The sequence below is a fragment of the Leuciscus leuciscus genome (genome assembly GCF_965113295.1).
Source record: "Leuciscus leuciscus genome assembly, chromosome: 1".
Taxonomy (NCBI): Eukaryota; Metazoa; Chordata; class Actinopteri; order Cypriniformes; family Leuciscidae; genus Leuciscus; species Leuciscus leuciscus.
In genome coordinates, this window is record NC_138725.1 from 40823251 (window position 1) to 41049750 (window position 226500).

Consider the following 226500-nt stretch of genomic DNA (forward strand, 5'->3'; position numbering starts at 1 on the left):
AACAAGCTCACTTAGTTAGGTTAGACAAATCTTCCCAGACAAGTAACTACACGACATTTTGACCATGACCTACATAGCTAAATACCGTGCACTATACTCACTTCAACTAAAAATAAAACACTTAACATCTCAAACATGATTCATGTGAAGAAAAAAATCCCAGCCGAAATGGATTTAGAGTATCTTAGTCTTATGCTCTAATTCCATTTCAAATAAATGCTCCGTCTCCTCTGTTATCACTGTTTCCCAAAATACTAAGCAGCAAAACCTGAGAACCATTAATAAGATTAATAAGAACCATTATTAAATGAGCCCCAGTAATAAAATAAGCATATAGAATTACTTTTGACCATAGTGTAGTGTAAACATGTTTTTTTTCATCCAAATGCACTTACAAATCAAAGGCAAATCGATCAGGAATAACAGTGTTTGGATTTGTTTGAAATTGGATTGTTGATACAAGAAGGTCAAATAAATCCCTGCAGGTAACTCGCGTTCACTGCAGAGAAACTAGTTTATGACGGCTAAAGCATTGATAAAAAAAAGCACAAAGAGGAAGGTGTGCTGATGGAGAGAGGCAGACAAAGGGCCACCACGTGAAGGGAGAGTGTGTGCCGTCTTCAGGCCATGTGCTGCTAGCAAGCGTGTGTGAGAGAGAGCGACCAGTGTAAGCAAATGACTCATCCTGAAGGAGCCCCTCCACACACGCGCTCATGGTAAATGAAAGCACGGAAAACACATTAAGCCATCATCCAAATGAGAGAATAGCAAGGATAGAAGTGGAAAGAAAACAACAGTGTTTTTCATCCTCTTTTTTTTTTCAAAGAGGGATAAAAATAGCATAAACACAGCAGCTGAGCTCCAAAGCTATATGATCTGGGCACTGGGCAAACGTTCAGCACGACCCTTGGATGCAACAGCAATGCTGGTGGCTCCTGAATAATAGTTGTGTTCATCATTATAGCTAATATTCACATAAGTCGTCTGCTTCGTGACGCATATCTGAGTGAAACAGCTTCTCAAACAAGAGAAAATGCAGGGCAGGGCTTGGTTTTGTCCATGAGGAATTGATCGACTGGTTAAAAGCATCTTTTGACTAAATTTCGTTATTTATATGTTTGGCAAATCACATTGATTTTCATACTTCACTGATTTTGCACATGCATCTTGTAGGGGAATATTTGCCGGTTTCCCCAAACAGAACTTCTCAAGCTCAGCAGGAGAGCATGGAGATCGTTGCCCGGCCCTTGCTTAATCATTCCACAGATCCAGAGGATTTTAAGTCTGACAAGACATTTCAAGGAGATTTATCATCCTGTCTTTTAGCCACTGTATAGTTGATTTGGCGGTGTCATCATGTTGAAAAAAGAGCCATCTTGAGCAGATTTTAGATTTTCCTGTAATCTGTATCATCCATCTTCCCCTCTATGCTGACAAGTGCATCAGACCCAGCTGATAAGAAATACTCCCACAACAGGGTGCGAAACCCTATGGTATTATATATTTGGTTTTCATCAGAGCTGTTAATATTAGCCAAAATGCTGATCTGATTACAGCAACTTTTGCAACATTGCCAAATACAATTGATCCCAGAGGTCAGTAACTTTGGAGAGGACCACAAAGTGTAAACACTGGCACACAAGAAATAAATTGGTTTCACTTTATTTTGATGCACCTACATGTCTACTAACTCTCATTAGAGTGTTAGTAGAGTATTAGTAGACTGGTAGGGTTAGGGTTAGAATAAGTTGACATGTAGTTGCAAAGTTACTTAAAGTCAGTAGAATGTCTGTTGGAGGAACATCACAATAAAGAGTTGGTAGATATTAAGCAGACACTCTACTAATACTCTAATGAAAATTAGTTGACATGTAGTTGCAAAGCTGCTTATAGTCAACAGAATGTTCATAAGGGACCATCAAAATAAAGTGTTACCAATAAATATTATATGTGGATATATGTTAGATGTAACGATACCCTCATGTGACGATTCGATACATATCACGATACTGAACTTGCGATACGATATTATTGCGATACTACAAGACATATGGTAAAAGGTTAACAAAAAAGTAATGTTGATTAAAATGGTAAATTTTATATTACATTGTGGGCGTAAATAAATAGGCTTGGACTTGGTGCTGATAACCCAATGCACAGGACAATGGAGACACCAGAATAAAAATAATTATGAGTCTGAAGCTGAAAATACAGAATTATTTTAGATGAAAATGCTTGCACTCTGTCACTGCTAGATATATTTAAAATAATGTAGGCCACTTTTAACTGGTAACAAAAGACATTTGGCATTATCAGGACCCACAAATATTCCCTCATAGCATTATTATACATTATATTCAACATTATATATAGCAGTTTAATGTGGTACTCCTCAAACAGAAATTTTATTTTGGTTGAACTATATGCGCTACATATTGTCACCACCCACAATACATATTGTTGCATTTTTTTTTTTTGCAATATATTGTGACACGATATATACTGTTACACCCCTAGTTGATACCTTTTTTTTAATACAAAACAATATATTTCTAGTATATTGAAGTGACGCAACATAAAATCAGAATACTTGCCATTTAAGCTAATTCTGATTTTATGTGCGTCACTTCAATATACTATAAATATATTGTTTTGTATTAAAAAGTAACTCAAATATATATGATATATTAGGGCTCTGAATAGATTTAAAATTCGAATCAAAATTAACCGCACACTTATTGTGAAATTAAGCATACACCATTTATCTTGTTGAACACGTTCATTTTGTCATCATTGGCTGTATGCAGCAAAGTAAACCATCAGATTGAAGGGTGATTTATGTGTCTTTCCAATATTTTCTTTACATTAGTGCTGTTTTGGACTAATTGTTGGAATGAATTTGCTTACAGGATCACAGGACTGAAAACCTTCCCCGAGTTTAGCGGCTTACCTGACCTTTCCTAACCTGATCGCAAACAGAGAAGCAAAATCGGGTAAAAAGGGTTAGAATACAAACAGAAATTTCTGCCTACCAGGGTTACAGGTGCATTATATATATATTTATATATAGATCAACTGCTTTACTCATGACTGTAATGGGACACATTTAGAAAATATTTATATCACCGAGGGTGTATGGATTAGATTTGCATATGTTTGAAACAATACGATTTTTTTGTTTGAGCCTTTTGATTGTGAGCTGTGGTACTGTCAGAGTAAGTGCACGTGAAGACTGTGTGTGTGTGTGTGTGTGACAAGGTTGTTCTTGCATGGGGACTTATTGTTCATGAGACTCACCCTGTGATTCAGCCCATTCTCTTGAGAATGTTCTGCTTTGACTCTCTATATCCTCTTGCATCTGTTTTGAGTCCACGTGTGAGTTCCTGTTACATGATGTGCGACAAAAGTATGAAATGACAAATGTAGGTGTGTTTATACGTAACAGCATGAGTAAATGTATGTGTGTGTTTGCACGTACACTCCCTTAAACACATTCATGCATCCAGGTGTTTGTGTCTGCGCATGCTTCATTATGGAAGGCAATTGCTTTCTCAAAATAGAAAGTGTGTCAGGTAAGAAAAACAAAACATGGATTACAGGAAGAGTCGTGTGAGAAATTTGATATTAATATTTAACGTTGTGTAAAAGCTGGAGGTCAGATAGTCAATATTATTTTTTTTATCACCATCATAAAACACATTTACCTTGTAATATTTGTGTGTTTTATGGTTGCTTTCTTACGGCTCTTTCTGGACAGCTCCAGTAATGAGTTGGTGAAATCAAACGTGGATAATAAAGTCAATCCCTTTCATTCTGAATGCATGCAAATTATATATATGACAAATATACAGTAGGACAAATAAATGGGAGTTCAAATTGATTTTGAATGGTCACAACAAACGTTGTTTTTAGCTCTTAAATTACATTTGGTCCACCCAAGATCTTAAATGCATGGTCAGAAGTTTAGGATCAGATTTGTTTTGGAAAGAAATGTACATTTTTATTCAGCAAGGACGCATCATATTGATCAGAAGTGACAGTAAAGACATTTATAATGTTACAAAAAAACTATATTTCAAATAAATGCTGTTCCATACTATTGAACTTTCGATTCAACAAAGAATCATGAAAAAAAGGTTTCCACAAAAAAAGCAGCACAACTGTTTTCCACATTGATAATAATAAGAAATGTTTCTTGAGCATCAAATCATCATATTAAAATTATTTCTGAAGGATCATGTGACACTGAAGGCTGGAGTAATGATGCTGAACATTCTGCTTTGATCACAGGAATAAATTACATTTTACAATGGATTCAAATATAAAAAGACTTTAAATTGTAATAACGTTCCACAATATTACAGTTTGATTGTATTTTTGATCAAATAAATGCCTTGGTGAGCAGAAGAGACTTCTTTCAAAAACATTAAAAATCTTACCGACCCAAACCTTTTGAACAGTAGTGTATGTGCACACGCTGTTATTTTGCCTTCTTTTTATTAAACCGAAAATTTAGATTAGATTACACATCAGTAGTGCCAATCAAAATAATCTGGTTAGATTGTAACTTTACTGAAGCGGTCAAGTTTAACGGCCTATCTACACTGAGAGCGTACAATGTGGCGCATTAAAGCTAGAACATTGTGATCAAAGAAACACTTTAATGCTCGATTTCATCATTCTAGTTGTGTCATGTCGTTCAGTTTCGGTGTAGACACAGTAAAACTGTCAGGCGGCTGGGTTTGATTAATCATGGGGTGCTCCGTATCCCTGTCCGCTCCCACGCTGCGACCCACTGAGCTGCACTGACTCAGGACCTGCTCTTGTCTGGCCTGAAAACCCCACAGACCTGCCAGAGAGTGAGTCAGGCATTTCCACCCAGACACACACTGAACATGATCAAATGATTCTGTTCTCTATATCTTTGTATTAGACTCTTTGACATTATTTGGTTTGAATACGTTCTCCTCACCTCTGCCATAAAGTTAATAAACTTCACTGACACCAGGTGTTTGGGATGAGACATCATCTCAGTACAAAGTGAGCAGAAAATATGCACATGTCTAAAATAGAGCAACCTAGATGACAAAATAGTTTGATTATGTTGACATGTTCTCATAAGGCGGTGCTTTTTCTACCATCTAGTGGCCAAAATGCCAAATTTCACTTACTTTTCACTTCAGTCTGCCTTAGATATAACAAGAGTAAAGTAAAAATGTTTGTTTGTGATCTTTATATATCGTAATTATTCCGTTGTTTGTCACCGTATAACAGGTACACACTTTGCACTGGATCCACCATAAATTAATATTGCCAGGGTTCTTACTCTAAATAAATAACTGATCAGAGTTACATCACTGACAGCATTGACTAAAGACAGTCATCTGTCGCCACCTACTGGCGTGATGATGTAACTGCAGAAAGAGTTGCTGCAAATGTGAGATGACATAAAATAGCCTACTTTAGTACGAAGCATAGCACGTTATTTTGAGAACAGAAATTCTCCATGACTTTGTCACACCTTTGACGTGTATTGATATTTCTGGGGTTTTTGCATAACTATGGGAACCCTAGAGTAAAGGGTTTAGTGTTCAGGGTTAAAAAGGGTGAAAACATCCAATATTTGCATCCACCTCACTCACCTCCTCCATGTCGCCTGTCAATCCTGCCTTATTTCCATCCACCTCCACTGTCTTTATTTGACCTGACAGTGTTAAAACAAATAAATATCATTTGACCGTTCCTTAAAAAAATAAAGTTTATAAAGCACTTAGGCCTATGTGTTTTTAATAGCCTACTTACACGAGGCGTTGACACTTTAACCACGTAAAGCCTAATGTCCGTCCTGTGTCCATCATTCCTACTTTAACCTAAAATACTCGCTCCTAACTAATTAAACCACGGTTTACAACCACGATATGCTCGCGGTTATACCAATTGGCTTTCAATAAACAACTAGCAGGCCTAAATGACAGCTATAGGCTTTTGCTACAAATTATTTTAATATCCGTTGATTCTCTCACCGAGTCGCTTTGAAAATTGCTTCAAAACACATTCAAACAGACCAGTGAACATCACGAGAGCTTTTAAATCAGTCAGTCAGGCCCCTGTTAATCTCTAGAGATCACGTGGTAATCAATTACGTCTCCCAACGTTTAATTACTCATTGCCTGCCATGCGTCTTTTAGTTAATTCCTTTTGGTACAGTACATTGTTTTAAAAGTAATTTTTAGTCTCTTCTCTAAAACCTATGTTGGAAGAAAAAAAAATTAAATACCGCAGTTCTTGGCACATAGTATGGAAGCCCTTTCCCACCACGAAAAAAATCATGCTTTGATTAATAGGCTAATTATAAAAGTCATAATTATGACAAAAAAACTCAAAATGAACTATGTAATAATTATGAGATAAAGTCAAAATTGACATAAAACTCGATATTATGAGATAAAAATATATATGACAAAAAGTAAATTATGATATACAAATTCGATTTTTCATGCACAGTGCCTTTACATCTCAATTTCAACATAGTATTTCATAATTCCAACTTTATATCTCATAATTATGACTTAGCGTGTGATTGGACTGAAGGAATGAGGAATCACAAGAGGTTTTTAAAACAAGTTTTATGGCAAGTCCATTTCAAGTCCACAGGCCATAATTCAGTACATCAGGGTCAGAAATACTAAAAGTGTTGGACAGCCTAACAAACTCAACACTTTCAGGTTTCTGCTTAAGCCAAAGTTGTGCCACAGACTCAGATGACAGACTCCTTCTACAATCACAGTAATTTTTTTCAGGTTTGAGTTTAGATTTTCTTTATTTATATCTCCATGTGATCTGCTGAGGTCACTGAAATCTCAATGCCATCCTAATCAAGTCTTCAAGATATAAAACTGAACAGGTGCTTTAAGATTTGTTAATCATAGCTTCATATTTACATTTATTCATTTAGCTGACGCTTTTATCCAAAGCAACTTACAATTTATATATATGTCAGAGGTCGCACGCCTCTGGAGCAACTAGGGGTTAAGTGTCTTGCTCAGGGACACATTGGTGTCTCACAGTGGTTTCGAACCCGGGTCTCTCACACCAAAGGCATGTGTCTTATCCATTGCGCCACTACCACTACCATCATATAAGGCTGCTTAGGTGCCTATCACCCAGTCCTATACCAACATTTGCAAGTGTGACTTTAGATGCTTCTTGCTTGTGTCAGAGACCTTTGAGTGTATTCAGACATCGTAAGCATTTTATAACAGCTCATTTTCACAATGCCTCTCCTTCCATAGCAGCAAATCCACATCGATCTGTGCATAACATTCTTTCATCTCAGATCAGAATGTAGATTGCGCTCACGGTTTCACTTCTGGGTATTTACATGGTCTTTTACACTGTTTTTCAGACACAATTGCTTCAAGTCCTTCAGTGAAATGTTGCAGGGATCAGAAAACATTGAGTTAAAAAAAGAAAGAACGAAAGAAAGAAAGAAAATACAAATAAAATAATAAATGAAACATTGAAATAAACTATAATATACATTGCATTAAACCTAAAATTTACAACATAAACTAACATAAATATTGCAGTACTAAAATATCTACATTTCAAACATCTTAAGAGTGACAATATAATTTATCTTGTTAATTTGACACTGCAATAGCTTGTACAGTATAAGTCCGTGAAAGTAGACTGATTGTGGAGAGTCAAGTTACTGAATTTTGTGCAGATAAAGGAGGATACAAGACATAGTGGTGTAACAATATCAGTAGAATGTACAGTAGTGCAGCCACACAGCCTCATTAATAATAAATCAGAAATAATAATTTTGTAAAAATTGGATTCATCAAATGACACGTGACTGAAATCACATGTAACATCGGACAACAGCATGAAAGCGTGTCTCAGGAATGCCACTGCTCCTGTTTTGGAGCGGCTCGTCTTCCGGCATCATGATGGTTTAATGAGAAGGAACACTGTGAACTGATGATGTATTAACCATAGGCATTCTGTGTAGACATTGAAAAAGTCTCATTCCAGGCTTCTAGGTGTCCGACTGTGTTTCAATTCGAAGTAAGTGCATTATCATACAGTGGATCTGGTTAGATGGTCTCATGACAGAGCGGAAGGTCATTGAAAAGCATTGCTCTATCCCATTATCACTGCCCTGAATGTGAGGAATTCAAGAAGGTGCCGTGTTTGTTATCTGTCTCTTGTCACTTAAAACAATTTACAGGGTTATCAGTTCATGAAACTGAACATGTGATATTTGCCTTTCCATTGCAAAGCCTTTCAGTCAACATAATTGGCACGATTTATATATATATATATATAAATATACACTCTTAAAAAATAAAAGGTTCAGTCTGGTTCCACATAGAACCCTTAGGTTCTTGACTTAATTGTAAAGAACATTTTATGCCAAAACGGCTCTATATAAGGAGAAATGTCTTCATTTCCAGTGAAAAAGTATGTTTACAAGCTGTTTAAGTCATAAAAAATGAATTTACTGTAAATCCATAAAACTATCCCATGATGGGAACCCTTAAAATGTTCTATAAATGAAGTGTCTGACAGAACAGAACCCTTTAAGGTTCGATATAGAATCTTTTCATCTAAGAATGTTCTTGATTTTATCATGCATGATTCATTACTGCATGTTATTCAAAGAAATGAATTATAGATCAAAATGTTATAACGTCACCAAAACCTCAAATTTAACCTTTCACAATCCAATTAAATGAATTGATGAAACTTGTCCTGTTTCAACCAGAAAAACATCACATTATGGAAGTAAAATAGCTTGCAAACGGCGTCTCATGAAGTTTTCATCACCTCCCAAGGTGAAATGTGGACCAGAAATAGTCTTTTATTGTCTTCAATTGACTTGTTTTCGATCTCACACATCTCCATTTGTGTCTGAATGACGTGTCTTCAACAACTGTTTGCACAGGAAATATGAATCCTCCGGAAATCGAGGCTGAATCCACGGTTATTTAGTTGCTCGTCCTGATGACAGTGAAACTGAGCGTACGAGTTGCTTCCGTTGGCCTTTTGGGCATCGCCGTAGAACAAAGTCATAGTTGGCTGATGTAGACATGGCGTAAAATACGTTGGCCTTTTCTGGAATATGCAACTCTACAACAAAAAACATGCATGGAAATGGTGAGTACTAATGTCTATTATTTTGAATAAAACCAAAAAACCTTCCATTTATAGTTTTCATACAGTATACACATATAGTGGGATTCAAAAGTTTCTCTATTTTAATAATGACAAGTTTAATTTATTTAAACTAGTTTTCCGTACCTCTGCCTTGGGCCAGGAGTTGTACAAGGGTGAAATCCTGCTCACTAACATCCTCCAGGTTGTGTTTTTGCAGAGCTCTCTGGATCACCTGGGCCGTCTTATCCTGACTGGTCAACTGCGCAAGAGATCGTAAAAAAAAAAAATATATATATATATATATATACAAGCCAGAGAAAGAACAGAATTCACTCCAGTTTTTGCTAAATATTTACAGAGCTCTTTAAGAAATAAAAGAACTGCAATCTTCCACAATCTTTAGCAGAAGAGGATATAAATGTTGACACAAAGAACAGGTTTTGAATGATGTGGATTTCTGCACAAATGACTCTAAGATCTTTATTGAATTCATAACAGTAATTATATTTATATTTAACAAACAACAACAACATTTTATTGTTTGTAATATTTAACAAACAATCAACAAACATTCAACACACCAGCCTGGTAATTATACATCTGATGATGACGATGATTATGATTAAGTAGCAAATATAAAAGATGCTAATTTGCACCTATAATTAACATTCAATGTATTCTTCTTCCAGCCATTCTTAGGCTTTCAGTAATTAATACTAATTAAGAGGAGTACCTAGAACATTTCATCATTGTTTTTTTTTTTTTTTGTAGTGCATTAGCTGCAGAGTAAAAAGTAATCTCAATGACAGCTTACTTCAATTTTGATAGTCTGAACAGCAAATTGCTGTTTAAGTGGTGCTTTTTTTTGCCAAAATAATTCATGAAAGACAAATTTTTTCATGAAAGAAAAATAAAGCTATATAATTATATATAATCATTGGCAAATTCTTGCATTAATGTCCCTCCAAATTGGCATAGAGAAGTGAGGATAAGCTGTAGCATAATTTATATAATCCCTCCGGTTTTTCGAGCGAGATTCGAACCAGCGTTTCCGGCATGGGAGGCAGGCACGCTAACAAGGACACTAACGTCAGTCAGAAATATTCAGAAAAAATGAATATTTTTCTTACACAAACGCATCACTTTGCTTCAGAAGGCCTTTATTAACCCCATATTCAGAGCATGAATAGATGCACTTTTATGGACTCATAAACAGAAACAGTCATTCACTGCCATTATAAAGCTAGGAAGAGCCAGGACATTTTTTAATATAACTCCCGATTGTATTCGTCCGAAAGAAGAATCTCATATACACCAAGGATGACTTCATGGTGAGTAAATCATGGGCTAATTTTCATTTTTGGGTGAATTGTCCCTTTAAAGCATCATGGCAGAGAATTAAAGTTGACTACTTGACTAGTCTGTGCAACCCCTACCAGCTAGTAAGAGCTGTGTGAGTAAACCTCACTCCCCTGATCTCAAGAAGCTGCGGTCTTAAGTGTCCTTGTTAGCACGCCTCCCATGCTGGGAATTAACTGTACAAAACCTATAGTTGCTGATATCAAAAAGGCTGTCTTAAAAAAACACTGTCCCATGGCAAAGAACTTACCAATATGCTCTTGTACATGTTGCCATTGTTGCAGAACTCCACGCTGACCCTGATGATGCAGGAGTCGTCCACCTGTCTGTTGTAGAAGGGCAGGGTGGTCATCGAGATTGAGCGCTTATGGCAGGAGACCAGGTGAGGGTCAGCTGACGCTGAAGAAGATGAGGAGGCGGAAGATGGATTAAGATTGAGGTCATGCTGAGAGCTGGAGGATGAACTAGACATGGTAGAGGAAACAGGAGAGGAAGACGAGGGAAAAACCTCGGGCATGTTCTGAAAGCAAATGGAAAGAGACTAGAGTTGAAAGGAGAGTCACATTTTAGAGCCAGTTTCAAAAAGACAACGTCATATGACACCATAAACAGCACCGTAACAATCTCTTTCAAGTGTGAAACAGTTCAGAACTGCTACAAACGGATTTGGACTATTAGTTACAGACGAAAATACCAGGTGAGCTAAACAGTCATTATAATGACTGAATGATAATACCATATCAATATGGCTAAACAAATTAATGGACATGAAATGCTGATCTGAGTTTAAATTATTTAATTATGTGAGAAGGATGAAAGCATATGAGGGACATGAAATAAGATCAGCCTTGTAGAATATAATCGATCATGGGTTTGATTCCTGATAAAGTGTAGCCTGAATGCAAGAACACAAATGCATAACGAAACTGAATTTTTGGTCTCAGCAACTTCAAATGATGTCATGGAAGCGATTAGGACCAAAATTTCCAAGAATTTGAAGAATTTGAGTTCTGACGACAGTATGTCCCTGAATACGGTGCAAAGTTACAGAGGGCATGACTGCTGACACAGAGATGACTTCTCTAACTCTGTGTTTGAGTCATGTTGGCGATGAAAACACATGTCAGAGTGGTGGGAAATTAAAAACAAGGACAAAAGTTTTAGAGACTGCAGGATATGATGTGAAAGACGGTCAAGACCTTAGAAGCGAACACTGACGATGATAATGTTTTGATGACCTTGAAACACAAAAATGGCCAGAGATGCACAGTACATATCGGTGTGTGAGGGAGAGAGAGTGAGTGTGTGTGTGTGTGTGTGTGTGTGTGTGTGTGTGTGTGTGTGTGTGTGTGTGTGTGTGTGTATATAGTATATATAATTAAATGTTTCTACTAAGATCTAAATACACAAGGGCAAAATAAAAGCTTCTAAATTATTGATTAAATAAATATAAAATTGTATGTGTAGTACCGGTGATTCCTCAATTTCAGAGCTGCTGGATCCTGACGAGGACACGCTGATCTGATCTGCGTTCTTTCTGGAGCCCTCATTTCCTGACAAGAGCCTGCGAACATAAATTATTGCTATGTTAAGTCACATTATCTCTGTTGCACACTCTGTTATGCTAATGAACACTTGCAGCTAATAGGATAATTGCAGCAAACTCAAGAAATCCTATCTGGGCCTAGCCTGGGAAAACCCAGACAACTTCCGGCAAATTTAGATTTGCTCTGCAAGTAGTCTGGCAAAGAGCTCATTCAAGGCCATTTCCATGCCGTGGAAATCGCGGCACCAATCAGAAACGTTGAGGCGGGCTTTACACGATGACGATCGCTCTGATTGGTTTTAGGTCTAGCCTATCCAATTGTGCCCAGAGATATTTGAGCGACGTCCACTCCGTTGGTGAAGCGCACCAACTTTTAAATGCAGCATTATTATATTCAAATTGCAAACACATGAGGACAGTCTCCATGAAAGACCCACTGGCAGATGAACATGCTACTACATTTCTCTCCGAAATGGTAGGAAATTAAATTAGATTTAATAGAGGATTTTATCTGTGACAAGATGATTGACAGGGCAGTTTACATGACGGGATGCACATAAAGATGATGAAGTAGTATGTCCAAAAGTTGCCTACTTTTTTGCTACACATTCAAAAGTAAATACATTTTCTTCACAAAAAGAGTGCATACTTTTATGGCGTAGTGTAACATAGGCGAATTGGGACGCAGCATATGGCTTTACACATGACGATCGCTCTGATTGGTTTTTGGAGTTTTAGGTCTATCCAATTGCATTTGAGCGACGTCCGTTGGTGACGCCCCTTTGGAAATGATTTGTCTATGGAGCTTTGCCAGACCATAACTCAGCTACTACTGAGAATGGTCTGGTTTTAACCAGGCTAATCTGGGCCCTGACATTAGTTGAAAATTGAGTTAAAAACAAGTAAAAAATGGAGTTCAAACTGATACTCACGATGAGAGCTTTTTGGTGAGAGTTTGGTGACTCCAGCGGCTGTTGGATGGAGAAGCGTTGGATGGAGAAGTGTTGGATGGAGTCTCCAGCTGTCTGGAAAGTTCATCACTGAGGACAGTGACACAACAAGTATGATTAAGATAAAGGAAGTGATCTCATACCAGAATTCTGGGGAATATTTTTAAGGTTACAATACTCCTTTGTCAAACTTTAGACTGTAAAACACATTTTATTTTATTTCATATATTTTTTTTTTTATCAATTTTTATTTATTTATTGGTAACACTTCACAGTAAGGTTTTATTAGTTGACATAACTACTTAACTAATAATGAACAATACTTCTATCTATGTTAATTACAACATTTACTAATACATTGTATTTGTTAACATTATTTAATGGACTGAACTAAAATGAACAAACAATGAACGGCGGGATTTTTATTAACTAACATTAAAAAAGATGAATAAATACTGTAACAAATATGTTGCTCATTGTTAGTTCATGTTAGTTCATACATTAACTAAAGTTAACAAATGAGACCGTATGAAATATTACCATTATTTTATTTTAATTTATTTTATTAATCCTGTTTTGCTATTAGGATTATACTTAATCCTGTTGTTTATCATTTTCTGTCTTAGTTTTCATTTAATATATTTAAACTACTGTATTTATATTTATATTCAGTTTTATTATTTTTGTTTTTATATTTATTATTTACATCTTATTATAGGCCTATGTGTTTATTTTACAACACAATTATCCCCAGTCTGTTGTTTTCAGTTGTACTTTACAAATAAATTGACATTGAGATTAATATTAATTTGATATCCTCAAAAAAGGACCTAAAGTATAGTGTTTATATTGATCCACACATTTACCCACTCTGTTTGTTAATGATTCAGGTGTTGGAGTCTCACCTCTCCTGATCCGACAGCCGTTTCTGACTCTGTAGCCAGGCAGCGATCTGAGCATGACGGGGTAAAACATACTGAGAACACGAGGCCTGCAGCTGACGGATCTGCCTTAAAATCTCAAACTCCTGTAAAACAGCGGGAGTGATTCCCAAGAAATGAGAGGCATAGCAACAATATACAGAGCAAGAGATTAAAGTGAAATAGAGGAAACAAAGCCAAAGACTGTTAGCATGACTGTTATGTAACACACTCCGCACAAATAATCAGTCATGAGATTAATATATCAGTCTGCCTTCAGAGGAAGAGAGTGCTTTTTAAACATAAGTCTATCTCTACGGCGCCGACGTCAAACCAAAGCTTTAAAGAGGACTTCATGTCTATTCAGAATGGGCTCTTACCAAATCTATAACAACAAGATCTGGACAAAGACTGCTTTGGGTACATTTAATTAGACAGTTAAGAAGATAAACAAACAGAAGGACTCACCCGTCTCCTCTTTTCAAAATTAATGAGGCCACCCTGTTGATAATAAAGTATGTACAGATATTAATCAAAATGATACGTTATGACATAACTTTGCATGTGAAACCAAATTAAAAACTCATAAGAGAAAAAGGACATTTTTACATTTTCAAAAGAAAATGTGAGTTATGCAAACAGGTGTCTGATAAGATGTTTTAAATGGTTGTCACGTAGTTGCTATGTGGTTGCTAGGGTGTTCAGGCTGGTCACTAATGCATTGTTAGGGTGTTGTGCATAATTTCTGTGCACACTGTAATGCAGCTATTATGATGTTCTTTTATGTAAATAGAAATGATGTAATTTTCTGCTTGGGTATTCTGTGTGTTGCTTGGGCGTTACTAAATTGTTGCTATGGTGTTGCTAGGGTGTTCTGAATGGTCATTAGGAGATTTCTAAGTCCTGTAGCTGCAAGGTAGTTGCTGGGATGTTCTGTGTGATTTGGTTATGCGGCTGCAAGGGTGCTCTGAGTGGTTTTTATCACATTCTTTGCTAAGGTATTCTGAGTGTTGCTAGGGTGTTGCTAGGTTGTTGATATGGTGTTGCTAGGGTGTTCTGAATGGTCACTAGGACATTTCTAAGTGGCTGCAAGTTAGTTGCTAGGTTGTTCGGTGTGTTTTTAGCAAACAGTTATGCGGCTGCTGGGGTGCTCTGAGCAGTTTTCATCACATTCTCTGCTAGGGTATTATGGGTGTTGCTAGGGTGTTGATATGTGATTTCTAGGGTGTTCTGGATAATCACTAGGACAGTGGCTGCAATGTAGTTGCTAGGGTGTTCTGAGTGTTTAGAGTGCCTGCTCTCTGGTGAGTATTCTGGGTGTTATCACATTCTCGGCTGGTATATTCTGGGTGTAGCTAGATTGTTGCTAGGGTGTTGCTAGGGTGTTCAGAATGGTCACTAGGACATTTCTAAGTTGCTAGGTTGTTCTGTGTGTTTTAGCTCTGAGTGGTTTTTATCACATTCTTTGCTAAGGTATTCTGAGTGTTGCTAGGGTGTTGCTAGGTTGTTGCTGATGGTCACTAGGATATTTCTGAGTGGTTGCAAGGTAGTAGCTAGGGTGTTCTGTGTGATTTTAGCACACAATTATGTCTCTGCTAGGGTATGGTTGCTGAGGTGTTGCTAGGTGAACAAAGTGTAATAGTATGAGCACCACTAATAAAGTCAAGCACTAAACAAGCACTTAATTCCTAAACAAACATGATTCCAACCTTACCTCCACAGTGTCTGGCAGGGCAGTGTCCAGCATGTTCAATACTGTAAGGTACGTGCCCAGGTATGGAACTGTTCCTCCAGCTGAACTCTGGAAAAAAAAAATCACTCAGCTATTAATCACTGTACAGCATCACTGAAAAACATTGATATTAAATATAAAAAGTGTGCCATCTGTCATCCTTACCATCTGTTTTGTTAGAGGGCATCTCTTGGATGTTTTTGGGGTATTGTTATCCATGTCATCTTGACTCCCATCCTATAATGTGAGAAACAACATGTAGTGTCAAGGTAACATGTGACACTCTAATAATCTTAAAAGTACATAGCACATACAAATACTGGGTAAAATAATAAATTGATAATTAGATTGTACTACTGTTCTATATTTTGGGGCCAGTAAAATTGTTTTTGAAAGAAACTAAAACTTTTATTCAGCAAGGATGCTTTAATTTGATCAAAAGTGTTTGTAAAGACATTTATAATGTTACAAAAGATTTATATTTCAAATAAATGCTGTTCTTTTGAACTTTCTATTAATCAAAGCATCCTTTAAAAATGCGTCACAATTTCCACAAAAATATTAAGCAGCAGTTTTCAACATTGATAATAGTAAGAAATGTTTATAATAGTGCTTTCATGTGAACACTGAGATCAGATCATTGCTATAATAATCCCATCAGCACACTCTGGTCGAACAGAGAAGTCAGTTTTAGACAAACAGCACCTGTGTCTCAGTTTATAATAACATAAGTGGATTAAGAGAGAAAATAACTCCAAATATGAGATCAAATGTGTTCCACTAGAAATTATAAAAGAGCACTAAATTAAATTCACATGTCGCAAGAAGTGACTTCAAATCTGGACCAAAAACAGCAACTCAAGGTTGATTGAAAGCATTTTGATTATTGTGTTTATATAAAAAAAAAAACATCAACACTAACAATCTTTATGTGTGTGTGTGTGTGTGTGTGTGTGTGTGTGTGTGTGTGTGTGTGTGTGTGTGTGTGTGTGTTTGTATAATGACAAAACCACATGAAAAAATTACTAAAATTAAAAATGAAAACTATATAAAATATTGAAAAAAAATTTTTTTTTTAATTAAAGCTAATTTAAAATATTAATAAAAAATCAAATCAAATTAATTCAAATCTATCATAAATATGATAGTACATAAATAATACTAAAATAACAGACACTATATATTCATGGCTTACATCCACAAAGATTTCTCGGCTGGTCAAAACACAGTTCTCATCAGGGAACATTTTGCTCAGGTTCTCAAAGACAGACACGGCTTCTCTGGAAATACAGAATCAGAGATTTACAATGAAATGTGGCCTAACCATAATGCTTCCCACCAATGGCTCAGGGTTTTCTACAAAGTACTTGCTGGTTAGAAATATAGAAAACAAAGCCAGCTGTATGAGACTATAGTGACCATAAAAGCCAATTACATTTGAAGGATGTGTATCTGTACCTGCTCACAGCAGACCAGGTCTTCCTAAGTCTGTAGATGGGGCTGGACTGAAGGGCAGATAAAATCGCCTTAAGAGAGGAGAAGTTCTTCAGCTCTCTGCACCCCTGCGTGAAAAGAAATAAGTCTGAAGTCTTTCTTTAATACCTAATGATATTTTAAAGGTTCCTACTTTTGTTTTGGAGGTCTCCCACAATAGGTTTACATGCACCCAAGGTCAAAAACACTTTCATTTTCTCAATCACCTCTTTTCTGTAAAAAGGGCTTACCTGTGCGACCCCAACCCATTTTTCAATGACTCTGGCTCTTTCTGTGGTTGTGGAGGAAGAGGCAGAAGACGAGGGATGAAGCAGAGAAGTGATGACCCAGTTGGTGACTGCATTGAACTGGGTGATGGTGGCCGAAACAGTGGGTGAGAGGTTCTCATTCTTGTCTCGTTGGGACCACACACAGCCCAGACACTGCAAAGGGACTACCTTCATGAACAAGTCCTACAACATCAGGAACACCAACATTACAAGATGACTGTCACCATGATCATAAGCATGCAAGCAATGAAACACAGGCACTCACGGTATCCATACGGGTGAGCTGTTCTGCAACATCTGTGACGGAGAAATCCATGAAATCTGCAAGGTTATCTGACTCATCGTCTTTCGCCTCCTTATTCAAGGCTGGTTCTTCTATATAATCAACTGGACAATCTGCCACAATATCTGGATGTGCAAAAGACAGAAGAGCTTAAATTGTAGTTGGCTTCACTTATTCAAGAGGATAAATGTCACTCATACACATTTTTCAGCCTATAACAAAAAATTAAATCTTAAAATGATGTGCACAACAAACAAACAAATAATCGCGCAATGACCTTCAGTCTGGAATTTCTTCAGGAGCGCGTCATAGTGTTTAGCCAGGGGGAAGAGAGCGGGACGTCCACTCAGCTGTAAGCACATGAGACGCAGGGAAGAGTGCATGGGAGGATCCCTGAAATCATCACTGTACTCGTCCAACCACATCTGAAGCAAAGTCCACAAAGAGCTACAGTACGAGGGAATCAGGAAAGAGGGGAAAAACAAATCAAATATTGAAGCTGTATTTTCAAAATTGTACATCAGAAACCCTACTAAATGAGCAGAATTGTTTAAAGTTGAATTAAATCGAGACTGAACTGACTTCAGCTGAATAATGACACTGCTTTACATCATTGATCATTATTTTCCTGTTTATCACGGTGAAGATGCTTTGAAACAATCTGTATTGTATGAAGCGCTATATAAATAAAGGTGAGTTGACTTGACTTAAAGATCCAGCATGTAATTTCTCCACCACTATAGTGGCACAAAACATAATTTCAAAAATAATATATGCTATCGGTTGGATAAACAGACAGGCCCTAACCAGACTCATTTAATCAAGGTCTACTGGACATAAAAAAAGTGTTAAAAACATCTTATTGTCAGCGTATATTTTTACCTGTCAGGGTAACTGGTGCTGTCAAGCGAAGAGGCAAAGTTGTCCCTATCAGAAAATATGAAAAGGTATACTTCTTTATAAATAGTATTTATGTAAAACATTAACAGTACTGTAGTGCTTAATTACTTTGAGACGTCTTGTCATGAAACCTTATTGACAAAACAGTGTTATAACAGAGAGTAGCTATCAAGACACACCTTTTCATTTTACACATTCAAGAATGACTGACAGACTGATGCAAAAACTGCATAGCCTTTCCTTATTAGTATTTGTCTGGTTTTACAGTAAAAAAAACACACACAAAAAAAAAGAAATATCCTTAAACCAAGATGAATTTACTAGAGAAGCAAAATTGCATAAGATTAAGACTTGTTTTCAGAGATCTAGAGCTTGAATTTAGTTTTTGTTTTCCTCAGCTCAATGGTGATTAGAGATAATTAATCTAGATTAAAGAGTTTGTCAAGACACACATTATGTTGAGAAAGTAACTTGGCTGGCAACTTTTTTTTAAACGCTGGCGGGGAAAGAGTTAAAAGTAATGCTTTTAGATGCAAGATTCAACCAAGACGAAATAGGCCTGTCTGAACAGACTTTCACAACCCATGTGTTAAATCAAAAGTGTGAAAAATAGAAAAATATCATCAAAATGGGCCTAATTAATGCAGTGTTTCTCATAAAAAAAGTAATAAATGAACCCATTAACCCACCGAGACCAGAAGTAATTCATGAGTTCAAGGAAGTGATCAATGATGACGTACTATATGACTTAATGGCATAGAGAAATCCAATACACACAAACAGATAGCCAAATACAGCCTGTTATTGCAAACACATATTTCCATATGCACCTCTGAACACACACCTCTGGAAGAGCATCTCGATGAGTTTGTTGGAGCTGGTGAAGGTGTGATACGTGGACAGCAGTATTCTGCCGTAGTCTTGCTCCTGACAGCAGGGGTCCAGAAGATGAGAGACCAGCCTGTCCAGCGTGGCCGCTTTTAACCTGCGCACTTTACATGTGCGGTACTGAACGAAAGCCTCGGTGGGCTCGGCTGAGTGCAGGACCGGCTCTCTGCGCAGGGTGATCCCAAACACCGCCCCGTCTTCATGCTCCTCGCCCCACTCCTGAACAGGCTCCTTTGAAAAAAACAAAAAAAAAATAAAAAAAATAATGATAATAATATGTAGAAATGCCTTTTCACATAGCAACCACCCAGGAACGCCATAGCAACTGCATAGCAACACCCTGGCAACCCACAACACGATAGCGTCAGGCTGGTGCATTTTCATTCTCTTCATATAGCGACAACCCAGAAACACCCTAGCAACTGCATAGCAATGCCGCTTCACATAGCAACCAGCCAGGAATGCCCTAGCAACTGCATAGCAACACCCTGGCAACAGATTTTTTTTTAATGATTTTCTATATTGACTTATACACGTTGTTCCAAGTCCATACTTAGTCATATGTTCCGCAGAAATCTAACAACAACAAAACAAATTGACAAAATTTGTTTTAAGAATTGAATAAGGGTGAGTAAATAAGCAAGGACACTATACATCCGTTCATAATATCTAAAATATACACTACCATTCAAATGTTTGGGGTGGGTAAGAATTATTCAAAGAATATCTTTGAAAGAAGTCTCTTCTGTTCACCAAGGCTGAATTTATTTGACCAAAAATACAGTGAAAATAGTAATATTGTGAAATATTTGTACAATTTAAAATAGCTGTTTTCTATTTTGAATATATTTTTTTAAGTAATTTATTCCTGTGATCAAAGCTGAATTTTCAGCATCATTACTCCAGTCTTCAGTGTCACATGATCCTTCAGAAATCATTCTAATATGATGATTTGAGGAACATTTCTGATTATTATCAATGTTGAAAACGGTTGTGCTGCACAATATTATTGTGGAAACCATGATACTTTTTTCAGGATACTTTGATGCACAGAAAGTTCAAAAGAACAGCATTTATTTTAAATATAAATCTTTTGTAACATTATAAATGTATCTGTGATCAGTTTATTGCATCTTTACTGAATAAAAGTATGACCCCAAATGTAAGAATAGTGTACACGCTTCCCTTACTGATTCATATACATTTTAAAATGTTTATATTATAAACATTCAAGTCAAGCAAAGAAACCATAACATAGCTACTAAACGGACGAGACATGTTCTAAATCAAATACTAAGCACACTTTTCAACAAAAACCCTTCCCATTATGCACTGTTTGTAAAACAACACTGGTGACTGAGCTGTCAGCTAAAAGCAGCATGGATTTGCAAACCACAGACACGAGGACAAAGAGTCATTATTACAAGCTTCATCTGGCTGACTAGCAGCTGATGTCACTATAACATTAGGGCAAGTCCACACCAGCACACCTGAGGGATTTTGAAGTCAGGATTACCTCTTTTGCTGAGTATAGGTTGTGTGTTGACTGTAAACAACTATTAGAAGCGGGTATGACACTGAAGACTATCAATTACAGCCCATTATTGACGGGTTAAACGGATAAACAAGAGGAGAGCTGAAGATGTGAAAACACAAGCAAGCAAAACAAGAGACTACTGTTCAAATCCAAAGCTTCAGGTGGATGAACATGTGCTTGAAGAGAAATAAAGTCAAGAAAAATAGTCAAGAAAAGCATGTTGCTATGCAGTTGCTAGGGCGTTTCTGGGTGGTTGCTATGTGAAGAGTGTATGAAAATGCACAAGCATGATGCTATTGTGTTGTGGGTTGCCAGGGTATTGCTATGCAATTACTGGGGCGTTCCTGGATGGTTGCTATGTGAAGATGCATTGCTATGCAGTTGCTAGGGCGTTTTAGGGTGGTTGCTATGTGAAGATGCATTTATATGCAATTGCTAGGGTGTTTCAGGGTGGTTGCTATGTGAAGATACATTGCTATGCAGTTGATAGGGTGTTTCAGGGTGGTTGCTATGTGAAGATGCATTGATATGCAGTTGCTAGGGCGTTTCTGGGTGGTTGCTATGTGAAGAGTCAGAGTGTTGGAAAATGCACAAGCATGGTGCTATTGTGTTGAGGGTTGCCAGGGTGTTGCTTTGCAGTTGCTAGGGCGTTTCTGGGTGGTTGCTATGTGAAGAGTCAGACTGTTTGAAAATGCACAAGCATGATGCCTTTGTGTTGAGGGTTGCCAGGGTGTTGCTTTGCAGTTGCTAGGGCGTTTCAGGGTGGTTGCTATGTGAAGTGGCATTGCTATGCAGTTGCTAGGATGTTTCTGGGAGGTTTCTATGTGAAGAGTGTACGAAAAATGGACCAGCATGATGCTATTGATTTGCCAGTTGCCAGGGTGTTGCTATGGTGTTCTAGGTGGTTGCTAAGATGGTCGCTAGGGTGTTCTGGATGGCCAGGAAAGTTTTAAACTCTTGTTTTAGAGCAGTGGCTTTTTGAAAAAGCTCAGCAATCCCTAATAACTACAGCTATCGTAACTTATAATCTTCATCTTTGAATATAACATGAGTCTGTCCTTATGAATAAGCAAAATGGGGTGTTCTTTGATTTATTCCAGGGAACAAACACTACAGCTAATGAGAACCTGTCTGCAGCTCAAGAGGCAGAGCGCTTCAGTTCAAAGGACATGCACCTGGGACTCTGTATTTTCAACCTGGGACACAAAACATAGCATTATATATACAAAACATATCATTAAAGCTGCATAATATGACACGCACAACATTCCTGTTTCTCAAAATCAATACCTGCTTGTATTTTTTAACCTTTATAAGCCATTTTTAAAATCTTGTCCTATTTCAAACCCACGCTGGTTGCTCTTTCAGCTCTATATCTCATCTAAACTGCACATTAATAGTTGGGTCATTCCTGGAATTCGGTAATATTTCAACTTGGATTTTTCTAAACTACATATAATTAATTTTCTAAATACCCTACATTATTAGGCACATATCAAATCATATTTTCCCACCTCAGGCGTTAAAGACCTTTTATTATTTTCAGGGGGTTTTTCTTCAGATTTAAACACCTTTTATTTTCAACCCCGTAATGGACAAAATGTAATTGGTTTAAAAAGGATTTTATTCCAAACTTGTTATGAAACAAACATCTACAGTACCTACTGCTCATGTGTCCCTCATACCTCATCCCCCTCATGATGAGTGTGACGGGGTTGAGGGTTTTTTTTCCGCAAAATGCCCATTGCTCCGTGTGTAGTGTAGGACAGTAGACCATGTATGGCAGCAATGAAATAAGTACATTGTGTATACTTATAGATTTAAATCAAATTGAGAAAAATTATAATTTTCCATGTTCATTTTATGTGATGGGGTTGAGTTGTTAAGTTTGACAGTATCCTCCCTGACTATAATACACCTCAAAACAAGAATTAAAAACTAGGATAGTACTTACTATCTTCTTCAACACTGTTAAAGAGACCTGAATTATGTAATTTCTGGTAAGTTACAGGAAAATTATTTTCCTGTAAATTCTCGCTTATCGGGCTTATGCTACTCTGAATAATGCCTGAACTTCGTATTTTGAGCACTTCTTGCGTTGTTTTTTGCCTCTTCACGATGACTTGCTTAATTTAGTCCCAATTTGTAAGTCGCTTTGGACAAAAGCGTCTGCTAAATGACTAAATGTAAATGTAAATGTGGTAAGTGATGTCACATATGGTGGAGTCTAAATTATTATAGGTGGAGAATAGTTGGCGACGGGTTTGAGTTCAGACAGGGATGTAACTTTATAGTCTGTTTTTTTTTTTTTTACAAAATACTTCCTTCTTTTTTTTTAAGAAAAATATTTTTCACAAGAAAGTAACAAATAAATTCTTACAATATTGCCAAAATTATAGACATTGTGGACATTTTGTTAAATATTTTCTAAGTACAAATTCAGTAAAGTTCCTCAGGGACATGACAGAATGCTTATAGTGTACGATAGAAATAATAAGGCATTATTTTATGATTGTAATTATATAAATGCATAACGGACATACTGAAGTATTGTGAAAAGCTTTTAACGTTTTATTTTGGTGAACCGGGGGACTGAATATATTTCTGGGGACTGAAATATTACTGAATCTCAGGAATGACCCAGTTACTGTAATGTCACATTCATAACATTTTTTACTCGATCACACCAGGTCAAACATGGGCATTTGCCATCTGATAGCAGGAAGCACGAGAGAAGTTGCTATTATTCAAGGAAAAGTAAAAGAATAACATTTTTGAACAAAAATCACTATGTATTTTATGTGACGCCCAACAAACACAGATTCCGGAGCTATTCAACAAAAGCTGTACTGGAAATGCTGCTGACTAGGTCATTTACTTCGGCTTAATGTCTGTTGCCAACATTCACCAGCCCAAATCCCACAGCAGACAAAACAGAGGCACATGACACACACAAACTGGGCACAAACTGGTGGCTGTTGAAGATCAGTCAGTTCAGAACATACGGTACATCATAAGCTAATTATACAGCACAATAAGACAAATATAGAAATAATATGCATTACTGTAATGCATTTTGAGTAATTTTATACTCTAAAAAAAAAAAAAAACTAATTTCAGCAGCTGCCTTAAATTTGAAAGTATAATCAGTTTTGCTGCACAATTCACTTTAAATTATATTAAACTGACCTAAAAATAAATAAAAACGCATCCCGTTGTAATAACATTGTAATAAATCAATTGCAAAATACTTACTTGGTTTTACAGCATTACAAAAATAGTTACAAAAAATATCCAGTTTTGAATTCGATATTTCAAACCCAATGCGAGAAAAATCTCACGTGTGAAAATGTATAGCCACTGTGACAACTTGCCCCCGGTCTCTCCTATTGTATTTCTGTGATTCATTACCATTTATTTTAACCCAGTAACACCCAGCCCCTCTCTCTCTGACCCACATTGAATGGCCTCGTCTGTCAGCAATGATGTATATCTGTCAGGTGCTGGGACAGCACATTTTCTAAACACGATCTGTTACTCTATTTAAAGTGCATTCAGGGCACAGCTACACACATTCAACACACACACACACACACACAAATCGATTCATAATCATAACACAGTTACATTATGTGTGCGACTGTACAGTATCTACTTTACATTTAACACAGACATCAGAAATAAATCATTCATCGTCTTACCATTGTCAACTCCCATTTTCCCATTTCTACGAGGATGCGTTTACGATATAATCCTTTCCATCCTCACGAATAACCATAAAAGTAAAAATGAAATAAAAATAAATTAATTGCACTATAGAGAACAGAATTATTCGCTAGAAAATAAACATCTTGAGAGTTGCATAAAACGTTATTTATAGTAGCCTACAGCTGCAAACAGATGTTTAGAATAATAACAGATTATCAAAGATATATATATGGGAAAAAAAACGATTATTAGAAAAATTCTCTATAACTTCAGAAGCGCCAGTCTAAAATCCCCATCATGTTAAAATATCCTTCCTTAGAGGCAGACTGACCGCACTGCTGTGTCGTTTCACCTGCGCTCATAAGGGCATCATGAAGTGGGAGGTGTTAAAGAAGGAAGTATACACTGTACGACACAACACTAGAACGTTGCCTGAACGCAACTGACAATCTTTAAATCGATTTTTTGAAGGAATTCGAATTCGATTCGAAGGAATTTTTTACTGAAAGTTTCGAGGCGCATCTGTTGATCTTCCTCTCGCGCGACCCACGTGATGGCGCTGTCAGCTCACAGTAAACTATCTTAAATGTGTTAAAAGAAAACACGAAGGTTATATTTGTAGTATGTGCCACTATAAAAGTATGTTGAAGTTATTTAACCCTTGCTTTTATACGTTTTGCCAGCGAACTGTTGGATTAGCGAACTGTTACTATTGTTACCGCGTCAGGAGAACGCGATATTAATCAATAAATAGGCTATTTATTATTTTTAGAGTTGTGAATATTACTTCATTACTTAATTATTTTTCAATAAAAATTAACATATAGATGTACTTGCATATCTAAAATTACAAATTTCAATACAAAATCAATTTTAATATTGACAAATGACAAACTAAATGTTAAAACAGCCCAAATAATAGGCTAAGACACCTTAATATTGTGAACATCTTAATATCAGAAAAATGTCAGATAATATATATAAATATATAGTAGGCCTAGGCTACTTTGTGTGCCAAATACATTATAAAGGCTCTATTCTATTTGAATTATTACTTATATCCTCTTCATAAAGTACAGGGCTCGAGATCAGAATGAACCGCCCGAGGGAAGGGCTTTTCTGGATGGCGCACAACGGAGGCCAAGAGCTCGTGCGTGCGTCCCGTGGGATCTGTGTGACGTGTTACTGTCGTCACTCGTCACTGCCGAGCATCTCATCTAACTGCGGCTTAGTTTCCAAATAATATTTTACACTCTGGTAGAGACGTGTGTATGTAGAGACGTATAGTTTGTGCTTCATTAATATGAAAGCAGGTGTCACTCACTAAAAACTCAAATGATGTTGATGTTGAGAAGCTAAATTAGGTGAGAATATAATTAGGACATGGTTAACATATTGTAAAAAAAGAAAAAAAAAGAAAAAAGAAGATAGCTAGAGGCAAAGGCCACAAAACCGATCCTAATATGATGGAATAATATGATGGAACAATAACTTGAAACCTGAGCTGTGGACTGAACTCTAAAAGTGTATGAGCTCTATAAAACTGAAACCAGTCCCTGGAGATGTGGCTATCATGGCAAAGCATTCACACGTTACTATGGGAGCTGAGCTTCTGTAGCCTCTATTGTTGAGGGAATTCAGTCACTTTGAAAACAGTGTAACCTAGGAGGATTTTTTTTTTTTTAATAACACGGTTATTTGTAGCGCAACAGAACTTCCTTATGGGACTGTGATTTTGTGGTTTATAACTTTTCCCAATATTCGACTGTTCTTAGAATTGTAGAATAGCCTATTAGAAACCATTTTTATTTTCTGGTTAGATATTGTGATGTAGCCTATGGTGTTCAGGTTGTGTTAAAGGCATATGGCGTAAATACGAAAGTGTATGAGTTGGGGCGTTTCAGTGAGAAACGTGGCATAATAACAATATTTAGCAGTGACAGGCTTTTTAAATTATTTTATGTATTTATGCCTACAACTAAATAATCTATAATTGCCTGCACAAAATATAATAGCATTGTCATATAACAATATAATATGTAACGATAAAGTTTACAGCGGCTTCAAATGAATTAAAAACATAAAACAGCAACAACAAAAAACACACAAAAAAAAACACAAACAAAAAAAAAGATGCACATTCTTTGTTCTTCATTTTCTAAAAGTAGAGTTTAAAAATCTTGCTGTATTTAAGTGTAGGCCAGTTAAGAGAAGGTAGGCTACACTAACAACGAAGAAAGTGACTTGAACACAACTGAAGTCATGAACTGGACTTTAAGCACCCGTAGGCCTTCATCTGAGTGAACTGTCTTCCTGGACAAGAGTAACTGTAGGGCAGGGCTTCATTTTGTTCATGGGGAATTGATTGGATGGTTGTGGTTTGCTATTGGTTGATCTGATGTGAGTGACAGGTTGATCCCACCCTCGCACCAGTAAACACATCATCAGAGAAAAGAAGAGTGAGGGGAAGTTATTTGGATTAAAGATTACATGGCACATGAACTAAAAAAATATATAAATAATTGTGCACGGATAAACCATTCATAATAAATAGCCTACTGCAATATTCCGTAAAAAAATAAGAATTGTTCATTTTGATTAAATGGTGACTTTAAAATTGAACTTGGGTAAATTTCCCTCAATTCACCCTACTGTATATGAAGAGTTCAGATGCAAAAGCCTCTAAATGCCATCTGAAATTTCTTATAGAATGATCATTTTTATCAAGCTTGTATATTTAAATTCAATAATTTCACTTAAATCGCAATGAAGATTACCTATTAATTGTCATTTAAGTGAAATTACTGAACTTAAATATACAAGCTTGATAAAAATGATCATTCTATAAGAAAATTTCAGATGGCATTTAGAGGCTTTTGCATCTGAACTCTTCATATACTGTTCTACTGTATTTTTGATCAAATAAATGTAAACAAAAAAACAATTAACAATAAAAAAATAAAAACGTAATGATTCCAAAATGTTTGACTGGTAATGAATTACGAATTAAGTATTTTCTCATTATGTTAGACCTGTTTTTTTGTTTTTTGTTTAACACATAAATACATTTGATAATTCAAATTTTCTCCAATTCACAGCTTCTGTAATAAACAGCGCCATCTAGTGGGTAACTGAAAAATGAGAAAGTTCTACAGCCAATAAAAACGTGGGTGCTAAAATGAGCATTTGATATAGAAGTTAATTCACATTTTTTATGTTCAAGATGATAATAAAAAAACATATCAATAAGGTCTCATAAACAAGTTTTACACACGTTTTTTTTTGTAGAAAAGTCTTTATTTACCATGCATTGAGGCATGCCAACATGTAACAAAAATCTTAAAACACTAAATAAATGAACACCTTTCAAGTCGAAGTCTTTAACTGTTTGAACTACATACAGGCACTTCTTATTGTAAATGTACACAAGGCCACAGATTTAGCTCTTAGGAACATAAATGGATGATCTAATATTGAAGTAAACATGAATCTGAAACATTTAATCATAAACATTGTTTTATGATCGATTATGCATATATATATATATATATATAGGCAAAGAAAAAAAATATTTAACAATCCTATCCAACAGCACGCTGAACGACACCGAATTGTGTTTTTGTATAAAAACCATAAATATAAACAAGAAAAAGTTAACTAAATATCAAAATGCAAACCTAGGGCGAAACACTTCCTAACATTTCTGGTATTCTTTAAAGTGGCCATTAAAATGCTTGTCAGTTATTTCAATAAATCTTCTTAAAAAAGCCTCTGAAAAAAGCAGAGGTGTAATTTCACCTAATTGTAAAAATAAGTTTTTGGTAGTGTTCCTGCATTATAAATCTCAATGTATGGCTGAGACACAGAAGGCAATCACGGTTGATGCGTTTCATAATTAATATGATTGTCTCTGGCTCTCTAAGGCACGGTGAGTATGGCAATGAAAGCGATTTCAGGCACCTTCAGTTTTTCAAGGCCTCACAGAAAACATGCACGTACTGTACGTATAACCCTGACCGTCGGTGTGGACTAGTTGGCCTGGTTCTTCTTCTTCAGAACATTGAGAAGGTTATCAGACATCAGATAGGGTCGTTCTGAGCTGCCGTCGTTCCTCTCCAGGTCCTCCACTGCGATAAATGGAGAATGTGAGAAAAGAGTTGAGGAATAAACAAGCCATGGTCTACCTTTAGCCATAGGAGGAAAGGAAAGTGACAAACTCCTCACACAAAAATGTAAACAGACCTAAATAACACGTCCCTTCTTGCATAGTATTTATTAAAGATAAAAAAAGACATTAAGAATGAAAGCATCCAAAAGACAGTGGAAAAGGCAGCAAAGTTAAAGGCATCTCAAGAAGGCAACAAGGTGTTTTGGTTTTCCAAAACCGGATGCAAAGTGCAACCAAAAACAATAACCAACCTTAAAGTGCATTAAATAGATATGGCTTACAATCTACAGGAAATACAGAAATATTATCAGCTGTTTAATAGTAACATTGGATGTTCAGTCTATCGTAGAATAAAACAGCAAGTACATAAAAAAATTAAAATAAATAAATGCATCATTCATCTGACAGTACGGACAACTAAAAACACTGAATCACTAATTTTGATGCACAGTGTAAAAAATTATATTACTTACAACGAAGTTGTAAATAAAAAAAAAATATTATTGGAATATGTATTAGAAGAAAATACTATTTAGGTTTTTCTACTTCAAAATCTCGTGCTTACTTCCATGTGTTACTTGCTGTTGTAATTATTTGTGAAATTTACTGATAATTTCTGACCTAAAAATAAATCCTACACTGAAAAAAAATGAAGTAGAAAGACTTTCTTATAAAACATACTCCAATAATCTTTGTTTTATTTACAACTATTCATATTATAACTATGAATTGATTTTTTTATTTGAATTAACAGACGCAAAGCAAAAGGCCACTTTAAAGTCAACATGAAATCAACATTGACCGAACATTTCTGCACGATTCATTGGTTGTCTTCACATATGTTTATTAAAACGTAATATTAAGCCCTTTTCTTTTTCATATAGAGACACTTTTCATCATCCAAGTGCCACTATTGTTTTTATGGTTAACACTTTGCAATTAGGTCCCATTAGTTATGCCAGTTAATGCATCAGCTGACACTAACTAACAAGAAGCAACATATTTGTTGCAGTATTTATTAATCTTTGTTAAAGTTAAAGGTATAGCGGAGGATCTTTCCAAATTTTAGATAAGACCCGCCCTCTCCACTTTTTGAAAAGTTTGATTGATTCACCAGAATGATTGACAATTAGGAGGACCAATAGTATAGGTGATCCACCAGGAAGTAAAACATCCTCCGCTACACCTTTAATTAATAAAAAACACAAGTTTGTGATAGTTGTGATAGTTCAGGTCCATTAAATAAAATTAACAAATACAACTTTTGATTTTAATACTGTATTAGTAAATCCTGAAATTAACACCAAATAAGATTAAGAAATGCTGAAGAAATATTGCTCATAGTTAGTTCATGTTAAATAATGCAGTCAACTAATGTTAACAATTGAAACTTAATTGTAAAGTGTTACTAATTTGATCATTTAAAGGAGTCCTATGACACTTTTTTATGCTTTCTTTTTCCTTTAGTGTGTAATGGATCTGTATGTGCATGTATACGATCTGTGAAGTTATAAAGCTCATGCTTTCCCACAGAGATTTATAAGAGAGAACACTGATCCAGACCAGCCTAAATGGCCTCGATTGAAGAACAGATATAACTACCTTGATCATCTACGTCACAATGTGAACTATTAGCATAATGCCACCCAAAGTCATACTCAAAGAAAGAAGGCGAAGCTTCAGAGAATTGTAGTGGTCATGTCGCTGAGACGCTGTGACGCTGTGTGTTTGGATGCGAAAGCAAAACCACTGGGTTTGGCCTTCCGAAAACTGATGATATCAGGATTCAGTGGTTACGTTCTTGAGCAATACAATCCAAAAGTTTGCTTGTGCACAGCACATTTTACAGAGGACAGCTTCCTGAATCTGGGAGAGTACAACTCCGGCTATATGCAAAGACTACTTACTGTGGAAGTAATATTTTTCCATTTATTACTGTGAACGTTTTTGCCCAAATCGCACTTGCAAAGTTGCTTCCGATCGATCGGCTTGATCATCCGCATTTTCAGAATCCGACTCAGGCTCGAACCGATCCGGGAAAACGACGACATTAACTGTGCATTTACAATTGCTTAAAGCCTCGGAATCTGAAGCTCTTGATAATGGTAAAGGGACGTTACATTTCCGACACACGTTTGGTGTTTAGCCAATCACAATGCAGCGGGTCTGCTGGCCAATCAGAGCACACCGCGCTTTTTAGAGGGACGGGCTTGAAGAAATCAGCGCGTTTCGAACAGACTGGGAATAGAGGAGCTGCAATAATATACAATGAGAAAAATAATGTTTTTTGAACATTAAAGCATGTTACTCCATTACACCTACTCAATTAAAATAGCATCATATGACCTCTTTAACATCCTGTTTCATTTGGAGAAACATCACATTATATAATTAAAATGTGATACGAATGTAGTTTCATGTTGACTTCATTTTCAAGATCATTTTCCCTGTCTATCCTTGTATTACCTTAACATACATTATTCATTATCAGTCGATTGACCACATGATTAGTTAACTGCAGTTATGATTTAATCTTATGACCATTCAGTCTCTGAATGTAATAAATTAGATTATATTTCCATATTACGAAAGACAACTGGGAAACTTTCAACAGTTTTCAATTGTTTTTGTCTGGCTCCGTCAGCTGGATGGTCTCGTCATGTGAAGCAGGGGTCCGAGCCGCGTCCGTGTCCTTCATCAGAATGTCGTGCAGCGATGCGGTCATGTAATACGGACGCGCTGTGGAGCCGTCATTACGCTCAAGGTCTTCACCTTTATGTGGTGTTAGTGGGTTTGGTAATGAGTGTGTGATTAATGATTAATGTGTGAAATTTTGATTGTGAGGAAAAGATATTGAATATGAAGTATAGAAAAACCAAAAGAGGAATGATGAGAAAAGTGTAGGGAACAACCATAAAAAGAGAAAGAGAAAGAATCAGGTTATTATGAGATGAAGGGAGGAAAAGCACCATAGACAGATTAGAAACACCTCATACCAGAATACATAACTGAAACACAGAGTAAATTCTCAGTCTAGCGAGCCATATTTATTAAGAGCAAACCGAGCTACATGCACTGCCATGCGCAATGAAGAGTCATTAGTGACATAAGGCTTCTTCCAAACAGATATAATACCTGAATGCAAAGCTATAGCATTTTAAAAAGGATAAAAAAATTGATATTTATACTTGAACTACCGGATTCTGAGGTGAAAACTCTTATTAATGGCAAGTACTCACAGAAGCAGAGGAAGAGTGTGTCCACACACATGGCGTAAACGCTGAAAAACCCATGGGCGATGAGGTAGGAGCCCACCAACACGGTCTGGAGGAAGAACGCAAACATGTTTTTTTAAAGAAATGTATACTTTCATTCAGCAGGGATGCATTCAATTGATTAAAAATGACAGTAAAGACATTTACAATGTTACAAAAGATTTCTAACAGAATCCTCAACAACAACAAAAATCAGTTTTCACAAATGGTTTTCAACATTGATGATAATCAGAAATGTTTCTTGATCATCAAATCATCATATTAGAATGATTTCTGAAGGATCATGTGACACTGAAGACTGGAGTAATGATGCTGAAAATTCAGCTTTGATCACAGGAATAAGTTACATTTTACAATATATTCAGATAGAAAACAGTTATTTTTTATCAAATAAATGTTGCCTATAGCCCTATTCAGATAATAATTGTTTCTCATGTTCTTATTCTCAAACCTCTTACCAAAATAGGAACCCAGTAATAATGGAGACTGGGTGCAGCACCCTTAAACGCATCCGTTTGTCCTGAGAAGAAGAAGAAAGCGAAGATCCCTGGGAGGAAAAAAGATGGAGTGAGATCAGAAAAGCCTCAGTTCAGTCTTATTTAAACATGGTTTCATTCTCTCCAGTCTAAAGCAGAAAACTTACCCACAAGCCCAACAATAAGGAGTTTTCCAAGAAATAAGATGAAATCAGTGACCTTATCCAGGACTACAACCCTGTGACGAGAGAGTGAAAACATCTGTAAAACATGCTTGAAATTCATCCAGCCCATATAAACGTCCCAAAACTAGTGATCTGTTAATGATCTTGCCTTGCATTTGTTTATTAATTGTTGGTCTGCATACGCATAGTACGTTCTTGCTGTTATCAGCATCACATATCATTGTTTGTTAGTGTTTCACAGCATAACAGTGGTGCTTTTAAGATACTGTGTCACTTTAAAAATGTTAAACCCCTGTATTCAGTTCCAGTCTCCTCTAAAGTCCAGTCAAGTCAAGTTTATTTGTATAGCGCTTTTCACAATACAGATTGTATCAAAGCAGCTTCACAGTATTAAATTAAAATAATACAACAAAGTTTGTTTCAAGAGGAATTTATTGATTGATAAAATTAAATTAAATATCCCCAAAATATCCCCAACTGAGCAAGCCAAAGGCAACAGTGGCAAGGAACCGAAAAACTCCATCAAGTGACCTAATGGTGTCCTAAAACTCCATCAGGTGACCTAATGGAGAAAAAAAAACCTTGGGAGAACCCAGGCTCAGTCGGGGGCCAGTTCTCCTCTGGCATTTATGAGCTAGAGGACGGATTGTAGTTTGAACTGTAGGATTATATGAATGCCTGGCTGAAGAGATGCGACTTTAATCTAGTTTTAAACTGGGAGAGCGAGTCTGAGCAACGAACAGTATCAGGAAGACTATTCCAGAGTTTTGGAGCCAAATGTGAAAATGCTCTCCCTCCTTTGGTGGTTCTGGATATCCTAGGTATGACCAAAAGCCTTGAATTTAGTGATCTTAAAGAGCGCGATGGATTATAGGGTGATAGAAGATCCGTTAAATAGACTGGAGCTAAGCCGTTTAGGGCTTTATAAGTCAGTAGCAATATCTTATCATTAATACGGAACTTTATAGGTAACCAATGCAGTGATGATAAAATCGGTGTTATATGATCATATTTTCTTGATCTCGTAAGAACTCTAGCGGCGGCATTTAGTGCAGTGTCAGGGGTTCACTCACCTGATTACATTTCTCATCAGGAGCATGAAAGCATCACTTGCTGACCGGCAGAAGTTTTTACCGTATATGGCCACCTGTGACAGAAGAGACGCTTATTCAACAAAGACTGCATATGTTATTAAGATTCCCATTCATTCTATATTATACGTAGGCTTCAGCAAAAAAATGAAGACTGCCTCCTCTTTGACACATTAGTTCATAATTTCTCCGGCTGAGAGTGATGAAACTACATTAAACACTTCAAAAGAAGGAATCAGCACAGTCAGTTTAGTTCAGGGGTGTCCAATCCTGCTCCTGGAGGGCCACTGTCCTGCAAAGCTTAGTCTCAACAGTCCTGCCTGGAAGTTTCTAGCAAAGACACTTGATGAAAAGCAACCGCAACCTTAGCCAAAAAAAGAAAAAGAAAAGCGTAACTCCTGCTGACCAGAGGCAGTTTTTTTTAAATGGATGTCAATGGAGGAGAGACTTCACTACGTTGAATAAACCACTTTTGTGAGAAAAATAGCTTATCATTTAATTAATCGACATCCATCGGCTAATCTTCAACATGTTTGCTCTTAAACTTTCATTTTTGATTGAACAATTTTTTAGTTAACACCAGAAAAAAATGCTTTTTTATAAGAGAAGTCACTGACAATTGCGCAACAGGTATGATTCAGTTTACGCCACTTCTCATTTATTTCTATGGTCTTCGCAAACAGTGATTGACTGTCACACAACTCAATTCAATGACGTCAATGCTGTAACGTGATTGTTTATCAAAGCACATGTGATCAAGTTAGCCGTTACACTTTCTCCAATGGTAGAGCCATGGACCCTCATATCTCCTAATAATAAGACTGAATAATAAGACATGACTGAATTCAAAATCCCCCTCTATAGCCTCACTTCCATAATCACTATTCCCTATGTTAGTCTGATGTTACAGCTCACTTGAAGAGGTCAATGAAAACAAATGAGTGAATTTGGACAGCCGTTGAGTGTACATCGGCCGTACACTTGTTATTGCAGTGCATTATGGGATTGAATGAGTGCACTCGGTTGGTTTATGGTGAATGAGTGCACTCGGACGCCACTAAAAATGGCTGTCCTCTCAAATAGTTCCCTATTTGAGGGTATAGGGGGCGATTTTGGATTTTAGTGAGTCTGAAGACCTTGATTATCTGGTTCAGGTGTGTTTGATTAGGGTTGGAGTTGATCTCTACAGGACAGTGGCCCACCAGGTGCAGGATTGGACACCCCTGGTTTAATTCAATCAGTCCAAGAGTTTCTGCTTTAAATAATACGATGTAGTGTACGACCACGCACCATAATGTAAGCATTCCTGTTTATGAACTTGATGAACTTCTCCAGGCACCAGAAGCAGCATTTCAAACAGCACAGCAAGAACTTGGCGAATTTATTCTCTGCTCCTGTGGGCAGAAGAGTTCACAAACAGATTACAGTGGGCAGTGTGAGATATGGCAAGGGATAATGTTCACCGTCATCTCAAAAGAATAACCTGCAGGGTCTCTAATCGCCCTAAGGCCCCGTCCACACTACTGCGTTTTCGTTTAAAAACTGAGACCTTTTGCTACGTTTGCACCTCCCGTCCACACTAAAACGGCAAAAACGGAGACCCAAAACGGAGAAGTTTAGAAACGCTGCCGACCCGTTTTTCGTTTTGAATCTCCGGAGGGCGTTTTAGTCTGGACGGGTCAAAACGGAGGACTTTAGAAACGATGACGCGGAGGCTCACGCTCGGCTCTATGATTGGGTGTCATCAGTCATGGAGTATACACATTACACAGGTAATATTCAGTACCAGTAAACATCACTCGCTAGAACAGTTTCTTACAGTAAGAAACTGCCGCGTCTCAGGCGCGGCTCGCGCGGTAAACGCGTGCATGCTAGAAATAGAACTGACGCCTATTTTTCATGCGACACGCAAGTGTGTTGGAAGCGTTTCCAGGCAAAATAGAATAGAAAAAGATGTTTATATGTCATTTTGACACAAATACATATTAATAAATGACATTTTGATGTTTGAAAGCATTTTTTTACAGTCTATGTTTTAAAGTCTCTAGGTTTACACCGGCACGCACATGCCCAGTGTTGGTGAATGGTCACGTGATCCGCGTTTTCAGTCGTTTTAATGTGGACGGAGATCAATTCTAATACGCAGCTAAAACGCTGGTGTGGATGGAGATCGTATTCGTTTTAATTCTCCGTTTTTAAACTAAAACGCAGTAGTGTGGACGGGGCCTAAAAGGGCTTATTTTGCGATAATAACCAGTTGAAGTAATTATGTGAACAAGGCTGGAGAGTGATTCGAGAGACATGAAACTAGAATATGTGACAATGGTCAATTATTATTTTATTATTAATAGTTAATTATTATTCAACAGTCATTATACACTGTAAAAAAAAAACCTTTTTCAAAGTTGTAAATGAAACAAATATTAATAGAAAAAGCTATTTATAAGAAAATTCTATTTTCACTTTCTTCGCAATTAACTGTAAAATTTACAGAGTGAATTTTTTTTCTACTTTCAGTGTATGCACACATATTGCCGTGATTAACCTATCGTAATCAACCGAGTTATGACTGACTATAAACGCTCTGTTGAAATGTTTTCTCTTACTGTACCTTTGAGTTTGTGGTCAATATACTCCAGCAGAACCCTGATAATCTGGACGATGGCGAGGATGAGAGAACCAAACGCCAGAGAGCCTGTGTGATACCTGCGTGTGGACAAAATGCATCAAACGTATCAAAATCGTCCCTAGGACCCGAATGACACACTTTGCTAACGTGCATATATTTTTTTCTAAAGCCGTACCTCAGGGATCTGCCCAGAGAGGCACACAACGGGAAAGCGGGGATGTGGTCGGGTTTTTTTAAAGCCCAGTAGTAGGACGCAAACGCTCCTGCCAGAGTCATCTGACCCAGAGCAGTGACAAAGTTGGCACACCAGAAGAACAGGAAAACGTTGTAGAACTGAAGGACGATCAGGTATTTGTGATACGGCGTTTCCCCACCGTAGAACGCAAACAGGCACTCAGACTGCGGACAATCTTTCTTCATAGCAGAAAGACTGTAGTTCTACAAGGATCAGGGAAATGAGAAACACGGATTATTCACTTACTTTAAAACAGACTAGATTTTTCCATCAAGCCTGCTTCAGTACATCCACAGAATTTTATTCCACGTCAGACATTTATATAAACTCCAATAAACAAGTATCATTCTTTATATATATCAATAAATAAATTCTTTGTAGTGTAAAAATCAGAAAACCTTTGCCTTCAGGTGTTTGGGTAACTGTTATAGTGCACAATAGTGCAGCATATTAGCTGATTTTATCAATTTATATTTATAAAGTACTACATATTTGCATAAAAAAAATTGAATTGTGCACCTAATATTTTAATACTATGACTATACTCAATAAATAAATAAATAAATATACATTTATGCATACACACCTCAGGGATGCAGGTTTGTCTGGCATATGAACATTCTGTTTCGTTGAAAACCTTATAAACAGGTTCACTAGATGTAGAGAGAAAACTGACCAGGGCGATTAAGGACTAGTACTGGTGCAATCATGACATATATACATATACATATACAAAACACTTTTTACAATATATAAATAATTGCTTGCTGCTGGGAATGTTTAACTATAGCATTGCTATCATAAAAATATCCCCAACTTTTTTTATCTTATTATAAAATAATCCATTACAAACCATTATCCTCTTCAGGCAGATGCTGTAAACTACACCATTATGAGGGCAAAAAGCATCTGTCTGTACTGACGGTCATACAAAAGTCTGAGTATCTGTGTATTCTGATTAAATTATTTATTTAAATTTAATTGAAATGTAATGCACATTGAATTGAATTCGATGTTTTGGCTCATAAATGGATAGTTCACCCAAAAATGAAGCAAACAGTTGATGTACCCCATTGACTTCCATAGTATCCAAAAGTCAATGGGGTCCATCAACTGTTTTGGTTACCCATATTCTTCAAAATATCTTATTTTGTGTTCAGCAGAAAAAAGAAATGCCTACGGGTTTGGAACAACTTGAGGATGAGTAAATTATAACATCATTTTCATTTTTTGGTGAACTATCCCTTTAAAGGCATGTAATGGATTAACCTTTTGCCCCTCTGAACTAAGAACTATTTTAATTTAGATTTAAGTGAGTGACTATAAGATGCAAGTTCCTGTCCAAAAGCGCTAACACGCATTAAAATTTCTGCTTGAGTCTTGAGTGAAGGATACACTGCAGTGACACCCCAGTAAGCGATGACTATGGTCAGGAGGAAGAAGGTAAAGATCGGGTAGAAAAGTGATGACATCACATAACCGATGGCCCTGAAAGAGGTCAAAGAAAACCACAATGAGGGTAAACAAGGCCAATGCTAAAGCACTAATACAAACCAAAGATTAAAAGGTAAAATAACCAATATGCCAATAAAATTTTATAATAGCCAAAATCCTGCGAAAAATAGAAACCTGCTGGCCTCCTTTATGAGCTCAACAGCGATCCGGATTCGGTTCCTGAGGAAGATGAGGAGGAGGATGATGATGAGCTCCAAAATAGCCAGAATGATTACTGAAGAAAGAAACATGTGTTAGTTCAGTGCCTTTACAATAATATTTCAATGAAACTTAAAGGTATAGCGGAGGATCTTTCCAAATTTTAGATAAGACCCGCCCTCTCCACTTTTTGAAAAGTTTGATTGATTCACCAGAATGATTGACAATTAGGAGGACCAATAGTTTAGACTACCCACCAGGAAGTAAAACATCCTCCGCTATACCTTTAAGTATTTTAATTGCATTTATATTTAAATGTAAATTACGTTTTAATGCGAATCTGCAGCCAAAATGGAAAAAAATGTATTTGCAAAGTTGTGAGATCCAATCTAAACTGAATGTGATTAGAGAGAAAAAATGGCTAGCTATCGCCAAATAGTAATAAGCAAACAAATATATTCGTATACAGAAAATGTGAGTGGTGTTTACTAATGTTTAATTCACCACCTAGGTTGTTGTGGGTGGTTTTTAGGGCGTTTTCATGCGTTTAGGGTGTTCTGGGTGGTTTCTTCTTCTTTCACTCACGATCATGTCGTTCCAAACACATAAGACACAAATGAAGAATCTGAGAATCATTAAAAATATCCTCATTAAAAATATCTTTGTTTGTGTTCTGAAGATGAACGATAGTCTAATGGATTTGGAACGGCATGTGTATGAAAATATTTTTGGGTTAAATCAACCCAACCACTGTACTCTTTTTTTTTTTCATTTTATTTAAAAAAAAAAAATCTTATTGGTCATCCTTTATGTCTTTATGTTGGTTTCACAAATATTTAACCAATAAAAAGCATTTAAAAGAAGTTGTGACTAAACCACTGGAGATCTCTGCTTGTTTGCAGTGCAAGGGAAAATAAATAACTGATGTTTGCGCAAGTACAGCATTTTATTTACTCAAGAAACACGGTCCATAAAGGCTAATGTTTTTTAGCATTTGAAGAGTGGAGAATAGTCTTAGTCTTTGCCATCTAGTCTAGAAGCAAATAGTGTTTTAAATATCTATAATTATCTAATTTTGATCATGAGATTCCAACAAGAAAACTGAGACCCCATATAGCTAAAATAAACATTATTGTACGCTGATGAAAATGTAATGCGATGCCCGTACAGCCTCAGAAGCGGCTGTCCCAGTTCATTCGCTGGTCAAAAACCTTGTAACTCAATGTGAGCTTGATTTTCATAAAATGTTAATATTATAATGACACGTGCAAGTGTCTGACCATAGCTAAATAAAGCCACAAAACCAACTTCGACGACAGTGTTTAATTAAATACGAGGTTTCCTCCCGACAGCGATGATATGTAGATTTGTTGTTGTATCATCACCAACAACATCATACTTATTGTGTTTCTACTTGACTTAAGCTCAAGTTTCATATTAAATGGGATAACTACTTTCAACATAACCTAATATCTAGATTTAAATGCCATTTGAAACAATGCATGTGTGCAATTTTGATATATTTTTATATAGTGGTGTGCCGCGGGATTTTTTACTAATCAAAATAGTGCCGCAGTAAAAAAAAAAAAAAAAAGTTGGGAAACACTGGGTTAACTAACCCTTTAAAAGAGCCTAACCACAAGTCTCTGTGATATTCCGACCAATATGGCATTCCTTAAATCTTCGTCAAAGATTAGTGCAATATCAGTTACGTGCCAAATTGTTTTTTGACCCCATATCTCTAACCTAAAATATAAGCAAATAAGCAGTGAAGCAACTCACTGAAGGCCAGCCAGGTCTGTCTGATGTGCAGGTAGACGGAGAAGTCGGGCTGGAAGCCCAGCTGCTGTAGAGTGATATTAGAGCCAGCCGCGTCCTTCATATTGACATACTTTATGCTGCAGTGAGCAATACCTGTGTAAAGAACAGACAAACGATTGACCGTTTTTATCCATTTATGCAGCATCATCAGATGTACTGCAGCAGATTAATGTATCTTAGTGTATGAAGACTGTACCATAGGCAATGACAGCGATGACCATGATGATCATGACCCAGACCATGATTCCAGCCAGATACCGCAGGAGAACGATGAAGATCAGACTCAACACCACAGCAATCAACAAACAACTGCAGAAACAAACAGATTAACACTCGTTCACAGCAGGAAGAAAGTAGCTAAACCACTGCAATCATCATCAACTTAAAACTATTTACTGTAAAAAACATTTGCGTTAATAGAAATACAAATCTGTTATACTTTATTTCAGCTAGTTTCAAAGCCAACGTTTCTAATTTTCCTTCAATTTAAGAACTAAAATTACTAAAACTAAGACTGAAAATTATTCATTTAAAACTGAAATAAAACAATAAAAAATTAAATAGACATATTACTAAAAGCATAATAATAAAACCAACAAAATGAGACAAAATTACTACAACAAACTAATAAAAATCAAATCTCATTACAAATATTAATAAATACTATTATACTCCAGTATATTGATGACATTAAAAGAACACTGATTCAAATGTTAGCACTAAAATTAATGAGTAATTTCTATTGAAACTAGAGAAAATATAAATCACTTAAATAAAAAATATGACTTACACTAGGATCCAGTACCAAGACTTTGTGTAATCCTCAAAGATCTTCATTGCAACTTGTCGACCCTCCATGACTATTGTGGCGTTCCTGCGATTGTCAAAGCAAATATGGATTTATAATAAACAGCCCCCTAGAATTGCACTGCAATCGCATCTGCAGTAGTGGCATGCAAATGAGTTATTTTCTTGCAAATGTTTGAGTATTATAAATATGTTTACTTCATCCCAGCCACCAGGTCTTTGGCATTTCTAGTCGTCTTTCCATCATTAAATGTCTCTTGATCGCCCACGGTGATGACTTCACCCTTTTTGCCCAGAGATGGAAAACACCGTTGCAAAACTGAAAAAATAACAATAAAAAAAATAGCATTATGTAACAGAGACATTAAAACTAAATTTGCAAATATTACCAATAAATACTAAAAGTGTAATAATAAGAATAAGAGTCTCACATGGCTTGCTGGAAATCAGATATGCAGGGCACAGTTTTTCTTGCAAAATTTGTGTCACAGGCTTTAGAGGGAGACAGTATTGGTTCATTAGACATTCATTAGACATTCACAAAAACTAGATACTTGCACACACACACACAAAAAAAAAAAATGTTTTTTATTTATATATGTTACAAAACTAACTTACCTTCTGCCCAGGGTCTTCTCTGCAAAATTGTTTGTATTCTTGCCAATCGAATGAATTTATGACGGCCTTTACCAGAGTCATAGTGCGATTAGGACATTTCTCTACACACACCTAAACACAGAAAGAAAACAATTTGATATAAGAAGTTTTAACAGGGTTGACTGCCCAAAACAAAACAAAAAAATCCTGACTTATAACCTTTTTTATAAAGATGAGACGTCAGTGCTAAAAAAAAAGACAGACTTCATAATGGAATGCTATACTGCACATCACAGTGAAGTGCCTATTGTTTATGATCTTCTCAGTTCTCGCGCATGTGTCGTCGTGGCGCTCTTAGAGGCCCACATGCAAGAAAATGAATAGTTCAATAAAGTTGTTATTTTTGTTTGTTTTTTGCACACAAAAAGTATTATCATCACTTCATAAACTTAAGGTTGAGCCACTGTAGTCACTTGGACTATTTTAACGATGTCTTTACTAACTTTTCTGGGCCGGCAGATGAGATTACCCAGCAGCCTATGGAGAAGATTAGCCAGCTCTCAGATTTCAGCAAAAATATCTTAATTTGGGTTCCGAAGATGAACGAAAGTCTTACGGGGTTGGAACAACATGAGGGTGAGTCATTACTGACAGAATTTTCATTTTTGGGTGAACTAACCCTTTAATGTCATCATGAAATCAAAATGGACACTATTTACTTTGTTCGCGCACATTACTAGTCTTGTGGTGAACGATTAATCTATGCAAGTTAATACACCGAAAACATTTTGTTTGTCGTGGTAGTCTGAAAATGTGCTTCTCGGAAATGGTGTTCCTTCTCTGATGACGTCAGTTTGACGGCTTTAACACCTCCCCTCCAACTTTCAGTCTGCTATGAGAGAGAGATGGAGAGGAGGTGCCCTGCCCTCTATTTAATATTCACTTGGAAATACATCACATCACAACTGTTCATCCACACAACTGTGTGTCTGTGTGTGTGTGTGTGTGTGTGTGTGTGTGTGTGTGTGTGTGTGTGTGTGTGTGTGTGTGTGTGTGTTCAAAAAACATTATTAACAGTATAAGTGAGCCTCAAGGAACCTATTCAAATAAAATAAAAACTTAATGAAAGATAAGTTTAGCGCATTGCATTGTGGGATACAGTATTCCCAACAGTGCTCTCTGGTAGTACACTGCACATGCAACCATGTCACCTTTATTTATACAGCGCTTTATACAACGCAGAATGTTTCAAAGCAGCTTCATAATAATAAACAAGAAAACTAAATCATGATGCAAACTTCATAAAATATGACACAAATTCTGCTGTAAAAAGACATTAGTGTCATTATTCCGCTCAAGTCAATTCAGTGTGGATTCAGTTCAGTTCAATAACTGTCAAGTTCATCAGTTTTGAAATGAGTTCAGTTCAGCTGTAAGCTGCTCTACAGAGGGCAATAAGGGTCGATATTTAGCTTGAGTCAGTTCAGTGTTAAATTCAGTTTAATAAGTGTCAATGTAGCAAAATTCGTCAGTTATGAAACACATTTGATTCAGCTATAAAGCAGCTCTGCAGAAGACAATAGTGTCATCATCCAGTTGAATTGAGTTCAAGTTTTGTTCTCATTTACATTGTATCAGTGCAGTCACTCAATTCATAATATATTACTGAATATTTAGTCTCTTTTAAACCCCAAGTTAAGCAAGCCAAAGGCGACCCAAACTCAGGTGACAGTAATGGCCGAATTAACAAACATGGTATGATTTTTTAATCCAGGCGCCTTACAAATTAGATTTGTGGATTGATATTATGCTAACATTTTGTATCCAGCTCCTTCTGCTTGTAAATCGGGATACGAGCCGACAGCATTAGGAGGAAATGCCCATCGTCGTTACAAAAAATTCTCATACTTTGAATTGAATTCTGCAATAATAGTATGAGTAGTAAAGTAGTATGCCAATCCATATACGGTAGGCACAGGGTGGAACAGATGGGGTGGAGAGGACACAAACCTGAGGGGTCGGACACTGGAACTCTAGGAGGACCATGGGACTGGCGCACTTCATCATGTTAAAGTAGAACAACAAGGGCTTCTTCCTGTTACACACGTCACAAATACAAATGTTCAATTAAGTGAGGCTTTTATTAATTCATTTCACTGATACAGTGCTCAAAATTGTACCTTGGAAATTTTTTTTTACTGGAAAATGCATTTTTACTATATGCGAGAACTGCATGATTCAGGATAAATTGAGAGTGAGAGTGCGTTTAAAATAGAGATCACGATTTTGAACAGACAACTACACAAAATAACGTAATTCACTAGAGGTTCTGACAAAATTTTGATTTTTGCAGTATATTTAAAAATATTTGATTTTTTTTTTAATCGTTTTGAATGAATGATTCAATGATTCACTCAAAGACTTACTGGACGAATCAGTGTTTTTGAACAAATCTCTTCAACTTGAATGATTTCAAATGCATTTTTTAACAGTCACAAATCCTTAAAAACCAAAGGTAAGGTTATATGATGTGATGTCACTAATGATGTCAAACCTGGATCAACAAAAGTCATAATTATCTTAAATTTGTGACTTACTCCAGATTTCCCTGTCCACAGTACTGTCCCATGCTGTCTGTGGGGTAGATCACCTTCCTCGGGTCACCGTGAGTCCAGGCTGAGGGTGCAAGACAGAAATGATGAGTATGTCACACACACACACACACACACACCTTTTAACAGGCTTTTTGAGTAGCCATTACCTTTCCAAAACCATGTTGGATGTGCGAGTATGAGAGAGTTAAAACAAATTTTAGAGCAAATGGATTAGGAAATATTTTAAATATCTCCAAAAGGCTTTTAGCCACCTGAATCACCCAGTCCTACCATGCACACAGACAAACGCTCATCACACACAAACCAATAATAAACACTACATATAACATTAAAGGGTTCATTGTTACACAGTACCCAGTTCATAACACTATTGCAGACTGACTTACCCAGTATTCCCACTGCGATGTAGCCCACTATGGCCACGATGAAGAAGATACAGCAAATAATGTCTGTACATCCTCTGTGGTGCAGAAAGAAACGGTCTGTTACAACATGCTTTAAAACTACAGGACCAATGTATCAATGTCTTATATGACGAACCAACATCAAGCATTGCTGTTTGCAAAGGTTAGATGTCAGTGCTGATAAACTCTATTGGTTATTGTATATCTCTTGAAGAATTGCAGCACAGGAAATTTGAACCAAAAGTGGGAATGAGTTACAGAGCAACAGATTTTTTTTTTTTAAAGGATTTTTGGCAATTACAACTTTGACTTTAGTCTGTTGTATTGCTGTGGGATTGGAATTTGGCACATAAGCATTATGGACTACTTTTATGACACTTGGGGCTTTTTGGCACTTTTTGGAACTTGAGAGTCCATGGTCACTTATTGTATAAAAAAATAAGAGCAGTGTGAATATTCATCAAATAATATATTGTGTTTCACATAAGAAAGTTAGATTTGGAACGACATGAGAGCGAGTAAATTATGACATTTTGTGTGAGTGTGAACTATCATTTTAATGTTTAAGCAAAATCTAGTTATTAAAAACAGATCAAATCAGTTTGATTCTTACCTGTTTTGGATGGGCCCTTTGAAGTCGGGGTCATATTTTTTGGGCTCTCCTGTGAGAACAACAAGGAGAAACTAAATTAAATACGACTCAACTAAAACAATCAATATTCCAGACATTGTTAGACCACAAGGAAACCATGTTAGATTTCATTACAGACAACCACTCACTTACAGAGCAGAAATTTGCTCAGTCAGGCTTTTGTTAGCCCAATTAAGCCCAATGTAACACACTTTGTGAATGACTGCTGATCTACAACAGGGGATTTTCTTCAGCGCACGCCTGGAAAATTACATTCCAGCCCAGTGAGTGAGCAAGAGCTTCTGCTACACAGTAAATGACCACCTAGGACACCCTATCAACCACCCAAAACACCCCAACACACAGGAACATGTTAAACCCCACTCAAACCACCCTAGCATTGATATAGTGACTTCTGCAAGGGCAAACACCACTCACATTTCCTTCAGAAAATTAAGTCTAGTTGTGCCAGAAACAACAACGTCCCACACACAGTTGTTTTGGAAATATTTCCCAATTTACAGCCCTGGAATGGAGCCTCCTATTACAAAATGGCACAGAAAGGGTAAGCCAAGCATGCTTTTAAACGCAACATGACTTCTAATTAATGTACATTTGTTGCTGCTTGTCAGTTAACATCTAGAGCCGGGGGGTTGTTCCTAAAGTAAATAAGACATGTAGTATGAAATGTTGTGCTAAACAGCTAGTAACCAAGCTACCCTGTAAAGTTAATTTAGCTCAAACTATGAGTCAGCTGGAAGTATTTGGATCCTCATGCCACGCTTAAAAATATCTAAATAGCATTGTATAAGAAAAGAATGTCAATCCAGCTGCATTTGTTTAAAAAAAAATAGATTGCACAAGCACAATGTTAAACCAACAGATTTCAAAACAAAGACAAAATAATATGTGGACACTGAAAAGGGAAGTAATTCATTTCAGAGAAGAGCGGTAGAAACTGAGCACAGTTCCCACTTGCGTTGATAATTTTGGATCTACTATAAACGTTAAATCAGTCCAAATACTGTACTTTTTGAGGCCACTGAACTCCCATCTTGTGAACTGCAATAAACTAAGAACAGATGTGCAAATGCTCTTATTCGCCAACCACAGAGCTCTGGTGCGGAAAAAACTGGTACAATCTTTCCATTTACTTTGTAAAAGAAATGTCTTGTGTGTACTGGAACAAAAAAAAAAAATCTGCTCTGTTTATGTCTCAGACATCCACGAAAAACATGCATAATACCTTGCCCAAACACATTTGATTACACAACACTTTTTGCAAAAAGTGATCAACATAATAACTTAATGCACTACATTTACATTTATTAATTTAGCAGATGCTTTTATGCAAAATGAGAAACACCACCAGCAATTGGTCATAAGAGCCAACAATATAATTCATAGTACACAATGTTAAGTTTAGTATACACTAGATTAGAAAAGCAAATGTGAAGTGCATTAAATAGTAGTAGTAAGTGCCTTGGTTTATGGCTGTGGGTTAGTTAAATGCTTTTAGCCTTAGTTGCTACTATAATATCATTCAGCTTTATGTTAAATAAGTAAGCTTCATTACAATGTTTTCTTCTATCTTAGAATGAGGATTGCTAAACTATAGGCCAACCCTCACCACTTAAAGGGAAGACACTGCCATGGGAATTTCTGCTGTGGCATCTGACTGTAAACATCCACACCCTAGTAGACACGCAAAGACTGAGTGCTTCAGTTCCCAGGCAGACCAGGGTATTGTGAAGATGGACAAAGGCCTAGTATGACACTAATGCAGTGTTAACACACTTCTTCCAATGCACTAAATGAACGCAAATGGCTAATGGCATACAAGCCAACAGTAGAGCAGCCTCTAAAAACTCCCAAAGCACTCTCTGAAAACTGGGACACAGTAGCACACGGTACCCTTTCAAAAGGTGTACAATTTAGGAACTACATCAGGAAACAATATGTACCTTTAAGGTATGAATGTGCATCCTATAGGAGTAAATATTGCAAAAAGGTGTACCTTTTGAAAGGGTACCTACCAAGTGACAGTGAGAGTCACTGAAATATCCCACGTTATGGGAAACCATTTGAACCAACATCTGCATAAAAACCAGGCTGACCGCACAGACAAGATTTGGATTCAGCTAAACACTCCCATTTTTACCATTACTCATATAAGACACAACTTTACTTGTGGTCAGGTACTCAAAGAGAGCTTCAAAGGGATTGTCCACATGTCAAAACCAAGAAAATATTTGCATACTAGGAGATACCATCAAGTGACGTTACCGTTTTTTTTGTAAGCACCTTCCTCTTCAGGCATCTTGATGTTCAGTGGCTCTGATGATCTGATATTCCTTCCTCACTGTTTAGGGAAAAGTCCTTCAGCCGTCTATCTGACTTTAACTTCCTGATTTCAAGCGGGAAACAACCTTCCGCTGTTGAAAACTGGTTGAACAGGTTTAAGCTGAACTAAACACCACCTTTTCAAGCAAGAAAATATTGGATTTCTCTCATTTGATCTTTCTAAACTTGGCCTGGTGTCCTTTCTGAACTGTTTTTAAGTTTTCTTTTGTCTCTGAAGGACTAAACGGAGCAGTTTTGGGTCTCTAACATCAGGAGGGATCAGAGCTGGGAGTGACGACAATGGTTTAGATTCATTTTGTCTTGCAGATGCTGGTGCAAAGCAAGTTTATCGTGCAAATATCTCTCGAACCATTACCAACATGAGTGGAATCTTTTGCACAAACATGAGATCTTCTGGTTTAGGTCACAAACAGCCGGCTTTCGGTTGAGGTTTATCGGTGTGTGAAATCAATGCATATGCAAACAGGTGGTACATCAAAAGGTGAAAAAAGAAAAGCTTCCCATTGGTTTCACACTATCTATTGGGATCTGCTCATGTGCATCTCCACCCATGCCGATATAATGTAATTAATTAAAGCTAGTAATGTAATTTCATTCATTCTTTAAAGCAACAAACGTTTTGGCTCAATTTTGCTTAGATTCAGACAAAATTAAAATTAAAATTAAAGAAAATTAGAACTGATATCAATCAAAATCTGACTGTTGTCCGTAACTGCATGTTGCCAAATCTGAGGAAAATGTACAAAGTTTTTGTTATCACTGAGATACTATTAAAGTTTGTATTAGTTTGATATTGAATATGTTTGGGATGTTTAATATTTTATTTTATTTCAAGTTACAAAAATGTTTTTTTTTTTTTGTTAACTATAATAACCCTTTCAAAGGATTTTTACTATCAGAAAAAATATATACATTTTACAAGTCCTCTGCCATCCTTTTTCTTAAGCTGTAATAATTTTTTTTGTAATTATTGTAATCACTTCTCTATGGAGCCCCTAAAGGGACAGAACATGAGATGACAGGAAAAATAAAGTCGTCAAAGATTTTGCATTTACTCGCAAAATGTATGGTTAAAACTAAGTTAATTGTGTGTTATTAAGCAAGATTTTGATGTGAAGCTGCAAATAATCTTTATTCATTAAATATGGCTTCATTTTAAAGAATTCAAGTCAGAGAAAAGTGGACAGAAATGTCCAAAATAGTAATTGCTCATGAAAATACGCACTGTTCTTAAATGAGTAAAGTAAGAAATCAAATCAATAGCACTTCCATTAGTCCAAATGACTAATGGAAGGAAAGCTGCTATCAGCAGTTCAGGATGTGATCACAAGAAGTCTAACTATTACTGTAAATGAAGCTAAGACATTTCAAAAGTCACCTTACAATTAAGATTATATCAAGTGGAAAGGATCCGAAATGCCATGTTGGTTTATATGAGTCTTTTCCTGTCGTCTGGCAAACGAGGAAACAAAACACTTTGCTCTCTGATAAATTCAGGATTGAAAATTCTCATTGCAATTGTTCATATAATTTTTTACTGTACAGCACTTTGGAGTTACTTTGTAGCCTGAAAGGTGCTTTATAAATAAATAAATAAAATACAATACAAATTAGGCAATATAAAAATATATTTCAGTGCTCGCAAACTATTTGAGAAGTTCCACTGAATGTGAAAGTCATCCCTTCCCTAATTTGAAACAGCTGCAGTCGCACTCAGTCCCTCAGCAGCAGAAATAGCACATAAGTACAGCTTAAAGTTTAAAATTAAGAGGTAAAGGCCTTATTTTATATCTTTAGAAAGCGCCATCCTATATTCCACCCTTTAATTACCGGTACATGCACTCCCAACTCATGAGAGCAGACTTTGTGCTCTATGACTTTGGTTACCAGATACTTTACAGGGACATACGAGTAAAACCAGGGCTGCATAATAAAGCAAAAAATAAAAAATAAAAAATATGTTCAACACATTTGTTCCAAATACTGACTTTTAACCTAATAGACAAGCAACAATGTTCTTGTAAAAGCAACGTTGTATTAAGGAGTTTCCATCAGAAATCCAGGACAGAAACCATATGCAAACTATTAAAACAACCACAATTGACCCTTTCAATGGTTTCCATGTTGTGTCCAATGAGATGTTCATACTCACAACAGCTGTGTGGTTTCATATGTCTGAATGTAGTTTAACCCTGTGGCACAACTTTAGTTGTATTTGCTTTGACATGATATGGAAACACTGTTATCTTATCTAACAATAAACACGCCCACCTTCTATTTCCAGTCACACAGCTTTATTTGTTATAATAATTATAACAACTAAAAAAAAAACTACTGTTTTCATATTTCCAACTAATATGAACACATAAACAAATATGTATAATATTATAGTACAACTGAACACATGAACATTTCAGCCATGCCGTCACATGTGATGAAAGCACAGCATTTTTTTGCTCAACCACCAAATCTACAGTAGCCTAACTACAAATAAATCAGCAAATAAAATGAGTGACAAAAGCCACAATGTCTACAGATATAAATAACTGTTAGGAGTAAGAACATATCTACACAAAACATGAGGTAAAGCAAATCCCAAACTCTGACATAATAAATAACGGGGGGGTTAGGCGTTGCCTTACTAACACAACAGCTTTAGTTTAACACTGATAACACAACTGTTTTTTCACCTTAACACGGCATATAGAGTCAAAACAGGTAACAGTTCTTACTATTAGCGGCGGCGAAGTTATTAAAATGAATTTCAGTTTCTGTTTGGTAGCGTTAACATTTGAGGAGGACTCTTAAAAACACAAAATCATAAACTTTCAATACAAACACCAGCAAATATAAAAACGACATAAACTTGCCGTATTTTGGCTTCTCTTCCATATCCATTTCAGGTTAATATGCATGTACAAACTCTGGTGAACTATTCTTAGTGGTCATGCGTTTCAGTCCACAACAAACTGCAGAGCAGACTAGCGAATTCATACGAGTCATGAGAGAGAGAGCTTTGATTGGCAGTTATTTTGACCAATCACTGGGCTTTCTGCTTCTCTGACAAGTGGAGTTGAATGGCCAGTAGAAATGTCCAATCTTTTCTCTTTTTTTTTTTTTTCAAGGCTTATAAGGGGAGAAGTTTTTTTCTCTCTCTCTCTCTCTCTTTATTGGACAATTATTCATGTACAAACGATAAGGCAATATTATTAAATCTTTACATATGGGACTAGATGTATACACTAGATGTCGCCTTAAAGACATTCGTTCCAATGAACTGCCGTAGACAAGGCGACTATGGGCACGTTCAAGTTCAAAACGGTGCGCAACGTTTTGCTACGGTTTCCGGTTTGAACGTCATGTTTCCTGGAAACGGCGTGCACCGGTGTGCAACGGGGTTTGAGATACGTTTTCTCTTGTTTGGTGGGTGTGTCAGAACTGCAGTCCAATCAGCAGCAACATGTATATAAAGCACGCGGTATTAAAGGAGAACTTGGTAACTTTTTTAACTTAATAAAACTGTCTAGAAATCATTTGGATGGTTAAACAACCTGTTCTGGTGATATTGGTGACTTTCCCCGCTCCCCCCAGCGTTCCCAGGCGGAAAACCAACCTTGCAACTTGCGCACTGCCGTCCCGGCAAAGTGAAATTGGAAGTCTCGTGAGAAGCGAGAACGAGAACGAGAACGAGCGCGAAACACAAATTGCTTTACGGCAATTCGACATAAACACACACGCATGTATGATGTATTACCAGATGACCCACCTCGGTAGACATAGCTCCACGCGATACAGTTGGCTTGCTCCGATCAAAACAAACGCACATGAGCAGCGGTAGAGAGGGGGAGGAGGCCGCCGCAAGTGTGTTTTTTACGACTGTGTTGTGAAATATACGCCCCCCCACAGCTGTAGGGGGAGCTCGTGGGGAAAACATGCGACAACAAAAGGGAAAATCAGCGAAGAAGTGACTAGAGTTCGCTAGAGTTACAGAGTTCTCCTTTAAAGTGAATGGGTTCAAGGAAAGTAATTTACAAATGTGTTCGATGCAGCTCAACTGAGGATATTAGAAGACATGTTTGTCGTAAGTTTTATTGTAAAAATATAGGATATCAACAATGATGTAGTTGTTTATATGTTTAGTTTCATTGCAAGTGTATGACATTTGGTATAGAAATAAACAATGGTAATTAAGTGCTTTTCATAAAAATAAGAAAGAAAATACAGGGTATTAAAACAGTATGAACTACAAATAAAGTCAGTAGGTTATGTGAGGCTAAATAGATGTGTTTTAGTCTGAATTAGGTAAGATGTGTGCTTCCATTTGATTTCAGTTTCAGCAATCCCTTCACTCGACGGCAAGTGCAGTAACTGTAACCTAGGGCATATTTTGTAGTATTAAACACATATTTATATCGACTTCATCAGGCTCCGAAAATTCTTCACAAAGAACACAAAGAATGGCCTTCTCAGCTGCCATAGTTGCAACTCTTGCGTCATCAGAACAGTGTGTTCAACGCATCACCGTTTCTGTTTAAAAAACGTTGTGCAACGTTTTGTCGGGGCTGAACGCAGCCCTAGTGTATATATATATGCACCAGTCTGCGTACACGTCAGATCAGATCACTTCGACATGGCTGTGTATAAGTGGTAAAAACGATATAAATACTGTTCGTTTTCTCACACAAACCGTTCGTTTCGTGTCTTAGGCCATCAATGTGTACGATGGGGAATTGTTTAATTTGGACTCTGTGCTTGTGTTTTGAGATAATGACCATAGACCTGCATTATATGACTGACAGACAAGAACGGTTTGACCTAAAAATATCAAAATTGAAACTACTGCGGAAAAAAAGACACCTACATCTTGGATGCCCTTGAGGTAAGCTAAAACATACCAAAAATTAATTTCAAAGTGAACTATCCCTTTAATGGCAATTTTATGGGCTCTATGGTGGATTGAGGAAGTAAAACCTAGAGAAGTCATTATTTGCTCTGATTCTGCAGCTGCTCTAGAAAATTTGAAAGTAGGAAAATCTAAAGCTCGTCCTGACATTGTATTTGACATCTTGAATGTGTTTTTTAGAATTAGGTTTGATTGTAATATCAGTTTTTGCTGGGTTCCCGGGCATGCTGGGGTGAGGGGGAATGTGCGGGTGGATAAAATAGCAAAGGAGAGCTTAGGAAGAGAAGTAGATGTCCATGTATTATTAGGGAGGGTGGAACTGAGGGAACAAATTAAAGAGGGTTTAATAAATGAATGGCAGAGAGGGTGGGAAAAGGAAATTAGGGGTAGACACTACTTTTCCATACAACCTAAAGTTAGGAAAAGACGTTCATTTAACATTTTGTCACGTAGGGACTCAGTTAAAATGTGTAGATTGAGGTTGGGGCACTGTGGGTTAAATTATTATTTGTGCATTGTAGAAAGCATGTTTCTGGCTTGTGTGAATGTGGGAGTCTTGAGACAGTAGGGCATGTTTTCCTAGAATGCAGAAAGTATAGGGCAGAAAGAAATATATTCTTTATTAAACTGACAGGACTTGGAGTTAAGGCTTTCTCTCTTTTATCACAGTGATGACGAGCATAAACTGATCTCAAAGGCAGTTCTTCAGTTCTTGCATGATACAGGACTGTATGTAAGAATTTAAGTCAAACTTTGACCTGTGAAGGGCGCTCAGCAGCGTCTACACTGCCGGAATCCTATAAGAAGAAGAAGAAGACTGGAGCGGAAAAACGTCACCTCCACTTGGAAAATTCGCGGGATTTTTACATTCAACATATACTTCGCTGTGGGGAAACATCAGCGATTTTCTCCCCTTTTATCCAGCACGCGGCAACTCTCTCCGATCGGTTACATCCAGCCGCAGCCGATGTGGAACACACCTATTCAAACCAAGGGAAGTAAAAGCTCACTGTGATTTTGTTCTGTTCGCTTTTAACGAATCATCAGGAAAAGATTCAGTTCAAAAGAACAACTCGCTCGCAATTCTAAGCATCAAACTGTAGGTGTTGTTTCAGTTTCAGGTGAGGAGAAAAGTTTAATAAGATTGCTTAAAATGTCTTTTTAGTATTTAACGGCGTGTAGTTGTTTTATATTTGCTGATGGACACAAGCCGTCCTCCTAGTGTTTGTGTAGGCTTATTCCTTGTATTAAAATGTTCAGTATTTGTATTTATTTTGATGCCAGCAAAAAGGGAAGTTGCTCACTTCAGAGCCAATGGGTGGAGCTCCACGTCCAGCTTACTCTCTCTGGAAATCTCTGGGGCTTGCCTTGTACCATAGTTGAACAAACTCAGGGTTACAGAATTAGTTTTGAGTTGACAAAACCAAACCAGTCCAACCAGGCTTTGTTGGCACCATGATGCTGATCATCAACTTTCTCTGTCAACTCAGGCTTTGATCCTGAGCTTAGGTGTGACATCATCAGCGAACAGCCAATCACATGCTGAGAAAGAGTGAAACTGAGATTCATTTCTCTCTTCTGCAGAATATTACGTGATTGTAAAATATTAAGAATTTAAACAAATTTACACAGCAAGAAGAAAATAGCTGTCTTCGAAAAAGGACAACTAAAAGAAAAAGTATTGCTATCAGTGCAAGTAAAAGTTGTGAAGTTATACAGTTGATAAAGGTATAGAGATAATTGAACATTTAAGCTCACATGTAGTCATTTTATAGCTTTATCTATATTGATTCTAAAGCGTATTTATATTACCTTTATAAATGTATTAATTTAGACCGTGCGTAATGATAATTGATAAACTAAAATTGTACATGTGATCAATTACGTGTATAGTAATTACATAATATCTAAATCATACAAAATTATTGTTCTAAATAAGCATTACTAAAAGCCAGACGATTTTGTCTTTAAAAATAATTTGCTGTGTAGTGACCTTTAATTTAGAGTAAAAACAGGTGGAGTGACTTTATCGCATCAGACGTGTGTGTCACTTTGCTCACAGCTGATTGGTCCAATTTCAGTTGGGGATCTCTTACCTGGAGCATAACCTGTCCTGGACCAGGTTAGCCGTGGAGCCTAAGTTACTATAAGCGATGAACACTGCTATAAACCAAACCACTTTCATGGTGCCTAAAACCCAGGGTTGGCGCAAACTAAACTGAAACATACCTGGCTAGCCACCTAAACCGGCTTCATGGTATAGGCCCCGAAGGTGTAGCTAGATATGATTTAGGTTGAGCCACACCCCTTAGATCCACAGAGGTGGAGCTTGACTATGGTTCTGCTGTGAGCACCACCCACTTGATTAATTACGCGTGAGCAAAAACACCTGAAGGAAAGAAACTCACTTGTCTGGATTTTTACTGATTTTAGGCAGAACGTTTCATTTTAGTAGTTGTTACGCATGTAGGCCTATATCTCAGTGTAGATTTTGTTTAGAAAGTTGAGGGGAAAAAAACAAAGACCAATTGTAACTGCTTAACATATTATTATACTTATAATTATGTTTGTTAATAATAATAATAGTTATTATTATTATTTATTATGAATACTTAATATAATAATTTATAATTTAGGCTAGTTTTGCCTGTCATTAATTGTCATGTGTTTAGTGAGTTGCATAACGAGTTCATGTGTTCATGCATGAGGTTTGAATATTGACATTCACATGGGATTGTATTTACATTAATTGTGTATAGACTTGCTGTATATTCTTCTTATCAACATGTTTCTTCTGTCTTCGTTGCTTTTAAATTTTTTATTAGGTTTTCAAGATTTGCAGTCTTTCAGCCACTGAATGAAAACAATGGATCAGCTGCGTAAGTTTAAAGTGACACTCCAACTCATGTCCACCACAGACTAGCAATTAAAAATTTAGTTCATACGCAACATTCTGCATTAGCTCACAATGATGCATAAACTGATCTTCAACTAATGTCATTTTTTATGTCATTTCAACACATACTGTACAATGCAAAACTATGGAAGCTTATTTATGCCACAGAATACAAAAGTAAAAAAAGGAAATGGTGACGTTTTATCTCAGAATTCTGAGGGGGAATGAGTCAGATATAAACTCACAATTCAGATTTTTTTTTTTTTTACAATTACGATTAGTTTTTATCTCACGATTGTAACTTTATATCTCGCTATTATGAGTTTATATTTCACAATTCTGATTGTGAGATATAAACTCGCAAGTTACCTCCTTTTTTATTTTTTAGGCAGAACTGAGCTTCCAATCAAAACTCCACTGGCGTATATGCGCAGTCAACACGACTCTTAAACTCAGTCTGGAAAAACTCCTTGAATGGATGTTTCCTCTCTGCAGTATTACTCAGTGCATAATGGGAAATATTCTGGTTTAACTGTCATTTGTTTTTCAGATGCTCAATTTGTGAACCGTCACAGTGCAGATCTCATCCAGAGGGTTACTCCTGTGATGCCCATTGCTGATGGACTGATCGCTGTTAAAATAATTCACCCTGAAACATACTCAAAGATTCAGGCAGCTGCTACAAATATGGAAAAAATGAGAGAGCTCCTTATGGCTCTAAACTCTGACAAAGCAAAATCTGCTTTTTACAAATTGCTTGAAACAAATTACCCTTTCCTGGTTGAAGATCTTGAACAAGAAGGTGAGAGAGATCAGGAAATACTAAACATTTAACAACAAGGCAAAAACCACCTGGCCATGGCACAGATTCTAACGTTGAATGGATATTTATTCTCATGTTGCATATGCTTATGCTACTTCTTGGATTAAATTGTGAGTTTGCATAATAATAATACCATAGTCAACAAGTGCTACATTAAGCTCTGTTGTGCAATTGAGATATACAACTTTAAAAGTAAATAAATGTTTTGTAAATAAACCTTGGAAAAACATTTGGAACATGAATCACCCACTTGGTCTTCTATATCATGTATTTTCTTATATAATTTATATTTATGTAGGAGTTCAACAAGGGATTCCAAGGTCTTCGGCACTGACCTCATCAGAAGTACTGGAAATTGAATCTCCCCCTCGACATGCAGAAATAGTACAAGTACAAACTATCGAACAAAAGACTGAGGAAAAACAAATCCCCAGGTGGAACAGATCCTCAGAAAGACATGGTACAAAACTAGAGGAGCTGTATAAAGAGACTGACTTTAAAAAAAAAGTAGGGAATCTCTACTTTTATAAAGATGAGAAGTACATGATTAGCCCTGAAGGAAGCGGCGCACAAGTATATATTGGCTTGAGTGAAGATGGCATTGAGGTGGCCATTAAACTAATAACAAAGAACCCAAAGAACAACAAACACATTGAAAATGAACTGAAACATTTGCAAGATCTGAATCTTGAGAGCCAGTATATCGTCAGGTATGTGACCTTTGCAGAGGATAAAGATTTTTACTATCTTGCAAGCCGGCTTTGTGAATACGATCTAGAGGACTACATGGACGAGCTTCGTCTGCAGGAGCAAAAGGACAAAGACGACGCTTTGAGGAAAATAGTGGAGGAGATGCTTCTTGGCCTTCAAGTTCTTCATCGCGCTAGAGTGATACATCGTGACATAAAGCCTAGAAATGTTTTGATAGGTACAAATATTTTTTTTTTAAATCTGGGAATAATATAAATGATTCTATACGGTTGACTTTTACTTTAAAAAGCGATAACTCGCCCAAATATTTTGTCTTCATTTAATCTCTTTCACTGTAAATAATGCAATAAAGGTTTGGAACGACATGAGGGAGAGTAAATAATGTTAGAATTTAACTTTAATTCAACGTATTCAAAACTAACATATTTCTATTATTAGACGAAGACAAAAGGGCAAGGCTGGCTGACTTTGGTATCAGTCGTAAACTGGAGAAGGGAAAAACCACAGTGTATACTGTTAGAGCTGGTACACGAGGCTGGGAGGCAACAGAGACCCTGAATCCGAACGGAAAGGGCCGTTACAAAAGGAGCTCAGACATCCAGGTTTGTGAAATACATGCTAACATGAGACCATCTAGCTAAGAGAGGATTTGATTATCAGTTCAGTTAATAGAAATCTTGATTTCTTGCACTTTTCCAACTCTAATCATGTCCAGTGGTTAGTACTGTGCAGTTTTCCCTGTTAACTGACAAATGATCCCCATTTATTGTAGGTTGCGGGAATGTTGACCTATTACATCCTCTCTGATGGGAAACATCCTTTTGGAGATGACATCTGCTGTGAGGGGAACATTTTTAAAGGGGAATATACTCTTGACGACGTCCGAGACAAAAAAGCAACGGATCTCGTAGAATGGATGATCAACAAAGACCCAGAAAAGAGACCAACTGTCGACAAGGTGTTAGATCACCCTTATTTCTGGGATGGTAAAAGGTAAATTGTAATTAATGTTTGATGCTCAGGAAAAAATATGTTAAGAAAAACTTCTGCTGCTTATTCTTGCTTTTCACTACTGAAAGTGGCAGTTAAATGACACTGTAAGGTGTTATTTAACTATTATACTTATGGTAATGATTTATCTTCTGCCTTTCACTGCATCCTTTTACTCTTTTACTTCTTTCTCCCCTTATGCGTTTATTTCCAGTATTTCAGTTGCTGTTTCTGCCTGATACTCTGACAAAAGTTGCTCTCCTCTCATACTGAGACACTGGCAGGATCTTGTTTCTAGACTTTGGCTCTTCATTATCTTGGCATCTATCTATCTGCAGCAGTTCTTGAGACGTCTCTACAGTGTGCTGCTTTGCTGCCTGTTAGTAAGAATAAATTGCTATATCATCATATTAATAAGAGTAAAACTGTGTCAGGTAAATCCTCCATTGATAAATTCCCTGACTAGCCCTGATATATGCACCAGCTTTTTTTCTCTTTAAGTAGGATTAGATCAATGTGTAGAATTGATGTGGACTCACACTTACTGTTTGCCTTCACAACAATGTTTTTCCTTCAGGATAAAGGAGGTCCTTCACAATCTGGGTAATAAAGAGGATGTCCAGGATTACAAGAACTATGAAAGCAATAAAGAGCTTTATGACACTGTACAGAAATACACAGAAGGAAAATCCTTTTCTGATTGGAAGTCAAAGGTGAGTAAAGACTTCTTCAGCAAACGTAAGAGATGTGTTTTCCTCTCCTTGCCAAAGGGTGTGTTTGGACTAGCAGGTAGCGACTTCAAATTGGGTTGTAGCTCTGTTCTGATTGGACAGAGCTGAAAAAAAAGCTAAATAAATAGTACAATGCAACTAACCATTAAATCAAGTATATTTAGGATAATAATAATAAAAAATAAAAAAACAGGCTTATCAACTTTTAAAGGGAGAGGAAACACTTCCCAATTCTTTTGTTGTTTGTCAAAAGATCTCTTACAAATTCATTAATTATGCTCTCATAAATCATGCAACAAACTGAGCAAGGCAAAGGAAAATACAAACCAGACCGCATTCATAGATCGGCATGAAAGTGAACTTGCGATAGTCTTTTCTTTATGTATATAGCGTAGGTCTATATACAAGTATAAAACGGATTCTTAAACAAGGAAAAATGTAGGGCGGGACTTGATTTTGTCCATGGGGACATAAACACAAACATAAATATTGAATATTGTTATAATTTCCCACGTCTATAGATTAACATATCTCAACTATGTCTCTGACATTTGTATTAACAATTTGAGAAGACTGCAAAAGGATTGGATGGTTGGTTAGATGGTTGTGGTTTGCTATTTGGTGGATCTCATGTGAGTGACAGATTGATCCGTTCTCATGAGAAACGCATCATTAGAGAAGAGAAGAGATGGGGGAAGGGGAAGTTATTGATTAAAGATTGGGAGGCACATGAATGTAAAAAATCATTTTTAATACTGCAATATTCACTACAACATATTAAATGATTTTTAATACTGCAATATTCACTACAACATATTAAATGATTATAAAAACAGTGTTGTATCATCTGGATGTTTGCTGTCATTGTCTCCTACACTGAGATTTCTTGATCTAAGACTCCAGCTTTGTATTTGCAGGCTCCTAAGACATGGACAATAATTGGCAAAGGTCTTCCCAATGACTTACTTGGCCTATTACGGTATTTGCGCAATGCACTGGGACATCAGTAAGTACAAAAATACAAAAATAGGGAGGGGGGATTTTACAGGTTTAACAAAGACAACCTAAGTATTTATTATTGGATATACTATATTGTAAGATTTAACTGTTCTAGTTTGTTTCCAATAGGGAAAAACTCTTCTATGCAGAGAAGATGATTGATGAGTTCCCAGATTTCCTCATCAGTTTACACCGGTTGGCTACTGACATGGGCTGGGAATATTGAAGAGACTGAGAAATTTGATGCAGACACCTATAGCCACTTCCACTGCTTTCCACTTAATGTTGAATAATGATGTTTTTATGGATCCCCATAGCCCAAATCGAAACTCCACAATATTGGTTTCAGCTCAAGGCTGTTGATGGTGGTTTCAAGGCCTGCGTGTCTTTGCTATCATGTTTTTGACTAAAGTCAATATTGACATTTTTGACTTGCTGTTTATATGCATCAAATCAGTAATGTAATGATTTTAATACATGCTTTGCTTCCTTTTCCATATGAATGTCATTCATGTATTGTGAAATGGTTTGTAAAAGCAGCAGTCTATAGTCGCATACCATTTCAGAGGCTGTATCATTCGAAGGCCGATTGCATCACAGGGGCCGATGAAGGTTGTCCCAATTCGAAAGCTCATTTAAAATGATTTATTTGTTCCCCATGAAATGAAGGATACAACAGATGGATCCTTCGCAGCCTTGCCTACCCCAGAATTCAGTACACGCCAGTTTTTGTTGAGAGAAATTGCCTGCCGAATTTCACTTAGGTAAGTATTGAGTTTCAGCTTACTCGAAAAAAACCAACAAAAACTTTTTTTTTTTTTAAGTTGTTCAAATGTTGACATGTCTTACTAAGATGTGATTATATATAGTTTTACTCTTTATTATATACAGAAATGGACCATGATGAAAATATTTAGACAGGTTGTGAACCCCGTTTTGTTTAATATAACGTAAAAAAAAAGTCTTGTACAAATGTTAATGTCACTCATCAACGGCAGCTGTCACAGTTGATAGGCGACAAGAACAATCCTCCATAGGCTAGAGTAGACCGTCCCATTTAACAACTCTCGGTCTGACCTTCGAAGGATGCAGCCTCTGAATTGGGACACAGCTAATGACCTTCTGAAGATCATTACAAACACCTGTAACTCATTTCAAGTTTTTAAATTGTGTTTTTGTAAATTTCTTGTAGCCTTATAACATGTTCTTATGGCACTTATAGTGTGGTTGTGTTTCTTTGTGTTTTTAGTTTAGCCCTCAAACTGTATTCACTTTATAGCCCTTAATTCTGTAATTGTGGACAAATGTGGGCACAGAGGACTCAGATGTGACCCTATTTTTTTTATTTATTATAAATGTTATATCACTGTCTTCGATAAAATTGTCTATCCATTTATGGTGTGTTTTTTTTATTTTGGGGGTATTTTTGAATTTATTTACTTCAAAAAGTACCATATTTTCTATGTAAATTATGCTTATTTTTTTGAGTGTGAGTTTTTGGCATGATGAGAATGTTGTACAGGATCAGCCCTTCATTTGTGTGTATGTTAGATATGCATTGTATTGGATCTATTGATTTATTTTTACAAAAAAACAAGAAGAATGCTCTAAATTACAGTTTTTGCTCTAAATTACATTACTTTCACCGTCACTGTCACTTTTTCCCATTCATTTCTATGGGTGCCCATTTTTGACCCAAATACAAGATTAAGGATTTTTTTTTTTTTTACCCACTTAACATTGTAGAATTGAGTCAAAAAAAATTGTGTGTGTTCAGGAGGCAAACTTAGGAAAAGTGGCCAAGTCTTGTACCGCTCAGATCAAGGGAAGTATTTTTAAAAAATAAATCAACATTATTTTGCCCACATTTGTCCAGAATACGGTTTTAGGGTTAAAATGTTAACTTCCTCCTGTTCTTTGTTGGGATGACCTCATCAGTGTTTTGATGAGGAAAGTTAGAGTCAGGAAGTAACCATAGCAACAGTAGGTTGCTTGTGCTTGAGAAAATAAATATTGTCATAATTTTACACTTAATATCTCAACTATTCAATTAAATTCAACTTTATTTCCAGACTCAAGGTCCATCAGAGAGAAAACAAACATAAACCTACACAAAATTACATACAATACAAAACATTTAAAATAGACAATTATGCCAATACTTTCTCATAGATGACTGGTATCGCACCACACTTAGCTTAGGGTTTGACAACAGCATAATAATAGCATTCTGTGAATTATCCAGCCAACAAATAAATGTATAAATCAAATTTCTCACTAAAGCCATAAAGGTTTTTACTCTTGACATACAAAATAGATTACATGCACTGCTCTACCTCGTTTATATATATATATATATATAATAAATAATCCTCATCAAATCATTGTAGGCAACCTTAAGCTTACATATGCTTACTTTTTTTTTTTTTTTTTACACATATAACATTTTCTCACCAACAAGCTTGGGCATATAACATTCGGCGCTGCCATATCGTCATCATCATACATTTCATCATTAACGACATGTCCCAAATATTTCGTTTTAGTGCATAGCCTACATGAAGTATTTGCCCTGACAAATAAAAATCAGGAAAATTAAGGTCGTTATCCCCTTTTGTTCTACATATCATGGCAACACTACTCTTCTTTGCATTAGGCCTATTGCACATCATGTTTAATACCATAATCAGAGCATACATTTAGCAGCTGTTGAAAGCCAGCACTACTTGGAGAAAAAAATGTCCAGATCGTCAGCATACTTAAGATGATTGATTAAAATAGTTATCATCTGATCTATGCATCAATATGCTTGTCTTACAAGCACTTAATTGTTCGGACAATTCATTCATATAAAGGGTTGGTGAAAGTAGAGCTCCCTGCCGCACACCATTACGAACTCCAAAAGGCTCATCCAACCCTACTTAGACACAACTATGTCTCTGACATTTGCATTAACGACGATTTGAGAAGACCGCAAAAGATGAGTTTGTTTTAAATATGTAGGGGTGTGGAATTCTCCTAGGAAAGCAACTGGTCTCGTGTTGTTGTATTCTAGTACTGATTGGCTGCATTCATCGTTTCCCTCTTCCGCATCCTTTCTAACCTCCCGATTTCTGCACGACAAAAAGTATATCCGTGCTGTCTTATAAACTAATACAGGTATGTGAAACTCACATCTGTACATGCATACAATATGAATGTGTATTAGCTGCTAGATTAGGCTATTACGTTCTGACTGGTCAGTGACTTCCTTTAGATTTTAAACGTCACACTGAAAATGTTTTAATATTTCTCAGTGTAGTTTCTCTAGAGACAATTAAATTTTGACGACAAAAAACATACAGTTGAATGAATAAACAATGACTAAATGGATACGTTTCACAATGTCACAGCAAAACAATTATGACAAAAAAAAACAACTCAACTTGTGATAGTTCAACTTGCCCCAACCTGATATCAAGTAAAGTCTGACTTTGTTCAAAACCAATGATAGCGAAAACAGGCATTTGATTTATTTAAATTATTAAGAATAAAGAATAATCAATATAAAAAGCAGCATGTTAATGTTGTTGTTATACATGTTTTGTCTTTTTAGCTAGTTTAAAGGGACTGAAGAAAAGCAATGGAACATCAGCGTAAGTTTTACATGAAAAAACTCTCCGACTTAATTGCACCACATTTGAAATAACATTGGCATATTAAATTCACTTGACCTAATTTTTTCTGGGTTTGCTGGCTGATTTATTGGTCTGTTACTGTGTACTGAAGATGAAAAAGAGTGAAAACTGTCTTTTTTTTTTAACTGATGTTTGATACTCAGATGCTGAGTTTGTGGACACGCACTATGAAGCTCTCATTCAAAGAGTTACATCTGCGATGCCCATCGCTGATAAGATGTACGAAAACAAAAAGCTTACCTGGGGACAGTATTCAAAGATCACAAACGCAACTAAAAGGACCCAAATGACAGAGCTCTTAAAAGCTGTGAAATCTGGAGGACCTGCAGTAAAATCTGCTTTTTACAAAATACTGCAAGAAATCAAGCCTGATGTCATTCAAGAACTTGAAGGTATGAAGAAAATAACATATTTAAACCATAGCTGGTTGAAGAGCTTGAACAAGAAGGTGAGAGAGATTAGGAAATACTAAACATTTAACAAGGCAAAAACCAACTGGCCATGGCACAGATTCTAACTCTGAATGGATATTTATTCTCATGTTGCATATGCTTATGGTACTTCTTGGATTAAATTGTGAGTTTGCATAATAATAATACCATAGTCAACAAGTGCTACATTATGCTCTGTTGTGCAACTGAGATATACAACTTTAAAAGTAAATAAATGTTTTGTAAATAAACCTTGGAAAAACATTTGGAACATGAATCACCCTCTTGGTCTTCTATATCAAATATTTTCTTATATCATTTATATTTTTGTAGGAGTTCAACAAGGGATTCCAAGGTCTTCGGCACTGACCTCATCAGAAGTACTGGATCCCCAAATCCCCAGGTGGAACAAATCCTCAAAAAGACATGGTACAAAACTAGAGGAGCTGTATAAAGAGACTGACATTGAAAAAGTAGGGAATCTCTACTTTTATAAAGATGAGAAGTACATGATTAGCCCTGGAGGAAGCGGCGCACAAGTATATATTGGCTTGAGTGAAGATGGCATTGAGGTGGCCATTAAACTAATAACAAAGAACCCAAAGAACAACAAAGACATTGAAAATGAACTGAAACATTTGCAAGATCTGAAGCTTGAGAGCCCATATATTGTCAGGTATGTGACCTTTACAATGGATAAAGATTTTTACTATCTTGCAAGCCGGCTTTGTGAATACGATCTAGAGGACTACATGGACGAGCTTCGTCTGCAGGAGCAAAAGGACAAAGACGACGCTTTGAGGAAAATAGTGGAGGAGATGCTTCTTGGCCTTCAAGTTCTTCATCGCGCTAGAGTGATACATCGTGACATAAAGCCTAGAAATGTTTTGATAGGTACAAATATTTTAAATAAATCTCGGAATAATATAAATGATTCTATACGGTTGACTTTTACTTTAAAAAGCGATAACTCGCCCAAATATTTTGTCTTCATCTCATCTCTCTCCAATCTCTTTCACTGTAAATAATGCAATAAAGGTTTGGAACGACATGAGGGAAAGTAAATAATGTTAGAATTTAACTTTAATTCAACGTATTCAAAACTAACATATTTCTATTATTAGACGAAGACAAAAGGGCAAGGCTGGCTGACTTTGGTATCAGTCGTAAACTGGATAAGGGAAAAACCACAGTGTATACTGTTAGAGCTGGTACACGAGGCTGGGAGGCAACAGAGACCCTGAATCCGAACGAAAAGGGCCGTTACAAAAGGAGCTCAGACATCCAGGTTTGTGAAATACATGCTAACATGAGACCATCTAGCTAAGAGAGGATTTGATTATCAGTTCAGTTAATAGAAATCTTGATTTCTTGCACTTTTCCAACTCTAATCATGTCCAGTGGTTAGTACTGTGCAGTTTTCCCTGTTAACTGACAAATGATCCCCATTTATTGTAGGTTGCGGGAATGTTGACCTATTACATCCTCTCTGATGGGAAACATCCTTTTGGAGATGACATCTGCTGTGAGGGGAACATTTTTAAAGGGGAATATACTCTTGACGACGTCCGAGACAAAAAAGCAACGGATCTCGTAGAATGGATGATCAACAAAGACCCAGAAAAGAGACCAACTGTCGACAAGGTGTTAGATCACCCTTATTTCTGGGATGGTAAAAGGTAAATTGTAATTAATGTTTGATGCTCAGGAAAAAATATGTTAAGAAAAACTTCTGCTGCTTATTCTTGCTTTTCACTACTGAAAGTGGCAGTTAAATGACACTGTAAGGTGTTATTTAACTATTATACTTATGGTAATGATTTATCTTCTGCCTTTCACTGCATCCTTTTACTCTTTTACTTCTTTCTCCCCTTATGCGTTTATTTCCAGTATTTCAGTTGCTGTTTCTGCCTGATACTCTGACAAAAGTTGCTCTCCTCTCATACTGAGACACTGGCAGGATCTTGTTTCTAGACTTTGGCTCTTCATTATCTTGGCATCTATCTATCTGCAGCAGTTCTTGAGACGTCTCTACAGTGTGCTGATTTGCTGCCTGTTAGTAAGAATAAATTGCTATATCATCATATTAATAAGAGTAAAACTGTGTCAGGTAAATCCTCCATTGATAAATTCCCTGACTAGCCCTGATATATGCACCAGCTTTTTTTCTCTGTAAGTAGGATTAGATCAATGTGTAGAATTGATGTGGACTCACACTTACTGTTTGCCTTCACAATCACAGCAATGAAATAAAATACAAATTGTAATACTCTTTTTATCTTTCTAAGTAATATTTCTAAGTAATATAAAACATAAATTCACTGTTGGTGATTGTGATGTCTGCCACCTACTTCTCTGAGATCAATCTTCTGTGTGGTCTTCATGTCTGGATTGCTCAGATTGTTTCTTTATTATATTTCCAGTTCTTCAGATGTTGTTCTCTCATGATACTCTGACAAAAACAGCCCTTGAATGTCCTCTCTTATACTGAGTCACTGAAAAAAAATCTAAAAATAATAATAATAAAAAAACATGTTAGTTGGGTTTGATGTGCATTTATGTAAAAGATATGCTTGTTCTGCTGCTAAACCTAATTGCTCTTTGCCTTCTCTTTTTATCATTCAGAAATGAGGAAGTTATTAAGAAGCTGGGTGATCGACCTGAAGTCCAGCACTACATTGGTATTTCACAAGCTTGCAAGATGAAGAAAACCGAAAAAGGTCTAACAGGAAGAGAAGCCGTTGAAAGGGCATGCAGTAATAAAGTGTAGGAAAACATTTTTATTGGTGGTCTTGGCTCCTGCTGTTTGGCCAATGATGCCTTTATTATTTTACCTTTATTTGAATTTAGTTATATTTCTCTCTCGTTGTTCAGACACTGTTAATGGCATCATTGTTTATTTGTTGCCAATGCTGTACAAATACATTGTGTGTTTGGCTTAATGTGCTCTTTGCCTGCTCTTTTCTTTAGGAAAGCTAAAGTCATTGAGATGCTTGGCGAAACAGAGGAAGTCCAGGACAAAACCTTTGCAAATCTTTCTAAGATGTGCGATTATGCAGAGAACTACACAAAAGGAAAAACATTTAATAAATGGAAATCAGAGGTTGGTAGAAATATCCAACAACATGACTCACAAAAACAGTATATTAGCTTTCCTTTGCTAAACTGTTGTTTATAAAATATCTTTAGTTAAGTAGTATGCCAAGACAAAGTTAACATCTGAGATTGATGATGCTCCTGATGATCACAGCAACTTTGTAATTGTTTACTACCTGAACATTTCTTGGTTTAACACCCTCGCTTTGTATTTGCAGCTTAAAGATAAATGGCCAGCCATTAACATTGACAAAAATACTCCAGAGGACGTAATTGGCCTGCTCCGTTGTTTTCGCAACAACACGACACACGAGTAAGACAAAAAACAACAATTTAGTTTTAAATCTGTCCTTGTCTTTTGAAAATGACATTTTTCCTCATTTCAAGTTGGTCTATTTTAACCAAGCAATAAAGTTTATTTGAAGCGACAAATAATTTAAATCAATCTGGAGCAAAATCTTTTTATTGAGTATTTATTTATGTTTCATATTATGTATGAGAGATTTAAAGCACAGCACATCACAATGCAAAATACCTAAAATTTGACTTAATTTGTTAAAGCTTTTTATTACATGGCTTGGTTGAATTCTAATGTAGAATGCGGTCTGTTATTTCTTGATAACAGACCGCTGCTAAATATAACACACCGTTGCCATGAAAAACAGAGCGTTGCTATGGACGCAGGATTCTAACCATAGAGACGGAACGGACTATATTTTCTTTAGCGGAAGCAATACAATCGTTTTTAAATCAATAAACTCCTTTTTAAATCAATATTTTGTGTCAAATTATTGATTAATTTGGTATGTAGCCATGTAATAAGTGGGATGATGTAGAGCTAGGCGGTTGTTATAGCGAATACAACCCCTTCTGGCTGATTCAAGACCCCTCCTGATCAGCCTGTCGGGGTTGTATTCGCTATAACAACCGCCTATAGCTCTACATTATACCTTACTTCTTACAGGTTGAAAAAAGTTGAGCTTTTACATTTAAATGTGGTATAAGAGATTCTTTTATATAATGTAAAACACTCCCATCTCAAGCTCCATATTGTTCTAGTGGTCAGAGACTATTTCTAACTTATTCTAGTCATTAAGTTAAACAATAAGGTTTACAGTTAATGTTTAGTTCCAAAATTGTCCCAGTGTTACATTTTATTCTTAACTGTTCTCACATTAATATTTCAATGTATTTTGTTTCCAGTTTGAAATTTGATAAAGAGAGGCTCGACCACTTTCCAGATTTCTTCATCAGCTTATACAGATTGGCTATAGACATGAGCTGGGACTGTACCTGGTCTTAAGATGAGCAAGGAGAACATCTGCACCGTGTTGTGAGTGCAAGTGTATATCTTCAATGTTTATCTAATGAGTGATTATAATCACGGTATTAATCAATATTTTTCCTTCTGAATATCAAATGAGTTGAATGACTTCTCTAAGCTTATGAGATTGTACTTAGTTATAGAAGTTACCAGTGTGATTACTGAAATGTCCATTTCTGAGTGAACAACATCATTCCCACAATCCTCTCTGAATTCGAGTGTACATTCGAAGTACACTTGCTTTAGCACTATTTCCCAAAATCCAATGCGGAGAGGACTGAGTGCGCGTGAAAGTGTGGGAGCTAGCAAGTTTAAACCACTTTACAGCTTTCTTATTTCTGCTTTAACATTTATCTCATGCTAGTGTCAGGACTGGTTTGATCACTGCTCTTCCTGCTTTGTCTCTTGGGCTACGTCTACTTGGTTATGTTTCCCTGTATATTTCCAAAGCGCCACAGCTTCAGCATTTGTAATCAGCGCTACTGCACACCTATCTCTCAGATGTTTCTCCGTTTGTTCATTTTCCCACACTTTGTTTCTGCGGCAACCACAGCTGAGCCGCACTGTAAGTCAAGTCAAGTCATCTCCCTTTATATAGCGCTTTTAACAATGTAGATTGTTCCAAAGCAGCTTTACATTGATAATAGGAAAAGTAGTGTTTTGGCTTTATAGCAGCTCCAGAATAAAGCTATTGTCCAGCTTAAGTTAGTTTGATTGATTCACTTCTGTCGCAATGATCATAAAAGACACCGTTTTAACAGAAAACGTTTAAGTTCTTTCTACGCAAACTTCAAAAATGCAAACCAGTGAGAACGCTGATGCGTGCACATGTGTATTACGAGTTCAGTCTATAGGTATGTGCGTTTGAATATATGTGCGCAAGCGTGTAGTCCTTCCCTACAAACCAACCCTCAACATACTACTTGTCTGGCCTTAAAATTAATAATACAGAATTTTTATCGCTTCCACGTAGCCACGCGAACCGGAATTATCCCGACAACGCTTTATCTGTAGATAGGTAAAGGGAGTGTAGTTAGTGCTCTTGCTCACCTCTCTCACCTGATTCCCCTCTCGTTTGATTTCTCACTCTATTTAGATTCCTTCTCTGCCAGAGTGTTTCGACTGTTTTTCTGTCACTCTTCAGCCTCTTAAGTATTGTAATATTTTTGCCTTGTCAAGTTTTTGATCCTGTTTTGTTTCTCCTAGTCCTGCAGCTCAGTTTTCCCCATCCCTTTTTGGATTTGCCTCTGTTATTGGACCTTTGCCTGTACCTGGATTAATCTCTTGGATAAGAATTGGACTGTCGTTTGCTGGTTCTGACCCCGCCTGCCTCTTGACCACTCTTCTGTCTTGCCCTCTTGCATTGTTGCCTTGTTGGACTGTCTACACGTTGCTGATCCTTGTCTGTCTTTGGATACGTCATCATCTCTTCCCCCTTGCTCGGTGGCTCGGCTGCCTGATTAAATATTGTAATGTGTGTTGTGTTTTGGGATATTGTCTTGGCAACTAATTAATGAGACTGATTGAGAAATGAGAAACACCTGGGTGGGAGCTCTGTGTTGAGAGACTGAGGGTGGAAAAAGGTTTAAATGGAGCGCAAAAGATGATGGAGGAGGGCTCGGTTCCGGTTACATTGTGGACAAAAAGACGGCGGTACTCACCTTTTTTTTTGGGAGGGGGGTGTCGTTCGCGGCCGGTTAGGGCCGCCGGCGATGAAGATAGATAGCGGGTGCGGGGAGAGAGTATATAGGGATGGGAAGTTAGGAGTGTCGTCGCTATGCTGAATGCTGATGCTATTGAATTGCAAGAGCCCAGCTGGACTTTGCCCTTTTGAAATCGACCTACCATCCTTTTGTGACTGAGACTGTCAGACGTCAGCGTGAGTGCTGAAGGGACGACACCGCTCACATAGCCCTTCACGGAACAGTGTGGAATAAAACCACAAAACCCCTCTGTTAATAAAACTGCCTATTTTGATTGAAGTTGTGGTGGTGTGTTGTCTTCTGGTGCCGGACCATACTGGCTAAAATAATTAAAGGTGGTGGCAGCAGCCTATTTAGAAAACAGATATTACAATATTGTTTACTTTTACTTTGATTTTTTTTGTCCAATAAATACAGTTTGAACTGATCTGCTCTTGGGTTCTCTGTTTTTTTCTTCCAGGCGTTTCAGCTAGTTTTATTTTCTACCTTTTTTTTTTTTTTTTTATCAATCATTACTTGCTTTACTATAAAACATAAGAATATAGAGACTATTATATAGATGACTTTTAAAAAATAAATAAAATTCTTTTTTCTTTTTAGACCTGGCCAAGGTAGCAGCCATACAGTTAGACAACATGTTAAAATACAACAAATACAAAATAAAAAGAAATATTAGAACACTGAAGATGCAGGAGATAAGCATATTGGGAACTAATTTGACAAAATATTTGGATTTTGGGGTAATTTACTTTTTTCTTTTCTCCTAAAATTAGTAAGAATTTTGGATAGTGTAGGCAGGAAGTTAGAGGGTGTTATGTTTGTTATTTTGGCATAAAACCCTTCCTGAAGTCAAATCCTTTTTGAAGCTTTTTATCTTTTTTAAATCACATATCTTTAAAATAAAATAAAAAATAAAAATACTTGATTAAGAATAAGTTATGATGATGTTGATGAATGAGAGGGGGCGATGAGGGTCAGAAGCAGGTCATTTCCCGTGTTATGAGGTAATGCCACCAGATTCAAGGGGACGATAAGAAAGATGTTTGAATTTATTTCTTTTGCATGACAAATTTCATTTATTGCCTACGTCCATTTTGATTAGTATTGGAATAACTGGAACAGTGAACTGGAATAAGTTGAATTACTGATGTATTTTATATAACCATGACAACCGGGCAAGGCTAAGACACTCCATGCACATGCTTAAACACAATTTGTTGATGTGTTCTTGCTTTTGTTGACTCCCTTGAAGGTTTAGTTAAGGAGGAAGAGTCTTTTACACCATCCTAGAAAAATTGTGGGCGGTGATGTTTGGCTCTGACCTCTTCTGGAGTGCAGTTTCATAAGGCAGCCATTTGATAATGGAGAGGAGGACCTCTTTTAATCCTTAGAAAGAAGACTTGTGAGATTGCACTCTGGGCAAGGGCAATGGAGGTGGGAATCGATAGATTCCCAAAGGGAGGAATGTTGAAATATTTGATCTATTCTATAGAAAACAATTGTAGAATTAGTCTGCATACTATAAAAGACAGATGTGTTTTTAAGGCCTTATGGCCTACAATGCGACTGTTACTACAAAGGTCAAGATGAGAAGTGTGTGCAGCCACTGAGCAGTTTTTGCCTAGTCAGGGATTTTCTGGTAAACACCAGACGATGTGAAAGAATAAGACCATTGTTAAGACGTGTCACGTGGAGGTGTCTTGCCTCTGGGAAGAGTTGATTGGCCTTGAAGAATGTTACATTTTGCCTATGAGAGAGAGTTGACCATCAATTGGCAGAATTACAGAGAAAGGCAAAAGATGTAGAACTTAATGGTGGGAAAACAGGAGGGGTGAATCTTACCAGACGAAATAACTTAAGAAAAACGTATAATAAATGTGTATTGGCAAAGGAAAATTCAGATGTTCTGCAGGCATCTCGGGTTTGTTGCTTTGTTCAATAAAGTCTTATTTTGATTTCTGGAACTCCAGAACTCTTGAGCTTCATTTGCAAGAAAGAGAAGTGAATTTTCCACAACACTACTTGCTTTAGTCTCAGCTAAGCGAGTGGGTGAATTACATGCCTTGTCAGTTCATCAAGCATGTCTGAATTTTAGTTCGGATGACAGCAAGGTTACACTGCTACCTAACCCGGCTTTTGTTCCCAAAGTCAGTGATTCAGTGTGTGGAAAGACACACTCACACGTGGCGTGGGCTTCTTTGTACTTGACTTTATCTTTTGAATAGAAAAAGAAGTATAAATCACATTGGCTGAATACTGTAGACATTCACAAAAGACCACAGCAGCAACACTTAAATCTGCTCAATACATCCAAACTCATATTACTCATATTACAACATGAAAAACCGTAACAAAATACCTATAATTAATAATACAATGTACTAGTAAAGGATAATCAATTGCTAAAAATTATCAGTTAACATTTCTAACAAAATAAACATGAAAACCACATACCTTTTTGAATAGAAAAAGAAGTAGGCCTATAAATCACGTTGGCTGAATACTGCAGACATTCACAAAAGACTAGAAAAGTAGAAATTACACATTCACTCAACTCAATACAAATAGTTGTCATTTTAAGACACAATATAACTACTACACGCAATTAACTTAATCCCATTCGTATGACGCACGAGGAAATTCAATACATTTACAACAATCTCAACAACCGTGTTAAATGCATTTCATACATGTTCAAATCAGGTTCAAATACATAAAATGTAATCATTTGCGTCTAAAAGATTCACTTAAAACATATTATTTTCACAATTAATTCGTTAATGAGCGTGGAAAAACGTACTTAGCCACAGAGGCGACACTCGAATCTGCTGCATACGGCAAGAGAAGCGGAATAAAATAGTGTATCTGCAGTACCATAAATAGCCACAGGAGGGAAGCATTTGAACACTGAATACAATCAAATGCCTTATTTTATGGAATTCACACATCAAACTTCTTTAAATGAAATGTTCTTTTGAACCCTGTTACATATATTATTTGTTGTATATAATATAGGCTATTGTAAGATATGACTGTTCTAGTTTGTTTCCAAGATGGAAAAACTCTTCTATGCAGAGAAGATGATTGATCGGTTCATCAGTTTACACCGGTTGGCTTCTGACATGGAAATACTGAAGAGACTGAGAAATTGGATGCAGACACCTATAACCACTTCCACTGCTTTCCACTTAATGTTGAATAATGATGTTTTTATGAATAGCCATTGGCCAAATCTAAACTCCACAATGGTTTCAGCTCAAGACTGTTGATGGTTGTTTCAAGGCCTGAAATGATTTAATATATGCTTTGCATCTTTTTTCCATGTGAATGTCATTGACATATTGTGTAATGGTTTGTAAAAGCAGCAGTCTAGAGTCATGTCCCATTTCAAAGACCGTATCATTCGAAGGCCGATTGCGTCACAGGGGCCGATGAAGGTTATCCCAATCCGAAGGCTCATTTAAAATGATTTCTTTGTTTCCCATGAAATGAAGGATACAACAGATGGATCCTTCGCAGCCTTGCCTACCCCAGAATTCACGCCAGTTTTTGTTGAGAGGAATTGCCGAATTACACTTGCGCAAGTATTGAGTTTCAGCTTACTCAAGTATAAAAATAAAAATAAATACTTTTTTTTAATTTTTTTTTATAGCGGTTCAAATGTTGACATGTCTTACTAAGATGCGATTATATATAGTTTTACTCTTTATTATATACAGAAATGGACCATGATGAAAATATTTAGACAGGTTGTGAACCCCGTTTTGTTTTCAGACAGTTTTATATAACTTTAAAAAAAGTCTTGTACAAATGTTACTGTCACTCATCAACGGCAGCCGTCACAGTTGATAGGCGACAAGAACAATCCTCCGTAGGCTAGAGTAGACCGTCCCATTTAACAACTCTCGGTCTGACCTTCGAAGGATGCTGCCTCTGAATTGGGACACAGCCAATGACCTTCTGAAGATCATTACAAACACCTGTAACTCATTCAAGTTTTTAAATTGTGATTTTGTAAATTTCATGTAGCCTTATAACATGTTCTTATGGCACTTATAGTGTGGTGTGTTTCTTTGTATTTTTTAAATGTACAGTGTTTTTTTTTTGTTCTACTATGAGTTCTTTGGTTTTCTTAGTGTTGAGCAACAATTGGGAAACACTTTATTTTACAGTGTCCTTGTTACATATGTTACATGTACTTAACATAGTAATAACAGTAAATGATGCATAATTACATGCAACTAACCCTTAATCAAATCCTAATCCTACCCTAACCCTATAGTAAGTACATGTAGTTGCTTAATATTACTCAGTACTTAAATATATAATTACACTGTAACAATGACACCTTAAAATAAAGTGTAACCACAAGTTGTTATCAGTGCACCATGAAGCTATGCGGTCCACCTCCTCCCTGTAAACTTGACAATGATATCAGAACCATGTACAGGATAGCAGTCGTAAAACTGGATGACCAGTTGGGAATAGTTGGGAAGACCTCATCAGTGTCTTGATGAGGAAAGTTCGCGTCAGGAAGTAACCATAGCAACAGTAGGCTGCTTGTGCTTGCGCGTAAAAAATAAATATTGTTATAATTTCACACTTAACAAAGGGAAAACTGGAGGCGGCCAATACAAACCAGCACAGATTCGGCTACATAATAAGGAGCTTAAATTGTTATTATTGTTATTAAATGTCATCTTGTTGTGTTGTTGGGTGCAAGAATCGACGGAGTACAGGCTCCAATTTGAAATTTTATCGCATAATGTTTTCTAAATGATTAGTGATTATTTGTGAATCATCTATGATTGCTACATTGTTTTGATTGATTGTGACTAGACTTTTTGAAGAACCTGGTAAGAAAGTGTAATCAAATACATAGTTAAAAAATGAATATGCTGTATCTAGAATTTTTATTTCTAGAAAATATTCACATCATCAAAATTGCACCGTAATCACTCTTGTCGTCTTCTGTCTGGCCTTGGCTCTGGCTAGGCAGAACTGCGGATCGTAGGCTACCACACAAGTCTTGTACGTGACCATTTAGTACAGGCATATAAATATGTATATGCCCTCAGTTTCTCTTTACCGTCGGTTTCTCTATCAGGTAGGTGTAGAAGTCAGGCCACTCAACCGGAGGTAGCGTTAACGTTAATCCCGTCAGAACGTCCATCCATTGACTGAGCGTGTATGCCGGGTCAGCCAATCTGGTTCCGTCCATTAAAATTTACTTTTGCAAATAACAATCGCAGTCCTGGATAGTGAGTGACCTTGCACATTAAGATAAAATCGGATTTTCTCCAATCATTGTTAAAAAAACAAGCTAAAAAAACTTGCAAACTAACGTTAGTGAAGCGGCCAGAGGGATCGTTCTGCCACCACCTAAGCTCCGCCCACAAGTTAACGTCACCATGTTTACTAACTGAAAAGGGGTCTATAGATTTACATATCTCAGCTATGTATCTGACATTTGTATCAACGACGATTTGAGAAGACCCCAAAAGATGAGTTTGTTTTAAATATGTAGGGGTGTGGAATTCTCCGAAAGGAAAGCAACTGGTCTCGTGTTGTTGTATGCTAGTACTGATTGGCTGCATGCATCGTTTCCCTCTTCCGCATCCTTTCTAACCTCCCGATTTCTGCACGACAAAAAGTATATCCGTGCTGTCTTATAAACTAATACAGGTATGTGAAACTCACATCTGTACATGCATAAAATATGAGTGTTTATTAGCTGCTGCCTGCTAGATTATTTCGTTCTGACTGTGTTGTTGGTCAGTGACTTCCCTTCGATTTTAAATGTCACACTGACATTTTTTGTAAATATTTTTCAGTGTAGTTTCTTTTTGAAAGTCAATTTCTCTAGAGACAAATCTTAACTACTAAAAGATACAGTTGAATGAATAAACAATGACTAAATGGATACGTTTCACAATGTCACAGCAAAACAATTATGACAAAAAACAAAAAAAACAACCTGATACCAACCTGATATCAAGTAAAGTCTGACTTTGCCTGGTTCAAAACCAATGATAGCGAAAACAGGCATTTGATTTATTTAAATTATTAAGAATAAAGAATAATCAATATAAAAAGCAGCATGTTAATATTGTTGTTTTACATGTTTTGTCTTTTTAGCTAGTTTAAAGGGACTGAAGAAAAGCAATGGAACATCAGCGTAAGTTTTACATGAAAAAACTCTCCAACTTAATTGCACCATATTTGAAATAATATTGGCATATTAAATTCACTTTAATACCCTATGACCTAATTTTTTCTGGTTTTTTTTTTCTGGACTAATTTTTCACTGTCTTTTTTTTTTTTTACTGATGTTTTATACTCAGATGCTGAGTTTGTGGACACGCACTATGAAGCTCTCATTCAAAGAGTTACATCTGCGATGCCCATCGCTGATAAGATGTATGAAAACAAAAAGCTTACCTGGGGACAGTATTCAAAGATCACAAACGCAACAAAAAGGACCCAAATGACAGAGCTCTTAAAAGCTGTGAAATCTGGAGGACCTGCAGTAAAATCTGCTTTTTATGAAATACTGCAAGAAATCAAGCCTGATGTCATTCAAGAACTTGAAGGTATGAAGAAAATAACATATTTAAATCATATATAGCTTTATATTGGAACTCAACTTTAATTTTAAATGGATTTTCCAGGTTTATCCCCACAGACGGCCCATGACAAACGGATAACTGAGTCTCAGATTCAAAATGTAGCTTCAGAAAAGGGGCAAGATAAGACAGACACACCTGATGATGATATCATTAGGTGCAACCCATCCTCAATAAAATACAGAAGTAAAATAGAGGAGCTCCAGAAAGATTCCTCCAAGAAAAAAGTCAGTAACATCTACTTTTCTAGAAGTAATAATTACATTATTGGCTCTGGAGGAAGTGGCACAGTATATCTCGGCCTGAAGGAAGATGGCACTGAGGTGGCCATTAAACGAATAACCAAGGATCCACTGAATAGCAAAGACTTTGAACATGAACTGAAGCATCTACGAGATTTAAAGCTTGAGAGCAAGAACATCGTCAGGTATGTGGACTTAGCAGAGGATGAAGATTTTTATTATCTTGCGCTACAGCTTTGTGAATATGATATGGAGGACTACATGGAAAATCTTCATCTGCAGGAGCAAACGTTCAAAGAAAACGCTTTGAGGAAAATCATGAAGGAGATGCTTCTTGGCCTTCAAGTTCTTCACCGCGCTGGAGTGATACATCGTGACATAAAGCCTAGAAATGTTTTGATAGGTATCAAAAATAGGTTTTATGTACTATATCATAATTTAGTCTGTAACATTAACTTTATGTATATATAGAGAGAGAGACTGAGCGAGAGAGATAAAATCACAGATGACTGATAAACTCATATTTCAACAGATTCAGAAAACAATGCAAGGCTGGCCGACTTCGGCTTGAGTCGCAAACTGGAGGATGGCAGAAGCACAGTTCATACTGTAAGAGCTGGTACTCAAGGCTGGGAGGCGACCGAGATACTGAATCAGTCGGAAAAGAGTGGTTACAAAAAGAGCTCAGACATCCAGGTTTGTGAAATACCATGAATCAACTGCAGTCATGAGACTACTGAGAGTTCACCAAGCTAAGGGTGGATTGTGGTTTAATTTTTGCTGATGTTTAATGGGCAGAGTTAGTGTAAGCCTCTGCCAACAAGGTGGGCTATTTGCACTTAGTGTAAATAGACACTCTGTCAGATTATATTAATATTATCAAACTTAAAAGAAATTAACAGTAACTGAACTTGTGTCATTCTAAACCCATGTGACATTCTTTGTTCCATGGAACACAAAATATGAGTTTTTCTAAGTCCCCATTCACTTTCATTGTACAAAAAGGACGCAAAAGGAGTCGATATGACCAATGCTAGAGGATTAAACAATGAATCATGGTTAGTTAAATATATTTCAGTTCTCGCAGTTTATGCTAATAAAAATAGTTTGAAAACAAGCAGCTTTGTTGTAAATATAGCACAAGTAGGCCCTATTAGAAATATGGAAAATACATGGGGGTCAAAAAGGTTAACTTGCTGTTCTCTGACAATCTTACCTTCCTTTACTAGTTTGTCAGCCAATAACAACTTATTGTTCTGTTCCTTACTTAAAGATATTGTTAAAAAAAAAGTTCTCTATCAGCTCTTCCGGTTTATTTCTCACTGTCCCTTTAGTATGTGCTTCACAGTTTTCCCAATTTATTGCAGGTTGCTGGGATGTTGGTGTACTACATCCTCTCTGATGGGAAACATCCTTTTGGAGACATGGATCGTGAGGTGAACATCAAGAATGGGGAGTACTCTCTTGAACATGTACAAGAGATAGTGGCCAAGGATCTCGTTGAATGGATGATCAACAAAGAACCAGCAGAGAGACTGACCGTTGATGAGGTCCTACGACACCCTTTTTTCTGGGATGATTACAGGTAAATTATACGTGATGTTTGTAAAATGTTCTGGCGATTTTGACTTCTGCCATTCAGCTTTTATGTATCTTATTCCTCTTTTCATCTTTGTGGAAAGAACAATATTCCTCATAATATAAAACATAAATTCACTGTTGGTGATTGTGATGTCTGCCACCTACTTCTCTGGGATCAATCTTCTGCGTAGTCTTCATGTCTGGATTGCTCAGATTATTTCTTTAGTATATTTCCAGTTCTTCAGATGTTGTTCTCTCATGATACTCTGACAAAAACAGCCTTGAATGTCCTCTCTTATACTGAGTCACTGCCAGGACCTTGTTTTTGATTGTAGACTATTGTATCTAGCTGTGAGTCTGAGAATCTTCAAGGAATCGATCACCCAAATATGACAATTTTGCCATTATTTTCTCAACCTCATCTCATTCCAAACTATCAAGTGTGATACATTTTGTTCTGCTGCTGAACTTCCCTGCTCAATGCCTGCCTTTTATTTCCTTCAGAAAAGATGCAGTCCTCAGGAAGCTGGGTGATAGGCCTGAAATCCAGAACTACGAGTATTTAGCAAAACTGCGCAACCTCTACATAGAAAAGGAGCAGACAGAGGAAACAGAGGAAACAGCAACACTGACCATCTATGAGGCCTTCAGTGAACTTAAAATCGTGAATGAAAAGAAGTAAGGGTTATATATAAGTCCCCCTGTGGTGAAAATCAAGCTTTTAATGTTGTTTATATGTCTATGTGGTATTTTTATATGCTTTAAGACAAACCAAGTGTAAATTCATAAGTCAACACCATTGTATTTTCTGCTTAAAACTGCAAAGACAATCTCAAAATCGCGGTTTGAAATCGCTGGTGTTTCTGACGTCACAAACTACCTTGTAACCAATCAGGTCAACGTGTGATCGTCAACGAGTGGATCTCTGAGCTGGTGTAAGGCGGGGCTAATTTAGGGTTTTTTGGGGGTTTACAGCTGACACTCGGACCCTGAAGTTAGGCAAGTTGTGACCTTCCAGGTCGCAGATTTGGGTTCCTGGGTGCCAGCATGTCTCGAACAACAACTCAGTCAATCTCCAACAATGCTAGTGGTTCTGTAACCTGTAACCAAGAAGACTAACACACACACACCGACACACAGCTTTTCCAAGGTTAGATTTGGCCAGGCTCTAACTATAAACAGAGTATTCTCAAAACATCAAGATAATGCGTTCTTTCTCAAGGAGAGCTACATTTTAGTCTAAGTAAGGCTTTAACAAAGAAATGGTCCCTTAAACTATTGGCTTCAATGACCCCTATTTGTTTTAACACGTTTAAGACAATCACAAAACCAGTCCCTATTTCATTTCTGGAAGCCGGGATAAATAAGCAAGCACTGTTACTGCATTCAGATATCAAATACTGACATTAAAAAGAATACATGAAAAGAACATTTCAGTAATCACACTGGTAACTTCAATAACAAAGTAAAATATCCAGAGAAGTCATTCAACTCATGTGATATTTAGAAGGAAAATTATTGATTAATACCTTGATTATAATCACTCATTACATATACATTGAAGCAGCAGTGGATTCCAGTCCTCCCCCTACAAACCTCAGATGAACAACAATACATGGCATATTACACTGTCATGGTTTATTTAACAAAAAGCCATGTGTGATAAGTAAATTATTTAATTGCTTGTACCACCTTTAGCGGCAATAACTTGAAGAAATTAGTTTCTATATGACTTTATCAGTGTTTCACATAGTTATGGAGGAATTTTGTCCCACTCCTCTTTACAATGTTGCTTCTGTTCATTGAGGTTTGTGGGCATCCGTTTATGCACAGCTTTCTTTATTATGCCCTGATACGTAAAACATAGAATTTAAAAGGATGTACTTCCTTTATCACATGACATAAACATAGATACAAAACATAAATAAACATGCAACTCTTTGCTTGCTCATTTTTTTCCTTCAGGAGAAAGGACATCCTTGCTATAGTGGGAGAGGATTTAAAAAACCTTTGGAAGCTCTTCAAAACTGCAAAGGAGGCCACAGAGGGAAAAAACTTTTCTAATTGGAAATTGCAGGTGAGTAAAACTGTGAAACAACAAGACTCACCTAAACACAAGACGAGAGAACAACAGCTTTCCTCTCCTTGCTCTGCACATTATCTTGGTTCATTCAAGGCTGTGTTGGGACTACTAGTAATGTAGCACACTAGACCACTAATGCTGGTGTGTGTCTCATTTGCAGCTTTCAGAAATATGGACAGACATTAACAAGAAGCTTCCGGAGGACATATTTGGCCTGCTGCGTGTTTTGCGCAACAAACTGGTGCATGGGTACGTGAGACAAAAATGTTCATTCAGATCTCAGTTACATCTCTCTTCCTGTTTATCTTTGTGTCTGAAATGCTTCTGTTTTGATTTTAATTCACTCTATATTTTGTTTCTAACAGAAATGTCAGAAATGAATTTGAAGAGAACAACATTTTTGGTCTTTTCCCGGACTTCTTCATCAGTTTGCACAGAGTGGCTAAAGACTTAAACTGGGATTATTGAAGAAGCTGAGAGGACATTACGCCACAGCATGACAGAATGCTGTAACAGAAACCAGTTAATTTAAATTGTAGCCTAATAATATTTCACAGTTATACTGTTTTTACTGTATTTTTTATCAAATGCTGCCTTGGTGAGATTAAGAGACGACTTTCAAAAACATTAAAAAACCTTGATGTTTCTAAACGTTTGTAAATACACACACCATGGATTGTAAATTACACACACACACACGACGGAGTAGCGATGAAAGATGGAAAAAGTAACAGAATATTATAAAGTTAGGAAGAGCCAGGACATTTTTAAATATAGGCTTGACTCCGATTGTATTCGTCTGAAAAAAGTAGAATGTCATGCACACCTAGGATGACTTCAGGGTTAGTAAATCATGGGCTAATTTTATTTTTTGGGTGAACTATCCCTTTAATGTCATAATTTTTAGATACGCTTTATTACACAGATAATATAATTAAATTGATAAAAAAAAAAAAAAACTTAGATTTAAAGAATTATTAGTCCTCCAAACTTTGCTGTTTATGTTAATCAATGTTCATGCCAACCGCCGTAATATTAAGTAAGAATATAGTAAGAAGAAGAAGAACAAGAACAAGAAGATGAAGAAATGCCACACTCAAAATGGCGCCCTGGACTCTCCATCTTTCACACATTCACGTTCCTCTTCCGCCCTCCGTGCGCTGCCTGTCAAATGTGAAAAAAATCCCACCTGTCTAACGCAATTATCGCTGGATGACAAGTGGACTAGCACCGTCTGCTCATAAATCGTCGTGTACAGGTACGTAAAGCTTTTATCTGTTTATATGATATTATACCGGAGTCCTTTATTAGCTCCTGTACTTTTGGGTCAACTGCTATTCGTGTGCATGACTTGTGGCCAAGAACTGTGACGTTAATGCTTGTTTACAGAACAAGTGTCTGAGGATTTGTTTACCTACGTTAGACATTGACTGAAACTCTCCTAGCTTTAGTAGTATTGTGCAATCTGTCATTTAAAACACAATATCCTGTATGTTTTGTCTTGTCTTAAGTGTTTTAATTAGTTATTTCAGCATGGTATGACATAATAATTCTATAATTTGTATTATGATTATATTGTATGCTGCCATTTTGGGCAGTTCTCTCTTAAAATAGATATTAATTTGAAGGGGCCAACCTGGTAAAATAAAGAGTTAATATTAAAAATGCATAGAAATGATTAAGGCATTGTTGAATGTTTTGATACATGCATATATTGTAATGTATGATCTATGACATTTATGACATGCATTATTACTTTTACAGAGGCTCACTCATCATGGCATTAAGGAGTGCGAGTCGTCTGCTTGTGAACAGCCAGAGATGTCTCCTCTATACAGCTTCCAGATCACAGAAAACTGCTGCGGCTTCTCCATGGGGTCAGAACGGCAGTTTGCTGGATATATGTCTTTATAAGCACCTCTATGTTGTTCCAGACCTGTTTGGTTTTTATTATTATTATTGGAACACAAAAAGAATGTTGAAAAATTATACTCTCCATGTCTGTCAAGCTCAAAAAAAATCTAGCATAACAGTAATCCAAACCATTTTTGAGATATATGTCAATACTTCTGAAGCTATACAGTGTATTCATGTGATGAACAGACTGAGTCATTAATCAAATCAAATCATTCATGCAAATCATGATGCAATATAACGATTCTTTCAATAAAATGAACAGCATACAGGTTTGGAACAACATTAATAATTTTAATTTTGGGGTGAACTATCCCGTTAAATGTGGTCATTAGATATTTATTCCACAGCTCAAATACAGAATATAAGTCATGTTCTTCAAGCATGTCAATTTCCTTATCTGAATATTTATAATATTTGGTATGATTTAGTGATCAAGAAACATTTCTCATAATCAGAGTTGAAAATATTTCTTTGATGATAGAAAGTTCAAAAGAACAGATTTTTTCGATTCTTTTATAACATTATAAATATCTTTACTGTCACTTTTGATCAATTCAATGCATCATTTCTGAATAAAGTATTAAAAGATCTTAATGACCCCAAACTTTTGAATGGGAGTGAATTTCTAATGCATATTTCTATTCGCACATGCATAACATTGCAAAGATACACAAATGTAAAATTCTATTCTTCTTCTATCAGATGCAGAGAAGTCTGGTGAAAAGAAGCAAGTGAAAACACGTATGTTTACTTCTTCTGCAATATTTCCTGCTGTGAGCTTCTGAATATCTGCTGATCTCTGACCTGCGTGTTTGTTATATCCCGTCATATAAACCTCAGCTAAAGCGCAGTTCAACTGGCGTGATGCGCTGGAGCTGGAGGGTCTCCTGACGGAGGAGGAGGTCATGATTCGAGACTCGTTTCGCACTTACTGCCAGGAGAAACTCATGCCGCGTATCCTGATGGCCAACAGAAATGAAGGTGAGTGTATATTTATATCACAATGACAGCTTGTGGTTTACAACTGGACTTCTAAAAGGGGCTACGGGTTGTGGAGGGTGTTAGTTTCCTTTGATTGAAAGCTTTTTTAAACTAACAGCTCTTTGTTCTCCACCAGTTTTTCATCGTGAGATTGTGTCTGAGATGGGGGAACTGGGTGTTTTGGGCCCAACCATTAAAGGTATGCATAATATATCAGTCCCATATTGGTCAGCAGTCGATGTTAGAGTAAAGCTTGAAAATGATTATCAAATTGCAAAAGCTGTAATTTAAATGAATATATTCCCTGAACGTTTCGGAGGGAAGCGCTGCACTGTGTTTATTTATACACTATTTTCAGTGTCTCAGAGCGGCTCGGTTCGGCTCCACACAGAACTCCATCTCTGCATCTGCTCTGAGTTTGTGTCGTTATAATGTGCATTTGGGAACCCAAAGTGCGCAAACCATCTTCCCAAACTTTTAATAAAAAGCACCTATAACACTTTAAGGGCTCCCTGCGATTTTCGGTCAAAATTAAAGATTGATGGTTTAACTTTTGAAAATGAAATCAAATATTAGTATTTTAAAATGTAAATACTAAATTCTTAAATACAATTTTTATTTTATTTAGAATATTATTGTAATATTTCAATAGTAATATTTCTTATTGTTTCATATTTTCATTTACTAATAATAATCATGATAAAATTATTAATCGTTTAGTTATACTCGTATAGTTATACTGATGCACTATATACCGGTAATCACGAAATTGCCAAATTGTGCAGCCCTACAGACAAGCATAGCAAACCTGGAGGTTTTATTAATTTTTTTATTGCATTTTAAATTGCCATTGGAATTTTTATCAGAAAAATTGCAATTCGATTTGTATCCCCAAATTGTGCAGCCCTATATTAGAGATTTAAAATAAAAAATGCTTTCCGTCATCTAATGCCTAGTCAGGAAATAAAGAATGAATTGCTTGTTGAAAGTGTAATCGGTAATAGGTTTCATTTGTTAATACTAGCATTAGCTAACATTAACTAACAATGAGCAATATATTCTTACAGCATTTATTAATCTTTGTTAATGTTAGTTGTTCCATGTTCATTTTAGTTCAGAGTGCATTAACTAATGTTAACATACGACTTTCAATAAAAAAAAAATTATTTGCAAATGTTGACATTAACTAAGATAAATAAATGCTGTATAAGTAGTTTCTAATGTAGTTAACTAATGTTAACAAATGAAACCTTATTGCAAAGTGTTATGCAACCATATATACTTTTCTGTAACTCTCTCACACTCATGCACTCTTCCCTATCAAGGTTACGGCTGTGCTGGCACAAGTTACGTGGCGTACGGTCTCATCGCTCGCGAGGTGGAGCGAGTGGACAGCGGCTATCGCTCCGTCATGAGTGTGCAGTCCTCGCTGGTCATGCATCCCATCAACGCTTACGGCACAGAGGAACAGAAGCAGAAATACCTGCCCAGACTGGGTAAGGCTGCAAAACCAGAGAATGTGTCACAATGCAAAAAATCTTAATGGTTCACATTCTTTATCTTTTGATTATGAGCTGAAATATTGCTCATAAGAAGTTCATAACCATGCAGACATCATTGTCTGTGTCGCGCAGCACAAGGAGAGATTCTGGGTTGTTTTGGACTGACGGAGCCAAACCACGGCAGTGACCCGGGCGGCATGGAGACCAAAGCCAAGTACAACCCGTCCAGTCGCACCTTCACCCTCACCGGCTCCAAGACCTGGTGCGTCCAGCGCCGCTCTTATATAACGCAGGTTTAGAACAACAGTAAAGGTGAAGAAATCACAATCCGTCTGTACAAGTAACAGTCTGTGTCCACATGGTGGTGCCATAAGCCTTTTTTAAGGACTGCGTTCAGTTAATGGGACAGTTGCTGCCAGTGCCAGCCCAGAATGCAGCAGTTATGATGTGTTTTTATAGGCCATCCCTGAAGTTTGCATCACCCTGGTTCCCTTGGCAAAAAGCCAATAGGATTTTTTTCCACTGGCTTTTGGATTATTGTAGAAGATAAGCTCTGTGACCAACAAAAGATTATGATTCTTACACCTTTTGTTCATCATGATAATCTTTACACATTAACACAACTTTTATGAATTCTGAAGCCTATAAACAATCACCTGAAGTGAAAATCTAAAATTAGACTATGAACAAACTACACCACGGTCATTTGACTTCAACGTCGTCATCACTACGATTCCGACACATCTTTCAGTCTTTATTTAAAATCTACAAGTTGGAAAGTTTGAGTTAGAATAGTTTGTATAAACTCAACAAAGCTGTGAAAGTGGTGGACCAGTGAGAAGATGAGTTTTCCTGTTCGGTGTGATTACAATTTATGTCCCGACAACCATTATGTTTTAGCAAAAAAAAAAACGTTAAAATATCTTGAGCTTGTGTTAACCACACATCTTAACTTCAGGCATTTAACCAAAAAACTATTGACTTCCAGACGATGGAACAAGAAGTGCAAAAATGCTCAATTCCGGTTTTTAGGTCTCATTCCTGCAGCACTTATTTTGGAAAATTATCTAAATTATGGACAGGAAAAGTGATAAAGAGTCTCCATTCTCTCGCACAGGATTACGAACTCACCCGTGGCTGATATCTGTGTGGTTTGGGCCAAATGCGAGGACGGGAAGGTGCGTGGTTTCATCCTGGAGCGTGGCATGAAGGGTCTGTCCACCCCCAAGATCGAGGGCAAGTTTTCTCTGCGGGCTTCAGCCACCGGCATGATCATCATGGACGAGGTGGAAGTGCCAGAGGAAAACCTGCTGCCCAACGTATCAGGACTGGCGGTGAGTGAGACAGAAACTGCATGAGACATCATCAAGAAACACTGGCTCAGGGTTTATTGGCTTTTCTTTATTATTAGTAGGCATTGTAATAAATTCAATGCAAGATATAAAGTCTCTCACAATAATGAAGCACTGGCTTGAAGTTGGCATGAAACGGAAGTTGCGATAGTCTTTTCTTCCTATTGTGACGTATATCTGGGTGATAAGGCTTCTCAAACAAGCACCTAGTCAATGTATATGACATTTTGTATTATATATTTTTGTAGTGAATGTCAATGCTAATATAGCTGTGATTTCCTTCCTTGTTCACCAGGGTCCATTCGGGTGTCTGAATAACGCTCGCTATGGCATCGCTTGGGGAGCTCTGGGAGCCGCTGAGTTTTGTTTCCACGCCGCACGTCAGTACACACTGGACAGGTCAGAACACGTCTGCAATCTGCTCTCATTAATGAGTGACTGGATAATGAGAAACGTGTGAAAGTATTGTAAACTGTAAATGTTAGTCTAAGTAAATTTGCTTGCTTGCTTAGATTGGCTCTCCTTATAGTTCATGTCTATATGGTTCTTGCAGATGTTGTTTTCAGATTGTAACACAATGTTCCTGTAATGTTCTCTTTAGGATCCAGTTTGGAGTTCCTCTAGCCAGAAACCAGCTGATCCAGAAGAAGATGGCAGACATGTTGACTGAGATCACCATCGGCCTGCAGTCGTGTCTGCAGCTGGGCCGACTGATAGATGACAAAAAGTGAGGTTCATCTCTACGCTGCTCTAGTTTTTAGGATTTATAGACATGGACATCATTTTTGTGAGGATGCAGGATCCAAGTGTGGAACAGAGAAAGACAAATGTTTGGTGCAATTTGACACATTTCACAGGCTCATGGAAAACTTGGAAATATCAGAGTCATGGATATACAGTATATAGTGACCTAGTTTTAGTTTTACTCAAAATATTTAACTGACTTGGTAATTATGACTATTTTCCCTATAATCTGATTAACAAAAAATCTTCTCCAATAGTCAACAAAAGTCATGAAAATTCATTAGTCAAAAAGTTTTGTGAATTCTGGTTTAGAAGAGAAATATGGAAACATTTGGGTTAGATACTTCCCATTCCTTCACTGTAATTACATTTATTTTACTGTATCTTTGTTACATATGTTACATGTATTTACCATAGTAATAACAGTAAATTATGCATAATTATATGCAACTAACCCTCAACCAAATCCTAATCCTGCCTTAACCTTATAGTAAGTACATGTTATTAATATTACACAGTACTTAAATATATAATTACACTGTAACAATGACACCTTAAAATAAAGTGTAACCTTAATTTTTTTTAACAAAGTAAATGTGATTAGTAAATTATTTTTTAAAGGTCCAGTACTTTAACTTGAGACATTCTTTCATTTTTGAGTCACTTCAATATTTATCATTACAAAAATATCCCAGTGAAGTTTCCTGTCAAAATAGAGCTGCTTTGCAGCAAGTAAAGGCCATTTGAACTTTACTTCTAACTTTACAAAAACATACAATTTAATTTAAAATGTAAACCCCGTCTTGAAAGAATGATGTTAATATGTGAGAAAAATACCCCTCATAGATGTGTAACTGATCACATCCAAGCTAACGGTCTTTACTCTCTGATCTACGTTGACAGAGCGGCTCCAGAGATGATATCTATGCTGAAGAGGAACTCCTGTGGGAAAGCCCTGGATATCGCTAGACAGGCCCGAGATATGCTGGGAGGAAATGGCATCTCAGACGAGTATCACGTCATTCGTCACGTCCTGAACCTGGAAGCCGTCAACACTTACGAAGGTCAGAGAGAGTGAAGGAGATGTGAATAAAGTGAAAAGATCAGGCATTACGGAGAAACCCATGTGTAATCCCTGATTTAAACTTCCTGTTGTTGGTCACCGCACAGACGAGAGTTCCGTAATGCTTTGAGCTTTTAGGAAAGTGATCGGGATTACAAAGAAAGTTAGATATTTTTGGAGGACATCAGAAAGTGTGCATTAAAGCACTTTTTATATTATTTCCAGTTGGTTGCCTTGAGCCGCAACACACTTATTCAAAACAACATCCTTTCCCTTGTTCTTTTTTTTTAAAAGGAATAATACATAATTTCATAAACACTGCCACTGTAACCCCAAAAAAATTAGTCGCCATAAAGGTGGCTGTTTGTTAGTGCATAGTTTTACACTAAGTAAAGTACATAAATCATTTGCAATCATAAAGCGATCAAGTTTATTGGGATATTAAAGTGTTGCGATATTTTGTTTTCAATTTAAAGCATTTGGATTTATTCTGGGCTTTTTCTTGTTCACTGTTTTTTCCTAGCAAGATCTGGCAACACGAACGAGTCATCCATGCACACCAGTCATGTTTTTTCTAAGGCATGTTTATAAAAGCTACTTAAATGTGCCAATTGAACTAAGGCCTAATCCTTGCTTAATCTAAGCCCTGTCTGTGAAACCAGGCCTATTTTGGGCAATTTTGGATTTGATTTTCTAGCATTTTTTTTGTCCAAATAATATTGTAAAATATTTGGCCCTCCAGGAACTGAGTTTGACACTCCTGCTTTACAGTAAACTTAAACTTCTATTACTTTATAGCCCCTTTCACACAGAGATTCCAGAAAATACACTAATAATGTGTCTCGGGATCGTTTGACTTTGGTTCATTCACACTGCCAGAGATTTTCTGGAATCTGTGCGTGTTCACACACATCCTGTAAAGTCATATGGCATGTAATGTCTCCGCAGCGTCTTAAGTTGGCTTATGATCTGCGATTACTCTCTCGAGAAACCACGCTTGTGCATTTTTTTCTGATTTGATCATAAATCGCATTGCGTACTATTCCACTAATCTGGCGAACGATCTCAGCTTCAGCGTCATCGCTACGACACACCCCTTACGGCATTGGTCCTGCCTTTTGTTCACACAATGTGTTGCATTCCCGGACTGATCCAATAAATGTTACCAGGTCCTCGTCCCAGGATCGATCCCGGAACGTGTTTGTGTTTACACAGAAGGCACTCGATTACACTTTTACTTTTCAATCTGTATTCCAAAGCATTCATGAATTTCAAGCATTTAAGTTCAGAGCTATGCTCAAAAAGCGGGTGACAGTTAACAGGTTAAACTTGGTTCTTTTATGAAGTAAAGCTTGCACAACCAGATTGCACATTTAGATTTATGGCCATTAATGTGGATTAGCTCTTGATGTGAACACATTAACTTGATCAGCTTCGCTTATTAAGTGTCAGCGCAATATTTTTATCTTAAAACTGGAGGAAAAAAAGGTTATCCTAAAACTGTGGTTGGAACCAACTACCCCAGCTATGTCTATTTGCTGGACATTGCCCTTTTGGAGTGTACCACAGCTAAAGTGCACCACAGCTAAAGTGCATGGCGCCACCAGAAAGACAATACAATTTTGGTTGGACCTTATTGAGACTTTATCAAAAAGACTTTGAGATCCTTCTATATATTATTTTTGTCAATTTTATTTTAATTTCTTGTTATATTTTAATTTTATTTTATTTTATTTTATTTAGTCTTATGGATCTTGGGCATTGTTGTAAATATTTCTACACATAAAATGTTTCTTAAATAAAGAAGGTTATCTTTATTTTTCCAGAAAGATTCCAGAAAAACTTGGTATATAACCGGATATAATAATGAGCTAGTTCTGATGTACATACCATTGATTGAATTTTTTTCAAACACATTAATTATTGTTGTCTTTTGTAGGTACCCATGACATCCATGCCCTGATCCTGGGCAGAGCCATCACTGGACTGCAGTCCTTCACCGTGGACAAATGAGCTGCCGTCTCCCTACTGTACACATCATGTACACTGACTTCTGCTGCCTTTGACCTATTACCCATTCAGTTCCAGAACGCTTGTAGAGTTTGCTTCATTTACCATTACAACTTACTTAATCTTTAATAAATACAATATTCTCTGAATCTGGTTAAAACAAACACGTGATAGCAGTATTTCAGGTAACGAATGTGATAATTGAATGTCTGTAATTTATGTATGTAGTCTTTGTCAGAGATCTATTTTTCTATGTTCCTACTAGACCACAAGACTTTGAATGAAGGTTTGACCGCAGGTTTTAAGTAGATTTGTAAAGAAATGCACCAATGATCGCAAAAATGAAAAAGTGCATGTTTTTGTTTGTACATTGATGTATTATAAAAAAAAATCTCAAAGTGTTAGACCGTTTTGAACAAATTATATTTAATGCAGGTGAATAAAATGTAAAATATTATAGTGTTTCCCCTTTTGCTTTCATTACGCAGATGGTACCGGAGGCTCTAGGGTCTGTTATCAAATCCTCATTTTGTAATGGTTGCATCTTGCCATCTATATTTATTCAGAGCAGTTCATTTGTACTGAGAAAGCCATAAAGAGAATTGACAATGAATTAAATGGGTTTTCAGTAGCTAATGCTGGGGGAGAAAAGCCTTAATCCTACAAATCTCAAACCTTAGTTATTAAAACACCAATAATGTAGTTACCAAAACCACTTTTGGGTTAAAAAGGAATGATAGTACAAGTCTTTTAGATAAACCATGTAATGAAACAGACATTTAAATACACGTAAAACAAATCAGATTAGCATATTCATTCACATTTGAACTTTCTTTAACATACTATTAACAAGAAAAAACTCACTCAAGCAGCTACACTCACTTAAATATTCACATTTGAACAGTTACTCCATCAGTTTTAAGTTAAATTACTGTAAGTAAACAAGACTCTGCCTTTGTTATAATGTGTGTACCACAAATAACACAAAAATCTAAAAAGTGTACTCTGCCATATTGTAAGTGTACTCTGTACATATTATGTTATTGTTAGGTTGTGTCTCTACTGCTCAGTGTTGTGCTGCAGGCCTTTATTGATGGCGGCCAGGGTTTGACTGGCTCCCTGAAGCTCCATACTCAGCTGACTGCTTCTCTCCAGCACCTCCGACAGCTCAGCGATGCTGGCCTCCATGCCCTGACTGTGCTGCTCATAATACTCAAACATCTGCTCCTTCACCCGCTGACACATCTCACTCACCTGCACGGACACACACCGCACATTATTCACATCGCAATTCACTAAAAGGTGTGTCTGCATTTATCATGTATTTTATCTGACATTACACCTGCCCAGGGACTACAGTTGGCTAAACTGGCACATTGACATAAATGTTTATTTAATGTGCACTGTCACTGTAAACACTAAACTGTATAAAAAATAAAATAAAAAGACTAAATGCATTACTGATTTTGCATAATTTTTGGCCAGTTGTTGCTGAGCCGTTACACAATCATTTATAGGGTCATTCCATGTCAACTCAACCAGAGATTAATCCCGGCTAATATTTTAGATAATGATAAACAATTCCTGGTGAAAGACATTTATAAATGTAGAAGAAAGCCCAAATTTTTAATGTCATGAATGTATATTGACTGAGTAATCCACTATTTTGTAGAAGGGGGTCAAAATGTCAATTTTCACCTGAGATTTGGAGCCAAATTACAGGGGGTGAAAATTACTTTAAAAAGATAAAAGCATCATTATTTTCTTTTTACACAGAAATTGGTAGGTCTGTTAATAAAATCTGATGACTTTAGCAATCTTTGCTGCATTATGTGCCAACAGTGACAGTTCAAAAATGGAGAAAAGCACTTGTGTTTTTTGCCCCAAGTTTGGATCCCTGTAACTCTAGAAGTATTGAAGATCTTAATATCCTTTTAGATTATGCTTCTTAACAAACATTTCTTTTATCTTCATTTTAAAGGCCCTCGATGGTTTGTTTGTTAAGAACCAGAATCTAAAAGGATATTAAGATATCTTCAATACTTCTGGAGTTAAAGGCATGCAAACTTCGGGCAAAAAACACAAGAAGTGCTTTTCCCCATTTTTAAACGGTCACTTTTGACATATAATGCAACAAAGATCGCTAAAGTCAACAGATTTTACTAATAGAGCTACCAATCTCTGTGTAAAAATAAAATAAAGCCATTTGTCATTTGCTCAAAACATTTGTAACCCTGACCACTCATCAGAGGTTTGAGACCTCTGAAATGTATATACAGCTTGTCGTTATCAAAACCGCATTGCATAGATACAACAGACCAACACTAGCGGATATGTTAAGATAATCCGCATGGGCCGATAACTGCACCTGCTTGGCTTAACTAAAAGTTAAGTGTAAAATGTATTGTGCATTTAAATATATATATAATAATGTGCATAAAATGAAAATGTTGCAGAGAACATTTAATTTCTGATCACCTTTATAATCATCCATGTTTTATGATATACCCGTATATTTATATACCAAATATTGTATTTTCAGATATTTTGTTGGTTTCGAATATCTGGGACTGGGTATTGTGTTAAAAGGTGCTCCACGCATTTTACTGATCATTATTTACAGGCCTCCAAAATACTCTTTAGCCTTTGCTGAGGACTTTACAGAACTGTTATCAACAATTACCTCAGAGTTTTAATGTTTTGCCATTGCTGGAGATTTTAACATTCACATCGATAGTGCAGAAACCAATATGGCAAAAGAAATCAAAACTGTTTTAAAAACTTTTGATCTGACTCAACATGTACACGGACCATGTACACACACAATCGTGGACACACTCTAGATTTACTTGTCAGTAAGGATCTAAACATCTCATCGATTGTTATTAAGGATGTAGCACTGTCTGATCATGTCTGTATATTATTTGATATATTGATCTCTCCTGCCACTGAAGCTAGATCTGAGTCTGTCAAGAAGAGATGCTTAAATGAGAACACTAGTGCTATTAATGAAGGCCATATCTTTAACACCAAGCATATCTGCTGACTCTGTTGATTTTCTCCTTGATTCTTTTAACTCAAAAGTTAAGTGTAATTGAAGATATTGCTCCTGTTAAAGTCAGGAAGAAGAGTGGCAGACAAAAAGCACCTTGGAGAAACTCAACAGCAGTGCAAAATATGAGAAGACAATGCAGAAAAGCAGAGCGCATGTGGCGGAAGACAAAACTTGTAGTCCATTATAACATCTACAAAGACCGCATTCATGCTTTCAATATGGAACTAGGCAAAGCTAGACAGAATTTCTTTTCGAATATTATAAACAGCAACTTAAACAACATACGCACTCTTTTTGCTACTGTAGAGAGACTGTCAAACCCACCCCCCAAGCCAGATTCCCAGTGAAATGCTCTCAGACAGCAAATGCAGTGAGATTGCTTCCTTACTTTTCTCACTCAATGGCTGGCTGTCTAAGTGGTGTCTGCAAAATAATATAGGGTTCATAGACAATTGGAAAAGTTTGTGGGGCAGACCTGACCTGTTGAAAAGAGATGGTATTCATCCCTCCTGGGATGGTGCTGCTCTTCTCTCTAGTAATACATAGTCTTAGAGCTCAAACATGAATTGGGACTCAGGTCAGGAAGCAGACAGACTGGTTAAACCGACCGTCTGCCAGCTGTCTCCCGTCACTGAGGTCAGATAAATCCCATCACATAGAGACTCTTTCACCTAGATATCATCATATAGAGACTGTGTCTGTTCCCTGAATTAGGACATACAAAAAACTCCCAATCCCATTTAAGGGGTAAAAATTTGATTGATGTTCAACCAATAAAAAACAAATATAATGCAGATGAACAATTGATAAAGCTCGGGTAGCTGAATATTCAATGCCTTTCTTCAAAAGCACTTATTGTTAATGATATGATAACAGATTATAACCTAGATGTGCTGTGTTTGACAGAAACTTGGGTAAAACCAGACAATTACATTACTTTAAATGAGTCCACCCCGCAAGATTACTGCTATAAACACGAGGCTCGTTTAAAAGGAAAAGGAGGAGGTATTGCTGTAATTTATAGCAATATCTTCAGTATTACTCAGAAGTCTAGTTTCAAATATAATTATTTTGAAGTTATGTGCTTTCTGTAACGTTATCTAGCATTTTACATTTGTGCTGGCTACTGTATAGACCAATTTCGAGCCGGCGTCACAGTTACGTCACGACGTTAGCTGGTGGCAAACAAAGGGAAAACTGGAGGCGGCCAATACAAATCAGCACAGATTCGGCTACATAATAAGGAGCTTAAATTATTATTATTATTATTATTATTATTAAATGTCATCTTGTTGGGTGCAAGAATCTATTAAAAATGAATATGCTGTATCTGGAACTGCGGATTGTACCACCCAAGTCGTGTACGTGACCATTCAGCACATAGTTATAGGCATTTAAAGATTTATATGCCCTCTGTTTCTCTTTACCCTCGGTTTCTCTATCAGGTAAGTGTAGAAGTCAACTCAACTCACTCAATCAACCGGAGGTAGCGTTAACGTTAATCCTGTCAGAACATCCATCCATTGACTGAGCGTGTACCGGTCAGCCAATCTGGTTCCGTCCATTAAAATTTACTTTTGCAAATAACAATCGCAGTCCTGGATAGTGAGTGACCTTGCACATTAAGATAAAAGCGGATTTTCTCCAGTCATTGTTAAAAAAATAAGTTAACAAAACTTGCAAACTAACGTTAGTCAAGCGGGATCGTTCTGCCACCACCTAAGCTCCGCCCACAAAAAACTTCACCATGTTTACTAACTGAAAAGGGGTCTATACAGGCCACCAGGGCACCATACAGACTTTATCAAATAATTTGCTGACTTTCTATCAGAGTTAGTACTGGCTGCAGATAAAGTCCTAATTGTTGGTGATTTTAATATCCATGTAGATAATGAAAAAGATGCACTGGGATTGGCATTTAAAGAAATTCTTAACTCTATTAGAGTTAGATAACACGTGTCAGGACCTACTCATTGTCGTAATCATACTTTAGATCTAATATGGTCACATGGAATCAATGTTGATGCCGTTGAAATTCTGCAGCAGAGCGATGACATCTCAGATCATTATTTAATCTCATGTATACTTAAAGGTCCCATATTGTACACCTTTCTGAAGTTTTATTTTAGGTTTTGATGTCCTTAAGAATATATATTTGTGGTACAAGTACCAAAAACCATCTCAATATATTTTTACAGCTCCTTTCTCAGGAGCTCTGCCAAGAACAGGTCGATTTTGGCCTGTCTACTTAATATTCATGAACCTTTCTTCTGATTGGTCTGTTGTTTTCTGAGTGACCCTGATGGTGGGGGTGGCGACTGAAGGCGGTGACTGAGTAATTCTGACATCACATTTATACGGAAGTCACAACGGCTCATTAAAAGGCACAGCTACTTTATGCAGGCTGTGTGCATTTGTCTGTGGATCGACTGTTTTGAAACTTATATGGTAGTTTCATAGCCCCTAGACCTCTGTTATCATGAAAAAAGCCAGGAAATTTCAGTTTTGACAACATGGGACCTTTAATTTAGCCAAGGTTGCAAAGCCGACTCTGTTTTATAAATATGTTAGACCTATCACTTCTGCCACTAAAGATTGCTTTATAAATAATCTTCCTGATCAGTTTCATCTCGTCAGCATCCCGGGTAGCTTAGAAGAACTCAATGTTGCAACAGAAATTATTGACTCTCTCTTTTCCAGCACTTTAGACACAGTTGCTCCATTGCGCTTAAAGAAGATTAAAGGAAATAGTCCAACACCGTGGTACGACGAGCACACTCGGGCCCTAAAGAGAGCAGCCAGAAAAATGGAGCGTAGCTGGAAGAAAACAAAATTAGAAGTTTTTCGCATTTCATGGAAAGAGAGCATGAGTGCATACAGAGAGGCCTTAAAAACTGCTAGATCTGCTTATTTTTCAACACGTTTAGAAGAAAACAAACACAACCCTAGGTATTTATTTGAAACAGAGGCTAAATTAACGAAAAATAAAACTTCAACACCGGACGTTTCCAAACAGAACAACAGTAATGACTTTATGAACTTCTTTACTTACAAGATTGACAATATTGGAGAGAAAATTATAACTATGCAACCGTCTACTACAGTATCGCATCAGGCAGTGCATTGTAGTGTCCCTAAGGAAAAATGTCATTAATTCATTGCTATAGTTGCTATATTGCAACTGCTATATTGAAAGAGATGCTTCCAGAGGTCATAGATGCTCTTCTTAATATCATTAATTCATCTTTGGCACTGGGATATGTACCGAAAACTTTTAAGCTGGCTATTATTAAACCTCTTATTAAAAAAATGCAACTTGATCCTAGAGAATTAGTCAATTACAGGCCGATCTCGAATCTACCTTTTCTGTCAAAATGAATAGAAAAGGCAGTATCCTCAAAACTATGTTCCTTTTTAGAAGGAAATGGTAATTTCCTACTACTTAATTCTGAAAAAACAGAATTTATAATTATTGGTCAAAAAGACCTCTGCACTATTAACCCAGAATACTGTCTAACAATTGATGGCTGCTCTGTCAAGTCTTCGTCGTTGGTTAGGATCCTGGGTGTGCTCTTTGATACCAATCTTTCATTTGAAAAGCCACGTTTCTAGCTTCTGTGATGCGTGATGACTCCCTCTTCCAACCTGATGGAACTGGATAAATATTCTGAATGTTCTGATCCAATCTGACTTCTGACCTGTAATGCTGCCTGAATCATAATCATACACTGTTCATTCGCTGGCCAGAGGAGAACTGACCCCCGACTGAGCCTGGGTTCTCCCAAGGTTTTTTCTCCATTAGGTCACCTGATGGAGTTTTGGTTCCTTGCCACTGTTGCCTTGGCTTTTGGCTTGCTTAGTTGAGGACATTTAATATTCAACAATATTATTGATCTGCCTTACTTAAGGTGGACAATGACGCAATTTTCTTATAGAAACAAACTTTGTTGTATTATTTTCATGTTATCACTGTGAAGCTGCTTTGATACAATCTGTTGTAAAAAGCTCTATATAAATAAAGGTGACTTGACTTGCCTTGACTTCTTCTCTGAAAAAATCAATAATATCAGAAAGGTGATCAGCACATCCTTGAGTTGCGCTGGGGTCAGACAGATCAGACCACAACCTCAGAAAGTAGTTACTATGTCTGATTTCGAAGAAATTGATAGCAAATTTTTGGAAGAAACCATACAGCATCTTAAAACATCAACCTGCACTCTTGACACACTTCCCACATCTTTTTTCAAAAGTGTGTTAAACTGTTTAGAAGCAGATCTCCTAGAAGTGGTAAATGCCTCACTTCTCTCTGGGAGTTTTCCAAACTCTCTGAAAACTGCAATTTTCAAGCCCCTCCTGAAAAAGAGCAATCTGGATAAGACCAAATTAAGCAACTATAGACCGATCTCAAATCTTCCTTTCAAGATCATTGAAAATGTTCTCTTTAATCAACTGAACAAATTCTTAAGCTCGAATGTATACTTTGACAATTTTCAATCTGGTTTCCAAACGCATCACAGCACAGAGACAGCGCTCATAAAGATAATAAATGATATTTGCTTAAATACTGATACAAGTGATACTGATACTGGCAAATTATCAGTGCTGGTACTACTCGACCTCAGTGCTGCATCTGACACTGTCGATCACAACATACTTCTTGACAGGCTGGAAAACTGGGTCAGGCTTTCTGGGATAGTCCTAAAATGGTTCAGGTCATACTTAGATGGGAGAGGTTATTATGTGAGTATAGGAGACCATAAGTCTGAGTGGACATCCATGACATGCGGAGTCCCTCAAGGCTCAATTATTGCGCCACTCCTGTTCAACCTGTATATGCTCCCAATGAGCCAAATAATGAGAAAGAACCAAATTGCTTACCACAGCTATGCAGACGACACACAGCTGTACTTAGCCCTATCGCCTAACGATTACAGCCCCATTGACTCTCTGTGCCAATGCATTGATGAAGTCAACAGTTGGATGAGCAAAAACCTTCTTTAGTTAAACAAAGACAAAACTGAAGTCATTGCGTTTGGAAACAAAGATTAAGTTCTCAAGGTGAACGCATACCTGTATGCTAGGGGTCAAACAACAAAAAATCAAGTCAGGAATCTCAGTGTGATTCTGGAGTCAGACTTTAGCTTAAGTAGTTATGTCAAAGCAATAACTAAATCAGCATACTACCATCTAAAAAATATTGCAAGAATTAGATGCTTTGTTTCCAGTCAAGACTTAGAGAAACTTGTGCATGCTTTCATCACCAGCAGGGTGGATTATTGTAATGGACTCCTCACTGGCCTTCCCAAAAAGACCATAAGACAGTTGCAGCTCATACAGAACGCTGCCGCCAGGATTCTGAGCAGAACCAGAAAATATGAACACATCACACCAGTCCTCAGGTCTTTACACTGGCCCTCAGTTAGATTTAGGATTGATTTTAAAGTATTATTACTGGTATATAAATCACTCAATGGCCTAGGACCTCAATACATTGCAGATATGCTCACTGAATATAAACCCAACAGATCACTCAGATCATTAGGATCACATCAGCTAGAAATACCAATGGTTCACTCTAAGCATGGCGAGTCTGCTTTCCGAACCAGCTTCCAGAAGAGATCAGATGTTCTCCTACAGTAGTCATATTCAAATCCAGACTCAAAACACTTCTGTTTAGCTCAATTAGCTGTGCATTTAATGAATGAGCATAGTGCCACTGTACGTCCGACTATTTGCACTGTATTTTATTCTAAACTATTGTTATTTCTTTTGATTATTTTAATTACTCCTATGTAAAGCACTTTGAATTACCATTGTGTATGAAATGTGCTAAATAAATAAACTTGCCTTGCCTTGATGCACCCTTGTTGCAGTAAATTTGCACAATGTTCTTGAATGAATGAATGACTTATTGGTTGAATGCCGGCCTGTTATTCTAGCGATATCGACTACATTTTCACGCCCGTAAACATGACGCTGAACAAAACAAGCTGTGATTGGTTGCTTTAAATGTCAGTCAGACGGCCTCTTGGGCTGTCCTTGGCCAATGACAACTGCGGTGGAGTCAGTCTAAAGGTCTGGTTATGTGAGACAGTCACTGCGTCCAAAAATCGCATTCTCTCTTGAGAAGGAACTTATTTTGAATTTGAGTAATTACTTCAGGGCTGCTACAAAAGTATATTCTATATAGTATCATATGCACACCAGAATCTCGCTGGAAGTAGAAGGTCATCCAGGTACTTTTTTGTCCACTCTTTTACCAGTACTGTGAATTTGGACATATTGCATTTGTCACATACTGTTTTTTGTCTACTATATAGTAGGGAAGTATGCGATTTCGGACGCAGCTTATGTCTGTTGTAATGATGAGTACCTTTTTAATGAGCTTTTCCTCAAAGCTGTTCATCACATGTTGGTCCATGGCCCTTCTCTCATTGATTCTCTCAATAAGGTCCTGTGCTTTCTTTCCAATCTCATCTATCCCTGAATTTGTGGGAGATAAAACGCCAACATCTTCCATTGTACTGTTGATGGGTGAACTTCTAATTGAGGTCTTTGAAACACCGATACCGGAGTCCTCACTGTCACAGGGTGAGAAATAGGTCAAGTTACTGTAAATATAATCAACAATACCATGAGTATTATAAAAGAATATGTTTTCTATTACTGGCTTACCTTTGCTGCTCAGAGCTGTCATTTAGAGTAACAAATGATAAAGTTTCACCTGTTGAATTAAAACCATCATCTGGCACCTGCACAGAAAAGATTCACTTCACTAATTATATTAGAATATTATCAGACATTTGACCACATATGTCAGATGTAGCCTACCTTTGCTGAGACATGATGACTTAATTTGGGTGTTGACTGCAATGTCATGGAGCCCGAATTTCCAAAAAAATGCTGAGCCATGACCTGAAAAACAAAATATATAACACATATGTACACATTAACATAATACAGTATATAATGAATACACGTTTACAATTAACCTGCGTCCTCATACAAACACGTAAGTTACTGTTGTACCATATTGCGGTGATTTATATACTTGGTATTATACTCCAAAAGCGTCAAAGAATAACATGATTCTTCTATTGTAAATGTAATTCATATGGTACGCAAATAATCCATAATTTCACCACTAAAAAATGAGGTCAAACGAACTTTTTTAAACTTCGCGTTCGAATTAGCATGTTAAATTATCATATTGTAACTAGCTCGTTTCTTAACACGTCTGAATAACTTAAACTTACACACTTTAATGTCTCACCGTCGAATTATGTGTCTCTAGGGGGTTTTTAACCGTCAAAAAGTAACAAAGTAACAAATGAGAGGTAGTTTTGCTCGTTTTATCGAAATTGTTTACAAACCCACAACGCGCAACCATGCACGTGACCTGCACGCGCGCCGTGGGATTCTATACGACAACCTTACTTACGTTTTTTAACAAGTAAAAAAAAAACACGCACACATTGATTTTATTAATATTTTGAATTAGCTTTTATTTGTATATTTTTCATGTTCATTTTAGTTTGATTTTTAGTCATTGCGTTATGTGCTTTTGTCATTTTATTAGTTATTAATAAAAATAAAATATTGTTGCTTTTTAGGTTTCATTTATTTTTGTTTGGGTTTTTACTAATTTATAATGTTAATAGTTTTAGTGATTCAATTTAACATTTCATGTAATTGCCAAAGCAGAATTTCTAATATTCGTTTAGTTTAAGTTTAGTTCGTTTTAGTTAACAATAATAACCCTGCTGAATGATACAGTAGTCTACATATCCAAAAAATACACACAGACTGGTATATGTGCACAATAAACCATATCATTTTTGTGTTATGTGATCAAGCAAGTTCCCTTAACCTTCATATTGTCTTTGGTGACCCCATTTGATGTTTCGCCCATTAAAAAACATTGTTCCCTTTATCGCAGTGTCATGATATTTTTGTGACTTTTGTTACATTATCTGTCTAAACACACATACAAAAAATGTGATTCGGTTGTTCTGAAGGTATGTAAAAAATTAAATTAAATTCAAATAAAATAAAAGTCACACTTATTGTCTTCGTTGCCAATTGCTGATATTGAAAATGAATGGAAAAGTCGAAAAAAAGTTACAATGTAAATTTTTTTTTTAAATTCAACAAAATAAAGAAATCCCACATAAATCAAAAAAAAAAATTACACAGAAATTAAGGCCTGGTACTACACCACTAATGCAATGTGGAACAACACACACACACACACACACACACACAGTTAGACATCAGACTAAGTCTTGACTTTTAGTCGCAACTTGTGTGGCATTTTTACATATATTTATATTTTATAAAGCCTATATAGAGAGATACTTTTTATTTTTTTAATACCACTAAAGTTAGGCACAGAGCATTTGGCCTCTTCCAGAAGATGGAACTGATGTCTAAGGGCTTCTGCTGGACATACATTACATTTGTTTTTCTATAGCAGCAATTCCTAAAAAAAAAATTCTCTACCAGCAGACAGTAGGATTCTGTCCCACCTAGATCAATATCCAGAAACAAACAACTTATATTTAGTTTAGATCATCATTGAAGTATTTATTTTCATAAAAATTTAATATGTCATATGCAGGTAATGGTGTAGTTGAGTAATTAAAACACACATCCCCCAAAACACAGCATAAACGTATAGTTGAGAAGTAAACAAAAATATATATATATCACTTGTATTTTAAAAATTTATATATTTTTTTATACAGACAATGTACAGACCCCAAAGACAATGTAAATGAGGAAAATATGAGGGTTAAGTCTTACTTCAGTTTTCAATCCAACAACATAGTGAGTTTTATATATAGGGAGACCTAACCTCATGATTTGCACTACTGTCTCAGGTCAGCATCTGAGGAGCAAGCATTAATCCGTAAATGGAGATACATTCACTGGCTCAGAACATAATGGACTATAATAATGAGATGAATGAGTGTCAGAGGACACAGATAATCCCTGTTGCTGAGCCAGCTGGGACAACCGGGAGCAAAGGATCTACATTTGCACAATGATTTTTTTTTTTTTTTTTTTTTTTTTTTTTTTTTTGAAAAAAGCCTATTGTTCAAATAATGATGAACAAAAATAATGCATTAATTGTTGCATAATGCATTAACAGCATTTATTAACATTTGTTAATGTTAGTTAATTAAAATACTGTTGTTCTGAAGATTCTAGTTAAAGGCTAAAAGTTTTTTCCATGTGTACAACTTAATATGTCACACTCTAAAATAAAATGCATGTTTGGGTCAAATATGGACAAACCCAATCGTTATTTTACAATCTTAAATTGCATTTTTTTCAACCCAATGGTTGGGTTTGTCCATATTTGACCCAAACATGGGTTGAAACAACCCAGTATTTTTAGAGTAGCCTATACCTATTACCCCTGTTGTATTTTGGTTGTTTTTGAGATATTAAATGACCCTTGGATTTGTATAAAATTGCACAATCACATAATGCAGAACTTTCCAGGACATTGACTTCTAACAGACACACACACACACACACACACACACACACACACACACACACACACACACACACACACACACACACACACACACACACACACACATAAAAAAAAAAAAAGTCAAAGTCAAACCAGGTGCCACATTTCATTTAAAAGCTCATCTGAAAATAGAAAACAGTGAGGGATACAGAAAAGAGAACAGGATGTCGTGAAAGCATGATGTCAATCCGTTTAGAGAGACAATATATCTGATATAAACCCATGTGCTGACACATTATTGCAGAAAGATCATATTCATCAGTGTTTTGCACTAAATATCATGACTGCTCAGCTTCTGTTCACAGTTTCCCATACAGTTTGAGTTCAGTTTCTAATGTTTTTAAAAGAAGTCTTGCCTTCATTTATTTGATCCAAAATACAGTAAAAACAGTAATATTATGAAATATTTTTACAATTTAAAATAACTGTTTTCTATATTAATCTATTGAAAATGTAATTTATTCCTGTGATCAAAGCTGAATTTTCAGCATCATTAGTCCAGTCTTCAATGTCACATGACCCTTCAGAAATCATTATAATATGATGATTTGATGATCAAGAAACATTTCTTCTTCTTTTTTCTCAGCATTTATCTGAAATAGAAAGCTTTTGTAACATTATACACTACCGTTCAAAAGTTTGGGGTTAGTACGATTTATTTTTTTATTTTTTCTGGAAAGAAATTAGTTTTTTTTTATGTTTTCTTTTTTCAGTTAATACTTTTATGTGGCAAGGATGCATTAAATTGATCAAAAGTGACAAAAGTAAAACATGTATGTTACAAAAGCTTTCTGTTCTTTTGAACTTTATATTCATCAAATGATCCTGAAAAACAATTGTACTGTTTTCATCATTGATATAATAAGAAATGTTTCTTGAAATCATCATACTAGAATGATTTCTGAAGGATCATGTGACACTGAAGACTGGAGTAATGATGCTGAAAATTCAGCTTTGCATCACAGGAATAAATTACATTTTACAATGTATTACAATAGAAAATAGCTATTTTAAATTATAATAATGTTTCACAATATTACTGTTTTTGCTGTATTTTTGATCACATATGTGCAGGCTTGGTAAGCAGAAGAGATTTATTTTAAAAACATTTAAACAAATCTTACAGATCTAAAGCGTTTGAAAATTGTGTATATGAAAGCCCATACATGTAGATGTAAATAAACCTAAATTCAAAAATAAACCTATAAACAGAATAAAATCTCTGATGACTAGCTCCGGTCTCAAAAAGAACCACACACACATCAATCATCATATACAAAAAGTCCAATGTATGTATGCAATAACATATTTTGTTGACATGAGGGCTGTATCATATTATTGGCTCTGAGATTTTCTAAATAATTTCCTGATATCGCATTAGTTCCATGCAACATCGGACCCCTTCTTTACTGTTTGTATATTTACCAGAATGTTTTTTTTTTTTTAAATGATAGCATTGGCTTTCTCTTTTTTCTCCTCTTATAAGCACTCTTACACAATTATTCTCATGATTCTTATTGCAAGGGTCAAGCATAGAGGCCTAAATAGGAGTCCATCAGGAAAATGCTCTGAGCAGATAAAGGCAACAGAACAACTAACACGGGCGGCTCAGAGTCCTCTGTCAAGCCATGCTGATTTTGAAGAGGAACATTATGAAATCAACAAATCCCAATGGTTATGTAAGAGGAATACTGCTGAGCTGTAGCTTAAAATTAATTTGACAATAAATATCCTGACAGAACATTCAACATACTTTCTTTTTTATTAGTCACGCTTAATTAAGACCCTTTAAAGCGCTGCTTTAATGTTAAATATCAAGCAAAATCTTCAGTAACATGAAGCCCTCTGATATGAGGTAATAAAACAAAAAAATTTAGGGGGAATAGTAAAATTAAGGATGACTTTCAAAAGAATTTTCCATGTCCAGTTTTGAAGAATATAGGTAAACAGTTGATGGACCCCATAGACTTCCATAGTATGGGGGGGGGGGGGGGTACTATGGGGTCCATCAACTCTTTGGTTACTGACAATCTTCAAAATATCTTCTTTTGTGTTCAACAGAAGAAAGAAACTCGTAAAGGTTTGGAACACGGGTGAACTTTCCCTTTAAGTGAATGAAAAAAAGTATATATTTGATTGCTTTAAATTCTTCCTGTAAACATGCATTACAAGTTTTCAGCTTACATTTTTTTAATGTCTTTTTGCAATTTTCTTTGATCCACACAAGAGCAGTTATAGGCTACCAAGTGGTGTCTATACGCAATTTATATTGATATAACATAATATTATTGTTGCTAGGGTGTTTAATCTTTCAATGTAAGTCTATGGTATTAAAAAAAATTATTTTATTTTTTTTCGTTTATTATCTGGCCATGTTCAGTCACTAACAAAGTAGCCTAACAAAGCCGTGATTAGTCTGATAAACTGGACTTAACGGGAGTTATTGGGAAAACAGGTCTTTTCAGAGGGATCACCATGTTCGCGGAATCCCCAACTTTATTAAGCGAATTAAAGGACTTGACGTGAGCAGTGGCGGCATTATCAACCTCTTGGAAGCGGTATGAAAGAGTTTATCTACCTCTATCCAATGATCCAAAGCGGGTGAAAGTGGGCGGTTTTGGAAATGTTCTCCGGGATGATTGATAACGTTGGCGTCAACCGAGAGTCGCGCGCGGAACCTTTAGCACCGCGGACAGCGCTTACACGCGCATGCGCAGCACGCCTAACGTTATCTGAATCTTAGGACTTGGGACTTCTTTGGCGGCCAGTGCAATAAAAATATAAGGAAAAATGGCGGTCAATAAAATAATAATAATACGTTTGTAATGATCCTATTATGCATAAAGAATGGTTTACTCTACTGTATATATCGAATACCATTCAAAGACATACAGGGTGCGATCTTTCCATTTTTTAATTCCAGTTTATGTTTATAAAAGGTTGTCTGTGTTTTACGGTAGGCTACTCTACTGTGTCTTTACTACCAGTAACGATGAGAATGTTCTCCAAAAACAAAACTTTAGTCAGTCAGAGTGCGTATAATACAACTGCGCCAAACGCACGTGAACAAAAGTCGCGTGAAGTGGTAACCGTAGCAACAGAGACCTTACAGTTGGGATCAGTATCTGACGAATAATAAACAAAGCAACGCACAAGCATTATTTATCACTTTTTAATATAGATTTTCATACCCAATAACAAATACTAAACTGTTTTGCTTTTAAAATGTCGCCAAAAAACTATTTGGATTATTTAGATGATTTGGTTGCTGTTTTGAAACATTAGGCTTTGTCAAAAGCGTTATCTTAATCATTTTAAATTGAATTATAAATGGCTCTCTGACTAACGTTAACGTTAACTTACTAGCCATGTTGGACTTGGATATTGTCACGCACTATGATTTATTTTCGCCCAAACAAAGCCAAGATTAGTCTGATAAACTGGACTTAACGCGAGTAAGTTAATTGGGAAAACAGGTCTTTTCAGAGGGATCACCATGTTCGCGGAATCCCCAACTTAATTAAGCGAATTAAAGGACTTGGGACGTGAGCAGTGGCGGCATTATCAACCTCTTGGAGGCGGGATGAAAGAGTTTATCTACCTCTATCCAATGATCCAAAGCGGGTAGAAAGTGGGTGGTTTTGGAAATGTTCTCCGGGATGATTGATAACGTTGGCGTCAACCGAGAGTCGCGCGCGGAGCCTTTAGCACCGCGGACAGCGCTCAGACGCGCATGCGCAGCACGCCTATCTGAATCTTAGGACTTGGACTTGTCTATTTAGACTGTGAAACCCTCAGAAACGAAGATGCAAACGCAATGGGGAATGAAGGAAACATCAAACTAATTTAACCCTGAAATAAAAGAAATTCAACTTCAACAATGAGGGTGAGGACATTTAATAAGCTATTAAATTATTAAACTGTTTTGGATACTGAAGTTTAAATAAACAGATGAGTTATAGTAGGCTAGCCTATGCATTTTCTTTCCAAAATCTTAACTCAAAATTATTTCACTTTTCCAGATTATTGTATAGCGAAAAGCTTTTTTTTTTAAAAACATTTTTTATCAGAAATCAAAGCACCATTCATCGGCGGCCAGTTCGTGAAAGGAACATCAAATATAGGCTACATAATCTCTATTTTTGGAGGGATTATTTGCCGAAAGAAAGGCTGGTAATGAATTCTTTCAACGTGTCAAGTTTGAACGTAACGGATAAGACTGGGCATTCTTTTCAATACTCCTTTTCGAGCGAGGACCCGATGTTCAAAGACTACAAGCCAGTGCACCGGGACCTTATTCCTTTACCAAAGGGGGTTTTGTACCTGTTAATGGCCGCGCTGGTGATTGTTGCAGTCGCCTATGCCATAGTGGGACATCTAATCAAAGACCTCGCTAATGATGTAGTAGGTAAGGTATGATTTATGACCTTGTGGTTAAACCTTAGCTGCTTAAACCTTAACCCTTAATCCATGCCCTTTAGTAAAGTCTTATGCTTAATGATTCAGACTGTCAACACTAAAGTTAGCATTGCCATTGTCAAAGACTTAATCTCAAGTTACACTGTCTTTTCTGTATTATTCGCATGAGAAGAAAAACCTCTGTAATAAGATAACAAAAAGTACCATGGTATCATAGTTACTTACATAAAGCATGTAATAATGTAGCCTATTTTGTACAATAGCAATGCTTTGCGATTCTTTGGAGTATTTTAAATTACCGCGGTATCTGTTAAAGTGCCATGGCTTTACCCTCTATCACCTCTATACTGTACATGGTACAGGGATCAATACCGTATTTTTGTAGCGAGGATTTTATGCCCTCACATAAATCCCAATGTTCTGGAACTAGAAAAACATTTACGCAAAGAATCAATGCAATGTATAAAACAAATCACAACATTGTTTCATGTCACCCGATACAATCAATGTAGCCTACCACAGTACTGTCACAGTAGTTCTGGTAAGGGTGCTTAAAGTGTAAAATGTAAAGAATATATTATAAGATTGTCTTACAGAGTTAAATAAAATCACCCATTCATTGAACATAACTTGTATTTAAGTCAATTAAATTAGGCTAATTAATTCAGTATATTGGTTTCAGTATCCTCTTGATCAGGACAGAGAAAAATATGAATAAATAGGTTGCTTTGTAGAAATTGTGCATCCAAATTACTTGAGAAAATCTCTATTTCACTTGACAGTTGTTTCTGTATTTTAATCTCTAAAGCACAGAAAAAATTTACTTTCACTCAAGTATGATTTTGGTGTGAAGATATGTTTGCCTTTTAATAGAGTAACACAATACCCATATTTCAACTAAAGTGGAATATTTACCCTCCTACTGAAAGTTTTATACCATAAAATATTTGGCAACATTTTGTTAACAGTGTTTGTTAATAAAAATGCAGTTGGTCATCGTTTATTCATGTTAGTTTGCAGTGCAATAACTAACGTTAACAGATGCAACTTTGATTGAAAAATGTATTAGTAAATGAACTAACAATGAACAATGCGTCTACAGTATTTAAAAGTTCATTTTAAATAACGTGCAAACTAATGTTAATAAAATAATGGATCCTTATTGTAAAGTTTTACCAAATAATTGTTCTCATCACTTTCATTTCCTTGTCTCTCATGGTAGACTGTGTGCTTGGCCCAAACGAAGATGATGCCGAAAAAGACGACATATCGAGTATCAGACCCACCCGTCTGCCCCAGGCCCTGTCTCTCTCCCATGCCAACGCCTTCCACGTCTGGGACCAGGATGATGTGGTGATCCCCTTACCATCGGACGACAGTCCTCAGATGAGCCCTCTGCTGCTGTCCGCTATCCCATACATCCCCTCGTTCTTCCCCACATCCAGCTCCAACAACAGCATGTCAATGCCCAACAGTCCTACTATCCCACGGGACGTCTGAGAAAGACGGAAGGTAAGAAGGTGAAACATGGCTGCTTCATATGATTTATTTGACAGTATGATGGGTCAAGACCAAAGAAAACAGAAACATTGAAGCACAAGTGTTGTACAGCAAAAAAGACTTTGTGCATGTTCTCTGGTTTACGACTTTTCAAAACCGACATGATATTATGAATCCGATAACATTTACAATCATGCATTTCGTCAACGCTTTTATCCAAAGCGACTTCCAGTGCATTTAAGCGACACGCTTTACCAGTCTGTGCTTTCCCTGGGAATCAAACCCATAACCTTGGCATCGCTAGAAACATGCTTGAGCTTCAGGATCAACTTCATTGGAAGCCTCGCTCATTTTATTTTTTCCAGAGTTTTTGGACCCCGAAAAGTCATTTGGAAATACAAAGGGATGGATTGCTTGAGTTATATGACTTTTCCCTGTTGTGTAAGACGATTTACGGAAGCTCTGTTATGAGCACTGTTGAACATCATTTCAACTCATCCCCAAAAGGAGGATTATTTAAACCAAAAAAACAAAAAAGCACCGGGACTTGAGCTCAGAATTACTCAGCATTATATTCTCAGTTGGTATTAATGACATAACGACTCAAGTCTAGACTTTTTATGCCAGCACAAATAAACCCAAAAATCCCCTTCAGTGTCGGATGGTCTCAAAGGAGCGTCTCTTTACGGGATACAGTCTCTTGGAAATCAGAGATGAGCAGGGCGAAGGATAAAAAGGGAACATTATTTGGACAGAGGCCTAAACCAACAGCAAATACCCTTGAAAGGGTCAAGAAGCTCGTTGGATGATCGAGAATCTTTGATTCATCTGAATGTGAACAGTGGATCTAGATGTCAAGCTGACATTGAATCATTGGATTCACCATTTTATAGACGCACTAGAATCTATGAATTTTTGTTTTTGTTAGTTTGCATTTTGAAGACCACATGGGGTTGTTCACACGGGACACATTCTTTTCACATTCATTGTTTCTGCGCTTTCTTAAAATATTGGTCATCATGATTGTTTGTTTTTCAGAATCTCGGGTCATGAACATCCTGTTTTTTAAACTACGCGGTCAAGTTAGAAACTAATAAAAATGTAAACAATTTGACAATTTAACATGTTCCCCGTCTAATTGTGTCACTAATCAGGGCATGTTATTTCACAGCAAATAATAATGTTTGACTTTTTTTAATCAAAATATAAAAACCTTCTCTCTTTTAGAATTTCATTAATTCTCTTGGAATCAAACCCATGACCACGCTGTTGCTAGCACAATACTCTACTGTTTGAGCTACAGGAATCCATCACTAACGTGTAATATAGCCAGTTAGTTATGTATTAGCAAACTTGCATTATTGTATTGATATTCTCACCAAATATCCCATTTCACTTGCACAATGTGTCACATTACGAATGTAAAACGGGTTGTGAATGCCATCTCATGTTCAGTTCGGCCCATTCTGTAGCGCTCCGACTAGTTTTTCCAACATTATATGTGCTGTGTGAACACCACCATACTCTATGCTTACAATGGCATTTTTGTTTAAGTTTATTGACTTTTTTTTTGCACGCCTTTCACAGTCAAGGTTGGTTGACAAGAATTGAACTAATACTGTTATGAAGTTACAAATGCTGTAAATAAAGAACTGTTGTAACCCTTAAGGTGTACAATGTATAAATATTTCATTGTACAGTGTCTACATAAATAATAGTGAAAGAAACAAACACTACAAGAGTGAAAATACTACAGTCTGATGTTGAACCGATCCACACAGGTAGTAAATGGAGCAGCGGCTAACGTAGGGCTGTTCTCAGACAGGTTATTTCCAAACGATATGGGATTATCTTGACCCGGGCACTTAAGATGTCACGACATTTAAGCAAGTAAACAAGATGTAATCCTTCAGTGTCACAGAGGATTCCCTCAACCTCTCCTCCCCCAAAGGGCAATCGGCGGGCCAACAGATTTACCATCCGCTGCTGACTGCCCTCTCGAATCTGAATTGTGTTCAAATCATCTAAATAGTTTTTTCAGTGGTAAAAGAGTTCTGCACAAACTGCTTTCCTCTGAGATTCAAAGCTTCATCCCGTCTTAACAACCAGCTCATCCTCAGCCAACATCCTCTCCACATGTGCTTTTACATAATATTATGTGTGCCAACTACAAGAGATGCTGGGAAATGAAGAGATTACGGAAGCCATGTTTCCATGGTGTAAGCGGTCTGTCGGACGCTAATTCAAAGCCTGCAAATCAAATATTTTTATTTGAAATAAGTTTAAACGTTTAAAAGGACGCATTAAACTGAGCAAAAGTGACAGAATTTTTTTTTTATAGCTTTACAAAATACTTGTTTCAAATAAATCCTGAGCTTTTGAACAGTCGTGTGTGTTTATGTAATTTTTGTGTAGCACACAAGTGGTAGATGCAGAGACATGAAAAGATCACGGAAGCAGCTTGATTTCCAACCATGAGTTTTGTTGAAATAAAATGGAATTAGTGCCACTAATCTTATTTAGTTTGTTCATGGAACTTGACTACAAGGAACAAGTGTACCCTAGAGATAAAACATACAGCTTAACATTTACGTCATTATCAACTAAAACCGAATCAATGCTGCCAGGAAATATCACTTAGAAAAGGCACAGAACATCCAAAGAAGAGAAAAAGAGACCTTTAGCAGAAAAATCAATTTAAATTTGACTCTAGTGGTTCTCAACCTGGGGGCCTCTGGAAACTTACAAAGTTATATATTTAAATGAGTGAAATTAAATGTAATTAATTCAAATAAATATATCTAAATAAAATATTTAAATGAATTATATTAAACATAACATAGTACATACTGTTCTCGAAAGTTCTGGAATCACAAAATGAATAGTGGTAAATTAATTTAAAGTGCCACTATTATGTTTTTTTCAGATATTACAAAGTGTAACAAATTTGCATCATGGTCTTCATTGGCTCCCCGTGAATGCCTACTTTGACCCTCGAACACTAGTTGTAGCTGAGACAGGAAGAATTTTGTTTGTGTTGTTGACATGCGAATCCACTTTGATGCACTTCAAAACCAGTTCTCAAACCACTTGTTGCACTGCATTGGTTAGCCCCGCCCACACAACACAGTGAAATCTCATTGGTCCCCCTTCTCATAGCTACACATTAAACATCACGTGCATTTTTTCAATTCTGTTTAAAACTCTGTTACACCCTGTGGTCAAACATAGAAACACTGGGATCAAACGGATTCTTCCGTTTAACCAACAGGGAGATTAATCTGCACGGAGAAAGCTTAAACCTCTTCACTGGATTTACACAAATGACCCAAGACCCTTATCCAGACCTCTTGAGCCCGGCATTTACAAACGTACACGTACCATAAAGATGAACAGTGGTGTACTGGGATCTGATGCTGTTTCATTTCATACATTGAAATGAATTGTGCTTTCAGAATAAACAACCATTAATGAAGTCATATTGGAGATTTGAAACATTTTTAATTTAACATCGCAATAGTTTCCATTGCATTCTGGGTTGTGAGAACAAACTGGGTGGATGTTTTTTTTACAGAGCTGTCATTAAAAAACGGGTCGTGGAAAAAGACAATAAATCAACTGAGATTTTATATATATATGATTCAAGTGGGGGACAGTAGGGATTTCTATATCAGGCGGTGACACTGTAACAAGGTCCATGTGACGCTCCTCATGCAAAGACATGAATCTTTTCCTCCGTTTTGACGTCAGCCTGTTCAACACGGTCCTCATAACTAATACCCGAGCAGCAAAATATAGTTCAGGGTGTGTGTTATGGCTTAAATGGACGATAACTATGCAGATGAGTCATGAGAGAACAAATGAATCCAAATGCTGAGTGCACGTCATTTAAGAGTCCAGTCGGCATATAGGGCTGTCGTACACCATCTGTAGGTTCACTTTGTGGCCCACAAGCTCTCGGATGTTGTTGATTCCGTACTTGATCATGGTGGGCCTGAAGGTGGGTGAAAAAAAATTGTTTTTTTTTTTACTTTGAGGTTTTATATGCAAACGATGCAATTTTATATGTGCGAGTTGACGCACCTCTCCAAGGACAGACCCCAGGCAATGACTGACACCCCCTCGGGCAAACCCATGGGCAGCAGCATCTCAGGCCGGAAGACCCCAGAATTACCCACCTCCACCCACTTTTTCAGACCTAAGAGAGATTCAGAGAGACAAAGGGTTTATGATGCTGAACTGGGTCAGACAGTTAGCTTTCCGCCTATAGAGGGCAACAGAGTCCGCCCACTTTTCATTGCCTTAGTTCCAGAAGTGTTTTTCCTATTGAAGCTGCAAGCTGAATCATAAGACCACACACACACACATATATACATATATAAAAATACACAGTATTTAAATTGATAATTTATATAAAAAACTAAATATTTTAAGTTTATTGCAAAATAAGCATGTATATACAAATATTTAACTATTTTGCACTCTCTTTGCTTATCGCAGTTCTCTGATTGGTGGAGTTTTCTTTGCCGAATCATGAGTAATGTCGTTTTTTCAACAAGGAATGATTATTTAAAAAATGAGTTATGATGTCCGGGATCCGACAGCTGCACTCTTTGCCATGCCGCTGTTGAAATCTTGATTCTGATTGGCTGACAAATGTTCCAGAGCGGTGACTGATCGCCTATAACTGCTGTATGAAGACATTTTTGTTGACCGAGTTTCACATGACTTCAGCTAATTATTAGTGTTATTCAAAGAGCCTTACAGCCTACCAAAGCAAAATTTCTGTTTCATGCCAACTACAATATCAATGCTATTTTATTACTCAATCATATAGTTTAGCTTCCAAAATACTAAACTGAAAATAGTGAATTATTGCATTACGATTTCATTTGAAATAATTCAATGTTCTATCATTTCATCTTTTCATACTTCATCTATTATTCTACATCCTATACCTGATTTCAGTTATTCTATACTTACTAAACAGCAGGCTATGAAAGACTTAATAATTGTACCTTTAGCAATATAAACGTAGCATATAGCACACATAAACAGTCACATACCACTTCACATGAAGAGTTTTACCTTCATGATAGCTGAAGACCTCCATACTTGGCTCAGTGTAGGGGTTGTACGCTGGCTTGAAACGCAATTTCGTGATTCCTGGAGTAAAATATTTCAAAATCATGATCGCAAATCTTTGGAATATTCAGGAATCCTCCTTCATTGTAAATGGCTAATCATACTAATTATACACATAAAAAAGAAGAATATTTTCTTTTCAGATCTTATTTGTAAAAAGCAAGGAGTGCAGTACCTAGTTTGGTAAAGAACTGGTGCAGGATGCCCATGAGGTTCCCCAGGGTAAGGCCGTAGTCAGCCACCACGCCTTCGATCTGGTGAAACTCCGCCAGGTGAGTGGCGTCCAGAGTTTCGTTACGGAAAACTCTGTCGATGGAGAAGTACTTCACTGGTGTGAACTTCTCCTGGAAGGAACGACAGAGACGAGTGAGATCTGAAGTAAGAGGGCAGTGAGTGAGGCCATGAGTGTGTGTGTGTGTGTGTGTGTGTGTGTGTGTGCGTGCGTGTTCACCTGCTGCGCGAGTTTATACAGCATCCGAGCGCTGACTGCCGTGGTGTGTGTTCGCAGGAGGTTCTTCTGAGCTTCTTCAATCTTCCAGTCATACTTGTATCTTACAATTGATTTGAGAAGTTAAAATTACAAATCTACAAATGCACAAACGTTTAGGGTCGGTAAGATTTTCAATGTTTTTTGAAATAAGTCTTTTCTGTTCACCAAGGCTCATTTATTTGATCATTTTGAACATTCACTGAAAACAGTAATATTGTGAAAAATTATTACAATTCAAAATAACCTTTTCTATTGAAATATATTTTAAAATGTAATTTATTCCTGTGATCAAAGCTGTATTTTCAGCATCATTACTCCAGTGTCACATGATCCTTCATAAATCATTCTAATATGATGATTTGGATGCTCAAGAAACATTCCTGATTATTATCAATGTTGAAAACAGTTGTGCTGCTAAATATTTTTTTGAAAACCATGATACATTTTCAAGGTATTCTTTGCTTATTAGAAAGTTCAAAAGAACAGCATGTATTTGAAATATAAATCTTTTGTAACATTATAAATGTCTTTACTGTCGCTTTTGATCAGTTTCATGTTTTCACAATGAATAAAAGTTTTAAAACATTTTTTTTTTTTATCGTACTGATCCCAAACTTTTAAATGGTTGTGTAAATAAACGACATTGGAAATAAATGAATGGCACTCGTCTTACCCCTGTGATCCATAACCTCCTTCAGAATGAACCTTCTTCACTCTCTCCAGATATTCCTGAGGAAACTCGTGAGCCAGCGCTGGGTCTGAGAAATACAAACAATTCATTTGAGACCAGAAAAACATGCTTTGACAGCAAGCGGTCTAAACTCGTGCAGGTCAAGGACAGCACAGAGGAGGACTTCTCTCACCAGAGATGAAGAAGGTGTCGTGTTGGTCTCTTGCTGGGTGCTGCTGGGGCTGGAACAGAGAATCGAAGTTCCAGAAGGAGCTCTCGATGAAGTTATTGGTGGGCATTTCTGTGAATCTGTAGGGGAATATGCTTGTAGATTAATGATCTAAGATCAAAAACTGGTATGGAGTAAAAAGTTTTGTATGAAGGCACAATTGGTTGTTACATTTAACTATTAAGTTTCAGTTCAACAGTAATACCATTGTACTTGTATTGATAAACACCACCAGACATTTGACGGCCCCCATTGACTTCCATAGTAGGAAAAAAATACTATGGAAGCTAATGGTCCATCAACTTTTGGTAACCAGGCATTCTTCAAAATATCTCCGTTTGTGTTCAGCAGAAGAAAGAAACTCATACAGGTTTGGAACAACTTGAGGGTGAGTAAAGGATGTCAAAATTTTCATTTTTGGGTGAACTATCCCTTTAAATTGTGTAAGGGTGAATTAAGACTTTTTAAAGATATTTTTAAGACCCACAGAAACTCTAACAAATGGTATTTATATGATACTGCAACACACTTGAAAAAAAAACAAAAAAAAAACATGGAACTACCATTGCTCCACTAAAACACTGACAAAGCACTTACACACACACACAAAAAAAATCCTCTAGCTTGTTTCCTAATCTAGTTGTCCAAACACCTGCCGTTTTATATTACGAATATTCTTAATATATATAAACTGCTTTTGTAAGCCTCTGTGGATCAAAGCGTCTGCTAAATGCACAACTTAAAATAAATGAGTGAAATCCTTTTGTCCATAACATGGTGACCAAACAAATAAATCTGCTAGGTTTCTCATCTGAGGTAAAGAGTGTTTTGTAAGCATGAAGGACTGACCCCATCTCCAGGAAGATCTGCCTGAACTGTGTCCGGACCTTCATGAGCGGGTGCAGGTGACCGCAGTCTGGAGCAACACCCATCGCCTCAAAATTATACGGCTTAAACTTCTTCTCCTTCCAGCTGCCACTGAAAGAAACAAGTCAACCAAAGACAACATCTTCATTTTTATGAAGTGTCCTTGAAACCCAATTGAGTGTTCTGCTTTTTGATATTAAAAACCCAGCATAAGTCACAAGAAGTGAACTGCATCTGACGGTGTTTTTCAGCCTATTTTCCTTGAAGAATGGGATTGGTCTCACCTGGCGATCATCTCTGGAGTCAGTTCTGTCTCTTGTTTGGTGATGGTGGTACTGAAGCTGCTGCCTTTAGTGATCCAGTAAGACTTAACCGTCCTAAAATCATTCAGAATTTATAATGGAATTCATTTAGACAAATAAGGAATATATTACATACAAAAATTTGACCTGAGATGAGATCATTATTGAGCTGTAGTGCCTCCTACTGCTCATGTAGCACATAATAAATAATAACCTGCATCATTCGCAGACTAATCAAACACACTAAATGAATCTTAGGCCCTGTTTACTCCTGGTATTAAGATATGTTTTGGTTGATCGGATCACAAGTGGACGACGCTAAATACAAGTGTGAACGGGGTCTAAAACGTTTTGAGCTTGTCCACTTTCGACCACTTCCAGAGGTAGTCGAAAACACATTCGACCGGATTGCTTTCGTGCAAACGCTCATGTGGTCGAACAGACACTAAAGACCGCCTGCTAACCGCATACTGACCTAACGCATAAACATTATGGGAAGAGCTCTTGCCAGACGGGATTTAAACTTTGCCGACTGAAGACCCAAGTTTGGTTTGAAGATGAAAAACATACCAAGCACAATGTTCTCTCACCATTCATGATTTCTAACACCAGAGCCGCCTTAACCTAATGTTAGGCACCGGGGCTGAGAGGTTTTGTAGGCCCCCCATCCCCTCGATTTATAGAGTCTCATTTAAAAAAAGTGTAAAAGCCTATCTAGGTAATCTACATCACAAAATGCATTAGTTTCTTTCGAGACCTACAACAGTTAGTTTTTTAATATTGTTTTTAATTTTAATATTGTTATTAACATATCACTGAGCACATAAACACAAGACACTTCATTTAACAACCACACACAGCAACTAATTTTCAACTTTATGCAAATGAGAAGCGATTTTCGCGAGCGACAACCAATAGGAAAGAAGCCTTTCAGTGGAGCTCAGCTCCCGTCACCGTCTCGAGTGCAGGCAAGACAGAAGAGTTCAAGGGCGATTTCACTGTTTTATATGATTTGACTGTAACTAACCACAAACATGGATATAATAATGCATGGAAAAGAAACTGTCGACAGTCTCAGTGAGTTTAATTCATACATTTATAGTTCGAGTGTTGTAGTTTTATGATGTCTCAGTGAGTCTCAGTCTCAGTGAGTTTAATTCATACATTTATAGTTCGAGTGTTGTAGTTTTATGATGCAAGTTTAGCACTGCTGCAGTTCATTTTACAGTTTCCCCTGCATTATGTTGACTATTAGGGACAAGACAATTTATTATTTGTCAAATTCGGATGACGTTTTAGTAATTTATGTCAGTATGAGTGAGTTTAATTTGTAGATTGATCGATCGTTAATCTAGTAAATGATTTAATCCCTGAACACTGTGTGTGGTAATATAAAAACACTCTCCCAACAGCAAACTGTTTCTTTTGAGCCTAATTCGTAGTCAAATTAAAATTATATAGTTGTATAATATCACTTGTGATGGTGTTTTGTATAGATGTGGCCGCCTCATTCGCGCCGCGGGACATCTAGACGCGCGTAAACGCGTCTTTGCACTGACATGAAATCACTCGCGCCAGACGCTCTATTCGCGTTTGGTGTGAACGCACCATAACAATAACATTAGAGCGACAGCACTACCAACGCCCACAAGCGATTAGCGACATACAGCAACAAAATCTGACAAGTTAAAAAAATGTTGACCTTTTCAGCTCATCATGAACCTGAACATGGGAGGCCCCTGAACTTGGGAGGCCCCTGGGCTTCAGCCCAGGTAAGCCCGTGCATTAATGCGGCCTTGTCTAACACACACTTGCAGTGTTCGGCTGTTATAGCAGAAACGGAAGCTGCTGTTCTCCATATGTTTTTCCATCATCTCCGCGCATTCATACGTAAATTGCGCAAGCTTATATTGTCAATTAGATTAAAAAATCTGGGAAAAAACAACAACAACAAAAAAACATAAATTTCCCGGCCCATAGACCCTCCCCTGGAAGAAAACAGGACAGAAGTGGTTGAAAGTGGACAAAAGAGACGGATTAAAACACCAGATGTAAACGAGGATGTGTCTCTCTCATCTACTTGTGATCCGATCGACCAAAACGCATCTTAATACCAGGAGTAAACAAGGCCTTTGATGAACAACTTGAGCAACTCAACGCTCTCTTACACTTCCGCTAGCAGTTTCCTTTTCTTCAGTTCGTTCTTTTCTTTCTCCTCTAGTTTTGCCGACTGTCCCTTCTGCACCAGCTGTAGTTTGTCCCTTACTGTATCCTCAATGGTTTCCACCTGCAAGACACACACACTACATTAATAACACACTGAGATATAGGTCTCTGGGCTTAATTCATGATCTGTGCCGCACTGCATGTAACTCACGGTTTTGAAGACTCTCGGTCCTCCCTCGTGAGCTTTATCCAGACGGATCCATTTGTTGGACATGGCTTTGCTGAAACCAACCTTCCCGCTCTGCATTTTCTAAAAGGAAAAAGCCCATTATAAAATCTCCACAGGTCTAGATATACATGCATACCAATGTATGTGCATCAGTCTTGAATTCACAGGATTAATAGGTAACCCTAGTCATCGTATATATGTTATTAAAGCAAAAAATCTAAAGAAAGAAACAAGACTATATTTTGCTTTTTTTTTTCAACTGTTATGCAAAATAATAATAATATTAATAACAATAGAAAATAAATGTTAAAATCTCATATACATCACTGTAAAAGAGAGATGAAAATCACCTTGTCTGGTCAAAAGGATTTTTTTTAAAGAATTCGGTATAAAAAATAATTCCATGATGTATACGTCTAATTGTACTTAACAGAAATACTCTAACAGTGTTTTAATAAAAATAGAAAATAATATAATCTAATAATCGTATAAAAGAAAAAATATATAATTTTGATTTTGAGGTGAAATATGACCTTGACCTGAGATTCATCTCAATGATACTCATACTCATACAGGTCAAATCCAGCACATGATGGTGTGATACACCTATAGATAATGTTGTTCTCTCACCATGAGCTGATTCTGCGGCAGACCCTCGGCAGGGATGGCGTTGAACACTCGGGCTTCATGACTGCCCTGCTCCGCGATCTCACACCCCTCTCCTGTCAGCTCCCAGTGTTTGGAGGACTTCTGCTCTGCCGAGATCACCTGAACACATCATTCAGCCAAGTTAACACATAAACAATCACATATTTATAGAAGATCAATACATATATATATAAATATATGAACGTGACATGCTCAACATGCTCTTGGTCTACAATAACATTCTGATAATAATAACATTATGATTAACCAATCAGATTTGAGGGATAAGTTAACAGTTTATGTCAAATGTAGGCTTACAACCAGGGTTAAGTGCTTCTACATCAGTGTGATTCACATATCATTTCCCTCTGATTTTAGGGATGTGTTTTTGTTTTGTTTTGTTTTTTAACAGGAATGTTGTTCCAGGCACGAATATGTCTTACTTGGCAAATTCACGGTGACCACGGTATCTTATATATATGATACAAAATACATATAGAAACATTTATAGAGAGATATAGATAGATACAGTTTTGCTACTATACTATATATACTATATAGTTAACGTTTTGCTACTCACTTTTTTTCTTTCTACATGTTATTTCTTCTTTTAATCTTGTTCTGTACAGGCCAGCACTTTGGTCAGCCTAGTGGCCATTGTAAACGTGCTATCTAAATAAAACTGAACTTGAACTACGGTCATAGAGACACATATAGAACGACAGACAGACAAAACAACAGATAGATAGATAGATATACATACAGACAGACAGATTTAAAGATAGACAGATATATTTAGATAGATAGATAGATAGATATACATACAGACAGAGAGACAGACAGACAGACAGATTTAAAGATAGACAGAGATAGATAGATAGATAGATATACATACAGACAGAGAGACAGACAGATTTAAAGATAGACAGAGATAGATAGATAGATATACATACAGACAGAGAGACAGACAGATTTAAAGATAGACAGAGATAGATAGATAGATAGATAGATAGATAGATATACATACATACAGACAGACAGACAGACAGACAGATTTAAAGATAGATAGATAGATAGATAGATAGATATACATACATACAGACAGACAGACAGACAGACAGATTTAAAGATAGACAGAGATAGATAGATAGATATACATACAGACAGAGAGACAGACAGACAGATTTAAAGATAGACAGAGATAGATAGATAGATAGATAGATAGATAGATAGATATACATACATACATACAGACAGACAGATTTAAAGATAGATAGATAGATATACATACATACAGACAGAGAGACAGACAGACAGATTTAAAGATAGACAGATATATTTAGATAGATAGATATACATACAGAGAGACAGACAGACAGATTTAAAGATAGATAGAAATATTTTCGGTTCTAACTATAATCGCATGATTTCAGGTTAGTAACGTTATAGATCCTGCGGGTTGAATGGGTCTCATCATTTGCGCTGCTGTTGCATCAGACAGTGCGTGTTTCTGCTGCGGGATCTCCTCACCTCTCCTAGCGCCTGCAGACTCTTCACCGCGCCGACGATCGCCTGATGATCCACGCCGAGAGACACGGCCACATCCTGGCTGTCAATGCCGCCGTCGACCTTCTCCACTAGCCGTAACAGCGATTCCAAGAGCCCGGTGTCCGCCATGCTGGAGTCGCCTTGCGCTCGGATGGGGAAACGGACATGACGTCACACAGCCGTAACCACAGTAACAAAACCGCACACAATTGTTTTTACCGTAAACAATGTAGAGCTGCTCTGCTGACAATATTTCAATATTTACCAGCTTCCAGTCATGGCCCACAAACCTTTATTTTATTAAAAACAGTTCTGAATTTATTATAACACTTTTGAAGATTAACATTATTACTAATTCTACTGTTACTATCACCGGAATTTTCAATTGTGGCGTCCAAAAACCTTTGTCAAGAAAATAAATCTGTTTATTTAGAGCAGCTTGGTTTTCTTATTAAACCTTTGATTTATATGATAATTATCAGAGTTTTCAATCGTGTCAACATTTATTAAAAATATTCTGTATATTTAGTGGCTCTGTATATTGCATTATTATCATTATTATTTTGAAAATATTTTCATTATTATCATTACCAGAGTTTTCAATCATGGGCTCAAACTTTAAAAATATTCTGTTATATCCTAAAACTTTATTTTTACATTTAAATGTACTTATTAAATCTTGAAGGGTAGATTTCAATGTGACTTTTAGACCCAACTCTGTAAATACATGTATAACCCAAATACCTGGAGAAGTGCATTCAAAAACACCACAGAAATCAGAAATCCTCCAAAATAAAATCCTTTATTACAAACACCACACATTCTTTAAACAAACAATGTTCGGAAAAATAAAGGTCCCCCAACCCAAAAACAGCCAAACGCTACAACGACCCGACACGTCACAACTTTCACAATCACGTAACCATTTAAAACAATGTCACATGTGCATTCATAATTTAAAAGAAAAGCCTATGATTACAGGCAAAACCATGAAATGTAGCTGGCCAAACAGAGGAAGAAAAAAAACAAATCATGAACCTAACGATTTACAGCTTGAGACGATGCATCTTTATACATGTCTGAATGGTTAAAATCACTCAAGGACTGCGTGTCCCGTCACTGCATGTTAACAAATATCAGGTCCTCGCATGCGTCGCTTTGGGTTCGTATGTCCCTCTCGAGGGCAGTAGTTTAGGGGGTTTGTTCACAGATTTAAAGTAACTAAACTAAAATAAAAATACACATACTTCAAAAGAAACATGGAAATACACTATTTTGCACAATGTTTAGAGACCACTATTTTGCTTTAGTTCAGATGTTGGTGATAGAAACCAAAAGAAAATCAAGAACGATAGAATCAGAAAGGATGATGCTCCTTGTTTGGAAGTGATGGTGCAGGACCGCACACAGGAAGGAAGGCAGGTTTATCGATACTGGTAGTTCATACTGGGATCTCCCCGGCCGTACCCTACTGGTCCGCTGTTGAAGGAAGCGGGGTTACCGCCGAAATTCTGGTTGGCTCCGCCCTGCGAGCTGTAGTTTGACTGGTTGTTGTAACCTATGAGGCAGAACAATTAGAATTTAGAAAACAGTAAAACACCACAATTTTGTTTACCCTGACTCACTAATATTGCCTTCACGTGCTATCGGAAACTTCCTGAAGTTGTAATTTAGCTTCTTGTGTTCAAGTGCTTTGTTGTCAGAAAGAATAGGGATTATGGAGGACACCAGGTTTATTCTTGCCTTAATCTTATTAAAGCTAAAAGTCCCCCTGTGGTGAAAATCAACCTGTTAAATGTTGTTTATATGTCTATGTGGTGTTTTTAATATGCTTTAAGACAAACCATGTACAAATTCCTGTGAACACCATTGCCGAGTATTTTCTCCTTAAAACTGCAGTGAACCAAAGAGCTGGTGTGAGTGGAGGCGGGGCTAATTTGCATATTCATAGGACCGCGTATACTAAATGAGGCAAGGGTGCAGAGTTACATTCAAGCTATTTTAAGTCATGACGATTTTTTTTTTCTTAAAGGAAAACCATTTAAATTTGTACTTTTGATGATCAAAGATGAGTTTTAAGAGATAAAAAATATTGACTACAGGGGGACTTTAAAATATTAAATTTTTAATAAAAATGTAGCGTCTCATTCGTTGACAACCATATAATCATTCACCTCGCTATCTAGATAGTCATCTTGGAATTTCGGTCAAATACATGCCATTATAACGGTGTATAAAACCTACAATAGGCTTCAAATATTATTCATATATGTAAATATGCACTACTTTATTGACAAGTCATTTACTGCCCTCATAACTTGGGCATCAAAATTATCTCTCAGTTTCCCAGTAGTAAATACAACTTGATAGGTCGTACAGGTCTAAATAAATTCTGACTAGGAAACTCATATTTAAGTTAATTCTGATAGCATGAGAAAGCAGCATAAATCACAAATTTTTCATCACCTTCATAGCTGTAGTCCTGTCCTCCGGTCACCTGTGAGGGATAAGCAGTGCTGTAGTTGAAGTTTCCTCCTCCTCCACCACCCTGAGCCGGGCCGAAGTTTTTCTTCTGTCCGAAGCCCTGGCCGTACGGACCAAAGGAAGCCCCTTGTCCTGCTCCAGGTCCTTGAGGCTTGTTGTTTTGGTGCATGGGCGGCTTCTTAATGGGTGGTTTGGGGGTTCCCGTAGGGGAGGTGAAGCCACCGTCACTCTGGTAATACGAGCCAAAACCGCCCGCTCCTCCTGCTGCTCCGACAGAAGACGTGTTTGTGCCTGGACCCGACGCTCCAGGACCCGAGGACACCGATCCGCCATTAGACCCTCCGTTATTATAGAAATCTGAAGCGGAATAACAGAGTACAAGTTAAACACACTGCTCAGAGGGACATTAATTGTAATTCAGTTCACATCATAAATCTGAAGGCTTTTACAGAATCATCATTTTATTGGGCTTTAAAGTTTAGGTTAAAAACATATTGCTGTACAATGCAACATTGTACAAAATTAACATCCATACAGAGTCATCATGTTAATGTAACGTTAACAAAAATTAAACTGTGGGATAGGACATTAACGTTTTGCGTCATTGACTGGATGAACAATGGAGGTTCAATAAAACCACAGACTAATCTGCATTTTCTGGCTTTATGGCAATGGAACGGTCACCGCTGTACTTTTCTTTCCATTCAAATGCATGCAAATGCGAAATGCAGGAAAAATGTAAGCTTATGCAAAGCCGTTTCACATTTCACTGCTACAAAGTTTGCTGAATTCTGACCTGCGAATTCGTATCACATAAGACGGATATCCAGTAGAAGACTGGCTTGACCTCTGAATTGAACATGAACCTTAACACTACAGGATTAAAGCACTGCAGGAAAGTGGAGTAGAATGCATTTAACTGTATTTATTGACATATTTCCATGTTGAATTTGTTTTGTTTGAGTGTGAGGTCATTTCACGACATTGCAGTGTTGAAGAAATTCTGTGCGCTCAAAGCCTACGCGGATTTGCACTAATTTTATTTTCTAAAACTTGTAGCGAGTGGTCTGAAAGTAATTGCGCCAATATATTATGTATTTGCATATGATGTTTGTTTTTTGATTGAAATTTTCATTCTGCCAAAACATTTGGCAAAGAGCCTCAATTCAATCATAACACCAGCTAAAACTTCCCACAAAAAAAACATCTTTCCTAAACCTGATGCAAATCTATTTTTCAAGAAATATTCAAAAAAACTTTACATAGATATCACAGGTTTGTAAAGTAACTCAAATTTATTGCAAAAAATAAAGTAATCCACAAACATCAATTTAGAAAAAACAAAAATGCAGCAAATATACCTGCGTTTGTTCAATGGTTCACAGAATTAAATTCAAAATCTGTGCCAACTCATTCACAAACAATGGATTTCACCACAATTAAAAAAAGAAAAATAAATAAACTTGAAAAAAACAATTAAAAACATGGCAATGTATAGAAGTTACTTAATATTTTAGAAAAAAATCCATCGGGAACATTATTCCAGGAAAAACAACTAAACTGTCGGCAAAAAATGGCTTATACAGTGATTCAAAGCTGCAGTGAAGATACAGTCATGATGAAATGTCAGTCCGCTACTTATGTGACCATCCGTCAGCCAATCAGACTACTCGACTTCATTGATTGTGGCACAGATAATGAGTCAGATTTCCCATAGCAACTGTAGGCAGAAACTCCCATTCACATCCACAGTGTTAGTTGATCGGTGGGTGCAGGTTTTTTGAGGTGAGATTGTGGGTGATACTTCACGAGGAAACGAGTTCAAAATGCGGGAAACCAGTGTTTTCCCCCCTCGGTCTCTATTGTTCATTTCACGTTTGTGTGCTTATTGAAAACAGGACGGTTTATGTCGCAAACTCGTGGTAGCCATAGGAGTCTGAGACAAAGTCACCTAAAGGGTGAGACAGAGCAGAGAAGCACAGAATTAGACGTCTTCTGTGTTCGGCATGCCATGACAAATGTCACCGGGCATATGATGTAAATCAGTTATCATTAAGGTCAACGATAGTTTTCTGTGCTTTTTTTTTTTTTTTTTTTTTTAGATTTCTCTGCTCCGGTCACCCTCAAGGCGGCTTTCCTCAGAAAGAGTGGCGTTGGCATGTTGGGAACATTTCGCGTTTTTCGCCGAGGAAAGTTTGCGTCCCATGGCACAACAAAGCAGAGAAATGTAAAATCAAAAAGGAAAATACAATAACGGATACCTACATAAACTCAAAGACATCATCCAAAATGTCCTAAAAACAACTAGTGTAGCAGTTTTAACACATCCAGGGCTATGTGCACAGATTTCTTTACTTGAGAGAAATTCAAAAATAACTGAGGAAATTAAAATGGCAATAACTTGTGCCATTAATACAAGTCTTATGGCTAGAAACTAATTAATTAGGATATAAATAAAGACAATGGGTATTAAATTAAAATGTAAAGAAGTAAAAATCAATGGCGCCAGAGACAAATAGGAAGATACTCACTGTAGCCAGAGTTGTTATTGCCGCCATATCCATACGTCCCATATCCACCTGAAAGAGGACAAGAATATGCATGTTCAAATGCAAGTCAACAGTACTTTTGTTTTATTGTCAAAGCAGTTTAGACATAATTTGAGGTGAACTTATGTTCATAGCACAAACAGTGCAGGATGGGCGTGTTAAATAGACACAGAGACCCAAAATTTCAGGCCATGTAAACCTTTCCACATCATAGAACATAGAAATAATAATTTAAAAAATTGACGTCAAATACTTTGTAAATAGATAAATGTGTTCCAAAAGTGTTAATTGTGGCAGATGATATTAAAATTGGGTAACATTTTATTTTACAGTGTCCTTGTTACATATGTTACATGTACTTGCCATAGTAATAACTATGGATGCATAATTACATGCAACTAACCCTCAACCAAATCCTAATCCTACCCTAACCCTATAGTAAGTACATGTAGTTGCTTAATATTACATAGTAATAATAATAATAATAATAATTCATTACATTTATATAGCGCTTTTCTCGGCACTCAAAGCGCTTTACATAGAAGGGGGGAATCTCCTCAACCACCGCCAATGTGCAGCATCCACTTGGATGATGCGACGGCAGCCATATTGCGCCAGAACGCCCACCACACACCAGCTTACTGGTGGAGAGGAGACAGTGATGCAGCCAATCAGTATGGGGATGATTAGGAGGCCATGATGGACAGAGGCCACTGGGCAAATTTGGCCAGGATGCCGGGGTTACACCCCTACTCTTTCGAAAGACATCCTGGGATTTTTAATGACCACAGAGAGTCAGGACCTCGGTTTTACGTCTCATCCGAAGGACGGTGCTCTTTGACAGTATAGTGTCCCATCACTATACTGGGGCGTTAGGACCCACACAGACCACAGGGTGAGCACCCCCTGCTGGCCTCACTAACACCTCTGCCAGCAGCAACCTGGTTTTCTCAGGAGGTCTCCCATCCAGGTACTAACCAGGCCCAGCCCTGCTTAGCTTCAGTGGGCAACCGGTCTTGGGCTACAGGGTGACATGGCTGATTTAATTGTACTTAAATATATAATTACACTGTAACAATGACACCTTAAAATAAAGTGTAACCTAAAACTGTTGATACATTTCAGAGTGACAGCTACTGGTGTGTAGATTTTAGCCATTTTTTGTGAAAATTAGGTATTTGTTTTATACAAACGTTGCAATTCTGCTACACTGGGTCTCTTACGGTTAAGGTTTGTCCAAATCCTTAAAACTAAGTGATGCTTGCAGACAGCACTGGTGTACCTTGATTGAATCCTCCGCCATTGTTAAATCCCCGGCCTCGGCCCCTGCCACGTCCTCTCCCTCTGCCCCTGGGATTGGCCATCATGTCAGCAGGAGGCCCACTCACCATCCCAAATCCAGTGGGGTGCTGCAGCCACCAAATCAGACCATTAAAGAGAGAATATATAAGAGGAGATTTCAATGTCACTGAACACAGAATAACAACGATGTACCATTGGAGCCATTTTCTTTTTTTTGTTTGCCTCTGAGTTGGAGCCCTCTGGGAAGAGCTTCTCCAGGGCTGCCAGTGCGGCGTAGGCCTTCGCCACCTTTTTATTGGACCCGGTACCCTGAAACTTCTGTCCGTCGATCTCCACCTGGAGGCAGGAATGAAAAACAGAAGGCATGGATATTTTATCGGCCTAGAATGAATCTGTGATGTGAAATCGACCTTAGAAAGGAAGCGATAGGTAAACTAGAAATGCATCTCTGACGACGTGACCTCACCTCCATGACAAAGCGTTTGTCGTGGCTTCCACCGGTCTCAGAGATGAGCTCGTACTTCAGTCCTCTGCGTTTTTCATTGAGCTCCATGACAGGGTTCTTTCCATGTTTTGTAAGGATGGGTCCCTGCTGCCGAGCGCTCTGAGAGAGCAAAGAAGAAACAAGCTCTTATAATACCCAATAACACACAACACTGGAGGTTTGATGTGACTAACCAGTCCAAATTAAATCATAATGAAGTTTCATTTGCACTTTCCTTCATGAATAACATGACAATTAAAGTAAATTATTCAATTTAAAAGCTTAAGCTCTTAAATACAGTAAAAACAGTAATGACAAAACATTCTTTGAACAGAAAGTTCAAAAGAGCAGCATTTATTATAAATATTAAAAAAATTCACTTTTGCAGCACATTAATATAGAATGGTAATTAAACTGACTACCTGTGCATTAAACAGTTTTATTGCACACCTTCCAGCCAATCAGAATACAGTATTCAGACAGACCATGGTATAAAATTGCTTGGTCATTATTAGGCTAATCATTTTCCAAAAATAAAATGTAGTGTAATCTGTAGTAATTACAAACATGTCCATATAAGCCACTATCTGGGTTCATATTATAAAGATGATCTTAAATACCTCATCAGTGGGGCTTTCTGAAGTGGGCACCGTTTCTGGCTCCATTTGGGTCACTGGGGGCAAAGTCTCCTGTGTGGTCACTGGCTCCTCCTGTTTCACCTGTTCAGCTACTTTTTGCTCCACTCCCGTTGGCAGACCCATATCTTGCAAGACCTGGAGAAGGAATTAAAAAACAAAATTCAGTTTCTGCTAGGTCTGTAAAAAAATTAAAAGAAAAAAAAAGAGAAAAGAAAAATCACAGATTTGATTTTCAATATGATTAATACTTCTGTTAAACAGGAAAGTCATTATTACACTTGAAAGATTCTGAATCAAGAAATTTATTGATTTAAAAAAAATTATGTAGCTTTTATGGCAAAAAAAAGAAAAGAAAAAAAAGTGTGTTTCAGACCAAGTCAAATAATTCATCAGTCTCTTACTTTGACAGCTACGTGAAGTTTAGCAGTGCGTTTAGAGGGACCAGAAGCTTCAAAGTTCTTCCCGTCCACCTCTACAGCCATGGTGAACACGGGCACATGGACAGGCCCGGTCTGAGAGATGAGTTTGTACTGTAGACCCGGCTTCAGCTGGTTCAGACGCATCAGGGCATTCATGGCCTGTGGCGGCTCTGCCTTCTCCTCTGGAGCTGAACAGCAGAATACAAGTTAAGTGTTTTGTGCAATGTGTGCAAAACTCCACCACAAGCCAATTATGAACATATGAAGAACGTTTACATTTCTTTTGCAATTTCTTCTTCTTCTTGTTTGGATTCTTCTCATCAGTGGACTCCTCCTCCTCCATGGGGCGTTTCATTGGAGGAACATAGGTTGTGCTGGGTGGGATTTGAACTATGCAGATAAGACACACACAAAACAAAAAAAAATCAAGTTTCACACAAAAACATCCATCAAGTAATGAAAAATATCCACAGCTCCACACTCCATCTTACCCGTGTAGTCAATAGGAGTGTCACTCCGAGGTTTTCTGGGCATTTTTGAAGGAAGCGGATCCATTCCAAGTACTTTGTGCAGCTGTCCAAAAGCTGAAAGCCTTAAGGCATGCTGTCAATCAAAAAAGACGACAAATGTCACCCATAGAGCTCAAACGAGATCTCTAAACAAATAAATGCACAAATGTAATTAAAAAAAGCTGAATAATTTATTGACAAACCTGAGCACTCTGAGTGACGTCCTCCCGCTGCTGGCGATCCATGTGACTGATGGCATCGGTTGCTTCCTTTTCACAAGGGTCACAAATGCCTGAACCATCTGAAAGCAGACAAAATTTCAAAAGCATTTTTGTAGTATGCTATACTTCTCAATCAATCATTATGATGACTGGTTAATACAACAACAGTAACCAGTAAATTTCACAGCTAAAGGGGTTGAATGGATTCAAAATGGTTTCTTATACTGCATTACTGCCATACGCAGACAGACACTGTTTTTGTAATCTATTTTAGATGTTAAGATTTAGATTCTTACCAGCCATGAGGATTCCAGATGCGAGACACTCAAGAACTCTGCGGAGCGCTTCTCCTGCTCCCATTGGCCGATTCCCAGTGCCAATCGCCTTCTCGCACAGCAGTTCTAAGGGCTTCAAGAAACAAGAGCAGCATTACATGGATGCCAACATATGAATGAAAGGTTTGCTTATATTATTCATAAAGGAAAAAAGACCAACACTTACAGCTAAAATTGAGGTAATTCTCAAATCGTCAATTACAATACACATTTACATGGAAAATTAAATATCCATGTGAATTGTAACGAAATAAATTCATCAAAATTATTTGATAGGTCACATGATAACTACATAGTGAATGTAGTACGTCCGGATTACACTCATACTACACACACTCATTCTATATAGAACACACTTCTTTTAGCAGTCGTGAAGTAATTACTTATTCAAAACAATTAACAACTCAGAGCATGTGATTTTGGACGCAGCCGCTGTCTGATTAGAATGAACTCCCATTTTCTATTATGCAGCGCTGTTTTGCACCACAATGGAAACAATGCATAAATTTATACCAGCTTAAGCTGCAGTTTAAAAAAAACATTGGTCATCCCTATGTTCTCAGGTTGTTTTCGTACTTACCCATCCTCGCAAAGGGGCCCAGGTGGGAACACGAGCACAGAGGTCCCTAAGGATACGGATGACGATCACACAGGAGCGGAGCCCATTAGCCCTGGCCTAGAGACAAAAGCAGGAGGGATACAATCCACCGGTTTATCTCATGGACTCAATGTGGCACAACACCAAAGCAATAAACAAACAAACAAAAGGGGTGAGATTTGCCGATACTGAATAAGGTGTCGATAAGCATTAATGTAAAGAAGGTGACGAATGATTAAGAGGTACACCAAAAAAAAAGCAATTACTCAGTTGAGAAGCTACATAGATGACAGATATTAAGAGAGCAGATTAAATACATTATGCTGAAGAGATGAACACCACAACAGAGCTCGTGTTTGAGGCTGGCCTTCTGATTAGATATTAAATATGAGTTGATTGAAGTGAGAATGTTCTAGAGGATCTGGGAAATGCAGCTGCATTTTTAAAGCACTGCAGGGCATCAATGAAAGCATGAATATGCTAAAATGGCGGAAAAGGTGCAATATTCCTTTTTGGCATGAAAAAAAGCTGACAAAGCCAAAACAATGTGAGATTTTTGCAGGGTATTGCAGTAAAACATCTCACGCTTATAATAATGTTTCAAGTTCAATAAAAGCTTAGCAGGCAACATTTGTGGCATAACATCTCAGCTTGTTTAGCAAAGGGAACGACAGCATATCACAAATCACTGTTTATTATTTGATCTGTAAAGTTATAAAAGCAACTATTCATTCTTAATTATCTAGTGCTTTATGGATAATTATATTCACATTCAAAAGTTTGGGGTCAGTAAGATTTGTTCATGTTTTCAAAAAAGAAGTCTCCTATGCTCACCAAGGCTGCATTTATTTGATAAAAGTGCAGTAAAAACAGTAATACTGAAAAGTAATACTATTATAATTTAGCAATACAAATAAAGTAATACTTTTTTTATATTATTCCTGCAATTATTTATTATCTATGTTGATTATTATCTATGTTGATAGTACATTCGTACCGTTTAATTTTTTGGAAACCATAAGACTTGGCGGGACAAATCATCCCGTTCTGATTTTCCTTGCATGTCATGGTTTTCACCGACAAGTCAAGTGTCAAACGGCGCGGCTGGCTTCAGAAATATTGCACCCGACATTTGCATTAAAATATTTACACTTAAAATTAAGGTGATCAAAAACATGAAGTATTAAACTGGACCGTAAAAGTGGCAGTTGATGACATGTCAAAAGGGCAATAAACAGTTTATCGAGGTGATAGTAAACTTAGTTAAATTAGCCAGGCAGAAGTCAGACAGCATTGACAAAGATGTCCTTGGCAACGCAACTCAAACCTAACCAGCAAGAATGTGACATTTTACCAGAGGCAAATACACTCCCATAAATAAAATCTACAGATACACTGAAAAGAAATTCACACAAACAACTGAAAAAAAAAAATACAGCATGAAATAAGGTTAACACAGATACAAAATTAAAAACAAACTCAACTACTAGAAGACAAATAAAGACAAGATGCAAACCTGGAACCACTTGGCGTGGCGGAGGGACGCCAAGGCAGTCAGGCATTTCTGCCTGTCCAGTACATCCGGGGGATCGTTGACTGATAGCGTTTCTATTGGCAGGTGGAATAAGAAGACAAGGTACAGTTTGACCAAGGGGTTTTTCTGTCTCACGGCCAGGGGGGAGGAGGCAGATGACCCCTACCAAAGGCAGTGGAGGGGAGAGGACGGGGAACCCCCCCCAAACAAAAGCAACCCTTCCTGTGCAAGTACACAACAGCAAGGACAGAAACCTACAAGTGGGCGGAGCATTCGGCTCTGTTCCAAACCCAAGTGAGGCGACACTTGACAATAAAATGGATTAATCTAGTCGTTTCCTACCTTATTTTTAACAAAAATATATTGACTTTTTATAAAAGCATAATCATTTTAAATGTTTTACATATAATAAGTCAAAAAAGCATTTAGTAGGCTAGAGATCGTTCAAATCAAATTATTTTCAATTTAAAGCTTTCTAGCTTATTCGAATACGTGCAAGTACCAAAATACACAGTACTCAGAAATATTGTTTAAGACAGAACCATTTTAACGATAATGGATAAAATAAATATTTGTATATAAAATTACACTTTATGTGATCACCACATCTAAAAAAAAAATTAACTGAGCTCGCCATAAAACCATCATATCGCTTTGAATAAAAGCATCTGTCAAAATGCATAAATGTATGCAAAGTTCTGGAATAGCCTTAACCACAAAAGATTTTGACAGCAATTTCCTGCCAACTGACTGAAACAGTCTTCACCTATAGATGGCGTCTAGGTAGGCAGCTCACTATGATTTAGAACAGAACCCCTGCAGCTGTATTTTGAGGCATGAAGGTGCACAGTGAGTGAATGTTGTTGGGAGGTTCTTGTCTGGCTAAATATAATATATGTATCAGTGAAAACTTAGGTCATTTGTGTGATGGTGTGACATGGGGGAACCCCTCCCCCTCGCCCCCCTGTTTGTTTTTCTGGGTGCACTGCCTTGCCCCTTCCGAGACAGAGAGCGTCCAGTTGGTCAAAGGTCCAGCGTCCCTAAAATTGACAAACTAGAAGGCTTGACAGAGAGAATCAGATTTTGAACCACAGGCAGCAGTAGTCAGATACACAAGAGGTATGATTAAAACGAGTCCACACTGCAGCAAAACTGATGGCTTGTGATGGTCAAAGGCAGGCGTCACTAATCATGGGGTCACAGATAGGGCTAGGCTTTGAGTTCAGCTTCAAAATTGCTCCCAATTGACCCTTCGCTAAGCCCCGCCACCCTTGGTTATCTCTCTTTCGAAAGAACCAATTCGAGATTTGGGCTTCTTTTTTCCAGTAAAATGTGCTCAAAAAGTGGTAAAACTTGATTGCAAGGATTGGATTAAACTGAAATTATCTGTAATTTGTCTTTAAAGACATTTACAGTAAAATAACTTTAAAAAAGCAAAAATTCCAAAAGAAAAGAGAGAAGCTTATTTTTAAAGTGATTGTAGGATGACTAAACTGTTTATATCGCCTCTCTAACAACTAGAATAGATCATAAACATGGCATTCAGTAATTAACATTAAGCTAGGCACAAATAAAGGCATTAATACTAATGTTTTAGGTTTTCATTTAGGACAAACCAAGTCCAATGCACTTGTCAATTTAAAAGATTGAGCAACAACATTTGACCATATTTTGGATAAAATCATACAGAAATTATGCAAACAGACAGAACTTCTATGGACAAACATCAGAAAAGACCAGAAACTTGTCTGATAAAATGGAGAACAGCTAAAGCAGCTAAGATTGGATTGCAAAGCAGGGTTTAGCGAAAGGTCAATTGTTTTATCTCACCGAAACATGTTTTTATTTCGGTATGTTCCCTGTCCAACACTGTAGCCCTGAAAAAGCTCTTTACTAGACTTAAGTCTGCCCACGATGCTCTTTACTACAGATTCGTTGAGATACTGTGACCATATATCATCAGGCTGTATTTTATTGAGTCTAATCTTTTTGTTACATTTTGACCTAATGTCTAGCATTATCTATAACCCTCCTGCCCTCCGTCCAGTCTCTGTCAACAAGACCTGGTAAACAAACCAGAGCTCGACAATACTTCTGCTTCTCATTTTTGCTGCAATGCAAACTGTTCCATTTCTTCTCCATTATATGAACACATGCAAACAACAAGGTTTGTGATTTTGTTTCTTAATTCTCAGTAAGCCTTCAGTAAACTCTCCTGGAACTGGGTCTTATTTAAAGCTTTACCCATCACTTATGTTACTGTATATTGGGCCGTCAACACTTTAACATCATGCTGCATGGAACTGTGAGACTTTAGGTGGCAGTAAACATAATCTGTGTCACATGACTAGCCTGTACACAACATCCCCAAGCTTCATTGAAGGCCCAATAAACAATATCCCTGCCTGAGTCCATCCCATCTGCATTTGCTGTTTCTGGGGTCGTGGGGGTGGTTAGAGGAACCATAAGGCACGTGATTTCAAACCTACCCCCGGCAGCCTGCTTCTCAGCCTCCTCCCTCACGAGGGGTGACGTCAGGTGAATGGTGAGGGTCAGCGGTGGCTCTTTAGAGCTTTTGATGGCAATGGTGGCATCACGGATACAAGGTTTAATGTCATATTTTTCCTCTGTGATGAGCTGCAGGACAGATCAATGAGGTTTCCACATGATTTATACATCCTGTCTTATAGACAATGTTCAAAATGTTAAGATTACAGATGCAAGTATACCTTAAGCTGCACAGTGAGGTTCTCTGCCACTTTCTTCAGCAGGGTGATGGTGGGTTTGTCTTTGCACAACAGCACGAGCTCCAGGTCAAGATCTCCCTTCAGCAGGAGACCTTTAGCAACTAGACCCACACGCATGACTCCACGCAGGGAACGCGTGGGCTGATCCATGGACTTTGGTTCACTGGAGGACAAAATAAGGAGTTACATGAGAGATACTAACTCACACCAATAACTAATCATATAGTCACAACAGAGAAAATGAAATTAAGAGATCACTGACGTCTCCTTCTCGCCGTCTCCATCGGACTCCAAGGTGATCCCTTTGGTATTTCCTTTCTCCTGATCGTCCAGCCAATCAGAGACAGCCTTGAGGGCACGTTCGGTGTGGGACACCATGTTCTGCACCCCCTCCAGCTCCTCCTGGGTGGGATAGATGGCCGAGTGCTTAGCCATCACATGACGGTCATCATTCACAAAGATGCGCATGGAGCGATGACGAAGAGGAGGAGGCTTCATGGAAACAAAGAAAGAAAAACATTAATATACATTACATTAATTTATATACCTTAATATATACGCACACATTACATAAACAATACACATTCATTTAAACCAAAAGGATGGGCGCATACACTACCTTTCAAACGTTTTTTTTTTAAACAAATAAATACTATAGCCGTTTTTCCACGGTTGGGCTGAATGGTTCTAAGAACAGTAAGGAATGGTTCCAGTTATATTTCCACTTGAGCCTGGTACAGAACAGTACGATTACAAACTCTTCTCTGCCCAGATTTCTCAGCGCTGTTGGCTAACTGTGCTCGTAGAGAGCATCTGTTGTCTGGCTACTCGTTTTTCTCTGTAGCCGGCTAAGCATGGTTTTTGAGCAACGTAAACAAATTAACTATAAAAGTAAAATAAATATTTGATCATCCTCCATAACGCAATCTCCATTTACATCTCATATCCTCTGAAAACTCTTGCTTTACCAAGGCAACAACTGGTAACAGGGCAACAACTGCATTTCTATTACATTCAAAAGAGCTCTGTTACCAGGCTCACAGTGGAAAATGAGACCATGTCCGTACTGGCAGAGCCGGACCGCCACGGAATGGTTAAGCAAAGAGAACAGTTTGGCCCGACGGTGCTAAAGCGGGTATTTATTCAGCAAGGATGCATTAAATTGATCAAAAGTGACAGTAAAAAGATTGAGATATTATAATGATTTCTGAAGGATCATATGACACTGAAGACTGGAGTAATGATTCTGAAAATTCTGCTTTATCATCACAGGAATAAATTACATTTAAAAATATATTTGTATTTAAGTTATTACAAATCATAATATTTTACAAAGATAGTGTTCTTACTATTTTTTTTGATCAAATACAGCCTTTGACCAAAAGATATTTCAAAAACACTTTTTCTCTTCTCAACATTACTAAACATACTTGAAGCTTCAGGTTAACAAAAACCTTTCAAATTTCCTATATAATTTCCCTAACTAGCGTGGATGTGTGCTGTGTATTTTCAGGCATATTATTACTATTTCTAAGTTCTAGATAGTGTTAATTAGCTTTAGTGAAATTTGCAATTATTGAGAGACTTCAAATCAGCAAACAGACATGCATTCATAGAATGTAGAAGCATTGAAATATGTATACTTTACCATGATGGGTACAAAGTAGTTCTTCAGTTTGGCAGTGTTGGTCTAAATGTGGCAGAGAAATGCTGTTCCAGTTGGTCTGTAATGAAAAACAATCAGTTTTCATCATTCAATATACTTTATACATTATAATCAGCTGAAACCTACATGGTAAAATTCTTTCACAGCTATTTTAAAGACCGTTTCAATCAAAATATGGAACAAAATAGTCATGTTTACATTTGTTAAACACAGGAAGCAGTTCCCATGATACAAAACAGTGTCTGTAATTGTCTTGGTTAACATTAAAGCAAAAATTCAAATGAGGTATAAAGTGCAAACCCCGTAAGAGCAATTCTGATTTCAGAATCAGCGAAAATCAAGGCCTAGGCTAATCCATAAAATCCTTCTGTGTGCATCCTTGCCAATGTTCACAGAGCACAGGAGCATCACATATTCAGATCTCCATGGAGACAGTGACTCAATACACCCCATAATATCATCCAGGTCTAAGAGATGCAGCACAACCAGCTCAGAAACTGAAACCCCTTTTTATTCACCAGACTGAGTGAAAACTGATATACAATTAAAACATATGACTGACGTGACTTCCTGAAGCCATTATAATTTTTGCATTTCCTGAAACCTCAAACTCATTTCCTGCTATTGTCTACATGCTTGTCGCACAAGTGCCATTCTCACCCTTTTATCTGGGCAGAATGTTTTTGTCATTCATAGCTCCTTGAATTGTCAGTAAATGTTTGTTGATCTCTCAATTCACAAGTGAACCATTTCACTTCTGCAACTTCTAACTAGACTATTATTATTGGTATAAAACCATCTGAAATTGTAAAAGGCAGCAGTGTATTTGCATGTTAAAGACCCAATTTATACTGTGAAAAAATATATATAATTGAGCAAAAAATATTTAGTTCCTACTATGGCACATTTTTTATTCACTACAGTGCTGTGCAGTTATGTATTATTTATTTATATCATTTGTATTATTGGTTTTAATCAAAATATTGATTATCAATATATAACATTTTCCTGCCCGATCTTTACACTGTTTCTCGCTTTAAAAATTGTTCACAGATCCCCTAGCACTCCCTCAAGGCCCCCTGACCTCAGTTTGAAAACCTTTACATTATATTAAAGTAACAAAAAAAAAAACAATACATATAATACAAAAAGCTTGGATTTTGCACCAGTGAGACTGATATCCCCAAATATTACAATGAAGCGTAGAAAATGACCTGAGCATTGATGTGAAAAGAAGAGAAAATTTTGCAATTATTAGACCTAAACGATCATTTCACTGTACTACTTAAAATAAATATTATTGCTTCATTGCTATGAAGACTTTAATTTGCAATAATGTCTCTATTATATCTAACAAGCACTTGTTGACGCCCAAACAAACCCCGTAAATCTAAACCAGATCAGTAAAAATATGATTAATAAAAAAAAAACGTATCTCTTACATACTCAATGTACGCACAGTGAAATTGCATCAAAATGAACACACCAGTGGAAGAAAACAGGGAAAACGCAGTATACATCACAGATGTGTGCGGCCATTTTAGTGCAGCCAAACAATGGGGACCGGTGTGCTCAAACATCTAACGTTACCGTCGTTTAATAAATCCACTGGTCTTTACGGTGTCATTCCTGATGGTAAAATTACGATTTGCACGAAACTCTAACTATTGACGCCAAAACGTGCATTTTTAAGCAAGATACGCATTTGGGTTTGAGACACGGCCAGAGATACCGAATGAGATAAAATGGTCGTGACCCTCCCCCAAAACACCCAAAAAACTCATTTAACTTTGTCAGAATGCTCATTTAACTACACAATGAGACAAAATAGAAGACTAGTTTATACATTAAGGCGTAAATGTAAGGCAAAATTATAATGTAATGCTCAATTCTCGCTGTTTTTGTAAAACTCATGAAGAGCTAGCGTGCTAACTGCTAACGTTAGTCATAGCCGTTTGCTGAACAAATGTATACATTTTCACTGCATATAAGTGTTGAAACATCACATTCAGAGCAAATAAGAATTATTAGATCGGGTTACTTGCAGCTAAAACATTTGAAACCATGTAATGTTTAAGAATATTTATGTTTTTATCTACTCACCAATGCCGCGACAAAGATGCGCCCGTCCACTATTCTGCAGCTGAAGAGAATCAGCGTGCTCTAAGCTGGAACAGGGACACGTGATCTCAGTGAACCAATAAGATCCTCCCGTCAGTGACAGACGGGAATGAATGGAGAGGGCGTGGTTTTGTCATTCAGACTAGCGACTTCAAAATCACACATTGAATCTTTTTCTTTCTTCCTTTCTTTGGTTCAAATGGTTTTGAAAGTTACTTAACTGTAAAAAAAAAAAAAAAAAAGTTGCTGCCTTAAATTGTTAAGTACAATTAACTTGGATGTTTAAGTCATTTCAACTTAAATTACATTAAACTGACTTGAAAAAATGAGTTGAATCTTGTATAACTTATAAAAAAGTTGAAAATTGCAATGTGAAATTATACAGTAGCCTATGTTGTCATAACTTATTCATATAATTTTTATACAGAGTAGTAGAATTGGAAGTGCAACATACATAGAGACAGAAAGAACTCTTCCAGAAGTGAACCTTTATTGGTCAAAATAATATTCAACAGCTTTTATAGACTAGCTTTTCAAGATCACAAATATAGGGCAAGACACAAATATACAGATAGGTCTACAAGAAAACTGAAACGGCCATGCACATGTAAAAGTTCAACTTTTAGGCTGTAGTGATACTTACAGTATTTTTCATTATTTTACTTTTATATATTGTATGAAATAGAAATAATGAAGTGCAATGGACAATACGAAATCCTGTGCAATAGCTCTGAAAAAAATAAATAAAAACCTTCATGTTCAAAAACATTTTGGTGAAGTCACTATTATCATATAATAATGATTCACCACAAGAGATGGTGCTTGTTTGTCCTGAAAGTAACAATTGCAAACTAGCATACTATTAAAACCCAGGACCAACACTTATTTTCCTTTGCTCTTGTCTTCTGAATCCCCTGCATCATTTCCCCTTTTTATATTTCTTTTCCCTTGTAGTTTTACATGGGAACTAAGTGTTCTTTTTTCTTTTTTTTTCTTTTTTTTACAGTAGATATTTGTCATCTTTATAACTTAACATTTCAAAAGTTTAATTGACTCATTGGGCTCTATGATTATAACAATCCTTCATTTACAATTGAAATGGTCAAATAATGCAGGTGACTTGAGGAGGGCATGTTTGCAGTCTTCACATTCTATAGATCGCAAAAGTGACCAGTGACCACCTACTTTTTCACACCCTTGGTTCCAGAAATATTTTTCCCACTTATTTTCTCCATAGGCCTTCTAGAAATTTCAATCAACACAACAAACTTTGAACTGAAGCAAAAAAAAAAAAAAAAAAAAGGTACAAGACTATTCTTTTATGAGGGATTACTCATCACATGAAGCATTTTGAATGATGTAAACAAATAATAAATAATAATGGTAATATGAAATGATTGGCAATGACAATAAGTCACTGATGATGATCTGTGCATTAAAACCCAAAATTTGTCAATTAAATGTGCTTTTTTATTGAAATCGCAGACTTGTGTCTTCTACAAAAACAACCTCAGAGCTCATGGTAAGTCTGTCTTGAAAGATGTATTGGCTATATTGTTGTTAATGTCCATTTCCTTAGGAGAAAATGAATGGGATTTTTACTTCAAGAACCCCACTGTGCTCAATTACAAAGCTTACTGAAGTGTCTGTGGTTATTCCAGAGCATCACATTACAACTTCCAGTATGCTGCTCCTTCATCCATCATTCAAGCAATACAGTAGGATCTTACATCTGCTTTCAGTTACGCTGCACTGCAGCGATTTGGTTCGAACATTTCCAATTTTTTTCCATGTGGTAGAACTCACACTCTTCTGGAATCCCTCCATCAGTTCATATTAATTGTGTTCTTCACTGAGTTCTGGAAGGAGCTGATCTCCCACCGCCGGAATGTGCTCCCCCTAAGGTCACTGCGGCCGGTGGTTAAGCGGTAGATCTTTCTGAGGACGGCCCGGCGTAGAAGAATATAAACCCAAGGGTCCAGAATCTGGTTCCAGGAGGCCAGGCGCACTCCCATTACCATTAAAGTCCTGTAGGTTTCCAGATCAGCCCCCATAGAGCATCTGTACGAGCGGATGACTGACATCAGACCGAAGATCTGTCAAAAAAACAGAGGAAGTTAGTTGTAGACAAAGCAATATAAAGTCATGCTATATGACAGCAAAAAATAATCCAGATCAAACATCCTAGAGGACAACTGCATTGCTCAGAGGTAGATAGATAGAACAGTAGATATACAGACAGACAGACAGACAGACAGATGGAACAGATAGATAGATAGATAGATAGATAGATAGATAGATAGATAGATAGATAGATAGATAGATAGATAGATAGATAGATAGATAGATAGATCACATCTCTTTACTTTGCCCTGATAAGTTGTAATGGTCACACTCACCAGCAGAGGGCTCCAGCAGATGCAAGAAGTGACCATAATGCCCACCAGCTGTGTCACCATCTCAATGTCATGCGATTTAGCTGATCTGCGCTGGCACTTCTTCCTGCGGAGACGGGCGATCACCAGTGTCATCACGCTGATGGTGTTACAAATCAGTGCCACGGCCAGCGAGGCCAGTCCCAGTCCAGAAAAGAGCAGCACAAACATCACGTCTGTGAGAGTCGGGGGTGTTTCGTCTGCGATGCTTTCATTGTGTGACACTTTAATGAAGCACCAGGTCCATGGGTACTGGTAGGTATATGAGCCCAGCTGAAAGAAGGGCAGCAGTGCTACTGTTAAAGCCAAAAACCATATCATCACCAGCACCACCTTAGTGCGTGCAGTGCAAACCACGCGGGCATGCAGGAGAGGCCGTGTCACACCCATGCACCGCTCGACCGCCATGCCACACCCGAAAAACAGCGGGCACAGGCCGAAGAACACCATGCTGCCACCCAGGAAATGGCAGGTGGCATCATGGTTACAAAGTCCCCCGGCAGTGTAGAGGTGTAGAACCAGGGCACCTGGAATAACATGACCGGCAAGGTCCGTTGCCACCAGACAACTGGCAAACAGCAGGAACGTGGCTTTTGAGCGCTTCCGCAGACGAGCGTATGCTTTAGCCAGGATGATTAGAGCTATGATGTTGGACACAATGCCCAGTGTCATCGACAGGCCCGCTGCCGTGGGGCTGGTTGTGGAGCTTTCCTTGCAGCGCAGCGGTTCCACCACAGACATCTGATGGGTCTGATTGCTGAGCACGTCTGAACTGTTGCAGTGTTTGATGTCTAACATCTCCAGGGTATGGGACGAGCACCACTGACCTTAGAGACACATAGCTAAAGAGAAAAGAGGAAAGAAGTGTAAAGCTGAGTTTATTAGATGCAAACAAGCTTGGTAACACTTTATTTTAGGTTGATGTATGTTACTACATGTTACTATAGAAATAACAGTAAATTATGCAGAATTACAAGAAACTAACCCTAAACCAAACCATAACTGTACCGAAAGTACAATTTTATTAATATTACTCAGCACTTATTTGAGTAAGTAAAATGTATCTACGTCACCTTAAAATAAAGGGTTTCACTTTATTTTAAGGTGTCATTGTTACAGTGTAATTATATATTTAAATACTGAGTAATAGTAATTTCCAACATGTACTTACTATGGGGTTAGGGCAGGATTAGGTTTTGGTTGAGGGTTAATTCTGCATGCAATTCTGCATAATATACTGTTATTACTATGGCAAGTATACATGTAACATATGTAACAAGGACACTGTAAAATAAAGTGTTACCAAATAAAGTAGCTTCATTAGCAGACACGCAGCAAACAAAGATGTAAAAATAGTGATGTACTGTTGATTTTGGCCACAAAACTCAGCTATTTGGAACAATTTAATCATTTAACAAGCAAGTGATTATATGCCTTCCTGTTTATGCTGTGTTTTTTTTTCTTCTTCTTATTTACACACAAACTTAAATTGAGGGAAGTTATGTCCAGAGGTCTGAAATTATACACTGACACACCTTTTAGAAAACTTTAGTGAATAGGAAGATTGTTTTTCACAATTTCCTCTTTAGGGTACACGAGAAAGCAAAGTGCAGTACAAATTTCAACACTTCTGACCATTCACCACTATAATTTCCAGTAACGACAGCTAAATAATTGTTTGGAGATACAGTGATAGCAAAAATAGAAGTAATATTTAACACTGTAAAAAAAAAATGGTCAGGCAAAGTAAAAATGTGCTTCAAGTAGTCTAAACCAATGAACAGTTATCAAAAATAGTAGGCTATTTAATGTCTAAATTAAACTGATTACATCACACCATAGTATTTAAAAGGGTCAGACCAGGTAGATTAATATAGATATGTTTAAATATCAATATTATATATCAATGCTTGTCTCTATGCTTATTTTAATTTAAAAGGAGAAAAAGGAGAGAAATATTTACCATTTGAGACGCTTTTCAGATTATCCAAAGCAGCATCACTCCACCTGAACATCTTATAACATTTAACAACACAGGCGGAAAAATTCAACAAACAGTCCTTGAAACAGTCCTTGAGAATCGAAAGGCGATATCAGGATCCCATCATCCATTTAGTTTGGAGAGTCTGTAATACTTGAGAGGAAAAAAACGTATTCCAGTACGAGTAAAAGTGTCTTTGTAGTCTTAATAAACATATTCAGTGGTATTAATAGTATTGTAGTATCTATAGTCTGAGAAAAGTCCAATGTAAGTGAATGTAAAGTAGACTGAAACACGCAGAGATCCGCGCGATGTGTGGCGTAACCCGCGCGCGCTGCTGTATTTATAGCGCTCAGTGCGCGAGACTCTCTGCTGCGCACCTTAAATAATGAAGCGTCACTGTGTCTCACGATTTTTGTGGGAACATTTTTAAGCATAATGAGCGTGTACAGTATGTTTACGCATCAAATATTAGTTGATAACCATATTCTTTTTAGGAAGGCAGCACACTACTTTTTAGGCACCATTGGCGCCTTGCGGTAGTGTTGGACATCATTACGCTGTCTAGGTAGGCAGTTCACAAGGTTTTGAGACACTATGGACAGGGCGCCATGGACCTGTCAGTTGAAAATATAGAGTTAAATGAATAAATAGAGTTAAAATGTTAAATCAATAGCATCTCATTTAGGCTACTCATTATAATTTCGGTCTCGGTGCTTGATTTCCAACCTCATTCAAGGTGACAGAGATAAAATATGAAAAGCAGATTTTAACAGTATTTTAGTTATTCATGAACTGGATCAAAGTCTGACCTCCTGTCAGATAATAATGACAGTCCAATATTTCCAATTAAATGAGCGTTTCCCAAAGAGTCTTAGATCTGACAGGTCTGGAATATGAGACCAGATTCACAAAACATTCTTATTAGAATACAAATTATTGCATCCCCAAAGTTCTTCTTTAAGAATGCTCTTTTTTTTTCTTGAGATTGTTCATTATTCTTAAAATGTCTGAAGTCATAGTAAATTATTTTTTTAATGTTTCTAGATGAGCCGAGGTTTGAATAAAGGCTTTTAAATCCCTATAAATACAATTGAAACCCAACCAAAGAGCACCTTGATTACTGAACAAAGGTCCTTCCAGAAAGCAGCGCTCAAAGATGTTTTCCTTGATTCTCATGAACTTCTTGGAATTTATCTTAAATTTCTTCTGTAAGTAGATTTACATGAATCTGGCCCCACTGGTTCCACTTAAAGACCCTGAGGGGAGGAGTAGATGAATAAATGTTAGAGGTACAATTTTTACCATAAAAGAGCTATTCCTTGCAGATTTAAAAAACAAAACAAAGGATGTATACAAAACTTCTTGCACATATAAAGCCAAAAAGTTCCTAATTCTTGAAGATTACTGCAGTTGGCCATAACTGGAACAGGGCAATCAAGTGAACCTAACAACAGACCTTTAATTTTTCTCCTGGGACTGACCTTTTTTCCCAACCAACCTAATTTGGCACTAAATGGAAAAGCACAGCAAATACCATCCCGTCGCGACTGAAAGGGTTGGTCGCTTTTGCGTCATCTCTTTTAAAAGTTCAGAGAAAGAAATAATCAAATGATGTCAATGTTGAATACTTTTCTATAAAAATAAACCTGCACAATGCAAAACAGCTTGGGTATAAAATGCAAGAAATTAATATGCATACACCAATTTCCACATTGTGTTGCTTCCATCAGGGTTGTGTTTGATGGACATGAACTATAGCCCGTGTTTATAAAGAACATGACCCAGAGAGGTGGTTTCAAAATTTAAAATGCATGCAAAAAATGTCTTTCACCAGATCAACATGTTATTTCTCTAAGATCTAAACATGAGTTCCAAGTCATCTGGCGCACATCAAGCAATTGTTTTTTCACCATAGGCAATTGTGGTCTCATGGAAAAGATTGCAGGATCACCTTGGTCTGTGATAATGGAACATCCACCAGAATTTGATTTCCCACCATTCCTGCAGGCTTTCCGGAATGAGAACTGCAAAGATTTGGTTGAGATAACAATATAGGTCTAATGTTCTCTTAAAACAACAGAAGATTACAAAACAATCCTAAAACAAACAGAGAGAAAAAACATATATTTTATGCCCTTTGTTCCTGGAAGAAAACTCAATCGAGGTGTTTCAGGGTGTTCTTAAACTGTGCTTACTTATTGATATTTTATGTAAACATAACTGAGAACTCCTAAGCTATGAAAGAGCAACTTCTGAGCAATAAAACAATCATCTGGGTTTAGAACTTGCACATGTATTTAAGTTTGCATTTAATTGAAACACTAACTTGCATTTGATCCTTTACTTTGACTTAAATTCCTAAACATCTTTCTAGTTTGCTGACATCAGGCATTTGCTGAGGCTTTCGTTGTCCTGATTAACTGGACCACATATTCATACCACAAAACTGCAGGCCATCACCCAAGCACTTTCCTCTGGTCATTATGTGTGTGAAATCTATAAATCTGGAGGGGAAATAAAAGCAGATGAACAGGGCTTGGATAAATGTGCTACAATTCAGTACTTTGGAACCTAAAGCTATTCAGGCATGGTCTATTACATGTTTCACACATACAAGGACATTTAGCAGACACTTCCGTCCAAAGCAAGTGTCACAACATTTATTACAGAGCAAACACTCTAGAGCAGCCTGAGGTGACGTGTTTTGCACAGTGGTGACTGTGGAGATTGAACCAGCAATCTTCTGAGTACCAGCCCTGGGCTTTAACCAATATACCACATCTTCAGGGGTTTTTTTCTTCCATTTTTGCTAAAAGCTGTAAATGGACTAAGTACTGCAGTGACTAATGACTTCATTGGTCTCCAGTGAGGAATCTCTGACAGAGACAAATGTTCTTTAGCAGCTATCATGATTTCATTGGCTTTTAGGCCCACAAAATACACCACAGGGGATATTTCGCTCATCCATTTGTCTTATGAGAGGAAATAGACAGATATTAAAGGGAAGCATAATTCGGAAATTGCAGAAAACATTTTAAAAGTAAACTAGACTTTTACATTTTCTATAACAAAAACTGTATAAAAGCTGTCGCTGGGGATGTACCGTTTCATAAGGTACACCTTTTTTTATTTTTTTACCTTATCGTAAAACTTATTCTTATGAATTGAGCGGTTTAGTCCACATTTTCCTGAGGAGAAAAAAAAGTAAAAAGTGCGATATTTGTCTTTCAAATGCAGTGAAATTAAAGTCACAAATTTCCAGAAAAATGTATACTCAAGTAAAGTACAGTTATTCAAAAAGTGTACTTAAGTACGTACTCAAGTAAATTTACTTCATTACTGTCCACATCTGAAAGCAACTGTGTCTCTTCAGAACATTTGGACTTGACCGCTCAATTCATATGGATTATTTTTACGATCTCTTTGCTAGAGTAGTTGCTTACTAACCCAAAGTCAAAATTGCCCAAGTTTCCATGGTAAACTGATAACTCTATGCAAATTTTCTTAGCTGTTCAATCACCAGACACAATTTGTGAAATATGGAGAAAACTTGAAGTCCCCCTGTAGTCAATTTTTTTTTCTTAAAACTCATCTTTGATCACCAAAATGACATATTTTAAAAAAAAAATTCCTTGAAAAAATGTCTTCATGTCTTAAAATAGCTTGAATGTAACTTTACACCCTTGCCTCATTTAGTATATGCTGTTCTATGAATATGCAAATTAGCCCCGCCTCCACTCACGCACTCTAGCTCAGAGATCCACTCGTTGACGATCACACGTTGACATGATTGGTTACAAGGTAGTTCTCTTACGAGAGGTCTCTCGTACTTGCGTAAGAATATCTTACGCTAGGGGAAAACCTCTTTTCCTCGAGATATTGAAGCCAAAAATTATCCTTAATTTTGCAATAATGTAAAACGCATTGCAGCAGCATGCAGACATGGGCGAGACAGCTCGCGCGCCCATTGGCTGCTCTGCGGCAACTGCACCAGCCTATCGATAGAGGCTCCTCATGACGTCAGAACCAATGAGGGCGCTTCGCGCCCAATACGTCATGTCCCGCCGAAATCGGGTGGGGCCAGGGCTATAAATACGGCCCAGAGAGGCTGGTTTGGTCAGTTTTTTATCTCTTCAGCGGGCTCACGCATCGCTGGATCCTGAGAGGAAGCCGCGCCGTCTGATTACAAGCACCCAGCGGGATTACTCTGCATCTGAAGCTGCCGGTCGACAACTCGCCGCCTTCAGTCGCCGTTCCTGCTGACGCTTTCCGGCGTACATATCCTTTTCTCTGTTACTGTGTTTTGTGTATGTGTGTGTGTTCGCCGCCGCGACACACACTCTCATTGCACTAAAAGAGCCGGACGTCTTTTTCAAGACGCCCCTTTTTCCCCCCAACCCGCAAAGCTCGCCGGTGCGCCCGCTTGCCTTGCCTGCTTGGAGGATGATACCTGCTCTCCCTCTGTTCGAGCCGCGCAAACCGCGCCGTTCACAGGGGATGTCAGGAGCGGACGGTCACGGGGCTAGCTTTCTCTCTCCCTCTGTTCGAGCCGCGCAAAATGCGCCGTTCACAGGGGAGGCTGGAAGCGGACGGTCGGGGTTAGTTTTTCTTTACGTACAAGAAAGCTACCCTGCCTCTGCGCCCCATTCACGCGTCAATCATGACGCTCTTATATGCTCGTGCATCTGAAAGCCTTTGTGTTCCCCCCTGTGGCTCAGTGGCGGAATTTTTGGTTTTTCACACGAGAGACCGGGGTTCGAATCTCGGTCTGACGGCAGATTAATTATGCCTCCAATGCTTCGCTCTGTCAGTTCCCTGAAAGGCGACTGCAGATGTGCATTTTGCAGCCAACGAGCGCCTTGTACAACCCGCTCGCCTGCACCCAAACACCGTTTCTATGGTTCCCGTGCGTCACTGGCGAAAGGAGAAAAGAGCGTTAAAATGTCCCGCCGCGGCTGGGCCGAATTCTATTTCTCATTCCCCTCTGAAGTTCAGGCGACTGGAAATGTCATACTGCAGTGAGCGAGCCTGTTGTAATGCACGCACGCCTGCAGACAAACGCCAGCATGTTGACGCTCTCTGTTTCTATGGCAACTTCTCGCTCGTTCAGTTCCAGTAAATGCGACTGTTCCAGTGTATTCTGCAGTAAACGAGTCGGCGACACAGCCCGCTTGCCTGCACACAAACGCCGCTTTACGGCTACCCAGATAAATCCCATAGAGTGTATTTTCTGGTGTTCCGGCCACGGCCGATGGTGTTATGAGTGTGGACGAAATGCCCACTGCCCAGTGCTCATTCCTACACAGAAACACAGGTTTCTCTGATAATACTCGCGCTATATAAAAGCCTTTGTGTCTTCCCCTGTGACCCAGTGGCAGATTCTCAGATTTTCACGCGAGAGACCCGTGTTTGATCCCGGGTCTACCGGCAAAAAAAAAAAAAAAAATGTTATGCCGTCAATGCTCGCTCTGTCAGTTCCCTGAAAAGGCGACTGCAGATGTGTATTTTTGCAGCCAACGAGCGCGTTGTACAACCCGCTCGCCTGCACCCAAGCACCGTTTCTATGGTTTCCGTGCCACTACCTCCATTCTCACACATTTCTCTGGAAATGTCAATATTGCAGTGGACGAGCCTACTGTAATACACGCACACCTGCAAACAAACGCCAGCATGTTGACGCTCTCTGTTTCTATGGCAACTTCTCGCTCGTTCAGTTCCAGTAAATGCGACTGTTCCAGTGTATTCTGCAGTAAACAAGTCGGCGACACAGCCCGCTTGCCTGCTCACAAACGCCGCTTTACGGCTACCCAGATAAATCCCATAGAGTGTATTTCCTGGTGTTCCGGCCACGGCCGATGGTGTTATGACTGTAGACGAAATGCCAACTGCCCAGTGCTCATTCCTACACAGGAACACAGCCCGTCGCACAGGGCTCGCGCACATGAAATCGACCCAGATCGATTGCGCATTAAATGTGGTAAATGTGCCCACTGCCCAGTGCCCACAAACACTACGTTCTGCATGTCTCAAGGTTTCTGCAAAACGAAACCAACATGCATTCGCTCTGCTCAGGCAGACAATGTTCTCAGTGTTGTAAATGTGCCCGCTATCCCACGCCCACATTCACACATAGACATGACAGGTCTTACGGGACTCGCCCAGCCCTCCCCCTCTCGGTTGACCACCGCAGAGGAGTCGAGCGCGGGCAATCTGCCCGCTGTTATCAGCGCGCCCCCTGCCTCAAATGTCATAAGCGCGACGCTTATGTTGCAGCACACTGAAGCCCCTCTGTCGCTGAGCGACCAGAGCGCGCTTCGCATTCAACCCCTAGCCATTCGTGCAAACGCATGGGCAAGGCTACCCGGGGTTTCGAAGTGGGTGCTAGACATTATAGAAAGAGGCTACCGCTACAGTTCGGTCGATGCCCGCAACGCAGAGCGGCGCGAATCGATACTACGGTGAAAAAGGAAGTAGCACACCTACTTCGGGCCGAAATAGCGAAGTTACTGAGCAAAGGGGCTATAGAACCCCTATCACAAGCTCAGAGCGAAGGGGGCATGTACAGCAGATATTTTCTGGTACCCAAAAAAGACGGGGGTCTCAGACCCATTTTTAGATCTAAGACGACTAAACAAAGCACTTCTGAAACGACGGTTCAGAATGCTCACGACCAAGAAAATCCTCTCGCAAATTTGCCAAGGGGACTGGTTCATGTCGTTAGATCTGAAAGACGCTTATTTTCAGATACAAATAGCGTCACGTCACAGGCGAATTTTGAGATTCGCCTTCGAGGGCCAGGCATATCAGTACACAGTCCTGCCATTTGGCCTATCCCTGGCACCTCGCGTATTCACGATGTGCATGGATGCAGCGCTCGCACCCCTCAGGCTCCGAGGCATACGAGTGCTGAATTATTTGGACGATTGGCTGGTTCTAGCTCGATCACAGTCGGAGCTCATAGAACACAGGACCATATTACTCGATCACCTCGAGAATTTAGGTCTCACAGTCAATTGGGCAAAGAGTTCACTGTCTCCCAGTCAGAAAATATCTTTTCTGGGCACAGATCTGGACTCGCTGTCTATGACAGCACAGCTGTCGCCGCAGCGCAGACTAAGTATTCAGCGCATGACAGAGATTTTTCGCCACGGCGCTTATTTAGTCCCGCTCAAAAAGCTTCAAAGGATGCTGGGTCTCATGGCTTCAGCATCCTCAGTGCTTCAGCTGGGTCTGCTTCGCATGTGCCCGCTGCAGTATAGGTTGAAAGCGCGCGCCGCGCAGAGCTTGGACCTCCGGTCTCGCGCGCCTCAAGGTCGATCAGAAATGCGTCGCAGCTCTGAAACCTTGGACAGTGACCGACTGGTACCGGTCAGGTGTAAGCCTGGGGACTTCCTCGAGTGTGAAGGTGGTGTCTACGGACGCCTCAACCTCGGGATGGGGAGCGCTGCTCGAGGGCAGACCGTTATTTGGCCAGTGGTCAGAACGGGAAAAGCTTCTGCATATAAACTGCCTGGAAATGATGGCAGTCGACAACGCGCTGATGCGCTTTTGTCCTCAGATAAAAAGACACCACGTCTTGGTCCGTTCGGACAACATGTCAGTGGTGGCTTATATAAATCACCAAGGAGGTATCAGATCCAGAATCCTTCACAGGCTGACAGAACGCCTCCTGGTCTGGGCTCAGCACAATCTGCGCTCGCTCAGGGCAGCGCATGTGCCCGGCCATCTGAATGTGGGACCAGACAGACTGTCCAGAAACAATCTGCCGACAGGAGAATGGTCTTTACATCCACAGACAGTCAAAATGCTATGGAGGACATTTGGCAGAGCGGAAATAGACCTATTTGCGTCTCAAAAGAATGCTCATTGTCAGGAATTCTTCTCCAAGAGCAGGGATGCGCTGGCCCCGCTGCCCGCTCTATGCGTTTCCCCCTGTCACGCTCCTACCCCAGGTGTTAGAGCGAATCAGGGAGAGCGGATGCCCAGTGCTACTCGTCGCCCCATTTTGGACAAACCAAGTCTGGTTTCCAGTCCTGATGCAGCTGACGAGTACCGCCCCGTGGCCGATACCGGTGAGGAGGGATCTCCTCTCGCAGGCGAACGGCTCGATCTGGCATCCTCGCCCGGAGCTTTGGTCCCTACATGTGTGGGCCATCAACGGGTACCTGTTAACCTCCCAGCGGGAGTGTTAAACACGATCACGCAGGCTAGAGCTCCATCTACGAGGCGGCTCTATTCCTCAAAATGGTCTGTGTTCACTAGCTGGTGTACAGCGAGTGGCACTTCACCCTCACGCTGTGGGGTGCCGGAGGTTCTCTCCTTTTTACAAGAGCTTCTGGATAAGGGCAGAACCCCATCCACGCTCAAAGTTTATGTGGCAGCCATAGCAGCGTTCGCTGAACCACCGCTTGGCCAGTCATTAGGAAGGAACAATCTGGTCATTCGCTTCCTTAGAGGAGCTAAGAGGCTGAACCCTCCCAGACCACCCTCAGTTCCCGTTTGGGACCTTTCCACGGTTCTGGAAGCCATGAAAGGTGCCCCATTCGAGCCAATACGGTCAATAGACCTGAAACTCTTGTCTTTCAAAACAGTGTTTCTTCTGGCTCTCGCTTCAGTGAAGCGCATAGGGGATTTGCAAGCGCTCTCAGTGAGCGCGACGTGTATGGAGTTTGGGCCGAATGACTCGAGAGTCATACTCAAACCAAAGCACGGATATGTTCCTAAATCCCTCAACACACCGTTTAGGGCACAGGTTATCTCCCTGTCGGCCCTGCCGGTATCTGAAGAGGAAGGGGATGCAGGCTTCCTTTGCCCGGTCAGGGCGTTAAGAGCCTATGTGTCTCGCTCATCTGTTTTCAGACAGACGGAGCAGCTCTTTGTTTTGTTCAGCGGACGTTCTAAGGGACTAGCTGCATCAAAACAGAGTCTATCCAGATGGATAGTTGATGCTATAGCGCTAGCTTACACATCCAAGGGCCTGCAATGCCCGATAGGTGTCAAAGCGCACTCCACAAGAGGCATGGCCTCGTCGTGGGCTTGGTCCAGTGGGATTGCCTTGCAAGATATCTGTATGGCGGCAGGCTGGGCCTCCCCGTCTACATTTATAAGGTTTTATAACCTCGAGGTTCCCGCTTTGCAAGCTAGGTTGCTCTCGGTTTAATTTTTCAGTATTGCCCGCCCGATTCTATCGGCTCGGGATGCTGAAACTGCTAGAGCGTCGATCACTGATCGCCTATATACTTCTGTGGGCAATACGTTAGTCCCCCATATTTACCAGTCCAGGCTGAGTTCGCCCTGGCTGTGTGGAACACTTGATATAATATGCTCTTATCAGAGCTCAATGTTACAGGAATGATGCTATTCTAGCCCCTCTTCCCGGATTCTCTGTGAGTCCCTTGTGATTAAGCACTGTATGAGCCCCGGGCACCTGCCCTTGGGACGTTAGTGTTATGTCTCAAGCACGCACGGCGTTTTACATTGTGTTCCCCTAGCGTAAGATATTCTTACGCAAGTACGAGAGACCTCTCGTAAGAGAACGTACTCGGTTACTAACGTAACCTCGGTTCTCTCTAGAAGAGGGAACGAGTACTTGCGTATCTTGCCGTGCATGCGTCATGTTCTGATTCGCTTCAGCGATGAAAAAAACTGACCAAACCAGCCTCTCTGGGCCGTATTTATAGCCCTGGCCCCACCCGATTTCGGCGGGACATGACGTATTGGGCGCGAAGCGCCCTCATTGGTTCTGACGTCATGAGGAGCCTCTATCGATAGGCTGGTGCAGTTGCCGCAGAGCAGCCAATGGGCGCGCGAGCTGTCTCGCCCATGTCTGCATGCTGCTGCAATGCGTTTTACATTATTGCAAAATTAAGGATAATTTTTGGCTTCAATATCTCGAGGAAAAGAGGTTTTCCCCTAGCGTAAGATATTCTTACGCAAGTACTCGTTCCCTCTTCTAGAGAGAACCGAGGTTACGTTAGTAACCGAGTACGTTTGTGACATTAGAAACACCAGCGATTTCAAACCGTGTTTTTGAGACTGTCTTTGGTTCACTGCAGTTTTAAGGAGAAAATTATGGCGGCAAATCAATGCCAATAATAAACGAGCGCACAACTGATGCGGGCGCGCGCGGTAAATGACATACGCGAGAGGATAACAGATCTACACGCGAAGAAACGGGAACTCGCGAGCTCATTCAAACCCTGCGCGCGCGCATGACATCATCTCTGCACGCAATACAAGCCCTCGCGTGCGCGCATGATCATTCCCCACGCGCTCGCGCTTGATCTGCTCTCGCCTGCTGCTTTTGCTCGCTCGAACACTTTTATTTTTGGCAGTCGAGGGGCGGGACTTACTGTTTTAATAACCTCAAATGTCATTGGTTACTTTTCCCCTTTTCCAGAAGTCAGTTGCGATTGGACGCCTGTCCAATGACTCGTAATTCACTTGACTTGAGACATGAGACATCACTTCATTTGTTTTATTTATTGTGTGTAATGTGATTTAATGCATTGTTAATATAGAATAGATTCTTACCAGATACTTTATTAACAGAAAGTCTTATTGCATTGTGTCGTTAAAAGATATTTAGGCTACAGACTATGACGCATTTCCATGGTTATAGCATTGCAAATTGACCAAATCTTTTATAAATTTTTAGGTAATATAAGTGGTTAATTATGTTTTCTATTAAATGCAAAAGGGGTTCTGGCTTCTCAAAGTTAAGATACAGTACACAGCATGAATTAGCTTACAAATGCCTTTTCAGAATTTGCTACAAAATATAGAGGAACAAAATTAAACCCAGCAAATTAGATATTAAAATATTATATAGTGATCTTAACCATCTAACTTTTTGTAAGCTAATAACCTAATAAGAGAAAGTATGAGGCAAGTACAGTACACCGTATAAATGATTACACCCCATCTGAACATAACATATCTTCAAAAAAAAAAAAAGCCCTAGATAAAGAAAAAAATCTGAATTTGTTGGGTCTAGAGGGGTGTAATCATTTATGCTGTGTACTGTATCTTAACTTGAGAAGCCAGAATCCCTTTTACATTTAATAGAAAATATAATAAACCACTCAAAATTGACATAATAGTAATACACAGGATGATAACAAAAGCTTACACAACAACTCTTGAATATTGATAAACAAGTAATGTATCTTTCACCCAAAGCCCTTGTTATATTTGCAACTATTTAATGGACACGTTTTACATTTCTGAGGTTCTCAGAACCAATATAATTTTGGTTGGGTAAACGTAAATAGTGGTGAATGGGAGTATAGTGGTAATGTAGTGGTGATATACAGCAAATACAGGTGAAACTCGAAAAGTTAGAACATCGTGCAAAAGTTCAAAAATAGAAACAAATTCAAAATTAGAATATTGTGAAAAGGTTTTCATAAACTGTAAGCCATAATCATCAAAATTATAACAAATAAAGGCTTGAAATATCTCACTTTGCATGTAACAAGTCTATATATTAGTTTCACCTTGTAAGTTGAATTACTGAAATAAATAAACTTTTGCACATGAACTTATTCTAATTTTTCGAGTTTCACCTGTATGACTTTACATTCCCATTTTTCTCCAATTTATTTTAGATATTTTAATGCCAATATCACAAATCACAGTGTTATAAATATAAAATGTAAAAATGTATACAAATTTGGGTCAATTTGCAATGCTAATAACCATGGAAATGCGTCATAGTCTGTAGCCTAAATATCTCTTAACAACACAATGCAATAAGACTTTCTGTTAATAAAGTATCTGGTAAGAATCTATTCTATATTAACAATGCATTAAATCACATTACACACAATAAATAAAACAAATGAAGTGATGTCTCATGTCTCAAGTCAAGTGAATTACGAGTCATTGGACAGGCGTCCAATCGCAACTGACTTCTGGAAAAGGGGAAAAGTAACCAATGACATTTGAGGTTATTAAAACAGTAAGTCCCGCCCCTCGACTGCCAAAAATAAAAGTGTTCGAGCGAGCAAAAGCAGCAGGCGAGAGCAGATCAAGCGCGAGCGCGTGGGGAATGATCATGCGCGCACGCGAGGGCTTGTATTGCGTGCAGAGATGATGTCATGCGCGCGCGCAGGGTTTGAATGAGCTCGCGAGTTCCCGTTTCTTCGCGTGTAGATCTGTTATCCTCTCGCGTATGTCATTTACCGCGCGCGCCCGCATCAGTTGTGCGCTCGTTTATTATTGGCATTGATTTGCCGCCATAGAAAATACTCAGCAATGGTGCTGACTTATGAATGTACACATGGTTTGTCTTAAAGCATATTAAAAATACCACATAGACATATAAACAACATTAAAAGCTTGATTTTCACCACATGGGGACTTTCAAAGTATTCAGAAACAAAGTTTTAAAAGTAAAGTTAAATCAGTCATTGATGCTGTCAAAACATTCAAGATTTGGATTAGGATGGACAGAAACGAACAAGAAACTGAATTGATACACTCAAAGTGCTATAAAAACGTCAAACTAAAACAGTATTTTTTCTAGCAGCAGAACTAAAAAAAAATCTTTAGATTTACAGGCATCAGAGCAACAGATCGAAACATGGCCATTCTCAGAGAGTAAAACGACTGAAGTTTGAACATTTTATGTACAGCATCTTGGCAATCCATATTTCCGCCTCTGGGAGGTTTGACTGATATATAACCTCTGTGGGACAATGATGGGCGGCAAGTAAATATATCTGGAACAGCACGTGATCTTTTAAAACTGATGCATGATTAGAGACTCGTACAGAAAATTAACTACAACAAATTAAGAGATAATGGCTTCATAAAATTATTCCCAATGCAGAAAAGGATCACAGTCTCTCACAGAATATCACTGTTATTTCACATACACACACACAAAACAAATCACTTTGTCTTGGAATAGAGGTAAACATTTGAGAATTGGGATTCTTCTTGTGCCAAACAATGGTTTCATGTGCTGTATCATTGGTAGGACTTGTCTGGGAAATAAACAACGCATCTGAACTAAAAAAAAAACCCTGATTGAATGAATTTCTATGCCGTAGACTATGTTGGCAGGCCTACTGCTATAGTCATATTTGGAGTGCTTAGTCCACTCTGCACTGCATAGTCGCAACTGTATGGTTCAATTTGGGAAGACGATTTGTATGATAAATGAAATATTTGCATAAATGTTGCATGATTGCTCCGTGAAAGCACTTTATAAGCCTGGCTGATAGTCGCAGAGTGCAATTGGGTCACGATTAAGAGTAATTTCCTTAAAATTAACTTTTTATAAAGTGTAATCAATGAACCCAAGTGGGATCTGTTTTCCCGTAAAATTAAAATCACATGTTTGGCACCAAAACTGCATAAAGCAACAGTCATGGTGAAAAACCGGGATGTAAAAAGGAAAAAATGACCAATCTGAGCACTTTGGTAAACATAACATACCTAGTGCAACATGTAATGTATAGATTAGATACAAACAAAAAATACATTGAATATAAAAAATAAAATAAAAGTATGCACATTATACATATTAGGTTTTGCCAAACTTTGCTTAGTAGTGCACAAATTTTTTTTAATTTCCCTACCCACATCCTTTTAAATAATTAAATAGTGATGTAGCTCTACACTTGTTCCCTATATGCTATCTGCAGTGTCTTTTATAACTCCTTCCTTATGATTTCCTTAAGATCTCAAAATACCCTGTTGCTGGACACTAAATAGAGCATGCACTTTATTTATTGTGAAAGATGTTGTAAAAGGAAGTGCACTTGTGAAACCAAACCACTAAACCGGTCTTCATATCTGACTTTGTGTAAAGAAATGTAGAAATCATCCACTTAAGGCACTGACAATAGTACGTTATGTGTGACTGGCATGCATTGAGTGCATAACCCTTAGACGTCCTTGTGCATGAGAAAAACAAGGCAATTACAAACTGAGATGGCAGCCCTTTAAGGCATCAATATCCGTAAACACACAGCTCACAAATTCCCTTTACCACCCTGAACTATAAACCCCTTGGGCTCTGCAGGTTAATCGGCTGTGCCAAACTGTGAGCTTGTGATAAACAGCCCATCCTCAAAATAAAGTCATGCCACTGCTCGAGTCGCTTCAAGTGCCTCTGCTGACAGCTACCAGAAATAACCACAGATTTACAACTATGAAGATTAATGAAGTGACGTCTGAGAGTATCTACGGACGGTATCTTCCACCAAGGCCTCTTTAGTTACTATAACTCTTGTTCTAATGTCCTGTTAAATGTTTCATTGGCCTCTTAGATCAGTCACGAGTTGGCTGAATTGTTAATGCAGGGATTGGTGTGTGGTATCAATCTTAAAGGAATGTTTTGGGGTTGATTCAAACTCTATCGGTAGCATATGTGATGTTTAGCACTGGAAATTATGTTGTTGTGTCCGTCAAAACAAACATAATGCACTTTAGCCTGAGGGGCTAAAGAGGGTTAAAAAGAAGCAGTGCACTGAAAATATTCTTCTAAAACTATTATTTGAGTAAACTTCATGTCATCCTTTTAGTAGTTGCACAACTGTTTTAGAACTTCTAATTATGTGTAAACAGTTTTTGTGGCTGGATTTCCCTTTACAGTAAGTAAACAGTCCCCTTTGTTATCATTGTGCGGATCATGTGAAGTTTATTGGCTTTACATGATTACAGGAGTTGAAAATGCATGTAAGTTTGCATGGCTAGGCTAGTAAACAATTTACATTTTTGTGGTTGAACTTTCCAAAAATCTGTATTATAACATTTATTCCAGTGCAATGTTCTGCCCACTAGACTCCTATTATAAGTACATTACCGTAAACCAGTGTTTTTATTGTTAAAGGGGTTATATGTAGAATTCAGAAACCCTTGTTATTAGTGACACCGGTGGCCGTTAAGTGAACTGCAGTCAGCAACTTATTGCTCGTGCTTAAAGGGGAAATCAAGTTTACATGATTTACAAGATGGATTTCCACTATAATCAACAATTATATAAGAAACATGACAAATGTAAACATAAAAGAAAAAAGAAAAAACTTTATATCTTTCGCGGCCAGGGATTGTGCAGTATTCTAACGTGTGACGTCACGGGGTTGGTTGCCTTTAATAAACCTGGCTGAATGTAGGAATATCCCGACATCAAACTGTCTACACCACGGTGTTTTGACCGCGAACAACTAACGACGTCTAATGTTATATGTTATATACAGCTGATGGACTCTGACACGGTGGGCATCGCAGTACATCAGCCACACTGACACCAGGTAGCGTTGCCAACCCGCTCTTCGCCCCAAACCACCACCGGCTGTTCGACATAACGACGTACCACTGCTCGGTTCCCACGCCGTATCGGCTCAAATGCATATATTAATACATGCTAACTTACATGGTGTTGACAAGAGACAGGAATATGATGGCAGACATCGCGAACAATGTTTCCATGTGCAGTTTGTTAACATATAACATTAGACATCGTCTTTTTGTCTGGTACTAATAAACTTCACTAAGTTAGCTAAACACTAAGTTAGCGTTAGCTAGTTCATGCTTACAGCTGTTAGCTTATAATGACTGTACCTAACGTTAGTTGTTCGCGGTCAAAACACTGTGGTGTAGACAGTTTGATGTTGGGATATTCCTACATTCACATGTTAGAATACTGCACAATCCCTGGCCCCGAAAGATATAACGTTTTTTTTCTTTTATATGTTTACATTTGTCATGTTTCTTATATAATTGTTGATTATAGTGGAAATCCATCTTGTAAATCATGTAAACTTGATTGACTGCTTCATTTCCCCTTTAAGGTACAAGAGACTGAACGTGATTGTCAAAAGAATATGGAAATACCTTTGCAGCGATATACTCAGAGCCGACTCAGCCCTATACGCACACTACGCAAGTTGCGTAGGGCCCCGCAAACTACTCAAGGCCCCGCCTCCCCCTCGTGTCAAAGCGCATCAATCAAAGTTCCCTTTCGAGAATGGTCACTTCGTATTGCGTGGCTATACACAGTGGGGAAACTCGTTTCCTCGAGAATATTGAAGCCTATATTTAAAACGCAGTGCAGCTGCACAGCAAGTACCATAAGAGCAGCTAGCTCACCGATTGGCTATGCTGCAGCAACTGCACATCCTATGGCGAAGCGGGTCTGATGCCTGAACCAATGAGACCCAAGCGTGTCAGAGCCCGCCAGAATTGGCGTGGCTTATAGCTATAAATGCCCATCATTTCACCATAAAATCAGATTTAATCTCCTTCAGTGACCTTCACGTCTCTGCCTCTTCGAAACCCCGTCGTCGAACCAAGCCCTTCAGCTGGAACGAGCCTCTTCACAGTGGACTAGCGCCTTCTTCTTCATCTGAAGCTGCTTCTCTCCTGTCGCCGTTCTCCTGTGGCCATCCGGCGAACACGCATATCCTTTCTGATGCTGTGTGCTCGCTGTCGCGACACTCAGCTTTATTTGAAAGAGCAAATTTCTCAGTGAGCAGCGAGCGTTGTTGCAAATGCCTCGCTTTCCCTGCACCTTGTGTGGAGTCCCTCTGCACGACGTGGACGGGAACTCGGAGTGCGCCTCATGCCTGGGAGCCACCCACGTGGATGCAGCTCTCACTGCGAGAGCATGCCCATTTCCACTCTGCGGACGCGGCTAGCTCTCTTTAAACAAGACGGTGATACCGCTCTCCCATTTCTTCCTTTCCCTGCCCTCCTTGAGCCACGGAAGAAGAAACGTCACAGCCAATGGCAGCCCGAGTGCATGGATGTTAGCGAGCCCATGCCGGTCACGTCCCCGCGTCTCGCTTTTTCCTTCGCAATCCCCCTCACCGGTCCTGTTAACTCAGACAGACCAGAGCCCCTCCCAGCGAGTGGCGGGTCTCGTCTCATTTGGCGCATCGGACAAGGGAGAACAAGCCTCTCCATTGCTGCGTCGGAAGAAGAGTGGTTGGCCTCGGTGGACCCCGCCCCTCTCACCCAGTCAGGTGCCACTGTGACTGGGACCAATTCTGACATCCGATGGATGGATGGTTTCTGCCCAGGCACCAGCAGGCCCCCCATCACAAACCAGCGCCCTTTTTCCCGGAAGTCCATGCCGAGCTCATGAAGCCCCCTACTCAGCGCGCACAAGTTCTTCTGCTTCAGCGATGCTCTCTTCTGTCGACGGCACAACAGAAAAAGGTTATGAGAAGCTGCCCCCCCTTGAAGAGAACTCAAGTCGTCCACCCATCTAAGCCCTGCTGAAACACTTAAGCCCTTGCTGGATGTGCATATACCACCTCCGGCCAGCCTGCAGCGGCCCTGCACACCATGGCGGTGTTGCAGGTTTTCCAGGCCACACTTCTCCAAGCTATGGACGAGTCTGGCCCGGACCCCGAGCCGTTCAGGAACCTGCGTAGCGCGACGGACTTAGTACTGCGTGCCACAAAGTCCACGGCTCAGGCCATCGGCAGAAGCATGGCTAACCTCATCGTGCTCGAGCGCCATCTTTGGCTGAACCTTACGGACATCAAAGAGGTGGACAGGATGGTGTTTCTCGACTCCCCAGTCTCCTGCACCGGTCTCTTCGGCCCGGCTGTGAAGGGATTTTCGGAGCGCTTTACAGAGGCACAGAAATCGTCACAGGCTATGCGGCATTTCCTGCCTAAGTGCTCCAGCTTAGCGCTCTTAGTGCTCTCAGCCAGCTAAGCCAGTGCCCCAGGCCTCTCAGCCCCGCTCTGTGGCTGATACCCATCGGCGCTTACAGCCTGCTAAGCGCTACCCGCACCCTCGGCACCAGGGGCAACCCAGGCTTGTGTTGGACACTGGGCCTCCGAAGACCTCCTAGCGACAGGAGGGAAGAGAGAGGGCTTGGGTCCCGCCACGGCCGGACCACCCTCAAAGAGAGCTAGCTTGAATCTCCCAGCTCCCTGTTCAGCTCAGGCGGCTGGAGATTTTTCTGCTGTTGTCAAGGGGCCCGTTGCACTGCACACACCCCTGCAAACAAACGCTGTTTTTACAGCGACCCAAATAAAGCACAAAAAGAGTATGTTTCAAGCACACAACACCTGGATAACTGGTCCCCCTTCACTAGGTGGCCCATCCCCAGTTGTCACTCAACCTCTATCCAATCGGGCCGAGGCCTGGCAAGCCAGCCCTAATATAAATATGTGCATAAAACACAACTAGAGAAAGTTCCCCTGGCACTAAGCCAGTCGGGGTTTTACAGTCGCTATTTCCTTGTTCCAAAGATGAGACAGCCGTTCAGAATGCTAACTACAAAACAAATCCTCAAGCAAGTTCGCCCGGGGGATTGGTTTTTCACAGTAGATCTGAAAGACACGTATTTTCATATACAAATTACACCAAATTACACAGGCCATTCTTGAGATTCGCATTTGAGGGGCAGGCTTATCAATACACGGTCCTGCCGTTCGGCCTGTCTCTAGCACCCCGTACATTTACGAAGTGCATGGACGCAGCGCTCTCTCCCCTGAGGTCCTGGCTTCTGAGCCATTTGGAATGTCTAGGGCTCAGGATCAATATTTCCAAAACCAAACTGTCACCCAGCCAGAACGTCACCTTTCTGGGTACAGTTATCAATTCAACGCGGATGAGAGCTCGGCTCACACCCAAGCGTGTGCTCTCTATCCAGCGGCTGGTAGCATCTTTCAGGGCAGGTGTTCACTCACCCCTCAGGAAATTTCAGAGAGCCTTGGGCCTCATGGCTGCAGCATCATCAGTTCTCCAATTGGGCTTGCTACATATGCGGCCATTACAACATTGGCTCAAGCGCCGTGTGCCAGCCCATGCATGGCACTCAGGGCGCCTGCTCATCAAAGTGAACCACGGCTGCATAAGAGCCCTGGCTCCTTGGAAGGCTCCAAACTGGTACCAGTCCGCCGTAACCATGGGCGTGGCCCCCAGGAGGAAGGTGATATTCACGGATGCTTCCAACCTAGGTTGGGGAGCACTGTACGAGAGCAAGCCTGTCTCTGGCCTCTAGTCGGGCCCGGAGAAGGAGTTACACATCAACTGCCTCGAAATGAGAGCGGCCTGTTTAGCTCTCAAAGTGTTTCTGCCAGACCTGAGAGGGCACCACCTCTTAGTCCGAATGGACAACATGTCAGTGGTATCCTACATAAATCGTCAGGGCGGCCTCAGGTCAGGCAACCTGTATGGCATGGCCAGAAACCTCCTACTTTGGGCACGTGCCAACCTGCTCTCTCTGAGAGCTGCCCATGTTCCAGGCATCCAAAATCTGGGGGCGGACATGCTATCCAGAGACAACCCTCAGACGGTCTGTCTGATCTGGAGTGTGTTCAGGAGGGCGAAGGTCGGCCTCTTCGCCTCAGAGAACAACACTCACTGCCCACTGTTTTTCTCGAAGAACAAGGATGCGCTGGCTCATGCTTGGCCCAGGCTCTTGCTTTATGCGTTTCCTCCGGGCTCGATGTTACCACAGGTCATCGAGCAGATCAGAACGAGCAGATGCTCGGTCTTTCTGGTAGCCCCCCTCTGGAAGAGCCAGGTCTGGTTCCCAGAGCTGGCACAGATGGTGGACTCAGCCCCATGACCTGTACCGATGGGGAGGGACCTCCTCATGCAGGCGAACAGGGTGATTTGGCACCCTCGCCCAGACCTGTGGGCCCTCCATGTGTGGCCCCTCAACGGGTATTCGGGGACCTCCCAGAGAGAGTCCTTGATACCATTACTGAGGCCAGAGCGCCCTCCGCAAGGCGCCTCTACGCCCTGAAATGGTCAGTGTTCTCCAGCTGGTGTGCAGCTAAGAACCTTGAACCCCATTCATGTGAAGTACCAGTCATACTCTCTTTCCTCCAATAGCTGCTGGACGCAGGATGTTCCCCCTCCACGCTCAAAGTGTACGTGGCGGCTATTACAAGCTACCACGGCTCCATGGCTGGCCAATCGCTAGGGAAAAGCAACCTCGTCGTTCGCTTTCTCAAAGGGGCTAGGAGGATAACCCCCCCTCGCCCCCCTTCTGTGCCAGCTTGGGACCTCTCCAAGGTCCTTGGAGCCCTGAAGGGTCCTCCATTCGAGCCACTTCAGTCGACAACCGCCCTTCTGTTGGCCTTGGCATCAGTCAAGCGAGTAGGTGATTTGCAGGCGCTATCCATGAGCCCTACCTGCCTGGAGTTTGGGATTGGTGACTCCAGAGTCACTCTCAAGCCGAGACACGGCTATGTACCTAAGTGCTCTCGACACCTTTCAGAGCACAGGTTATCACGCTGTCTGCGCTTCCACCCTCGGTAAACGATGGGGAGGTTAATTTACTCTGTCCAGTCAGAGCTCTCAAAATCTACTTGGAGCGTTCTGCACCGTTCAGGCAGTCAGAACAGCTCTTTGTGTGCTTCGGGGGCCACACCAAAGGGTTACCGGTCAAGAAGCAGAGATTATCCAGATGGATAGTCGAGGCCATCTCTCTGGCCTATGCCTCCCTGGGTCAGGAATGTCCCATAGGCACTAGAGACCATTCCACTAGGGGAATGGCCTCTTCATGGGCCTGGTCAACTGGTCTACCAATGGAAGATATATGTGCAACGGCAGGGTGGTCCTCGCCCTCCACGTTTGTCAGATTTTATAATAATTAGCATATTTATGGTTCCGCATATACTAAATGAGGCATAGTTAGTTACATCGTTAGTTACATGACATGGGTGTACAGTTAGTTACATTACATGGGTGTAGTTACATCAAGCTATTTTAAGGCATGAGGAAGTTTAAATATGTAATTTTGTTGATCAAAGATGAGTTTTAAGGGATACAATTATTGACTAACATGGGGACTTTTAATGAAAACGAGAACTCTTGTCTTGACAACTGTATAGCTGAAATAAAATAAGTTAAAGTACTAAAACGACAAAAACGGAAATAATAAATACATAATAAGTTACAGCTATAGAAATACTTTTAATAAACAACAAAAACGTACAAAAAAAGAAAAAGCCCATAAGCTTTCTAAATTTGAAATGAAAATATAAAAATAAAATCGAATTCAAAATATATAATAAATATTAATAAATACTATAAATAATAATATAAACTAAAACTGCTGTAAACACAATTTTGGCATGTTTTAACAAAGTGAGAGATAAGTATTTTCTTTGGCAATCAACAGCATGCAATGCTTACTTAACACTGAACCCGGAACATTGCTTTCATTGGTTAAAAGGACGAGGGCAAATATTTGGTATTAGTAGAAATCCCACAAGCCATGCCATATAAAACATATTTAAAGAGGCAATTACAATGCCCATGTCCCTGATTCCAAAATCCACAGTCCAGGATCAGCCGGAAAAACATTGGCGGTACATTTTGCGAGAGATCAGCCTCCCAAAAAGCTATCCAGATCCTTAGGTTTCACTAAATGTGACATTTTAAAGCGTGAAGAACTAAATGAATTGTTTCTGGTTTCAGACTCTCTCACTCTCTCTCTCGCTCTCTCACACACACACACACACACACACACACACACACACACACACACACACACACACACATTCAAACATGTATCTTCTCATGCAGAAAACCCCTCTGACAGATTAATAAACAGTTTCTGCGGTTGACAGATGATAACTTAACACATCATCATTAGCTAATACAAAACCTCATCTGCTGTCTCAATGGATTCTCTTATTGACACTCAATGCACAAACAATTCCCCTATTCTTACCCATAATCCCCCACTGCGAGACTAAAACAATTACTGAATCTTTCTGACTTTACTTCTGGCACGGTATACACTCTTCCTTGATCTCTGATATGAACATTAACCTTCTCAAATGATGAAACATCTGATAGTCATCTCACTAATTACACTGATGATTTGGCATCACCGTGACCTACTGATATATAAATGCTAAACACCCTTTGGTCAAGCATAAAATAGCAGATTTCAATGGAAAAATACTGGCAGCTGTGTTTTGTTCTCAATGACTCCAATCCGTCTGACCTGAATCCCTTCTGGGAAACTAAAATAAATAAGAGTTGAATCGTGAATAAGTATAGTCGAATTATGGATCAATATGGAAATGCAGTGAAACTCCTCAGTATATACTGTATTTCTGTATATATTTCAATGTGCATATGTTGTTGTTTTTTTTTTACAAAACTATTCCTCTTTAGTTAGCAAATTTTATATGAAAATTGTACATTTGCTTAACATTTTTACCACAACATTCTTATATTTATATGATTGACAATATAATTAACACTAAAACCGGCAAGAGTGGAAAATGATAATCAAAAAATTATTTCATGTCATTTTTAATATCATCTGGACTTAAGTAAAACATATCCAAAGGAATTTTTGAAATATTTGATATAGTCTGGATTTTATGAGTTGTATCTCCTAGGATTCTTTGCCCTATCAGGGAATAAAAAAAGACCAAAGCATCACTGAAATAACTGTAAGACTTGAGAAATTAGATAAATGCCAGGCAGTCTACTTGAGGCCCTGAGAGGACAAAGGACCTCTCTGGAAATTAACATTTGAACTCACCCTTGTGCACTATCGAGACGAAAGTCTCACCTCCGAGTCATCCTAATCTACATTTCATTCCCTCATCCCCCACTCCTTCTCCCCCATGCGAAGATCACCAAAAACTCACCCAAGAATCTAAATGGTTTAATGTGAATGATTATCATTGAGTATTATACATGTTTGGTATCATTTGAAATGTCTCAGTGCGACTGGTACAAATGTCTCATTTCAAAATAAGTAAAACAAAAGGTAATAAGGTTTTTAAGAGTTTAGAGAAAACTAGCACACAAAGGAAGGTGGTCTCTCAAGACAAATGGTCTCCTACCCCCTAAATGGTGTCAACTCTGAATGTAAATTCCCATTGTTAGCAGATGTTTCCATGTGAAAGAAGTTTCTGTCTATATAATGGAATTCAGCAAAGGGTTCGGGGCCTTCTGTTACTCAGATGTTGAGTAATGATAGCCCATGATGTTGAAGGACCTCAAAAAATTCAGCATCATGTATTTTAATGCATCTCTTCTCTTTATTCCAGAGCATTTGAAGTTTTACTATCGATTATCTTTGAATTGATTATGAAATTGGCATGATACATTTACCTGACATAATAAATTGTTACATTTGATTATTCTAACTGACTTTGACTTTGAAAGGAATAGTCAAACATTCGCTCACATTTAATGATGCACAGATATCATTAAAACCTTTTCATTTATGGAGTCAGATGAAATAACGAGAGAATACATATTCAAATGTATTGCATTTAATCAAAAAATACTTCGCCTCAAGAAAAGACAGTAACACGTAAAGACCTTCCGCGCTGCTCGGATGCCGGACTTTGGGCTGATCGAGTGCGAGTTTACAATGCAAAAAAATATGTAATATGCTGCATGTATGACATGTCTAAGTGTCCTAAAATTGATATACATTTCTTATATTTTTTCACTGCAGAACAGTTTCATCTTCAACCTCAGTTGTGGGAAACTCTAGTCCTTGAGGTCCACTGTCCTGCAGGCATTATAGCTCCATCCCTAATCAATCATATAATGTGATTTATGATACAACTTATCATTTTCTAAGTAACCTTGAAGACTTTAGTTCGACTTTACAGGTGTGTTTGATTGAGGTTGGAGCTAAACTCTGCAAGATGGTAGCCCTCCAGGAGCAGGATTGGACACCCCTAAAATGAGCTGTGTGAAACTCTGCAAGAAAATATCTTGTTAAAAATGCAAAGATGTAGTCAAATAATATTTTATTTGTATTTAAATTGTATAATTTAATATAAGTATCAGTTTTATTTGAATATTAGAATATTATGTTAAATTATATTTAGTGCTGGCCAACAATTAATCGTGATTAATCGCGATTAATCGCATCCAAAATAAAAGTTTGTGTTTACATAATATATATGTGTGTATTGTGTATAATTATTTTGTATATATATATATATATATATAAATATATAAATACACACACATGCATGTATATATTTAAGAAAAATGTGTTATTTATATATAAAATAAATTATGTAAATATATTTACAGTATATACATGCAAATATTTCTTAAAAATATACATGCATGTGTGTGTATTTATATATACAAAATAATTATACACAGTAAATAATATTATGTAAACACAAACTTTTATTTTGGATGCGATTAATCGTGATTAATCGTTGCCCAGCACTAGAACTGAATACCATTTGCACAATTTTTAACTAAAAATATATAGATTGAGAAAGGGGGTGTACAGGGGGCCCTGAGGCCACGAGGGCCTATAAAGATCTTCTTTTCCACTGCATTGTACGGCTCGGTTCGGCTCGGTACGGTTCGACTCGGCGCGGAACGGTTCGGCTCGCTTCGCTTTCCACTGCGTGGAACGACTCGACTCGACTCGGTACGGCACGGTTCGGTTCGCTTTAGCTCGGTTGCTTTTCCACTGCAGTTAGTACCGCTTGAAAGTGGGTGGGACTGATCATTATAGTTGCCGTCTCTACTGCCATGACATCATCATATTAAATGCGAATTTTTCATTCCGTGTTTCCCCATCCGCTCCTCGGCAACCAACGAGAGGAACGTCTGCACCTCGTCCACTGACCACGATTCAGCCATTTCTTTTTTTAAAGTTTATACTCTTTTTTTTTTTTAAAAGAAAATACTTTAAAAACAGGTGTTACAGCGTTGGCTGTTGTCTACTGGCTATTTAAATCTAGCGGGTTTAGTGTCTCGTGTCGCAAATACAATGACACTGGTAGTGATGATTCTGTCTGACCAATCAGTGATCTGCAGTGTTTTCACATCACATTTTAGTATCGGTACGGTACGCTTGGAACCTCAACAGAGGTGGTACCATTTAAAGCGAGCCGAAGCGAGCCGTACCGTACCGTACCGTACCACGCAGTGGAAATGCGCCATAAGTGAGCCGTAACGAACCGAGCCGTACCATACCATGCAGTGGAAAAGCGCCAAAGCGTGCCGTACCGAACCGTGCCGTACCGTACCATGCAGTGGAAAAGCGCCATTCGGGCCCCGGCCCTGGAACGAGATTTCTACTGGCCCCTCCACCAAACACAACCCACCCCTCCCCAGTCACGCCGGAATGTGCGATAATGCAATGACCAGTACAGGGGCCCAGTTTACCTTGAGACACCATTCATTGTCAATACTGTGGATAATCCTTTTTTTATACCCTAATCTGGCAGCGTATCTCAGGGGATACATACTTTTAAAAATGCGGTAAATAACAGCATGACCAACATATGACTTGATATTCTATTTCAACATCTTAAGACATTGTTCACAATTAATATTAGCAGGTGTATTTTTTCAAAAAACAAAAACAAAACAAAAATTAAGATTAATATATGCCTACTTTATATAAAGTCAGAATTATGAACAGACATGTTGGCTTTAGGTCAAACTGACAAAAACTGACAAAACAAGCACAGAAAAGTTTAACCAAGTCATGTGACCCACGTACTCCAAACAGACTCAACTACGATATTGACAACGTGCCTCCTACAAGAGAAAAAAAAATATGTATCCTGTGGTGCACGTTGCCTGTTTTAGGGTTTAGCATGCATGCAAACATGTTAGTATTTAGGATTTTAGGATTGAGGCCACATTCACCTTTAAGCCCCCAAATGTGTTGGTATTGGCACCAAAACATGTTTCTTATAGCACAAGCTGGCTTTAGCATTACAGAACAGAGACAGAAATGTTAAGTTGACTGCAGGGGCAAAACAGTGAAAGCTCTGCTTTTCCCAGCAGTTATTTAAAAAATTACAGGACTAGAATTCCAGAAACCATACCGCCCTTCATTCACAACTGTTTTCTCTGTCTTTTACTGTTGGGATCAAAAAGATAAACCACACTGCAAATATTCATCTGTATAAGACACCATTGTGTCCAAAATTACACACTCATATTTACAAGCATTCAAGCAACTAACAGTATATTCTTATATATATATATATTTACCATTACCATTATAGCTTTATTTATAGCTCTGCCATAACTGTCACAGTACAAAGTCTAACATTGCATCAGTTTAAAATGTAAGGACTGTATTGTGAAATACAAGTGTATTTTTGTTTTTTTGCAGCATACTTTAAATTATGTCAATGAAACTAAACTTCTCTTTCATTATTCACTAAGCTGAGCCTGAAGGTATGAAAAAAGTTGCGCATGAAAAAATCTATGGTCCTTCCTTCAAATGATTTAACAAGGACAAACGAGAAATTAATTTGTAAAAGGATTTTTTTTCATAGTATTTAACTTCCCAAATGTTAGTTGTTTAGATTCACCCTAAACTGCTCCATGTATGCATTTATGCTAAAAAAAATATATATATTAGAAGCAGTTTTTTCCCCTTTCAGCCAATTTGCTTTAATTTAAAGTAATATCAATCATGTTTAGAGCTCTTTAGTCCACTGAAGGCTGTGCATAGATCATGGTCGCTGTAAAAGGCCAGCTCCATTATGGGAGATTGAGGTGCTGACAGATGCTGGTGAATGCTAACATGTGTGTTTTGGGTCACGTCCAATATCTACAATATCTCTCCCACCCTTCCCTGAGAACACGAACGAACGAACGAACGAACGAACGAACACACACACACACACACACACACACACACACACACACACACACACACACACACACACACACACACACACACACACACACACACACACACACACACACACACTCTCTCTCATGGACACACTAAGTCCACATTGTTCAATCTTATCAAGGTTGAAGGGAAAGCAAGACACCGGTGTTAAAGGAAAGGCTACTGATTAATCTGACTAGGTCAAGTTGTTTCCTAATGAGTATTTGAACATGGGAAACACTTCAACAAAGCAACTTTGAATGTTGAACAGACGATAAACTAAACATTCACCGTGTTGCATTTTCATGCAATAGAAAGCTGTGACAACACTGCAAAAAAAACAAGATGCTGTACACTTAATCTAAAGATATTCTTTTTTGTTCATTTAAATCTATGTTATATGTAAATTTGTGTTCTGCACATTTTGATGAAGCTGACCTTATGGATGCAAAGTTAATTTCAGTGTAAACTGACAAAGTTGTATCATATCGTAATTCATAAATATGTATGATATTAAAAATAAAGGTTGTTTATTGGCATCGATGGTTCCATAAGGAAACTTTCCATTGCATTAAAGGTTCTTTATATCACAAAAAGGCTACTTTTAAAAAAGTATTCTTTTAAGAACTGTTCACTGTAAGATTTTTGGATGAACCATTGCTCCAAAAACCTCCTTTTTGGAACCTTTTTATTTTTGGTAGGCGTAAATAGTGGTAGACACACTAGATAAGTGTAAATATATATATATACACTGTAAAAAAAAAATTACATCCCCAAGTCAAAAATTTCAAGTGACCGATAACATCTACATTTTTCAATTAGTCTGACGTATTATTTCCCATTGAGCCAATGTTAACAGACTATTGCAACAAGAATTTCACTTGGGCCAATTGAAATATTTAGATGTTATCGGTCACTTGAAATTTTTGATTTGGGAGGGTTAGAATTTTTTTACAGTGTATATATATATGTATATATATATATATATATATATATATATATGTGTGTGTGTGTATATATATATATATGTATGAAGCACATTCTGCTAATAATCCAGTTATATGGCATGTAATAAGTAGATGGAGACATTTGAGTTTTATATATTTACAATATTATTAAAAAAAAATTACCATGGATTTGAAGCTTTCCTTGAATGCTGGCGCGGCACTAGGGAGTTATTTAAGCCATTAGCAGTATAACACTAATATTGATATAGTTAAGCTGCACATTATTCTTCCGCTGCTAATAACGACCAGGGAATGTTTGATAGGACATCTGTTCTGGACCTCCATCTGCAGCCTCACCTTAGTGAAGGGAAATATTTAAATTATTTCAAGATTCCATGTTGTGCTGCAGAAACAAAAACAACTGATAAAACCCCCCTGAAATGCATGCCAATGATAGACTCTGCAGATCTCCAGTCTAGCCAGTTTTAGAAACACAAGCTTTCTGAGTGATGCAATAATGGAAAATGAGTCAACAAACTCCAAACTACTCCAAGCCAATATAAGGTTCTATATATTTCCAAAGTTCAGCTTGTTCATTGACCACAATAAAGGTCAAATAATTTCTTGCTTATTTATCTCATCATACAAGAATCAGCAGATGTTTTTTATATGCACTGACCCTTGTGTTTCTCTTTGTCTCTAACTGCCCTGTGTGGGAAAAGAACAACGTCCAAAGACTAGTGACCCTGAAATTTCATTGACTGTATTGAAGGAGTTCATGTGCTGACTGCATTTTCTTGTGTGTGTGTGTGTGTGTGTGTGTGTGTGTATTTACAGTATGTATATATATATATATATATATATATATAGACACATATATACATATATATAAATAATGTGTGTGTGTGTGTGTGTGTGTGTGTGTATATATATATACACACACACACACACACACACACATATATACATATTTACACACATATATAGATACACATACACAGTATATACATTTTATTTTATATTTTATTTAATTAACATTTATTTATTTATTTATTTGTAATAATATTTTATTTATTGTTCTCAGTGAATGAGTTTGGTTATTCCAGTGATTCAATTTTATCGTTACACGGTACACCATACAATGGCATTTTAGATAAGTGTTTGCTTTCAAATTTGTTGCAATATTTTATAAACTTGTACAGTATTCTGTAGAATGTCATTGTATCGCCATTTACAATCAATTTCCCTTGATGGTTTATTAAGGAGATACATTTCACAACATAAATTCAAATGAAGTTAAGATTAATCGGAGTACAAATGTAAATGAAGGCCTAGAGTTGTTTTATCTTAATTGTACTACTTTTGTAATGTTTATATATTCCACAACCAGTTCAGCAGAAATCTTTTTTTAGGTTAACAAATGTATTCTCTGGCAAAGCTTCAGGAGATTGTATCTTCAGGGAATCTGCGGTGGGTCTTCAAATGAAAAAAGAAAAAGTATTATGTAAAAGCATGTAAAACATGACAATTATGTATTTATTTACTCACATCTCATCCAAATATCCAAACTGAAGTTCTTTTTTCTGTGAGCCTGCCAATAATTCTTATTAAAATATTGATACATTTTGCTTAAATATTTTTTATTGGACATTAAATGTGCCATAGAATTTTGTGTAAGTAATTGTATTTTTATGAAATGTTACTATAGTAATCAAATAGTCTAATTTAATTAGTCTGTGCTTTTATTTGTATTTTTAATTTTTTTTAGTTTAGTGAATATAACTTCTGCTTTAAAAAGCATTATTTTTGTTTTTAGACTGTAATGTTGCAATGTCAGAATGTAATGTGATTTTAACCCTTTTTTTGCACATGATGTATAGCATATATGTTTAAATTCACTGTATTTGTTTTCATTGACTTCAATATGGGCAGGATGGGCAGGATGTGAAATAAAAAAAATTCTAATTAATACAATAGAAAAAAAGTGGAATATACCAAGATATGTCGCCATTCAGGCAAAAAAATTATGTCATATCACCATATCACCCAGTCCACAAATTAAGACATTTGAAACTTTTTCAGGAAGCCTTTACCATACGCTCAAAAAATAACAAATACACCATAACAGTATCATAAAACTAGTAATAATGTATGGGGGGGGGGTAATAATGTATGTTAGAAATACTCTAAAGTGCACAATGATTGAATGGCCAAGTGAAATTGTTTTGGAATGTGTAGGTGTTGACATATCACTTTCTGCAACAATGTCTTTTGTTATAGTGTGTATATAGAATGATTTTTATGAACAACTTAAACTTCTCCTTAAACACTGTGATAAAACCAAGGAAATTATTTTAATGGGTGATTTTAATATTAACTGGAATGTAAAGAGGGAACGAACAACTCTTGAACAAATTACTGACTATTTTAATTGAACACAAATGATAAAAACACCAACCAGAATAACAAACCATTCGGAAACTCTAATAGATCTGTTATTCACAAACCATGAGAGGATTAGTAAAACATACAATCTCATTACAGGGCTTTCTGATCATAATATTGTATTTTTCTCCCGAAAATTAAGTAAAAAGCGATTTAATTCATCAACATTTAATAACCATTACAATTTTATTCCAAAACATCTCAAAATCTTGATATTATAAATGAAGTAAATTGGTCTGAATTGTTTTCTGATAATGATATTGAAATCAACTCCCAGATATTTAACTCTAAAATTACAGATGTTATGGAACCTTTTATTAAAAGAGGAAAAGGTAAAAAAAAGGGGAAATCATCTACCCTGGTTGATTAATCAATGCAAAATACTTATGAAAGAAAGAGACATCTTACTCAGTGTTTTTAAAATCTGGTCTTACCATTGATAGGCAAAGATTTACTTCTATGAGAAATAAAACAACTCATGCCTTACATAAAGCCAAGGCAAATTTTTTCTTGGATGTCATACAAGTGCAAATGGAAATGGCAAAATAATATGGCAAAATATTAATAAACTAATTGGAAAGCAAAATAAAATGGACAATGATAGATTGGAAATAAAAGTTAACAACGAGCTGCTAAATAATCCAAAAGAATTAGCAACCGAATTCAATAATTTCTTTATTAATTCTGTCAATGAAATAACACAAATGTTTAGTTCCTCAGAGATAGCTCGTAAGCCTATTAATCCTGGACAGACGGTTTTCAGGTTAGAGCAAATAACTGATCTGGAAGTGGCTAACATTATTAAGTCCATGAAACCATCAAAGGCCAAAGATGCGTATGGCCTTGACACACATTTAAAAAAAAATACACAAAGACATGCTGGTATGCCCGCTAACACATCTGATAAATCTATCAATTAAAACGGCAGTTGTTCCATCAGGAAGGAAGGTGGCTATAGTCTCACCAATTTTTAAATCAGGAGACAAAACAAACATTTCAAATTATCGCCCCATCAGCATCCTCCCTGTTGTATCTAAGGTTGCAGAAAAGTGGATCGCCAAGCTGCTGAATAAACACCTCAGCCACGGCCATTCTCTCCTGCACCCCATGCAGTTTGGGTTTCGCCAGTACCACTCCACAGAGACGGCAAACTGTGTCTTCGTAGAAACAGTGAAATCCTCGCTTGATAAAACCACATGTGTTGGTGCAGTCTTTTTGGATTTAAAGAAGGCGTTCGATACAGTAGATCATCGAGCCCTTCTGTCTAAACTGACTCACTTCAACTTTGCAGAAGATGCGCTAGTTTGGTTTCAATCTTACTTGTCCAATAGAAGACAAGCTGTGAGTGTTGGTAGCACTATGTCGTCTTACCTTGAATGTTCAGCAGGAGTCCCACAAGGCTCTATTTTGGGACCAGTACTGTTCTCTGTATATAGATGATCTACCAAACGTTTGTCAAAAAGTCAATTTCCAAATGTATGCTGATGATGCGGTTATTTTTACACCTGCTAAAAGCACACAGGAAGCATCATCCATTCTTACATCAGCACTGGAGAATATTCAGCATTGGCTGCTTAAATCCTGCCTACTATTGAACAAAAAGAAAACTGTTGCCATGATTTTCTCAAAAAAACTCATAAAACTGGAGCGGTCCAGTGTGTTCCTGGGGGGAGTGGAACTTGACATTGTAGAAGAGTTCAAGTACCTCGGGGTCACACTGGACCCAACACTTTCTTTCAAAAAACACATCAAACTTACGGCGAACAGAATCAAATTCAACTTACATAACTTTAAACAAATCAGACCATCAATGACAATTACTTCTGCTAAAATGTTCCTACATTCAATGATATTTTCACATATAGATTACTGCATTACAACCTGGTCACTCACTGGAAATACAATTTTAAAACCCATAGAAATGTTATTTAAAAAATCTATAAAAAATACTTGATCATAAGCCTCTGTCATTCCATCAGTGTAATATTTTGGGAAAATACAATATGCTCAATTTTGAAAATTGTATTCATTTTAAAAATAGCTGTTTAATTTATAAAGTTTTTCACGGACTGGCCCCACCTTCACTTTCTACATACATCAAACCAAGGTCTGACAGAGGTTTTTGTACCAGAGCCTCATTTAGAGGAGATATAGACATCCTGCACAGAAAAACTACCTTTGGACAAACTGTTCTGTCTATTAGAGGAGGTCATTTTTGGAACAGCCTCCCAAAAAACATTAGAGAATGTCCCACTTACTGCACATTTAAAAAGCACCTTAAACAGCTTCTTAAAAGTTCCCAGTTATGTCCTCATTTTGACTAATCTTATTGATGTAATGTAATCAGCCTGAATGTGTGCTAATGTGTTTCTTGCTTAATATTGTATATTGTCATATTCTTTTGTGTTGCATTATTTTTTTATGTTTGTCCTCCTGCCTCGGGACTACAGGTGAAAATGAGCATTTATGCTATAACCTGGCTCATTTACAGTCTGTACAGAAATGTTAGATTGTTTATTAATGTGCACTGTCCCGAATAAAAAATAAAATAAAAATAAAAAATTATTTTCACTGCGGGAGTCCAGAAGAGAGGGAGAACTCAAACCAGGCGGCTTTAACCCAATCCCACATCCATTCCAGAGTCCCACATAGAAAAGAAAGGGTGTCCATTTTCATTATGAATCGCAGCTAATGCATTGAGCACTTACAGCTGAAATATAACCGAGTGTGTTTCCATTAATAAAGCAATTAAGAGTAAGACAAACTGAGCTCTGCATGAAAAATTATATTGATTAACACAATATATATATGTATATATATATATTGTCATGATTCATCTCTGTGTTCCCCTGTCTTGTCCCATGTTTAGCGGTTCCCTGTTATGTTGATTAGTCTCCCCAGGTGTTTCTTATTAGCCACGCCCCCTTGTTATCTTGTTTAGCTTGTCTGTCTGTATTTAATCCCTGTGTTTAGTTCAGTCTTGGTCAGTTCTTATTGTTGCACCATGGTGGTTATTCTGTTACTGAGTCTCAGTCCTGAGTTTGCGCTTGTATATGTGAAGTTTTGAGTTAGTTTAAATAAAAGACTACTGCACTTGGATCCTGCTTCCTCCTCTGCTTCAACCAAAACATTATATATATAATATATATATTACGTTATATATATATATATATATTACATATATATATATATATTACATATTACATATATATTACATATTACATATATATATATATATATTACGTTATATATATATATATATATATATATATATATATATATACACACACACATACATATATATATATATGGCCTGTATGCACATTTATATAAAATATACTTTTTCTGATATTTGTTTAATTAAAAAAATCTTTCAAAACATCAACTATATGACAAACTGATTAAAAACAACTGGATTAGAGATATATCCTTTTTCAAATATATTTTGCTATCTATACAGTGGTGGTCAGAATTAATGACACCCCTGGTAAATCAAAAAGGGCTGTAAAAAATAAATCTGCATTGTTTATCCTTTTGATCTTTCATTCAAAAAATTCGCAAAAATCTAACCTTTCATTTAAGTAAAATAATTAAAAGTGGGGAGTAAATCACATTATGAAATAAATGCTTTTCTCCAAAACACGCTGGCCATAATTATTGGCTCCCTGTTATTAAATACTTTTTGTAGCCTCCTTTTGCCAAGATAACAGCTCTGAGTTTTCTTCTATAATGCCGGATGAGTTTGGAGAATAACTGACAAGAGATCAGAGACCATTCCTCCATACAGAATCTCTCTCCAGATCCTTCAGATTCACAAGTTCATGTTGGTGCTTCTTCTGTTCAGTTCACTCCACTCATCAGGTCAGGGAACTGGGACGGTCATGGCAGAAGCTTCATTTTGTGCTCCGTAACACATTCTTGTGTTGATTTTGATGTTTGTTTTGGATCGTTGTCCTGATGGAAGATCCAACCACGGCCCATTATAAGATTACTAGCAGAAGGTGTCAGGTTTTGATTTTTTATCTGTTGATATTTGCTAGAATCCATGATACCATGTATCTGAACAAGATGTCCAGGACCTCCAGAAATGTTCAGTTCTATAGCTATTTTATTACAGCCACTTTCTATTTTGTAATGCTCAACAATCTTTTGCTGCACATCAGAACTATATTCTTTGGTTTTACTCATTGTGATGGATGATTAAGGGAATTTGGCCTTTGTGTTTCCTCATATTTAAACTCCTGTGAAACAAGAAGTCATAGCTGGACAATTTCATATTCCTAGTCACCCTGGTGTGCTAAAAAAGGTACATTTTAATGTGAATATACTTCAGAGATATTTTATTTGTAAAAAAATTCAAGTTGTGTCAATAATTGTGGCCAACGTGTTTTGGAGAAAAACATTTATTTAATAATGTGACCCCCACACACACACACACACACACACACACTTTTTTACAGCCATTTTTATCATATTTACCAGGGGTGCCATTAATTCTGTATAAATCTGTATACTGTATAATTCTGTCACAACTGTATATGTCCTTGCTATCTTGCCAAGTACATGTAGGGCTTCCCGGACATCCTTATTTAACATGGGTGTATCAAGGGATGATATCCAACCAGCTGTTTATGCAAATCTATTGCTTTGTGATAACAAAACCGGGAAGACAAATGACTAAAACAAACAATATGATCAGAGAGCAACACAAACAATCACTTCTCTGACTCCATTTTGAGATCAAGTGAAATACCATTTGATAAAGACTTGAGAAGCAATATTTGTTAACATGAAGTGACACAAAACGGTGCTCTTTATGTAATTTCTGACTGTTCAGCAGAGGAAAAAATAAATGCATTCCCGTTCTTGTACTGTGCACTGTAAAAATTGCTGTGGTTGCTTTTCATTTTATAAAAATTTAAAACGGCTTCTGGCAGAGCATGGCGCTTGAAACGCCAAGGTCTTGGATTCAATTCCCAAAGAACACAAATCCTCATAAAATACCCTGAATGTCTTTTTGGATAAAAGTATCTGCCAAATAAAAGTAACTTAAAGCACTCAAATGCACATAAATAACAGCAAAAAGATGAGCAAGCATAACTCATAAATATGTGATGAGTAATGCAGGAATTTATGTGCTTTTCCCTATAATTTTGAAGTGATTCATAACCCGAAAAGTGCATGTACTCTCTTTTTAAATATAACATTTGGATATATGAACACGGTAAGATAATTCTTACTTTTCACATAAAAGAAAATTCTGCCCATTTTGATTATTTTTAACACTTATTTCTGATAGCAGTTATTGGCTCAAGCATTTGCTGAAATATAGAGGTTATCATAAATATATAGCCTAATATCTTATTCTACCATAAACTGATTAAATATTTTATGAATGATTTAATATTTTATATATTTTTCCATTACCATAACATTTGCATTTAAAAATGTATTTAGTTTTTTTATGTAATTTTTAACGGAATACTGATGTGTTTTTTTATACAGGTTTTAACCATTTTGACATTCTTCTATATTGAACAAATTATCTCATAATTAGAGGCAGATTTTGTCTGCTCAAAAGACCTAGCCATGAACCATATAGACTACATTAGTGTATAAATCATCAGGTGAACTTTGACCTTGTTAGCAGCAATGAAACTTTACATGCTTAAAAGTGCAGTTGATGAACAGTAGCTATAGAGGACATACCTTCGCTGATTTGCACTTTCACATCTCCATTCATTGATGTACAAAGTGGCCGTGAAATTTTCAACATCATTCTCCGCACTTAAGAAGTCTGGACAGTAATGTTGGTATTTCTTGGCAGCTGTTTTCGCTGGCCTGCTGCACAGAAAGCAGGTGAAACAACACGCCATTAATCCACCATAATGGAATTCCTCTGTATTTGACAGCCAATGATTTCCTGAAAAACATCTGTGCCATAAAAAACAATGTTTAATATGCAACTGCAGTGCACATGTGTTAATAATAATAATTATAAAAAGCCGTATGATCTATAAGTGGAGTAACGCTATAAAATCTTTAATTTTGGCCAAACCTTTTAAATCAGGCTGTTTCATAATAATAATAATTTCCACTCGACTCTATTATGCAGCAGCTGGAAACTTGGAAGGACAAGCCGAGCTTTGGATCTGATTTCCAAACAAACCCATAAGGCCCTATTCATCATACGTCTAGAACACCAGAGTATTTCCTGTGATGTTCAGCTATAGGTGTGTTGAGGAGTAGAGTTTTCTGTTAAACCAGGCCAGACCAGTTTCTGCAGCTCTTCTGATAGTCCTGCTCAATCCAGATCTCTCATTATTCAATACTTTACCTTCTCTGCTCCCTGGAATAAGACATCAACACATAATTAATCTGCCCAGATGGATCTGCCCGCGACAACAGAACAGGCCAGATGTTGAAAGCACAAAAACAATGAAGCAGAGCTTGTCAAAAAAAGATATACTGATCTGAATTCCTGTATTTTGAAACTTTTTTTGCCTCTGATGTCAACCAAAAATGGCAAAAAGTACAAATTTCAAACAGTTTCCGAAACACTTCTCCATCTGCTATTAGTCTGAAAAAAAGTCCCGCCACCAAACGCAAACATCGGTTGAGCTTAAAAAACAACAACAAAACAATGATTTGAAAGTGACACAGAGATCAACATTTGTATTTTTACATTTGTCTCATTAGATATTTTAGTAAGTTGAAACCCAAAACTTACGTTTAAAAGTGTAATTCGTCGATTTCTCTCAAAAAATCACTGGCGCGCAATGAATTCTGGGCTAGGCAAGGCCGCGAAGGATCCATCTGTTGTATCCTTCATTTCACGGGAAACGAAGAACGCATTTGAAGGAGGCTTTGAATTGGGAAAGCCTTCGTCAAGCAGTGGTGATGCAAACGGCCTTGGAAGGATACAGCCTCTGAATTGGGAATTCACATAACCCATTGCCTGGACTTATGTTTGATTACTTACACCTGTGTCTCATTATCTTGTTAATGCGTGCCTATTTAAGCCCTGTGTTTTCACTCAATCTTTGTGACGTCTTGTGAAGTGTCACACTGCATTTCTGAGTGTGCTAACCATGTTTTAGTTTTGACTTTGTTTTGGTTTTGACTGGTTTCCTGGATTTCCCTGTTTCTCTGCCCTGTTCTCTTTTTGGATTATCTGCCCTGTGTTTTGACCTATTGCCTGTTTTATGCCCTAATAAAGCTGCATTTGGATCTTCAACCGTGTCAGAGCCGTTTGTGAGACACTGCTGTGTGGAAAATTGTGAATATAGCCATATATGTTGAGCTATTATACTATTATAGTCATGTTGAACTATGTGTGCAGAGGCCTGTGAAAGAGTGGAATGTGCTCACATATGAAGAGTTAAGAAAAAACTGTCAGGGTTTGGGGTTGAGGAGATGAGGCGAGGACTCAAGTGCAGGAAACAAGGGCTTCTTTAATAAAAAACAAGAACAAATCAAACAAAAAATACCGCACGCTCACACGACAAGTGTAAGCTCATCCTGTGCGCTCACGACAGAATATAAACACGCGGAGCATGAACGTCCGAATCCCGACACAGAACCCGAAACCAAACTAGACCGACGTGCCGGGATCCAAACACCATGCCCCGCACATGAAACAATGCACACAGACAAGAGAGCGCACACAAAGACATGACAAAACAGGAGTGTCAAAGCTCTGTCACAAAACCAAGAAATAAACTAGACAGAAGTGACAGAACCCTGACAAAAACATGTGATGATCTTGTGCATATGATGTACATATGATATGATGTACATATGATGAACTAATCCCTCTTTGTGCTACCATTATATGAGAAAACGTGATGAACTGAGATCTCTTGCTTTATAACATAGGTTGGGATGTATAGTAAAGTGGCATTTAGTGACTCTGCCTTCGATTGAAGTATATGGAAAACTGTAGCCTATATTATGTATAACATTTGCATTGCAGACCAACTCGGCTTTATATCTCTGATAACAAAGTCTTTTCTTCTGCCATCAAAACCCAAGTCTTCGAGAGTGATTTCGAAGCCCAGACAAAATACGTTTTTAATTGCTGCTGCATCTTCTATTTTTATCCTTCAGTGTTATCTAGGAATGTGATTTATGTTGCACCACTTACATTAGTGCTTGTCCTGAATATGCAGCACTCCAGTTCAAAAGCACACACACTTTCTGGTCTGTTCGGATCGAGTGCTGCTGATCCTCCTGCCTGCTTGTTTGCCAAACACAACAAATGCATTCAGTGTTAAGCTGTACAGGAATGAGCGTTTGTTATTATTCTGTGAAACTATCTCCCACCCAGCTAAATTCAGTCTTTAGTGACTGCATACCAGTACAGGACATCTCCCTAAACAAACCCAATGGGATTCTCAACCTCTTTTTGAAAGATAACACCCTGCTTTTTCTTCTAAACAATGATTTTAGTATACAACTGTACATTTACAACCTCACATTTACAGTATCAGATCATACACAGTTCCTTTTCCCAAGCCTCTGCCAAGACAAACCTGGCAACAAACTTGACCTCAAGATCCTGTGACTCACTGTGACTCCCGCTATTGTGTCTGACCTCTCTTCCTCCACCCATGTGAGTATTTGATGCCTAATCAAAATAAAGCATTAGAGGCCGTGCATTAAAGGGGTCATACTGTATGATTATATTTTAATGTTCATTTTTGTTCATTGAGTGATATAGAAAAAGTTAACATGCTTTAATGCTCACAAAACACATTATGCTTCACATACTGCACATTACTGAAGTACCTCTATTCCCAGTCTGTTGGAAACGCGCCAATTTCTACAAACCCCTCCTTCTGAAAAGCCCAGAGTGATCTGATTGTGATTTTAGCACAGGGAAAAGTCAGAACATGAAACAGGCTAAAATCACTGGAAACCTAAAAATACATCTTAAGTGAAAAAATGACGTGGCTTAAAATGAAATGATCAAAATTGAGATTGATTTCCAATGCAGAGTGAATCAGATCTCTTAGATAACAGACAAACTGTCTGATTAACTGAAATACTCTTTGTTTTCTGTTGCGATTTCAGTGAAATTGTTCTTCTAACATACACACACACACACACACGTTTACTTAGTTATCTAAATTGGGATATCCCATAGACGTAATGGTTTTTATACTGTACTAACTGTATATTTTATGCCCTTACACAAACCCTAACCCCTAAACCTACCCATCACACAAAACTTTCTGCATTTTTACATTAAAAAAACCACAAAACTTTAATTACTCTATTTTTATACCAGATTTACAAACGAGGACGTCCCTAAAGGGAGGTTTTTGGACAATTTGTCAGGTTTTGGTCACTTCTGGGTACAAATTTGTCCCCAAAATATGCACGGACGCACGGACGCACGCACGCACGCACGCAACACACACACACACAACACACACACACACACAACACACACACACACACACACACACACACACACACACACACACACACACACACACACACACACACACACACACACACACACACACACACAGCTGGCAACATATCAGCCCGAATGACTGCAGTTTGCACTGATTACACTGTATTTCACCAGAAGCCATAAAGAAGGCCTGTTTCACACAAAAGTAGGATTCACTTACTCAGAGTTTGAGTGCAGGGAACATACAAACATAATCAAGCCCACTCATTTCAAGAGTTGCAGACACTTCCTGTACAGCCAAATATAGCGATTATCAATTCGTGTTGTAGAGCTACTCAAAGCCTTGAGATGTCTGAGAGGTAATGTCAAGGGTACGCACCAACATGACTCTCCCTACTGTGCTATTTGAACTCAATGTTCCTCTAATGCTCCAGTGAAATGAATTGAGCCAAGAGACTTCCTTAAATTTAACCTGTCTCCCACAAAAACCATATATTTGGCAGAGAGACTCAGTTCTTAAGCAACGCTGGGGGATTTATGTCTTTGCTCTTCTCCTTTGGGTCCGGGAAGAAGATGCGTCATTTCAGTCTGTCAGGGGGGAATTATTTGAGAGTTTCAGTAAAAGCAGAGAAGAAACACTATTATTATTATTATTTGTTTATATTTTGGTAGAGGTCAATATGAAAGATGACAGAAACAAAGTGACACATAATAGTCCTAATTCTTAATCTTTCTCTAGTTATTCTTGTGAATTAAACAGTTTTTCTTATTATTATTTCCATTAGTGACACCCATCAGAAATGCAAATAAAAATGTATAATAATTCAGCAGTGTGATTTTAGGGTGTTTTGTTAGGGTGTTGCTAGGTGGTTGCTATGCTGTTTTGACTGGTTAAGCTTGATGAACTTTGACCTATGAATCTGCATAGCGAAAAGGAATAGAGCTGTTCAGGTTGTAGTCCAAAAATCTGGAAGAGTACAAGCATTTTCAAGCCATGAGTTTCCTTTGGAATTTCCTGGATTTTTTTGAATAGATTTTTTTAGATGTTCAAATTATGAGTGAAATATTTGTTTTGGTTAACATGACCTGCAGATACTTGGATGTCTTGTTTTACAACATGAATTATACTCAATATATCTCAAATCTGAATTTTCAAGATGCCATGTTAAAAAAAAAAAATGCTGTACTTATATAGCTTATGTTTTTTTTGACTGAATGTTTACTTCAGGCCTTATTTTACTTATAATTTGAAAAAGCCCATTACAAAAACCCATTTGAATCCCCGAGGGATGCCATGGCAAATGAACCTTTCAGGTTTGCGTACAAATTCTCATCAAGGCAGTACAGCTCTATAGAGGATCTAAATGTCACAGACTGACCTCCTGGCTCAATTAAAATAACATGCAAATGTAAGGCTGCATGAAAACAATTGTTAAAAGTAGGGAATAGGCAATTGTTTCAAAAATACTTTTTGTTATTCTGGTTGAAACTCTCTTCACATCTTGATAGCAATCAAAAATAACTAAATATTAAAACATGTACATATATCTTCTGTGGAAGTCTCAGGACCAAAAAAATGGTCGTCCAATCATCGAATTCGGTCCGAATGCAATGATACGATGTCCTGCCTGTCAACATATGTATTTCCATGCCTCCGCGCACCTGCTTGCGCAGACATCACACGACATCAACGCGTTTCATGAGATATGCAGAGTTGTAGACAGAGGCCAGTCACCGAGCACCACAAACAAACAGCAGTCATCTTTTACAGTTCCTCATGAACCAGAAACAACAAGCTTATGCTGTGTTCACACCATGTAGTAGCCATAATTACCGTGATGTTCTACTCAGAGCTGTTCACGTCCTCAGACTCTGATTTATGCGTTTCTATGGCAACACTATTAACGGCGAACGAGAGCTCTATAAGTTGTTTATGTTCATTATTATTGTAATGTTATGTGCTTTGAGGCATGAGGTAATTGCTATTGCTAGCCTCTCCGAAATTGCCTACCCTACCTTTAATATATAGTGTCATTTTGTGTCAAGAAAATTTCCATTTGTTTCAAGAATGTTTCTTAATAAGAAAATATATTTATAGAAAGAAATATAGGAAAACGAGATTTCAATAGTGATTAAGAAAAGACAAAAACTAAAAATACAGATTTAAAGGGAAAAAAGACAGAAAAAGCAAACATATTTACAGAAAACGAGAAAAACACTGACTAAAAAGACTTTTAAATAAAATATTAAAAAGATAACAATATAAAATACTGAGTAAATCAATGTGATTTCATTGTTCATCTGCGTCGAGCAAAACCAGCGAGTGACAGTTTGTATTTGTACAGACTGTTTTTTTTGTTTTGTTTTTTTACTTCTGTCTGTGTGAAAAATGTTTGCTGTTGATGAACTCCAAATCCAGATACCTTTGAGTCACAGACACCTTCACACTTTCCATAATTCCTCCTACGAAACATTCCAAAGTTCTGAGTTCCCGACTTAGCCACAATCAATCGAAAGCTCTTCTCATCCCAGTGCGTATAACAGCTGGTGGATGTTTGTCACACCAGTTCCTTCTGCACATCCTCAGAAGTCAGCATTACATGAAGTGCAGAGGTCATTATATCAAATGAATATCTGTTCCTCATCAAATATTGAATTAGTCACCTAGATTACTGTTCTTGATTAACCAGCATGTTTGAACTGGAAGCCAGTGAAATGTGATTGTAATTTCATTCAACAGAAATCAGAAGTCAGTTCAACATATACTACCATTATCTTTTAAGAATATATATATATATATATATATATATATATATATATATATGTAAACACTTCACAATAAGGTGCATTAGTTAACTACCTTATTTAACATGAACTAAGAATGAACTTCAGCATTTATTAATCTTAGTTAATATTAATTTCAACATTTACTAATACGTTATTAACATCAAAGTTTGTATTTCTTAACATTATATTTTGTGGGATATTTAGTTTGATTTTATCAATCATTAAATTCCTCTTGAAACAAACTTTGTTGTATTATTTTAATTTAATACTGTGAAGCTGCTTTGATACAATCTGTATTGTGAAAAGCGCTATACAAATAAACTTGACTTGACTTGACATTAGTTAATGCACTGTGAGCTAACATGAACAAACAATGAACAGCTGATTCTTATTAACTAACATTAACAACGATTAATAAATACTGCAACAAATGGAAAGTGAAAGTGAGGTTGCTCTATAATATTGACGTTTAATTTGAGAGCATCATCGGAGGAATAAAATGCTTCCTTTATATTTTTATTTCAGTCCTGGTGTGTTGTTTAAATTCTCACTATTATAGTTTGTTATGGGTAACTGGGATTTATAAGAGTAGATTTGTGACACTTTGGGGTTCAGAGCTCTTTCTGAGATCCAAATATTCTCCAAAAATTAGTTTAATGTCTGTAAAAGGAGTTTAATGTTTGCTTTATACTGTGATAAGTCCTCTGTTAAGAGTATGTACTCATTCAGATGACCTCTGGTGTTTAAAGTCTGTATAGGCGAGAGATGGTGGAGATTATGAATATTAACACATCACTTAAACATAATCAGGGCTAATGCACCAGTCGCCACAATTCTGAATGTCTACTTCATGACTTTAAACAGGGAGGGATTGATTCAAACAAGAGGCCTAAAGGCTTGATTACAGTTTCAGTGCCTGAAACGCTTCTTCTAAACACTGTATTTGTGGGTGTTTATGCAGAGGTAGTGGAGTAACATAACAGATAGACAAGATCTCACATCCATCTCCATCAAACTCTCTGTCCACCTCTGTTTATGTGCACTCTCACAGCTTTCTGACTATACAGCTGCCTTACACTGGAAAATACTTTTTTAATCCTTATTTTTGTTTAAAAAAAATTGAATCAATGTTTTTGTCTGTTGTCTTTTTTTCTATGCAAAATCTTTTTAATCAATATTTGATCTTTTTGTCTTTTTCCGTAAAAAAATCTTTTAAATCAGTATTTTATATCTTTTGTCTTTTTCTGTAAAAATATTTTACATAAGAATTTCTTTCTTATGTTTTTAATCAGTACTTTCATCTTTTTTTAAGCATATTGACTGTTGTTTTTTGTCTGTGAAAAATCCATTTTACACAATTTTATTCAATATTTTGACCCTTTTTATCTTTTATTTTCCTGTAAAAATTATTTTTAATCAGTATTTCGTCTCTTTTTGTCTTTTTTCTATAAAAATCCTTCACATGCATGAAACATTAACACAAGAACAGACGATGACTGAGGTTTTAAATACACAAGATGAAGAGACTAAATGAAGGACAGGTGTTGGTAATTATTTGACATGGAAACAAACAAGATGACATTGGAAAAAGTCATATCAACACTCTATATGAAGAGTTCAGATGCAAAAGCCTCTAAATGCCATTTGAAATTTTCTTATAGAATGATAATTTTTATCAAGCTCGTATACTTAAAATCAATAATTTCACTTAAATGGCAATGAAGATTATCTATTAATTATCATTTAAGTGAAATTACTGAACTTAAATGTACAAGCTTGATAAAAATGATCATTCTATAAGAAAATTTCAAATGGCATTTAGAGGCTTTTGCATCTGAACTCTTCATATATAGTATATAGCAAATAACATGAAGTATTTGCATAATTACTGCAAAACATATACTACTGCAATTACTGTTATAGTGGGGAAAATGTGCACAAGTGGATTGTTTGTTCTTTACTGAAGTTTTCCTTTTTGAAATCAAAGCTTTGCAGATAAACACAAGGTTTGCTAGGAATCTTTAGCATATTTTTCAGAACAGTTAAACTACTAATAATACACTCATCATATATCTGCACATTCCTAAATACCAGTTCTGACAGCTTCATAATTGAATCTGTATTGTTTTGATGAGGAGGTCAGCAGATACCGGAATATTTCTGACGACACAAGAGACACTAAAGCCTCCTAATGCACTGTACGAAACTTTCCCACATCGATTGACCATCAGAGCCAGGAAGAAAGCAAGACTATAAATAAAAGATGCCACTTCATTTTCATCTGCCCCAGATGGCAATTAAACAGGACGCTGAATAGCAAAAGCAACGGAAGGAAGGGTATTAGTGTCTAAGCCAGCATCAGCATGGGCTCTCCGAAAATCATGAGTGAGGGTCTGTGTGACGTAATGTGGGGATTATATGGGGAGAAGGTAATACATTGCCTAATATGATATTTCCTTTAGAATTGAACTTGTCAGAAGGTCAGCTACTTGACATTTGCCCAGCTGTCTGACGCTAACGCTATACTGTCAAATGATCAAACAAACATCAATGTCAATGCAGACATTTGATCAAATCATACTTCCAAATGCGGAAGTTATTCATTGAATCACGCCATTCATTCAGGTGCAATTAAACCATTCAAGAGTGATAAGACGCAAAAAAGAACTCAAATCTGTGCTCACCGTATTGAGTTGTCTTTCATGCGTGAATGGACAAAAACACACAGTTCTCTTACGAGAGGTCTCTCGTACTGCGTAAGTATCTTACGCTAGGGGAAAATCCCTTTTCCGCGAGATATTGAAGCCAAAAAATGATCCTTAATTTTGTATTATTGTAAAACGCGTTGCGGCAGCATACAGACATAGGCAAGACGGCTCGTGTGCCTATTGGCTGTTCTGCGGCAACTGCAGCAGCCTATCGAGCGAGGCCTAGTGTGACGTCAGACCCAATGAGGGTGCTTCGCGCTCACTGCGTCACGTCCTGCCGAAACGGGCGTGGCTTAGGCCTATAAATACAGCTCGCAGGCAGCTGATATCTGATTTTTCATCTCTTCAGCGAAGCACACGCATTGCTGGATCCGGAGAGAAGCCGCGCCGTCTGAGGAAGCACTTGCAGCGGGACGAGTCGTCACTGAAGTCGCTGGCCGCGCCGCCTTCAATCGCCTTCCTGCTGCGCTATCCGGCACCTATATCCTTTACACTCTCTGTTGTGTGTGTGTGTTCGCCGCCGCGACACACACTGTCTAAAAGAGCTTGCGTCTTTTTAAAGATGCCTTCCTGCGGCTCGTGCAGAGCCACACTCAGCGACGGGGACCGCCACGTTATCTGCGTTTCCTGCCTGGGTGAGGATCATGCAGCTCTCGCGGTCGCTGACGGCGGCTGCCATCACTGCGAGCTACTGCGTATGGCGACTCTGAGGACTCGCCTGGCATATTTCACTGAGACTGCACCTCCGCCCGCTGTAGTGCCGCGCCGTAAAAAGCGCCGTGCTCAGCGGGTCCCGGAACCTTCCCCCACCCGTCAAAGCTCGCCGGTTCGCCCGCCAGCTTCACCGGCTTCGTCAGTGTATCTTCCTGACGGACAGCGGCCGCCGTCTGCCGCCGCTTCCGTCGATGACGCTGATGAGAAAGCCGCATTGGGGGAGGATGATTCCTGCTCTCTCCTGGCATCGGGCAGTGAGGATTGGGCGAGCTCTGTGGATCTCGAGCCCTCTGTCCGCGCATCGTCAGGCAAAAGAGCTAGCATCGAGTCAGAGCTGATGCGCATACTCGCACAGGCCGCAGCGAGCCTCGGCCTCGAGTGGTCTACGCCTGAACAGCCTGCTCACAACCGGCTGGATGGATATTTTCTTCCCGGGGAGCGCGCTTCGCCTGCGTCCAGACCAGCGCCCTTTCTTCCTGAGTTACACGAAGAAGTCGCTAAGTCTTGGAACGCCCCCTTCTCAACTAGAATGCGCTCTTCTGTTTCGCTAGCATTCTCCGCTGTTGACGATGCTAAAAACAGAGGTTACCATTTGCTGCCGCCGGTCGAAGAAGCGATAGCAGCCCACCTTTGCCAGCCCTCCGCTGGACGGCGCGCTAAGCTGGCTCTACCTTCAAAAGCTTGCCGCATGACGTCAACCCTGCTCGGTCGCGCTTTCTCCGCCGCTGGGCAGGCTGCGTCAGCGCTGCATACTATGGCCACATTGCAAATTTTCCAGGCCGATCTCCTCCGAAAGCTGGACGAGAATGGACCAGATGCAATTTGCGTGCCAGACTTGAGAAGTGGTACGGACCTCACTCTCCGCGCTACTAAGTCTGCTGCACAGGCCATAGGACGGAGCATGGCCTCTCTCACTGTGACTGAGAGACACCTATGGCTAACGCTCTCTGAGATGTCTGAGTCTGAGCGCGCCGCGTTCCTCGACGCTCCGCTTTCTCCCGCTGGCCTCTTTGGAACTTCCGTCAAAGATTTCGCGGAAAGATTCGCTGAGGTACAGAAAGCGTCACAGGCTATGAAGCACTTCCTGCCGAAGCGCTCCAGTTCTGCAGCAGGCCGTACGAAACCGTCTGCTCAGAGCTCACAGCCTCAGCCTCCGCCCACCGCCGCCACTTCGCAGCGCCGACAGGCCCGAAGCGCGAGACCGCGCTCTCGCTCATCTGGCCACCGCCCCGCCCCGCGTGAGCCGCGGCCCAGGATTGCGGTAAAGCCCGAGGCCCCGAAGTCGTCCTAGCACGCCTAGGGAAACGACGGTGTCCAAGTCCCGCTGCGGCCGGACTTCCACCAAAACTCATCTCTCGTTCAGTTCCAAGAAATGTGACTGTTCCAGTGTATTTTGCAGTCAACAAGCCGGTTCCACTGCCCGCTTGCCTGCACACAAATGCCGTTTTTACGGCTACCCAGATAAATCCCATAAAGAGTGTATTTTCTGGTGTCCCGGCCACGGCCGATGGTGTTTTGAGTGTAGACAAAATGCCCACTGCCCAGTGCCCATTCCTACACACAAGCACAGCCCGTCAAACAGAAGTAGCACACCTACTTCGAGCCGAAATTTCGAAACTATTGAGCAAAGGGGCCATAGAGCCGTTATCTCTAGCTCAGAGCGAAGGAGGGCTATACAGCAGATACTTCCTGGTACCGAAAAAAGACGGGGGTCTCAGACCCATACTAGATCTAAGGCAACTGAACAGAGTGCTTGCAAAGCGACAGTTCAGAATGCTCACGACCAGAAAAATCCTCGCGCAGATTCGCCGAGGAGATTGGTTTGTGTCAATAGATCTGAAAGACGCGTATTTTCAAATACAGATAGCGTCACGACACAGGCGATATTTGAGATTCACCCTCGAGGGCCAGGCATATCAGTACACAGTCCTACCGTTCGGCTTGTCCCTAGCACCCCGTACATTTACGATGTGCATGGACGCAGCGCTCGCACCCCTCAGGCTACAGGGCATGCGAGTATTGAACTACTTGGACGATTGGCTGATTCTAGCTCAATCTCACTCGATGCTCATAGAGCACAGGACCATTTTACTCGATCACCTCGAGAATCTGGGTCTCAGAGTCAATTGGGCGAAGAGTTCTCTGTCCCCCAGAAATGATAGCGCGACTGTCACCACAGCGCGTGCTAGACATTCAGCGCGCAGCGAGCTTTTTCAGCTGCGGCGCATCTGTCCTGCTCAAGAAATTTCAGAGGATGCTGGGTCTCATGGCCTCAGCATCATCAGTTCTTCAGCTGGGCTTGCTTCGCATGCGCCCGCTACAGTTCTGGCTGAAAGCGCGAGTGCCGCGCCGAGCGTGGGCTTCCGGTCTGCTTCGTCTCAAGGTCAATCAGAAATGCATCGCAGCTCTGAAACCTTGGAAAGCAAACGACTGGTACCAATCAGGTGTAAGCCTGGGGACTTCCTCGAGTGTGAAGGTGGTGTCTACGGACGCATCCACCTCGGGATGGGGAGCGCTGCTCGAGGGCAGACCGTTCTTCGGCCACTGGTCAGAACGGGAGAAGCTTCTGCACATAAACTGCCTCGAAATGCTGGCAGTAGACAACGCGCTGACGCGTTTTTGTCCCCAAATACGAGGACACGACGTCCTGGTCCGTTCGGACAACATGTCAGTAGTGTCCTACATAAATCGCCAGGGCGGCCTCAGGTCCCGAAACCTGCACAAGCTGACAGAACGCCTCCTGGTGTGGGCTCAGCGCAACCTGCTCTCGCTGAGAGCAGCGCATGTGCCAGGGCTCCTAAACGTAGGACTGGACAGACTGTCCAGGAACAATGTTCCGACAGGCGAGTGGTCTCTACACCCACAGATAGTCCAGCTGCTGTGGAAGAAATTCGGCAGAGCGGAAGTAGACCTGTTCGCGTCTCAAGAAAACGCTCACTGTCTGGAATTTTTCTCCAAGAGCAGGGACGCGCTGACTCATGTATGGCCCCGCTGCCCGCTCTATGCCTTTCCTCCCGTCTCTCTCCTGCCTCAGGTGATAGAGCAGATCAGGGAAGAAGGATGCTCAGTGCTACTCGTAGCGCCGTTCTGGAAAAACCAACCCTGGTTCCCAGTTCTGATGCAGCTAGCGAGCACTGCCCCATGGCCAGTGCCACTGAGGAGGGACCTCCTCTCTCAGGCCAAGGGCTCGATTTGGCATCCACGCCCAGAGCTGTGGTCCCTTCATGTTTGGGCCATCAACGGGTACCCGCTGACCTCCCAAGCGGAGTGTTAAACACGATCACGCAGGCTAGAGCTCCGTCTATGCGACGTCTCTATTCCTCGAAAAGTGTTCTCCAGCTGGTGCACAGCTCGTGGCGTGTCGCCCCCAGACTGTGGGGTGACGGAGGTTCTCTCCTTCCTACAAGAGCTGTTGGACAAGGGCAGGTCCCCTTCCACGCTCAAAGTTTATGTGGCGGCCATAGCAGCGTTCTCAAAAACAACGCTTGGTCAGTCAATAGGAAGGAACGATTTAGTCATCCGCTTCCTTAGAGGAGCTAAGAGACTGAATCCTCCCAGACCTCCCTCAGTCCCTGCACTCAAAAAAATTTTTTTGTCTAAAAATAAGATTTATGTATTTGAATTGCATAACAAATTTCCATGCATTTGGATTACATAGTTTTAACATAAACCAATCAATAATCTGAATGTGATTCATATTTTTAAGTCATATCTAAATGAAACAGATAAGATTTATGTAATTGTATTAATAAACTGAATGTGATTTATATTTGTCAGTCGTATGTAAATGAAACAGGTAAGATTTATGTAATAGTACACAGAAAAACGCCCATGTTAAATCAACACTGCTCAGTGTTCATATGTGTGCACACTACAGAGGTAAAGCAGTCTTGAAGTTAATGAGATAATTAACTGATGATTGAGCATTAATTATGAACACCTGCTGTTAACAAGCAGAATCACTGAAGGAAAGAGAAACACAAGAACTACAACTGACTTCAGCCACAGCTAAAGGAAGACATTAAATCTGTGAAGATCTCAGCAGAGGAGGATTAAACAACTCCACAAACAGCATTACCAGCTTCACTTATTACTAACCAGACTGACTTTATTTCATTTCCGTTTGAATGAAAACAATAGGTGTATTTTTAATTCACCATGATGGTGGTTAGCGTTTGCTTTAGTTGGACTCTTGACCCTTGACTCTTTAATATATAAATTCTCTGGCTGCTATAATTATGTGTTTATAAAACACGATTGTTGCAGCAAAAAAGCCAAGCGAAAAAGAGATCAGGTGATGTTGGCTGTTTATTGATGATGATGACAAAGTCATCACCATGTAATTGCCTGATTCGCTGATCTTGTTCAGTGTCTAATGCTTTGATTATATAGGACTTGTGTTTTTTTATTTTGTTTTATCCATAACAGAAGCCATTTGATTTTACAGCATGAAATTTTTTTTTATAGTTAGTGCACAAAAACCTTTCATCTATGGCAATACTTAAACTCACACAGACATCAAGAAACAGCATATGAATCTCAACAATGGTGACAAAAGCTACAAAAATCCTGATGCATAATTTATTAATGCCGCAATGCATGCTGGGAGATATGGGTGAGTTTTGATTGGTTGTACCCAGCATGCACTGCAGCATGAAGCATTTCATTGATTGTCACCATTGTTGAGAGTCATACACTGATTCTTGATGTCCAAATAATAATGTAGAAAGTTTAATGAACTAAATGTTTTTAAAATTCTTTATATTATTTGATTAACTGTTGGATCTAATGCTTTCAGGTCACACAGTTACTATAACACTTAAAACAAAATCACATAACCCCAATAATCAAAGCATTAGACACTGAAAAAGATAAGTGATTCAGGCCACAATATGATGATTACATCTTCATCAATAAACAGCCAACATCAACTGATCTCATGTTCTCTTGGCTTTTTCGCTGCAACAAATGTGTTTTATAGACACATAATTATAGCAACCAGGAAAAAAATACATTACAGAGTCAAGGGTCAAGAGTCAAACTAAAGCAAACGCTAACCACCATCATGGTGACTTTAAAATATAACTATTGATTTCATTCAAACGGAAATGAAATAAAGTCAGTCTGGTTAGTAATAAGTGAAGCAGGTAATTCTGTTTGTGGAGTTGTTTAATCCTCCTCTGCTGAGATCTTCACAGATTTAATGTCTTCCTTTAGCTGTGGCTGAAGTCAGTTGTAGTTCTTGTGTTTCTCTTTCCTTCAGTGATTCTGCTTGTTAACAGCAGGTGTTCATAAATAATGCTCAATCATCAGTTAATTATCTCATTAACTTCAAGACCGCTTTAACTCTGTAGTGTGCACACATATGAACACTGAGCAGTGTTGATTTAACATGGGCGTTTTTCTGTGTACTATTACATAAATCTTACCTGTTTCATTTACATACGACTGACAAATATAAATCACATTCAGTTTATTAATACAATTACATAAATCTTATCTGTTTCATTTAGATATGACTTAAAAATAGGAATCACATTCAGATTATTGATTGGTTTATGTTAAAACTATGTAATCCAAATGCATGGAAATTTGTTATGCAATTCAAATACATAAATCTTATTTTTAGACAAAAAAATTTTTTTGAGTGTGTATGGGACCTTTCTGTGGTACTGGAGGCCATGAAAGGTGACCCATTCGAGCCTTTACAGACGATTGATCTTAAACACCTGTCTTTCAAGACAGTGTTTCTTCTGGCTCTCGCTTCGGTGAAGCGCATAGGGGACTTACACGCGCTCTCAGTCAGCGCGTCGTGCATGGAGTTTGGGCCTAATGACTCAAGAGTTATACTCAAACCTAAGCACGGTTATGTTCCAAAATCCCTCAACACACCGTTTAGGGCGCAGGTCATTTCCCTGTCAGCCCTATCGGTCTCTGACGAGGAAGGAGACGCAAGCTTCCTTTGTCCAGTCAGGGCATTAAGAGCTAATGTGTCTCGCTCATCTGTCTTCAGACAGACGGAGCAGCTCTTCGTTTCGTTCAGCGGACGTTCCAAGGGACTAGCCGCGTCGAAACAGAGCCTATCCAGATGGATAGTTGACGCCATTGCGCTGGCGTACACTTCCAAGGGTATGCAGTGCCCGTTGGGTGTCAGAGCGCACTCCACGAGAAGCATGGCTTCGTCGTGGGCCTGGTCAAGTGGGATTGCCTTGCAAGATATATGTATGGCGGCAGGCTGGGCCTCCCCGTCTACATTTATAAGGTTTTATAACCTAGAGGTTCCCGCCTTACAGGCCAGGCTGTTGTCGGTCTAAATATACCAGTACTGTCTGTTCTGATGCTATAGGTTCAGAATACTGTGTCTGCTGAGCACTGCTCGATGAGCACTGCCCGCTGATCGACCGCAAAATGCTTATGGGCAAATAAATAAGCCCCACAATTTCCCATCAGCTCAGGCCGTACTCCGCCCTGTCTGTATGATGTAATTTGCGTCTAAGGGACGCTGCTATATGTGGAAGAGCGCGGCTCCGCCCCTCCCTCTTCCCGGACTCCCTGTGAGTTCCCCTGGTGATTATGCACTATATGAACCCCGGGCTTTCGCCCTTGGGTCTTTGGTGTCAGATCCCTGCACGCACGGCGTTTTACATTGGGTCCCCTAGTGTAAGATACTTACGCAGTACGAGAGACCTCTCGTAAGAGAACGTACTCGGTTACTAACGTAACCTCGGTTCTCTCTAGAAGAGGGAACGAGTACTGCGTATCTTGCCGTGCATGCACACGCTCTGGTTAGCTTCGGCGATGAAAAACCAGATATCAGCTGCCTGCGAGCTGTATTTATAGGCCTAAGCCACGCCCGTTTCGGCGGGACGTGACGCAGTGGGCGCGAAGCACCCTCATTGGGTCTGACGTCACGCTAGGCCTCGCTCGATAGGCTGCTGCAGTTGCAGCAGAACAGCCAATAGGCACACGAGCTGTCTTGCCTATGTCTGTATGCTGCCGCAACGCGTTTTACAATAATACAAAATTAAGGATAATTTTTTGGCTTCAATATCTCGCGGAAAAGGCATTTTCCCCTAGCGTAAGATACTTACGCAGTACTCGTTCCCTCTTCTAGAGAGAACCGAGGTTACGTTAGTAACCGAGTACGTTATGTTGAAATGCCTATTATTGTCGTGTATCCTCGTAAGCACAGTCTTAAATGGCTTAAAAAGTGATGAATGAACGCAAAGATTTGTGAGTAAATAGGAAAATGTAGGTCATATGCAGGTCTTAAAGTGACAGCAGCCTAATAAGCACCTGCTGATGTGTGTGACTGAGAAATTCACTCACTGCCGTTGACTGAAGTAATTGTTGTAGCTTTAATAAGGATGAATGTATATTTCATTTATAATTTATGCAGTGAAGACTGTCTAGTGTTTATTAACTGCACAGATACACAAATTATTCAAGAAATTATTCAATTTCTGTATATTTACCTGTTAGACTTGAAAATCTTAAAGCACTGTTTACAAGGATACATGGGTCAAAAACAAAGTAAACAATAACTTTTTTTATGCATTTTAGCAGGGCAGGTAAACATCTGAAGAGAAAAAACCTTAGCATTGTGCCTTGACATATTAAAGGCACAGCTAAATGTGACAATTATTACAATGTCAAGGTTCACTTAAATTAAACATTGTATAATTTTAATCATATATTTATGTTGTTTGTACACTATTTTGGAGATTCAATGTGAAAGTATTACAATAGAAAAATGTGCGGTTAAATAGTTAATATTTTACATTCAGTACTGGTAGATTACTAGCAAATTGTAGTCCGTTACCGATTACAAATTACATGACAAAAATGTTTGTTAGTAACATTATCAGGATTACTCATTTTAGGTAATATATTTGTTAATGTTAATGAAAACTGCAGGGAGATTGTGAGTTGATGAAAAGCTAATCATTAATTAAATCATAAAAATGTGTAAAATTAAAATTAATATTTTTTAAGAAAGGGCAATTTAAAAGAATTAGGGAGAATCAGTAAATTATGAATCATTTAGTATCACTTTGTGAATAATATGTAATCATGTAATCCATAAAAAAGTAACTGTAATTTGATAATCAGCATTTTAAAACGCAATATAGTCTAATTACAAATACTATACATATTAAAAATAAAGAAGATAAATAAATAAATATAAATAATGAGGTGAGTAATAATATTTTATTGGTCTCTGAGCAAGCCTTGGTAACTTGTAAATGTGTTTTAAATGCAGAGGAGTTTATGGCAAAGCTCTGAGGAAAACTGATCAATACTATCAGGAGCAAGACATCTGACACCTCGCTGAGTCACTTTTATTTGTTTTCCTTCTAATTCTGTTAGTTTGGACCAGCTATTAGCCAGTTTGGATAATCTCGGAACAGCTTGAAACAACTAATCATCACCTTGCTTGGACCAGATTGGATCAAGTAATGACCAGTTTAGCCCAGTTTTGACCAACTAAAAACTACCTTTGCTTTAACTGGTTTTAACTGGAACATCCAGCACCTTCCACATTCACAGTTCTCTGACTCTACATATTGCTGATAGTAACAAGACAAAACTCAGTCCTTTTCCCATAGCTGCATTTGGTCAATGTCAGATTTCTTTAAACTAATAAACTAAAATAAGTTGCTACAGTTAACATTAAGAAAAAAATCTGGCAGGAAACCAGACCCAATCCACACACAGCTGCATGAGTGTGACTGTCACCCAAGGAAACAAGCAAACTCCACTGACAATATAAAGCAAAGGCTTTTCATGCATGCAAAAGAAGCTAATGGTTTATGAAAAAGCCAGTGGAAAATGGTTATCAAGGAAATCCGGCCAAACTATGAATCAGAGTTACGAGAAAGCAATCGCAACCTCGATGCACTCGCCCCAGAGAATACTGAGAAACACGACAGTTTCCGTACCAATACATGCTTATATGCAAACGATTTGTGCAAAAAAAATCCCACTTTGAGGGCACAAACATGCGGCAGAAGTCATAAAGAAAGAAAACATTAAATAAGCTTAAACATGACACATGCATATTCAGTGTGACACATTGACTCTTAGAAGAAAAGGTTCTATATAGAAGTTTCAAGAGTTCTGTCTTCAAAGAACCTTTATTGATTCCCATCATGGGATCATTTTATGGATTCATTTATTTTGTTTTAATTATTTTTAAGCAGTTAGTAAACATACTTTAGCACTAGAAAAAAATGAAACATGAAAGTATATGCAATCATTTTTACCTTATCGATTTTTGGCATAAAGCGTTCTTTAATATTGAGCATAAAGTGAATCTTTTTTTTTTAAGTGTGTACTACAATCGCCTCACAAAACAGGTCAGGCTGTTGTTTATTTAATCATATTTAATTTTGACTACTAGATCTCTGTCATCACATCTGGCAGCAAAACCCTAGAGAAGGAAGGAAAAGGAGAGTAAACGGCATGATGGGGAAATAAACTGACAAACACTGACAGAAAAAACACTTCAGAAAGAAAAAACCCGAAGGCACGGTCCTTTGAGAGCTGAATTTCAGCAGAGATGCTCTATCTTTGTCAGATCTGTTTAGACACAGGCAAATCTTCTCTAAACACATGTTTTGCTCAGAAAAACACACTTTCCATCATGCTGCTATCTTAATTGCATCAGAAACATAGCTCGTGGTCGACGTAAACACAAACCCAGTTAGCAAGACTTGGAGAAAGAGTGTGAATGCAGAAAAGACAACAACATAACAAGCCAGAGAGGTGGAGGAAGACGTCAATGGCTGTAACCACCAATCAGACACTAACAGGGACTGAACTATAAATATTCATATTATTATTGACCTATATAGGCTTTTCTATGGCTAAAAAAATAGTTCACCCAAAATAAAAACATGTGCACATATTCAAAAGTTACGATTTTTAAATGTTTTCTCTTATTCTCACCAAGGCTGAATTTATTTGATAAAAAAAAACAGTATATTTGACAAATAGAAAATTCAAAAGAACAGCATTTATTTGTAATAGAAACCTTACTTTTGATTAATTTAATGCATGAACAAAAGTATTAATTTGTTTTGTTTTTTCACCGACCCCAAACTTTGAACAGCAGTGTAACTCAAAAGAACAAATTGAAAGCACAGACGTTTCATAAAAGTAGTTATATAATGTGTGCACTTAAATTTTGATCTGTTCTTCACATAAATCTATGATATAACTTAGTTGTTGCACTACTTTTACATGGAATTAGATTTGTGCCTAAAATATTAAACAACTTTTCAAGACAACTAATGAAGATATAAATTGAAACTGAATAAAATGTCTTTGAAAAAACACAGGCAAATTTGTTGACTTACTGTTTTCTCCTCTTTATTTCACTGAACTGGACTTACAAATGCACTTACAAAGTTTTCATTATACGCTTCATAGTTACGTTCAATATTTTAGGATTCCATACTTTTATTGTGTTTTTTTTCTGCTCACTATTAATTGTCTCTGTGTGTCAAAAGCTGTATTAATTTACTTACAGAAAAAATAGCATATGGTTTGGAAGGACATGAGGGTGAGTAAATAATTACAGAATTTAAATTTTTAGGTGAACTGTCCATTTAATCAAAATGGATAGTTTAAATTTTTACCTTTACAAGTTGTGAATATGGTTACTTATAGACGCACTGCTGTTCTTCTAACACAGCTGCGTCTGGTCTACAGTATTTTGGCAGGAAAGTTTGTCTCGAAGGTCCCATATGCAGGAAGGGGAATGTCTGTTCTGTAAGGGTTTCTGTCCTTGGCTTTCATCCTTTATCACCATGAGGAAGACATTTAACCCCAAAGGACCATGTAGTAAAACATGCTGTGCTTCACATCTGTCCCTTACAGCAAACAGTCTTAAAATGCATTCAATGAGAGCGAAACAAAAAGTAAAAAAAAGAAAAAAAGAAATGGCAAGTCTCTCAACATTTACTCACCCTCATGTTGTTCTGAACTCGTATGATTTTCTTTCTTCTGTGGAACACAAAAATACATTTTAACATGATGCTTATTTTCCAGACAACACCATGTCGAAGGGCTGTCAAGCTCCAAAAACCACTATGAAAGTACCATAACAATAGTCCATATGACTCATGCACTACCTGTATATCTTCAGAATCAGTATTATTTATTTGAGGAACAGAGGTACATTTATGGTGTTCTCAATTGAAAAGTTTCCCTTATACTGTATACACGAATGAGATAGCTCATAGAAACAGAAACCAAGTTATACTTTTATATGTTTTAAATACTTGTTTTTGTCCTTTATAGGACTTGACTGCGCCTAGAATGTTTTATGTATGGAAAAGAGCATTCATCACAGAAGAAAGAAAGTTTGGAATGACATATATCTTGGCAAGTAACTGTTTGAATCTTTGGGACGTTGTGAAAGACAGTGTTATGTAAGCGTATGAGTAAGACTGGTGTGAGTCTTAACAGAGAAGATGCATGCATACATGTAAGAAACTCAGATTCATTGAAGAGCTGATAAAACTGATAAATGCACCGTTGGACACGCTCATGTTCTTTGTTTAAAACTCTGAATTACATCCGTGTATGAATAACTCTGGCTTGGATTGGTGTTTGAGCCTTAAAGACTCATTGGTGACCAAGAAGCAATCATCACCTTCATATTACAATGAGTTATCATGGAAATATCCATTGCACAACACTCAAGAGGGAATCCTGGTTGAAACCAGAGCTGGACGGTCAGCCTAAGCTTTGACAGTACAGTTTTATTCCCATTTTATGCATTTCATAGCTTGATGGTTTTCAGGAATGCGTTAATAAGCAGAGGTTTGATCTTGGGTTCATTTTCCGAATAATACTGTTGAAGGAAAAACACATCTCTATACTGAAGAGTGCAAACCTGAACGCCACTCAGCTGTGAAACAGATGCATAACCATGACTGGCAGGTTAAGAAACGCTGGCTATGTTCGGAAAGCATACTGCAAAAGTACTTTTACTGCATTATATGTTGCCTATAATGTGAATAACATGCAATTTTTCTACTTTTGCCAGAATGAGTACTCTCCATGTAATATCCCACAATGCAATGTGTTCAAAAGTCCTTCTATTTCCAGTGTATCAGCCATGATTTTTTATCATGTCTTTCTACAATCATTATTTGATCTGACATTTAATAAAATAATAATAATTCTACACAAATTTGATTAAAAAGGCAAAAAAAATTTTTTTTTGCAAAATTGAGTAATGCATTCATATTTTTTATTATATTAATATTGATAATTGCTGAATTAAACATGCAATGAGGTCATGTGACAAAAATGCAGCATATGTTTGCATAATGCATTGTTTCAAATAGCATTTTTAAAGAAAAAATGTCTTTTGGGGAGAATCAAAATAAAGTGTTAGCAGATATTAAGAAGACAGTCTACTGATACTCTAATGCAGGGATGGGCAACTTCGGTCCTGGAGGGCCACTGTCCTACAGAGTTTAGCTTCAACCCTAATCAAACACACCTGAACAAGCTAATCAAGGTCAAGGTTGGAGCTAAACTCTGCAGGACAGTGGCCCTCCAGGACCGAAGTTGCCCATCCCTGCTCTAATGACTGATAGTTAACATGTAGTTGCAAAGCAGCCTGATCTCATGAAAATGCGTCTCTATAGCATGCATTCACGCACCCCACACCACTAATCCTTACCAAACGTATAATACACACATACCCCACACCACTACTAAACCTACCCTAAACATACCCATGCGTACCATATGCGCGTAAAAACTAATTTTCGCGTATAAATTGCACGATAAACACAATGCGTGCTATTGAGACGCATTTAGTGTGACTGGGTTTACTTATAGTTAATAGAATGTCTAAAGTGGAACATCGAAATAAAGTGTTACCCAAGTTTCTACACCTAGACAGTCAATGCTGGTCTGGACCAGTTAACAAAAAATAACTTTTTGCTAACATTCCCATTTAGTTCATTTTGCAAACATTATGAGAATGTTACATTTGAAGGTTATCTGAACTGTCTGAAACAAGTTGCAAGTGGTAAAACATTTTTTTTTTTTACTGTTAGACGAACATCCAACTAACACTTAAAAAAAAATCCATTAAGGATGTATAAATAACAGTTTTTTGCTAACGTTTTGAGAACGTTGTTAAAGACCAGATAACTTTGAATGAACATTCTATTAACATTCCTGAAAGAACATTTGTTCATAATCTTGCCAAAGTTCTGAGAACATTCCCTGTCAGCTGGGCAAAAACAAACGCCCAAAAAACATAGTATTCATTTCATATTAAAAACTCAACACCATGGTGCATCACACACACACACACACACACACACACACACACACAATCAAAGCAAAACAACGGTGTCATTGAGCTGTTGCTCTGTTTTCCTACAGCACACTCCCAGGGAATTAACCTGCATCCTTTCTGGAAAGAAATGAGCAGATGCCAAGCTAAATATGGCTGTACAAACACACAACAGTCAACAGATGCAGCCTGCATCAAGCTGAACTACACAGAAAACCCTCTCGAGCTCATTTAGAGTCTAGATGGTTCTAACGTGGACACAGAAAAGAGAGAAACAGAGGCTGAGCAGATGAGTTTACTGTAGGTGAAGTCATGGAAGAGGCGCTTCTCCAGCTGCTGAGTGACGGATGAGAGCTCGGAAAGCTGGAAAAAGCCACAAAAGACACTTTGTTGTGAAAAAGATCTGCACTTCACTTCAATTCAATATTTAGATGGCAGAGTTCATCATGAAGTCTTCTTGACCACAATTTATGCCAATTGATTTGGGACTTTTGAACAGAAAAAGCACTCAATTGTGTCATGTGGGCTTTGTGGTCTTGGACAAAAGTTGATTTATGAAAAAGTTTGAGCAGTGGGATTTGAAAAATTATTGTAAATGAATGTATCAGTGTCAACCAAGTACATCAAAGTTACATACTGTAGATCAGAGGAGGGAAATTGAATAAATTCGCTAGGATTTTAACAGTAATGTCTTACAGTAAGACACATATCAGTACGTTCAATTCAGGAGGAGAGAGGAAATCTCTAAGTGTTTGTTCACCACGGATTTAGTATTCCAAAAACAATCGGGAATAGACGGTAATGTGCAGAACAACCGCTCAATCTTAATATGACGGCTCAAATGGAAAATCTGGTGGATCAATGCAAATTTCATCTTTCAAGATGTCTAGAATCCCTCAGTGTTTCAAGAAGGTATCAGTAGCAGCTCAGCAAGATCTCCAGAGACCTCTGTTCTGCTGCCAAAATCTGATGCTGACAATGATGGGGATTAGACTGAGATGGAGAAAAAACACGGCCTTCTGCCCTTAGAGAAAACGCATGATGGGTTATTATTGATGTGTATTAACGCGCATGTTTTTTTTATTGTTAAAGGGGCAGACCAGCCACTGTTTCTTGTGTATTTATGTATGCTCTCCTCTTTGTGTGTTTGTGCTCAGTTACTTTGTACAGGGCCAGGCCTGCATCGACACTTAAAGGGATAGTTCACCCATGAAAATTACCCTATGATTTACTCACTCTTAAGTCATCCTAGGTGTATATGACATTCTTCTTTCAGACGAATACAATCGGAGTTATATTAAAAAAATGTTCTGGCTCTTCCGAGCTTTATAATGGCAGTGAATGGTCGGTTTCTGTTTTGAAGTCATAATAGTGCATCTATCCATCATAAACGTGCTCCACACTGCTCCGGGGGGTTAATAAAGGCCTTCTGAAGCGAAGCGATGCGTTCATGTAAGAAAAATATTGTCTTATTGAGATGCTATTATAGTTTTTATGTATATATTTTATTTATATACATTATATTTATTTATATATTTTGTAGTATATATTTTCACCTTCATTTTAGTTAAAGTTTTAGTAATTTTGTTGTGTTTTGGAAAAAATAATTGTTTTTGTTTGTCTATACAGTTTTTTATTCATTTTTATTTCAGTTTTAGTATTAGTATGAGAAATGGCAGCTAGCTGGAATAAAATACTTTGTTTTATATTTTATTACCACACACACACACACACACACACACACAATAGTAATAAAAAAATCCCTACATGTTCCAATAGTTTATGGTTTTGGAATGCTCATTCAAATTCCCAAAAATAGGCCGAAACATATGCAGCCTGAACACTTTGCTAAAGCTTTATGAGTCAATGTTCTGTGAAAGCCTTGTGGCACATTTGACTTGTGGAAACCTTTTGATACATTTGTATGCCAGACGCTGTTTCATAAGACACCTAATGACATGAAGTCAGCAAGCTAGATGATACATTTTAGTATAGTAAAACTAGACAGCTAATCTGTACTATTAGAAACTGCTGTAAAGTATCTCAATAAGCATTTAAATCAGCGTTTAAATCTTCAGCGTTTAAATACTTTAGTCTAATATCATGATTTTAGAACAACTTAAAACTCAACTTTTCATGTAAAAAAATTTTTTGTGAGAGAATACGTCATCTCAAGTTATATTTTCCACACACTTATATATAAAATAAATAGCACAAATGAAGGTTTTCTAAATGTCAAAATATTTATAGAACATTTGATAATCAATAACTAAAGATTTATTGGCAAGGCAGACATCAACTTGGCTGACTAGCATAAGTGTCCAGAATCGACAAACTTAATAATAAACAATTTCTGTTGTCAATATTTTGAGCAAAATATTGTGTAAAATAAGTGTTTGATTTCAGAAATTGCATAGATCTCATTTTGTAATAAAAGAAAAAGAGCAGGGTGGCCAATATAACGCTGATATAAACAACACTGCAATACAAATTATATATCGCCATTAGCAACAACCATTAAAAAAAGGTAACACTTTATTTTACAGTGTTCTTGTTACACACACCTACTTATTAAAGTAACACACGTTTATCCATAATTACATGCAACTAACCCTAAACCAAACCCTAACTTAATTATTACTCCATACTTAACTGTATAATTACACTGTAACAAGGACACCTTAAAATAAAGTGCAACCAACAATAATGAAAAAATTAAATAAACCAGTAATGACACTTTACCATATAAGGTTCCGTTAGTTCATGTTAATTAATGCATCAACTAACTTTAACTATCAATGAGCAACACATTTGTATTGATTAATAAACAATGAAATGCAACTGTCCATTGTTAGTTCATGTTAGCTCATTAAATAATATTAACGGATACAATTCTTGATTTTAATAATGTTAATAACTTGCAGAAGCCGCAAATAAAATAACCAGAAACATGCAGGCTTTGTGGTCCATTGCTCCTTACAACACATTGACTAGGTTTAGCCTTGACTGAGTCTTTCCGCCTGATGTGAGACACAGGACTGGTTTTCTTCTGTACTTAAAAGAGACACAAGTGTGTCAGTATAGTTTATGTTTAAGCTATTTCCCCATCCTGTCAGCCACAGATATCCGATAGCATCTCAGCATGTGTTCCCGCCCATTCGCTCTGGATCTGGCATTGTCTGGCTTTTACGGTTGCAGTCGTGTCCGAAGTGTTTGTTTTAGTTTGACATTTAAACCCGCATCCATATCTTTGATCTTGATCTATCTTTATCTATCTATTTCTCACTGAGTTTGCTGGGAAATGTCTGCGTCACCCAATAAGATCTTCCTTTTGTGCAAATGACCTAAGATTATTCACACCTTATAAATGATTGCGAAACCTACATGTAATATAATACATCAGACAGCTCATACTCAAGAGTACAACATTAAACTCCCTCATGTTTTGAATAAACCTCTCGGACATGTTTTAATACGGACTACGGCTCTGACTATGTAAGTCTGAAAGAAAAATGGGCTGCACTTTATTTTACAGTATTCGTGCACTTTCAATGCACTTACAGTGTAGGCTACTTACCAAGAAAGTTCTGAGTAACATACATGGGTTAAGATTAGGTTTAGGGGTTAGTTCAGGACTATTACCTAGTTATTACCCAGTTATTGTACTTACTATAATATAAAAATACAGTATGAACATGCGAAACAGGACTGTAAAATAACGTGCTACTGAAAAATGCTATCCAATATCATACCCATGCACCCCAATCACACTAAAAGTCTTTCTGGATTCAGTGGATTGGGTGGCATGCAAATCAGATTCGCTTAAAATGCCATGAGCTCAAATATGTCTTTATATAATGAGAAGGGCAGTTATCGGTTCTATCTGAGAATGTGAATTGCACAAAATCACCAAACATGGAAGGCTTCCCACACTTCCTGCCATCAAAAGCCCTCCAATCATGGAGGGAAGTTAGAGTAATACGATTAGAAAAAAATATAATAGCCACAAAACGGTCCTACTTTATACACTAACTTTAAATCCCAGATGAGCAAAGGCTATGCAAGCTAATTTCTCTAGTGATTGTGATTGAGGGTTGGTTACAGTTTCAAACATGTGTTTTGCTTAGTGGCTCAATTGCGCCCTCGTCTGGTATGTGTTTACAATAGGCTAAGATACACTATCATGAATATGGTCACACTTTAGATTATGGTCCAATTCTCACTATTAACTACGACTTTTACCTCAATAAACTCCTAATTACTGCTTATTAATAGTTAGTAAGGTAGTTGTTAAGTTTAGGTATTGGGTAGGATTAAGGGATGTAGAATATGGTCATGCAGAATAAGGCATTAATATGTGCTTTATAAGTACTAATAAACAGCCAATATTCTAGTAATATGCATGCTAATAAGCAACCACATAGTGAGAGTTGGACCCTACACTAAAGCGTATATTCTTTTCATTTTCAGGAGGTCAAACTAAATATTATACTTGTGGATTTTACTATTCTTTTTTACTTCATACTTTTACATTTATTTTATACGATTTGAGAACATATCTAAATAATGTTTAAAACCCTGATTGTGTGATTTTATGTTTTAGCATTAAATATTGAATAAACAAAATGCAATTTCATGCAAAAAAAAAGAAGAAAAGAATAACAGGATTGTAGGTTAAACCTAAATTAAACTCAGTAGAGAGCTAGTTTGAGACCAAATATTTGTTCATAATATTAATATACTTGACAAACCTATATATTTGAGAGAATTTTTTAAAGGGGTGGTATAATGCCCTTTTCACAAGATGTAAAATAAATCTCTGATGTCCCCATAGTGTGTATGTGAAGTTAGCTCAAAATACCCTAATTTTTTGAGGCTGAGCTAAAACGCACCGTTTTTGTGTCAGTCCCTTTAAATGCAAATGAGCTGCTGCTACAACAGCGTTCTTAGCAGCTTGGATTAGCCTACCTAACACAGACATGCTCTGAAAATGTGAATTTTTTTAGCCTTTTATATTCAAACCGGAGTCAGACAAAGATGGAGAGACTAAAGAAGAAGTGACAACATGTAGAATGGACATTTCTGAATGGTTAGTTGATGAATTTATGTAGCTGATGTGTAGTTGTCTGCTAGTCATTGATTAGCATATTCTGTCATGATAATCTATAAATCGTGTTCAGGGGGCGGAGTTTATGACATTTTAGGTTTCGTGATGTCACTAACTTGGGCGGAATGTCGTGTAGTCCTTTAAAAGAAAATATCTCCCTTTGCTTTGAACTTTGAGCATTGTTACTTTGCAGATGTTGTTTATGCTCAAAGAGCAACATTACACACTAACTAAAGTTAGAAAAGTAAAATCATAATCAACCACTTTAAAATAATTTACATATTCTCTTTTAACTTGAGTAATACAGTGTAATGGTTTAGCTCGATGAACAGCATAAAAAAAAAGAGAAAATGTAATGAGATTATTTATTTGTCAGTAGAAAGGGTTCATAGGGTCTTGGGTTCCTTCTACAATTTTTGACTACAATGAAATAAATATTAAAGCAGATTGTCATTATTATGATGCTGTATGATTACTAAGTACTGTCGAGATGCTGGACAGACCAATGGGGCTGTTCGACTCCGGAATTTTTAGGAAAAGACTCTCAATTCCCAATGCCTCGGAATCGACTCCCAGTCCATTTCGAGTTGGCCTACATACAATGTTACTGCTTTGCATGCCAATTTATCGGGGTTTTTTCCCCATAATAGCTCTCAATACAAAAACGTGACTTGTGCCCTACTCATGGAAAGCGGCACACATTTTACAGATTTAGAACAAGAGTTCAGGAAGCTTGTTATCACTGTGTTCCCATCACATCCACTTTAACCATTTACTAGCGGTTTGTTTTGCTATCAGACTGTTTACAATTCCCAGCATTGATAAGAGGTATGCAAAGGAACTTTAAACTCCGTCCAATTAAATCAGGGCGTTGTTGATCATCCTGCTGAGTTATGAATCAAAAATGACACAAGAGTGCACAACTTGCTGAGATTTTAGAGCACATTTAATGATTTTCATTCAAGAGCAGATTCACATGAATCCGTCTCTGGTCAACACTTCCATGGCACTTCTCTCTTTCAGTCACAAAAAGTCATGTTTTCCTCTCTCTCATACAACACAAACACTTGTACAGAGACTGCAGTCTAAACCAGCTGAGGAGATCTTTAGGAGATCTTACACCATCTGCTGTGAAGCACATGCCAACTGGGCAACAGTCACAAAATGACCCAACTAACCAATAACAACATACATAGCAGTTGCATTTAAGACACATTTTTAGAGTCCTTGGACGAGGACTTGACAATCTCCCTTTGAAACAATCTTCAATTAAAAATCCATTCACATCCACTCGTTCACATGAGCACCAATGTACTTAATCTTAAAAGAGAAACTGACAGAATAAAAAATAAAACACTGATCTATTCCACTGGTATGTAACTGCAAGTAAAGGAATGCACATCTCATTAAAAAATACACAGCATTAAAAATTGAAATAAATTCACAAAGATCACATTTGAAGTGTTAAACTGTTAATATCTTCTTCTTGTCTATACATATGTTAGGTAAGATATATCAATAATATTCCCTTTTGGAATACTAAAAACCTAACAGTCAGAGTTAAGTCGTGAAAGCTGCAACAAACATCCATAGTGGACCAGTTTGTCATTGCTTCCCTGTGAAGATATGGAAACATAAGCAAAAGCACTCGTATGTTTGGGAGGCAGTCACTGTTTTTGCAGTAAAAATCGACAGTCAATTCTTGGATGAATCAAGCACCATAACTATGGTGAACTTGTATGGTATACTCACATAGTAAACTATACTTAGTTGTCAATTTCTATTTATTTTAAAGCAAATCCACAGCAGCAAATCTGCTGCCACCGTCCACTGCTCAAAGACAAAACAGAACGGGGACTTGCAAACGCTAAAGCTACCAAAGCTAACAAAACATGTGTGACGTCCTCTTTGGCACATTCTGTCACTGGCAAATTTAAACAGTTCTTAAAATCCTTTCCTTGCTTTTGTTTTTGTGAAAACGCCATCAGATTGGTACAGGGAAAAACTTCTTAAGAAAAAAGCGTCATACACAGGCATTTAGCACTTTATGCTCAGAAAAAAACAATATATATATATTTATATATACAAGAGTTCAAACACACGAACGCTCCCTAATTCGTTGCAGATAAAAGTGCATCGTCTTTTTACTCTTGTAAAACATTCAATGTAGTGTAGCCAAATAGTTCAGTTCATTCAACATTCAAAAGAGCCATAAATTTGGGTTCTCTTGAAATCTGGAAGGGGGAGGGGGGGTCTTAATCTTAATAGTCTTATTTTTATAAGACTAAAATACTTCAGCCCATCAACTTTTTTCAAGGCAATTTCTCAGAAAGCTTCATTATCATTTAAAAAGCAACCAGAATACTTTTAGACAGTGGAGTCAACTGTTTCATTTGGAGTTTACTTTGTGTCAAGCACAGAAGTAACAAGAAAGCTGCTGTGAAAATGGAGCGATCTAGAATCAAAATCGTCAAAGCATTATGCAAAGCATCGCATAAACTTGTGCAAACGTGCTACAAAATAATGTGCTGTATGAAAGAGCAATGAAGGCATAAATACGTATGTTCGAATACAACTGGAAGGCATGACGTAATTTTTCATGCTTATTTTGTACAAATGTTGGACGTGCTAAAACAATGCATTTAACTAAGTGTGCTTAGCTTATTTAAATATTTAGCAGCAAATGGTTCCAGACAAGTTTGATCATCTCTAAGTTGCAAGATTGAACTGAGAATATAAACATCAAGATTGCAGAGGGATAATGACCCCTTAGCAATGGAGCAGAAAAGGATCCAAAGGAACAGAAAAGGAAAAGCATGTATCGTTTTGACATGAACCCATCTATGTCTGCTTAAAACAAACATCTCGCATCTTTTTATAACTGCATGGCAGTGCAAGCTTGTACTTAATTATCACAGTTAAAAACTGTGAACTTGCAAATGCTTGAAACAGAAAAGCTTTGTTTCAAAGGGCCAAGGCCTTTTGTCTAAGTGCTTTATAGTTTTATCTCTGTGCCTTTTTGATTGTAACTCTGATTTGTCGACGATTCAACAATACATTAGGTAAGCTAAACGGTTTTGCTGTAGTCTTAAGAGTTCCTCTTGAACAACAAATTTTAGGCATTGGGCATAAGGGCCAGGTAGCTTACAAAACTGAACTCACCACATACTCTTTCTCCTTTTCAAAGCATAAATGCATGAAACGTTGCATTGTACTGTGATTTTTTTCCCCATAAATAATGATCAATCCTTTCGAGGGAAAAGGGAGATGAGAACTGTCATGGCAACACACCTACCTCTCGCCTGAATCATAACAGATGCTTGTGATGTAGGTCAGGGTAAGAAGGTCGCTAGCTGAGAATTTTCGAAAAAAATCTCTCCCTTTGATCAGAGATAGAAATATTCAAAGATGAGCAATACAGAAACCAAAAAGAACAAATTAGGGATATAACTGGTGAAGATGATGGCATCCCATACATATGTAGGAGGGACACATGGTCTAATTTGCAGGCGAAGGAATTGGCTCTACTGTGGCCGGACGGAGACTTGGTTGAGAGTGGGTGTAGGTGTGGAGGCTGAAGTGGGCATTGGGGAGGGCGTGGACGGGGTCGCGGCAGGAGCTGTGGTTGTAGTGGAAGAGGAAGTAGCAGCTGAGACAATGGGGTTTGGAGCAGGAGTGTCACTTTGGACAGGAGTGTCGTTTGTGGGTGATGCAGTCTTGTTGTAGTTAAGATTGAGGATGTGCTGCTGCAGGTGCCTGATCCAGTCCTCCTGTACCGAGAGAGGGCCGTGAAACTCCATGTCACAGAACCTAAAAGAAATGATTTACAAATAAAACATAAGGTTCTACACATTTGTAAAAAGAAATGTCTAAGCTATTTAAAAAATATCATCAACACACCAAGGCTTCATCTACACTAAGGACATAAATATGATCTTAAATAAAATACATGTACACTAGCCGTTCAAAAACCGAATGCACTGACTACTAGGGCTGGGAATCGATTCCTCGATTCTGAGGCCTTGGGAATAGAGTAAATTCCAAAGGTTGGAGTAGATTCCTTCAAGGGGAATCGACTCCTCATTTATAACCTTTTTCATTTCAACAAAGCGTATAATTAATTCGCCTCTCGCTCGATAATAGTAAAATCAATCAGAGCTATAGAAATTTATTTTTTATTTTACAAATAAAGCTTCATATTATGAGAAGGCAACATTCTATGACCTTTATCCTGTAGTCATGGTGAGATTAGGATCCTGCAATCAAAAAAAAAAACAAGCATAGAAAAAGAATAGAAAACAACAGTGAGGAATCGATTCTTGGAATCGACTCCCATCGATTCCAGAACCAGGAATCGGACAAGATTCCAAAAATTTCGGAATCGAACAGCCCTAGTGAATACCAAGATATTAAGGCATCATAGACATGCTCAGAGCACAATGATCTCACGAAAATATAGATACAAAGTTTTAGACCAAAGCTATGTATCTATTCTATCTATGATTCTAGATCATTCTACAAGAGTCACTTACTAGTTTCCATTTCAGTTAGCATTCTAGTTATGTAGGCTGTATATAACCAGGCAGCTCACTAGATTACTGACAAGACTTAATATGCAAGTACAACTCACCGGCACTTGAGTGAGTAAATTTTACCCACAAGTCTAACCAGTGGGGTGGAGGGAGGCTTTGGCACAAGGGCAGGAACAGTACTGGAGCGAGGCTTTGGGGGGCCACTCTCTCCCTCCCCTCCTTCAGCATGTGACGGGTGTTTAAGTGGCCGTCTCTCAAATCCTTAAGAGAATGAAATCGGCAGCTTAGGTACAATTTTGCAAATACATAGGGAAAAAGGAAGACGAAGAGATTAAGGTAAAGTTTTGCTCAGACCTCGTGGCAAACGCACGTTGAGTTCACTATGGGCCACCTGTGCATGTGGAAGAGCGTTATTGGAATGATGGCCGCCAGGCTGTGGAATAAGGCCATGCTGAGTGGAACTTCCACTCCTGCTTTTTGCGTCTGTTCCTCGCGATGACAACCCCCATGAACAACTGTTGGCATCACGTTCAATTGCCCTCTTTTGAGGCAAAGTGAGAGATGCCCATTTGGACACAGCAGGCTTTTGGGAAACAGGAGTTGTAGGGACAGAGTTACAGGATGGTGAGAGAGTGGAACTGCACCTCTGCAAAAGAATACAGAAATTTTAATTGATATAGAAAGAGCAATCTTTTCATATTTTCACAGCTAGAAAATTACTGAGGAGTAGTTGCTTTCATACTTTCTTTTGGGTATAGCGGGCTCCTTGCACATAACTTTGCTGCATCTCTGCTGCCTTCTGTGGACGGCTGCGTATCCAGGCACTCAGCGTCTCGATAGGCGAACCATTTACACACCACTCTGTAACGCCAAACTGTCGTAAATGTGCCCGAGCATGACTGGCCAATGCCTTCCGGTTCTCAAAGTAGAATCCACAGAGTTCACAACTAGCATCTGAAAAGGAAAAACAAAAAGATGAAGCCACATTGTTTTTTAGAATATTCACAAACCATTTTACGTATTTCTGAGTAAATCAGGATATTCAACAAGGGGGAAAAAAATGCTAAAAAAGCAAACACTGAATATTTCACAATAACACCAAGAACATCTGTAAAAAGAAAAAAGCAAATAGGGTCATTTTTAATACATATTTTTGCTTATAACCACAAACTTGATTTTAAGTCTTGAAATTCTGAATTGAGGTCTTTTATTTATTTGAGTCATTCTTGTGCAAACATTGAAGCAACAAAGACATTGAACTACAAATAGTCTTCAAACAATGTTATGGAGAAGAACCAAAAAAGAAGTCTTACAAAAATATTCCCTTACCCATGTGGCCTATCCCATGCTTCTCCGTTGAGGCTTTTCCCTTAAAGGAATAGTCCTGTGGGGGAGGCGAGAAGTTTTTAGATTGGATGAGCAATGTCTTCTCTCCAGGCTGTCCCTCCTCTACCAGCACCTTCTTCTTCAGTGGAGACACTCCAAAAATCTTCCCCACAGGTGAGGTGGGGGACAAGGTCATGCTTCCCAGCCCATGCTTATGGAGGCGCGAACCAGAGTGTAACAGATTAAGAGGTGATTTGCGGGACAGGGCAGAGGTCTGATAGCCTGGACTGTTCAATGAAATTACACCATCCTGTCCCGGTTCCTCCTTTATACCTAAGGCAACAGATGCAGGGGTTGTGCCCTGTCTCCTCATGACTTCCCACAGTGTGTCAATGGGCGAGCCATTTACAGACCACTCTGTGATACCCATATGCCTTAAGTGTGATCGTGCGTGGCTTGAGAGGCCTTTGCGGTTTTCGAAGAATTCACCACAGAATTCACAGCGAATATCACGGGAAGGTTCCTTCTCCTGAGTCATGACTGTAGGAGGAAAGACCGTAAAACGACAACAGATGATTCAATCATCCAATAACATCATTAAACATGATAAAAGTAAACAAACAAACACAGACTACAGGTGTGAAAACCAAAATCAAAAAAAAAAACTTACCCAAGTTGACTGGATAAACATTATCTGAAGTAATTAAACTGGAATGTAATGGCTCTGGACTGTAGCCTTTATTTCCTCCCATGTCTGATCCTTTCATAGTAACTTCTACAATTTCCGGCTCTGGTTTTGGCTTAACCAGCTCTACTGTTTGGGGGGAACTGGCAGCAGATGTCGAAGGAGACATTTTGCGATAAGTAGGCTGGTTGTGGCTTGGTGTTTTGGCAAAGTGGAAAGGTAGGCGCCCAAGAACATTCCCTGGTGGGGAAGAGGACTGGACCGCAGGCCGAGGCATTCCTGGGCCCGGAGAAGAACAGGGGGATTTGGGGGACTTCAGAGGCATGATGGACGGTAGGCCTCGACGGACTATAATCTCTTTTAGTGTGTCAATAGGTGAGCCATTCACAGACCATTCTGTGATGCCAAGTTGGCGCAGATGGGAGCGAGCATGACTGGAGAGGCCTTTGCGGTTCTCAAAAAGTTCTCCACAAAATTCGCAGCCCACGTCTTTCATTGGCTCTGATAGAAGTATACAGAACAATTTATCAGACTAAAGTTTATGTGTGTAAATTACCTTATGTAATTAGCAAAGAATAAACAAGGACATGCAAAACACGTAAAAGTTGTTACCTATAGGAAAGGACATCACTTCCCCACCACTGAAACGAAGGACCTGCAAAGAGGAGGATTTCAGCTTCTTTGGGGGTGGGCCCAATAGGGTGTGGGTAGAAGACGAGGTAGCTTTGGAGCCAATGGCTGTCTTCAAAGAAGAAGTCGCCATTTTATATAGGACAGGGCTGGAGGGAATATGTCTCTTAGAGGAGGAAGTGGAAGTGGAGGGTAAGAGGGAAGTCATACTGGTCTTCTGGGACCTCAGGTCCTCAGGACCATCGGAGAGAAAAGAATTTGCTTTGTGCTTAAAGTCATCAGTCAAGATGAAACGGTTGAGTAAGTCAATGGGGGAGCCCTTGGATTCTGAGTACTCAATCCCAAAATGGCGCAAATGTGCACGAGCATGACTTGAAAGGCCTTTTCTTGTTTCAAACCATGCACCACACAACTGGCAAATAATATCTTTAGAGTCCATGTCCATCGCTAGAAAAGAAAGAGAGAGGAACAGAAAAGTTAGAGATTTTAAGTACATATAGACAATAAATTTGCAAGAAGGATCAATTGATGACCCCAAGACTATAAAAACAAACCGCAAACAATTTGTTGAAATTCTTTATTAGTATTTAGTATATTAAATGCTTTCTTACTAAGGTTCAAAGGGGCATCTGTCTCTTGCGGTGCCCAGAATGGTTTGGTTGGACTGGAGAGGTTTGTAGATTGTTTCTTTCCTAAGGCCTTATGCTCCTGGGATCGAAGTGGGGAAGACACAGGTAGTAAGGAAGAGATGGGAGCTTTTCTCAGCACTGGGGAAGGGGATCGAGACTTTAAAAATGGAGAGGAAGGCAGAGAGCCAGCTGCAGATGGAGTAGTTGGGGAAGAGGAAACTTTAATAGCGGAACCAGCTACAGAAAACGGGACAGGGGGCTTTGTGTCCAGCAGTCCTTCTTCAGTTTCAACATCTTTTGTGGGGCTAGGTATAGGAACAATAGGGGCATGGTGCTGGGTCTTCTTAGATGATTCCATAGTAGGGGAGGTGCCAGTGAAGCATGCATCCATTGAACGTTCCTTAGTGATCTTGTGGAGGAGATCAATGGGTGCTCCACTGTTCTCCGACATGCCAACACCCAGCTGCCGTAGGTGAGAGCGGGCATGGCTAGACAAACCACGACGTGTCTCAAATGTAGTACCACAAAACTCACATTTCAACAAGTTGGAGCCTGGAAAACAGAGAAATGGTGATACAAGGCCTATATACACTTATTCACTTCATGAATTTTGATAGATGGGATTGCTAACCAATTGGGTATATGCATGGCTTGAACAACAGGATGCATTTACTCTTTGAATGCATGTCAAACCACCTCCTGAGGTGATCAGATTGTTACCCTTCTCAATTGAGTCTTGGAGGGCATTACATTTGGTCTTTTCATGATTGCACAGTTAATCAAAAAGCAGTGTAAATAGTCATTTACTGACTTCTCCACTGTGGAAATAAAAACTAATTTTGATTAGTTGAAAAATGTCACGTAAAAAGACAGAAAAATCAAGATGGCACACCAGGCCAATAAGGGCAAATGTATTTGACGTTTCATCCCATCAGCTCAAATATCCATGTAGATGCAATTAATACTAGCAACTTCAGGTGTATTTAAAGAAATACTTAATCCAAAAATAAAAATTCATGTCCACAATTACTCACTATCAAGTCATTCCAAACCTGTATGAATTTATGTTTCTGTGGAACAAAAAGGTTGAATTTTTAAAGACTATATTTGGATTTTTGGGTGAGCTATTCTTTTAAAAGCAGATTAAAAGTGTTGAGATAAAATAAAATTCTAATTACCCATAGAATCGGTCTCTTTAGATTCAGGGCTCTGTTCCTCTAGAGTAAACAGGGTCTTTTCTTCTGGACTTGTGGCCAACTTATCCATAAGGGGCATTTGGGCCTCCTCTTCTTCATCTTCCTCTTCCTCATCCTCTGCCTCCTCCCCACCTGAATATGCACAGACAGAGACAACATTTTTAAATGAGCCAAATAGTCAAAGCCTTTCAAGGACAACCACAAAGGTCTGAAATGAATGTTTCCCTAAATCTAACAGTTACTAGCTTTCCCTTCACCATATGCAAAATAAATAATAAAATAAAATAATTCATAGTTAATTCATGCATAATTGACTGGCTACGTGATTTTGACAGATTTGCTAAAAGACACCTGGTAAATATTTTTTTCATTATGGGGACAGAAACTTATAGGGCAATTACAAAATATACTATAGTTTGATGTAAATTTCATCAAAAGATGAAATAAATAATTTCAATTATATAGCCCTTAAAATTCACAGACATTTATTGCTTGAACTTTGAGATAATAGTCCAACATTTCCGATCGTATTTCATATCATTACTTTCTTTCACTTATTTTGGCAAAAGTTTAACATATTAATCTGCGTCTAAACAATTATTTCTAACTCATTTTATTTTTCTCACAACTTAAGCATCATGTTGCACAGAAAAAATGTTAGATGAGCATAGCCCACCCTAGCACTCTGCTAAGTCTGGGCTTTCACAGTAGATTGCAATTTGAGGCAGCATTAAACTTACTGTAGTTATTTACTTAGTGTTTTTAAAATGGACAAACTTCGGAGATGAAACCATAAGGTACAGCTAAGCAATAGTCTTGACCTCAAACAGCCACAAGATTAGGCTACTATTCTAGTTTAACTACATTTTTAGACAAGGCTATAAAACAACAGGTTTATCTGACTTAAGAGTTGTTTTATTTTGAATGCTCAAGTCTAACAATTAGATAAACACAACCAATATTTTATTCACTCCAGAGATAAATTCAGCAGGCCTACTACAGTCGTAGCACACAGTGTTTTTCTTTTGAAGCTCCTGCTGGTCTTGCTCTTCTCAGCATATTCAATATAATAAGCTGTGAACGCGTTCCTGCGGTGGGCGTTTCTGTTCTGTCATTTGATCTGTCCTAGACACAATTCTAGCAACATCAGCCCTTTTTCTCCTCAGACTGAAAATGAAAATTCATTGTAATGGCACACATCGCATGAAATAACCAGACAAATAGACAAAAGACATCAAATGCAGTAAGTTAAACATTAAAGCCAACCGTTAAATAACTTATTCAGGACAACATAAAAGAAAACAAGCAGCTAGCGTTGTCATTATTCTTTTCAAAAACGTTTTTCTGAAAGTGCGCGGAAAAAGAAATAAAAATCAAGAGCAAGAATAACGCGTTGGCGCGCTCCATTTCAACATTAAAAAGCACCTCAAGTAAAATGGCGAAGACTCAGCCTAATTTCGGTAATCATAAAGACATATATGCCGTCATTTTGACAGGACATCAAAAACAGCGTTTAATAAGTACCTGTGCGCATAATGTCACATATCTTTACTTTTAGAAAAGTGACAGACAGCAGGGGAATCAGTGGCTTTCACACGCGCACTCTGTCTCACTAGACCCTTTCAGACATCAGTAATTTAAAATGCACATCGGGTATGACAGGAGCTTGTCTTAAATGTTAACACGATTGCATGCCATGCAAGCTTGAAAAGTGGCTAAGCTCCGATCATATGCATCTTTCATGCATCCCCATGCACGGCGCGGAAGTGCATGCACTCACCATTCAGCGGCTGCAGCGCATCGGACTTATTACAGCACCTACAGTCAGACAATTTTTCCGCTATTGTTTGTGTCTGCGGGGAGGTGGAAGCAGCCATTTTGCCCCGCACACATGCACTAACGCACCAAGGCGTGACGAACCGAATAAAGGCGGAGACTGGGATAACTATTAAATGCAAGACAGACATCAATTACATTAACGAATGTTGCATTAAGAAATTAGCAAGTGTTCTGCACCATACAAAAAAAATCTTTAGAACTGCTTTTACAACTGCCCCTGACAGCATTACAAAAAATCCCAAGGTAGCCACAAGCTTTAGAGGTTTCTCTTTAGTAAGCTAGCAATATTTTGGACTTCTGGCCACAAAGCAGGCGAAGTAAAGGGCAGGCTTTTTATGTAAAAGAAAAGTAACTTATAAGCAAGTAATGTAAGAAATGTAACATTAGAAACGTCACTTCAACCTTTGAAAAGACATCTAAACACTAATGCAGTACAAACTTTTTTTATTGCAAATTATATTATGATTACAACTATTTAAATTTAAGAATTTTTAAATGATCTTACTATTTTGTACGTGTTCACCCTTTTGCTTACTGCATGCAATTGAACTAGTATGACTCCACAAGTTTTTTTGCGAACCCTCCTTGTTATCCAGCATGATGTTACAATGTATCAAAAAGCATCTTGTGCTTTAATAGTTCTACAGTTCAAGAACATCTGACCTTTTTGTACAAATAAGCTAGCATTTGAGTAATGGCAGAAATAATGCAGAATCACAAATATTTATTGTCAAAATATATTCTGTCAGACTTTTTGTTGCATCATTATTTATTAACAGCCATTTTTGCAGTGATTTAAAGAACTTAGTAATAACTATGTAGTGACCAAATCTTTATTTGAGAAATCAAGAAGTAAATCCCATTCACTTACCCTCTGGTTCACTGATATTGTGCTTTTCTTTCCAGTGCTGTTTTGGAGAGTCAGAAGAAAGAGTGGCAAGATCTGCAGTCATGTCCTCCTCATCTTTCATATCTTTCCTGCTCTCTTGCTCTTCATCAGAGTTTTCCTCTTGACTTGACTGGAGAGTATGTGTGGGAGCAGTGGGTAGAACAAGATCTGGATGCTTGGCAAAAAGCTCTCGGAGAATATTAATGGGAGAAACCGTGACTTCCCAATTGGTGATGCCAAAGTCTCTGAGATGGGCTCGGGCATGACTGGAGAGACCAGCCCTGGTGTCAAAGCCAGCACTGCAGAACTCGCATCTCATAACGCTGAAGGTCGACGGGTCAAAGTTGGCGACTAGAGATGGCAATGGAAAGTATTACATCAAAAAAAGTTACACAAGCCTTTGGTTCTGTATCGTAGCTATGGAAAATATATTTTCATGAGACATCAAGTTCACAGACATTAACAATAGTAGGCAAAAAGCCATCTACATTTACATTTAGAAGTCTCCTCACCTTTTTTCTTCTTTTTCTGGTAGGAGAATTTCTTCTCAATGGCATTAACCTCCTCTGGGGAGATGAAGTGCCTAACGTTGTAACTGACACCCACTCTGTTCAGATGACCCCTTATGTGATTGGCTAGTCCGATGCCATTATGGAATCGATCTGGGCAATAAGGGCATTTTCTTTCCACACTCTTGAACAACCCCTCTCTATCGTCATCTTCATCATCTTCCTCAGTTAATGCACCAATAAGACGATTTACAACATCTTCATCATCTTCATCTTCTTCATCCTCATTATCATCATCATCACCATCCTCTAGTTTTGTAGCAACAAGTGTGTCTTCTTTGCTCCTCCCCTGACTATCAGATTTGTCTTTTTTGAGTTTGGGTTCTTCCTCCTTTGCTTCAAGCTTTTTGCTGCTCTTCTTTGGTGAAGAGGAGCTGGCTTTGAGATCCAGAGCACTGGCAGGTGGCTCACTCCCTGAGGTTAAAGTGGAGTGTTAAACAGTATTTAGCAGTTATGAAAAAAATAAACAAAGATGATTATTGCGCAATAAATTATTGTGATTATTGCGCAACAAAATGTTTGTGGGATGCAATGAGAATGATGGCAAGCTGAGTTAAAGATAAAAGTTGATCTAAATGGAAATTCTGTTTTCTTTTACTCACCCTCATGTTGTCTGAAACACAAATGACTTCTTATGAAACATGAAACAAGATATTTTGAAGAATGTTCATGCTTCTCTTTTCTATACAACAAACGCATATTGGGGTCAGGGGCTCCAAAAAAGGAAAAAGTATTGAGAATGTCAAACAAAATGTCTCCTTTTGCGATCAACAGAGGAAAGAAAGTCATATGGGTTTGGAACAACAATATGGAAAGTAAATGATGACAGAATTCTCTTTTTTGGCCTGACTGCTCTGTAACCATTTACGATCTCTGTGGCACTGCTCATCATTCACCCATCACCCTGCTGTATGAGAGGGGAGTTTGGAGGTCAGAGCTGAGAGACTCTATGATGACGAGGGGTAACTTGTTTCTTAGCTGGGCTTGCTGCCCCTCAAGCAACCCCAGCCTCTCTGCTGCCCCTCAGAGGCTGGCTGAGAAGCTGCTTTTCAGGTGCAAGGCCAGGGTGAAACCTGGGATTTCCCCAAGTTTATGGCCAAGCACAACTCATGTGAACTACAGTATGTGCTTTTAGAATTTCAAGACTTGGCATTTGCCTCCCATCAAAATATTGGTTCTTGTGACCATGGCCACTGACTGGATTAACTGTTCCTCTCCTACAGTAAAAATTGAAGGAAGAAAGTCACTATTCCACCAACAGTGGCTAATAGTGAGCATCAGCCAATGGAACAGGAAGTTACACCTCACAACTATAATAACTGGCCAATGGGGAGAGTCACTCCTTTAACCAATGGCCAATCGAAGAGGATGTTCCATTACACAAATTTGGTTCAAACGACTCAGGCACATTGAATCTAGGCATCACAATAGCACAACAATACATACAGTAAACATACACATAAGCATGCATCACTACAAGACCAAAGACAGAAGTACAGGTAATGTATTTATTACGAATATGATATTAGAATTGTGACTGCAAATTCTAATTGTTCTGTTGTGCTGGTTAATGACAGTATTATTTAATGTATTATTTAATATATTTAATATATTTAATATGTTATAAGTGGATGGCGAGAAATTTATGGAAAATAAAAACAAGACCTTTCTGAAAATGCATTAACAACTTAATTAGAAATATACCATTAGTTTATGCTATTTTGCATCCTCTCTTGTTCCCTACGTAAGTGTTGCATTGACAAGTATAGTTTCCGTTACACAAATGCTGCTGACAATACTAAGTGTTAGCATTTACATTTATGCATTTGGCAAACACCTTATCCAAAGCAACTTGCAGATCATTCAAGTTTTGCCTAAGTGCATATGTCTGTTTCCTGGGAACTGAAGCCTTGCCATTGCCATCACCTTACCAGTTTAGTTACACAGCTAAGCATTGACTGGTCTTGGTGCTATAACTTGTTATTGACTTACCTGTTTTGGAGTCTTGTTCTGAATCATGCTCTGGTTCTAGGGTTGGAATGTCTTCTTTCTGGCTCTTATCTGCAGTCTGGTTTGAGATTTGGACTTGCTTTGTTACACCGGTAGTCAGGGTTGACTTACGATCAAGTCTTGCACTTGCTCTTGTGCGCCCCAGTTTATTCTTTGCAGCCCGGACTGAGCGCTTTTTTCCTATGCTCTTGAATGCCACATCCTTACGCCTTGGATTTGGAGGAGGAGACATTAGATGCTGAGGTTGTAGAACATTCTCTTCCATAGAATTAGCCAGAGATGTCTCTCCTGTTTGTCTCGACTCCTCCGGATGGTCTGTATTTGCATGCAGGGTTGCTTTATCAGGTTGGTCTGTGGCTTCTCCTGGGGTTGCAAAAGCTCTTTGACAAGACAATGAACTAGAGTCCACCTGTGAAGGGGAAATGTCGGGCTGTGTTTCTTTAGGTTTTTTGGATGCTCGGATGGGGTACCTCTTGTTGAGAGGTGAAGTGATAAAAGTTGGTGTAACATCTGCAGAGGACTGGACCTGTCCTTTCTTGCAGGATTTCTGCTGGAAGCGGGGTGAAGTTCGATAAACGCCAGCCCTTTTTCGGGTGGTGTGCGTCTTGGAGTGCTCGGAAAGCTCTTGAGGCACATCACAGCTGAAGTTGCACTCAAGACACACAAACTGGCCACAGTTGACCTTTGTTAACTCTTGGATGACTGGCTCCGATGCATTACTGCAACTGGCTTGCACTGCCACCCGCTTTTCCTCCTCATTTAATTTTCCAATCTCTTCAAGGATTTTCTGCCGTGACTCCTCATGGCATCGGTGATGATCTAGCAGCAGTACCTTGTCTACAAACTCCTGACCACACTCTATACATTCAAAAGCATTTTTATTAAGATGTCCGCTCCAAGCTTCTTTCTCTCCACATTCCCATTTCTTCCCAGGTCTACTGACCTGGCCATGCTCAAGCATGTGTTCACGTAGATGGGCACGTTTTTTGAAGTAAATGCTACATTCTACACATGTGAAAATCTCTTGGGAGAGGTCTCCGTCCAGTTGGTGGTCTACTACTGAGTTCTGCCTCCCCCGTACCTTCTCTGTTTTTTCCTCTTTAAAATCGAACATCCCTCCCCCATCCTTTGCGGTTTTCTTACGCTGCTTTGCTCCAGAGGGTTTTCCCCTGGTCCTTCTGCCGGCTCCCGTTGTGCGTTGCCAGGTGCCTAAACCAGAGAAAGGCCTCAGTATGACCCTCTTTTTCCTTCTGCGCTGGATGAAGGTGCAGTGCGCCCAAGGTCCAGGTGGTGGACTCTCTGGCTCAGAGTCTGCTGGGAAGGTGTATACATCTGCCTCTTTGGTGATCTTCTCTTCCTGCCCTCTGCGATTAAGGACTTTCTGATTATCTTTCTCTTCTTTTTGGCATCCCTCTTTTGGTGTAGTGTCTGGTAGATAGCTCACTTTGTCTTTTTCCACTGCAAGTAAATAGGGAAAGGTTTTATTGACTTGAGTATTTTTTTATTTCACATGGTGGTATTGACATGAATTCAAACATGCTTTGAGGTACAGTACTTTTCGTTTTTTTACGTTTTGCTGCACGCTTCGGTAGGCTGGAGTCTGTTGTTGGCTCCATGTATGTAACATCTCCTTTATTCTCCACCTCCAGGGGGGCAAGTGGGTTTTTATCAAGAAATAAGTGCTTGGTTTCCACAGGTTCTTGGCACGGATCAATGTCAAAGCTGCAAGTATAAGGATTAAGACTGATGAATAGATTTCAGCTCTATATTTATCTCCATCAAACCCCTCAATATTTAAAATCCTCATATATGCACCTTTCTATAAACAGGGGTGCACATAACTGGTGTGCTGGTGACCATGAATGGAAAAAATAAACAATGTGCAGCAGAAAACATGGAGGGAAGCGCTTTTGAGTGCCAACATTTTTGAGTACAGAATGAGACACGTTTACTTACTGGAGAAAAATCTTAGTGGATTTTTGTCCATCTCTGGTAAGATAGCAATATGATGATAAGTGTGTTTATCAATTATTAGTTATTAATAGGTGTGCAACACATGTGATTCGCAGATTAACTGCTAAGTTTAACCATCATAGAGTGAAAGTTTGTCATTTGGACATGTTTTGTCTTGCCAATTTACACATTCAAACGATTTTAAAAGTGAAAGAAGAGGCAAAAATTGTGCGCATCTGCGCAAAACTTATCTGTGTGCAAAGCCGCACGCAGAGAAAGAAAGAGGCACGTTTCAGACAGCACTCGAACACCGAATTGATTCCTCTTTCGCGTTTACTTGCACTTGAACGAACACAAACACACAAAATTATGTCAAAATACGTGTCTCTGCAAGTTTTCTCTCGGTTATGTCATAAGTGAACAGTTGAGAAAGAAACCGGATGTGTGTCAGTATATTTGATCTGTGCATTCTGTCTTTAAAGTGACAGCAGTCTAATATTCCTGCTGTTGTCTGTGTCATTATTTTAATATAAAATAAAGAATACAGCTTGAACCTTTATTTGATTTCTACAGTGAACAAATAGTGTTAAAGTGAGGAGAGCAGTCAGTAAGAAAGTGATGACGACAGCTTGTTGTATAAGTTTGCCTCTTAAAGTGTGAGTACCAAGCAGCATCTCCAGGTGCTCCCTTGAGAACCAGGCCAAAAAAAGTAATGTGCACCCCTGTCTATAAACCTGTTTTTCCATGTAATTATCTGCATCTCACCTGTCTTGTTGTAGTACAGAGGTGGGACTCCCTGGGCTGTGAGCAGCCAGACCATGAGGGTTAGAAAAGTGCTGAAGTTCTTCCTCTGACATAAACCATTGGAATCCACACAGGAACACAAACAATATACACATGACTTAACAGAAAGCAGTAGACTCACAGTTATAAATACAGCATGTAGACAAACAAAACCATTAACACTTTTCACAGAGAGACAAGTTTCACAGTACAAACACATAATAGTTCAACCTGAATGTAGCTGAATGATTGCAAATTCTCATTTCAAGACTTTTTGAGTTTCTTATGATTTAGATAGACACCCATGTATTTTTCACTGACATGAAAGTAAGAATGAACCAGAGAGACAATTACCATCCAAGGTTTCTTTCTCCGAGTCTGAGTCCCATGTGAGAGATGAGGGAAAGCCTGAAGAACGTGGACTTCTCTGTACTTTACCACAATGTTCCAGTGTGGGGAAAAAGCAGTTTGGACCTTCTGAATCTCCATTTCCATCACCCTTCTCCACTTCATCACAATGCAATAACCCCCCCTGTGAGTTCAGAGGGTTGAAACAAGTCCAACATTACATAGTTCTGTTTAGGAGAGAAATAAAATGTTGCAAGATTCTCACACACGTGTATGCTAATTGTTAAAAGATAGGAATCAGAAATGTATACAATAACAGTGCAACGATAATTGTGATTAAAAGGCATCTAACTGTATTAAAACAATGACTCCCACACATAATGTTTTACATTCATATTTTAACAGTTAGTTGTTATTGTTTTTTTTTTCCATTGGAAAAGGGGAATAAAAATAATGCAAAGATAAAAAAACGTTAAAAAGATCCATTGTCTAGGGCCTTGGCTATACCAGGAAGGTGCAGTTGAGTAAGGATGTTGATGTTGAAGGCAGTAGCCCTTGGTTGGACATCAGATCTTGGGGGTCCCTGGTCGAGAGATCATCTTCAGGTTCCATGATCCTCTGGTGCACAGGCTTGTGTGCAGTTGCAATCCACCTCTCCTGTCCTACATTATGAAGAGCAATTCCATTTCTGGACAAAACACAAACACAACTAAGATGCAATCTAAGACTGACCACCTGAAAGCAATAGATATGGACTAGTAGCCACAAAAATCTCATAATTTTATGGTTTATTTAAAGAAAATCTACAAATAAGCATTTGCAAGATGTTTACAAAGAGGTTAATGTGAGGATAAATTACATACTGCTCTGTGCTATTCAGTCTCTGAAAGAGTGGATTTGAATAGCCTAACTAAATCTGTGTAGAATTCATGAGGAGTATCACTCTGTCTGACCTATTTTATCATGCCTCATTTCCTACGCTTATAATATCAGAGGAGGCCGTTTTTTACTGGAGAAAAAAACCCAGGCTAGTACCGGCTCCCGAAAATATGGTGCTCGCAGATGTAGATCACATGCGTTTATAACTTGCGATATTAATACTGGACCATCTGCAAACGCTGTCCTTCCCCTGCAGCACAATCTGAGACTGTTAAACATTTCCCAGGATGTTGTAGGTGAGGATAAAATTGTGCTACACTCACGGAAAGCGGCCTGTCTTTGGAATCCTCTGCGTCCAATCACATCGCTTTCTCCATGTCCTATTTGGATTCAAGTGGCACGAACGCACGGGCGCTTATAGAGCATGTGTGCGTTGCGCTGTATGCGTCCCGGAGCGTCGTAGCCTTCCCTCAGGATCACCGGGAAAAGCATATAGGTTTAGCAAACGGTGAAGACCGCCTTTGCACTCTAAACACCGGACTCCATGTTGTTAGTTTCGGAGGGATGGTGACGTTGGTGGGGAGGGGAAAGGAGTTTATGTATCAGCCACGGTGTAACTCTTTCACAGCAGGTTGAGAGATGAACAAGACTTGATCAGTGCGGTAGCAAAAGGTGTCGTTACGTACGCGGTGCATAGCTGACCAATTTCAGTTGCATACATTTATTAGTGCTTGACATTATTGTAAACGTCACTAATTTTAAGTGCAAAAGAATGTAAAATGCTACAGTTAAAAACTGTAAAATAATCGAGTCAGCTTAAAATACACATAAATATGTAAAATAGAAAATATTGCAACATTTTTTAAGGACATTTAATAAATTATAATGTATAAATACTATATAATTTATTAAGTAATTGCATAAAAATATATTTTATAATAATATAATACATCTGTCTGTCTATCTATCTATCTATCTATCTATCTATCTATCTATCTATCTATCTATCTGTCATTCTGTCTATCTATCTATCCATCTATCTATCTCAGTCATATATTGTACATTTTCCACATGCCTTACAAAGTCTGTGTACTACAGTTAGATAATTTTAGCTAGAAAATACCTAAAATATTTTAAATAAGTAAAATTAAGTTGTGTTCATGGGGTATTGATTAAAAATACCTTGTATTAATTATAACCACAGCACAGTCAGATTTGTGAATTTACAACATCATATAAGCTAGGTTTGCTA

The 226500-nt window shown here is 38.1% G+C and overlaps 11 protein-coding genes across 29 annotated transcripts; 4 read left to right on the forward strand and 7 right to left on the reverse strand.

Annotated features, from left to right (window-relative positions):
• Positions 1 to 6608: 6608 nt before the first annotated feature.
• Positions 6609 to 25279, reverse strand: LOC309506892 (ral guanine nucleotide dissociation stimulator-like 1). 2 transcript variants are annotated; one of them, XM_082180874.1, is made up of 18 exons: positions 24745 to 25279; positions 19463 to 19737; positions 18601 to 18645; positions 17996 to 18165; positions 17701 to 17843; positions 17397 to 17618; positions 17131 to 17234; positions 16868 to 16952; positions 15838 to 15909; positions 15655 to 15741; positions 14409 to 14441; positions 13926 to 14047; positions 13003 to 13110; positions 11995 to 12088; positions 10775 to 11044; positions 9310 to 9424; positions 7133 to 9138; positions 6609 to 6929 (listed from the first exon to the last, which is right to left on the reverse strand). In XM_082180874.1, exons 1-17 carry the CDS (start codon positions 24766 to 24768, stop codon positions 8993 to 8995), a joined length of 2115 nt encoding a protein of 704 aa, XP_082037000.1. In that variant the 5' UTR covers positions 24769 to 25279; the 3' UTR covers positions 6609 to 6929; positions 7133 to 8992. The 2 variants fall into 2 exon arrangements, with proteins under 2 accessions (XP_082037000.1, XP_082037001.1); XM_082180875.1 differs by having other exon boundaries at positions 7130 to 9138.
• Positions 25280 to 28026: 2747 nt separating this feature from the next.
• On the reverse strand, positions 28027 to 50717 carry LOC309496812 (choline transporter-like protein 2). Of its 5 annotated transcripts, none has more exons than XM_082166942.1 (22): positions 50573 to 50716; positions 45321 to 45369; positions 44690 to 44763; positions 44286 to 44364; positions 43699 to 43783; positions 41710 to 41820; positions 41523 to 41583; positions 41290 to 41410; positions 41075 to 41158; positions 40481 to 40593; positions 40246 to 40377; positions 38440 to 38539; positions 38206 to 38298; positions 37397 to 37481; positions 36751 to 37013; positions 36558 to 36652; positions 35237 to 35340; positions 33929 to 34002; positions 32838 to 32908; positions 32653 to 32741; positions 32159 to 32243; positions 28027 to 28878 (listed from the first exon to the last, which is right to left on the reverse strand). In XM_082166942.1, the coding sequence occupies exons 1-22, from the start codon at positions 50598 to 50600 to the stop codon at positions 28781 to 28783; spliced, it is 2094 nt and encodes a 697-aa protein (XP_082023068.1). In that variant the 5' UTR covers positions 50601 to 50716; the 3' UTR covers positions 28027 to 28780. The 5 variants fall into 5 exon arrangements, with proteins under 5 accessions (XP_082023068.1, XP_082023067.1, XP_082023065.1 ...); XM_082166941.1 differs by lacking the exon at positions 50573 to 50716 and adding an exon at positions 47625 to 47960; XM_082166939.1 differs by lacking the exon at positions 28027 to 28878 and adding an exon at positions 29005 to 31691 and having other exon boundaries at positions 50573 to 50717.
• Positions 50718 to 53430: 2713 nt separating this feature from the next.
• Positions 53431 to 62119, forward strand: LOC309507215 (uncharacterized protein). 5 transcript variants are annotated; one of them, XR_014209086.1, is made up of 10 exons: positions 53431 to 53726; positions 55431 to 55484; positions 56052 to 56303; positions 56623 to 57252; positions 57474 to 57637; positions 57808 to 58028; positions 58603 to 58738; positions 59674 to 59762; positions 59885 to 61003; positions 61645 to 62119. XR_014209086.1 is itself a non-coding variant. In XM_082181339.1 (10 exons), exons 2-10 carry the CDS (start codon positions 55463 to 55465, stop codon positions 59979 to 59981), a joined length of 1545 nt encoding a protein of 514 aa, XP_082037465.1. In that variant the 5' UTR covers positions 53431 to 53726; positions 55431 to 55462; the 3' UTR covers positions 59982 to 61366. The 5 variants fall into 5 exon arrangements, 2 of the variants coding, with proteins under 2 accessions (XP_082037465.1, XP_082037464.1); XM_082181339.1 differs by lacking the exon at positions 61645 to 62119 and having other exon boundaries at positions 56623 to 56669; positions 56736 to 57252; positions 59885 to 61366; XM_082181338.1 differs by lacking the exon at positions 61645 to 62119 and having other exon boundaries at positions 59885 to 61366.
• Positions 62120 to 62508: 389 nt separating this feature from the next.
• LOC309507125 (serine/threonine-protein kinase/endoribonuclease IRE1-like) lies at positions 62509 to 70413 on the forward strand. The gene is made up of 11 exons (XM_082181262.1): positions 62509 to 62914; positions 63351 to 63390; positions 63576 to 63824; positions 64197 to 64757; positions 64988 to 65151; positions 65322 to 65542; positions 66489 to 66629; positions 66834 to 66966; positions 67178 to 67272; positions 68163 to 68292; positions 69490 to 70413. The coding sequence occupies exons 2-10, from the start codon at positions 63378 to 63380 to the stop codon at positions 68260 to 68262; spliced, it is 1677 nt and encodes a 558-aa protein (XP_082037388.1). The 5' UTR covers positions 62509 to 62914; positions 63351 to 63377; the 3' UTR covers positions 68263 to 68292; positions 69490 to 70413.
• A 4646-nt stretch (positions 70414 to 75059) lies between these two features.
• Positions 75060 to 81169, forward strand: LOC309507101 (putative serine/threonine-protein kinase irlD). The gene is made up of 10 exons (XM_082181232.1): positions 75060 to 75671; positions 76125 to 76164; positions 76331 to 76579; positions 76658 to 77257; positions 77387 to 77550; positions 78222 to 78439; positions 78940 to 79113; positions 80401 to 80512; positions 80679 to 80767; positions 80884 to 81169. Exons 2-10 carry the CDS (start codon positions 76152 to 76154, stop codon positions 80984 to 80986), a joined length of 1722 nt encoding a protein of 573 aa, XP_082037358.1. The 5' UTR covers positions 75060 to 75671; positions 76125 to 76151; the 3' UTR covers positions 80987 to 81169.
• Positions 81170 to 81642: 473 nt separating this feature from the next.
• gcdhb (glutaryl-CoA dehydrogenase b) lies at positions 81643 to 90544 on the forward strand. Its single transcript, XM_082181663.1, has 12 exons — positions 81643 to 81776; positions 82283 to 82395; positions 83138 to 83176; positions 83276 to 83416; positions 83553 to 83615; positions 84742 to 84912; positions 85051 to 85180; positions 86036 to 86252; positions 86566 to 86669; positions 86872 to 86997; positions 87918 to 88078; positions 90017 to 90544. The coding sequence occupies exons 2-12, from the start codon at positions 82296 to 82298 to the stop codon at positions 90088 to 90090; spliced, it is 1326 nt and encodes a 441-aa protein (XP_082037789.1). The 5' UTR covers positions 81643 to 81776; positions 82283 to 82295; the 3' UTR covers positions 90091 to 90544.
• A 148-nt stretch (positions 90545 to 90692) lies between these two features.
• syce2 (synaptonemal complex central element protein 2) lies at positions 90693 to 100514 on the reverse strand. 3 transcript variants are annotated; one of them, XM_082182316.1, is made up of 5 exons: positions 100399 to 100514; positions 99974 to 100057; positions 99818 to 99894; positions 99516 to 99723; positions 90693 to 91341 (listed from the first exon to the last, which is right to left on the reverse strand). In XM_082182316.1, exons 2-5 carry the CDS (start codon positions 100052 to 100054, stop codon positions 91147 to 91149), a joined length of 561 nt encoding a protein of 186 aa, XP_082038442.1. In that variant the 5' UTR covers positions 100055 to 100057; positions 100399 to 100514; the 3' UTR covers positions 90693 to 91146. The 3 variants fall into 3 exon arrangements, with proteins under 3 accessions (XP_082038442.1, XP_082038443.1, XP_082038444.1); XM_082182317.1 differs by having other exon boundaries at positions 100403 to 100504; XM_082182318.1 differs by lacking the exon at positions 100399 to 100514 and adding an exon at positions 100310 to 100394.
• An 11575-nt stretch (positions 100515 to 112089) lies between these two features.
• Positions 112090 to 121071, reverse strand: farsa (phenylalanyl-tRNA synthetase subunit alpha). Its single transcript, XM_082181564.1, has 13 exons — positions 120885 to 121071; positions 119337 to 119474; positions 118689 to 118787; positions 118480 to 118598; positions 116294 to 116386; positions 115992 to 116120; positions 115107 to 115222; positions 114917 to 115001; positions 114205 to 114304; positions 113929 to 114097; positions 113697 to 113774; positions 112692 to 112806; positions 112090 to 112602 (listed from the first exon to the last, which is right to left on the reverse strand). The coding sequence occupies exons 1-13, from the start codon at positions 121029 to 121031 to the stop codon at positions 112497 to 112499; spliced, it is 1494 nt and encodes a 497-aa protein (XP_082037690.1). The 5' UTR covers positions 121032 to 121071; the 3' UTR covers positions 112090 to 112496.
• A 614-nt stretch (positions 121072 to 121685) lies between these two features.
• Positions 121686 to 138630, reverse strand: ilf3b (interleukin enhancer binding factor 3b; the record flags this gene model as incomplete). 5 transcript variants are annotated; one of them, XM_082180776.1, is made up of 19 exons in its annotated part: positions 121686 to 122460; positions 123369 to 123743; positions 125918 to 125965; positions 127218 to 127344; positions 127430 to 127573; positions 127704 to 127841; positions 128342 to 128494; positions 128761 to 128966; positions 129055 to 129168; positions 129270 to 129381; positions 129491 to 129588; positions 129805 to 129916; positions 130424 to 130519; positions 131958 to 132049; positions 134465 to 134612; positions 134705 to 134885; positions 134985 to 135214; positions 136371 to 136446; positions 138492 to 138630. In XM_082180776.1, the coding sequence occupies 18 exons, from the start codon at positions 136371 to 136373 to the stop codon at positions 122327 to 122329; spliced, it is 2511 nt and encodes an 836-aa protein (XP_082036902.1). In that variant the 3' UTR covers positions 121686 to 122326. The 5 variants fall into 5 exon arrangements, with proteins under 5 accessions (XP_082036902.1, XP_082036904.1, XP_082036901.1 ...); XM_082180778.1 differs by lacking the exons at positions 136371 to 136446; positions 138492 to 138630 and having other exon boundaries at positions 127460 to 127573; positions 134985 to 135220; XM_082180775.1 differs by lacking the exons at positions 136371 to 136446; positions 138492 to 138630 and having other exon boundaries at positions 134985 to 135220.
• A 352-nt stretch (positions 138631 to 138982) lies between these two features.
• On the reverse strand, positions 138983 to 143274 carry ptger1b (prostaglandin E receptor 1b (subtype EP1)). The gene is made up of 3 exons (XM_082181877.1): positions 142908 to 143274; positions 140909 to 141786; positions 138983 to 140605 (listed from the first exon to the last, which is right to left on the reverse strand). Exons 2-3 carry the CDS (start codon positions 141740 to 141742, stop codon positions 140336 to 140338), a joined length of 1104 nt encoding a protein of 367 aa, XP_082038003.1. The 5' UTR covers positions 141743 to 141786; positions 142908 to 143274; the 3' UTR covers positions 138983 to 140335.
• A 64634-nt stretch (positions 143275 to 207908) lies between these two features.
• On the reverse strand, positions 207909 to 225823 carry wizb (WIZ zinc finger b). Of its 4 annotated transcripts, none has more exons than XM_082180229.1 (17): positions 225572 to 225823; positions 224877 to 225031; positions 224376 to 224553; positions 224004 to 224088; positions 222841 to 223007; positions 221268 to 222743; positions 219219 to 219689; positions 218689 to 219057; positions 215961 to 216110; positions 214765 to 215334; positions 214136 to 214600; positions 213509 to 214024; positions 212842 to 213378; positions 212255 to 212466; positions 211867 to 212158; positions 211611 to 211773; positions 207909 to 210790 (listed from the first exon to the last, which is right to left on the reverse strand). In XM_082180229.1, the coding sequence occupies exons 2-17, from the start codon at positions 224979 to 224981 to the stop codon at positions 210505 to 210507; spliced, it is 6042 nt and encodes a 2013-aa protein (XP_082036355.1). In that variant the 5' UTR covers positions 224982 to 225031; positions 225572 to 225823; the 3' UTR covers positions 207909 to 210504. The 4 variants fall into 4 exon arrangements, with proteins under 4 accessions (XP_082036355.1, XP_082036356.1, XP_082036354.1 ...); XM_082180230.1 differs by having other exon boundaries at positions 222856 to 223007; positions 224877 to 225057; XM_082180228.1 differs by having other exon boundaries at positions 224877 to 225057.
• Positions 225824 to 226500: the final 677 nt, after the last annotated feature.

What these genes read in the sequence shown, in the direction of transcription:
- LOC309506892 (XM_082180874.1), bottom strand. Translation starts at nt 24,768, where the DNA reads ATGGGAAAATGGGAGTTGACAATG. An exon ending in ATCGAGATGCTCTTCCAGAG is followed by an intron (nt 18,646 to 19,462) that starts GTGTGTGTTCAG and finishes ATTTTCTGATAG; the next exon opens with GGACAACTTTGCCTCTTCGC. An exon ending in ATTTTGAAAAGAGGAGACGG is followed by an intron (nt 14,048 to 14,408) that starts GTGAGTCCTTCT and finishes GCTGTTTTACAG; the next exon opens with GAGTTTGAGATTTTAAGGCA.
- LOC309496812 (XM_082166938.1), bottom strand. Translation starts at nt 47,658, where the DNA reads ATGCCTGAAGAGGAAGGTGCTTACAAAAAAAACG. An exon ending in TGTGGACAGGGAAATCTGGA is followed by an intron (nt 43,784 to 44,285) that starts GTAAGTCACAAA and finishes CGTGTGTAACAG; the next exon opens with GAAGAAGCCCTTGTTGTTCT. An exon ending in CCTTATTGTTGGGCTTGTGG is followed by an intron (nt 32,742 to 32,837) that starts GTAAGTTTTCTG and finishes TTTTCCTCCCAG; the next exon opens with GGATCTTCGCTTTCTTCTTC.
- LOC309507215 (XM_082181338.1), top strand. Translation starts at nt 55,463, where the DNA reads ATGAAAACAATGGATCAGCTGC. An exon ending in GAAAACAATGGATCAGCTGC is followed by an intron (nt 55,485 to 56,051) that starts GTAAGTTTAAAG and finishes TTTGTTTTTCAG; the next exon opens with ATGCTCAATTTGTGAACCGT. An exon ending in TTTCTGATTGGAAGTCAAAG is followed by an intron (nt 58,739 to 59,673) that starts GTGAGTAAAGAC and finishes TTGTATTTGCAG; the next exon opens with GCTCCTAAGACATGGACAAT.
- LOC309507125 (XM_082181262.1), top strand. An exon ending in AGGGCATGCAGTAATAAAGT is followed by an intron (nt 66,630 to 66,833) that starts GTAGGAAAACAT and finishes TCTTTTCTTTAG; the next exon opens with GAAAGCTAAAGTCATTGAGA. An exon ending in CGCAACAACACGACACACGA is followed by an intron (nt 67,273 to 68,162) that starts GTAAGACAAAAA and finishes TTTTGTTTCCAG; the next exon opens with TTTGAAATTTGATAAAGAGA.
- LOC309507101 (XM_082181232.1), top strand. An exon ending in TTTTTCTGGGATGATTACAG is followed by an intron (nt 78,440 to 78,939) that starts GTAAATTATACG and finishes TATTTCCTTCAG; the next exon opens with AAAAGATGCAGTCCTCAGGA. An exon ending in AAAATCGTGAATGAAAAGAA is followed by an intron (nt 79,114 to 80,400) that starts GTAAGGGTTATA and finishes TTTTTCCTTCAG; the next exon opens with GAGAAAGGACATCCTTGCTA.
- gcdhb (XM_082181663.1), top strand. Translation starts at nt 82,296, where the DNA reads ATGGCATTAAGGAGTGCGAGTCGTCTGCTTGTGAACAGCCAGAGATGT. An exon ending in AAAGAAGCAAGTGAAAACAC is followed by an intron (nt 83,177 to 83,275) that starts GTATGTTTACTT and finishes TATAAACCTCAG; the next exon opens with CTAAAGCGCAGTTCAACTGG. An exon ending in AGCCGTCAACACTTACGAAG is followed by an intron (nt 88,079 to 90,016) that starts GTCAGAGAGAGT and finishes TGTCTTTTGTAG; the next exon opens with GTACCCATGACATCCATGCC.
- syce2 (XM_082182316.1), bottom strand. Translation starts at nt 100,054, where the DNA reads ATGGCTCAGCATTTTTTTGGAAATTCGGGCTCCATGACATTGCAGTCA. An exon ending in GTCATCATGTCTCAGCAAAG is followed by an intron (nt 99,895 to 99,973) that starts GTAGGCTACATC and finishes TTTTCTGTGCAG; the next exon opens with GTGCCAGATGATGGTTTTAA. An exon ending in GACAGCTCTGAGCAGCAAAG is followed by an intron (nt 99,724 to 99,817) that starts GTAAGCCAGTAA and finishes ACCCTGTGACAG; the next exon opens with TGAGGACTCCGGTATCGGTG.
- farsa (XM_082181564.1), bottom strand. Translation starts at nt 121,031, where the DNA reads ATGGCGGACACCGGGCTCTTGGAATCGCTGTTACGGCTAGTGGAGAAG. An exon ending in GACCGAGAGTCTTCAAAACC is followed by an intron (nt 118,599 to 118,688) that starts GTGAGTTACATG and finishes TGTGTCTTGCAG; the next exon opens with GTGGAAACCATTGAGGATAC. An exon ending in GGTCTTCAGCTATCATGAAG is followed by an intron (nt 112,807 to 113,696) that starts GTAAAACTCTTC and finishes AATCTCTCTTAG; the next exon opens with GTCTGAAAAAGTGGGTGGAG.
- ptger1b (XM_082181877.1), bottom strand. Translation starts at nt 141,742, where the DNA reads ATGTTAGACATCAAACACTGCAACAGTTCAGACGTGCTCAGCAATCAG. An exon ending in TCTGCTGGAGCCCTCTGCTG is followed by an intron (nt 140,606 to 140,908) that starts GTGAGTGTGACC and finishes TTTTTTTGACAG; the next exon opens with ATCTTCGGTCTGATGTCAGT.
- wizb (XM_082180229.1), bottom strand. Translation starts at nt 224,981, where the DNA reads ATGGAACCTGAAGATGATCTCTCGACCAGGGACCCCCAAGATCTGATG. An exon ending in CCAGAAAAAGAAGAAAAAAG is followed by an intron (nt 219,058 to 219,218) that starts GTGAGGAGACTT and finishes TGCCATCTCTAG; the next exon opens with TCGCCAACTTTGACCCGTCG. An exon ending in AGATGCCCCTTTGAACCTTA is followed by an intron (nt 214,601 to 214,764) that starts GTAAGAAAGCAT and finishes TTTCTTTTCTAG; the next exon opens with CGATGGACATGGACTCTAAA.